General features: G+C 40.1%; 1 protein-coding gene across 1 annotated transcript; it reads left to right on the top strand.

The window, feature by feature from the left end:
* The first annotated feature begins 114,308 nt into the window (after positions 1-114,308).
* On the top strand, positions 114,309-264,237 carry LOC121444997 (AMME syndrome candidate gene 1 protein). Its single transcript, XM_041646963.1, has 8 exons — positions 114,309-114,480; positions 137,040-137,146; positions 158,358-158,824; positions 211,377-211,487; positions 245,452-245,566; positions 259,681-259,771; positions 261,224-261,320; positions 263,957-264,237. The coding sequence occupies exons 1-8, from the start codon at positions 114,309-114,311 to the stop codon at positions 264,069-264,071; spliced, it is 1,275 nt and encodes a 424-aa protein (XP_041502897.1). The 3' UTR covers positions 264,072-264,237.
* Positions 264,238-288,358: the final 24,121 nt, after the last annotated feature.

Below are 288,358 nucleotides of genomic sequence, written 5' to 3'. Positions count from 1 at the left end.
TATCATAATATCTTGCTCATCAGATGGACAATCCAATCTCCAATTTTCTAGAAGCTGGAAAGAAAAAAATTAATGTGACTTTCTCCATCAATAATACACATATCATGGTCAATTTATAATACATTCCACCTGAGTCAATAGGAGAAATCAGGTTCAGAGCATAATTCATTTCATCTGAAGACACAATCACAAAAACATTCTATTCATTGAGAAACCACCTTCACCAGGTGGTGGTAGCAGTACTCAGGAGGCGGAGGCAGGCACATCTCTTCAGTTCGAGGACAACATGGTCTACAGAGAGAGTTCCAGGAGTACCAGGACCACATAGAGGAACCCTTTCTCAAAAATAAAAAAAAAAATCAAACAAACAGAAAACAAATTTCAGTTTTACTTTTTCTGTGTCCAGAACTCTCAACTCCATCTGGCTAGATGCCAGTAACACAGGTCTAACTCACACTGCTAGCCATTGAGTAATAGGTTTATTTGATAGAACATTCAACTGACTCTTTTATATGGAGGTCTTGATAGGACACCTTTTAAGATTCACTTTGTCAGTATTTTACTGAGTATTTTTGCATCAATTTTCATGAGTGAGTTTGGTCTATAATTCTCATTCTTAGTAATATCTTTACTTGGTTTGCATTTCAGGGTAACTGTAGCCTCATAAAAAGAGTTTGGCAATGTTCCTTCTGTTTCTATTGTGTGGCACAATTTGAGGCTTATTAGTATTAGTTCTTCTTTGAAAATCTTGTAAAATGCTGAACTGAAACCATCTAATCTACATGGGAAATAGAAAAAGACAAAATCTCCTGAGTAAATTGGGAGCCTGGGGACCATGGGAGAGGGTTAAAGGGGAGGGGGGAGGAAGTGCAGAGCAGAGAAAAATGTATAGCTCAATAAAATTAATTAAAAAAATAAATAAAAAGCCAAATTTTCGTTACCAATAAATGGTTGAAATAGCCCTAAAAAAAGATTCACTTTGTCATATTTACTTGTATTCAAATAGCCTTTACATGCCCCACTAAAATGAAACAAATGACCTTTTATATTGAAATATGTACTCAACCACTCAGAAGAACCAGGGTCAGCCAAGACAGAGGCTAGAAGTAATGTGCTGACCTGCTTTACCGTATATTGAAATACTTGAAGAGGTTGTGTACCTCCTCTCTCCTGACCTCATGGCCCAGAAGTTCTTGAGATTTCATCTCTTTTGAACTTTGCTAATCCTTATGCAAAGCAAGCAGACAGAAACAGATAAAAAGAGGTTGTTCTCAGGCAAAGATAATTTAAAGATACAGTGAAATACAATTACAAAGACCAACTTATTCCCAGTCTTCAACAAGTGTGGATGTGTGTGCCTTATAGTCCTGACCAGAGTTTCTAATTGGCTTACAATTAACTTGAATATCAGAATTACTAAAGTTATGCAGGTGGTTCTGTACTAACAAAGTTGAGAATGACTAATTTAGTCAGTTCCTCGATGTATTAGTTTTCTTATTGCTGTAAAACGACACTAATAATTTTACAGTTCTAGAGGTCAGAAGTCCAAAATTACTCTCACTAAGCTAAAACCAAGGGATGAGCAGTACCATACACCTTTTCAAGGCTCTGAGGGATAATCTGCCTCCTTGCCCTTTTTTTTGCTTCCTGAAGTCACTTACAGATCTTGCCTCATGGCCTTCTCCTTCAGGTTTAATGATATTATAATATCAGGTCAAGTCCTTCTTATGCTACATCACTCTGGTGCTCCTTTTGTCAGTTCTTCTTATAAAGACATTACACTTATATTAGGCCCACCCATATACTCCATCATAAACTTTGTGTCTGTAACATAATTTCCCTTTGCTAGTTAATCTAACATATTGACAGATCTAGGGGTAGGATCTAGACATCAAAGAGCAGCAATTTCTATGCCTACCATGCTTCAGTCTTTCTAAATCATTCAAAATGGCTCTTGTGTCAGAGAGCAGTGGGATGAAAAAAGAAGAATATATAACAAAAGGAAAACCATGTATCTTTGTCCACTTTCCATCGCCATAACAATACAGAGTGAGTAATTTATAAAGAAGTTTTACTAAAGCGTGGTGTAAATTTGAAAGGTAGGAGCAAGAGGATGAGGAGTTCAAGACCAGTCTTGGATACAGAGGAACCTGGAGGCTCGCCTTCCTGGGCTACATAAGTTCTTATCAATAGGAAAGGAAAGAAGGCAAGAAGGATGGGTGGAAGGAGAAAAAGAAGGAAGAAGAGAAGAGTAAAAGAAAGTGTCTTTGTGCTTATTTCACAACTCTGGAAGTTGCCATGTATAATGTTAGCATATTATCTTGCTACATCACAGCGTAGTAGAGTATCATGTAGTAAGGCAGAAGAAGCTTGCTAACTCCAGTCTCATTCTTTACTTAGAAAGCTGCTAATGCCATCATGGGTTCCTCAGTCTCATGACCTCATCTCATCCTAATTACTTCCCAGAGACTCCAACATGTGGATTCAAACATTAAATGTCCAACACAAACTTTGTGGGCAAACAGTCAAATTGTAGCAACACACTCAAATCAATTTTGTTTATTTTCAGAGCATGAGAAAAGAAACATAGTCACAAACTCATGTTTAAGTGCTCATTTAGCTCTATATATGATCAGCAAACACTCAGAGCCTGATATTCACTAGTTGTTTGATAAATGTTGAATGAATGAATGAATGAATGAATGTCTGAAATGTTTCTTCAGTGTGTTTTGATTTGATACATAACACATTGAGATATACACATTAGTGGGCTGCCTGTAATATCTGATACCTGTATACAACATGCAATATTTCAAATAGGTCAAACAAATCTTTTCCTTGAGGATTTAAGTTTCTAAGTTTTTATTTTGTCACATTTTCAATACATCTCGAATTGCCTGTGCTCTAGGAAACAGACAATCACTATTGTATCAGTTAAGATCTTCACTATGAAGTCATTTCAGTAAAGGAATAAAGAGACTGTGCTGTCTGGAAGAGAAGACTCCTTAGCAGAAGGACACTAAAGGAGATCATCAACAGCATAAGGAATAGTGCCCTCAGGGCCCCAACAGAGATCTGCTTTCATGGATGCACGACAGACATTATGGATGGATGTCAGACATTAAGACATTGCTTAATGTTCTATTCTTTCTTCAAGCCTTAACAGATCAGTTAGCCAAATATTCTATGGCAAAGTCCTCCCTCAAAATTGACAACAGCCTGCATTTCTAATGGTGTGATCATTTCAGAAGTTGGACATTGGAACAGTGTCTGGAAAAACCTATTGAAATGGAGAAGGAGAGCATGGCAGAGGTAAGATGATGCCTGAATCTACTGTTTTATGCAAATACATAGGATATCCTCCTACTGTTCTCAGGGTGGGGAACACATTTATTGGTGTTTAGGACCATAGCTAGCAAATCCTGGGCTATCCCCTAGTGTTAAAATCTCACAATGAAATCCTAGTCCCTTGCTTCTAAAACAGGTTTTTATCGTGCACCACTTGTAGTGTCTGACCACTGCCTTTTTTGCCAGACACATCTGCTTCCACAGGGTTTCACTTGAAGCCTTGAAGATTTCAAAGTTACCTAGAAGTCTACAGTGAAGCAAGTAACTAAATTCTGCCAAATGGGCACCTTAAAGGAGAAAAATCTTATCTGGGCTCCCAGCTTGAAGGTACAGTCCATCATGGTAGAGAAGGCTTAGAAGTAAAAATGACTCTGAGCTCTGGCAGCAGGCACATGAAGCTGCTTACTCAGATCTGGCCAAAGTAAGAAGTAGAGGTGGAATAGGATGTCAGGTCTGGCTATCAAATTTCAAGGCCCACCCTCCTGCTTACCCACTTATTTCAACTGGATTCTACCCTCTAAATGTTCTAGAACCTCCTCAAACAACACCACCAGCTGGGGGGCAAATGTTCAAATACACAAACTTGGGCAGGGGCATTTCACACTCAAATCACAACAAAAGGAAATTAAGTTCTCATTTTTTTACACTCTGTCAAATAGGGTGCCAACTGAGGTACACGGCCAAACAACATACTGCAGTGTCTTCCAAGCTGGTTCTCCTCTTCCACTCTGAGACTATGTAATTGGATTTCCTCAGTCCCTCCAGGCAGAATTCATTCTTTCCAAATACGTCTTTTGGTCCCTCATGTAAGCAGATTTGAATGCCAGGATACAGCTAAATTCCAATCATGGACACAATTTATACTTAGAATGGGACCTTTTGTTTTATGTTGAACATTAGGTCTTTTTCACATACTAAGAGTGAATCTTTTTTTTCTGTAGCAAAATTAACAATAATATAGTGCAGTTGAGATCTCGGCACTGTTAACACATTGATAAAGTTTACAGCTATCTTTTTACAGCCATATTTATGAATTTCCCACAGGTTTAAGGGAGCCTAGCAAGAACACATTGTCTTGAGTCAATGTGATGGCACATGCCTATAATTCCAGCACTTGGGAAGCTGAGATAGTAGGATCCTCATTTCAAGGCTAACATTAGGTAGATAGTTATCTAGTTCAAGGACTGCCTTGTCTTTAGTAACACTCTGTATATATATATACAACTATTTTAAAGCAGATGGAGAGTTCTCAAATTCTGGGAAGAGGAGGCGAAACACATAAACTGAAGTAAGTAAAAGAAGGATGATTTTATCCATGATGAACACATGTATATGCATAAAGATATAATTTGAATTTTTGCAAACTTATGCTGTGCTGTGAACTTTGCTAGAAAGTATTCCAGATTAACATGTTAAGTTAACATTTTATAGGAATTAACAATCATATTGATCTAGAAATATTAATTATTTTTTCCATTTATACAGGGATAAAGGCACTGCATTATATATGTAAGGTCTAATCTACATTGGTATGATAACTAACAAAGTATTCTATATATAAAAAGCCCATCTTTTATCTCTACTGAACACTGGGGCTAGAACTCCAAGCATTTCTAAGGAAAGAAGTTGGTAAGTCTAGAGACTGCTTTAGAGTTTAAAATATTTAGTAATTTTGCATTTGGGGACAGTGAAACAACAGAAGTAAAGATCAACCCAGCTGTGGTGGTGCACACCTTTAATCCCAGCACTTGGGAGGCAGACACAGGTGCATCTCTGTAAGTCTGAAGCCAGCCTTGTCTACAGATCAAGTTTCAGAATACCCAGTGCTATATAGCGAGACGTGTTGTAGGAGAGAGCTGCTTGTTGGTTCCAATCCACTTAGCCCCAAAATAATCACATAGAAATTGTATCAATTAAATCACTGGTTGGCCCATTAGCTCTAACTTCTTATTGGCTAACTCTTACATATCAATCCATTTCTATTAATCTGTGTATGGCCTCATGGCTGTGACTTACCAGCTAAAGTTCCAGTGTCTGTCTCTGGTGGGGCTACATGGCTTCTCTCTGACTTCACCTCCTTTCTCCCAGCATTCAATTTAGTTTTCCCCACCTAGCTCATTCTGTCCTGTTCTGCTATAGGCTCTAAGTAGTTCTTGGTTAACCATGGTATTTACAGTATACAGAGGGAACTTTCACATCATCTCCCCTTTTCTGTTTAAATAAAAAGTAAGGTTTTAACTTTAACATAGTAAAATTGCATAAAACAAAACAGGTATTGAGCAATAATTACAGTTATAATATTTATATCTGTTTTATCTTTTATCATAACTAAGGAAAACTATAACTATATAAAGTCTTCAACTCCATCAAAGACTCCAGAAGGATACAATATTACCTAAGTAAACAGGAAGTGCATTGTAAGCAACTTCCAAAACTTTAGAATTGACAGAGACATCTTGCTGCCTGGACACTCACCCAAAATTCTTCTGTACCATCTTCAGCCTATAGACCCATAGTATCCAGCAGACTTTTTTACGAAGCAGAGAATTTCAAAGACAGTTCCACGTATATTGGCAGTTTGTCAGTCACTTTCTTCTGTGTCCTGCAGAATGTCTGGCAGACTCTTTTATGAAGCAGGAACCCCAAAGGATCGTCTCACGTTTATGCAAGTTCAGCAGTCATTTCTTTGTGGGTTCTTCATGTCCAGTTTTTACAGCATACCATGAAGCATTTCAGCCAAAAGCAGTTTCTTGCACAAATGTCTAGCGAACTCCATAAGGAGCCTATTTGATGCCGATCTTCCTCTTGAAGTAGATTGGTGCTGCCAGGAGCAGATGTGTCTCATTGTCATGAAAAGTCCTAAGTTCTTAATCATTTTAAATGCCATATTCTGAAGGTCTCTGAAAGATTTGAAAAATTCCTATCTAACTGAAATATATCTCTATACATCTAGAAAATCTAACCAACATGACTATAAGCTAGACTATTATAGATGATTATTTATTAACTTATATTTCTTAATTATATATTACATTTTTTAAATGTGCTACACAATCATAATACCTTAAAAGCAGAAATATACATATAACAAAATTGATCTTAAATTTGTATTAATAAACCAAGATCCATACCAATGCAAATCTCTATAGCAGAAATCCTGTCTCTGGAAAATGTAAAACAACAATAAAAAAATTCTTTTGGATTGTCCTCTGACTACATGAGCACTGCGATACAAGCCCCTTTACACACATATAAAAGAAACATTTTTAGTTTATTTTTAAAAGATATTAGCAGTTAAGCATTTGTTTCCACTAGGTTAGAAACATCTGTGTGCTTGACTAAACAATACTCCTGTCTCTTTATCTCCATAGCTGTTAGAACATAGATGAAACTGAAGTGTAAATGCATTTATCAAAGGGCAGGAACAATTAGTGGATACTAAGTGAGGAGCAGAGTATGCCAGGAAATGTCAGGAAAAGAACAATTGGAAGGAGAAGGTAAAGATCAAAACTGCAAAAGAAAACTATGAACATTGTTATTATCATTCAGAAGCCCTGAACCTGAACCACATTTACAAAGAGTGACATTTAGGATGATAGGACATGGATTTCATGGGTTTCTTATTTGACAACATCTTGTTAGAGCTAGATAAATCAAGCTTGTTGGGGTTATTATTTTGTTTGTTTTGTAAGAAGAGAATAATTTTCATGCAAAAAGGCAAAAGGTATAGTAATTAAAAGTGAAAATTGGTAGATTTACACTGATCTGGCTTGAAAAATCTTCTCCATTACACGGAGACACATGCTATACAACATTTTGGGTGTGACCTCACAAAATTTCTGAGCTCATAGAAGAGATAAGAAATTTGAAATTATTCTTTCTTTTAAAAATATATCTGTTGAGGCAGACTATTCATTCTTTCCCAGCTGCCCTGACCCGAAATATCCACCCAGAGACTGTATTAATTACAACACTGCTTGGCCTATTAGCTTATGCATATTTCTAGCTCACTTTTATCTCTTAAATTAACCTATTTCTGTTATTTTATATTTTACCATGAGGCTTGTGACCTACTGGCAAGGTTCTGGCTGGTGACTTGTGTCTTTTCCCTCTGGTAGCTTCATGGTATCTCCCTGACTCTGCCTATTTTCTCCCAGCATTCAGTTTAGTTTTCCCACCTACCCCTGTTCTGCCCTATCACAGGCCAATGCAGATTCTTTATTAATTAACTAATAAAAGCAACACATATACAGAATAACTTCCCACATTATACATCTTAAAGTATTTTTATCACATCCACCTGAACTCCACCCCTTCTACTCCTTTCAACCCCCACAACTTCATAGTTCCCCTCCAAATTTCATATTCCTGAACTTTTTAAATAACACACTGGGTCTAATTAGTTCTGTCCATATGCACATGGGTGTAAGGTTATCCACGAAAGCTTGGACAACCTTGTGAGCCCCTCCACCACCCATGAAAGGAAATTAATGGGCTTAATCTTGTACAGGTCTTATGCAGACAGCTACAGCTGCTTTGAATTAATGAGTCTAATGGTCCTGTCATATCCAAAAGACACTATCTCAAAACAGTACACGCAAACTCTAGCTCTGAATATCTTTTTGCCCTGTCTTCCACAATATTACCTGAGCACTGGAGTAGCTAGAGGTTTCTCATCCCACCTGGTCCCACAACCACTTTTAAAATAACCACTCAGAGGCTTAATATTAATTATGTACTCTTTGGCCTGTTAACTCAGACTTATTATTAGCTAGCTCTTACAACTTAAAGTAAATCATTTCTATTAGTCTATATTTTACCATAAGGCTCATGGCTTATTACCTTACATCTTGCTTCCCTGACTCTACCTTCTTTCTACCTAAATCTCTGCCTGGATTTCCCACCTGGCTCTATTCTGCCTGGGTATAGGCCAAATAAGCTTCTTTGTTAACCAATGGTGATAAAACATTCACAGCATATAGAGAGACATCCCACAACATTTCCCCTTTTCTATCTAATCAAAAAGAAAGGTTTTAACTTTAACATAGTAAAATTACACATAACAAAACAACTATCAAGCAAGAATTACAGTTACAATATTTAGTATATTTGTATTTGGCCAAATTAAAAAATATACTGTCATCTATCCTATCTTTGTGAGTCTACAGTTTCATATCTAATTTATCTTTTATCATAATTAAGGAAATCTATAATTATAACTATCTAGTCTTCAACTCAATCAAAGACCCCAGAAGGATATAATATTACCTGAGTAAACAGGAAGTGAACTGCAAGCAACTTTCAAAATTCTTGAAATGACACAGATATCTGGCTGCCTGGAAAGTCACCCAAAGTTCTTCTGTAACAGTGGGGCATCCATCTTCAGCCTACAGGCCCATAGTATCTGGAAGACTTTTCAATAAAAAAGTAAATTTGAAAGACTATCCTGCTTATATTGTCAGTTTGTAGGTCACTTTCCTCTGTGTCCTGCAGAATGTCTCGTAGTTTCTTCTGTGAAGTAAGAACATGAAGGACCAAGGTGAAAAGGTCCACCTAGTTTTGGAAAAGTTTAGTGGTCATTTTCCTATGGGTTCTGTACATCCAGTAAATACAGCATACAGTCAAGAAGTCCAGGAAAGAGCAGCTTCTTGCCAAAATTGCTAGTTATGCCACATTTAAAGCAAAGTCCATAAGGAGTTTCTTTGATATTCATCATCTTTTTGAAGTAATTAATTGGTGATGCCAGGAGCAGACATGCCTTCTCATTGTTAAGAAAAGTCTAAGTTCTTAAAACATTTTAAATGCCATATTCTGTATGCCTTTGAAATGTTTGAAAATTACCTATCCATCTAAATATATCTCTGTATATCTAGAAAACCTAACTATATGACTATAAGTTTGAATGTAATAGATGAGTAATAAATTGCATTTCTTAACTATACATTACATTTTTAATGAGTTGTATAAACATAATACCTTAAACAAGAAAAGAATTATACTTATAGTATAACAAAATTGACCTTAAACTTGTATCAATATAAAAAAATTCTTTAAACAAGAATGGAAAAATATATACAGTGTAGCAAAATTAACTTTAAATTTCTATCACTATACCACAATGTATGTCATTGCAAAACTGTCTAAGATTATTAGTTGTATTCTTATCCTATATTCCCCTAAATATAACAAACAACCATAGCCTACCAAATAACCAAAGATTATCCATACCCCCCAAAAATTGTTGGTAATGTGGATGTTGTTTTCTCCAAACTGTTTTCTGCTGTCTGCCAAGGTCCAACCCCAACATAAATTATCTCTCTGAACCAGCGTGGAGGTGTGGGAATAATTGAGACACAGTTCACACAGCAATATCAGAAGGGAGTCTTTGGGTCCACTCAAATCCTGAAGATCACCCGCATTTATTCTCAAAACAGCTTTTATCCCCAAAGGTAGACTGAGGGGGAAGGTCATTAGCATTCTGTTTCCTGGGTAGCAGGACTAAAGTCATGTTAGCAGCATTGTCACTACTTGGATTAACACCTACCTCTTCCCAGGCAATCTCCATAATTACAAAGAAGGGAGCAGAACAACATCAGCACATCCTGACCCAGGCAACAGCCAGTCTGTAAGTATTAAGTGACCACCTCAGGTGTGAATGGTGGCTTGAGAGCCTGTTGCCAATACAATGCAAAAATATGTGGCCTGTATAATATTGCCCCATATCTGTCTGTGGGCAAACTATCTTTACAGTCACTGATAAATTTCTGAGATAACGGCCAAGTCCTTGGAGGACCAGTGGTAACCTTTCCTGATAGATATCACCTGTCAAGTTTCAGGAGGTCTTCCTTGATTAAAGTTGGTCCATCTTAACCTGGAATAAATCCATAGTCTCTTGTTTCCTGTGAAAACATAAGCAAAATTGCTCCTCTAAAGCAATATATCTTTTAAGTTCCATTTTACAAATATACTTTTTGACTTTTGTTTTAGAGTTAAGGCATTTTAAAATATTTAGGTTGGCATGTTTTACCAGTGTCTCTTTCAATCCCATGTTTCTCAGCAGCTGTCTCTTGTTCATCAGCCATCAAAAAATTCAAAATCAGCCTAATACTATACAGGATCCAGACTCCCTGTGTATTTTCCATCTTTACATGGCTTTTTAAATATTATTTTTATTGTCTCTTTAAAGACTTTGTTTTTTTAAACTACTTATTTCTTTTTATAATTGTCTATACCTTTTTTCCTTTCTATTCCCAAGCCTACGCCCATTTTTTAAACACACCGTGACCCATTTAAAGTATTTTTTATCTGAATCTATCTTTATTTTGCATCTGTAATCATTTTATGATCACTGTTTTAAACTGGTAAGCATGCATAGCTAGCACCAAAGCAACACTTTGACTGTTGGTTCTGTCCCACTCGGCTTTTCAATATGGTGGAGGTAGGAAGGAATGTCATGCTTACTGTCACCCCACTCCATGCTACCATTAGGTAGCATACAGCAACACAATCTTTTTTGTTTATATGAGCAAAACCTAAATCCTCCACATAGCGTAATCTGATTAACCTCTCTGTACTGAAGCCTGTGTGAGACTGCAGAAACCTTCACTTTGACTCTGTGTGTATGTGTGGGGTTTATGTGTCTATGTGAGTGTGAGTGTTTGTGATAACTGCCATCCAATGAGGAGAAAAAAAGTTTCTCTGGTGAAGTCTGAGAGCAACAAAGATCTATGGGTATACCAATAAGTGTATGGAAGGTAACTTCATACTGTGTCCATTTAAGCAAAATAATAGTAGTATATTCTCCCACAGGGACTATTAGCTGCCCAACTGTAAGTTCTTGGCCAACTTTATAGTACAAGTCATGAGTTTTGTCTTATGGAGTGGGCCTTAAATCCAATCAAAAAGTGGTTGTTTAAACCAATAATATCTATGCCTCTATTGCATCAAGGAACCTTACTCAACTATGAACACGGTGGGCTACAATAATGACCAGCCTGGAAAGATACTCTTTGGTGCAATTGTGATATAGAAATTAAGGGAAATTTTTCTTTTTCTTAAAATATAATTGTTATAAAGAAGTAGTTATCTAGTCAGGAACTATAATTTACTGTTGCCTTTGGTTTCTACCAATAGACAGAATCATTGTCCCTATAATGCAGTCATGGTCTAATCAGCCAGTATTCACAGTATACCTCCCTAGAAGAAAGTTACCTGCTAATCAAGAACACCACACCACACTACCATATGAATAAGAAAAAGATCTATTTTATTAAAACCACTGAAATTTACAGATTTGTTTTGTGCAGGGGCTGTAGCATCCGTAATGAAGTTTCAGACTCCTTACTGCCCCAAGATGAAACTGTATGTGCATGAGTGATGTGTGTGTGCCACTGCACCTGTTATCTAAGACAGTTGTATCACTCTTCTGCCTTCTAGCTTCCTCTCCTCTTCCTTTTTTCTCTTTCCTTTCTCTTCTTTTCTCTTCCTCCTTTTCTTCATTTCTCTCTCTCTCTCTCTCTCTCTCTCTCTCTCCTCTTCTCTTCCTTCCCCAACTTATCATTACCCAACTTAAGCATACAGCTCACTCACTAGATTTGACTCAATGCATTCAGAAGAAAGAAATCTTCATGAAACAAGATTCACACCTTCTGGGAATATTAAATAAAACAGTCCCTGAAACTAGGACATTTTTAAAGGAAATGTCATGGCCATTTTTATAGCATCATTCAATCTCTACAATAGCACTTTATATATTAAAGGATCCTCACAGTAGTTGTTTTTTTTTTTGTAAATATCACCATGGCTCTGGTAAATAGGGCCTGTACTATTGTCAGAAAAGCAATGGAACTTAGCATTGATAACATGCATTAATTACGATACAACTGGGTTGTAATTCTGACCTTTTCACAAACACTATTTTTGAGAGGAGCAACAGTCACTTGGCTATACTTTAAGCTTATTTAAAAAATCATTTACCAGTGACTGTCTTCACCCTAGCTGAGATGACAGTGAACGAACTAACAGTGATAGATATATTAATGATGGAGAGAAGTGGAACTTGCTGAATAATTGTCTGGGGGATCCTGAAGGTTAAAAAAGACATTTAGTGTTGCAAGAGGCCACTTGTTCGTCCCTGGCTACCCTGACTTGAGATAATCTCACAGAAATTATATTATATGCAATACTGTTTGGCCAATAGCTTAAGCACATTGCTAGCTAGCTTTTACATGTAGAATTGACCCATTTCCATTATTTTATAGTTTACCATGAGGCTTGTGAACTACCTGCAAGGTCCCAGCTGACACCTCACATCTTTCCCCTCTGGCGGCTACATGGTATCTCCTGACTCTGCCTTTTTTCTCCCAGCAATCAGTTTAGTTTTCCCAACCTAGCTCTTTTCTGCCATGCTATAGGTACAAAGCAGTTAACAATTTAGGATGATTACAGATTGAGGAACACCTTCTACTTTATTCATTCAGTCCCCTCCATTCTTCTTGGAATATTCTCTCTGCCCACCTCAATTTCATGTCCCAGCAGGATATGCCATGTGCTCATACTAACCTCCCCATCAAGCTATCTAGGAATGTTCTAGAAATGGACATTTTATTTAACTCTACTGATAAGGTCTTTTCTCCTGCTTTTTGTGCTTTGTTGTTAGAGAACCCAATCACTGCCCAAGTAGCTGTGAGTTAGTTATAAAGCTGCTGACCAGCACAGTCAACAGAAATATACTGTGAGCCGAGTGTGTAATTTCAAGTTTTCTAATGACTGTGTTCAGAAAAATGTATTTTAACAATATACTTTAATTTTAACAATTTTAACTTCGATTTTAACAATATACTTTACTTAGCACAATGCACCTCATATATTATTTTTCATCATGTAATCAATATTTTTAATTAATGCAATGGTTTACATCCCATTTTTCTTGTCCTTGACCTTCAAAATCCAGTGCATGTTGTATTTTTCTCCTTAACAGCAAGCATACCACAATTTGTACTGAGCACATTTAAACTGCTCAATATATACCTGTAACAGGTGATCATCATACTGGATATTGCAAATCCAGAAAATCAGATTGCCTACCAACTATGCAGAGAGATATACAGAAGAGGAGCAGAAGGACAAAGAATATTGGTGGTGTTCAATTTCCTGGTTCTCGGAAATTTTGATGAAGAGCTACATGACACCCTCATGTCAGCAATAACCTAGATATTCTATGAAATGTTCCACTTTTCTTTCAATGATAACCTACTTTTATTTGTAAAGTATGTTTTCTAATATTGTTAATGACAAGTTAAACTAGTAAATTAATAATGAATTATTTTGGTGAAGTTAGCTACATGATTCTACCTGAAGGATGATAATTTTAACATCTTGTATAGCCAGCCCTCTGTTCTTAGCAGGCATTACTAAAACCAAAGATGAAGAATACTGAAAGTGGAAAATACATTAATAGAACCAACCTAGCAAGAATTGGAGCTTAATAACATAGTCCACTACAGAGTTCTTTCCCCTCATAATCGTCTAGCTGAATGGCACTGCTCAGTTTCACTGTGGTAGCTTGAATGTAGTTGGTCTCCATAATCTGATAAGAAGAAGCACAATTAGCATTGATGGAATAGGTATAACCTTGGTGGAGGAAGTGTGTCACTGTAGGGGCAGGCTTCGAAGTTTCCTATGTTCAGTGTCTCAGTCAACTTCCTGTTGCCTGCAAGATGTAGAACTCTCAACTACTCCTCCCATTGGGAAGTTGAAAAATCATAAATTAAGCTATCCTGAGCCTGAAAACTTCTGGATCTTTCCAAAAGAACCTATCTGTGACTCTAGAATTATTTTCAATAGTACTCTAAGCAGCTACTATCAATAATTAGAGTGTTGTGTAAATGGCAGTATTTGTCACCATTTATCAATGGTAGCAACGTGCCTAGTCCATCTTTTCTTTGGACCTGTCTTATAAATGTATCCCATGTGAGGCAGCCAGCCCCACCTCGCTTGATAATAGCCTGTGTGCATATTCAAGTTTGAAGAAGGGCGTGTCTTCAGTGGTACTGGAGAACCTTCGATAGCTGAAGAACATCAAAGCAGTGCTAAGTGAGTTGAACAGACTTCATATATATAGTCCCCAGACCAGGGTGACTTAGAATGCCACATTGAAATAGAGAATTTTAGCCATTGTGAGATGTGGCAAACAATCAGAAGATTTAACAAGGACCTTCTGAATTACTCTTTATAATGGACCCATTTCTTAAATGTTTACTTTTTTATTGTCAAAAATGTCATTGAAAAGAGAGTCATTAAAGTGTCCTGATTTTCTGTCTGTAGACTAAAGTCAAACCTCTGGATAGATTCCTGGTGGTGCTGATGGGATTTTCAAAAGGGAAAAGTTGTGCAACTGTATCTGAAGGAGACAAAAAGAAAGAGACTTTATTAGAAATCGAAATGCAGCATTTTCCCTTTTTCCTTCTCAAATTTTTAATGAACAATGGAATTTGCAGGGAGCCAAAACCCCTTTTTCTTCCTGGTTGCTCTGCAGTTCTTCAGAAATTACTTTCTGTTTACAAAAATGCCTTTAGTGGAAGAGAAAGAAACTACAGTTTTCAATTAAAGCATCCAGAGCCGACCGCACCCCAAGCAGCTTTATTAGAATAATGGCTGATACAATGCTGCCCTCTAGCAATGGCTCACACTGGGCCTGGGCCCTAGTAGTCCTCTCCCCATGTCACATGAAGTCAGTTGGACCCCTCCAGACACCCAGAACATGTTCAAACAGAAAAGGATGTTTCACATAGATTGACTCTCCAGTGAGAATCTAACAATGATAGTTAACTAAGGCTCAGAATGACCAAGTAACTTCCTCGAAGTCACACAGCTTATCATTGATATACCCAGGATTGGAACCCAGATTCATACCTTGTTTTATTATTGTCCCATTTATTATATGCCTCCTGCTCCCTTGTTCTCTGGCTGACTTTCTGTGATCAGGATATGGAAAGTTTGTTGATGTCAGAAAAGGGAAGAGTCAATGATTTATTACCATGGCAATAAACCAATTGTTTAGCTTATCTTAACTTTTAATGAGAGGAAGAAGAATACACAAAAGAGTGAGCACGAATTCCTGGAAATTCCAATGTGGAGTAGAGTTTATGGATGTGCAGTAAACCTCTCATGCAAGCTTGCATGCACCTTCATTTGTACGCAACCACAATTAAACATGACTGCAAAAAAGTTGTGGCCAGTTTGAGTCAATAGGGAGAACCTGCCTTCTTAACCTCTTTTCATGGTTCTCAACGTGTAATAACACAGTTGAGGTTAGGGTGAAAAGTGAGAGGCACATGCACATATTAACTCATGGATTCATTCATATATATATATATATGTATATATATATATGTATATACACTCTAAATAAAATTAAAAAATTGAAAATGGACTGCTGTATGCATTGGTGTGTAGTCTTCAAGCACAGGCATGCTAATCTTCTCTGGATAGTTTCACTTTTAGTACATTGCCATCAAAATGCATGAAACAGACAAATAAGCTTTTATTATACTCCATTTTGGGCTAGTGTGGAAATATTTCCTAGCACAACAATTAATAACTTCCTTTCCTTATTCATGTGTCCCTTTTCATGATGAAAAAGTGAAAATACCAGAAAATTAGTACTGACAAAGAAGACTCAGCACTTGTCATAACCATCAAAATCTCTTCCCCTTGCAGAGTCCTGGGCCCAAGACTTCTTCCTGGCCAATGAGAGGATGCCTTAGGATAGTTTAGCTTCCTTAATAGTTCATAGCTCAGACCTGAGGCTGCTCACTCTGAGACTACAATCTGAGAGTGTGTGCATAAACTCCTAGGGTTAATGATAGTCCATAGTGATTGATTCTGTTCCCTGAATATTGAAAATTTTCCCCATATGGAAAGAAAAATTCATGTTGGGGGAAAGGGGTGAGCAGGATTACTTTTTATTCAGACTTCCACTGTTATAAGCTTCAAATATTAGCTGATGTTCAGCAGCAAATTTGTTCAGTGATCCCTCAGAGGGGTCATCAAGGCTAAAAATAACAAAGCTTTATATGTGCAGTAGTTCCCTTGTATAGGCATCTGGGAACAGATTTCACATGTTCAAATCCCAGCCCTACTGCTTTCTTTTCTCAGTAGCTTCAGGTCATGTGGTGGTAAGAACAAGAATAGCCTCAATGGGCTCTTATACTTGAATGCTTAGGCACTAGGAAGTGGAACTCTTTGAAAGGATTAGAAGGATTACAAGGTGTAGCCTTGTTGGAGAATGTGTGTCACTAGGGGTGGGCTTTGAGGTTTTAAAAGCCTAACAAGTCCCAGTGTCTCTCTCTGCCTACTGCCTGCAGACCAGGATGTAGAACTCTCAGCTACTTCACCCACACAACATCTGCCTGTGCTGCCATACTTCCCAACATGCTGATCATGGACTCAACCTCTGAAACTATAATGTGTTCTTTTATGAGTTTCTATGGTCATGGTGTCTCTTCACAGCAATAGAAAGTGACTAAGATAGGGCAGTTACTTAACATTTCTGTGCCTAAAGTTCCTAGTCTAAAATAAGATCAATATGGTCACCTGATTCTCAAAGTTGATAGTGGTTTTCTTGCAGAAGCATAAAGCTAAATCTGTCCAAAGAAGGTGCGTTAGACTTTTCATTGTTATAGTAACACACCTGACATAAACACCTCAAAATGAATAAAGACTTATTTTGGCTCACGATTTCCAAGGTTTCAGTCCATGGGTCACTGGCTCAGTTGTTTCTGGATAATAGTGACATGATGGCAGAAGGATGTGGCAGAACAAATTTTGTTCAACCCATGGTACCCAAAAAGCAGAAAGAGACAGAGCAAAAGGGACCAAAGTGAGATAGAGTTTCTCCTGACCTACTTCCTCCAAAAACTCTACCTCTAAAGTTTCCAGTGCCTCCCAAAATAGTGCAACCAGCTGCTGACCAAGTTTCCAACATGGCTCAAACATAGGAGCCTATATTTAAGGGCCATTTCAGATCCAAATTGTAACTAGAGGCCAGTACTAGTTAAACCTCTCATTGTTGTGTCCCAGAATCAAAGTTCCCAGCTACAGTAAGCCTCTGTGTTCCCTTCTTCAGCTAAAGTGGGGTCAAGTGGTGGCCCTACATGGTCATGGAGCAAGGTGCTCGCCACAAGGCAGTGGATCAGTCAAAAAACAACAAGCAGAGTAATTCTACTGAAATCTTCCCCCCAAAGAACTTCAGAAAATTCTCAAGGATTCTAAAACACACAGGTGAGGGCAGGAGTTGGTGATATATAAGTTCTGCTTGCTTCTGGGGCGTTATTTTTATCCATAAGTGTGAGGTATAGAAAAACAAGAACCACCATTTTTTTCCATCTGACAAAAATGGTCCCAAGTACTTGGGTATAGGATAGTCTGGCTCCATGAAGCTGCTGAGTGGCTCTTGAAATATTTCTAAAAATAGCTGCCAGGGTTGCTGGACAAGGGAATGGACTCTGAAAGAGTGATTGGCCTTCATCAGTTCCATTTATCTCTAGTGAGAAGAAAAAAAAGCAAGAGGAAGATGAGCGGCTGCGGAAGAAAACTGAGAAATTGCCATTGCTGTCCATTATCGTGGCCATAAGAAAATGAGTTTTATTTTGAAGATATTTTCCTTCCTGTATGCATTTTACAGGCATGAGTTATGACTTCCGTATCAGACATTTCTTTTTAAGTAGATTTTTGCTTGCTTTTCTGAGATAAAAGCAACCCTAGCTGAGCATGAACATCCACACTCTACTTGGGTCTAGACTGGGCCAGATGTAAGCCAATGGGCAAAGAAAAGAGGGTGAAAACTGGGTCCCCTAGGGCTGGTTGTCTCCTTGCCTAAAATTTGTGTTGCCCAACTTACTGAGCTTTTTTATGTTTCCCGAGGCAACAGCACTAGTAATGGAGGCAGCCCCTAGAGCCAGATTCTCACGTACACTGCTGTGGGGCTGCCAGAGTGTCTGCCAGTCTTTGCTTTCCTGAGAATAATTTCCCTCTTCCTGGAATTAGATCCAATGTTTAGGGTAATGAGGCAGCAGACTCAGAGAAGTTTTTTGGTTCTGCCCTTGGTGTTCTTGGCATTCCTTCCACAAGACTAGATTATTTGACCAACCAGTCTCCTGGACTATTGCATCAGGGGATCCAACTGTCTCTGACCCCTTCCTCTACCCTACCTCCAAACTGTCACCAACATAGATTTCTATAATGTTTCAGATGTTACCAATTTTTCTGTTTTTAAAATATCTTTGAATACTACACTACAGACGTTTTTACTGAACAAATAAATTGGTCCTATTTCTATAAAATTTCCTGTTTTCCTGCCTCTTGTTTTCAAGTCATCTTATCTGTATCATTTCCATGTATTCTTGCTTGTTGTATATCCCCTACTTAATTTTGGTGGAATTTTAATATGAGAAACGGTCTTAACTGTCCCTCAAACAGTGGTCAACTCATTGTGTTGAAAGAACTCAAGGGTAAGAAAGATAGCTTTCCAATATGCATCCCTAAGCCTGAATCTGATGCCCAGGCTCATGTTGGAAGAAGAGACTCGACTCCCAAAAAGTATTTTCTTGCCCATACATATGCAACTTTTCCCCTCCATACACACACAAAATAAAGGTTAAAAAAATTAGAGAACTCAATAAATCAAATTCTAATGTCCATAATTATTCATTTTTCACAAATGGCCTTTATTTTTATGATTACAAATGTAATACATGCTTACTGTAGTGAATCTGGAAATCACAGAGAACAGTAAAAAGAAGAAAATTAAAAAAAACACCTATAACCCACCACCTGAAGGCAAACACGGTTCATATTATGTTCTAACTACCTACACCTGTTTAGACACCAAGACCCTTAAGAAGAGCGCTGGCCATAAAGCACAACAGCCAAGGGGAGCAAGGGCAATTAAGAACTGAGGGGATCACCCAGATGTCATAGCTAGAGATTCCACACCAAAGGACAAGGGCCATAAGCAAGAGATCAGAAGCTAACAACACAAGAACAAGTTAGGTACTATAACACTGTAGTGAGATTGTGCTTGGCAAGGGTTTATAGCTCAGTACCTGTCACGTGGCACATTACCAACAAGTGTTAGCCATTACTATCACTACTATTAATATTATGGGTCAAAACAAATGGTTCAGGATCGAGACTATAAACAGGGCAAGGGCCCTGGAGACCCATTTAGATACTATGAGTTGGGGCATATAAGGGTGATTCTACTGGTTTGAAAGGGTGGTATAGAAGTGGGTATCTCTCTCTTTATAGGCTCCCTGCCAGGTGGAATGGGACAAGGGTTTCCTCAAGTTTGCCTGATGATGCATGGCAAGACACTCTAAGGTGTTTGGAGGTAGGACATGATTTCTCCTGCCTAGACTTCTCCCTGGACCAAGAATTCAAACTGGCCTTGATGATGATGACGATGCTGATGGGAGTTCAGAACTTCATACACCATACACTCTTATAGTCCACACTGATTGTCAGGGCAGGTCACAGGCATGTAGGTGAAAGAGAAGGTAAAGGCAACCAAAAAGGAGATAATGCGCCTGGAGGGGAAGGCTGGAAGGTGAAGGCAACAAGGTTTATGATAATAGCTGAATGGAATGGGTCCAGGAACCAGTCCTCAAGTTAGCAGCCAAGTCAGAAATCATGTACGACTTCAAGGAGTACTACTTGTTGGTGGGGGGCTTCTGTGCACTCTGTCGAAGGTGGTCATGAAGACTCTCCTTGGGGTCTACATGTTCTTTCAAGTAGTAACAGCGTTTCGAAACATGCTGGTGCTGTGAGAAAGGGGGAAAAAAGCATAAATAAGAACCACAATTCCTTTGACCAAAGGCACTCTATCTGATTACGTTCAATAAACCAGCAAGTTGAAGAACTGGTTAATTTATCAGATGTGTAAAAAGTGTGGCCAAGTGCTAAGTTGATGAAATTCTCTGGAGACTTGAGTCCATAACACATGTGGCTAGAAGTAGGACCCAGTCCATAAAAGAAGTCTCGCCCTTAAAACTCCACTTACAGTAAACAGAGAGTTGGGATTGGGCCTACTGAGTTTTCCTACAATCCGAAACCTTCAGTAACCTGAGTCAGACATGGTTCCTGAAAATGGCTAATAAAACCAAAATATCCCTACTCACTGATAAAATTCTACACTGGGCTCTTATGGTCTAGGAACTCAGTGCCTCCTCTAGGCTATTCCTTCATTCAACATGAAAGACTATGGGCTTTAATCCATCATCACTACTTCCTTATTTTTCTAATCAGAAACTGTGAGCATATGTCCCCCTGATTACCTCCTCGGTCTGCTGCTGAGAGCCCAGTTCGTTATCCATGGCCTCCTCATTGTTCCGCTTACAAGCTGTTGGCCCAACTTGGCTTGAGTTGCCTGAGGATTCCTTCTCTTCAGCCAGCTGGCACTCAGTGTACAGAGACCTATCTATCAGCTCCTTTAGGCTGCCGGCCACCTTCAGGAAGATACGACCCATTTTGGTGGCAATGGCTTCCGAGAGTCCTTCCAGAAACCTGGTCCGTAGAATGGAATCAGACCAAGATAAATGTCGGGCCAGCAGCAGGAAGTCAGTGGCATACTGCCTGACTGACTTCTGGCCCTGCTTGGGATGGCAAAGAACAGCACTTAGGATGTCTATCTCGGACAGGGCGTCATATAAGCCCTGTGATCTTCTCAAGAAAGATTTATTTTCATTCGAGAGTGGGTTTCCTACCTCCATCTGCAAGATGGACCACCTCTCTGCTGCCCCCAGATGAAGAGACACCAGAAAAGCCATTTTTTCAGAATCGTCCCAAAACCCCTTCATTTGCTTCTCCTCATCAATCTCCTCTGCGTCTTCCTCCATAGAGGAAGCAGCCCGGGCTGCTTCTTGCTCTTCTAAGAGGTAACAGAGTGCTGGGGTCAGCATACCAAAGGATGGCACTTCTTTGGGTGGTTGCTTCTTCATTTCAGGGTTTGTGCCAGTCATGTGTGGTGTGCTCTTTGCCCCAGGGAAAAAGTGAGAGGTAGATGCCTCTCCCAAGTCTGGGGCTTTGTTACTCAGAGTGGGTGTCATTCCAAAGGCAGTCTGTGGTGTGGATATTGTTCCAGGTGCTGGGGTCCTCATGAGTGGTGTAGACATGTCTCCAGAGGTTGGGGCTGTCATTTGTGGCATGGCTATCCCTCCTGACGCTGTGGCCCTCAGTAGTGGTGTGGACATCATTCCTGAAGCTGAGGTTCTCATAAGAGGTGTAGATACTGCTCCAGAGCCCGGGGCTCTCAGTGGAGGATTAGCCATTCCCCCAGAAGCTGAATTTGTTGGCTGTGGCAAGGATGTAGCTCTAGAGCTCACGACTTTGGTTTGTAGAGTTGACATTGTCCCAGAAGGCATGGTTTTCATTAGTGGCATAGACATCTCTCCAGAAGTCATGGGTGACATCAAAGGCATGGGCATGGTTCCAGAGACTGAAGCCCTCATTAGTGGCTTGGACATCTCTCCAGACATCACAGTTGCTGGTTGTGTGGTGGACATAACTCCAGGACCTGGAGTTCTCTCTAACTCTGTGGCCACAGCTCCAGCAGAGGGTCTCCTAAGTGCTGTAGATATGCCCAAAGAGGCTGGTGCTCTGACTGGTGGTGGAGATATCCCTACAGTGACTGGAGCTCGCACTGGGAGTGAACACATATCTCCACAAGCTGTGGTCATCATTTGAGGTATAGACTTTGCTCTAGAAGCTGGGGTTCTCATCAGTGGTGTGGATATCACTCCAGAATCTGTGGGTATCAGAATTGGTGTGGAATCTGATACAGGGACTGAATCCCTCAGAGGTGGCATGGACATCATACTTGAGGCTGTACCTGTCATGTGTGGATCAGATGTTGTCTCATAAACCGGGGCTCTTGGCGATGAACCTGTCTCTCCAGAACCTGGAGGTCTCATTAGTAGCAGAGGCCTCTCTCCACAGGATGAGGCTTTTGAGAGCAATGGAGCCATGTCTGATGAATCTGGGGCTCTCGTTAGGGGTGTGGACATTGTTCCAGAGCCCTGGGATCTCATCTGCATCCCTCCCAAAGCAATGGGTCTCGTGAGTGGTGTGGATACACCTCCAGAGTCTTGAATGTTTATTGGCTGACTAGGCATCTTCTCAGAGGCTGTGGCTCTCATTAGTGATGAGGATGATGCCCCAGGACCTGGGACTCTTGTTAGAGGCATGGCCATGCCTCCAGAGGTGGTGGTTGGTATCTGTGATGGAGACATTGCTCCGGAAGCTGCGGCTCTCATTAGTGGTATGGACACACCTCCCGAGGCTAGATCTGTCGTGTGTGGCATGGACAGAACTCCAGAAGCTGTGTCTCTCATTAGTGATGCGGGCATTGCTCCAGAAGCTGCAGTTGTCATTTGTTGCATGAACATTCCAGAAGCCTTGGATGCCGTTAGTGGCTTGGACAGTGCTCCAGAGCCTGGAGCTCTCATCTGTGGCATGGATATCACTCCTGAGGCTGTGTCTCTCATTAGCAGTGTGGATGTTGATCCAGAAGCTGTGGCTCTCATTAGTGGGGTAGACACTGCTCCAGAGGCTGTGGCTCTCATTTGTGATGTAGATGTCAATCCTGAGGCTGTGGTTCTTATTTGTGATGTGGACATTGATCCAGTGACAGGAGCTCGAATTTTCTGTGTGGACACTGACCCAGAGGTTGCAACTGTTGGTTGTGACCCAGGCGTTATTTCAGAGGTTGTAGCTATACCTGGCTGGATGGACATCCCTCCAGAAGTCGAAGCCCTTATTCGCTGTGCAGAAACTGCTCCATTTGCTGTGGCCTTCATAAAGCCCATGGGCATTGTTCCAGGTGTTTTGGCCATTGTTAAATGTGTAGACATCACACCAGGGGCTGTGGTTGACATTTGTTCTGTGAACATTGCCCCAGGGCTTGTGGCAGCCATCACTGGCGTGGACATTGATCCAGAGACTGGAACTGTCTTTTGTGATGTGGCCATAATTCCAGAGGCAGGGACTCTCATTAGCTGTAAGGGCATTGTCCCCGTATCAGAAGCTCTCCCTGGTAGTGTGGACATCATTCCAGTGGCTGGGATTCTTCCTGGTGGAGCAGACATGATTTCAGGGTTGATATTTTGTGCTATGTCTGGGGACATCACTCCAGAACCAGATGCTGACATCAGTTGAGTGGGCATCACTGTGGAGGTGAGAGCAGTCATTAGCAGTGGGGACATCACCTCAGCCTCTGGGACCGACTTTGGTACTGTGGCTATATCTCCAGTATCTGGAACTGACAGCAGTGGTGCAGACATTGCTCCAGAGTCAGAAACTGGCATTGGCAGTGAAGACATGACTCCAGAGTCTGAGCCTGACATGAGTTCCATGGGAATTCCTTCGGGGTCTTGAGGGTTTGTTGGCTGAGTTGAGGTCTCTCCAGAAGCAAGGGCTGACATGATCAGAGAAGATAGCACTTCAGAGTCTGTACCTGACATTAGCAGTGATGATATCTCCCCAGAAGCTAAAGCAGTCATTAACACTTTTGACATTGCTTCTGTATCCTCATCTGTAATTTGCAATGGGGACATTGCTTCAGAGCCTGGAGCTGTCATTGGTGGTGTGGATGCCACTCCGGGGTTCATATCTGGAAGGAGGAGTGGGGATATCTCACCAGGATCTGATCCCAGCATTAACGATGCTTCAGAAGATGAAGTACTCATTATGGGCACAGATACCATTCCAGAGGATGGAACTGGCATTGCCAGTGGTGATACCTCTGCAGAATCTGATGCTGCCATTAGTGCTGTGGACATAGTCCCAAAGTCAGGAATTGTCATCATCCCTGGAGACATTAATCCATAGTCTGAAGTAGACAACAATGGGGACAATGTTCCAGAATCTGAGGCTGGCATTAACAGTGGAGACAGTGTCCCGGAATCTGAGGCCGGCATTAGAAGTGGGGACAGTGTTCCAGAATCTGAGGCTGTCATTAGCAGGGGAGACAGCGTCCCAGAGTCTGAGGCTGACATCAGCTGTGGGGACAATGTCCCAGAGTGTGGTGTTCCCATGATAGGTGTGGTGGGCAGAATGTCAAAGGCTGGGGACGTCATCAGCTGTGTAGATGTCCCTCCGGGATCTGAGGCTGAAGTGGAGACTATAGGCAACTGCAATGGAGATTGCAGGATTTGAACCTCTGCTCTGGTCTCTGCCATTGGTCTGGAGAAAGCTGCCCCCCTGTTTTGGGGGTCAGCATTTTCCTCCCTCATCATATTGTTGAAACGCAGTGAATGCAATGGTATTGACGTATCGGCCATGGCTACAGGACAAGGCAGATAGAGACTCTAGTGTGTTGGCATCAGAGCCCTGGGGAAGCCCCAGAAATCAAGAAAATCTGTAAATGAAAAAGAAGTTTAAAGGTCAAAAGCCAATTTCAGGAATAAATTCTAATAATTCATAGAGACCTACTTTTATGAGTTGACATGCATATGGCTTTTAAGGTTATTCTATCAGTTCGAAGAAACTATATAGCAAATACCCCCAAATCTGGAGCAATGTTCCTTTCAAACTCTGTCCTTTTTAAACCAACCTACCCAGTTAGTTACACAGCACAGTCTCAATCTTTTTAAATGTCAACAGCAGGCTCCTGAGCCGAGGAAGTCCTGTCTCAAATGGGTCAGCAGCACCACCTTCTGGCCAACAACAAAAAGTTCAGGTTTTTTTGACAGTGCTTTTCCACTACAGAAGTCAAAAGTCTACCCAGGTACTGGTAGGCAAGAATCAGAGAGCCTTTGATAATTATTAGTTCCTAATACACATTGAATACCACCGATTATTTAACCCATATTGTACTATTATGATATCCCTGAATGTCTTTCTTAGGAAAGTAGCACATTAATCTGATCAATGACTGAGAATAGCATTCCACAAAGTAAAATTTTCTTAATACTGTCATTATTATTACTATTAATAACAGCCACCACTGCAATACTGGTTACTCCGTAGGTGCATGAATATCACTGAACTTTAACTGTACAGAATTTTAAACTGCCTGTGATATGCAAGACTTTGCAACCCTGATTACACTTGGGTCTTAAATTATTATTTCCATTGTGACAGCTTTCTAAGATTAGCAAACATTGTAGCTAAAATAAGGCCACAGTGATGGTAACACTGTATCTTTGCCTCTTCACCCTTTTCTTGAGGTTGCATGGTCTTTGGTATCACTAAGGATGCGTGTAATTGTTTGTCTGACATCCAAGACTGTAAATCAACAGCAGCTTAGTCTTTGTCAATGTGCAGAATCAAGTTGCCCTGTTTCCCTGAAAGGGAGCTGCTTACTCCCATAGCCTCACCTCCCTGTCCTGCTTCCATAAGCACCCACAGAAGGGATGCTTTGACACACAAGTTGTAGACCCATGCAGACAATCATATAAGATTAGCATATCCCCATAGCCTGATCATGCCCTAAAAGGCTGGATACTGGGGAACCGTGTCAAAGAAATCATCAGTCTCATGGCTTTGTGCCTCCATCACAAGGGGAACACTGACAGCAAATATACCAACAACAAGCAGGACTGGAGCGTGCACTGGCTGGTAGTTCTTCTAGGCACTTTACCTGCCTTACATCATTTCACTCACACCGTAACACTCCGAGATTTCTAGCGGTCCTCCTTACGCTGGGAGAATGAAGACACACAGAAATTTGATCATTTGCATGTGACTTAAAAGATTCTCTGGCCCATTCAATTCTATAGCCCCCTACTCCTCGCTAACGGCTGTAATGATTCACTTCTTTTCATCCTCAAACCCAACTAGATAACCCCAAGGTAAGGTGCCAAAGAAATACTAGAGACCTGCTGACACTTCAGTTACCTTAATCTTAATTCATGCCATGGGAAAGATGAGCCAAGAGATCCTACAACTCTACCTTCCATTATCAAAGAATCCCTGTACGTACCCCAATTTTCCACTAGGCACAACTTAGAAAGATCTTACCTTACCAGTGAAAGAGAAGAGTGATTGTGACCTTTGCACTGCAGCTCTTTTGGTCTGACCAATTGACTTATACCCCGTGCCAGTTCATTGCAGCAAGGCCCAATGCCCGCAGCTGTTCTCTGCAATCTCCCTTAGCTATCCCCTGCCACACCCCCCTCTTGCCCGCCAGCCAGCCTGCCGGCCCGCCCACCCGCCCCACTGCTCTTGACTTGCTAGTGCATGCTCTGGCTCTCTGGTCCCAGATTCCTGCCTCTATATAGGCTCTGACATTTGCCGCTGGCCGCCTTTCACTTGTCAGCCCTCCAGACGCTCCGCTTTAGCTCTTGACCTTTGCCCCTTGCCTCCAGAAATCCCACCAGCCTCTACCTCACATCATTCTGGCCATCTCTGACTACCCCAAAGAGATCGTCACAATGAAAGAAATGAACTGGAAAGTGTCCTCGGTCAGGAAATGAAACCTGCAGGTCTCTGCAACTAGGCGAGCACAGCTACTCAGGGTCCTAGATAATGCAGCTGCCCAGACTAAGAAGTGCTGGCTCAGTGTTAGAGGGAAGGACTAGGGCTGAGGACCCAGAGAAGTAGCATCAGTGAAACTCAAGGAGGTTCAACGGTAGAAAAGGCGGGGAGACTGAGTGGTACGGACTGGGAACTGAAGACCTTAACAATGACCCATAGTCACGAGAAATTTTTCAAAACTAATATGCCCTAGTGACAGAGACAGGGTGCAATATAGTGGCCACTGTCCATTCTGCAAATCTAGGATTCAACAGGAAATTCCATAGGTTTCAAAGACCTGGCAAGAATATCGTACTTAAGTATGCCCAGTGAGGACTCATCTCAGATAAACAAGGATGGAGCCTGCTTTCTAGAAGGAGGCACAAGGTCAGAGAAGAGGCACAGAAAAGTAACAAGATTCCCTCCCCACTCTCTTTTACTTTTTCAATACTGGGTTGCAACCTGGGATCTTATACATGCCACCCAAGCTGTCTACTCCTGGGACACACCCCCAGATCCACTCTAGGCTTTCAGATTAATGCTACTGAAGCATCCTTTAGTCTGGGGGCAAAATTGGCCATTACACTTCAGACAGTCAAAGCCATCAGGTGAAGTTCAAGGAACTCAGGTTTATGGACTCAAAATTGGATGTCAGAGCCATTTACAATTATCACCCAACAGCAACTCATAATAAGCAGCAGACCATAATGACCTTTTGGGCTATGTACTAGATACATATTCCATTATCTTGCATTATATTATATTATCTTCCCGGCAACATGTGGAAGGTAGTTACTGCTGTCATTTTATTTGACAAGTAGAGAAACAGGCTTGGAAAAAAATCTATGACCAAGCTCGCAGAACTAGTCCCAATAAGAAAAGTTGAATTTGAACCCTGATCAATTTGCCTCAGAAATCATTTTCTGTTTACAGTCTATGGCTAGAAACACTCTGAATGCTCTCCTTGCTGACAGATGCCCACCCCACCAAGGAAGGAAATTCTCTTACCCCAAGTGGTTAAACTATAGTGGCAGCAGCAGTGATGTTAGTGGCAGGCATAGTAAGGCCTGGCCTTGAATACTCTTCTCATAGGTCAACAATTGTGCCAAGGGCTTTGTGAGGGTTATCCCATTTGTTCTGTACAACTAGCCCTTGAGCTAGACCTTGGTAATTCCCAGTTTACTGATGGGAAAGTTGAGCTTCAACAGGTGTTGTGGTTTAAGTGTAAAGTGGTCCCCGACATGTTTGTGCATTTGAATACCTGGTCGCTGGCTGGTGGAACGGTCTTGGAAGATTGTGGAACATTTGGGACATAAGACACTGATGCTGGGCTCTGGGAAGGCACTCTGCCCTCTTTCCAGTTTTGCCCTCTGCTTTCTGATGCATTCCGATGGGAAGTACCATCACCTCTGCATGCTGTGAGCTGGTGATGCCCAGCCACCACAACTCCCACATGCTGACACTCAGACCCTGGAAACTGTGAGCCCTCTGAAGTTGCTTTTATCAGGAATTTTGTCAGTGACAAGAGAAGTAACTAGCACAGTAGGTGACAATGACAAAACAAAGAACAAAGAAACGCACACCTCTGCCGGACTTGAGTTCACTGCTCAAAATGAAACTTTCCAATCAGTTTGCCCCAAATGAAAAATCAGTCATAGAAAACCCATTGTCAGGTCAGAAAGAAGGCTCAGCAGATTAAGAAAAAGCACTTGTGATACAAGGCTGATGGCCAGAACCCGAGGTGGAGGGAAAGAATCAACCTCCAAAATTATCCTCAGATATGTGCTCCCTGGAAACATACATGCCTGCACTCACACCACACAACACACATGCACATGTATGCCCACACGTATGTCTGCAAACACATACACACACAATAATAATGATAATAATAATAAGTGAAGTGTAAAGAAAACCCATTATTTTAATAATAGCTTCACAACAACCACTGTTAATATTATTATTGTACCTAGTGATTAAAGCTAACAATTACTGTGTCAGGGACTGTAGTAAAGGCTTTGTTTCCTTACGTGATCTCATCTAAGGAAGCATCCCTATGAAGTGGGTGTTATCCTCACCTTCATCATCCAGTGTAGTAATAGGGGCGGCAGGGCTGCGTTCTCAGCACCCCAGGCCGCCTGCCCGGCTAGCTTATGCCCAAAATAATTACACAGACACTGTATTCTTTTAATCACTGCTTGGCCCTTTAGCCCTAGCCCTTACTGGCTAATTCTCACATCCCGATCAACCCATCTCTAATAATCTGTGAGAACCGGTCTTACCGGGAAGATTTTAGCCTAGTCCATCCTGGGTCGGAGCTTCATAGCATGCGTCTGCCCAGGAGCCAGGAGCATGGCGTCTCTCTGAGGCGTCTCTCTCTGGCGTCTGCTCCCGAGAGAGCTGTGGAGTCTCTGACCTCACTTCCTCTTCCTCCCAGCGTTCTGATCTGTTTACTCCACCTACCTATGTCCTAACCAATAAAATGGGCCAGGGCAGTTCCTTTATTAGCCAATGACCTTCCTCCATCATTTCCCCTTTTTCGGTTTAAACAAAAAAAAAAGGCTTTAACATAGCAAAATTACATATAACAAAACAGTTATCAAGTAAAAGTTACAATAATCTTTATCATAACTACGGAAAACTATAACTATAACTAACTATTCTTAACTCCATCAAAGACTCCAGAAAGATATAATATTACCTAAGTAAACAAGAACTAAGAAACTTCAAACTCTAGAAATGACAAAGACATCTCGCTGCCTGGACAGTCACCCAAAGTTCTTTTGTACTGTTGGGGCATCCATTTTCAGCCTTCAGGCCCATGGTATCCAGTACACATTTCCATAAAGCAGGAAAATTCAAAGTCAGTTCAGTCACTATCTGTTGTGTCCTGCAGAATGTCTCGCAGACTCTTTCAAAATGAATCAGAAACCCCGAAAGATCATCTCACCTTAGGCAAGTTCAGTAGTCCTCTCTCTGCGGGTTCTCTGTGTCCAGTTTATGCAATAGTCCAGGCAAGAGCAGTTTCTTGCCCAAATGGCTATCAAACTCCATAACGAGCCTCTTCGATGCCCATCTTCCTCTTGAAGTAGATTGGTGCTGCCAGGAGCAGAGTGTCTCATTGTCATGAAAAGTCCTCAGTTATTAAAACATTAAATGTCCTATTCTGTAATCTTTGAAAGACATGAAGAATGTCTATCTAAAATATATCTCTATATATCTAGAAAATCTAACTAACATGACTACAAGCTTTACTATTATCGATGATTATCCATTAACAACCTATATTTCTTAATTATACAGTACATATTTAAATGAACTACACAATCACAATACCTTAATCAAAATCAGAAACACTTATACATATAACAAAATTGACCTTAAATCTCTATCAATAAAGCAAAATCTATACTAATGCAAATTATTCATATCTGTATCATATCCCCCTTTAAATGTAAAAGAACATTTATAAACAGTTTTTGGGAATTTGGGCGCAGTTATTTCTCTCCAAACTGCTTCCTGCTGAATGGGGGCGTCGTTAATTTGGTCTTTCATGGTATAACCTGTGTGCTAGTTTCATCTCAGTTGGCAGTTGAGCGAAGCAATTTTTTGAAGGCGTTCACACCAACCCTTCAGGAGGGCGTGGTCCATCATACCAAATCGGAATAGAAGAAATGAACAGGGTCTCATCCTCTGTGAAAACAAAATAAGAAACTCCTTTCCAAAGTATCATATCCTTAGATCCAAATTCATAATATCTATGTTGGATTAGTTCAGCAGTATTTATAAATAAATATCTTTTAGTAGCTTTTGCTCTTTCCTCAGCATGCAAACAAATCAAAGAGAGCATAATAGCATACAGTCTCAAAATTCTCTGTGTATTTTCCATCTTTGTACAGCTTTGTTTTAACCTCTATTTCGTTTATTTTTTACTTTTAACTTTTTGCTTTTTGAGACAGGTTCTCTGTATCTTTGACCTGAAGTAACTCTGTAGACCAGGCTGTCTTTGAATTCTCAGAGATCCGCCTGTCTCTGCCTCCCAGGCATTGGGATTAAAGGTGTACACTACTACACCTTGAACTCACAGAGATCTGTTTGTCTCTGCCTTCTAGGCACTGGGATTAAAGGTGTGTGCTACCACACACAACAACTCTCTTCCTTTTTTTGTTTTTTACTTTAAGAACTTAAACTTTTAGTCTGCATATATTTTTAACACACTGTAAACCATTTAAAAATTTTCTTTGTCTTTGAATCTCTCTTTACTGTATATCTCTCTTTTTCTGACCACACGAGTCTTTAATTTACCAAGCAATCTCAGTAGGACTAAAAGCGTGGCTTTGCCAGCTAGATCCAGTCCATTCCTTAGCTTTCCAGCCTCATGACGGATATACAGGCTGTAGCCATGTTTACTGCAACAACTGCATGGCATTTCAAGGTCCCTGCCAGCAAGTGAGCTACAACAGACAACACTCAAGTCCTCTCGGTAGCTGGCCCTCCTGCCTCAAACAGTCAGAGTTTCCCCTGGCAGGACAGCCCAGAAAGCCGGCATTTTTAAATGGTGCAGCTTTTTTCCTGCTACGGCTGAAAACCGAAAAGCATGCGTTCAGCTTTTCGTCAACAACGTTTAAGTGTTTCGTGGCAGGACCTCTTAATGAGCTGCAGGCTTTGCAGCTAAAGCTGAGTCAGGAAGCCTCTCTTAGATGAAAGCGCATGCTTGCCTCTAACAAGCAGAGCAGACCCGAGAACACAGCGAGTCTAGTTGCCATCAAACAAATAGTAGCCCTTTACTCCAAATGCTCTATTCAAAAGCTCTGTCTCCCGCAGGAGCCAGACAGAGATCGCAATGGCGGCACAGCCCCAGGAAGTCGTGCTTTAAAATGACACAGCGTTTTTTTTTTTTTTTTGCTACTGTTGCCGAATCAGGAAATCTCTCTACAGCATGCCACCAACAAACAGCAAAAATCTGTGTTAAACTCTCGCTCCCTTATTTTTAAGTCTTCTCAGGTTTTTTAAGTGGGTTTAGTCCATCACGTGGGGCGCCAACTGTAGTAATAGGGGCGGCAGGGCTGCGTTCTCAGCACCCCAGGCCGCCTGCCCGGCTAGCTTATGCCCAAAATAATTACACAGACACTGTATTCTTTTAATCACTGCTTGGCCCTTTAGCCCTAGCCCTTACTGGCTAATTCTCACATCCCGATCAACCCATCTCTAATAATCTGTGAGAACCGGTCTTACCGGGAAGATTTTAGCCTAGTCCATCCTGGGTCGGAGCTTCATAGCATGCGTCTGCCCAGGAGCCAGGAGCATGGCGTCTCTCTGAGGCGTCTCTCTCTGGCGTCTGCTCCCGAGAGAGCTGTGGAGTCTCTGACCTCACTTCCTCTTCCTCCCAGCGTTCTGATCTGTTTACTCCACCTACCTATGTCCTAACCAATAAAATGGGCCAGGGCAGTTCCTTTATTAGCCAATGACCTTCCTCCATCAATCCAGGTGAGAACCCAAAAACACAGAGACATTAACTAACTTTCCCAATGTCACCCAGTTATAGAGCTCAGTTATATATAAGAACAAAAAGTTGGCAATAACCTGAATACCTGATGCTAGAGAGCACAATTGCTTAAGGGTTAAATGAGCCTTGGTATGATTTAGCAGCCCCTAATATATCTATTAAGAATCAAAATTTAATGTGGACTTAATTACAAGATCCATTTAAAATAAAATAAATGCATGCGTTTTTACTCTGTGTGATGTTGTACACATGTGTAATCCCCAAACTCAGAAGTCTGAGTCAGGAGAATTGAAAATTGGAGGCCACCTCTGAAAGTGAGGCTGTCTCAAAACAAGAAAATTACAATTGTTTTAAATGTGCATATTTTAATAAAATTTGGTGAAATGATAATATAACTACATTTCTCCAGAAAGTTAAAGTCTCGAAGAGCATTTTGAAATATTAACAGTAACCATACTTGAATGGCAGAATTACATAATATATTTATTTTCATTTTCCTTATCAATATTTTCTCATTTGCCTAAGATTGTCCCATTATAGTTATTTGCAAAGAAAATAAGCAAAAGTTAGTTTCCCTTTGTAAACATGTCTGACTCCCTGTGTGTCTATGTCTAGCCCTTTCCAGTCCTCTGCATGCACTTGTGAGGGATGCCCAAAATTCTCCCACAAGCAACCTTCCCCCCCGCAAAAAAAACTTAACAGTTGCACCAGTTGGGCCTTTCCTTCTGAAGTGACCTCTAAAATTGTATCTTGAGTGGCTCGCTATTATTGCTTTTCTTGGTTTATATATAAAAATTATTCTTTCTAACTTTCATTTGTGTTTAATACGCAAGTAATCTAGGAATTTGAAATCTCAGTCCAGATAAAGTCCTGAGACTACTCCACCCTGCTTCCCCACAAGTCCCACTGCTCGGGCTGCTCAGAGTTGGGTGTGTCTCCTTGCAAACTTTCTCTACTTGCAATGGCATTTAAAGTTTATATCATGCAATTGCTTGCAAAAACCCAGTGTGTGCAAAAAGCTACAGCTAGAAAACTGTGCTAGCCACTCCAAGGTTTCATGGTCTGGTCCACTGCGATAGTTTTCATCAGCTTGCTTCTAAGAAGGCTACTGAGAGAGGGCTTTTGCATACTCAGCCTATTTGGGCACAGAGTTCTGTCTTATTAAAGTAAAAAGTCTCTAAGAATACAGAAAAGGAAGGTCTCCTAAGGCAGGAAAAGTCCACAAATTGCTGCTTAGCATCTCTCAGATCCCTCACGTATCCACCCAGTCTGTGCTGATCAATACAGCTAGGAGGTGTCGAGCTCCTGCCACCTTGCAAGAGGTAATTGAGTTTGGGGGATTGCAAGGCTAGCTGCTTGGGGAAATAAGAATAAACAAGAGACTGTTCAATATGTCAACAAATAGCTTTCTAGCTGTTGAAAATAAGCCTGCCTCTAGATTTCCAACAATATTTCCCCCAGCCCTAGAGAACACACACCCAGTTACCTGAAAACAGAGAAGCTTAAAGATCAAGCTCTAGTTCGGGGTCCCCTACCTTCCCCCATCATTCAGGAGAGAAACACACACACACACACACACACACACTATTTTGCTCTCCATCAGATTTAACGCTTAAAATGCCCATCCAGTTCTTTGTAACTCAAGTGAGGAATGGTTAGCATTTACTAAGTTCTTGTTATGCCAGGCACTGTGCTAAGCATTTTACATACACTATATTATTTTATTGTACAAAATACCAATAAAGTGGAGGAGCTGCCCCCATTTTATAAAGCAGCTGAAGAGCTGAAGTAGAGAGAAATTAAAATGCAGTAACTTACCTTGGCTCTTACAGCTGAGAGGGAGTGAAGCTGGGCTTGTCACTCGGGTCTGTCTGACTCAGCCAGTGCTCTTAGCTCACGGGAGAGTCACACACGCTGTCTTTGAGTCTCGGAAGGGCTGTCATATGGAAGAGAGGGTAGGTGTGTTCTGGGTAGCTCCAAAGAAAAGGATTTGACTGTTACTTGGGAATTATGCTTTCATTGGATGTGCTGCAAATTCCCCCAAACAACATGTATATGCATGTCCAACTCTATAGGGAAAAGAACATTAGGAGAAGAGCAAACGGAACAGCCTTACATTAGGTGCCGTCCTGAAGGGTCTGTGGAATCAGCGAGAACAAGAGGACTGCAAATGGGCAGTATCCCAATTTTCTTAAATAAGGAAACTACATAGCAGTGTACTGTAAACTCCAGAGCTCTGTGCTTGATGTCAATCCTTAGAGATCCTGCTGCAGACTATGAGGCAGGTAATTTAAAAGCAGCTACGATGTGAGTGGCATCAGGAGGTACCTAGTGGAACTCACAGGACTCTGCAAATGAGACCAGTCTCCCAGACTATTTCTAGCCATTGCAAAGCCCCCAAAGTGTGGGGGGGCTGACTTTTGGTTACCAGAGTTTTCCTTTTCCAAAGAAAGGCATTAAGAAACAAAACAACCCCAAATTATCATTTCCTAAAGAGAAAGGGCTTTCTTTAAGACACCACAAGTAAAGGAAATAATCTCAGAATAAAAGACAGTCCTTTCAACACAATACATTTGTCTCCCTTTTACAAATCATTTACTACATAGTCCTCAGGCTTTCTCCTTGCAGAGGGGGGGTGGGGGACAGGACACACTGCTGCAATATGTCTGGAGGATGGAAACTTGTCCAAGGACCTGCTTTCAGGAGTCACTCAGAGTTAAGATACCAACACATATAAGATCCGATACCTGTAAGATACCAAGTCTTTCTGGCCAGGAGAGAGGAGAAAAGTTTGACCTTAGCCTAAGTAAGTACATAAGCATAGATAAAGTGTCCACAGGAACAAGTCACAAAAAGAAAAGTTGCCAAGTGAGAAGGAAAACCCTGCTGGGGCGGGACTTGGCCGAGACATTTGACCTGTGCTACCCCTTGGACCATACAACTTCCTTGTAGGAATACGTGTTGATGCCATTAAGCGTTTCTATCACAAATTAGTTTCTGACCTGATGATCCCCAAACAACCTTCAAACTATTACTTGTCTTCTCGGGGCCGACTTTCTAAAAGTAGAACATAAAACATGCGAAATACCAGTTTCCAGAGCCCGGGGCTAGGTCTAGAAGGGATTTTCTTGCCGGGGTCCTCTCCGCTTCCACATTTTTACATATGCTGTAAATAAAGGCACTGATGGGATTCTTACATAACTTTTCTAGAGCTGAGAAGCCTAGCAGAAAGGTTTACATTTGAAGTCCCATGGTTTACAATATGTCTGTCTGCATTTGGTCATTTTCTCCCATGGTCTTTGCTGCCAGTTCACTGGAATCCAGCAGTTTGTGCTTCTCATGAAAAACCCTTACAGACCATATGCTCATTGTGCGCCCCGCACCCTGACTAACAGATACCTTACTCTACAGAACAACTGAGCAACCATCCTGTTTCTGTCCTCAGCTTTCAAATAAGCAAAGAGGAGAGACTGGTATCCTCCTATTTGATGAATCCGTCTCCTTTCCAAATGCTTTTAAATTGTGATTTGACTATGTCTATTGACACTGACCTTGTTTCTGAAGGTGACCACAACACAGTATACACCACTTGCAATAGCCTCTAAAACTGCCTTTCTCAAAATAAATGTATGGTGTGGAGCCCATGCATCAGTTTCCCCATAGGAGGCTAGAAACATACACATTCAATTGTCTGGGGATCCATTTTCAGGAGTCAGGCATAGGAAATAAGAGGTGAGTCTAAGAAACCGGCAATTTAACCAATGATTCCCAGATCCCTGAGTTTAAGAACCATTTCCCTTATTAGGAGTGGGAGTGTGTTTTGTTTTGTTTTGCTTTTTTAACAATATGCCTTGTTATGGAGCCCAAGCTGGTCTCAAACTCATGATGATCCTTTTGCCTCAGTATCCTGCATGCTGGGATTACAAGTGTGAGCCACCATGCCCAGATAGGATATGTTCTCTGATTTTACCATCATACAAGCCTGAGCTGAAACCCCAGTACTTCTAATCACTTCTTAAGCTATTCAGAATAATCCCAGACCTATCTCATACCTCTTTAAGAGCTTTAAAGAAAACAACATGTATAGAGTTCTGGCACATGAGCTGAAGCTCAGTAACCTCCCTTCGTTCTGTTTCTTCACAGACTCTGCCGCCTGCCTTCTCTCTCGGTTCAGCTTCTGCCTCTGTTGCCAAACTGCTCACTCTTTCGAGGTCTGGTATTCAAACTTCCCAAGAAAGAGATTCTCATTGGTCCAATTTGAGTCACCAATATACTTGGTGGGCAAAGTTTTCATCCCTGGTTCCATCATAGGTTGCTTGCCAGCCTATAGAATGACTGCTCATGGATCAGGTGCCCATTCCCCGCTCAATCAGCTCTTGCCTGGGGGGGAGGGGGAACAGAATCACATGGTACCAAACATAGCCACCTATTCATAAGAAACTGCTACTTCCCTCGGCTAGGGTCTGTGGATAGAAACTCCTTAGAAGGGGCCCGTGGGTGTGGCAGGAATTCTGAGGCTTAGCCGGTCCAGCACACCTAGGCTGCTCATTTATCCAGCCTGCCAAAGGAATGAAGCATTCAAGTTAACTGAAGTCTCTTTTTAATTCCAACTTTTCATCTCCAGCAGGCCAGAAACAGCAGTTTAAAAAAAAAAGCTAGAAAAAAATTAGACCACAGTTGAGGAGGGGAAAAACTTAACCCTAAAAAGAGATCTGTTTCTAGAACACGTTTTTTTTTTCTTCAGTGTCCAAAGCACTTTCATACCCAGTTCCTCATTGCAGAGCTCACAGACTGGCAGCCACAGGCTAGATCCAGACTGCAGACAGATTTTATTTGACCCATGCAAGTTTTTTTTAAAAAAAAAAACATTTTTAATTAGTTGCCAACACTTAGAAGTCAGGAGACTTCCCATAAAACCCTGGATTTCTGGCTTCTCTGAGAAAAACAGAACGATTCAGATTCTCATTCCGTCATGACAAGTGTCAGCTGGGACTGAGAAGACTGCTCCTTGCGGATGGGAGCAGGAGCTCACTGGATCCTCCCAGCTACCTTGACTTTCTCACAGTGACCTACTTGGCCCCTAGAGGCTTTTTTTTTTAAGTTAAGTAACTAGAGAGAGTTTATTCTGTCCTTCCAGCACGTGGGTCCCAAGGATGGGGCTCGGGTTGTCAACCTTCACAGCAGGCATCTTTACTCACTGAGCCACCTCACCGCCCCCCCTTTCAGGATTCTGAAGCACGATTTGAGTCCCTTGGATAGGTGGATAAAATGGTAAGAAGCACAGATTCTGCATCCTGACTGGGTTGGAGTCTCCACTCTGCTCTTTACATTCGGGACTCTGGGCAAGTTATCCAACTAGTCAGACTTTTTGTTACTCATCTGTAAAATAGGGATGATAAAGATATCATCCAACTCAAAGACATACTGCGTCAACTAAATGAATAAACATGTACTTAGAACACTAGCTGACTAGCTGGAACATAAGAAGCATTAAATACCTATCCAATTCCTCCTCCTCCTCCTCCTTCTTCTTCCTCTCTCTCTCTCTCTCTCTCTCTCTCACACACACACACACACACACACACACACACACACACAGTCCCTTCATCCCTCCCTCACCCTCTTCAATGCATGGAAATCCTCAGCCCCAATTCAGAGTTTGCCTAAGTTGCCCAGACTAGCCTAGAACCTGAGATCCTCCTGCCTTGCCCTCCAGAGTTCCTACAGATAGGCATTTTCCTCCAGGCCTAGCTGTTTACTAATTTCTACTCTGGCCTACAATTTCCTTATGTGCCTCTCTGACATCTCAAAGTTTCTGAAAGCCAACATTTTTGTAGCAAGCTCATTTAGTAGCAGAATTGGACCTGGATTGATACTAAGCTATTTATTCCATTTTGAAATATTGATGTGTTTTCACAAGATACTCTCCCAGATTCCATTAGTGGGTGTTGTTTAGTATATATTTTATGCACCAAACTGCTGTACAAAAGCCCCCAAATTTGAAACTACAAAAAATTGATTAAGACTACTTTGTATAACTACTCAGCAGATAGAAAAACTCAGCTAGCTTCAGAACAGTAAGCAAACAACTTTCCCAAAGCTTCGTGACTTATAAGCAGAAACAATTCAGAGCACTGGATATGAAGCCCATCGTGGCTAGAATTTTCGTATTTCCTGATGTCACAGTAGGCAGATTGATGCAGAGAGCAGCTACCAGGCAGGGTCTCCTGAAGAGTTGAAGACTATCACAATTTATTGAGAGGGGCAGAGTCTTCTTTGGGTAGTGTCTTTTCATCACTCTATTAATCTTTGCTATATACCTTTGGGATAAAATCAGGAAATAGATTATTGTCTTCTTTTTAACAGAAGAGGAAACTGAGGGCCAGAGAAGAGAAGTAATTCACTCAAATTCACACACCAAAAAAGGGGGAGGGAGAAAGAAAGGAAAAAAACAGGCAGATCTGAAACTCCAATTCTGTGCTTTTCCTTCTTAAACCCATGGCCGGTCCAACAATGACATACACTGACCTTTTAACATACTGACCCTCAGACGCTGAAGACAGTGCTAAAGTTTGCAACATACCTGATGAAAGGATAGTTTCCCAAGATCTCAGCAAATATAAAAATGAGACAGCATGTCTGGGTGAACCTCATCCTTCCCTGTTCCATAAGCAGCAATGTGCAGACATCATCCAGTCTGAAGCCAGGGAGGGGAGATTTCTCAAATCCCAAGAAAAATCACAGAGACCCTACTGTTTGCTCTTCTCTGTTGATTTTTAAGAAGCTGACATTTACTTATGCCAAAGGCCAAAAGAAATGAAAAATCTACTGGAAAGGGAATTTCATCAGTCATGAAGCAAATATGTTAAAGAAACCTTTGCACAGTATCAGTTCCCTTGTTTGAAATGCAGAAAGCAGAGCGGAGTTATTTCATATTGTTAGGGCATCAGAGACTGGGGCATGAAAACAGCGTGTCCGGGACCTCTTTGTAGCCCCCTGCCTTAGCACAGGGGAGTTTGGAGACATCGACTCTAACTTGACAAGTTGGAAACAAGAAGGCGGGCCATAACCCGGGTGACCTCCTGTCACTCCTAAGCTCAATGTTTGAGTTCCTGCTACCAACAAATCCTGACTTTGATCACACACCCACAGCGACCCAGATCTGTGAATTCAGCAATTCTTTCTCAGGTTTCAGCGAGGCATTGGAAGCCAGAGCTATTTTGGGACACTTTCTCTGCTGTGGATGCCACTTTCGGAATACGCCAGGAACATGCTAAGGACCTGGAGTGCTCGCTCTATTCTAATCCCGGACCTGTTTGGGGGTTTGCTCTCTCTCTCTCTCTCTCTCTCTCTCTCTCTCTCTCTCTCTCTCTCTCTCCTGATCATTTGGAGGACAGTCACGCCTGCCAACCTAATCCCAGAGGCCTGACTACTTTGCCCAGCCACAGGCTCCAAGAGACAATGTGCCTACCAGCACCCTCACGGTAAGGGACATGGAGGCACAAAGCAGCCTGACAGGATGGAAACCATCCTAAGGGATGGTCTAAGTTTGGATGCAGGCTGAGAAGACAAGAGGAGGAGGGCTGGGGGTGGAGGAGATGAGGGTTTTTTTTTCTCTTTTTCCCAAACATCTTCTTCCTACGATCATCACTTCCCAATCTGATGCAACTGACTCGGCAGGCATGGAGGAACCTGTGAGCTCCATTTTCCTCTTCTAAAATCTCCTGCACCTGTAAGTACCCTGGCTCACTGATGTTCACGCTGACTTCTGGGGAGGGAGAGAGGGGGAAAGAGTGTGGAGATGGTCATCATTATCTGATTCAGTGTGGGCAAGTCCAAGGCTTTGGAAGAATGTCTGGCAGACCCCCCCCCCCCCCGCCACCGAACTGCTTCTTAGCTTGAAAACTGAAAATGCCTCTGTTCTTTCCCATGCCTCCCCCCAGCATAACAGAAACCCCACCTATCCTTTGGGGTACTTTGTTCATCAGTACTATTCACACCTGATTTTTTTTCCCTCATGTTGGATTTAATGGCAAGAGTGTGCCCTTGGCATTTGAATTTCTTAAATGCATCCACAGCTACTATTGTGGGCACAGCCCCTGCTGATTTCTCCATCTTTTATGCAGTAATTTGCTGAAACTGTGAAAGATGTTGTAAGCGGGAGGGTATAAATGAGAATCTAGAAACTCCGCCATGGTAAAAAGGAAGAGCAATGTGGTTGATTCTCAACACAGTTAGAAATGCTGCCACAATGGGGAGGCTTCCTGCTAGGCAGCGAGATGGTCCCTTTCAGTGCCTTCATATTTTAATGGAAAGGGAGGCCAAAATAGCTGCTGGCTCACCAGGAAAGGAGCATTTCTGATGCTTTTACCACTTTACTGAGAGACTGGACATTGTTTCCGGCCAGCTTATCAGTCCCTGAAGCAGCTCCAGTGGCTGCCCCAAATGGAGGAGGGGAGAGAAAGAGAAGAGTGTCAGCCCTTCTATACCTGCTTTGGGGTACTGCAGAGCTGGAAAATAGCCCAAGATGGCAAAGCCAGGCCCTGCACACACACACACACACACACACACACACACACACACACACACACACACACCTTCCCTCAACACCAGACAGACCAAATCATTCTCAAGATCCAGAATCAGTTGGGAGGTGAGAGTGAAGTCTGTCTTTGGTGGGAAGGGATTTGAAGGAACTGCCTGTGTCCTAGTGTCCATCTGAGCTCTTGTAACAGCTCTCTCAGCCACAGTTAAGAAGGGGCTCTTTCCATATGGATGCAACACTGTCCTTAAGCAGAGAAAAAGTGTAAGATGTCCCTTAGATCAGGCTGGCTCCTTCAGTGTCTATGATGGGCAAAGTCAAATGCTTCTTTCTTGGGTTCTACAATGAGCGCTGGGTAGAAAGTGGGTTTAGAGAGAATGATGTTGGTATCTGGACTAGAGAAATCCTGAAGGGACATGTATGATATGTATAGTATAGAAAAAGAATTACTTCACAGTGTACAGAAAGCTGCTAGCCTCAGAAGGAACTTGTTTTCTCCTTGGCTGCTGCCTGTTGGTTTAGTATTTGGGATCTCATGAAGTTTCTCTTTCTGGGTAAATGACGCTCAGATCTCAGAGGTTGACTGTCAAGAAGGCTTTGTGTCAGAGCCTTGAGTGCTAGTGGTAGTCTGAATCTTATGTCTACCTTGTGGCATTCCAAAGCATTAAAACTGTTCCCCCTGGCCTTCTAAATCCTCCCTATCCACTCCCAGGGGCTTGAAAAGTCTTAAGTACATAATTCCTTTAACCCAGGGCTTTGGCATCAGTTAAAATACCAACCTCCTGGGAGGGTCAGCTGGTTAAACCTCATCTGGGTAAATCCCATTCTGACAGCAGATCTTGACAAAGGGAAGAAGAGGAAAGGAGGAGGGGAGTTGAGATCACTGCAAGTCAAAATGACCCTGTGATGGGAAACCTGTGAGTAGAACCCAGATTACAGCCCAAAGCACCGAGAAGCTCTGTTTGTCAGACAGAGCTCTAATCTTGTTAAAATGGGGTACAAGACAATTTACTGAAGCAGAGGCTTTAGAGTTTGATGAACAGAAATCTAATGCATGAAACTGAGATTTGGAAAGAATCTCATCTTCAAGAATGGAATAATAGGTGGGTGAACTTCTCGTAACTTTATCTTCAGGGTGAGTTACCTGAGCCACTGAGTAGGGGCTGCCAAAATTCGGAAGATCCTCAAGCTCAGGGGTAAAACAGAACTAATATTCTGCAACCTTTTTACTCAAGAGGCCAAGGGAGAGGAATATACAGGAATTCATTTCTCTGCTCTGAGACCAGCATTAAAGCATACTCTCAAGGTGTTTCATGGCGAATGCAATGGCACATTTGGCTACTAAGAGCCATGAGGTGTAAAGAGAGGTTACCTCACTACAGCCACATGTAAGGATTAAGCACCCCTACATCTCTATGTGGGTTCCTTTCTAGGCCATTGGGAACAAAGCAGGACCACCTGAGTTCAAATCTTAACTCTTCTACTTCCTAGTTTGGTGGTCCTGGTCAGGTCATGTAACCACTTTTGGTCTCATGTGCAAGGTGGACACGGTAATGACAGGATCTGTCATATAGAGTTGTGGAGGCTAAATAAAACAATGTCTGTAAAGCCCTAAATAGTGCCTAGTACAAAGGACATGTTTAACAAAAGTCAGCAATGATGAACATTTCCTGCTTTCTGCTGTATGCGTCATCATCTGAGAATGTCTCACAGCAGCAGGCAAGGTGGTCCCCACTCAGTACAGATCTAAAACAGCACTAAGGGCTGCTGGCTCATCATTTTCCTCATTTAAAGTGGCACTCTTCCTCTTTTCCTGCCATTAACCCTAGAGTAGAGCAAGCCTTTTCTCCCACTGGTTCTGCATCCACTCCATCCTCCAACTAACTAAACAGAATCACTGCTAGAGGTCCATGAAGTCCTCCTCCTGGCTACCTAATGAGTCTTTGCTGCCCATTTCCTAACTGGAACAGGAAATCAATTCTGGGAGGGTGGATTCAGTAGAGTACAGACCCGTAAGTCCCAAGAAGGATGAAGGAGCCCCACATAAAACTCAGAGTCTCTGCTTCTTTTCGCTAACCTCCTTATGACATCAAAATGTAACGATACAGCAACTGCTGTCACTGGGTTTCCCCAATCCTGTGACTGCTGGACCACTGTTGTTCTCTTCTTCCAACACCACCCACCCTCCCTCCCTCTGAGGAGTCCCTTTTCTGCCCTGCTGAGACTTTTAGAGGCTTTCCTCGGCTTCCTCTCTCTGCCCCTCCCTGTGCTTTCCTGGGGATACAGAGTTCACTCTCGCAAGGGGTGTGGTGGAAGGAAGGAGCTCTGCTTTCTGTGCAGGCATGCCCTCAGCATGCCCTCTGCTTTTGAGCCCCCCCCCCCCCCGTGACTCTGCTCCCCAAGAGGAGAGGAGGAAATGTCTCTGGGCTTGCTTAGATTGCTACCTCTCTCTTTTCTTTTCTTTCTTTTTTTTTTTTTTGTGCTGGGAGCCCATTGGTTATCAAGCATGCAAGGCAAGTACTGGACCACTGAGCTATAACCTACCTAGCCCCTGTCAGTATCTCTCGAATCAGAAGACAGACCTACATTTTCTTAAAGACTAAATGAGGGTTTCTCTTGAACTAATTTGGTCTGGTCGTTGTCTAAAATACATACTTTAAAACCATCTCCATAGAAATATAGTCTCTGGGTTTGGGCTTCAGCCCTGGAATCTGCATGTTTAAAAGCTCTCCTTCAGATAATGAGAACAAAATCTCTGCCAAAAAAAAGAAATTTTAAAATTAAAAACATAAATAGCCAAGCAAGAAAGAAAACCCTATAAAATGATATACACACATGCACATAGTCCCTCAGCCTTCCTGAAGCTGCCTCTCCGAGAGAAAAGAGATTCATTTTCTCCCTGCCACCCTTGGCCCTCTTCTTGTTTTTAAAATAAACTTTTTAGAAGGAAAAAGAAACAGAGAGAGAGAGAGAGAGAGAGAGAGAGAGAGAGAGCTCCTTGAGCCATACCTTAAGAAACTGCTGTGCTCCATCTTGTGGAATGGGGGTGGGCATGAAGGTGAGGAGGAGGAGGAGGAGGAGGAGGAGGGGAGGAGGAGGAGGGGAGGAGGAGGAGGGGAGGAGGAGGAGGGGAGGAGGAGGAGGGGAGGAGGAGGAGGGGAGGAGGAGGAGGGGAGGAGGAGGAGGGGAGGAGGAGGAGGAGGGGGAGGAGGAGGAGGAGGAGGGAAGGAGGGGGAGGGGAGGAGGGGGAGGGGAGGAGGAGGAGGGGAGGAGGAGGGGAGGAGGAGGGGAGGAGGAGGAGGGGAGGAGGAGGAGGAGGGGGAGGAGGAGGATGGGGAGGAGGAGGAGGAGGAGGAGGAGAGGCTCATGACCCAGCTTTCCACCCCTAGTCTCTAGGAACATGTGTAAAATCCTCCTGGGTGTTGTTTTGGTCTTATCCAAGCAAGAGCTCCCAAGCGGTTTCCTCAAAACCTTAAGCAGTTTCAGATTTGGGGAGTGCAGGCCTAAGCCATTGATGCTATCAGTCTGAGGTGCAAGATGGGGAGAGCATCCTCATCTAGATTTGTTCAGAGGTAGTTGGTGTTCTAGAAAATCTCGGTAGTTGATAATGTTCTGTAGCCAAACTGTCAGGGTATGGGTCAGCCTAGGCTTCATAGGCTAAATGACCCATGGTTTGTTCTCCACTGTGAAACAGAAATGATAACACAAGGACTACCTACCTCATGGAGCTGCTAATGTGTAAATATGGGTTACTTCATGTAATATGTTGAAAACTGTGCCTGGCCTATATTAATCATTTAGCAAGCAATATTCATGATTCTTATATATATATATATATATATGTGTGTGTGTGTGTGTGTGTGTGTGTGTGTGTGATTACTACACATAAATTAATATATTATTAAAATAGTAACATTAATACATCTTTTCTAGTATTGACAGTTGAACCTAGAACTTCATACATGCTAGACAAGTACCCTTCGACTGAGCTATATTCCCAACCATTTTGTATCTTTGTATGTATATATGTATTTATTTATTTTTGTACAGATTATCAAAGTTACTTTAGCTGTTTTTAATAGGCCTGTACTACCCAGTGTGGGTAAAACACACACACACACACACACGCACGCACGCACGCACACACACACACACACTAACTAGCTAGCCAGTTGCTATCCCCAAGTAATAAATGAGTTGGTGTGTGTGAAAATAATCAGAGCCATTATTAAGTATAGCCCTAGAAACTTTAAAAGAGAATTCTGTAAATGCTCTAAGGGTTCTATCAGAAAAATGTCATCTTAAATCAATATTTTGGTAAGAAACATTGACCAAGGGTCATTCAGAGACCCAGAATGAAGATGGCAGTTTTGAGTCTCTTACACTAAAAATATTACTCAGACTCTTCTCCCTAACTTGTTGCATTAGATTTATGAGATTATGGGATTTAGTTCTAGGACCTGCTGGGTCTAATTAAAGTTTTAGGACTCCTAGGAGACCAGTTGTGTTTGCACAGACTGGATCTAAAAAAAAAAAAAGTCTCAATGATGTGCTCCCAGCTCCAGCTTCCTAGCATGGAAGGTTACAGTCACCATCATGGAGTTGTAGCCTTTTCCCTTTGGGCTCTAAATACATTTTGGGTCATTAATTTGGTAACATCACTACAACATAGTATCCCAATCCCAGAAAAGACAAACAGCTCCCTTCACTCCAGGCCAGTGTCTCCACTACCCCACCCTTTAGAACTGGATGCTCATCTGGCTATGATTCCAACTCCAGGCCCTAGATGTGTAAAATAGGAGAAGAGAAAGTGAAGCCATGAGTTCACCAGTACCATTTGACCTCCAAGCCTTGCCTGGGCTCTGGGCCCAGATTTTAGCTTCCTGCTGTACACAGCCATCTAGAAGTTCCATTGGTATCCCCAAACACAAGTCCATATACTGACCTTGTCAACTATCTCCACCACTCCTCCTGTGTTCCTTGCCTCCACTGACAAATTAACCACAGATCCTAGCTGGAATGTCAGGGCCATTGTCACCTTCTTCCTTCACCTTGACCCCATGACACTCAGCTCCGTGCTTTCTGCATATTGATGTATGTCTGAAGTTATTCCCTCCTCTCAGCGCTCACTGCCACAGTCTCTGGTTCAAAGAAATTTCCTCTCTTGCTTGGACCAATCAGATGGTCAACCTGCCTTTACATTTTCTCCTCTACATCCTTGCACCTACCCTGGTGCTATAAAAACTGACTTCCTTCTCAGAAGCCTTCATTGGCTATCTTTATTGCTTGCAGAACAGAGGCTCTCATCTTGGGCAAGGAAGCTCTGAACAGCTGACCCCAGCCACCTCTCTCACTCCCCTCCACTTCTACCAATCACACTCCGCTGAGTGCCCTACACTTTCACACAAGTATAACCCTTCTGCCAGAGGTGCCCTTCTGTTCCTCCATTACTGTTTCTGGCAAAAAGAAAAAAGAAAACCTCCATCCCTCAGGTTCCAGCTGAACCTCCTTCATCTTTCAGTCTTTCCTAACTTCCCCAGGTATGAGGTCAGTTACAACCACTGCCCCCACAAATAGATATTTGCTCATACTACAGCAGCCACTCATCCATAAGGTTTTATGTGTGCCTCTGCACCTGACAAGTTAAGTAGATCCCCAAAGTCTAGTTGCTCGTATATATTCTCTGTACCTTCAGGCTTATTTACAGTGATACTCTTTTCCTCTTTTATGATATGGGAGTGCAAATGATAGCTACTATTTTCTAGAATTATAAAGAATGGGTAAAGTGATATAGATAGTATGCATGAAGATAATATAAAGAAGGAAGGATACTCAGCATTCATTCAGTGCTTTGAAAGGGTCAAAAATTGTTCTAAACTCTTCATATGACTTTGAAAGTAGGTAGAACCAAAGAGTTACTCCATGCTATATGATTGTGTGTGTGTGTGTGTGTGTGTGTGTGTTTGTGTGTGTGTGTGTCTACTATGGGTATAGTATAGATGACATATATCCAAAATATATACCCTACGTTATGTCTGATATGTAGTGGCAACTCTAGTTTTTCCTTTCTTTTGTCCATTTTCCTGTCCTCCATTACACTGTCCAAGCCATCCTCCCATATTTGGTCTCTGTGGGATAGGGTAATAGAAAGACAATCCAGGAGGCTCTGCTTCATTATCCATTATAACAGACCAGTTAGAGGAAAAGAGAGAAGCCCCTGGGATCACCTTTGGAGTTGGTGTCTAAAGGATAGCTCCTGATTTTAAGTCACCGCTTCTTCAAGGACAGAGGCAATATTGTACTACAGTTCATGTTCCCCATAAGCACCAGCACTGTGGTGATCAAGTGACATGCACTAGATAAATTCTTGGCCTTAGGATTTCTAGTTATCAGCATTTTCAGTGATGGCTGGAGCAGATGCTAGACCATAGCTAACAGGTTCTCATGAACAGACAGACAGCAACAGCTAAAGCCACCCAGGAGAAGCCCTTTTGACTGAACTTTGATGCGGGTTGCCAGCAGGCCAGCATGCCATGGACTTGTACCCCCAAAATGTATCCTACCACCACCATGAGGGTAACCAGATGCAAATCTCTCCACTTCCTTGGGCCTCCATGTCCTCACCTGTATAATGCTGCCCCTCCGGGCTGTCTGGGAATGCATGCAAGGCAGGGCAGCTGCAAAAGTTCCTTGCCAAAAGGCTGCGCAGAAGCGAAGTGTTGCTAATTTCAAGTGCTGGGGCTTCACTCACCAGGAAACACTCAGGAAGAGGGTGTGGGGGAAGAGAGCAGGGACTTGTGTATCCAGGACATATGGGGGCCTATATTTGTTGTCCTCCTGCTTAGCAGCATTAACGATTCAAGCTGGTGCTGCCTGTGGAACAGTCTGTCCTTTGGGATCCTCAGGGATAGGAGGGGCTGCAGAGAAGCAGGGCTGCAGCCAACGGGCAATCCAGTGAGAAATAGAGTGATAGCGATGAGACGCCACGCACACAGGTTCATACGCATGCATTCGCACTCCTCGCAACCCCCAGCGCTGCCTCGGAACAGCAGCTGGAGCTAATTACAGACAGACAAACAGCGCCTTCTCTGGCTCTTCTCTCAAAACTGTCAACCCCCCACCACCACCACCAACACTACCACCACGACCCGCCCCTGGGAGTTGCTGGAGTTCTTGGAGCGGGTGTTGCCGGCGACACAGCTAAGTGCCTAGAAAGAACATTGTGGGAGGTGGGGGTGGAATTTTAGGGAAGTAGGAAGCCACCATGTGGCTCCCTGTCTTGGGGTGGGTAAAAAGGAGGGGACGAAGCGCGGGAGAGAGCTGGCTTGGATACAGATGCAGCTTTGTGTTAACAGATGTGCTCTCCTGGCAAGCGGGAGCCCAGGCACTTAGCTCCTCCCTTCTCCTTCATCTGGATCCACCCAGGGATCCCCTCTCAATCCTTCTCCCTCTTAAATCCCCAACTTCCTCTCCAATTCTATATCTGGCATAAAGCTTAATAAATGTTGAATGAATGGATGGATGAATGAACACATGTACCCTCCTCAAACCCTTACAACTCCCCAACTTTATTCCCCACCCCCACAGACCATAATAACTGCGGACGCCCTTTCTTCTGCATTTCTTTCTATGTACTCCCTTAGGGTACTTTCAACTCTCACCTACATGCTTCAAACTCCCAAATCTCTTTGCAACGTTCTCCTCTCCAGCTGTGTGAATGTTCCCGGGGCTTCTTAAACTCAAAATGGCCCTCATTTATATCTCCAGCAATAACCTCCTCCAGGATGGATCTCTAATGGTGCCATTTGGTATGCCAAAGTGGCTGCACAGGCAAGAGAGACCTGCCTCCTAGCTTCTAGAAGAGTAAAGTAAACCCCCTGATACCAGGGCCTCTCTTTACTCCAGAACAAGTTTCTTCCTGTCATCCTCTCACTCCTGCCCCACATACCTACAAGGGTAGTCAAATTGGAAACTAACCACCAACCTGGCGCTAGCTGCCCACACTAAGAACGGTGAACTAGAACCAACAAATAGATTCTGCAAGAAGCTCTTAAAAGAAGCTGTGCTATTCCTTCTCCACCATGCCCTTCCTAATCCACTGTCATTTTGCAATTCTGGTATTGTCACCCCCGCTTCCCTCCCCGTGGCACCATCCTTCAGTCAGCCCCTCAGACTTCAGCTCACTCCTCCACTCCACTCCTCCGAATTTTAGAACCCTCACCTCCAATCTCACTGCAGTTCTCGGGCAAGTACTAAACCGAGACTGGTAGGGTATGAGAATTTCATTCCATGAGAGGAGCGCTGGAGCTGAAGACCCAGAATGTTTACTGAGAGCCTGCATTCAAATTCCTTCCTGGTTTTGGCAAGGGTAAGAGTAAATAAAGACCCTCTTTCCTCCAGGCCACCCTAAATTTGGATAGCAGTCCAACAAGTAGTGAACAGACACAGTGGCCTTTGGTTTTCTGACAGCCTGGGTCCAATGAAAGCAGCACTGAAGTGTCTTAGTTAGCGTTTCTGATGCTGTGATAAAACATCATGAGGAAAAGCAGCTTGTGGAGGGAGGGTTTGCTGCAGATTGCAGCAGTCATGTCACACTCTGTGACTGAGGAAAGTCAGACTAGGAACTCATGGCAGGAACCTGGAGGCAGGAGCTGAAGCAGAAGCCACAGAGTCATGCTGCTTACTGGCCTGCTCCTCATCGTCTGCTCAGTCTTCTTTCTTACAGCGCCCACGACCACCAGCCCAGCAGTAGCACTATCCACTGTGACCTGAGTCCTGCCATGTGAATCATCAACCAATAAGAGGCTCTGCTTGCCCACAGGCCAAAGTGGTAGGGAGACATTTCTGAATTGAAGTTCCCACTTCCCAAATGTCTCTAGCTTGTTTCAAGTTGGCATACAACTAGCCGGCACACCAAGTTTCTTCCTTCCTCCCTCCTGGGGGTCCCTAGGACTGTACACATGCAAGGTGCCATTATGCCCAGCCACGTAACAGTAACATCTAGACGTTTTCAGGTTTTCAATGCAAAGTGAAAGAGGCATCAGTAATTTCAGTTTGGCATATATACAGGGTGTGGCGTAACTTATTCAAAGCCTTCACCCCTAACTTAAAAACAAGCATTCACTTAGCAAATCTATACTGAGTCAAGCAAAGACCAATATTCTGCAGTTCCCTCCTTCAACCTGCTCCTTTTCTTCTTGGTGGGGAGACAGCATTCAGACATTATTAGTCTTATTACTAATAGCTGCATTACTGTTAATAATACAAAACAATGTCAAGTGTCATCCTATGCCTGATGTGACATTTTATACAGCTCTGGAAGTTCCTTTGGCAGCACTGAAGTGTGTCATCCACTGGCCTGTCGATGCTAGTGCATTCTTGTGCATTGTGAAGTGGTGAATGGGTGTGAGCCTAGAGCTCCTGAGCGCTCACTAAAGTTCTCCTGTGCTCTATCTGTGCAACTTTGGCTAACACACTTAGCCTGCCTGTGTCTGCTGCACCTCTTCTGGAAACTGAAGACTGCAATAGCACTCACCTCACAGAATAATACCTATTAATAAACTAGATGGTTATGGACTGGCAAGATGGCTCAGAGAGAGTATCAGCACCTGCTACCAGGGCTGATGACCAGAATTCAATTGTCATAGCCCACCAACACCAACCTATATGTTGGAAGGTGAGATCTCCTACAAGTTGTCCTCTAATTTCCATATGCATACTGACACTCACACACGCACATGCACACACACACACACACACAGAGAGTTTAATTTTTATTCAATCAGATAATTAATGAAACACTTAGAATTACATCTGGCACAGAGTAGGTGCTCAAAAATGTTAGCAATTGGGACTGGAAACATGACTCGGTGGTTAAGAATGCTTTCTGCTTTTGCAGAGGACCCAGGTTTGGTTCTTAGCACTCACATAACAGCTTACGAGAGCTCCAGTTCCTGGGGATGTGGCACCATCATCTAGCCTCCATAGACACGAGGCAGCGTGCAGTGTTTGTAAGTAAACAATCATAGATGTAAAATAAAAATAATTGAATTGTTTTAACGTTAGCAATTATTATTTTCATGATAGATATACTGACCTTTGTTACCACTGGAGGTTATATTTTTGGGGGGCCTCCAAAAGAACCCAGTTAGGTGCCCTAGTCACTCACCTATTCAATCAATGAATACATGCTGATTGCCTAAAAGGTCTTGAGCTAAGCATTGGAGTTATATAAACAAAGAACATATGAACCCTGCCTTTGGGACTAAAGAATTCCTCCAAAGCAGCCTTGGATTAATAGTGCCCTGAAGCTCCTAGATGAAGCAGAGACAAATCCTCCCTGGAGAAACACACCTTCAAACCAGTTTTCGCAGGATTACCAAGGTAAAGTCTGGCTGAACATGAGCTCATAATCAAAAATTACAAAACATACAATGAAGTCAGGAACAAGGAAAACAGAATTAGATCTTCAAAGACCTCAGGTATTGCAATTATGGAAAATGAAATACATCTTATGAATATTATAAAACAAAAGCCTTTGCAAACATTAGCATGGAAGAAGAGACTAGCACAAAATGCAACTTTTCTAAGTAACTTATTTTTATAGAGAGTAAAGATAGCACTCAAAGAACATTAACTCCTTTCATGTTATGTGGTTAACAAGAAATTACCCAAATCAGTATTTCAGAGGCTATTGTATTTTTGACAAACTTGGTGATTAGAGCTATGGCATTTCTTCCCCAAGTCGTGCGACATGAGTACAAAGAAAAATGACAGATATGGTAAAGCCCCTGCCCCCAAGTAGCTGAAAACTCAGATCACACATGTGAAGCTACAAGTGCTAACAGTCTGTGTGTTGGAAGCTACAAAGGTCTTGAGTGGTTGGAAGTGAGAGCTGAGCAGGTCTTTGAAGCATGGGTGGATCTGAGGTGAAGAGAACCTTTTTACATTAGCTAGGAAGAATGAAAAACCTGGAAAAAGCCCAAGAAAGTTATAGTGCGGGCTGGAGAGATGACTCAGAGGTTAAGAGCACTGCCTGCTCTTCCAAAGGTCCTGAGTTCACACAGACAGAATATTGTATACATAATAAATAAATAAAATATGGGGCTGGAGAAATGGCTCAGAGGTTAAGAACCTCTTCTGAAGACTGCTCTTCTGAAGGTTCTGAGTTCAATTCCCAGCAACCACATGGTGGCTCACAACCATCTGTAATGAGATCTGATGCCCTCTCCTGGCCTGCATGTGTACATGCAGGCAGAATACAGTATACATAATAAATAATAAAGAAAACATTTTTTTAAAAACAAAGTTATAGTGCAAATGAGCAGCAAAGCAGTACAAGGAAGGGTGGTTGTGTCTTGAGAGCACAGAGAACACAGAGGCAGATCTGGGCTATCACACAAGATATTGTTACCAAAAGGGTCCCAAGTTTATTTGATGCTCTGTCGTCATCTTGAAATTCTCAGTTTCTTTGAACATGAAGCTCTCTCATTGTCATTTTATACCTGGTATCTTCTTTTAGTAGCCTCAGTCTCAATGCCTGGAAACAGGCTTTCTCAGTGAACTAGACACATACTATTTAGGCCAGAGACGTCCTGAGGGAATGCCTGTCTACATCTGACCAATGCTTGGGTTAGACATGACTGTGCTTTCATGTGGGTATTTGGGATTTGAACTCAGGTCCTCATGTTTGCAAAGCAAGTACTCCTACATACTAAGACATGTTGCCAATTATCTTCTCTGCTCTTCTAACACTTTAGACATAGTACTACCCTAGTCCATAGAAAATAGAGGCTATTGTTGTTTATGTATCTATCTTCCTCATTGAACTGTGAGTGCCTTGAGGTGGGGGTTGCATTACTGTATCCCAGCTGCCAGCACAATGCCTACCACATAGCAGGTGTTTAGTAGACATCTAAAGAATGAATAATGTGGTTCATGAACATTCTTATCTTCTTGCCCATGTCTTCTGCCACTATTTCTGTCTGAGCTCCTATTGTTTCATCACAATAGCTCCCTGATTGATTTTCATCACTTCCTTCTCCAACCCATCCAAACACCTCCTCTCCCCAGCGATATGTCTTTCTAAAATCAGAGTCACTGTACCTTCTGTTGCTCAAACACTTTCTGTGATGCTTCCCTGTTTGCAGAGCAAGTATCCTAGTGATATTCAAGAGAATATGCTTTTCCAGCCATGCTCCCCACTTTCCCCCACGTGAGACTGGCCACATTCATGAACCCTGTGTGTGCCTATAATCCAAACATTGGGGGGATGGAGACATGCAGGCCTCAAGAAGTCACCGACCAAGCAGTTTAGCCAAAATATCACACCTCTAGCTTGCTGAGAAACCCTGTCTCAGAGCAATAAGGTCGAGGGTAATCTAATAAGGAACCTGATGCTGATGTCTCTGCATCTGCATGACACACAAAAACATGTACCACACACAGATAACACACACACACACACCTAAACTAAGAGCCTCAAGGGAGGGTTCCTAACGAAGACAGGATTCAAGAATTCAAAAAAGAAGGACCATCTTAGCTGCAATTTGAAACTGGAACCCCACCTCATAGGAAAGGCAGAGAAATACACCCCAGGAAGAGATCACCAAATGCAAAGACCCACTGAAAACCAACCATGAAATAGATACTGTACTGTAGACTGAGGATCATAGCTGTCATCCTGGCTCAAGCCAGTGAAAAAAGACAACTAATCAGAGAGTAACAAAATGATATAGCAAAGGCTGTGATCTGAGCACTGGAGGGGTTGGAGGGGAGGTATCTTACCCAGTGGGAGGGGGCAGGGATTAAGGAGGTATCTTCTGTAAAGGAATCATTTTCTGATCACTGGGTACTATGGATGAGAAAGTAAGTGTCAGCTAGGTAAAGGAAGGCAGGAAAGGGAAGGAAAGGCATTGTAAATGATGGGTGCCAATACACGTGGCTCTAAAAGGAATTCTTAATAACTCTGTGTGATGAAACTCCAGAATGAGTGAATAGCAGCATGGTAAGATATGACCAGGGAAAAAGACCTTTAGTGCCAAGTCCAGGAGTTTGGACTCCATCCTTACAGTAGCTCCCAGCCTTCGTTCCATATTAGAGTCACCTGGAAGGCTTTAGACTATTCATGACTGGGTCCCACACCAGGAACTCTGCTTTAATTTATCTGTGGGGAAGGCATTGGGATTTTTAAAAGCCTTCCCAGTTTTGTGTAGTCTGCAGCCACAGCTTCAGGGAGCCAAGTTCTAAATGTGAGTATTTATCAGAATCATCTAGAGGTTTTGTTAACTACAGGCTGGAGGTGGGCACTCCCTAGCTCTGATTCAATAACTCCAACTCTGGCGAGTTGTCAGACTTGCTGGTGCTGCTGTTCCTAGGACCTCACTCTGAGAGCCTCTACTCACAGATGTTGCGAATCCAGTTACAAGGATTAAGTATAAAGGTATTTGAAAGATCACTCTGGTCCCTTTGGAGAGAATGCATATGGGCGTGGGGAAGAAAGTGAGAGGGCTCATCCGCTTCTGTAATTACCTTCATAATACCTGCACAAGATCAAGCCAACATAGATTTGGGAGAGAGGCCCTGAAGGCCCAACCCCTAATAGAGAAGTTTTGGACAGGTTATGGCTTCTAAGGGACAGGGAGTTAACTGGTCTTCTTCAAAGATATGGCCCTTGGTATGTGGCCCATGCTCCAGAGGCTGACACTACAACCACGCACATATGGGCAGCACTAATTGAACTCAGTAGATTAGAGGAGGAGGAGGCACAGGAGAAAGAGCCAGAGTGGAAGGAGGAAGAAGGAGAGAGGAAGATGAAGAGGAGGGAGAGATGAAGTTAGAAGGAGTATATGGTGGGAGTCTGAAAGGAGCTGAAGTGGGGAGCAGAATGCAGACTTTAAAAAGTGAGATGAAAGGAAGCTATTATAAGAATCAAGGTAAGAGTTGTTTGGGGAAGGACCAGCTCTGAATGAAAGAAGTGGAATGGAGAAGATTGGTTCCAGTCAAGGGATGCTGAGGATGTAGACTTAGCAGAGCACAGAGATTGGCTGAATGTAGAGGTGAGATAAAAGCCACAGCAAAAGGCAACTCTTGTTTTTTGTTTGTTTGTTTGTTTGTTTGTTTTGTGCCTTAGATAACCGATGATGCTGGTTGTACTGGGCATTTTCATTACGGGAATCAAAAAAAAAGCTAAATATGGGAGCCGGTGAGATAGTTCAGTGAATATCTCAGTTGGGTATATTATCTGATACCAAACCTGACAGGACTCCCCAGGACCCACATCATGAAAGGAGAGAATTGAGTTCCTCAAATTGTCCTCTGACTTCCACATGTATGCCATGGTATGTGTGCATAAATGCATAAAAACACACATGGAGGGGCTGGAGAGATGGCTCAGAGGTTAAGAGCACTAACTGCTCTTCCAGAAGTCCTGAGTTCAATCCCAGCAACCACATGGTGGTTCACAACCATCTATAATGAGATCTGGCGCCCTCTTCTGGCCTGCAGGTATACATGCAGGGAGAACACTGTATAAATGATAAATAAATAAATCTTAAAAAAAAACACATGGAATGACTCTAAGAGATTTTAAGTTGAATCTATACGGGGGCTTTAGTTCATTCCAGGGTGAACTTGTCCATCAGGCACAATGCCCTGGGTTCAATTTCTAGCGCCGAATAAACTGGACATAGTAGGGCATGCCTACAATCCCAACATTTAGGAAGTGGAATTAGAAGGATCAAAAGTTCAAGGTAGCAAGTTTGAGGCCAGCGTGAGTCACAGGAGGATCTTGTCAAGAAAGGAAGAAAGGAGGCAAAGGAAAGGAAAGAGAAATAAGGGAAACGAAGAGTGACTGGGTATGGTGACACATGCGTATGCTCCAAGAGCTCTAGAGTTTGAGGCAGGAAGATACTAAGATCCAGGCCAGCCTCCACCCCAAGACCGAAACGAAAATTGCAATGTGTTAGCAGGCTTGAATGGGCATAGGGAAGGAGGGCATTTCTACTCGCACGTCCATAGCAAGAGTCTCAGAGACTTCAACAAGGCAACGTGTTCTGCTCTTGGTACTGTATGTTTCACTTCAACCTTAATCAGCTTGGGATTCCTTTCCAACTGCATGTGAAGTGAAGTGAAATAGCAGGCACCCTGACAGGAAGATCAGCCACCTGAGGCCTGGGTACAAAGCCTGCCTCTCTGCTATACCCCTAAGTATGCTTATCCAGTTATCCACCCATCCGTTCACTCTTTTGTACTTTCACAAAGTTTTAAAATGCTGTTTCCTAGAGAGGTGCTTTTGTTTTTAAGTAAAGAAATAATTTGGGGAGCTGGAGACATGTCTCAGAGGTTAAGAGCACTCAGCTCTTCCAGAGGACTGGGATTCAGTTCCACTAGGCAGCTCACAACTGTCTGTAACCCCAGTTCCAGGGGATCTGACACCTTCACACCAATGCACATAAAATAAATTTAAGCAAATTATTTTAAAAAAATAAGTAATTCTTGAACTGGGTATGGGGTAGCTCAGGCCTTTAATCACAGCACTATGAAGGCAGAAGAAGGTGGATCTCTGTGTAGTTGAGGCCAGCCCGCTCTGCAAAGCGAGTTCCAGGCCATCTAGAGCTATGTGGTGAGACCCCATCTATAAACAAAGCAGCAAACACTTGTTCCACATCCAGGTAAAGAATTCAGAAGGTGCCCTTATATAACCAATGTAACAAACACGACTTAAGGACAGCTAGCAAAGGAATTCATTCTGCATGGATAGAAAAATGTACAAAAAAAAAACCAAGCAATTGTCCAGTACATCATCTTTGTGACTATTTCTAAGTCTCCTCCATGGGCAAGTAGACTGGCAGCAATCAGCAAGACCAGCAGGAGTGATGGATGGGATAATTGTCCATTAGGGTAACAGATAACGTTCATAACGGGAAGGATTCAACAAGGCAGACACGTGATAAATGGAAGGAGAGTTAGCTAATGTGATAGGAGCTGCAGTGCCCTTTGTTAGCGGCTATGCTGTGGTCGAATTGATGGTTTGAGACCCTTTGCTGATGGGAGCACAACCTCCCCCCCAACACACACACACACACACACACACAGAGAGAGAGAGAGAGAGAGAGAGAGAGACAGAGACAGAGACAGAGACAGAGACAGAGACTGACTTTAGGCTAATAATATAACATCATTAAAATATAATAATATAACATCATTAAAAACTGTTGTTCAAGAAACTCACTTACTTATACCCACAAGTCATGCTACAGTAAAAAGTGTTTCTGTGAGCTCCTTGATGACAGAGGCTAGATGTAGTGTGTGTGTGTGTGTGTGTGTGTGTGTGTGTGTGTGTGTTGGTGCATGGTATAGGGGATGACACAGAGCGTTCGACAAATGTTTATTAAAGTGGAGTTAATTAACACATATGTCCTTTCATCCATCTGTTTCTTCCTTCGACAGACATTCATTACATGTAGGAATTAACAGCTCTGGCCCTGGAAATCCAGGCTTTGGGTTTCAAATTACGACTCCGACTCTCTGTGCCCACCTGGGAAAATAATGAGTCCTTCTGAGCCTAGTGCCTGCCACATAAAGAGGGGGAAATTTGCATATAGTTGACTAAGGATTTGATGAGTTAGTAAGTGCTCACTAAAAGGCGACTCTTAATTGTGTGTATGTGAGGCCAGGCCTCTCTCCAGTAACTAGGTCACTGTAAGAGGCCCCAAATGTCTGAAGAAATGACAAGGCTTTTTGGCCCAAGCTGGTTTTCATTAACATGCTTATTTATGTCCTCAGCCCAGCGCCCCACCGCCCCAGGCCTGCCATTTCTGGCCTGCTGCCCTCCTATGGCAGCTCAAACTGTGTCTAGGTGGGTTTGCTTCCTAGAGAAGCCTGAGAACTTGTGGAGCTAGGAGGTGAAAGAGGAAGGAAAAAAAACAGAGAATGCAGTCAACCATTATTATGCAACCCCCACCACTCTCCATCATAGGCAACTAACTAGGGCACTTTCCTAGACTTCTTTCTACCATGGGGATTTTGTGGTGGTGATTTCGTGGTTGGTTGATTTTTTTCGGGGGGAAGGGGGTTGTTGTTTTTGTTGTGTCATTTTTGCTTTGATTTTTTTTTGTTGTTATTTTGTTCTTTTGTTTTGCTTTTTGTTGTTCTCTTAAGACAGAGTCTCACCACATAGCTCTGGCTGGGCCTGTATCTCAGCAGGTAGAAGAGGCTGTCCTCAGACTTGAAGCAATTTTCTGTCTTCTGCCTTCCGAATGTCTCTTTCAAAGCTTTCACAGACCTTGTTTGCACATATCCTGATATATACTCATCAACAAGGTCATGCTTGGCTTTTAGATCAAACACATGTAATAAGTTCAAAATTATGCTTCCAATGTCTGTCGTCCTTCAAGGTTGTATGACCCACTTGAAAGCAAGAGCTACAGCTTGCTCAACTGATGTGTGTCCAGTTCATGTTTGGCAGAATGTTCAACTATGTTGGCCCATAAGCTAACCTAAGTTGTGGATGGCTCCCATCTTACATTGTCACATGAAAGCAAAAGGAAATGTGCGTATTGGATATAGCACAGGCAGGCCTGGCTTTGAAGCAAGGTATGAAATACCAACCAGTCCCAAAAAACAAAATGATGGACTGGATAAGCACTAAAAGAAAAAAGAAATAAAGTGGAAGGAAGAGAAGAGGAGGAGAAAGCAGAAGGAATAGGAGGAAAATAAGGAAGAGGAAGACAGGAAAGGAAAGGAAAGAGGTAGATGGAGGAAGGGGAGGAAGAAAGAAAGGGGGCAGGAAGAGAAAGGGAAAGGCACTGAGGGAAGGAAAGGGGGAGAAGAGGGAGAGGAAAGGGGAGAGTTGGATCAGTGGCAGTGTAGTAGGGAAACTCCCCTACAGATGAATGTTCTCAAGGGCGAGTGGGTGGCTAAAATGCACTGTATAAAGAAAATGTAGTGTAATTGAGGCAGAAAACCCCAGGTTTGAATCTCCGCTCTCCATTTCTGTACTGTGTGCCTGTGTATTATGCTTTCTGGGCCTCCGTGTTTTCGTTGTAAAATTAAGATAATGATGGTCCCCATCTCACAACTCTGGTGAGGATGGCATAAGATACAGCATAGAAAGTATACTATAACACAGTGCCTCGCCTGTAATAAGGGACTCAGAGAAGCTATTTGATGTGTTAATGCATGAGTATTTTCTGTAAAACTGCGTGAAAGGAACTTCGGATTACCTTTAGCATCTGCATTAAATCTGGAAGAAGAATATATAATTCCCAATAAAATTTGGTTCAGTAAACCAGGTATGATGGCACACATCCGGAATCCCAAAACTTAGGTGGTGGAGGCAGAAGGTCAAGGTCATCCTCAGGTGCATAATGAGTTTAAAGTCAGCATGGGCTACATGAAACCTTGTCTTAAAAAAACAAAAAAAAAAAAAAACATTGGCTCCAGAGCCAAATAGAGTGGTACGCACCTGTAATCCTGTAATCTCAGCACTCGGTAAAGAAGGCAGACAAATTATGAGTTCAAGATCACCTGACCACATCCAAAAATGCTTTTAAAATTAATACTAATAAGTACAAAGAGCTATTACACTCCTGTTTCTTAGCACACAACAACTAATATTGAAAACAACAGAAAATTAGCTTGACAAGAGCCAAACCATTCACAGTAAAGTGCGTAGGAAGAAGCCTGCTTTGCCCATTGTAGCTGCATTGTTAATTGACCTGAGATGTTCCCAGAATGTGAAGAAGTGTTTCAAAGACAAGCACAAGCCAGAGTACGGAGTAGCTCATTATATCTGTTCCTTCCCTACTCTGCTTGCTAATAAGGAGAGTCAGGCAAATCAGTCAGCACCAAATCCACAAGAAAAAACAAAAACACAAGCCAAAGTGCTTGAAACCAACCATGGTAGCAAACTCACTAGACTGACCCTCTCTGTTCTTGGCCCTGTGGACTTCCCAGCCTACCCAACATCTTGGACTGAGCAACTGACCCTGGCAGGGTAGTCAGTTGTCACCATGTCACCACACATCCTCTGTCCTCTGTAGCATATAGGGAACAAGAGCTGGTGAGACAGAGTTAGCTTATAGCCCAGGCTGCAAAATTCTGTCTTTTATTCTCTTCTCTGATTTCCCCCTACCCTGATCTTGTTTGGACATGTACCCGTAGAGCAGTCAAGACTCCTGCATTCCCTGTCTCTGGTTTATTTTTTTCTTTGTCTCTGTGTGTGTCTGTGTGTCTGTAGGTCTCTGTGTATGTGTGTATATGTGTGTGTGTGTGCGTCTGTATGTATGTGTGTCTGTATGTCTGTGTGTATCTGTGTGTCTGCATGTTTCTCTGTGTGTATGTGTGTGTCTGTATGTCTCTGTGTGTATATAACTGTGTGTGTATGTGTGTCTGTATGTCTCTGTGTGTATATAACTGTGTGTGTATGTGTGTGTCTGTATGTCTCTGTGTGTATATAACTGTGTGTATGTGTGTGTCTGTATGTCTCTGTGTGTATATAACTGTGTGTGTGTATGTGTGTGTCTGTATGTTTGTGTGTATGTATCTGTGTGTCTGTATGTCTGTGTGTGTATCTTTGTGTGTATGTGTGTACATATCTGTGTGTGTCTGCATGTTTCTGTGTGTATATGTATATCTGTGTGTGTCTCTGTATGTGTATATATATATATATATATATATATATATATATCTGTGTGTATGTGTATGCATGTCTGTGTGTATCTGCATGTCTCTGAGTGTATATGTGTGTCTGTATGTTTGTGTGTGTATCTGTGTGTCTGCATGTTGCTCTGTGTGTATGTGTGTGTCTGTATATATGTGTGTGTATCTATATGTATGTCTGTGTGTGTCTGTATATATGTGTGTGTATCTATATGTATGTCTGTGTGTGTCTGCATGTCTCTGAGTGTGTGTGTGTGTCTGCCTGTCTCCTCTGTGTGTCTATATATCCTTGCGTGTGTCTGTATGTCTGTGTGTGTATGTGTGTGTGTTTGGATTGGCCATTTGCCAAGATGGCTAATCAGCATTTTCAAAGAGCAGGTGAGTTATCGTCTCTACTATCTGAACTGCCTGCAACTTAAAACAATCAAAATCTCCTTAGGATATACAAGTCTTTCTGGACCTTCCAAATTAAAAATCCACTTTTGGCAGCAAACATGACTGTCATTTTCAAAGTGTAGTAGCCACTTTTAGGAAATTTGAAAAGTGACCAAGAGATTACGTTTCTCATGGCTAAAGCACTCTGTGTTAGCTGTAATCAACTGTTTGATAAGTGGCATCATAGTCATGGGTGTGAAACGTCTGGTTCCTACCAGAGTATGGGTGGTTTGTTCACAAGTGGGGAAGGCAAAGTAAATATAGCTTTGCCTCCTAGTCTTAGAGTTGGCCCCAACATGCAAACTCCTGTCTACAAACTTATTCCATGCCAGGATTTGATAGGTTAATGTCAGCAGCTGGCAGAGATCTGCCTGTGGTTACCGTGAGTGCCACATGGCGACAGGTAACGACAACAGAAGGCTGCCAGAGAGGAACGCCCAACTTGTCTGAGGGGCAGATGACCTAGATTGCTGGTCAGCAATGTTAACAGGCCCTGATCCAGGCCACTATTGGAACTACAGAGAACATTCAGAAGCAGCCTGGACAGGGCACAGGAGATGACAGCTACCATTTATTGAGCACTTACTCGATGCCAGGCCCTATGCCAGATCTGGCTATGTTTTCTTATTTGATCCTAGCATGAACCCCATTTTACAGAAAGGGAAACTACAGCCAGGAAAGAGAAGGCCGATCCAAAGCAGAAACCGGGAACAAGACTAAGTCCAAAGCACTTTGAAGGCAAAGTGGTTGAAGGCAATTGCAAACAAACATTCAGGAATCTGAGCTCTTTAGAGCGGTGGTGACTGGGAGTTGGAGATTTGTGCCTGAGCCATTCCATCCCTTTGGCAGACTCGCTTTATCGAACTAGCTCTGGCTGTCAGATGTCAAAGTGGCTGGCAAGGGTACAGTGCTGGTTTGGCAAACTCTGGGTCCAGAAAGGGAATGGACAGGTGCCTAGCATAGATTCCTTTGAAGAATACCTTAATTGCCACATGCCCTAAAACTCCAGCTAGCACGGCAGTAGGAAGGGGAGACTGGCGAACTGCAGTAAGAAAGATCCTTCTATAATCAACACTAATAACATCCTTGTCTAGAAGATAATATTGCACTATCATGGCTACATGCCCATAAGCACAAATATTCTTGACTGTCAATCATGAAGAGTCCCTGCTCAACTTTCACAGTTACTACAGCGCAGGCCCAGGCTCTGCTGGCACTAGCACACAATGGAAGTCACAGCTCAACCCTGATGCATGACCTGTCTGTTGAATCTTGTCCCACAGACATCATCAGCATTATGTTCCTGAGCCAGTACTGTCCTTGGCACCAATCAGCAGTCTGAGGACAAACAACACTGGCTTCCAGCCTTCTGCCACTAGAGTGCTTGGCTCCTATGCCCAAGAAAAGCAAGCATCCCTTACTTTCAGGAATTTGGGCTCATGGGCATAAAAGTAGGTCCAAGTACACGAACAAAGTTCCATCCAGCTTGGGCTTTTGAAGCATGAGGAGGTGTGGCAAAGGTGGCATAGGAACTTCGCAGAGATCCAGTCACAGTGGCTGGGCTATTTAGCAAAGTCCAAGGGGCTGGTGGAGGACCTTAAATAATAATACAGTTGCATTCCCAGCTGTGTTCAATGAACAGCATATCATGATTGCCTTTTCACAAAAATATCAGTGACATAATCCTAACAGGCTCGCAGCCCTCTCACTAGTGCAATAAAACAATGACCCAATTATTTCTGAGAGCCGGAGCAGCAGATATGACGACTGGGTGGGTCGTGAAGGGCCCTGCACATGATGGATGGGGCACAGTAGGGCAGCTAAGTGTGTGCTGGGATTGGAAGCCTGCCTCCCCAGCCAAAACTCCTACCATTCATCTGGTCAACGGGGGGAAAAAATAAAACCATTCAGTATGAAAGTTCCCGCTTGTTCTAATGACGGCGGCACAGCACTGATTGAAGCAAATTGTGTTTAAAAAGCGAGCCGGTTTGTGGGTATTTGTTTATTTATTCCTCCCCCTCTCTCTGGCTCCCCACACCCTGCCTCGTTCTGCAAAGGATTTGAGATAGGATTTGAACAATGAAAGTTTGTTTAAGTCTTAAACAGGTCCAGCCACTTTTTAGACTGACAACAAAATGAAATCCTTTGGATCAGACACTGTGCTCTTCAAACACAGGTTTGCCCAGTCAGAACTAGTGGCCCTTGTACCCTGCGGTCAGAGAGACTCCTTCCACCAGACCGCTCTGGTCCCCAGTGCTACCCTTCACTAGGGAAATAAACAGGAGCCCAGAAGGCTGCAGCCAAAGGAAAAGAAGGCCACAGAAACCCACTCTCTCTCTCATGAGTTCACTCAGTCTGCACATATTGACGGGACCTATTCTAAAGCAAGTTCAGGGGAACGGGAAGAAGTCTCGATTACTTTTTACCCGAGAAACTCCAAGTTCAATGGGAAGGACCAACAGGTAAAAACTTTACATTCAAAGACAAGAGGCAGCTTGGCGGTACACACACTGCATGCGCACCCAGTGTGCACAAGGACCTGGGTGTTCTCCCCACCACAGGAGGAAGAGAAGGTCCCTGCTCATGCTGTGAGAGATGCACTCTCGAGGGTAGTGTGGGGACTGTGAGTGGTGTGGCCAGCTTAATTCCCGCACTGCTCTGGCTGCCTCTGACTTCAGCTTTTGGTTCTGTCTTTCCATAACTACGTGGCCTTAGGCACTTTGCTTCTCCCCTCAGAGCCTCAATTCCCTCATCTGTTAAATGGGGCTAAGAATAGAACTGACGTCGCTGCGTTATTATGAGGATTAAATGAGATAATCTGTGTAGAAACTGAGAAGCATTCCTGGCCCACAGAAAGCACCCAATAAAAACAAGTTCGCTTTTTATGCTTTTTATTTTCTTTTGTTTAAGGACTGGTTTCTAAAACAAAATTGTTTTCGAAAAACTCCTCCCTTCCAGGGCCACTTTTTTTTTCTTTCATATGGAATGACACAGATCTGCCATGGTCTTTCCCTCAGCAACCATATGTCTGGCAAGAATCTCAGGGAGAAAACATTTCCCAGATGGTTTTGTTTATGTCGGCCTACTATGTGCCAAACTCCACTCTAGATGAGAGCGGGCACATTGCTAAGCCATAGAGACAAGGCCCCTGTCCTCTTGGTGTTTTCATTCCAGTGGGTGAAACATACCACAAACAGAAAACATAAACAGGTATAAATTCCCAGAGAGGTAAAAACTGAGGAAGCCTTGCCCTCAAAAGGAATATTAAGAAAGAGCAAGGATCACTAAAGGGTGGTAGCAGGACACAAAAAGAGGTTGATCTTCAGAGTAGTTTTAAAAAGCTGAGACCCAAAGGTTAGGAAGAAGCCTCCCATGCCAAAAGCAAAGCAAAGGCAATCTAGACGGAGGCAGTATGCACAAAGGTCCTGGGGCAGGAAAAAAAAATGTTGGGAGTGTTCCAGAAACTGAAAGAGCAGTATGGGTGAGCTATAGGTCCCTGACAGGGAGGTAAAGCAAGCAAGATGGTTGCATGCACATTGAAGCTGAGAAAGCCCAGAGAGATTAATGGACTTACCCACAATGCCTCGCACACAGTAGGCGCTCCATATGTTGCAGACTGCTCAGCCAGTAGGGCGGGGCTCAGGCCTTTCGCCTTCCAAATTCGGACTGAGATTTCCCACCAAAACTAGGAACCAGCTACCCAGGGAGACTGAAACATACAGTCTTTTTTTTTTGTTGGTGAGTCATAGGCAATGCGCATTAGAGTGTGGGGTCGAGTGGCCCCAGCTGCTGCCTGTGTGTAAGGGGCGGGGGTGGGCTCAGGCCGTGGCTGAAGCTTTTTAGCATGTTTATGATGAGCTGAAAGCACTCACTGCTTAATTTAAAATACCGCTCACACATACACATACAATTCAGCAGCTGGGGGAGCTGCCAGGAATTGAGGCTAAGTGTAGAAAATTGGAGGATCAGGAATATCAGGTACTCAGCCCTGTTTCCTAGCTCCCAAGGGCTGTCTCTGATCCCATATAGTCCCATCTTCCGGAACAAACTCCTCAAAGTCAAGACATAGATGAGGACTGCAGCAGTTTGGGAAGCAGAGACCTTTCCAGAACCCTTCAGGCTAGCCACACTGGTAGCCCCACCCGGCCTTCAGCTTGCCTGCCTTCCTCTGCATCCACGCCTTGTAGCCCAAACCCACCCCCTTGGAGAAGCCGCCTCCTCTAGGCGCCTCCCAGCTCTCCTTAAAATCTGACAGTTGGGAAAACTCATTTAGTCCAGATTGCAAACTGCCTAGGCTGGCTGCTGCTGTTTCCAGGGTGTGTATCTTGTCTCCCCAACCACAGGGGGGCCCCCATCACACACTGAGTATTCCTTTGTGCTCCTCCCTCTTCTCGGCACACACAGAGAGGCTAGTGTACAGTTGCTCACCGGTTGCATGGCTGTGCATCCTTTGCAAAGCCTTTCTGGGTTGAGTACCTGCTCTTAATAGAAGAGCATGACCTTCAACTTGGCAAAGAGGTGGGGAATACCCAGGGGTATCCTCTACACAAAAGGTAGCCTGGGGACAAACTAGATGAACCTGCAGCTTGTCAATCACAAAGCCGCTGTGGGGTCAACTCTTTGAACCTGTTGCTCATAACGTTCCTTCTGCCCAGAGGCATTCTGTGCCAACACTACCGGTACAAACGCCTATTCACCCATCAAAGGTAAACGCTCTCTTCTGTAAAGCTCTCCCAGCTGGGACCTATGCACCCTTCCTCCCTTCTATGTCCTTCACTGCAGAACTAGAGTAACCTAGCTTTGGATCCCAGCTCCACCCCTTCCTAAGGTAGCATCCATTTTCTGGAAAAAAGAATGCCACAACAGCGTCAGCGGGCTGTTGGGAATGGCCCATGAAATGTCACCTACAGCCTTCTCATCCCAAGATGGGTCCTCCAGAGCACAGAAGAACACTTCTTGTCATGCTCATTGTTCCTGGGAAGGAGGGGAATGGAATAGTTAAGAATGCGAACTGGAGAAACAGACTCATCTAGGTTCCAAGGCTGGTGTGGTCACTTCCTAACTATGTGACCTTGGGCCAGTCACTTCCTTTCAGAGGCCCACTTTCCTGAACGTGTAAAGTGAAGCCGTCCTAGCCCTTTCCCATCACAGAACCTGCTGGGAGGGTTCAACGATGAACTGGACGCAGGGCAAGCCTGTCGCACGAAAACTGTCCGTGGGGCCACGCCTGTCTCCAACCCAACAAACTCCTTTAAGGGCACAGACAAGTTTTTACTTATCTTCGCATCTCCGCTGCCTAGCTCAGCCCAGAACCTCTGCAGCTGGCAGGCCTACAATAAATCATTGTTGAATTGAATTGAAAACCCAAACCAGATGTGCCTCCTCCCCTGTCAAATGAAGCTTTCAAGCTGGTGGGCTGGGCCTGCTGCCCCTCCACTCCCCCTCCTTCCAGCTGAGCTGCCGCCATTGTCTAAACTCCGGCTCTAGGGAATGAGGCTGTGGGAGTGAGAGGTGTGAGCCGTAGGGAAGGGAAGGATGCTCTGTCTGCTCCCCAGGGGCCTCTTGCAAATTACCCTGGAAGGGTCCTATCCTAGTGTCTCTGTTGAACGCAAAGAGGTGACACACCCTTAGGGAAACTGGCAAGCAACAGATGAAGCTTGCCTTCCCCTCCTCCCCCGAACACCGAAAAATCGCGCAAGTTCAATGCATGAAGTTATGTGGAGAAAGACCCCTTCTTAGTCCTTCTTAGTCCATGGAGTTGAGACCGGGAGGTTTGAAGAAGCTTGGCTCTGAAATCCTAACAGCAGAAGTCAAATCCCAGCCCACTGCCCACTCACAGAAGCCTCCTCTCAGAGCCAGTCTTGCTACAGGACAAAAGATTGCCTTTCCCCCTCCTCCCCATCCCCACACTGTGAGACCCCTGGCAGCAGGACGCAGGCCAGGGATGCATGGTTGGGATGGGCTTCACTGGGAGAAATGCTTCAAAAGTTCCAACAACACAGTTTTCAGACGCTGTGTCTTTATTGTTTCTGAACCAGAGATGATTAGACAAGGTGGGGGTTGGGGGGAGAACCTATATTCTACAGCACAAGGTCAAGGTTAAGAACCAGATCCCAGAACATAGCAGGCTGAATGGGAACTCTGGCTTTGCCACATGTTAGCTTCCCTGAAACCTAGCAAGTGACTTAACCTCTCTGCCTCTGTGATCCCACTTCACATGGTATTAATAATGGTACCTTCTCCCCGGCTTTTCTATAAGGACTAAATGGACTAGTGTTTATACAGCCCTAGCCATATGCACAGCACATGGGGAACACTAAACTGTTTGCTAACTAAAAGATAAATACATAGCCCAGCTCCTCTACAGGCAGACTAACAGGCAAGGTCGGCAAATGGTTAGGGAGCTTGCCTTTGAATCCTGGTCTCAGAATTTCCAAGTCACTCTCCCTGAATCTCAGTTTCACAGTCTCTAATGTGGGGCTAAGGGAGAATTTCTTGGGAAACATTGTGCCGGGGTTGAAATGAGATATCTCCCGCAGTCCTCAACACAGTGACAGACGCGCCATGTGGAGTGAGGAAGTGCCCAATAACAGCAGAGCATTCTTCCTTCTGAATCTTGGGGAACACTATCCTCGACCCCAAGATTTTCCCCCTTTTCTTCTGGACTAACTCGCGGCATGTAGCTTTCGAAATCCTGCCGCAGTAAATGAACAATCTCAACATTTTGCCAATGAAATTACTAAACATGTTCTCCCCAAGCCAGAAAGAGGGAGCGTTTTTGGTCACCTCTTCACCAACCAAGTATGTGTAGTTAAGTTTCCGTGTTTAGCAGACCAGACCCCCTCCCAACACCCCCCCACACACACACACAGCAGAAGTCACTCCACAGTATAAATGTGAAGGAATGAGTGTTTTACTGCAAACAAAAGCCATCTTTGTTTGCTGCCCAGCTTTAGGAGAGAAAAAAAAAAATACCTCAACCCAGGAGTTTGGAAAATTCTTGAAAGTTCTCATTTTATTCCAGCAAATCCAACAAAATTGGCAAGATTTCTGGACGTGTGAGCCTGAATTAGAATGAGCCGCCTCTACCCACTTGCCTCCCCACAGCACCCAGAACCCAGGAAGGGTCTACTGGGCATCAATACGCATTGATTGTCGGTCCCTCCGTAACAGCCCCAGACTCGACTTTGACATAGTCTGCCGCTTTGCCAAAGCATTCGCCAAGTGGTGCTAAAAGCACATTTTGCAAACAGGGAGGGAAAAAAAAACATCCATCAACTCACCAACTCTAACACAACTCTTAATTTGTGTGGAAACTTCTCCTCCAGGCTCTATCCACGTGCAGACATATTTTTACAGCTCTGTAGTCATAGGGAAAAACTGCAGCGGCTCCAGCCAAGAAACAGATACCATACAGCTCATGTCACTAAACTTTCCAAGTGAGGGCTTTTTCCTCCCTTACTCACACCATTCATTCATTCATTCATTTATTCAGTTAGTCAGTCAGTCAGTCAACAAACAGGATTGAACCAGACTCTTGGGCTATGACCTGGCGAGAACTGAAATAACAAAGGCACACGACCCACCTTTAAGCTGCTCCCTGTTTATCGAAGGAAAGAAGAAAAGTCAGCAGGCAGTGATAGGATGCTGGAGTCGATGTGTAAATGCAAAAATGTAAAAGCAGAGAAGAGGCACTTCTAAGGGAGGCAGGAAAGGGGCACTGGAGATGGTGGGGGTGGTGGGCAGAGGAGAGCAGGGTGTTATTGGGTAGCCTAAAGGAGTCCTGCTCTAGGCAGGTGTTCGTGGGTGTGGTTTAAAAGAAAAAGGAAAGCAGGAATGAGATCATTAAGATCGAAGGTTTCTTGACTACTCTGAAGGCTGGGCGATGCTTTTGGAAGGATGGGAAGCAAGGCAGGAGCACACACACAGGCTCATTTTAGGGAGCTGGTCCCAGCAATATACTCAAAGCCAGACTGGAGGACAGGAGACAGTTAATAGTTAACAGGGGACCCACCATAGGAATCTATCAAGATGAGGGCGCTCTACGCTTACAAACTGTGTCACTGGAACAAGTGCCTTGCCTCTCTGTGCCTCCATCTCCTCCCTCTGTGCAGTAAGAATCACAACAGCATTGCCCTTTGCGGAGCTGCTGGGGGATTGGGTGAAAGGCTGCAAGCAATGCACCTGGCCCAGAGGCTTTTTCACAGGAGATGCTTGAGCTATGAAACTACTGTCGCCCTTTGTCCCCTGCCCTTCTCTTCAACCTTCCTTAAAGTTTGGTACAGTACTAAGTGTGGAAGTGGCGGGGGCAAGATTGGTGCAGCCCATCTGACTCCAGAGAGCCATGAAGAAACTTTGAAAATGCTGCCGTCAGGACAGTTGATGAGGACTGTTTAGATGAGAGGGTGGCCCTGCAGAGGTTGGAAACGATGACTTCCTAGTGGGACTAAACAACAAAATGATGGCATTTTCTCTGATGAGGAGGAGACTCAGTTAAATTTATCCAGACTTTGGATTCTGCCTCATGAGCATGGGGAGGGAGTTGTCAATATAGGCAAAATCTTGAAGTCTGTGTTCCTGGAGTTAGGCAAAGCACCCAGCTACCGATCTCATTTCTGCCACAACCTAGCTGTTGGGGTTTAGGTAAGTCACTCAAGCTCTCTGAACACCAGCAATCTCATCTTACAAAGGACAACAGTAGCTATCTCAAACAATTATTGTGAAGACAACATGAAAACATAGAAATGACTCCATGACCGGCCTATTATGTGTCGGGCGCATACATATTCATTACTATTCTTATCATCGGTGTTTTTTTTTGAGGATGAAAAGGGAAGGAAGAAAGGTAGGAGGGGTTGATGGAATGAGACCATGGATGGAGGAGCTTCAAAAGCCTGGCAAAGCTCCTGAGGTAAAGAGAGGAGCTCTGAGGTCAGCAGGCAGGATGTGGATGGAGGAGGTTCTGGCTGCTGATGAAGCATGGTAAGGCTAGGAGGGAGGTGTGTCCTGCACATGGACTCGACGTTAAACTCACCAAGATTGATGTCAGGACTTGGGGTGGAGAAGACAGTGAGCCAGATGTTGAACTCTTCCTTGAATGTGGGAGTGGGGGTTGACCAAAAAGAAGAGCCGACGAGGAGAGGAGAGAAGAGGGTGCTGTAGCCAGATGGCATGGGAAGGAGGAGTTCTTGGCGGAGGATGGAGGACTAAACGAGTCTGGAAGCAGACAGGGGAAGCTGGAGCACAGACCCCACCTCCGAGCCCCAGGGTGCCTGTAGTGGAGAAGTGCGGACAGTGGCCACTAGAGGGCGCTGCCGGCAAAGCCTTGAACTCCGCGGCGCGACTCAGGTTTCAGCACTTCCAGCAGGGGAGGAAGACCGACGACTGTGTGTGGAAAAGTTTATCCTGAGTAGACAGGGAATTGTTGGCTGTGGGATGGCACTTCTACAGGGCACTGAGAGGAGTGGAAGATGGCAGTGATGGGAAGTTGGATGAGTCGGGAGGGCTAGGGATGGGTTTATGAAGCAGTAGGGGGGAACAGAGGAAAGAAGACGCACAAAGGGCAGGAGGCTTAGCACTTGGGCTGTAGCCAAGGACAGGGGGATGTGAGGCCTGGTGGGATTAACTGTCCTAGCAGTTATAAATGGAGATCTTGTTCCCCTCTTTACATCTTTTGTTTATTATAAAACTAACACGTGCTTGTCTCAAAAGGAGTCTAATCATCACTAAGGTGAAAATCTATCTCCTGCAGCTTGCTTGTCAGAAGCAAGGGCCCTAACAAAAGGCAATGCCCTTAACAAAATCGTAGCCTACAATGTGATTTTAACACAACGCTACATGAAGCATATCTCTGCATATTCATGTACAAAGATAGAGTTTGTCTTTATTTGGGGCTATGCTGTCATTGTCATTGTAATCTAACTAGAATAGAAACGGTTAGCAACGATTAGCTGTTCTATGCCAGGGGCTACCTGACCATTTCCTATGTGCATTATCTCATATGTTTTTCATAGCTTCTTGATGGAGATTTTGCCAATTTTCACATTTTAGCGGTAAGAAACTCAAGGTGTGTTTAGAAACGTCCTTGGTACCAGAGCTCATAAGGGGAGCGTGATAATGGAGCCCAAGGTGTGTGTGTGTGAACATGTGTGTGTGAACATGTGTGTGTGGACATGTGTGTGGACGTATGTGTGTGAACATGTGTGGGTGGGTGGGTGGGTGTATGTTCAAGCATTGTGGGCATATGTGTACCACAGCCCATGTGTGGCAATCACAGAACAACCTGGAGTTTCTGTCCTTACCTTCCATCTTGAGACAAGGTCTCTTATTTTGTTGTTGTTGTTGTTATTTGTTGTTTGTTGTTTGTCTTTTTTCTGCTATGTGCCGGCTAACTGGCCCACGAGCTCCCAGGAGGTCTCTGGTCCCGGCCTCCCATATCTCTATGCTAAGCTGACAGGTACTTGCACTGCCACATCCAGCTTCTGTTGGCTCTGGGGAGTCAGCCTTAGGTCCTAGCACTTGTGTGGCAGACACATTGCCCACTGAGCCATCTCCCTAGCCTCAAGGCCAAGCCCTTCCCCGGGTTCCCAGCAAAGCTTTCCTAACACACTAGTCAGATACACTGTGAATGGTTTCAGCAGATCTTCTCTGAAGTCATTTCTGTTCTTTCCACTCTGTTGCTGTTTACAGGTAATATTTAAGTGAGCAGTACTTAACATAGAGCCTTTTGACCGTGTGCCATTTCCATCTGCTACCCAGAAGTCAAGCTTATTCAGATATGTGCCAAGCGTGCATGGGTGTGCTTGCTGGTACCATAGCCTCACAAACCTAGGCTTCTGCAACCTTTTGAATTTGGCCTGTTTGAAAGATAGAAATGGCATGTCAATCACCTCAACACAGTCTTAATTTCCAATTATTAAATATTACTCTTTTTATGCACCTGTTCACAGACTTAAGCTTTTTGGCCAGTACCAACTCTTTAAGCATGCTGCTACTAGATTATGCCTTAGTATTACGCTAATCCACAGGAGCGCCCTCATTCATCCCGTCATTTATCAAGCCCCAGGCATTTTTCTAACACAAGGAACATAGGAGTGAATAAGGGAAACCTCACCCTTCATGAAGTTGATCCGACTGTATGAGAAGTTGATAACAAACAAGCAAACGATCACTGAATGCGATTTCAGATCGTTTCCGATGCACGAAGGAAAAGAGCGAGCTTCTTGCAATAGCACTTCACAAACGCAGACGGTACCTGACTCACAGTAGCTCAACTTGGATTTTCAACATGTCCAGTGAGAGAGCAATACACAGTCTGCAGAAACCTAGAAGCCATCCTTCCGATTTGGGATGTGAATCTTTTCCTGAGCTAGCGATACACAGCGTGCTGTTCTGTCATAACGCTGGACAGCACAGCGGGTTCCCCAGTTGGGCGTATGATAATAAGGGGCACAACTGGTCCTCCACAGTGTACTGGGTTGCTAAGCAATGATGCTCAGGATGAGAAGTGTAGCCACTGCATTTTCAATTGACAGTGTGTTCAATTTCTAATGGGTCTAAGAGGCTATAACACCATGGTAAAGTGGGCCACAAGGATTAGCCTGACTCGTACATCCTGCTTGATCCTTTGTCTTTTGATTTGGCTGTTTTATCGAAGTTGTTGGATATTGTTTAATGTCTGTGTAATTTTATAACTACGAAATTCTCTTATTCCTCATCTCTATCCTTTTACTAGTAGCGTCATCGCTTTGTGATAATTGGTTATTGTTTATATGATATATATTTTTAAGTTGTTGAATTTTTATGCAACCAATTTATCATTCTCTTTTCTGTGCAACTCCTGGTGTTTCTTTGCTGAATTTGTTGGGACTGTGTACTTCAAAAAAAATTAATATTATTTTATGGTTTTGCCTTTAGCATCTATAAAGAATCTGAATTATGATTTTTAAGATCTTTTTCTGAGACTGGTCTTATATAACTACAGTTATTCTCAAACACATCCCCCATTCTCTGTGCGGATTTGGCCCAAGGCCTCTCACATGACAGGCAGGAAAGAGTGCCTGTTTTGTTGTTGTTGTTGTTGTTGTTTTGGTTGGGTTTTTTTTTTTTTTGATCTAGCTGGAAATGATTTCAGGATAAAGAAAGGCTGGGCTTTGGTTTTCGAATGGTGGACTGGTTGCCACAGTAAATAGTACCAAGGTCAAAATGATAGACCCTTCCCCACAGACATGAGAAGGGTGACGCCCATGGGGTCATCAATTCAGTGGTGTCAGAACTGTCCGTAGATGCCCGCATTGCTCCCTCCCATGGCCGTGACACACAAATGTATAGCATTGTTAGAGCTCAATCCCACGATGCCCTTAAACTCTGCCATTCCCTGCTCAGTCCATGGGACCCACACCAGGATTCCACATAGCAGCCATTGTGTCGTCCCTTTGCAATAAGACCCTAGCAACTCTCCTTGAGAGCTAGGAGTTCAGTGATTCAGAACAGCTGACACTGGTTAAAAAAAAAAGCAGACACCTGTGGATCTCTGTTGCCCTGCTTCACATCGAGGTAACTTAGGTCACAGAGGTCTGGGGTTAGAGAGTAGATAGATTCGCTATGGAGGTACCACAATAGGACGTGTTTAGTCTGAATAAAGAAATCTGGCATCATTTTACTTCAGTTCCTGATAGGGCAGCTGCCAAGGGCTTTTTCACAGGGCTGCCTGGAATTATTTCAAAGTGATAAGGTGAGGGTCTTGGGGTCTTTGGAAGCTGCAAGGACTTGTCCTGAGGTCCCAGTTAAAACAGGCCTAGGATCCAAAAGGTTATCCTTTTTAAAAAGTGGGCATTTTTCTATTTCTTTTAAGGAGTGGTGTGTGTGTGTGTGTGTGTGAGAGAGAGAGAGAGAGAGAGAGAGAGAGAGAGAGAGAGAGAGAAGTCAGAGAACTTGGGGCAAGAGAACTTTGGGCACTTGGTTATCATCTTTAACCTGTGAGTCCCAGGGCTTAAACTCAACTCATCAGGCTTGAATACAAGCACTTTTGCCCCTTGAAGCATCTCTCTGGCACACAAAATTTATCCTGAAATGGCCACTGCTCGCATCGTGGCTAGGTTATCCCTTACATTAGTAATGCTAAGGCAGGCTTTCCCCTTTGGGTTCACATTTCCCTAGGCTGTGGGCATTTTCATACCACCCGTCAAGGAAAGGGGCACCCACAACAGTGTCCCTGAAGGAAAGGGAAGGAGAAGTGGGAACTGAAATCATTCAGGCTCCTGGGAGACAGCCCTGATACGCTCATATTTTCCCTCGGTTCCTAGGAGGTTTTCAGCTGAATGTTCAAACAAAATAGGTGTATAATTGCCTCCATTATTTCTCTTGGCTTTCCATGTAAAAGCACAGCCAGGCAAGCACTTGCCAGCACGTCCCCGGTTGATACATTGTTGCTTCTCTCTCAATCTCCGCAGCAAATGTATTGCCTGTAATAAGGTAGAACAACCTTTTTCATCCCCTCTGTCCTCCACCTGCAGACAGGGCAGGCAGCAGCCTCTGCCATGAATCTGAAGGTCCTTCATCGCACTAATGATAGCTTGTAGAAACACCACAGATGCAGTGGCAAGAGACCTGGTGCATGGACCGGAGAGGAGCTCGGGGGTAGAGTATTTGCCTAGCATATCAAAGACCCTGGTCCCCCCCAGCACAAAAAGATGGGGAGGAGAGTGGATGGATGTATGGAGGGAGGGAGGGAGGAATCAAGGCCGGGATCCCACTCCAAAAAGGGATACAGACATAATCTAATAGAACGTGGTCAGAGGTGTGAAAGACGAGGCGGAAATGACAACAGGATGGGGAGGGACTGGATCTGCCTGATGACCAAACTGGGCTGGGGACCTACTAGAGTCAAGGAAAGTGTTGACACATCAAAATTTTCCCTGGTGTCCCCTCAATCCTGGCCTGAATAAAAGTGATTGAACTAAGCAGGGAAAGTCCCTTCCCTTTATTTAGCAAGGTCAAAGGTGCCCGAGCACCTCCCCCTGGCTTGCTAGCAGCCCTCTGCTGGCTTGAGAGAATACCTCTCTGTTCATCACTGGCACCACGTGTGCTCAGTCTCTTGACTCCTACACAGCTTGAGACAATAGGAGACTGTAAGATTCCCTGAGCTTTGGCATCGGGACGCTCTAGCACCTAGACATGCTCCGCGTTAGGATCCCTTCTCTGCTGTCTAGAATACTGCCTTGGTTGTATGATCAAGCGCCCACATCCCAGGACACGTCCGCATACTCCAGTTATGATGGCCTAGATTTGCGCTTAAGTCCACAGTCCTTATTCATCATCCATTTGCCACTGTTGACCATGTATCTCCTCTGTCCCAGCCCTCGGTTAATTAGGCCAAATGAAAGCAGAGCCAACGTGATCTAGGCCCCAAGAAGCCAGCAGGGAGTTTTGAACCTTACCAGCATCACCACCCATACACCCACCTGCCCCCCTTTTAAAAATAATTGTATTCTTCATTCACTCCTGTTCCCACCATCAAATTAAATATATAGATGTTGTACTGTGCCCCGAAGTGCAAGAATATAGATGAATATAGATACACAGAAAGAGGAAATGAAAGCAGCCCATAAGAAAATACTGTATGTGAACACTTGCCCGAGTGTGGGCTTGACAAAGACAGAGAGCTGTGCCTTTGCATTAAATCCCTGTGACGGCAGCCGCAACACAAATGGGTAGCGGGACATTTCCTTGATTGCTCTCATTTCCAAAGAGCACAACTGTTGACATGATTTTTTTCGAAATGAGGGATGACTTGAGGTCAACCTCCGGGCAAAACAGCTCCACATTCCATCTCTTTTCAGAACCTTTGCACTGGCAGAAAGACCCCTTTGCGGTTATAGGAGAAACATGTGAGGTCACACGACTATAAATCGGGTTTTCCCTTCAATGGAAGTCCAGCAAACGCTCAAAAATCATGTGGATGCTGAGGTTTCCAAGACTGTCCCTTTCTGATAGACTAAATACCCTCTTGTAGTTTCCAAAAGTCCCTGTAGGGGGCAGTATTGTCTCAGTTGAGAGACAGACTATTCCTTTCCCGTAGGACAGGGCCTTTCCCCGGTTCTCACCCCTGCTCCCACTTTATCCTCCTTTGTCTGGTGTTCGACCCTTGTGTCTAATGAGATTCCTAAGCTTCAACACTCCGAATCAGTTCAGTTAGGCTGAGCAGTACTTTTCCTTCCACCAAAGCCCTCTGGCTTGCACTTTGGTTGCCTCTCTCTAAAATACCCTTAGGGGACTCAGCTTTTACAGCTATTATCCTGCCCAATCCGAAGAGGTGTCCTTCATTCTGCACTTGAACATTTGTCCACTCACACCTCCACCTCCTCTGGACCCACCCAACCTGTTGAGTGAGTGGAGCAAGGCAACCGCAACAAGGTTTGAACTCGCGCCTCTCCAAATCTCTGTAGCAAGGGTACCTAAATAGCCAAGAATCACCTTCTGCAGATAGCAAGGCGAAGACCAGAAGCCACTTCTACCAGCCCCACTCCAGAGAAACCCCAAACTATTGAGAAGCTGGCCCAGCTCCTTGCCAAGTGTTATCGTCAGGAGTGCTTGCCTGAGTGGGTGGGGGCTGTAGGGCCTGGTCTACTTGACGTTGTTCAGTGCTTCATTTGCTAATCTAGAAAATGCTAGTGATAATGAATTATTTGTGTGGTGTATAGCCAATGATCAACACATAGTAATCCCCAACTCCCAAAAGCTCTTATTAGGATTCTGGTAAGCAAATGGTGTCTAGTAAAGTCTGGCTGGCTTGACTTGTCCTGCCTTACATATTTTCATGATGTCTAGACCAAAACAGAAGCTTTTAGTGACACTGACCAAAACACAACCACACTCTGGGTTCAAATTCCACACAATCAGAGACACTGGTCTGATAAAAAAAAAAAAAGTCTTTATCCAGTCATGAAGAATTTTTTTTTCAAAGTCCTGTTTTATTCCACGAAGCAATTCTGAGATGTAACAATTGAGCAGACTGGAATGGGAGAGCGCAGTTAACTAGGAACCAGCCTTCAACGGGGCCCCCGTACAGAATTCAAGAAGTGTCTGCAGAGAGGGCCGAGGCTGGCTGTCTTGTTAATCACTGCAAGCAGTGTCTGCACAGTGCCAGAGCTTTGGGAAGAAGGGAAAAAACACCATCAATCACCCAGGTGCCAAAGACAGCGATCAGCTGCGGCGCAGGGACAACATTAAAAAGTTGTCTTGGTGCAAAAGACTGGACTGAGGCAACAGACCCCTTTACGGTTCTCACTGGCTTGCTTGGCATCAAGAAGGGGTTTTGGAAACCCCGGAAACGATTGACTAGTACAGTCACACATTCATCAATCAGTCAATACTTAGTGAGCAGGTCCGATGTACCCGACACTCCGAGGGCTCTAGAAAGCAGAAGAGTGTAAGACTGACGACAGCCTTCCCATGAAGGAGTCACTGTCCTGTGGCTGGGACAGGGAAGAAGGAAGGAAAGAAGTCGCATTGCCAAGCAAAATGTTCAGCTCATACTTCCAGAGCACGCTCATGTCCTTTCTGTTACTGTATTTACAATCTCATAAAATCAAGCAGACCAGATGTTCAGCTATTTGGTAAAAGGAAAATACAGGCAGGTTTATTATGGTGAGTGACTTCTCAAGGACTTGCACAAAGTGATTCAGAACGGTTTTTGGCATCGGGAGGACGTGGAACAAACTTCTAGTGCTGCCACTTCCTAGCTGGCTAGTATTGCCCAGGACGCCTGCCCTCTTGGAACCGGTTTCCCCCATGGACGTAGGAGCACTCCCTTCTTTAATGGACTGGCATGATAGAAAAGGAGGGATGCCTATAGCCAGCCATGATGGTACATGGCTATAATACCAGAATGCAGGAAATGCAGGCAGGAGTTGAAGGCCAGCCTCAGCAAATAACGAGTTTGACGCCAGCAGCCTGAGCAACACGAGAGGTTGCGATGGGAGGGGGGGAGACACCTCTGTAGATCCCTTGGCATGGAGCTGAGCACAGGCCAATGTTGTCTAAAAATTAGTTTATGATGATCCTTAAAGGACAGAAAATGACCACCATTGGCATTTGACCAAAAATATCCAGAATCTCTGAAAGCAAATTCCTCCCTTTTTTGCCAGCAATGGGGGCAGGATGCTTTCCCTGTGGCGTCCTATTGTTCTAGTGGGAATGTGGGAAGTCACATATTCTGCCCACAGGTTCATCTGCCATTTAAGCTACCAAGCCCCTGTCCTTTCGTGACTGTGGCCCCTTGCTGGGAGCCCCTGGTCCTCGATTTCAATAGTGCCACTCTCCACTCACACCCCCTCTGCAGTTGCACACCCTACATTTTTCTTTCTCGGTGGAGTAGCTCTGAAAAGGCTAGAGAAATTGTAATGTGACCTTTTCAAAATGAATGACCCGCATTAGAGGGAAAAACAACAGCACCTTGAGAAAAGGCCCGTACAGAAACCCTCACGAATGTCTCTGACTCAGTTAAGATAAGCAGCCTGAATAGATTTTTTTTCAAATTTAATGGCAAAGACTTATCTCCAGATCCCCACTCCAGGGTTCCTATAGTTCCCACCCCAAACGGAAATGCTTTAGGATACTATGAGGAACAATGGCAATGCCAACAGCTTGCAGATGACACACTTTGCTTCCTAAAATGCTACCACAGGTATCTTGTTGTTTCCTGGATATTAATATAATACATTGTACCTCTGAGTCAAATGTTTTTACTTCTGCCAGGAGAAATCGTGACTTACAAGAAGTCTAACAGGCCTAATTAGTGAGGAGTTTAACTTAATCCGGTGGTTTTGCAACAACCCTGATGGAGTCAGGCTCCCTCCTGCAATTAATGGGATCTAAGTGGTCAGAAATGGTCTTGAGCTATATAAGAGAAAAGGTGGCTGACCGCTGTGTACAGACAAGGCTGGTTCTCTCGAGATGAAAATAACAGACTGAAGGACTGTAGTTACCAAGAGTGCTGTTTGTGTTTTTGTTGTTTGCTTGCTTGTTCTTTAGGGGTTTTTTGCTTTGTTTTGTTCTGTTTTTCATTCAGGTTCCTGTCTCATGCATTACCTGTTGCTTATAACTCCCTCTTGATTAGACAAAGCTATTTGCCCTTCCTGTTGCCAGTGAACATGCTCAGGAGAAAGCCTTTCATGGCCTCTTGAGTTTGCCCTGTAAGTGTGTTTTAATAGGCAATGCTTTTAAGGTCAGGCAAAATGAAACTGGAAAAGCACCATAGAAACAAGAGGCCTCTGACGTGCAATGGCCATGTGCGTTTTTGCAGTCCTATCCTGAGCATGGGGCTACAATTTTGAAAGGAAAGAAACCGTAAAGGCTTTAGAAGACAGCAAAGAAGATGATAAAAGGGTTGGAGAAGGGGATCCAGGAGAAAAGGCAAAAGGCATTAGGAGTATAAAGACGATTTAGACCCAAGAGGAAAATAAAATAAAATGCTCACGAGCTGTTGTCCCTTCAGTTGAGGACACAGAGATAATGAATGTTGTCTGGAAACATTTTAGCTTAAATAGAAGAAAGGACTTGAGGAGTAGTCTCCTTAATCAGTAAAGATCATTCCTTGTTCATTTCTAAAGCCTTGTGTGAGCCCAAACTTGGGGTAGACTGTTTGTGAGGCCCTGGTGGACCTCACTGGGGAAATGAGGGAAGCATGCAGACCTGATCATTAGAAGACAGGGCCACGTGTGCAATGGAAAGAACTCAGAATGCATGGGATTGCCCAAAGGTGATGGAATGCGTAATGCGGCCTACGTTACAGGTCTTCTCTAGTGCGGGTCTGAGGCAGCTCCAAACAACAAGTCCCTAGGGATTTCTGAAGCAAAAATATGGAAGTGGTCACCAGGGTTTGGTAAATAATGTCTATACATAGCTTCCTATCAGCTCAAATATATCTGCCAAACGAGTTTGCTATCAACTTCTAAAGGCTCTCATTTGAAGTTTGGAATCAAAGATATGGGCCTGAGAGCCAGTATAAGGAGAATATTCACCAGAGCCTGGGAATGCGAACAGCTACAGTCTGTGTGTAAACTACATGCCCCTAAATACCTCTGATGTCCACTCGCTCTGCTACCTCTGCTATCCTATGTTCTCTCTCCCTCTCTCTGTCTCACGTACATATATGTGTATTCTTCTCCACGTGTCTCAAAGGAATAACGTCTTTTGTGACCTAATGCTCATTAAGTATGCTGTGTTGTCATGATTTCAAATAGTTTGTCCTGGAGTTTCTATGAACATGTTCATGAACTTTCCAGAATAAAGACCTTCATGTGGGACTTCTCCATCGGGTAGAATCACTGTGTTTCTGTGAGAGGAGTTATGTCTCTGGCCCTTTGTGTTCTGTGAAGAACTGGGATGGAGAGCATCTGATCGGCCTGTTTCTTCTCTCACACTGACTCCAGATGATAACAAGACCTAGCAGGTGATAAAGAAAGCGGAAAGGCCACAAGGAGGAACACCACCTTCTGGTTATCAGGACTGGGGAACACCCAGTTACCCTCTCCCAGCCAGGCAGCTTCACATAGGGACAAACTCCCTTGTGGGAAAACATCCAGTGAACTCGGCCACACCCTCACAAGTTGTTTGCTTCCTGAGGAAAGGGATAGTCTATGGGTTTGTTCTGCTGTTGGGAAGACTCCAATTAAGCACCCTTTTCTTCCTCCACCTACCCCCTACCATCTCCTACACCTAACAAACTGAAGCCCCCCCCCCCCCGTGCAGCCGTAGATGCTTGCTAAATCATGTCTTTCCCCTCCGCCCTCCAGGAATCTGAGCCCTCATCATTTCAGGATGAGCTCAGTCTCTAACCACTCCCTTACTCCCTCTGAGGCCTGCCTTCCCAGCCCCAGTAATTCCCAAGCACACATCTGTTGCAACACACAGGGCCCACCCTAGGCAAAACTGAGCTGGGGACAAGGTCGTTAGTCTGCTGATTTCCCACACCCCCGCACCCCACCCCTGCTTGCACAGCCTTCTTCTTCCTTGGGGAGTCAGTTCTCTGGAACCCTTCCCTCCCTTCTCCCTGACAGGAAAGGCTGTGATAAAGGACTTTTCAGTGCATATAAATAATAACACTGCCTTCCAGAGGCGCCCCTGCCAGGCCACTCCTTGCAGTCTAAGTCAAATGAATTGTATAGTGATGATGGTGTTCCTGGCATCATTCACAGGTTTTTAAAAAAAGATATTTGTGGACTGGATGTCTTCCTGGTGTCCATTAGTTTATGGATGGAGGACCACCAAGTCAGCTCTGGCCTTTTTGATGTAGGATGGAGCATGGGAACACTTCTCAGAGTAATGGACTCTGTTTCCTGAATTCAAAACAGGTTATGAAGTCAGACATCTAGAGAGATTATCTGGAGAGGGGATCGACCTGGAAAGTCTGGGATCTTGGGATGCCAAAGGTCCGGTATGCTGGAGGAGGAAGGAAGAAGAGACTTAAAGCAGGGCTGTGTGCTGGTGAAAAGAGGAAAAAAGCAAAGGGAGGGGAAAAGCAGTGAGGGAGAGGGATGTGAATGTCGGGAGAGGTGAAGCAGATGGCTGGTTAACAATGGAGTAGAGAGAATAGTTAACTTCTCAGTGCTCGCTTTATCCTGTGTTGCAGCTGTGCAATCCCACGTCATCTCCCACCACCACTCAATGAGATGAGAATTATATTCATAACTAGTTTATTTATATATTTGTTTTCATTGCTTTGAGATAGGGTTACGCCATGTATTCCAGATTGGCATGGAGTTCGCTGTGTAGTCCAGCCAGGGCTCCAATGGCTCCAGTGGGAGACCCCTCGCCTCTGCACCTCCAGCGCTCTGGATTACAGGCATGTGTCACTACAACAGGCTTCCGAGAGCTCTTTGAAAAGGGAAGAAACAGGATCACCGCAGGCATGTAATTCGTAGCAAATCACACAACAGCTGAATTGTAGAAGCCGAGCTCCAACACCGATTTCATTGTATACATCTTAGGTATCTGAGGAAGGAGCAAAGCAGTTGTAGCTTTTGCTGGGAGGGTCTTCCTTGGTACGTCTCTGGAATTCAGAGTCCCCAGACAACGCGTGCCCCTCCCCCACGACATAAAATCATCCACCTAAGCAGGCTGTGGCGTGCATTTCCAATACAAGCTCTTGGGAGGCACACATCTGAAGCTCCTTTCACACGAAGCACCAACTCTCAGGTTAAAGAATGCTTTCAAGAAGGGTATGGTGGCCCAGCCTTTAATTCCAGCACTTAGGAGGCAGAGGCAGGTGAACCTCTGTGAGTTTAAAACCAACCTTGTCTACAAAGCCAGTTATAGGACCTTCAGGGCTGCTACATAGAGAAACCCCGTCTTGAAAAAAATAAAATGTTTTCTGGGAAAGTACAAATGAATATAAATGTGTGTTCTGGAAATACGAGTGATTGGAACAAGCAGTTCCCTTCACAACAAAGCAAAACAAAACAAAAACCAGTATAGCCTAGAGATCAGTTCCAGGGTCTTGGAGGAATTGAGAAGGAGAGGCTCAGAGAAGGTGGGCTGCCTGATGGATCCCCAGCACTCTGTGGGGGAGGTGGCATATGGGCAAGGTAACATTATGGCATCTAGGCTGAGATATACTTGCAGTCTGAAGACATCAAATTCAAATTCAACTTGCTTCACGGTTTTGCCCAGAGCTGCCCTTTCTGCTCCACGCTGACACCGAAGAAGTGTCAGGGAGAGATCATAGGCACCGGAGAATAACATCAGAGGCTCAGGCCCTGGCTTCCTAACTGACTAGCTATGTGTCTCCACACTTGTCAACCCCATCCTGCGCTTTTAGAGCTCAATGGGTGGCAGGCATAGAATAGACATTCCCTTTCCAAAGTGGGGGGAGGGGCGGACGAGCAAGAAGAAAAGAAAAAAGATACCGTAAACAAGTTCAGAAAGAAACCAGCAGAGAATGTTACATCTGAAGGTTTTAGCGTAATCTTCCATTCCGTGTGCCTCCATTGGAACATGGTAGAGAGCTTAAGTGCCCAAAATATCGGGCAGTCCAGCCTTCTTTCTTTCACCGAGCTCTGCACATTGCAGCGGCTTGCAGTGCCTGTGGAGTCTCACTTGTGTAGGCCAGTGACTCAGTATATCTGGGGCCTCTAAGATTGCCTTTTCCCCACCTCCACTGGGCAATTGCCCTGGCAGGGGCCATCTGTTCCGGCCTGCTGCCTGGAAGAGGTTTATGTCTCTGTCTCTAAAACTTTTTCAGTACATACTTGGAAATCCGTCTGGCGACCTCTGTGGTCCCACAGCTTAGCTAGTGTGCTCTGAACATCTGCCGAGTCAAGCACTCTACGAAAGCAGCAGGATCTTGCTGTTTGTAACCACCAAAAACTATGGAAACCTGGGGGCACGGGTGAGGAATTCACTATGGTATGCTAAAACGTGGAGAGCAAGCTCAAGGTAACAAATACTAAAGTTTCCTTGACAGCTCCAGTTTGATTTCTGTTGCTGTGGTAACCACCACCACCACCAGAAATGACTTAAAGGGTTTATTTGGTTTCCACATCCCAGGTCACAGCTCTTCACTGAGAGAAGCTGGGGCAAGAAGCAGAGGTCATGGAGGGATGTTGCTTACTGACTTTTTCCTAAGCTCACACTGCTTTCTTATACAACTGAGGCCCACCTGCGCAGGGGTGGCACCATGGGCTAAGCTCACCATCAAACATCAATCAAGAAAATGTCCCCATAGACTTGCGTACAGGCAGATGCGATGGAGGCATTTTCTTCGTGGAGCACTCCTCTTCCCAGGTGACCTTAACTTGTGTCAAGCTGACCAGAAAAAGAAAAAGAAAGCAAAGAAATAACCCACCATTCTGGAAAGCTTGACTTCAAGGTCCTGACTTGTTTTGAAAATCACTGCGAGTCCTTGGGACTCACTGTCTTTGTATTGAAGACTGCCAAGCTTGCTTTCAGTCACACTGACCTCCAACAAGAAGTTGCTGAGGATTTTCTCCCCCAGCTCCATCTTTCATTCCACCCATGAGCAGGATGAGAGGTTCCCAGACTCTGTGCTCCTCTTCCCTACAGCTATAAATGTCGTTTTTACCGCAGTCCTCTCTTCTTCCATTTTAAAGTAAGCATGCACAAAAAGCATTTGCAGCTCTTGAATTTTTGGCTGCTTATCTATTTCTCCTACCAGATATCCTAGTACACCGTTCTTAACTTCCAGCTCCCATTATAAGTCCTTGGGCAGGCATGAATACAATCCATCCACGTTCCTTGCAGCTGCATAAGCATGACCTTTACTTCAGCTTGTTATCTTATTCCTCATTTCTACCCAAGATCTCAATAGAATCGCTCTTAATCTCCATATCTACCCAAACTGTCACTGTTCTATGGCCCTTACTCTCCATAGCTACCGAGACTCTCACTGTTCTTTTCTTCTGGTCCCTGACCAGAACTGTCCTGGCTGCATGCTTGCTTGCTTGTTTTTCCCCATCTCTAGAACAAAAAAGCTAATCAATTTCTGTCAATTACAAGCTTACCTGGTCTATAATATTGTGTTACAGCAGTGCCAAATGAACAAAGGAGAAAATTGGACACCCTGCGGGAGTTGAGATCACATGCCTACATCTACACTAGGCAGGACTTGCACAGTGGTAACTCAACAAATCCGAAGGCTCTGAAATGGTCTCGCTTCATGGCTATGCCAGGCAATGCCCTGGTTGAGGCTGCTGCATGGTTGTATGACAATGCTGGCTGGGAAGTGACTATGTATGCCTAGGATTGATTGCTTCAAATTCTTGGATATCTTCTGCCTCAATCTCCCAAGTGGACTGCTGGGATTACAGACATGCTGCAATACCCAGTGCGGAAATGCAGCATTTATGACAGTCTACAGTTCCCCCAGCTGGGTCCCCAAAGTTCTTCTATTTTCTATTCAGTACTAGATTCCAACGTTAGTTGTACATTTTCAGAGATATTTGGTATAGAAACCGACTCACTTCTCACTTCCAATTCTCTCCTTAGTCTACATTGTCCTGTTATGACACAATGTCACAGCCCAGGCAATTTAATGATTAAAAGAAATTGACTGGTTCTCGGTTTTAGAGGATGGGAACTCTGAGACCAAGGGACTGGCACATGACGCATGCCATCCTGCCACGCCATCCCAAGCAAAAAGTGAAAGGACAAGAGAGCACAGGAGGAAGTGAAACTTTTTTTCATACCGGATCGAATTTCACAGAAACAGATTTCCCTCGTATCAGGGCAACACTAATTTACTCACACTCAAATGGTCAAAACCCGACAAACTATTGATAAGCAGTGTGTAATCGGTTATAATCAAGACATGTGAGAGCCGTGGGAGCCCAGCGGTACCGAGAAGGCTCCATGGAGAAAATATTTGCTAGCGCAGTTCAAAATTAAGTAGCTATTTTTAAAAAGATGAGTAAAGAATGTGTAAGGAAAAGGAAAGAGAATAAAGCATGCAGGCTTCTATGGAGCATGGCGTGGGCTAGAATTCTGGATGCCGTACATGTTGAGTGATTATGCCGGAAAAAAAGTTGAGGGGTACGGTAGTATTAATTGACAGCTCGGAGCCTAGAGAAAGATGAAATTGAAAAGTTAGCATAATAAGCACATGACATGGACACTGAGCAATTAGAAACTGCCTGCTGCATTAGGGAAGGCTGCATTGGGACCTCTGCATAACTGAATTCTTCATCTTCTTCTTCCTCCTCCTCCCTTCTCCCCCTCCTCCTTTTCCTGTTCCTCTTTCCGATCTTCTTCCAGTGGTATTAGGAATTGAGTCCAGGGCCTTGAGTAGTCTTGTGTAAAGAGCACTACCATGTAGCTACATCCCCAACTGATATGCCTCATTGATAGATTGATTCATTGGTTGATTGGTTGAGACAGAAAGCACTCCATGGGTGCGTGTTTAGATGGCAGAGTATAAATTATCGGAGTCAGTTCTTTCCTTCCACCATATGAGTTCCAAGGATCAAACCCAGGTTGTCAGTATTGGCAGAAGGACCTTTACCTACTCAGCCAACCCATCACTACACCTGGCTAATATTTCTAAGATATAGAACAATTTTTGTAGCTAAATATGGATAGATAACTAATAGATTTAGGCTTCTGTGTTACTTGGACATTTAGCCTGACATTGCTATGTATATGTTATATCTATATCTATCTCTCTCTATATATAGTAACTATAACATATACATATTGCGTACACTCTAATATATAAATACACTAGCACACATACTATTTTTCAGAAGCAGTTTTACAAATTTCACACATATCTGGGCATAAGAGGTTCTTTACTACACAGTCTGTTCAGAACACTCCAAAGGAGGAAGAGTGGAGAATCTTAGCAAATACACGGGCCATAGCCATACACATAACATGTCTCTCAACACTGAAAGTCAGTTGAATAAGATGTCTTCTTCCCTTTGAAAATTGATTTCTGTAAATTTATTTTAAATGTGGTACTTAATAATTCTCATTAGCTTACCTTTTCCTTCTAATTGTTTATTGCCTTCATTAATAATGCCAGCTATCCCTGGGTTAAAGGATGAATATTTTTCAATTCTTTTTAAACTCCATGGAATGCTCACTTCATTAATTATCTTCTGATTTTCTCTGACTTATCCAAGGCCTCCTACACTATGATGCCAAGCTAGTATAGAATTTATTGTGTGACCAATTGCCTTTCTGTTCCTCCCATATGAGAGAGTCAGTAAGGCAGGGTAGCCTCACAATGAGGTTATATTAATCATTTATTTGAAAGTGAGCCAGGTCACCTTTCACATCAGCTCTCCTAGCACGACAATTTTGAGCACATTTCATACAAAATAGACCAAAGAAATCAGTTCTACCTTGGTAAGGGCCTGCTAGCAAGCCTTTTCGAGAAAATTAATTAAAACAAAAATGATTTTATTTCATCTAGTCCCAACTAAGTAGGTGAGACCAGGGCCACCTGCTGCAGACTGTGGGGTCAAATTCGAGGTTGTGTTTGTAAGAAGCGAGAGCCCAGAGTTTCAGCCTTGGAATTTGACCAGCTTCAGTTTAAATTCCAGCTTTACCATTTGCTTGCTGCAGATCTTTTAGTGAGAGAGGTTTGTTTGTTTTCTTTTCTGTTTTTTGTTTTTGTTTTAATGTCACTGAACCTAGACTTCTGCATTAATAAATCAGGGAACCAAACTACCAACTTTTCAGGGTTGAGTGGAATTAAAAGAATGCATAAAAGTGGAAAAGGCGGAGTATAGAGCCTGGCAGGAAGTAGACACTTATTAAGTTATGATTATGACTGTTATTGCTATCGCCAGCCCATTCTACCACAGAGGAAATATAAGGCTATGTGTCAGGAGTCCAAGTTCTGTTCTTAACTGTCCCACTAATAAGGCAGAAACATTCTCACCTTGCTGTACCTCAAGAAACCTTGTCTATAAAATGAGATCTGCTGATGGATGGATAATTGATAGCATGATTCCACCATTCTTTTCTTCAACACCCAATAAATCAGTAGCAACATTCATTCCTAATAAGCAAAAGCTTGGGGCTCAAGTCATTCTCAAAGCTGGGACCCAATTAGCTTCTCTTGCACAATTAAAGTTGGCAAATGAAATGACGCTTAATTTGCCTTCCTTCAACTAAATGAGCTAAAATGTACCTTTCAGGGCAAGCATTACAGGGCTCTGTGGGAAGAGTGCCCTCTAATAATGCTTGCTACTCAGCTGAGATTAAGGGCTCCGAGTTCAGAGAGTGACTTCCTGTGCAAGGAGATGAAAGCAGACAGTTCAGCTTCATGGGACACACTACGATCCACCCGGATTTTTGTTTGTTTCTTAGGCTGAGTCTGAGCTCTGTGACCTTTGGTTTAACCTCTCTAAGCCCTGGTTTCCTCATTTGGGAAGGTAGTTAAAAGATGGTTGTGCAACAGATGTGTTAACATCAGGTGGGAAACTGGACAAAGGATACATGTACTACCATTCCAACTGTTTCGTAGATCTAGAAAAATGCTGAAATTTAGAAGCTTGTTTTAAAATGGATTGAAAGGAAATCGCTTTGAGGAACTGTGGAGGACAACTAAAATAAGTATAGGAAAGCTCCTCTTTTGGTTCTTTTATTTGGTTCCTTAATGTGTCCCCTCTGGACATCTCCCTTTACCTACAAGTTCGAATCTGTAGAACACCGAAGGAATCAGGGCATACCTTTGCTAGACAGTGATGCAAGCAGACTGACCAGTTTGGCAGCATTGCAACTCAGAACCTTGTTGCCAAGCGGAAGCCCAGAAGGCAAGGTCTGATACTCCTTTAAGCCAATGAATGTATCACACGTGGCCAGAAAGCAAACCGGCTGGCCTATCTTTATTGACCTCTGCTATGTATAGTGCTGGGGTGGAGGCAGGCAAGGGATGAACTGCGAGAACTGGAATAGAATGGAGATGATGAGGTGCGCTTATTGACAACCAGGGAAGCAGGTTCTCCCTTCACTCCCCATGCTCACGCTTAAAAACAAAAGCACTATTTCCAGATGAACCTTGAGATGGTCAAATATGTTAGTAGGTGAGGTGGAAAGAGGCAAGAGGAGATCAGTGCTATCCAAAGGTCCCTTTGCCCTCCAAACCCATCTATTTCTTTTCTCTTTTCTGATGTCTATCGAAGCATAGACTGCTTCCCAGGGTTTGGCCAAAGGATGGGAAAGGTAAGACATTAGAAAGTAAGAGGAATAGAGAAAGCAAAGTATTGTTCTCTCTTCTTTTCTACCTTGTTTGCTGTCCCTAACAGTGGCTGGGCCTGTTTTGTGATTCTGAGGTTACAGCAGAGACTTTTAAGATAGGAGTAGCAGCCACTCCCTGCCTGAAGAAGCTACTGCTCCTATTTGGCTTGCCAGGTCCCTGCATTGAACCGCACTCTCTGGAATTAGTCAAGAGACTCTGCTTCCTGGGTTAGATGTTCATCGCCTGTGTGGCTAATTCTTTGCTCTGAGTCCTGGGTTGGACTTGGGCTAACGGATCCTCTAGTAGTCAATAGTTCAGGCCTCTTCCTCCCCCTTGCCAATTTTCATGACTCAAGACTTTCAATATGCTAAGAGAGAAAATTTGGGTGTGGGATCAGAGGAGTAGAAAGGGCCTGGGGAATTAGAAATGGAGGTCAACCTCACGTTGGGGTGGAGTCTAAGGAGCCATGGTGGAAATGGGGAGAGAGTGAGGACACAAAAGCAGCGATGCTAGTCTTGCTGTTCCTTGTGTGTGCCCTGGCCTCTGCAGGCTCTGGGACTCCAGAGCAGGTCTAGGCCTAAAAAGAGGGGAGAAACGAGGGCCCCAGAGTCCAGTCCAAGAACAAGAAGAGAAGAGAGGGAACATGGAGTGAGGGGATGTCATTGTCCTGTCTTTAAGTTGAGGCTTTGGTGGAAAATAAGCACAGGAGCCCAACAGCTCCTATCAATCAGATTGTCCTAATGGACCATTATCAGACTGTCCTAGGGAAAGAATTTGCTTCAGGCTAAATGGCAATGACTTCAATAGCTACAGAAGCCGTGCAGTACCATCCTAAGGACAGGAGTTCCTTCACTTAATTTCCTTGCAAATTGTGTTTAGGGCTGTATAGAGCCAGGCATAGTACTTGAGTCCCATTCATCAGTCACTAATTGACTGTGTGACCTTGTGCTAGGCACTTAATAGTTCTTTCTCCATTTCTCTTTGTAAAGCAGGAAGAGGGGGAGCCTAGCCCCCTGCTTACCTAAAAGGGTGCTTTGTGAATGCCCGGTAAACATCATCGAGCTGCAATTCCAGCTCTGAGCTGGGCGCAAGAAAAGATGCTCAGGAAATGCTTTTTATGGGGGCTTAATAAGATAGGATAGGGTACTCAACAGCATTATTAGAAAGGAATTCTTGTTAGTATAGTTTGGGGTAATGACAACCACCATTATTTATGGAAATATGCTCAATTTATTTAAGATGCATGCTGAACATTTAGGACTAAATGAGAGGTACCTATGATTTATTTCAAAATATTTAGGAAAATCAAAAAAAGAGAGAAAGAAAATGAGGTAGTTAGAACTATCATGAAAAATCTTGATAGTTGTTGAATATGAGTACATTAGGGGTTTATAATACTATTCTAATACTTTTGCATATATCTCAGTTTTTCATAACACTTTTAAAAGAATATATTTTAGAGATAGATGTGGATTTAGCTCCATTTATTCAAGCCCTTATACAATGAATATATTTGAAGCTTTGAACTTTGACTCAGTAGCACTAGGTGGATTAGGTACAAAACATGGGATCAGGATTCCCAAGTGGAAGAAAGGCATTTAGCTAGGTCGTGTGGCTGAGGCAGGAGGATCAAAGGTTTGAGGCCAAGCTGCATTACAAAATAAGAGCTGGAGCGGAAAGGAAGGGAGGGAAGGAGGTAGAAAGAGAGAGGGAGAGGGAGGAGGAGAGGAGAGGGAAAGGGAAGGAGAGAGAAAGGAGAGAGAGAGAGAGAAAGAGAGGTGTCTATTTCATTTTCTCTACTGTTTTTTTTTTCTATTTAGAAGACAAGAGTGTTCTCTAGTAACTTCTTTTCTAGGCCCTGCAGAAAGAAACTACCCCCTACACAGAAGGACAATCTGTGACCTCTGCTGCTATTGCCAGCAGCTCAGCTGATCTTAAGTCCTCCACAGGGGGTACCATGGAAACCAGGTGTGGGCCGCATTCCTAGCATCTGAGCACCTCACCTAGGCCTACCCAAACCTTCTTCCTTGGAGACAGACCTAAGGCCCCCTTAGATCACAAGGAAACTGGCCCCTCCCTACCTCCCGTGTTATTTCTTTCAAAACTGCACAGGCTTGTGTAACTGCAATCAGGAGGCCAAAGTTGAACAGCTGTCAACTGACTCCAGACTCTTCCATTTAGTAAGTTCGTGATTCTGAGTGAGTCACCTCCATGCTCTGTGCCCCCTGTCGTCTTCTGTACATGTGTGGCACAATGCTCCATTCCTCACTGAATTGTAAGCATTAATTAAGCAGATTAATAAATTAGTAGGCAGTTCCCTCAGCACTCTACCGGGGAAACAGCCCACATCTTCAGCCATGGTGAAAAAAGAATGAGAAATGGGCTAAAGTGTCTTTGAGGCAGGGCCTGAGGGCCTGGCTTGAAGGGGGTCCTCTTTAATATAGGTCCTAGGCTAAAAGATAGGATTTACCTGTAAAGGCCAGAGATTCCACAGAAATGGATTTCTCTGACGTTGGGGCACCCTAGGATTTTAGAAGAGACTCAAGTAGAAAAGCCAATGGTGACCCTGCTAAATACTTCCAGATGATTCCAACAAAGCAGCCCTGAAGCGACCCCACACAGTTCCTCACCTCTAATGTCATATGCTACATCTTCATACTGAGAGTTGCACAAAAGAATCTCGTGAGGCTGGGGAATATAGCTTAGTAGTAGAGTACTTGCTCATTATGCAAGAGACCCTAGGTTCTAGCCTTCGTACTAAAAGTCTCTTGAATTGAAAAAGTTTTTTAACCCTGTAACTGTTCTTGATGCAAAATACCAGCTATATCTAGGAATGCTAGCACAAACCAATATTTCAGCACTTTGGATGTTGAGATAAGAGGATTGCCATGAGTTCTGGTTCCCTACATAAATGTCTGCCCTCCTATAAAACTGAGAGAGAGAGACAGAGACAGAGAGAGAGACATACACAGAGAGAGAGACAGAAACAGAGAGAGAGAGAGAGAGAGAAAGAGAGAGAGAGAGAGAGAGAGAGAGAGAGAGAGAGAAACAGCAACAGCTACCAGCACAGAATCTGGATTTAGAATAATATTGGGACAGCCCGAGGCTGCCAGGCAACCAGCTGAATGACACATAGCCCCCCAACTGCTCTGCATATGCTGCCTGTACTTACAGAGAGTCAGCATGCTCTTCCTGAAGGCTAAGCAAAATGTCACAAAAGTAACCTGGGTGCCACAGTTTACTGATGGCATTTTCCAGCTGGAGACACAGAAGCAGAGAGAGGTGAAGTGGGTCATGCACTATGACCCAATGTATGTGCAAGAGTCGACAAGTGGCAACCAGGCACAGCTCATCCTCCAATCTGCTTTCTTGTCCCTCCCCCATTGTCTCTGAAAATAGAATTGCACTGAACAGTGCTCAGGCAAGAGAAGGCCAAGGGTAGAAATGAGAAAAAAAAAAGCTGATGACTACAAGAAGACCCTTTTCTAGAGCGGTGTAACTTGGCTAACAATTCTGGCACAAAGAAAACTTGAGACGCATAGGCAGAGTGTTGTGTTGAGGAGCGTGGGCCTTGGGATGAAGGAAGAGAAGAATTTGAGGCCTTCTGTTCCTGCCTTTCCTCACTATGTGACCTTGGGCCCATTCACCTGTAAATGGAGATAAACAATTATTTCTGACATACAGAGTTGTTATGAAGATCAAAGACAAAGATAAAGTACCTGGTAAATAATAGTTGCTCAATAATCACAATGACCAATAGGTGCCTGCTGTATGTTTGCATTATTTTCTTTCACTGTATGGGTGAGGAAAGGCTAGTTTCATGAATGTTAACTATTGTACCAATATTTATTTTGTCTTTGGGTGCTAATGAATGTATGTGTGTGCTACGTGTGCATAGATGGGTGTGGTTATCTTTACATGTGGGTAGTTGCACAACTTGTTCACACGAAGCCCAGAGGACAAGAGCAGGTGTCAGTCCTATCCTTCCACTTTGTTTCAGATGGGGACTTTCCCTAAACCGAGAACCTTCAGGGATTCTCCTCCCGTAGTCTGCCATCTCTAAAGGAGTACAAGAGTTAGAGGCATGTGCTACTGGAGCTCATTTCTCCATGTTTTTGGGGGATTCAAACTCACATGGTCACACTCAAATGCAAGTTTTTCACCCAATGAGCCATCTTCCCCATCCCGGTACCAGTATTTCAACATAGGCATTGGGTCCAGAGTTTTACATTTTCAGTATGCCCCTGCTTTCATGGGAGATGCACTTATACTTATTTATAGGAGGCAGACCTAGAAATCAAAGGAGCATGTATAAATGGGGTCAACGTGGGCTTAATCCAGCAAGTCAGGCTTGTTTGAGCACATACCCCCATAAAGAAGTTTCAAACAAGCTGGGAATGGTGGAGCACACCTTTAAATACAACACTAGGGAGGCAGAGTCAAGCGAATCTCTGAGGTGGAAGCCAGCCTGGTCTACAGAGCAAGTTCCAGGACAGCCAGGGCTACCCAAAGAAACCCTGTCTCAAAAGAAAAAGGAGAAGGAGGAGAAGCAGGAGAAGGAAGGAGAAAGAAGAAGAAGGAAGGAGGAGAAGGAGGAGGAGGAGGAGGAGAGGAGGAAGAAGAAGAAGGAGGAGGAGGAGGAGGAGGAGGAGGAAGAAGAAGAAGAAGAAGAAGAAGAAGAAGAAGAAGAAAAGAAAGAAAGAAAGAAAGAAAGAAAGAAAGAAAGAAAGAAGTTGTTTTATTCAGAGGCCAAACCCTAGTCCTTCTCATCTGTGTCTGTCTGGCCTGATGGTTCCTAATCCATCTTGTCCACAGATCACACACTATCAAATGTCTACTGCCCAGTCTTTTAGGCCGTGCCGCCTTAATTCCATGAGATATATAGAAACATCAATACTCCATTCTCAAATGCCATTTGTGCCTCAGGCCTCTTCCAGAAACTCTGAGAGTTGAATGATAAATATCATGAAGCACCAAACGAGTCACATTGCTCTTAACCACAAGCCTTTTCTATGTACTCCAGATCCAATGCCCTAACTATAGATTTTCAATTCAATTCATACTCAAGAGGCACTTTAGCGTAAGTTCTCAAGAAGGGATTAATGTAAGATTTTTAGCTCCTTAACAATTTTTGGCTCTTAATCTTTTACTATGTTTTGAGTTTTGGAGCCATTTTCTTCCACATACGTTTGAAGCTGATAGATGAATAATTGCCTGACAATATCACATTGTCACTTTTAGACATGTTATTCCAAATGTCTAATCAATATGAATTCATTTGTCATTCTTGTCTTCAAGCGTGGATCATAATAAACTCATTCGTGATTCATGAGAATGTAAAATATAGTGTAATAAAAATTTATTTTAATTCAGTATTATCAGTCATTTAAAATGAAACATGATCTGTTTCCCCTTCTGAACAGAGAATTCATTGATAATAACCCAGAAGAGGGCCATAATAAAAGTTTTTATAGGGTTTTTTTAACATTTGACAAAATCAAGAGTAAAATTTAGCTATGTCTGTATGTTACCTAAATATCTAGTTGAATAAAAAGATGGTGTCTTTTGGTCACTAGGCTGTTGCTCCAAGCACTTCTTGTCAATATCTAAGTATCTAATGTGAAGGGGTCGATGTATTTCTTTTTCATTCATGTAGAAATCTTGCATCCTCTCTTTCGCTCCTGCTCAGAATACAACTCTCTGGCGGAGGCAGAGCCCTTTCCCAGAATGCCTTGTGCCGTGGCTTCCCTTCATCTCATCACTTTCACTTTAAACTTTGAAGCTCCTTCTTCCTGCCCGTCTACATATTTTCATATTTCATGGAAGATTGCTAAAGCCCCAGTAGGCGACTTCCACAATGATCGTGCCTATTATACAGAACACAGAAAGGGGCGTGAAAAACCAACAGTGTAGCACTCGGCAGAAATCGGTTAGTCTAGGTGAGGGCTTATTAACCCACGCTCATCAGAAGCTAATGGGCTAGTCCTGAGCATAATGGTTGGGGAAACAATGCCTGGCCCACAAATCCAGCAGCCGAGGGCCCACGTGGCAGTCACACGCTCTCTTCATACCTTATTCAATTGTGGCTCTGAATTGAGTCAGTGGACAGTCACAGAATGAGGAGCAAAACAAGCGAATTTCGCTTTATCAAAGCAAACCCCAAACAGCTCAGTGGACTGAAAGGCAGCCTGGAAGAGCAGCTCTTTCAGCACACCTTTTCAAGCTGCAGAGCCATAGAAAATACCACCAAATTGTAGACGGGAGAAAATAGGCAGAGAGAAAAGAGCTTCAAAACTGATTCTCTCCATTCTACATCCCAGAGTAAATTGGGCTCCTTTTGAAGTCGTGGCTCCTCTGAATAACCACTGTTGTGTTTGAAAAGAAAAAGGTGGCAGGAGAGAGGAACCCACTCCTCACCATCAAGGCTGATCTAAGGCTCAAAGACAGTGAGCTCTCCACCCTGGTGATTAGGACAGCTGACCCACCATGCTGCTGCCCAGGTCCAGAACGGGGCTTATAACTTGGCCTGCCCACCCCAACATCCACCCTGTCTTTGATCTGCAGGAGCAGGTAAAGGGGTAGGTCTTGCAGACCCAAAACTGCAGGGTCTCCACAATACAGCTCAATAATAGGTTATCCCAGAGTCCCAGTGAGGGCCCAGCATTGATATGTTCTAAAAACCAGAGGTCTCAGACCAGACCAATGACTCTTTGCAATGAACACTTGCAAACAAAGATGTGTGGACAAAGGTGTTTATGGTGTGACTCACTGTGTCTGTCACACTGCAGCTTCCATGACAATATTTTTAATTTTTTCCTTTTTTTTCTCTTAAATTTTGTTTTATTGTGGGAGGGGAGGTTGCAGGCGCCGAAGGCAGATGTGAAGGGACGGGGAAAGGAATGGGATCAAGATGTGTGTTGTGAGAGTCCCCTGTGCCCATTTGGCCATATTCCATTCATATAGAGTCAAGATCCACCTGAGATCTGGTTTGAAAATGAAAGATAAAAATGAGACTTCTGAGTTGCTGCTGCTGCTTCTCCAATATTTTAAGTTAAAGGCAGCACGGGTGTTCTTGTCATTTTCTGCAATCAAATAGGTAATAAGAGTTAGGAGAATCCAGATGCTCCCCAATTCAGTATGGGCTGATTTTCAAAATGTAGGCTTCACAATGGCACACAAATGATACAAATCCAATAAGGCCACACTGTAAGTTTTGAATGTTGGTCTTTTCCCGGGCTAGCAATTTATGCTCTGATTCATGCTGGGCACTGGCAGCAGGGTGCCTCAGGTCCTAGTCAGCCACATGATCAAGGAAAAAAAACAAGTGACACTCTACTGTGTGCTTTGTTGCTAGGCTACAGTGTTTAGAAGGTTGGCTGTCTTCAATGTGTTTATGACATATTTTCAACTTACACTGGCTTTAATGATATTGGAAGCTCATTGTACATTGAAAAGCCTCTGCGTTTATGTGCCTCCCAGGGACCCAGAAAGTAGTTGCTGAGTTGTAAACCTACTCGGTTTCTTTATTCCCACTCCCTTCTTTCTTACCTTTGTTCCTCCAATCTCAACATAAGTCTTTCTCACCTCTCTGACTTGGAAGGCAGAATATCCCTTTGGGCATGTTGAATTCCAGATATTTTTAGAAATGAGTTTTGTGTTATTTTTTTTTCTTTTTGGCTAGATGTTACCATTTAAAACAGAATGACGTGTTTTAGTCACATATATTTGTATGGGAGCAAGTCATTATTTGACAGAATGGAGTGACCCAGTGCTATCTCCCTTGTTATAAGCATTCTTGCCCATTGATAAAGTATTTTGGCATTCTGGGTGCATCAAGGTTTCTTACTTCATGCTTTGTAAAAAGCTACTTAGGTGTTAATAAGGGGTGCTTGGCCAACTAAGTCTGAATAGAATGCATAGTGAGGAAAATAGTAAACATTCTCTCTTTCTGTGGAGATTGGTACTACATTCACTTTGAGCCACGCCACAGCAAAGAACTCCACAATTTTAATTTAGATTGTTCTTACTTCTTTTCCTGTGAACACTTTCTCTTATCCCACTGAGTGCCCATTAACACCAAGAGAGGATTCCCCAGTGAATAATTGGGGATATGCTCCTAGAGTAAATACGAGCATGTGGCTCAGACTTCCTGTGTGGCGGACACTGTTTAAGGAGGTATGACACCCTTAGTACTGGAAACCATTTCCTCTGGCTTCCTGGCCAGTCCCCAATCTCCCTACTACCTATAGCACAGGCTTTCCTCACATTCTTTGAAAAATACCTCGCGCTCACAGGTGCTCAGATGTCTCGACTTAGCTACTTTTTAGACAACTTCCTTGTTAATCCAAGGTCACTGTTCTGACAGTGTAGTTCCTAGATCAAGAGTGTGTCATCTCAGCCCATGTTAGCAATGCAGATTCTTGTACCCTCCTCGCGTTAACTCTTCAGAACTAGAAACCCTGTGGAAGGGTACAGCAGTCCGTGCTTACCTAGCACCCCAGTGGCTTCTGAAGGTTTTCGAGTCCCTGAGATCTCCTAGGGCACTATGTAAATTGCTTTCCCAAGAATTGCTATTATTTTCCCCTTTATCACTCAAAACAGTCAAGAGAAAGCAAGGTTCAGTTCAGTGATGCACACCTGCATAATAGCCAGTTCTCAATCTTTCCTGCAAAATCAAGTGGAGTCATTTGATAAGCAAACTCTTGTTACCTTTTGCTGCATTTGATTGAGTATAAAACAATGCTGAGTTGAGAAACAGAGAACATGGGTTTAGTTACTATTCTATAAATTAAGAGTAGTAACACCATACATTTCCCAAACCAGGAAATGGAAACAGATGTACACTTGGGGTACCTTTCAATTTATGACCCATGATTCTAGAAGTCTCCAGCTAGTAAGTCCTCGGGTTCTAACAGGAATGAGATTGACGGTGGCTCTGGAGATTTGCCAGATCTTTCTGTCATTTTTAGAAAAACTGGAAATAAATATTTCACATGAAAACTGGCCTATGAAGAAAAAAAACAGCTCATTTATTCTTTTAATTGGGCCAAACTAAATGGGTCTGGGAGCCAGATGTGGCTGGTTGCCTTGCTAATTGGTCACCTCTGGACTAAACAGAGGCCACAAAAGTCTTCATGGGGAAGGTTGGCAATGAGGATTCCTGCTGAAGTTGAAATTAAATACCACTATCAATTTAATCATTAAAGAGCCTCACCTCCAACAAAGTCAATATCTTTTTCTCCCCAAGTCTTTGTTTAGTATTAACAGAGGCCTGGCTGTAGTCAATTATAGACTGCTTAGATCCCTCCTCCTGAAAGTTTTCCCTGACCACCCCAGTCCCAAGTGCTCTCTTTCTCTGTTGAGTTCTCATAGCAATTATTTTCTGGGCAATTTATTTGGCAATTAATCACATAGTGCCTTGTGTCATCTTTTCTATTGTGGTCTTGAACTTCTATTTAAACATGTTAAAATTATTTAGAGTTCCACATGTTTGCATCTTCTCCTCCCTCTGAGTTAGTGAGCTCTCTGAGGATAGAGGCAAGCTCTTACTCCCCACAGTGCCTGGCACCGAGTGGCAGCTAGATCTGTTTTGGATTTAGGTTCAAAGGAAAGCTGTAGTGCAAGAGAATGTACCTAAGGACATCTTCTTACCAATGTTTAGATCTGATCCTTTGGGACTACAGTCTTTCCTCTTTATCATCTGTGCACTTGTAACTTTTTACTTAGTAGTAACAGCTTCAAGAGAGTTAGTAGACAATCACACAATGCTCAAAACATTCACGAACATATCTGCAGAGGGCTTGTATTCAGAATACAGTAATTATTAAAGCTCAATCATAGAAATACAAACAGCTCAACAGAAAATTAGACAAAGGGTTTGAATACGCAGTTCACCAAAGAAGACATGAGAATAGCTAATAAGCACATATAAGTTACGTGCAACCTCATTAGCCATCATGGAAACACAAATCCAATCCGCAGTGGGATACTACTTCACACCCTCCAGGACGGATATAATAAAAGACAACAATAAAATAAAACAACACATATTGGTGAAGAAATAAAAAAAAAGTGTAACCTTTGTTCCCACAACTGGGTGGAATTTAAAATGGTATGGTCTCCTTGGAAAACAACTTGGCACTCCTTCAAAGCATTAAACACTGTGTTACCACACGATTCAACAACTTGACTCCTGGGTATATATCCCAAGAACTGAAAACACATCATCATTTACAGACTTGTGAAGGGGATGGGTGTGGTGGTGCACGCCTTTAATCTCAGAACTTGGCTGAGAGCAGAGGCAGGCAGACTCTGTGAGTTCAAGGTCAGCCTAGTCTACACAGCAAGTTCTAAGATAATCAGCGAGAATCAGTCTCAAAACAACTAAAATTTGTAAAGGTACATTCATAGTGCCATTATTCACAATAGCCATAAAACTAGAAACAGCACAAATGCCAATAAATTTGTGATTGGATAAACAAAATGTGATATATGCATACCTGTATTTTCACCCATGAAAGGGAAATTCTGAGACATATTGCAATACAGATGAATTTTTAAAATGTTTTGCTAAGTAAAAGATGCTTGTCACAAAATGGACCCATCTACTGGGTGGGTCCATTTATGTAAATGCCAAGAAGAGAAAATCCTACAGAGACAGAAAGTGGTTACTTGGTACTGGCAGGGTATTGGAAAACTAGAGATAGGAATGGTCAACAGCATATATAGAGCTCCTTTTTGGAGTAATAAAGATCTTCTAGCCGGGCGGTGGTGGTGCACGCCTTTAATCCCAGCACTCAGGAGGCAGAGGCAGGCGGATCTCTGTGAGTCCGAGGCCAACCTGTTCTACTAGAGCTAGTTCCAAGACAGACACAAAAGCTACAGAGAAACCTCGTCTCAAAAAAACAAAAACAAACACAAAACAGAAAGATCTTCTAGTATCAGATTATGGTGATGGTTGCACAAATGTAGAAGAATGCTAAATGCAACTAATATACTGTAAAATAAACAAATCTTGTTGTTTTCTACTATGTGAATTATGTCTCCATGAAGTAGTCAATGACTCTATTCACGTAAACATATGAATGGCTAATGTTTGCATTGCACTTACTTATATGACAGACACTCTTCTAAGTGATTTACTCAATCATTACCAAAGTCTACATCAATATTTTTACTGTCCTTACTTGACAGGTGGAGAAATAAATGCACAGAAAATTTGAGTGATTGCCCCAAGGGCTTACTGCAGGTAAGTGACAGAACTAACCTTTCAACCCAGGCCATTTGAGTCTAGGGTAATTATGTTCGACCCTGTGTGCTATACTGGACTTTGCTATTGGTCTTCTAAGTCCAGAATGGAAGGAGTTTACCCTTTCAACGTGTCTTTTCTTCTGGAGATGGAAATAAGGAAAGTTAATTAGTGATGAAAATAAGAGAAGAAATTGAAGTCAAAACAGAGATAGACTCGAGAACACTCAAGCTTTTCAGTACTTGTGTACCCCTCTCTTCTACCCATCACGGGAAGAGTAGAAACCTGGCACTTAGGATGAGAAGCTCTGAGTCCAGTGAACTATAGTGGGGGCTAGGGCAGCCCTTGTGTAAGGAAAGTTCTTAGAGTGACTCAACTGGCTGCATCTGTTGCCTTCTGGATGATGATGTCCCGGTTCAGAGTAACTTGCAAAGCAGAAGGCAGATGATTCACATCTTCTCCCCTGGATCTGGAGTCGGTCAGCCTGGATCCTCTTGACTCTAAAGTGATTTTACTTTGTAATAGTCAGTGAGCTCATTCAGTGCAAGATCGTTTTTGTTTGTTTGTTTGTTTGTTTCCTTTCTCCATGGCCATGTGTAGTGTGTGCATGTGTGCGTATACATGCTGTGTGTGTGTGTGTGTGTGTGTGTGTGTGTGTGTGTGTGTGCGCACGCCTATGTGAAGTACCAAGGTTTATATGTCAGGAATCCTCTATTGCTTTTCCACTTTATTCGTTGAGGCAGGGTCTCTCAGTCTAAGCCAGGGCTATGGATATAGTTAGTCTCCCTAGCTAATTTCCCTCAGAGATCTTCTGTCTCTGCCTTCAAAGGCTTGAATTACAGGCAGGTTGCCATGACCACCTGGCCTTTATATGGTTTCCAGGAATCTGAACGCTGGCCCTCCCACTTGGGAGGTAAGCACTTAAACCTCTGAGCTAGCTCCCAAGTCCCAGGTGCAAAAATTTATTAATCTAGATGAAAAGGGAAACTGGGTTGATAATAAGAAGCATTTAGGCTGTATCGTCAGCTTAGTTTTACACGTACTGATTTATTTAATCTTTAAAACAGTTGTATGAAGTATGTACCTACTGTTATCACCATTACTTTTCTGATGAGAAAATTTACGCTAGGAAGATTAAACACATACAACAACCAGGAATAGAGTCAAAATCCTACCCCAAATCTACCACGTGACAGTGCTTTTTTTCTACTGCTCTATACTGCCTGTGACACATATTTGGTGATCCGACACTTACATGAGGCACTATGAAGAGAGAATACTACACGTGTCCTATACGCAAAACATATCTAAGCTGGTTGAGAAGACAAGATATAAACATAGCAAAGGTTATTCGATGCTATAACAATATATGTGTGATATGCATACATGTACATATATAGTAGCAATAAAACAATAAAAGTTCATGTCTAATATTGATTACATTTTGCAATATGATTGACTATTCTAAAGGCTTCATAGGAATTATCTCATCCTCCCCATATTGAAAAAGCAACAGGAAAGAGAAGCTGACAGAGTTAAGAATTTGTTCTATTCAACACTAGATAACTTATCGGAGGCAGGATCTACTCCAACTAAGACAATCTCCCTTAATCTCCCATCCGTTTACTTACTACATTGTGATGCCACAAGGGGTATGGTTCTGTAGTAAGAGGAAGAAAACTATTACAAGAGCTCCAAGGAAGATGACATTAATCCTTCATGCCATAGTCTGGAAAAGTTTCCCAGAGAAAGCAACATGTATGCAGTCCTAAAGAAAGACAGGAATTGACTAGTATGATAACATGGGGAAGGGTGTTCTCAGCAGAAGGAACATCGCGACCATGAGCTTTTTCAAAGGAGTGGGTAATCTTAGGAATGTTGAAAAGGTCAGCACAACTGGAGTCTAGGCTGTGTTAGGATTATGAAGGGTGGGAAGAAGCAGTCAAAGCGCAAGATGTGGCTAGTCCTGTTAACTAGGTAATCAATGAGGAAAAAGCTTTGTGTTTGGTAGAAGTCATTTTAAATGTTTTGTATGTTGTCTAGTACAAGATTTAATCCCTTCTTTTCTTATTTCTGCTTTTGAAAAAGATCCCCCCTTTTTTCCTCTGTGTACAGGGGATGAGTTTTAAACTCTAGACAAGGACAGAGGTTCTTGACTTGGGAAACTGAAGGTTGAAAGATAGATATAGTTTTGGAAAGGGGATGGACCATCGTGGGAAAGAAGACTGCGATGGGACAGCCTCCTGGGAGGAGGATCCTTACATATTCAGTTGAGAGAGGGATGGTTCTTTTTTCCCCTAATCTTCACATAGGTTAAGTACAAGAAAAAGTTACCCCTCACCCACTCACTCTACACAAGCTCTTGGAAGAAGGGTAGTACTGAGATTAGAAGGAAGAAAGTAGTATTCGGTTTGTTTGTAGGAGTTTCTCATTCTAGTCGTAGTGCTTTAGTTACCCTGTCCTCCAGGATCCAAATGATCCTTTGGTCCTTTTTCCTTTATGCCATTCAGAACTAAGGAAGGTCCATGGTGCTTTAGTATACACTGGGCTACCAGATAAGTTTTATATGGGGCAAAGTATTAGGAGACTCAATCTTTGTTGTTGTTGTTGTTGTTGTTGTTGTTTTTCGAGATCGGGTTTCTCTGTAGCTTTGGTGCCTGTCCTGGAACTAGCTCTTGTAGACCAGGCTGGCCTCGAATTCACAGAGATCTGCCTGCCTCTGCTTCTAGAGTGCTGGTATTGAAGGCGTGCACCACCATCACCCAGCACTTAACAACACTAGAGCCCACACCAGAGGAACAGGAGAACTATGGACAGAAAACATGGCCCAGGTGAAGGAGAGCGTTATTTAATATGCTGTCCCTGTTAGTAACAGAAAAGAAGAGAGGCTTGATTCAGGATACCCTTCTGAGATAGACTCACGTGAAGACGAAGAAAAAGTGAATTTGAAAGAAGGAAGAGATTGAATAAGAGAAGACTCTGAAAGATAGTTAACAAACTTGGTATAATAATCACCAGCAGCTTTATTTACAATCCTCATGGACTTTTGATAGCAGCCTGCTGAAGGCCAGTGAGCTTGCCTGGGTTGAGACACCCAAACTAGGTCTGTATCATAGTATCCCTCTCTGGTTCCATCCTATTTTACTTCATTTAGTCTACCCTTCAATTCCCTGGTCCTCCTCTACCTCCTGCTTTTATAAGAAAGAGGACCAGCAGATCTGAAAAGTGCCCTTGTCTATAACCTCGAGGGATTCATCTCAGATCCTGGCTGCCTTTGTTTCTTGTCACTGAAGGTGGATTTTTTTGTTGCCAGTTTTTTCCCTTTATAATTGGGACACAGTCTATTCACACGCTATTCAATAGAGTTTGTCATGACCCACCGCAGTCTTTATTCCTGGATGTGAACATAATTATCTTGTGTTCGTGTGTGGCTTGTTGGCTTGTTTCTTCTATTTTTTTTTCCATGTGGCTTTCTAAATTTTCACTAAAATATTTCAAAACAAAGAATTTGGAGCAAAGCATGGGCTTGGGGTAAATAAATAATTCTTAGTAAAACGGTTTTTGGGGGGAGGAGGGCCTGTTGTTGTTTTAATACTTATCAATAGCAGAAAGGAACCATTGAATCATTACTGAGTCATATTAATCTTCTTAAAGTATATCTCTGGTTACATTGGCTCATAGCACAGCCTTTTACTGCTGCTTTGGGTCAACGGAAAGGAGGTCATATTCTAAACCCTATGTATTCGTGTATGTTGTGATTATAACTCCTACTGCTTTCTGATGAATAAGCTGGGCTTGCTTACTCATGTCTGCACCTTGATTAATTCTCACCATCCCCTCTTTCCCACTCTGCCTTATTCCCATGTGCCACAATTCCAACTGTTTCTCATATCTAGACGGTACAATGGTGATAGAGCATCACACTTGTTTTCTCTTACTGACTGCGCAAAGCTGGGCAAGTCACTTCTGGATGAGATTCATCTGTCCCTGTTCTCATCTGTCGATGAAGGTCATAACGATTTGCTTCTCAAGAACATTCTGGAAAAGCAATGATGTGGCATATACAGCAAGATCAACACGGCACCCGTCATGCAGTAGATGGTTAATAAATTAATGGATAAGTTCCAGGAGAATGCAAACCACTCAAAGGTTAGCTGTACATTTCAAAAAGGCAAAGTCCTGGACTTCATTTCATTATTATTGGGAAATCTATCTAAATGAAAACCAATGTTTAGGTCCCCACTTCCTATTCCTTTCCTCAGGCTTCAAAAGTATTTTATAATTGCATGTGTGTGTGTGTTTCTGCTGAAGAAGGCAGTGGCTACTTACGTCCATGGACACATTTCAAAAGGAGTGAAGCAAACAAGTTATATTTTCCAAGTAAGCAAAATAGAGTGCACGTTAAGTGGGGTCCTTCTAAAGGAGACCCAGAGAAAAATCAAGTAGGTGAGGAGAGGGATGCTGTGCAGAAAGTCACAAGGGATGGCTGTGCTTTCTAGGTTTGAAGTTGCAACTTATCACTCAATAGAATAGCTTGAAATAAAGGTGGCAGCCTGACAGAAGCCCTCTGTGACTTACGGTTTAAAAGGACAGCTGAAAGCAGCACTCTTTCCCTCTTCTTTTTCTGTCCTTCCTAGAAAAAGAGTTATGAAAATCAAAATTCTACCAAAGCATTTACTAAGAAAGTAGGCCAAGGAAAGGCTCTCCCTAGAAGCTATCTTAGAGGTGGAAAGCAATCAAGACTAGAACACTAGAGAGCAATTCAAAGGGCCAATGAAAGGGGCTGACGGTGGTATGATGGAGTACAGGATCGTGAAAGAGCAAGGCTGCTGTTAAAGGAAAACCAGGGAGGGGCCTCCAAACTTCATCCGAGTGCTGGGAGAGAAAAAGAATGGGAACCGAGAGACACAGTGAATGGGGTCCCTTGGGAAGGCTTTTTTGTAGTCTGAAGAGGTCCACTAGACTGTCAAAGCCACCAGAGGGGGACAACAGCCGCCATTTCTGTGACTCTTGTGACTATTCAAATATGTTTCCTGCCCCCAAACATTTCATAGGAAGGAGTAGGGTAGCTCCCAGGGCACACCCAATTGGCCTCTGACTGGTATTTTTAGACTAGTTGTACCCACCATGATGTGTTCATTAAGTAATCATTATTGACATAAGTAAGATTGCCTGGGGGAGCTATATTTTCCCCTACCTGTGCTACTGTACAATTCAGTAAACTTCACATAATATTGATCTACAAGGTATTACCCTGCGTTGTGATTAGACACACAAGGTCATTCATTCATTCATACTGAGCACTCACTGAGTATCAGGCAGCGTTACAAAAATGCCTGTCCCTATGGAGCTGTCATACTAATGAGGTCAATGAAGAAAGCAAGCTGGCTGCTACTGGGACTCTCTTTTAGATCAGGTACATGATCACATTTAACCTTTACAACAGTAAACTGTGAAAAAAAGGCAGTATTCCCATTTTATGGAAGAGATAGCCAAAGTTCTCAAAAAAGATTAAGAACAGAACCAAGACTACACAGCTAGGCAGGGGAGAAACTGACGTTAGAAACTGATCATCTGTCTCATCCCCGAGTCTATGGATTTTTCTTAACATTTCAACCTTCACAGACCATAGTATCAGTTTCATGAATGCCAGTATTATTTACTTTAAAGGCTAATAGGTTCAGAGTCAGACCCTAGGGATATAAACATGCTAAGGCCTGGGTTTTTTCTAACCTGATCACTAAGTAGAAAGCCATTGTCTCATAGAGCCCAAGAGCTGAGGCAAGTGTTGAGAAATGACTAAGTGACTTCCAGTTTCAGATCTGTATCAGGCCGTTATGACATGTGTATTCTAGAACATGTTATCTAAGTTCACCATAACTTAATTTCCTTAGAGACCATACAGATTGGGAAAGCTATTGATAGCAAGTACTTTTATATTGCTTATTATGAGACAGACCGTATTCTAAGCACGTCCTATAGGCTATGTCTTTAACCCAGGCCAGTAGTTCCCAAAGCATGGTTCAGAAATCCTTCTAGAGCTGTGGAGTCCAAATTGTTTCCATCAAAAACACTAAGAGTTTGGCAGGTGAGATGACTTAGTGGGTAAAGGCATTTGCTGCCATGCCTCATGACTTGAGTTCATTCCCCAGTCTCCACATGGGGAAAGACATGAACTGACTCCTACTAGCTCTCCTCTGAACTTCCACCCACATACTGTGACAGGCACACACACACACACACACACACACACACACACACACACACGCACATACACCATAAGTAAATATGTAAATAAAAATAAATACACTAGGAGCTGTTTTGTTTGCTTCTATCTCATTCTCTCACAACTGTGAAGGAGAATTTCCCAGAGGTTTTGTGAAGTGTGATATTGAAATAGCCTGAGCGGAGAAGCAGATATTAAAATCTAGATAACATCTCCAAATCCTTATACTGAAGAGGTTTGTGAAAATAAAAATGCTGGGAGGTGAAAATAAAGCTAGTTTTCATTAAAATGTGCTTATTCATATATACAGTGGGTTTAAATATTACTTAGTATATTAATAAACATTTTAAGTATCTCAGTGACAATTTGTAATGATAAATATTAATAGATACTTTCATAGATAAACACTCCTGAAGATCTTATATTATTTTATTTATATTATCATGTTTATGTAAAGAACCTGAAGCCAAGCATTTGAGTAACTATGATATGCCTAATACCTGGAAACAGTTTAGTACAAGGCCTGACTGGCACTTAGTAAGTCATAAATATGTGCATGGTGATGTTTATTATTGTGTATATAAGTATAATTGGTTCTAAATGACGAGCTCCATAATGAAAATGTTATGCTATAGGTTAATGCTATAGAAATTCACAGAATAGAAAGTCTGTATCCATGAGGTGTCTTGGAAAGGCTCCATGATGTGGATAGCATTTGACAAATATATTAAGGAATGAATAAAGTGGTATTGGGAATGTGGCTCAGTGGTAAGGCACTTGAGAAGATGGGGTGAAGTTTGGATTCTACCTGTTACACCAGTAGAGTAAAATAGGAAGAGATCAGGGGGAGAGTAAGAGGGAGGGAGAAAGGAAAGATGGTGAGCAAAGTATCTCCTGAGGGAAACTGATTCAAAATGGAAGAAAAAAAAAACACTGGAACAGATTCCTCTGGAAATGAGAAATGGTCAAATTTGGCTCAAGCCCATATGCAGATAGACAATGGGAAAGACTGACGATTACATAACCAAGAGGAGCCTGGAATCCAACATGAAGTTTGTATATTACATGTGAAGGATCTTTAGTCAAGAGCTGTGCTTTGGTCAGATGATCAATAGCTCTGTTTAGAATAATTTGAAGAGAAAGAGACTAAGCATGGAGCAACTTGTTAGCAAGTTAGAGCAACAGTCCAGGAAAGAAGAAAAGAAGAGCTGAACTTGTGACGTGACACAGGGATAGCAGAGACAGAAGATGGGAAAGAAGATGAACATCTGTTAACATTAGGAATTAGACATGAACTTCCACGATCTACTTTGTTTCTCCCTCCAACTTGAATCCTCCCTAAAAGGAAATAATAAAAAGATTTTTTTTGCTAAAAAATAATAATGAAAAGATTTCATATTTATTATACATAAATTGAGTCTTGTGGACCCAAACCCTGAGCAGAATAAATATATAAGAGCTCAAGAACTATGTCCACCAGGAAACAAAGATGTTGAATAAAGGACATAAGTGGGGAGATATTCAAAGTGGGTATATATATTAAAAATTCAAAATCCCTGTGCAAAATTGAAAACCATGTGTGAAGACACATGGCTGATGTAACGTAATGAAAAGAGAAGTTGTGAGACAATCCCAAGGCCAAATAAAAGGTATTGTTTTCAAAGAAAATCAGAAGAAATGTTTCACACATCCTGAGGAAGAGACTGCAATGCATGCAGCATGTGTACGTGAGAAGGTTGGGAGCTCAGTACATCACAGTTATGGCTGTTTGGCTCATCTGATTAATGATTTGATGTGTGTGTTTTATTATTATTAAAAGTAGAAAAGAGCCAGGCTACTCAGTGATTTACTATAATGTTCCTTTAGATCTTGTGCCATTCTTTCTGAACTATGTAAAGGATGATGAATGAGGTTCTTGGAAAAACTACGGGTATCTGTGCTCCACTATGCAGGTCAGTCCACAGAATTGTGGAGAGGTGGCAGGGGTCTTTCAGAAAAAGGTGTTAAGATTATTGTTATTTCAAGTACTTACCATATATAGCTACGCTGGGCCGGGAGTGGGCTTTATTCCTTAGTTCTCATTATGTGAACAAAATCAATGTAAGAAAAACACTTCCTTGGAAGAATTCCAAGATAGGATTTAAACTGCTCTCTCCAGTGAGAGGAGATCCTTGTCGACTGCTTTCTCCTTGAAGGTAGCTTTTGTGCCCGTCCTGGAACTAGCTTTTGTAGACCAGGCTGGCCTCAAACTCCCAGAGATCCGCCTGTCTCTGCCTCCCAAGTGCTGGGATTAAAGGTGTGCGCCACCACTACCCGGCTTGAAGGTTTGTTCTTAGCACCCACCAGAAGACCCCCTTCACTTTAATTCATAGTCAACTGCTGCCATTGTGCAGTACTAGGGTGCAAAGGGCTTTCTGTGCCCTCTAGGTGGGTTGGCTGACTTGACTACTTTGTCATTGCTGTTTTGAATATGATTTGTTCCCTCCCAAACTCATACTGATAACTGATTGTTATAACAGTGGCTGGGATGAATGCTAAGAAATGTTTGGGTGATGGGGAAAGTTGTTAGGAAGAGTTTTAATACTTTTCCAGTGATACAGGGTTAAATGTCATGCATGTTTGCCCTTCCATGCTAACAAATGAACACAAACTCTTCAAACAGATGCCTCTGTGGTTGTGCGCTCTATTTAAGGTTAATAAATACTTCTTTATGTCACTCTGGTAAACCTTAATGCAATAATAACAGCCGTTAAGAACTGGAAAAGAGGGCCAGGCAGTGGTGGTGCATGCCTTTAATCCCAGCACTCGGAAGGCAGAAGGAGGTGGGTCTTTGTGAGTTCGAGGCCAGCCTGGTCTACAAGAACTAGTTCCAGGACAGGATCCATAAAGCTACTGAGAAGCCCAGACTTGAAAAACCAAACCAAAACAAACGCTCAAAAAGAAGCAAATATAAAATAAATCCTTTCTTCTCAGGGATATTTTTTTTCGAGATGTTAATCTCATGTCTGTCTGATTATATATTATGCTTCTGCGCAACTAAAAGTGTTTGTTGATGTTTTCTGCTTGGCTCTTATGCTGTCTATTTGTAGTACCCTTGATCTCTTTGAGTTCTCTTGCAGAATTTCCTCTCATCCAATTATCTCTGTGGTGTCATGCCAACCTTCTTAGGAAGTGCTCTTGACCCATTTGGTTTAATTGGTGTAGAAGAACTACCAAATTTCAGTTGAAAGCTGCCTACATCTGTGTGTCAGCTCATACTGATTCCTTTCTAGCATCCCTGAAGCTTAGGAACTTCTCAAAAACATCTAGCCGGACCTGATTTCATGTCCATGAGGGCATTCCATTTTGCACTGAGCTCTGTAAATTACATAGTAACCCTGCCTAGGTGATAAGAAACTCGTTAAGCCAAATCATTCCACCTTTGGGTTATGCTGTCTCTTAACTAGGGCATCTTTATGTGTGTAGAAGCCTGTTTATCTACATTTTCTTTCCACTGATCAGACAAGCTAGCCTAAGATAAGTCTATCTTTGCAATCTCTTCCTCTTGGTTTTAAGCAAGTCATTTAACGTGTTTGAATCTTTATTTTCTAGCATCCAAATGTGAATACTGTTCCATTCTTTGCAAGACTTTTCCCCCCTTGAGACACGGTTTCTCTGTGTAGCCTTGCTGTCCTGGAACTTGTTCTGTTGACTAGGCTGGCCTCAAACTTCAGAGATCCACCTACCTCTGCCTCCCAAGTGCTGCAATTAAAGGCGTGCACCACCATGCCCAGCTAAGACATTTTTTCCCCAAACAACAGATAAAGCTACCTTAACACTTTGTGTGGTCAATGTGTGGTAACTCTAGAATTAACATGATTGTGAGCCCTAGCATTAGATCCGTGGGTAACAATGAAAGAACAGTTCCCAATATGTTTCTTAGCTCACTTGAAGTGTCTCAGAATTTCAGCATTCTTGTTATTTTCCAAGCTCAAAAGATTTGAAAGCATTGTTCCACTTACCATTTCACCCTTAAAAGATTGCAAATGTCCTCATAATTTATTTGAAAAAAAAATTCTCAGTAGTACAGGTAGTTCTTTGCTGAAGGGTTGCTCAGTGTTTACATTTCTTGTAATTTCTTCTCTTGTCTAATTTCATTTGAAGGTCACAGTAACTTTATGCATGAGGCAGAACTGGCATCAGTTAATTCATTCACTTATGTCTTTAATGATTATTTGCTGAGCCCCAACTGTATGTAAGACCTTATAATTGGAACTAAGGATACAGTGATTTAAAAGAAAAAAAAAGGCCCTGGTACCAACCATCTAGGGCTCATTTTCAAGTATGGTCACAGATAAGGAAGCTGTACAAAGTTAATGGCTTGTAGGATGTAGAGTTAGGAATAGAACTGAGGTTAGCTGATGCTTGCTATGGTGTATATTCCACTCTTGTTGAAAGATGTAGATCAAAGGAACTCAAGCCAACTCTAAGATAAACAAATTATATTTTCTTTATTATAAGGACCAAACTCACAAAACAGGAACGAGAAGTGCAACCTCAGTTGTGTAGCACGGGCACCAGAGAGAGAGAGAGAGAGAGAGAGAGAGAGAGAGAGAGAGAACCCTGGGCGACCCAGCATTTTTCTCCGGGTACCCAAAATGTCATGCCCTAACCTGGTCTCACCTCTTAAAGATTATTGGCTGACAGAGATTCCCCATCACACACTCCAGTTCTGTCTTTAGTTGTCCTGTACTGAACAGTTTCTTTTCTTATACTTTCCATTTTTGAAAGAGAGAGAGAGAGAGAGAGAGAGAGAGAGAGAGAAATGGTAGATAATCTTGAATTTGCTGTTGAACTACACTGCTAGAAGACCACTTTTTGTTTCCAACTCAAGTTTTATAATACATAGTATCTGTTGGCAGGTGACCCCTACAATCTCTCCAGTGTCCCTGAGCTATTAGCTGAGTCACACTACTTAGCTGTAAGACCTGTCTAGTACCCCAGAAGCAGGGAGACCAGAAACCTGCATTGCTCTCTCCTTGAGCTCTCACCCTGCTCGTGAGCTGATATCTTTTTACCCTTCCCATATCTCTACCCACCTCATATCTACTGCGCGCTCCTCTCCTGTCCGGTGCCTGATTCGTCTACCTTGTCACACCTCCAACCTCCACCCCACAAATGTAGAAGCTCTCCTTTGTACACCCATCTTAAAGTCACTCTTATGCAGCCTAAGTCCTAGTTCCTTTCGGGAAGTTTTTTAAATGACTTCGGCTTTCAAGGATCACACCAATATCTGGAGAGTCCTGCATTTGTATTTTAAACTTTAATTGCCTAGGTCCGTACTGAAGAGGACCTCATTTGACAGCCTTTCACTTGAAAAAGACCTGGGGATTTTAATTGGCCTCATGCTCAACATGAATCAATAGTGGCAATGCAGTTGCAAACATAAATAAATGGCTAACGGGAGGGGGTTATCATCCCACACTGTACAAGAACAAATGTGTACTCAGACTGAGAGAAATACTATTAAACTCCTTGACTTACATTGTAAACACATTCATTGCGTTGATGTTTGTTACCCTTTTTAAATAATCTGTCCTACAAAGATACTTTGCATTATTGTTTGTGTCTAGCAGACTTCGGGATTTTTCTTTCTCTGCAGTTACCCATGATACATGCATAGGATATTGATTTGTCTTCATTTATACTAATTAGGACCTGATGCTCTAAACCATTCTGGAAAACTGCTAGCCAGTTCTCTGGGAACATTACCTCTTCTTGTTTCAGCCTTTAAATTTCATGGAGTTTATGTATGATGTCCATGTTTCCATAGCATTCAGTGTTTAACAACACTGTGCTACTTTTTGTCATGATATCAGAACTATTTAGCATTTTACTGATTCTATCTTAACTTGGGGTATATTTGTAGTCTAATCTGACAACCAACATTTATTTAAAATTTACAAAACGCTTCAATTGCATCAGTGCTAAGGTCTTCCTGTACGTAATGCATATTGCATATATTCCTCATTTTTTATAATATTTCTATCGTAAACATTCACATAAAAACATGTGTTCTGTTCTTGTTTTAGGTACTGTGTTCCAGTTCATGTCTTTAAAGATACAATATCTTAGCATCTTTTCCTGTATCACCTGTAGTTCATTAGAAACTTTATCAGTTTTGCATGTGATCTTTTTCTCTGCAGGTTATCTCTGAGAACTCTTCCAAAAAAGTTTTGACAGTGAATTGGAGAAGTAGCTTTATGTGCAGCTTCATATTTGCTGTGCTAGAGTTCTGTGACATTCTCATTTCTGGCTTACTTTCCATATTAAGCTCTCAGTGTATGACAAGGAACACCTGCGTCCCCCAAAAGTTGCCAGGAATATTAGAACCCCCACTGCACTTGCAATCATTCGTCAATGGAACAGATTTTTTACCTGGCCCCTACTGTGTGATAAGTATTGTGCTAGGAGCTGCAGATAGAGTAGTGACAGCATAAAACTCCTGCCTTTCCTGAAGCATGGTGGTGGAGATAAGACAGTAGGAATATAAGTAAAAATTAATATACCAGGTAATAACTGTCTCAGAAAAACTAAAAATGATTAACGTGTCGGGAAGATGTAGAGGGTGGTGACCTAAAGATACGGTGGTAGAGGAGCTCTCATTGATAGGTATCATTTGCACAGAGAGCTGAGAGTGCTCAGTAAACATATGGCTGGCTCTAAAGATACAACGACATACCAGTTACAGGAAACAATGATGGCCCTCTGGGAGAGTGGGGCAGGGGAGAGAGAAAGCAAGAGTGAGAGCAAAAGCGAGCGAGCGAGCAAGCGAGCTAGCATGAGAGAGAACACCCAATAGGTTAGATTAATCAAGGGGAAAGTAGTAGGCAATAATGTCAAGGAGACAACTGGAAAAGAAGGTACATCATGTACCATCTGGTGATCATTCTAAGGACTTTGACTTTTACTGTAAACAAAAATAGCCATAGAGAGGCTTGAACAGAAGCAAAATATGACCCGATTCACAATGGATTTCTGATGACCCAAGACTGGCTTGCACTAAGATGTCAGTGGTGAATGCAGTAACAAAATGTCAAAATTGAAAAATTCTTTTTTTAAGATGCAGCACAAACTAAGTGTTGGTTGTTAGAGAAATTAAGAACTATTCCAAGGATTTGGCCTGAACAACTAGAAGGACGAATAAAAATGACTTGATGATGTGGATAGAAAGGAAAATACGTCCTCTTGGAGAAAACATTTAAATTGCATTGAGTGGTGGTGGGGCACACCTTTAATCCCAGCATTCAGGAGGTAGGAACAGGCAGATCTCTGTGAATTCAAGGGCAGCCTGGTCTACAGAGCTAATTCCAGGACAGCCAGGGATACATAGAGAAACCCTGTTTTTTTTAAAAAAAAACAAACAAACTATATTTTGAGTATTTCATACATGTATATAATGAAATATGATCCTATCTACCCATCATTTTTTCCATCCAAGTCCTCCCATATCCTCTCCAATGTGCATGCAAACAAAATGCACTGTATGCTGTTTGAATCAAGTAAAGCACATCTGTCTTCCTAGATACTGGTTTTTTTATTTAACCTGTGCAGTATACTAAATCAGACTAGTTACTGTGGTAGGAGGAGAGCCTAAAACACGTGGTGTTCCAGAAATCAAGTTGGGAGGGGGAAGTCTGTGTTTCAAGGAAGGAGTAAGCAATGATATTAAGTGTTATGGCTGGATCAAATAAAATAAAACTAGTAAAATGACCACTGGGCTTAACACTAAGGAGTTATTGTTAGCCTGGGACTGAATCCTCAGTGTAAAATGATGATGCCATACATCTGATTGAAGAAAAGAAGAGAAAACTTAGGAGTAACGATCTGAGAAAGGTTCTGCCAGCATTTTTTGCTTTGGAAAGAGAAATGGAGCTTCTTCGAGAACAGCTTTTAAATCTTGTTTCTCTCTATCAGTTAAGATTTTGATTCAATCAAAGAAAACTTGTTGATATAACTGGCAACAAAGTGATTATTAGATCAATGGCCTCGATTAGATATAAAGGGAGTGGGTGGGACGTAGTGTACACATAGAGGGATCAAGCACTGTGACAAGAAAATAGGCAGAGTTTGATTACAGAGATGGTAGATGAGGTGAGACAAAAGCAAGGTCATTTTCGCGTGGAGGCAGAGAGGCCAGTGTGGTCTGAGACGGACGCAAAGGTGACTATAGTGATGGACAAAGAAGCTGAGCTGTGCAAAGAAGACAGCGGTGCTACACGAGACTGCTGCACAGTACTCCAGAGCCCTGAAGGCAATTCATTTCTTGTTAACTTTCATCATTTGTGGCCGAAAAGCATCCATTGTTCTTAGCAAATGGGAGTTAACTTACAGCAGGTTTTTCTCCTGTGTTTCTCAAACGAGTCCCTGACCACTATCATTGGGACTAGAGGATAAAGAAAAGCTTAAAAACCCTGTGAGCTGTAGCCCCTTCCAGGTTTACATTACTGTTAACATAGTAAGGACTCCAAATATTCTGGCAGCTGGGAAAGCATATTGACTTGTGCAATGGTTGACAACATTGCTCGTTCACAGAACTCTTCTGTAAAAACTGTCAAGGTCTATACTACTATTCCATGGGATGCACTCTGAGAAATGCTAATCCAGAAAGCATGCTGGGGACTAGAAACAGCTTTAGGACAAGACTTGCTCGGTCAGAGTCACCACAGCTTTTTTTCTAAAGCAAATGTTTATCAGTAACTCATACCTCTCCCAGACTAACTAAGTATTCTGTTGCTGAGCCAAAATTCAGAGATTTGGGCTCTATCTTGTTTGCCTAAAGTCAGAGAAACACAATATTGCCGATGCAGCTGATTCCCTAGTTTTCATTCAGAGGCAGTTCTCCAATTTTATATTTTCAATAATTCAAGAGATATCCTGGTAGCAGTGTAGCAGAAGCAGCATGAACATTTATTAGCCACGTCCTTGTATCAAGCACATGATGTTTGGCACAGTGCACATACTGTCTCACTCTTTACAGCACAGAAGAAGGAATATGTTATGAGAAAACATTCTCCTTTTAAGAAGCTTGTTACCCAGAAGGGAAATACATCTCTCCTGCAACAAGCAACGTGCTTGTTACAAACATATTTGAAGCCCCAGAAATGTTTCTAGAATCAGAATGTTGGAGTAGAAAGAGACCTTAGAGATTAATTCAAGGTATTAGGGACCGGTTATTGTAGTTTCTTCAAAAGTTATTGCATATATCGTTTTAGGTATGAAGAAATCTTGCCATAACTGTTTTACTTTGATTTAAATAAAACCACACGAAATGATAATCATGTGAAATATGTAAAGCCTACACTTCATGATGTAGCAATATAATACTATCATTGGTTATCGACTAAGACTGTAAATGTACATTTGGAGTTAGATCTGTGTTTCAGTGTTGTGGAAGCCTGATTACACTAGAACACAATGATTCTCAAACACATATATATCCGAATTACATGAGCTACTTGCTCTAAAGAGCAGATTTTTAGACCCCATCTTTAAAAATAACTAATTCGATGAATCTGGTATTAAGATCGGGGACTTGAAATTTTTTTAACTTTATTTCTTTCTTTATTTTTTACATACCAATCCCAGTTCCTCCTCCCTCATCTCCTTCCGCTTCCCCCACCCCACCCCCCATCTGCTCCTCAGAGATGTTAATACCTCCTCTGGCATTTTAAACAAGTTCCCTGGATGGTACCCTGTGAAACTGATTACATTTGGAGAAGCACATCTCTAAGAATATTCTTTTCATAGTCAAGATGTTGGGTGGGTAGTTTCAAATGGTCAGGGTGCAATTACTCTGCAATCACAACTCAAAAGCATAGGAAATCCCGTTTCTGTATTTCCATTTTTTCCCTACAGAATCTTCATCTTAAGGTGATAATTCATGCTCGGAGAACTCTTTCCTGTAACTTGTTGTAGCTGTCTAGGTCTGGAAATACACAGCATAGGTGCTAGGAGGAATCTTTCTGCTATATATTATAGAGTTGGACATGAAAATCCTGTAAGCTTTGCATGGTTAGAAATGTCCTAAAGAATTTGTGATATCTCACCAGTTCATAGCTATTTACATACTAAAGACATGGACATGAATGGGGGTCTTTGGGGGCGTCTTTATATTTTTAAAAAAATCAATCCTCAGTGTTACAGGTTCCAAATTAAATTTTCTCCGTTTTTGCCAGGAAATGATTAGACTCTGGAGAACAAGCTGGATACGTTATAAACACTTGCAGCAATACTTTAGAAGCCAAAAAATCAGCTTATTAATTCATCTTGATAATTAACTATAAAGCTCACTAATGTCAATCTGCACTGTAGGAAATCTACCAAGGAAATCAAATAATCGCAAAAGGCTGTTTGGTAGAGGCAGCCTACTCTAGTGGCAAGTCCAGAAATCTTACAGACAACTAAGTGTTGACAAGAACCTTGGCTAGGTGACTTGTACTGTGTTGATGGGTGTTTCCCAATAGATGTGCCCAATTTGAGTTTCCAAACGTGGAGTGGTGATCTTTGGAATCGGCATCTTTGTAGATGCAGTTACAGTTCTATCCTGAATTAGAGCAGGCCTTAAAGCCAATGGGTAGGCTCATGAGCGAGAGAGAGAGAGCAGAGATACAAAAAGAGGTCTCATGAAAATGGAGGCAGATATTGCACCAGGCAAGTAATATTAGGGCCACCAAAAGTTGGGAAAAGGCAAGGAACAGAAGCCCCCTTGCGTCTTTAGAGCAGTGGTTCTCAGTCCTCCTAATGTTGCAACCCTTTAAGAGAGTTCCTCATGCTGTAGTGACCCCCCCAACCATAAGATCATTTTGTTGTGATTTCATAACTGTCATTTTTCTATAGCTATGAATCTTAATGTAAATATCTGATATGCAGGATACACCTGATATGCGGCCCCTGTGGATGCTTTGTTCATGACCCACAGGTTGAGAACGGCTGTTTTTTTTTTTTTTTTTTTTTTTTTTTTTTTTTTTTTTTAGAGCAAACACTCTATATATATTTTCATCCATATATATGGAACAGATAAGACTTTTAACAGAAGCAAAACTTCAGCACAAAAGATGAACAAAACTTTTCCCAGGAAACCATATCAGACGACCAACTTAAAAATTCTAAAATAAGAAAGAAACCATAAGAACGAAAGGTGTTTTCTAGCATTAAGGCAGCTCCTAGCAGGTTGTGGCAGCAGCCTGGTGCCCTGAGTGCAGAGAAGGCTCTGTGAAAGGAAAACAAGCAGGCATGGACAAGCAAGGAGTGGAAGAGGGACAGGAGCCTTGTGGAGGACACAGCAGGTTGCAGTTTAAGCTGTGGGTCTCCCAGCTGTTGTGGGAGGGTGGAAGCAGCCCTGTGCTAGGCATGAAGCATTGGCAAAGTTAGAATAGCATCCAAAAAGGGAACAAGTCGGGAACTGGAAGAGCAATTGGACAGAAGCATGAAATACAGACAGGCAGGGAAGCAAGGAGATTGTCCACAGGCAAAAGCCAGGAGCAGAGAGAGGCTAGGGACAGGAAGAAGAGAGGACGCAGGGATGCAGTGATCAGGAACCTGGTCAGGGTAACTCAGCCCCAGATTGGATAAATTCTGAAGAGTGTTCGAGGAGTGAACTTGAACTCCGAAGTATGCATTTACAAACCATTAACTGGAGACTAAGAGTATCCTCCTATATAGACTAGAGTCAAAACAATAGGAGGTTTGGGGTACCTCTGTGCAGGACTCCCATACAAGCCTCACAAAAGGTAGAGACTGTCTCTACTCCAGAACAGCCACCTGGCACTGCGACATCTTGACAGGTGGGCTGGAAGGAAGAAGGGGTCCTGGACCTCTTTAGAGGCCATGGCTTGAAACTGGGTAACTCAAAAAGCAAGTCTGGGAAGGGAGAGTGGTTTTCCATGGTCACCTGGTAGCGGGAAAATTCAGCTCTACTTGGGTTTGGCACCAAATGTTAAGTTAAATTCCTGGTTATTGTGAATCTGCCACTGCTGATGTAATAAACCAACCAAACAGAATTAATAAATCCAGGTTTATTCTGAGCAAAGCATTCCTAGGTGGCCCTAAGGGAAGTTGAGGAGACCACAAGGGGAACCCACAAAGCAGGGCTTTTAATGTCTTTGGGGTGGAGCCGTTGATGGTGGGCTTTCTTGTAGGTGGAGTCTGGACTGAGGCAACTCCAGGGAAGGGAGCTTAGGGTGGAGTTTCCACCTGAACATTTCCTGTACTACTTGGTTATCTTATTAGTTAAAAAAAAATCCTATTCAATTTTATCTACTTTTCTTTTGGCTTTGTCTTGTTTCTGAGTTGCAGCAACTATCTATAAAATATTCTTTTTCTTTCTGTCTTCTTTCCTTTCTTTCTTTTTTCCCCTTCTTTCCTTCCTTCCTTTCTTTTTTATTTTTAAAACAATCTTAATTTACATACCAATCTCAGTTCCCTCCCCCTCCAGTCCTGTTACTCCCCCACTTTCTCTCCACCCTATCCCCATACACTCCTTAGAGAGGGAGTCAACAAGGTCTGTCACATCACTTGAGGCAAGACAAAGGCCTTCCACCGGTACTGCTGATTTTGGCTGAGCAATGTATCTCTCCACAGAAAATGGGCTACAAAGAGCCATTCATGCACTAGGGATAAATACTGGTTCCACTGCTAGTGGTCCCACAAACTGCTCAAGTCACACATCTGTCACCCACTTTCAGAGGGACCAAGTCAGTCTCGTGCAGGTTCCCCAGCTGTCAGTCCAGAATCAGTGAGCTCCCACTTGCTCAGGTCAGCTGTTTCTGTGGGTATCTTCATCAGTATTTCAAATTGTATTCTTTCAGCTGAAAAATTCTCCAGGTCTTTATCTTTTTATCTTTACAGACATTTGGTGGTATTTTTTGTAAGTAGAAACTTAATTTATCAATAAGTAGTTCATAGTCCCATTTCTTTTTTAGTTGTTTGTAAAACATTATAAATTTTTCTTCAAGTCACAGAATTAATATCCAGTTTTCTTATTTAGGCTGTTTAAAACTCTAAGGTTCCTTCGAGTTGAATTTTGGGCAAAAAATAAGTGACATAGCCAGTTTCATTCTTTGTTGTCCTTTCTTCCCCCTTAATATTCATAGACATCTTTGCTAATGTGCCCTTCTTTCCATGATTGACTTCAGGACCGCCTCCACCACACACTGGGTTCTGTAAATGGATGTATATGTCTGTTCTTGTGTTCACTTACTATTGAGCTTGTCTAACCCAATGAGTGCAGATTATTTATTGCTATGATTTTATAACAAACATTTTTCCAGTGTTCTATTTGTCTGCGACAATATGCAGTTCCTGCATTCATGAATGGAAGACGTGCTTTCTGTTTTTCTTTAAATGTAGTTTTGAGTTTGAGTCTGTGTCATGAGCAATGCTAGATTTCGTTGTTGTTGAGAAAGGGTCTTGAAATGTAGCTCAGTTTGGCCTTGAACTCAATCCTCCTGCCCCATGTTTCCAACAGCTGAGATCACAGTAGGCTAATAGAATTTGTCTCTGTTCCTGTCTCCTTTATCTGCAACCTGATTTCATATGATATGAAATCTGATCTAAGTACTTCCATACTTTAAATATATTAATTTGTTTAAATTGTAGTATTTAACAATTCCTGATGATAGTTGCTGTGAGCTGTATGTTGTACCTATATGCTGTTTGTATGTTGATATTACACCCTCAGTTGTTGAACTATTCATTAGTTTCTTTTCCTCTCTCAAAACTTTCTCAAAGCTCATGCTGATAAAAGTCTTTATTACCCTCCTTTCTCTTATGTATCTTGTATATTTTCTGGACCACAGAAGCTGGACAGACTGTTTTTTGAGGTATGTTTTAGTGAGCGTTATAGAGTGTCATGATTTGTTTGCTGAGAGAATGGATATCCTTCTCTAATTGAAGACTCTAATTGCATTTCAGTAATTATTCTGTAAACTGTCTTTAACTTGCTATGCTTTGTTATTTTGTTTCTTTCCTGTTTGCTATTATTTTTCTTCTAATCCCTTCAAACTCTTTCTTGTGTTTCAGGTTGTCCTATTTTCAATATCCTCTCCTACTTTTTCATTTCTGAAAATGTTTTTATTTTCTTGCCTTTCTTCTCTCCTGAAATTACCAACTCAGATAATTATCTTTAATGTTTCATTGTGTTTTACTTTTATTAAAAATTTGTTATTTTTATGATAGTAGTTAAGTTTTATCTCCCCAACCTATTACATAATATGCTAGACTAGAATGTTTATTATTAACTTGTGTGGCAGTTTTCATCTGGTTTTCTTCCTAGCAATAATTTTTGCCTCAAGACATATCTGTCATGCATTGAATCCTCTTTCAATGTTGTTTTTCTGTAGTATTTTGTCTACATTAAATATTAACTAATTTTTAATTTTTATTCAATTTGAGTATATTGAGATTTTCTCCAACCAGTCATTTGAGGGAAGCTTGGGTGTGCAGTGAATAATGGTAAACTCATTTAATGACACAATTTGGGTAAGTACATGAGTTATTTAGTCTTTATTTTCCCAGCCATTTTATTTCCACACTTAGGCGTCAGGATGGTTGAGAACATTGTCCCATAAGATGGATACCTAGAACACAGGTGGCAGAGCTGTGCTTCCTCCAGAGCCATTGGGAGAGGAGCCTGCCATGTCGTTTCTTAATTGGAGGTGTCACTCCAATGTGGACCTCTGACATCAGCAACACCTTTCTGTGTGACTGTTCGTCTCTTCTTTCTGTAAAGACATAGGAAGCTATATTTCCTACTTTTATATTATCTCCTATTGATTTAAGCAATCATAGCTGCAATGATCCTATTTCAAATATACTCACATTCTCAGGTATTGGGGATTAGAACTCAATTTAAGCCATAAGGTAAGCTCTGCTGCTAATTGGTAGAGAATGAATTAGCTAGTTGTTATAACTTCAGTTCTCTTTAAACCAGATAAATAAGGCATGTGAAACAACTCTCTGAAAACATAAACATTACTTTTTTTTATTACAGCTATCCTTGTTTTAATTTTGTTTAAATTTATAAATTTCTTAAATCTAGGAGAAAGTACTTGGATACGTTTTTGTTGCTTCTATATCAGGATGTACAGATGCCCAGGTTTCTCAGTTGCCTGTTAGATGCACAGATTGGCAGTTCTGCAAGTCCATATAAGTCTTTGTCATATAGCCCAGGAAGTGAAGACCCTGGAATGGTGCTTTGAATTATCAGCTGGTCAGTGAACAAAATTTTAAGTTCTCAGGACTTGACAATTATAATGGGATATGAAAATATTATTTTGATAAATTACTTTTTTTTTTATAATTTTTTTATTAAGAAAAGAAGAAAAAAAAAACATAAACAAAAAACAAGTTTCCACCTCCTCCCAGCCTCCCATCTCCCTCCCCCTCCTCCCACCCTTCTCCCCCTCCTCCCACCCTTCTACCCCTCCCCCCACTCCTCTCCCCCTCCCTCTCCAGTCCACAGAGCAGTCCAGGTTCCCTGCCCTGTGGCAAGTCCTAGGTCCTCCCCCCTCCGTCTATATCTAGGAAGGTGAACATCCAAACTGGCTAGGCTTCCACAAAGCCAGCACATTAAGTAGGATCAAAACCCCGTGCCATTGTCCTTGGCGTCTCATCAGCCCTCATTGTTCGCCATGTTCAGAGAGTCTGGCTTTATCCCATGCTTTTTCAGTCACAGTCCAGCTGGCCTTGGTGAGCTCCCAGTAGATCAGCTCCATTGTCTCAGTGGGTGGGTGCACGCCTCGTGGTCCCGACTTCTTTGCTCATGTTCTCCCTCCTTCTGCTCCTCATTGGGACCTTGGGAGCTCAGTCCAGTGCTCCAGTGTGGGTCTCTGTCTCTGTCTCCATCCATCACCAGATGAAGGGAGAACGGCTGTTTTAGCGGCTTGCTGCCACCACAACACCTTCATCTTAGATTTGTAGGCTCTCCAACTGCGGGGGAGTGAATTGCTATTGTTTTCAGCCCTTACATCTGGAGTCCTGTGTTATAGGGGTCACAGAAAACTCATATGACTCCCATGTCATTTTAGTCACTTGGGTGACTCACCTACCTTCCCTGAGCTTCGGTTCACTCATGAGAAAATGGGACTCATAATAAACGCCTATGAAACCAGCAGCTAACTGTGATGATGAAATAAGATAATTCATATAAATTGCTTGTCTCAGAAGTAGGGTCTCATTACATGGTGGCTGTTACTGATGCCTGAAGAGATGGTATAGAGTGTTAAATGATCTGAGAAGATGGAGTCATACAGCTTATGCAGTCTCACACGATTCCCCACCTATCAAAAAGGTGGTGAATGCATCAGCAAGTCGGGGCACAGAAGAAGAAAGACAACTTCTCCCTCTAATTATTTTTATGTTTGTTTCTCCAAGGGCCAAGTAACTTGTTTGCACATGTCATGCGGTGACCTCTTTCACAGTTTTCTATGGGCTATCCAGCCAGAGCCCTTCCAAAGCTACCATGGTGTTTGCCACCGATTATGTTAAGCAATGCTGTTTATTAGACATGTAAGGAGGTGCCTAGTCAGTAAACCTTTTTTCTGTGCGCAGCCTATCCCATCCATCCCCATGGGGAAAGTGTTTATGATCATCTGAATTCCTTCAGACTACCGTTAAGTCTGGAATTACGGGTCATTTCCTTTTAAGTCTCTAGTCCACAGTTTCCACTATATTCTTTCAGGACACCAAATTCATAGTGTTATGCCTACTTTCTCACCAGTTTGCTAGTAAATAGAAAATTCTTTAGTTGGCTGGCTGTGCAGGCTTAAGCAAGTTATTTCAGTTTTGGCACCTCACAGCACTCATCAGTAAAGTAATTGTAATAATAGGCCTCTTTCCCTAGATGCCTAATAAGAATGAAATGAAAGACTTCAACACACCACTACATACGTAGTGAATGCTCAGGAGATGCCAGCAACATGGGAAAGCCCGTATGATATATTGAATGAGCTGAGATGACTTCTCAACAGGAAGGCATACATAACCTCAAGAAACCTCTAGAGCATATAAGAGATCTGGGGAAAGATGAGAAAGTAGTCAAGAATAAGCAATAAATACTTAATTTGACATTTTTCTTACCCCGTGTTCCCTACTGTTGGGCATACTTGAAAGCTAAAGTTTATCAGAACAAATCATCCACATCAAATGTGTGGCAAGGAAAATAACACCTCATATCATAGTAGTAACAGCTACTTGACTTCTGAAAGTCCTTCAGAATGTGCCGAAGTGGTAAAAACTGTAGAGTTGTCAATAGGAACTATTGCTAGCCGTCGCTTTTAATTAATTATACAATTGATTTCAGCACTCTGGTTTTAGCGCAGACTAGTTGAGTTATTATTGTTATTAGAGACTCTGGGTCTGAGTAGACAAATGACAACATTAAGGAACATCAAATGAAATTTCACACACCAGGAGAGTTGCATAGGCAATGAAAACAACTTTTATTTACTTCCCAGGGCATGCTTAAGTGTTAGTGTAGAGATGATAGGGGTTGGGAGGAAGGAGAATTGATACGCTGTAAATCTAACCAAAGCCCAATCTTGCTCAGTTCTGTTCTATCAATGGCGCTAATATAATTCTTTTGATTCTACAGGTCTCCAAGTCTCCCATTAATTTGTTAATATCAAAAATATATTAGATGCATACTATGCGATGGCGCTGTTTTCAACATTTGTAGGAAATGTGGCAGTAAACAAAACTATTTGCCTTCCTGGAATTTATACTGTAGTTAGAGTCAACACACTAGCTCCGAACCTTTGAATCTGGCCTGCCACCTATTACAGTATACGCATTCTGGTTGAAACACAGACATGCCATTCTCACATACATCATGTATGGATTTGTGTGTGTGTGTGTGTGTGTGTGTGTGTGTGTGTATCAATGACAAAGTTAAGCAGTTAAGTTAGACACTGGAAGCTCACAAAGCCTGGAACATTTACTACCTGCTCCTTTACAAAAGAAAACACTTAGTGGCCCTTCTTCCAGCAGAAGCTGAGTGAGACCAAAGAATGGGAAATTATGTAAAATATGAAGAAATAAACCAGAAAGGTAATTAGACGATGGGGTAAGAAGCACTTGCCAATTCAATTATGACAGTCAGAGGGGGGTATTTCATCTAACTCCTGAAAGATGTAAGTGAATGAGTCATGTCATGATGCATGTTATATTTACATATATTATTATGAGTTATTGCAAAAAGATGTGTTATGACTATTTGTGAGATGAGAGTCATTGGATGAGTTCTGAACAGATCTGACTTTCATATAACAAAATTTATCTTGTTCCTAAAGCCAATAAAGAAATAATAGACTTTGATGAAAGTAGCAAAGATAGAAGGATGAAAAACACAAGGGAAGCTAGTATAATACACTCCAAGAAAAATAGATCATATAACACGAATCAGGATAGTAATGGAAATTATGAAAATGATAACATTCTAGATGTAGTCTAAGGCAAAACCAAGATCTGCCAATAGAATAAATGAAGGCTATGAAAGAAAATGAAAAATCAAGCAGTACTCTGGGTGAGTCTTCTGCATGAGCATCTTGAACGATGAAGGTAGTATTCAATGAGAAGACTGAGGGTCAGGCTTGGCTTGTGGAGTCAGGAAACCAAACATTCAATTTTGGGTATGGGATGTCAGATGCTTATCAGGCACCATAGTTCATATGCATGTAAAAGGCAGGTAGTTGGACAGAGAAGTGTTGCCTAAGTACAACCTTGAGATGCAGATCTGGAATTAGTCATTAGCATACAAATAATATTTTAAGCCTTGGAATGGCTGCTTCAAAGAGCAGAAGAGATCTGTGGCTTCCAGTTGCTCTCTATCTTGCAACTCTTTAGTCATTCCAAGACAAAGTCCTGTTGAATCTTTCTAATACATTTTAATCCAGCATTTCCTTTCCATTCTCACAGTTATTATCCAAGTCCAGGATCTCATTCATATGAATAGGAATGCCCCCTATAAGCCCATATATTTGGTCATTAGGGAGAGGCACTACTTGAATAAGATTAGGAGGTGTGGCTTTGTTCGAGGATTTGTGTTACTGGGGGTGGGTTTTGAGTTCTCAGATACTCAAGCCAGTCTCAGTCTCTCTTCCTGATACCTGCTGATCCAGATGTAGAACTCTCAGATCCTTCTTCAATACTATATCTGCCTGAATGCTACCATGCTTGCTGCCATAATGGTAGTAGACTAAGCCTCTGAAACTGTAGGCAAGCCTCAATTAGACGTTTTCCTTTGTAAGAGGTCATGGTGCATCTTCACAGCAATAGAATATTGATGAAGAGACATCCCAAGTTAAAATGGGATAATTGAAAGAAAAAATAGCAGGGATGTGAAAAGACGGTGTTTGTCATAAGTAATGTCATTTGAGTCAGGATGAAAGATTGGACAAAGGAGCATCAGAACACTGAAGAAACCAAATGGGAAGTCACTCATAAAATAAAAGCTGAAGGGCTTGGGGAGATTTGCTAGCACAGTACAATGGCTAAAGGGTAGCTGAGAAGGAAAAGCATGAGACAAAGGAAATTTAAGCTTCTATTCTGAGAGGCAGAGCCACTATCTCCTGACTGCCAAGATTCAAAGCCTCACTCTGGGGCTTAGCAGATGTATAAACTCAGACGTGTAAATTAACATCTCCGAACTTTAGTACATCGTCTGTATTGTAATGATAACAGTAGCGCCAGTTTCCAGGGAGTTGTTACAAGATCAAAAGGTGTTAATCATTCTACCACCTTGAATGGCACTTCCTCCTTGAGCCACATAAGCTCTGAGCTGCTCCCCAGTGGTGACAACACTGCAAGTTCTGGAGGCAAATCTTTTTAGCCTAACCCACATATCTCAAAGGGCACTGGGCCCTCAGCCTACAAAATATCTTCCCCATTCTTTAGCCCTTTTCAGAGCTCAGCAGAGTGCATTGTAAGGACAGATAGCCATAAATTCCAAAATCTCTGCAAACAAATACAGGCAGCATACATGGCCTTATACTTATGAGAATGTCTCTACAATCGATGAAAGGGACTCTGAAAGTCAAAGGGCAACCGGGTGACCACAGAGAAACTCCCCTCTGGTCTGGAAAAATGAGACCCCATAGGTAGTTGTCAGGCAAGATCAAAAGTGGAAATGGATGTAAGGCATTTTCCTTAGGACCTTGCACATGGTAAGCGCTTTAACAAATGTTAGCACTTAGCGCTAATGACTGCAATGATTATAGGACTTGATTTTGCCAGCTACAGAGCCCATCCACTATTCCCCTGTTTTCTCAGTTTGCCCTTTCTAACCTTAACAGGTGTAAAAATATTCCTGGGGCCAGTAAATTGAGAACACTCTACATTTTATACTCCATTTGATGTTTATGCCCGTGTTTAAAAAAAAAAACATATAAAAAAAAGACTAGCAGCTCTTAGTACACCACAGATTTCAGTATGTCTGCTAATGCCTTAAAGACAGCGGGGTGCACTAAGACTAGGGTAAACATCAAATCATGTGTTTGTCATTAAATAGAATTCTGTTTTTGCACATTTCTACACATTTAACAATTTCCATTGCATTTCATTCTGATTTTGATGCCTTTTATCTCTCATTAGTTCTCATCATGTAAAATTAAATTTAATGAAATTTTAAAAAATAAATGGCTTTTCAACATACCAAAATACAGCTTTTATATAAGGTCAAAGAAATAGATCTTTTCAAAGTGCACATGCTTACATTTTCCCTAAATTGGCCCTCCAATTGAAAGAAATTTCCAATGTGGAGACTGAGAGCTGGCAACTATGATGTCTACAGCTTATCAAAGTGAGTCTAGGAAGCACCATGGGAGCATGAGAGGAACCAGAAAGTGAGCCTGGAGGACGAAGTCAGGGCCTTGCTTCAAAAAGAATCCAAGAAACGCAAAGTGGATATGTGGAAACATACACCAATGCTCACCAGAGGAGAACACAGTGTTTCTCCTTCATATATCAACCGCAGAAGGCTTCTCTCCTATGATGGCATAGGCACAACAATTGGACGATTGTTCTCAGTAAGAATTAAAATATTTCCAGTCTTTGAAAATCCAACTATGTTCAATGACCAAGTCAATTACTGTTTACATCTGAAGCAAGGAAGAATGGTTACCAAATAATTTAATTATTTTTGGTTTACCACATTTGTTCTCGAAGTCAATTGTTTGCTGGCAAAAACTGGCCATAGTTACTATCAATAATGAATGTCCTTATATTTCACATCAAAGAATCCAGTTCTCAAATGGCCCTAATCAAATGAAATAAAAACAAACAAAAGAACATTGGGAAAAGAATGTAAAACCCACTATTTATAAAGCCACTACTTTTACCCCCTGTGTACACACATAAAATAGATTAAACACATCTAATGGTGGTTCTTTAAAACCATAGGTTGTTTTCCCCTGTAATATATCATGTTTCTTAATAGGTCTCACTGTGAAGCTTTGACTGTCCTGAAACTCACTATGTAGAGTAGACCAGGTTTGCCTCTAACTCACACAAATCCACCTAACTCTGCTTCCTGAGAATGTCTCAAATGTTTAAGTAAATTTTTTATTTAAATCTTTCCAAAGTAGACATTTCATATCAGTGTGACCTACGATAATAAGTACATACTAACAGTTCTCATTTTTTATTTTCAAAATACTGCATAGCCAAGGAAACAAAAACTTTTGAAGAAACAGTCTTTAAAAGACATGCTACCCTGATGTTAATATTTAGTGCAAACTTTTAATATATAAATGGGAGATACAGACTCAAAAATTCAAGTAGAACTCATTTTATTTTCCCTCTGATTCCCCTTTTTATTCCCCCACTCTCCCCACAAGCTTGAACTAATATCTTAGTACTCTGTGTTTTTATGAGATTGTTCTTTTTTAGATCTCACATATACGTGAGACTATGCAATATTTGTTTTTCTGTATCTAACTTATTTCACACAGCATAATGTACTCCAGTTCCACCCACATTGTCACAAATGACAGAATTCCACTATTCTTAAGTCTGCAACATAGTATCCTATTGTGTGCATCTACCATGTTTTCTTTATCTAGTCGTCCATTTATGATCATTTAGGTTGCCCACATATTTTAGCAATAATGCTGAAATGAACATGAGTGTACATATATCTCTTAGTGATTTCAATTTCTTTGTTTTACATGCACACACACATGGTATTTATAAATATATACATAAATATATGTGTGTACATATAATATGCTATATATATATATATAGCTATACATAGACACATAAGAAGGACATATCATATGACAGTTCAATTTTTTAATGAAAAATTCTGCCCATCCTATTTTATGCAGTTTATATTTCCATCAACAGTGTGCAGATATTTCCATTTCTGAACACTCTCCACACTTGCTGTCTTAAACAGTAGCCATCCTAACAGCTGTGGATAGTGCATCATTGTAGGACTAGTTTGCATTTCCATGTTGATTTATGGTGTTGCATTTTTTCGTAGTTCGTGAAAATATCTGTTTGGCTTATCTGTATATTTTGTCGGGTTATTTTTTCTTGTGTTTGAGTTGCTTAAATTTCTCATGTATTTTCAGTCCTTATTGGAAATACGTTTCTTGTCTCAGGGTTTCTATTGTTGTGAAGAGACACCGTGACCATGGCAACTCTTATAAAGAAAAACATTTAAAAGGGTGGCTTAGTTAAAGAGGTTTAGTCCATTATCATCATGGTGGAATATGGCAATGTGTAGGCAGATATAATGCTTTAGCTGAGTCCTTCATCTTGCTCAGCAGATAACAGCAAGTGAGCAGCATGTCACTGAGTCTGAACAAGAGACGTCAAAGCCCATCCCCACAATAACACACTTCCTCCACAAGGCCACATCTACCCCAACAAAGTCACACCTCCTAATAGTGCCACTCCCTATGGAGGTCAATTACATTCAAACGACCACATTTCCCAAATACACTGGAAGCCAGAGGCAGAAGGATCACAAATAGAAAGGCAGCCTGCGCTGCTGCATACTGAGACCCTATTCTTTTCACCCTCTCCCATACCCCAGATCTCTATTCTTCTCTCAAAAGTGTAGACAGTCTTTCTTTTCTTCTGACTGAAGTCACAGTTTTCCCTGACTTTTTCTGTTTCTCTTGCTCTCACTTGCTATATCCTTAAAACAGGAAATAATCTTTCCACACCTTCTTCTACTGTTCGAGGAGGGGGCCAATAAAATCAAAATCAAAATTACATTTAAAGAACAATGAACACTGTGACTGGAAAAGACACAAGGTATGTGATGGAGCAGGGAATACTGCAGTATGGTGCCCAGAAAGCGGACAAGAATGTGTCTATAGTAGCATACTGTTTTTCTCCCTTTGGGCCTTCAAACTTTGGGGTCATACCATCCATATTCACAATGGGATTTCCTCCCACAGTAAACCATCTCCAGATCAACTCATAGACACGCCTAAAAGTACCCTTTACTAATCTCTTGGGTGCTTCTCAATCCAATCAAATTAACCATCACAACTTAGACAATATCTTGTACTATAATAAACCATATTTAGGTACTTACTACTAATGGAATGTCCTTTTGTATATGTGTTGCTTTTATTAGTTAATCAATAAAGCTGCTTTGGCCTATAGCAGGGCAGAATACCTCCAGACTGGAAGAGATATAGACAGAGAGTAGGCAGAGCCAAGGAGCCATGTAGCTGACCAAGAAGCAAGAGGTAACAAACCACTAGCCTCATGGTAAAATACAAAATAATAGAAATAATTTAAGATGTAAGAATTAACCAATAAGAAGCCTAAACTGTTGCATAAACAATGCTGTAATTATATAGTTTCTCAGTCGGAAAACGAATGAGCAGTCTCCATTTACAATGGTGTGATGTTCAATAACAAAAACATGGTATAAAAGCCACACAGAAAAGTCAAGTTGAAAGCTCTATTAAGCTGGTATGGACTCAGATTCGTATCTTCCAAAAGTTCATAATGAGATCATAATTTCCAATATGTTTACATTCAAATACAGAGGTGAGTCTTTTAGAAGGTAACTGGGTTTTGGAGGTAATCGGACTTTCCAAGAGAGGAAATAAGAGAAAGATTCCTATTGGAAACTAACCACATGGGCAGCTTGACTTCAGTCTTAAACTTCTCAGCTCCTGGAACTGTGAGAAATAAATGTAGTTCTTATACGGCTCAGTCCATTGTAGTATTTCTACAACACCCCAATCAGACTAACAGACCAATTGTATGGTCTCCAACAAATTAAACTCTCAGACCATTGGCTTTTTCAATATAAATATAAAGTAGTACCTACTTTTCAAGGTTATTAGAAGTAATCAATTAGATAATTTCTTTGCAAAACCAGAATGAATAAATAAATGAATGGCAAATATTTGGGTTTTTTGGTTTTTGTTTTGCTTTTTGTTGTTGTTGTTGTTTGTTGGTTTTTTGTTTTTTGAGACAAGGTTTCTCGGTGTAGCTTTGGAGCCTATACTGGAACTTGCTCTGTAGACCAGGCTGGCCTCTAACTCACAGAGATCTGCCTGCCTTTGCCTCCCAAGTGCTAGGATTAAAGGTGTGCATCACCATGCCCAGCTGAATGGCAAATATTATTGCTGCTATTCATGCCCTTATCTTGAAACCAATGAGTTCTTGATCACTGCAACTCCCTATTCTGGCCTTGGGGAGAAAATCGCATAAAGAACTTAAGTTAAAGAAGATTGTTTCCACAGTTATAAAATTAATACATACTCATAGACAATTCAAGCTTTGTGAAAGATAAAACTCTTTACATACCCATTCCTGACCCTTTGTTCCTTCCTTTGCCAAGGATAACAGCAATAAAAGCAAGTTTGTGCTATATACACCTAGACCTTTTTCTTTGTGTATACATATATATGAACTTACGCATAAGAAAACATTCGTTGGTGTTTTCATATATAAATTATACCTTACCATATAATTTTCTGTGATCTTTTTAGGTCTGCCACAATAGTGTATCTAACATCTTTGCTTTTGAGTCTATAAAAATTGATCTTTTTCTCCTTAGAAGCTATTCAGCAATCCATAAAAAAGATATACCCATGGTTTGGTTTTCAAAAACCATAATTCTCAGGATAGTAGCATGAGTAAGATTATAAGATGCCAATTTCAGAGCTCTTTGCTTCCCAAGCTGGTATTTAATAATATAGTGTATCGACATGCAGTTTAAGATAGACTCATAATTTGCATAGATGATGCACAGTGCATTGAACTCTACAGTGTAGAGATACAAAAGAAATCTAAACAAGTTGCCTAAATTACTACTAGCATTTACATTTTTTCTGGTAAGTTCTCCTATTGCATGACTAAATAAAAAAGAGGGCTGGAGTGGAAATAAGAAGTTCAAGAAAGACTTACGAAGTACAGAAGTAACAACTCAGGGACAAAACACTTTAAGTCACTATAGCAACTGATCTTTTGTATCAAGAAAGTGCTATAATAACTTTTTATTCTGAAGAGTTACAATAAAATCACTCAGTTGGATGAGAAATTGGCTCACATTATTTGAGAAATGCCAAAATATCATAACCGTGAATTCAAAATGATTACATTTACATAAAGAAACCCACAGAGGACCATTTAAGGTTCCTAACTCAAGAATAAGAAAAATAGATTGTGTTCCTTTTCAACAGGCCTAGATTATCAGTGTGCTACTGATAGCGGTGTCAGAATTTCAGGCGAGCATTCTCTAAGTTCTTAAGTGTGAGAATGCCAAAGCAAAGTGGGTATAAGAGAAGAAAATAAATGAATGGGATCATGTACCTAGGTGGAAATGTCACTCACTGTGCTTCCTGAGCACAAGGTTGTAATCAAAGCAGTCAGCAATTAGAAATCACAGGGCCTCCAACTCCCACAGAATTTTGGGTACAAGCAGCTCTGACAGCGGACAGAACTGTTGTCAGATACTTTGTGAGAAAGCGTTGTCAGTAGTAATGTCTGCCTTAATGACATCTAGAAACAGCTGTCTTTCTCCAAAAGACAGCAATATGTCTATGCCTGCCAAATACACATAAGAAGATGCTTACCTACCATTAACAAAATTACACTTTCCTTATTGATGGAAAAGATCTGTTCGCATTTTGAAAAGAATGTATTACAGAACTAGCGAAAAGCTATTGAGAAATAGCATACAGATGCTTCAAAGCAGGCATTTAAATTTGCCTCCCTCAAGAGTGGGTACAATTATCCTAAGGAGGATAATGATCTTTCTGAACACTTCTCAAAACAAAATTAAATATGAGGTCCTTGAATATTAAAAAAATATATGCCACACACAATTTGATGGAAGAGAAGAAGATATGACATAAAAGCAAGCTAATAATAGTAGGGTATTATAATCTTCCAAAAGGTTGGGAACCAATAATAGTAAGATGGGTACATTATATAGATTCACTGGTAGATTCCTTTTTAATGAGTTCAGAACCCTGTACCAAGAAAATCACCAAAGCAGTTACTAGATTAAAATGTAAAATCTGGCAATTATGAATTGCATAAATTTTCTGTGAATTCTATCTTCAAGTTTTGAATATATTTTGTCATTAAGAATTTTCTAGATGTCTCAAATGTATTCAAAAGTCTACAACAACATTGTTCATTCTTTGAATAAATATAAATTGCTAGCATACTATATAGTACACAATGCACGTGAAAATGTATATATCAACAATGTATAAGAGTGCAGGTTTTCCTGGGCATTTCTAATAGTATATTTTTACAAAGCACCTCTGGGGACCTCATATTGGTAAATAAAATATGTTTCTTATTATACCTTATTATTTCCTGGAAGACTAGACTAAAAAGACTAAATACATTTGCATGGGTTCATTGGCTATCTAATTATTTGCAATTCTAGTTCGAATAATCTGCATATATCCTTCCACTTTTCCTGGTCATTCTGTTCTGTAATGGCTCTTTATGTAGTACTGTGTTATTTATGTGCAATTGCTACCTTTGAGTAGGAGCTTCTACAGATAGAGAAATTTGCTTCATACCAGAGTGTTAATATAAAACATACCAGTTGATATAAGACATATCTAATAAGATCTATGTGTATATCATTTTTTTCATGCTATTTGCATGTTCTGTTTCTGCATTAGATCTTATTTTATGTCCACTAAACCAGATTAGACTTCAGTCAAACATGTTCTGGGAGAATCTGAATAGCAATATTTTTCAAAGATCAATAGAGAAGTTGGACTATAAATCTTGACTTAAAACAAATATACAAAAAGCCCTAGAAGATATTTATTGTTTTCTTAAGCTTTCCATTATTATTTTCTGTTATTCTTTTCAATTATTCTTGGTTTTAGAGTATCATCTTTGGAATATTTCAGATGTTATTCCTGAGATAGCTCTGTTTTGGCATCTTAGCCAAACTTTATCATCATTTGCTTTAAAAAAAATCTGTGCAGGCATACACAATTATGTCCTGGAACCTTGTGAATATGACAGCAATGCTGACCTTTTCACAAGAAATGGCAAAAGCTAATCTGAGGAAATACCAGAGCTGCACAGAAACTTGGGCCCCCATTCTCAATGATAAACTATTAACATCTCTGCAAAATTATTCTCTCCTTGTGACTCAGAGTTGACAAGCGTTCACTGCATACCTAATATATGCCAGATGCTTTAACAGGCAACCTTTCTCCCAGTATTAACCACTGATCTTTGACATAGGTATCCTCATTTCCCTGAGGAGATTATAACTCAAATAAGTTACATGTTTCCTTCATAGACGCACACACACACATTATGTAGCAGAGATGACTCAAAGCCAAAATTTTCAGCCCGAACAATCTACTGTTCTTAAAAAGTTTATTACTATTCATTATTGTGTTTGTCACACACACACACACACACACACACACACACACACACACACACACTTGAGCATACCCATGACTTGGGAGACAGTGCATGTGCCCAAGCAAGTATATGGAGACCAATTCTGTGGAGAAGTTTTTCTTCTACTACTTTTACATGGGCTCCAAGGACGGAACTCTGATATCCAAACTTGAGCAGCAAACACCTTTGCCTACTGAGCCAGCTTACTGGTCCAGTTCTTCTTTTAATTGGGTCACAACTAGTCTCCTCAACCACACTGCATGAGGTATGTGAATTCCCTAAAGTGATTTATGGCTTCTATTCCAGTACCTCCTCCCTTGAAAATATTTGCTCAAATTTTGTCGAATGAGAGTAGACAAAGACAGAACTGCTACCCAAAATGTATACCTATTTATAATCAAAACAGATAATGTGCCACCTACACTAACAACGGTAACGCTCACCATGTATTAAGTGGTTTCCACATGTACATGCCTTTGTCATTTCACCATTGGAGGTTAACTTCTTCTCTTCCTTCTCTCCTTCTCCTTTCTCCTCCACCCTCATTTTTCTTTCCTCGTTTTGACATAGGAGGCCCCAAAGGTCAAGACGAGTCAGCCATTATCACATAACTAGTATGTGGAAGAACAAAGATTTAAGCTTTTAGATGCAGACACCTGAGCCCAGGAGCACGAACACCATGTTTGACTGCCTTCAAATACAGGAAAATCCTAGACTGACATTTTGACTTACTGATCTCTTACTTCTTTTATTTTGTCACTTTAAATGTGATAGCACTAACAGGGGTAGAATTGTAAAATGAGTTAAATTATGGAAACAGAGTTTATAAAATTACATTTAACCCTCTCTCTATTTTGTTTTGTTTGCTTGACAGAAAACTGTTTCCCACTTTCAATTTTATAAACCAGGCAACTCATAGCAAAGTATATTATAAGATAAAAAATCTAATAAAAATAGAAACCCCAAATTCCTAATGTATAGCACTGTGGTATGTAGTATTTTGTTTCCCAATGCCAATTGACAATAAAAAGTTTCTCTTCTTTAAGCTACTTCTAGGGTTAACTTAAAGGGGTTCAGACTCTTATCTTTTTCTTTTCTTCCTTCTTTCCTTCTTTCTTTCTTTCTTTCTTTCCTTCCTTCCTTCCTTCCTTCCCTTCTTTCTTTCTTTTTTTTTTGAAACTCCATGTTTGTTTGCTTGACTGTTTTGAGACAAGGTTTCATGTAGTCTAGGTTGGCTTTGAGCTCTTTGTGTAGCTGAGGATGACCTTGAACTTCTGATCATCTTGCCACCACCTCCCAATTCCTGTCTGGGCATCAGACTGTTTAGAGAGAGAAGAGATCAACTACCACATCACTTATTACTTTGAGAAGTACTGGGGGAAACAAGATAGTTGGCACCATGTTAATGATTTATTTGTGGCTTAAACAACTATTTTTAATTAATTGATCAATTGATCTTGAGACAGGTCTCACTTGTATCCCAGGTAGTCCTTGAACTTTCTTTCGATCCTCCTTTTCAGCCTCCTAAATACCCATTTTAAATAGTCATCTCCAGCAAATCCCTTGCTGACCCATTGTTCAATTCTCTTAGCTATCTCAGACATGCTACAAAGTAGATGGGCCTAATAAATTTTACAATAGTAACCAGTACTCATGAGTTGATGAAAGCTGAGAGTATAACTTGAATACATACATATTTTAATAATTTTCTACACCTCTTGACTGACTCTAATGGCCATATAGATTGCTGAGCTAAATTTATTATGTAGTGTTGCTTCATGGTGCCATTTGTGAACAGGTGGAGTTTAATTGTAATGAACGTTAAAGGGCAGCTGCAGCTTGCATATTGAATACTGATGTTGACAACTGTTCAATTACAATGTCATTTTAGTATAGGACATTTCATTTGTATAATTATAATGAACTTTAGATAATTAAGAAAAATGATTGTGAGCAATTTAAGGCCATACATAATCTGAGATTCACCTATGTGTTAAATTAAACAAAACCTTAAATCAAGCTGAAATTAATGGCAAAAGTGAGTGACAGGACTCTCCCATGCAGGTTCCTAAGTCTGCTCCAGAAGCATGTATGGGCTTCTAAGGAAAACTGAAAACTTGAGTTCTTCTTGACTCAAGATTGCAATTCTTCTTTACCCCATTTTTCAAAAGTACAACTCTCCAATAGGCCTTCTTATCTACATATTTATTGTACTGGAGTACATACAACATAAAATTTATTTAACTATATCTACACTGTTGTGCAGCTATTGTACCACAAACCTCTGGAACTCTTTATGCTTAAAAATTGAAACAATAGGGGTTATTTAACAATAACCCCTATTCCTTCAGCCCTCGCACCCCAAGTTCCTGGCAACTAGCACTCTACTTATTACATTTTCTGTCTCTGAATTTGGTCATTCTAAGTATCCCATAGAAATGGAATCATGAAGAATTTGTTTTTCTTGAGGTGTTATGTATATATTGTATATGTATGTGTTCATGTGGGTGTCTGCACACATGTGGAACCCAAACCTTCAATAGCTTCTCTGCTTTATTTTGTGAGATAAGGTGTTTCATTGATTGTCTAGACTGCCTGGACAATACACCCCACACCCCAGAAATCTTTTATCTGTCTTGCCAGCCGTGGATTTATAGGTGCCTGATACCACATCTAGCTTTTTACATGGAGAGTGAGATAACCTCACTCTCTCAGATAAAGCACTTTACCAACTGAGCCATGTTCCCAGCCCTAGCATACGGATCTTTGTGTGTGTGTGTGTGTGTGTGTGACCAGCTTTTTCCATCCCGTGTCCTCCAAGTTAATCCATGATGTTGCATATTTCAATATTTTAAAGGTCAAATAATACATTGCACATGAACATACCACATTTTCTTTATTCATTTGTCAATGAAAACTCGAGTTTCTTTGACATTTTAGCTACTGTGGATAATGCAGCAATGAGTATTCGAGTGCAGCTACCACGCAAGATCTTCATTTCAGTTCTTTGTGGTGCGCATCCAGAAGTGGAATTGCTGAATCATATGGTAATTCTATTTTTAAATCTCCAAGGAACCACCATACTCTGTTCCTCTGCAGCTGTTACCATTTTATATTCACACCAGGAGTGCAAATATTCCCATCTCCACACCCTTCCCAACACTTGTTGTTTTCTGTTTCTTGATAATCGCTATCGTATGCTTTGGGTCTTAATAAGATATCCCTTACTTGTGGAGGGTTTGAAAGCAAGTACAGAGAGAAGCAGTTTTATATCTTGCTTCTTGGGGAAAAAAAACCCTCATAGTTTCCTCAAACTCTGAAGAAAAATGCAGTGATCATATTTTGGACTTTCACATGATAACAAATAGACTGAAATTAAAATGTAACAGAATATTTTAAAATTAGGACTGCCCTAGAAAACCTGGATAATTATAGCTATAATATATTTTGAGCACTTACTATATAACAGGCACTGGGAGAAATACTTCTCGTGTATATTATCTCACTTAATCTTTTCAACACCCCAAAGAGGATCTTCAATCCCCATGTCTCTAGAGAAGAAAACCAGGGTGAAGAGAGTTTAAGAAAACTATTCCTCAAGGCCATTGAGCAATTAAATGGAAGATCTGCAAGTAAAATCCATGTCTAACTAATGCAAAGAACCTATTGTCACCAACAGGTCCTGTCTAACTTGAAGATGTTTATTTATTTGTAGATGACATATTCAGTTATCACCCACCTTAGAGGAGTCAAATTGGATCTGACCTGGAGGCGTCCTCCATGAGGACTATCTGTCATTAGTATCAGAAGGTGCTATGCAAGCTCTCAAGGGAGAAAAGCAATCAAAAGTCCTACCAAAAAGTCCTACCAAACTGTGACCCCTATGAACCACAACATTGATTAGCATGGCAAGATAGCTCCAAGAATGCAATAGTGGGAGTTATATCTTGGGTACATCCAATAGCTGTGTGAATAGACCTAAGGTCCACTCAATAGAAGGGAAATCATGCCTGGTACTGCAAACATAGCCAGTTACCTGCCACTGGTGAGGTCATGGACCCTAGAGGAGAACCTCCTACCACCACTCTCCTAAGCCAGCGTAATTTATAATTACATTCTAAACACACATCCCTCTACTCACAGGTAAGTGGGATTCTCTCCACTCACCAAAGAAGTTTCTTTTTGAAGTAAATGGGGACCATTACAGAAATCCACAACTAATCAAAATGCAAAGAACTATTGACTCTAGGGTACCCATATCAACTGCTAAATCTACAACACAATCCCCACATCTAAGGCTCAGGAAGTCTTATGGAACAGGAATGGAAAGACTGTAAGTGCCAGAAGATCACCATGTATACTGCCAAGTAGTGTCTTTTGTATATGACAGTGAGCTGCACCCACTAAATCTTTCTCTTTGAGACAGGGTTTCTTTGTGTATTCATGGCTGTCCCAGAAGTGTCTCTGTAGACCAGGTTGGCCTTGAACTCATAGATCTGCCTGCCTCTGCCTTCCAAGTGCTGGGGTTCAAAGCATGCATCACCTTTGCTCAAGCACACCCATGAAATCTTAACAGCATGATTTTCTAAACAAGACCCGCGGAATCACAACACCAGTTGACATGTCAACATGGGTGAGGAAAATCTCACAAGGCCCTGCCTGCCCCTATATAAAAAGCTACAGGCAACAAATGACTGCTGGGTGTGGGGGACTCAGTCTTCTCCAGGGAGGAGCCAAGCCCCTGACAGGTTAGCCAATCCCAAGAGATAAGCCCTAAACACATATACCTCTGAGCAATACTAACTCGAGTCAAAAGCTGTATTTATATATACGTATATGTGCGCATATGAAGCCTCTCTCTCTCTTTGTGCCAATAATTAAGGAATGTGTCATGAATTTGGGAGGAAGTAGGGAGGAGACATGAAAGAACTGAAAGTAATAGAGCTACGAACAGTACTCACATATGAAGTTTTCAAAAATGTTTAAAAATTTTATAAAGAGCCGGGCGGTGGTGGTGCACACCTTTAATCCCAGCACTCGGGAGGCAGAGGCAGGCGGATCTCTGTGAGTTCGAGGCCAGCCTGGTCTACAAGAGCTAGTTCCAGGACAGGAACCAAAAAAGCTATGGAGAAACCCTGTCTCGAAAAAAAAAAGAAAAGGAAAAGAAAATTTTTATAAAGAAAAATAAGTAAAGTGGCACCTACCTAAATGTTCTCATGTGTGCATAAACTGCACAAATTTTGGTATGTCCAAGGACAGTGTTAATCAGGGACAGAATGTTTGGACATTCTCTCTTTCATTTCTTGGGGAAGAGGTGAACAGCCCATCTATCTAGTATCCATTCCTATCTAGCCAGGTTAGGTTCTGAAAAGTAAACTTCAATGCCTCATGTTATTTTCATTTCTAGAAACAATTCCAACAGAAATATGCATTGCACACTAGGTATAGTTGCTTAATATTGTTATTATTATTATTATTATTAATATCATCATCACTTTAGTTTTTGGAGACAGGGTCTCACTGTATAGCTAAAACTGACCTGAAACTCCCTATGTAGCCACTCTAGCTTCAAATTCCTGATCTTCCTGCTTCCACATCGTGAGTACTGGAAATACAGGTGTGCGCCATCATGCTCCACTCTAGATGGAGTTTTCAAAGCATTTTAAAAATTGTTCATCTGTGAGCAGCGGAAATCACCTCATGGCCCCCTACAGTTGCCTACGTACCACATATACCAGGCACGATCTGTGTGATTTGCCAGCGAGCGACTTTCTAACCTTGACATTCAATGGAAGAACCTGTAAAAATAGTTCTACAGTAAACAATAAGACTGGGTTTTGGCAGGATGGCAATTTGCTGGCCTTTTTTCATTTTCCCCTTGTGCCATCTCTGGTGTCTACTTGACTGTTCATTTTTCTCACAAAAAGAAAAACATAGAAAAAAGAAAATTCACAGCTTTTCAGAAGAAATTGGCCACTTTCATACAGCAAGCTGTTTCTATTTCCACAATTACTGATCTTAAAACTTAGACTCTGGTGTCACATGCTTGGGGAAACTTTGTGTGACCACTCAAGCTAAAGTACCCCCCCCACACACACACACAATGTTATCCTCTTTTACTTTTCTCATAGCACCCGCTTCTTACAGGTTGACATCATCCTGTTTATTTATTTGTACACTGCTAATTTTTCTGCTGGATGGTTAGTCCCTCAAAATTCCTGGAATCCAGCATAATGCCTAACATGTAGTTATTTAGTAGGGCATTTGTCAAATAAATATCCTCAATGAAGTAGGGATCCTCAAGTCAGGGTGGAGACACACAGCTGATAAAATTAGAGTCACCTCAAGGAAAGCTGAATGTTGGCTAGTGCAATGCATCCAAATATGGTAAAGTGGATATGAATATGGAACGGTGTGTAACTAGGTTATATAACACCACTCTTTCTTTCTTGAGCAACTATTGTATTCAGGGCATTATGCTAAGCTCTCCATTTGTAAACTACTTGTTACTGAGCTCTGGAGCCAATTCCATTGGTAACCTCCAGTTTCATTTATTTTATCATATTTTTGAGTGACTACAGGCCAGGCATTGTTCTTTCCTGGGATATAGCAATAATCAGGACATCATTTTTGTCCTTCTATAAGAGTAAGAAACTCTACACAATAACTTCGTGAAGATACCATTATTGCCTCATTTTCCAGAGCAAGAAACAAGAGCTCACTGAGATCAAGTGGATTGCCCAGTGCCATGTACTTTTTTTTTTTTTTTTTTTTTTGGTTTTTCGAGACAGGGTTTCTCTGTAGCTTTTGGTTCCTGTCCCGGAACTAGATCTTGTAGACCAGGCTGGCCTCGAACTCCCAGAGATCTGCCTGCCTCTGCCTCCCGAGTGCTGGGATTAAAGGCGTGTGCCACCACCACCCGGCCATGTACTTCTTTCTTGTTGCAGAATATGCAATGGTGCTTCTTGTGCATTCCATATGCTCTGCCTTCAATTAGGAAATAGGCCTCTGCCAACACTGGCAGCTCAGCCACTCTCAGGTCATAGGTTTGTCGGAGGATCTGGCAAGGAAGCAAGCAGAGGTGTTCCTACATGATCCAGAACATGATGCACCAGTAGACTAATGCTATGGAACAGTTATACCAGAGTTGGCAAATTAAGAGTTCTTTGAATACGAATGTGATATGGATATGATAGTGAATCTAGCTAATAAGTGCCTAATGGGAAGGTAGTATATACAACAAGGATATGGACAGAAAGATGATTGATATTTCTAGAATGATCTTATAATGTTTTATTATGTTATTTAGAACATACAGTAATTTAAAACTTCTTATTAATTATTTCTGAATTTTTCCATTTAATATTTTCAGACTATAGTTGACCTCAAATAACAAATTGTGTAAAGTAAAACCTCAGTTAAAGATGTCCCACTGTATTGAAGAAGATATACATTAAAAAGAAAACAGTATATATTTGCACTTTTTTTCATTTAAAAATGATTAAACACAAAGCAATTAGAAGCTGAGGAAAGAAGCTACTGTGTTTGTAGAGAAATATTAAAACCATATCTCAATACAGGCAACTCAAATTATGATAACACATATATTGTACTATCAGTTTTATCATTATATATCTTCTAGGTTCAATACAGAACTCAAAGCTATACAATGTTCTGTTCTTATTCCGAATTTTACTGAACCTATTTATTTATTGCTTTTGCAAACCAATTTTTCTTAACTTTTTTCATTTTTGTCTCATAAAATCTTGAAGGTAGAAAAGGGAAAAGTACTATCTTTGTTTACAAAAGTAGAAATTTAAGCTAATGTGGGCAAGTAATATACCAAAATAATTACAGTTTTGGCAGTAAAACTTAGTCCACCCCAAAAGTGTCACATTTCTTTGTATCATAACAACAGATTCAGTCTGTATGAGCGTTCGCCTTTTCAGCTATCTCAGAATTCCGTCCCGCTCACAGTTATTAGAGGTCCTAGCAAAAAACAGAAACAAAAACAGGATCATCACTTTCAGGGTAAGTAAGTCCTTCTTAGTCCTTTTGTTCATACTGTAATTGCTGATTTGTTTATCAAGAGAATCCCCTACAAGGGAGGTAAACCATGTGTTCCTGGGCCACTTTACACCTTGAGGAGGGGGGCAGTTTTCTTAATGAACTTTCTACTTTCTTCATCTCCCCTATGATCTAGATAACCCTCCACCCTTCCCTGGCCCACAAGAAAAAAGAAGCTTGTGGCAAAGCTGACATGTTAGCACATGTATGTATTCTCAGAACTTGGGGAATCTAAGGCAGGAGAATTATGAGTTCAAAGCTAGCCTGGACTTCAGAAAATATTCAAAGCCAGTTTTCACTATGAAGTGCCTGCATCAACAAGGAAGGACAAAGGCAGAGAATAAGAGACTGCAGAATGTCCAGTCCTGAAGGGACACTCCATCTTTTCAAGGCTTGGGGATCATTGAAGGGAGTGCAATTAATGTAAAGCCAGAGGCAGTGGATGACAGCAAGGAAACATTGTCTTCTGGAACCAACAGGGCAGCTACACACATGAACTCACGGCAGTTGAGACAGCATATACAAGACCTGTGCGAGTTCATGTCAGAACGAACCCCACTGTGGAAAGGGGAGTTGAGCATACAGTAGGAAGTTTCTGGGAGAGAGAAAGACGGTCTTCTTTAAGACTGTAACTGTCCAAATAGTCTTGTAGCTTCTGGTGGCAGACCACACATCCAAAAATATTAGAGCAACACAATTTGGTCTTGAAGGATTTTTTTTAAAGAACATAAAGTTGGGTGGGTAGGGCAGGGGAATAGAATTGGAGAGGAGTTGTAGGGGGGTTGAATACAACCAAAACACATTGTACAAAGCTCTCAAAGAACATAAAAAAATAAAAGAAGGACAAGAAAGACAAGATGAAAAAGAAATGGGAAAGAGAAGGGGAGAGGAAAAAGTATGGTAAGAAGAACAATTAATAAAATAATTATATTGCAATACATACTCCTGAAACAAACCTTGTTATAATACTTATTGATACTTTTTTATTTTAGGAATGGTACTGATAAATCTGTAGACACTATGGTTCTACATTTTTGCAGTCAATTTCAATTATATCATATTTATTAAAAACTAATTTTTCCTTCTACTATCCTCTATGTTGTATGACTTATATAAGATGAGGATGTAGTTTTTATTTTTGAGGAACAGAACTTTGGAATAGGATGAAGGAGAGCTGAAGGGATTCCCAAACCAAAATCACTGTTTAAAAAAAATGAATTCATAGCCAGGTGGTGGTGGCACACTCCTTTAATCCCAGCACTCTCAGGAGGCAGAGGCAGGCAGATCTCTAAGTTCAAGGCCAGCCTGGTCTACATAGGGAGTGCCAGGACAATCAGGAATACAGAAAGAAACCCAGCCTCAAAAAAGTCAAGAAGCAAAAAACAAACAAAAAGAGAATCCACACACTGATCCTTGACACTCTCTTTTTCTGTTCATAAATATTTCCATGTACCTTGTCAATGTTTCCAATCTAAAAATATTTTAATTATTATAAAAATATGAAATTAATGAAAGGTCCTAGGCAGGACACTGACAAGTGCAGTTTTGAATGTTTTTATTTATTTTTCTGACATATGGGTGGATGAGAGAAGAGCAATAACATGGAGAGAGTTGACAGGTAGGATGTTAACCAAAATATGGAAAACAAAAGGAGGACCAAAGCCGTGTGTTTAAGGAAATTCTTTTTCAAATATAATGAACTTTAGATATCTTTGAAATATCTTAGGAAAACTACAATCTAATTGAAAATCTAAAAAAAAATCTGCTTGCAGATTAGCTAGGGAAATCAAGAGTAGAGTTAAGAGATTTTAAAGGTCATCAGAGCATACAAAAGTTGAGTAAACTATTCTCAGTACATGTGGAAAAGGTTGAGAAATGAGGCCTTAAGGACAGGTAACTGGGATAAAAGACACGGAGAAGCAGCATCAGATAAAAGAAGAAACACAGGAGAAGTCGTAGGAGGGCAGGCTGACCATGAACAGCAAATTCAAAGTAAAGTTCAGTCACAACAAGGACCGGAAGGCCAGTATGGACTGGAACACATCGCCATCATCTGTCCCATTTGTTGGAAATGGAGTGAAGGCGTAAGGTAGATTACTGTAGCTTGGCCGCTAAATTGAAGACAAGAAAACAGCACCAAGAACTGTTACTTCAAATTAAAAGAAAAATTGTTTAATTTGGGAGAATGTCTGAGCAGAGTGAGGCAGAAGAGAGGCAAGTACTAATTAAGGTAACTGCGGCTCATACAAATGGAGAGAGGATGATGAGCCCCTAATTGGTTATCCTATATAAAGGGGCGGCCTTAGCCTAGGCAGTTTGGATGCTCACCTTACTAGACCTGGATGGAGGTGGGTGGTCCTTGGACTTCCCACATGTCAGGGAACCCTGATTGCTCTTTGAGCTGATGAGGGAGGGGGACTTGATTGGGGGAGGGGGAGGGAAATGGGAGGCGGTGGCGGGGAGGAGGCAGAAATCTTTAATAAATAAATTTATTAATTTAAAAAAAAGTTTAAGACAACAGAAAAAAAATAAAAAAATAAAGGGGCGGCCTTGAAGCCATATACATACAAATAATTAAGACAGACTCAGTGGGTTGTATTTATATATTTATACATATATGTTTATGAAACAACAATCAAAGAAAAAGAGATATCAATTAGATGGTGAAGGCACATGGAAGGATTTGGAGGAAGGGAACTTAGGAGGAACTGTAAGGAAAAAAGGAAGGCAAAAGTGATGTAATTATAGTTTAATTTAAAACATATACAAGAAAGACAGAATCAGTAATAAAAATAAATAAAATTTAAAAACTGAAAAAGAGAGAGAATGGGTTTTAGTGCAGTTCTCCTAAATGTCAGTACCTTGCAATTTCCAATCTGTTTTATATATTTGTGCTTTCATAAAACACAATACAAATTAATTACTATAAAATATTCAGCATAAAAACAAAGATGTTTAGACTACCAGCTCCTGATTTTCATTACAGGATCCCATAACAACAGTTATGAAATTACGGTAAAAGTCTCTAAATTCTTGCTCTCGGTTTCAGTGTTTATAATGTTGTACATCCATATAAAACAGGTTGAGTATGGGAAGGGATCCAATGTCGCACTCTGAGGCATAGTATCCTAGAGCCTTTAGTAGAGGGTCCTGGAAAAGCAGAAAAAAGAATATGCTAAGAAAGGGGTCAAGCAAGGAAGGATGGGGAAAGGAAGAGAACTTTGGAATAGAATGACGGAGAGTTGAGGGGGATTCTAAAAATGGAAGCCACTGTTTGTGCAGAAGTAGGAAGCTTGATTTTCTGAGCTGAGTAAAGAGGAAGGAGCTGGGGTGGGAGCCCTGGAGGAGTGGAGTTACTGGCTAAACCAGCTGTTGTCGGAAACAAGATGTGGAGCAGAGGTAATGGAAATCAAAGAGTTGTACAACAGCTCATCATCTAGAAGGTGCAGCTTAGACTACAAATGGTAAACTTGCTATGGAGGCAATCATTTCAGTTGTGTGACTTTGCAGTCACAGAGGAGAAGTGGGGAAAACAGTGGTGTTCCTGCAATGTAGCGTGTGAGGTTACTCTCCCATGGAAAACAACCAAAAATGTCAGATGAAGTGAAACAAGTATCTCCTTAAAGCTGTCAAAGAGCCAGAAAGAAAGCAAATATCTCTAAACCCAGACCTAGGAGAAGGCAGAGGTAGGAAGTTACCTGTTAGAGCATTCATTGATTATAGATCTAACAGGGAATGAGTTATAAGGGATTTAAAAACAAAGACAAAACCTGTTTAAGGTGAGTAGTTTAATAAACTGAAATGACAAGAATTGAAGTGACCAGACTATTGGTGAACTAGAAATAATGCTATACGTTCATACATACCTGGAGACTTAAAGAAGAAAGTAAACTTGATATTAAGTGGAGAGGAGGAGTCGTGTACGTCAGAGGGTCTATATAATCTTATCTAATAAAAATGCATAACAGAAGCCGGGCAGTGGTGGCACATGCCTTTAATCCCAGCAATTGGGAGGCAGAGGCAGGAGGATCTCTGTGAGTTCGAGGCCAGCCTGGTCTACAAGAGCTAGTTCCAGGACTGGCTCCAAAGCTACAGAGAACCCCTGTCTCGAAAAACCAAAAAAGAAAAAAAATGTATAACACACATTATATTTCCTAGGTACTCCCAGGTCCCTAAATCCCCGAATTAAGGTAAAAACAACCCCAGACTGTAGTATCATCAGGCACCTACCAGAATGAAAATGTTGGAACTTACCCTTATCCAAGAATTTTAAATATCCTCACAAATAAATTTCCAAAGAAATGAGATCTTACTTATTTAAAACTCACCAAGAATACAATGGAAAAAAGACACCATAATTAAGACAAATAGTCAGTTCAAAATAAGATACATTTGAATGCAAATAAGCAATTATATTAAATACAATAGACTAAATACTTATGTTAAAGAGAGTCATCTAAGCTCCTAAGCTTATTGCAGTGCTATTCACAATAGCCATGAATTAGGAGCAATTTAATGGTCTGTATCAATTACTTTCTAGTTGATATTCTGGTATGTTACTGCATGGGAGAATGACTACAGATGTGTACATGTAAGCATGTATACATATGCACTCATATGTATGTGTATGGTCATATATATACACATTATGCTAAAAGAAAGGATTTGGAATATTTTTCAAAGAAGATGATAATTTTGAGATAAATATGTGTAAACTAACTATACAGCATGTATAAGCTTTAAAACATCACAGGAGAGATCATTCATATGTGCAATTTAATGGGCTGTTTATTTAAGATTGAGTTTCACTGCGCAGTCCAGGCTGGCCTTAAACTTCAAACTGAAATGAAAGATTAACAAAACTAAAAAGAGAAATAGACAAGTTCATAATCATGAGAAATTTTAAACTCTCTCAGTAATTTCCAGAAGAAATAGACCAAAAAATATCAATAAATATATAGGACATTTCAATAACAAATTAGCGAAACAAATCTACCAGCATATGAAACTATTTTTCAAATATGCAAACAACATTCACCCAAATTAATCGAATACAGGTTATCAAACAAAGGACTCATATAGTAAAAATGACACTATGATCACAGTGTAATGAAGCCAGAAATCAACACAAAATTGTGAATAGAAAAGATTTCTGAACATTTAAAAACATACTTTTAAATAAACCATGATTCAAGGGGGAAATTACATTAGAGTCTAACTTGCCCAAGACTGTATAGAGCTGGTTTTGCCTGTTCTGTCAAAGATGTTCTAATTATCTTCAATATGGTCCTCATAGAATCAGTTTCTCTCTTGACAAGTCTGCTTCTCTCATGACCTTCCGAATGAGAAGCTTCTTTCAACTGCACTGTCCTTACTTTTTTTTAAATTCTTCTCTTATACATTACATCCTGACGGCAGTTTCCCCTCCTTCCACTCCTTCCAGTTCCCTCCCACCTCCCCTCTTCCTCAAATTCACTCCTCCTCTTTTCCCAGTCAGAAAAGAGCAGGCCTCCCAGAGACATCAGCTGAACATGACATACCAAGATACAATAAGACTAGACATAAACCTCATATCAAAGCTGAATGAGGCAACCCAGGAGGAAAAGGGTCCCTAGAGCAGTCAAAAGAGTCAGAGACACCTGCACCCCCACTTTCAGGAGTCCCACAAGAACACCAAGCTACTCAGCTATAAAGTATATTCAGAGGACCTAGTGCAGACCCATACAGGGTCTCTGGTTGTCCCTTCAGTTTCTGTGAGCCTCTATGAGCCCTGCTTAGTTGATTCTGTGGGTTATTTTCTTTTTTCTTTTCTTTTTTTTTTCTTTTTTGGTTTTTCAAGAAGTGGTTTCTCTGTAGCTTTGGAGGCTGTCCTGGAACTAGCTCTTGTAGACCAGGTTGGCCTCGAACTCACAGAGATCCACCTGTCTCTGCCTTCCAAGTGTTGGGATTAAAAGTGTGTGCCACCACCACCTGGCCAACTGTGGGTAATTTTCTTGTGCTGTCCTTGACTGCTCTAGCTCCCATAATCCTTCCCCCCTTTTCTGTGGGATTCCAAGTTCTGCCTAATGTTCGGTTGTGAGAGAAGAAGGAAAGACCCACTGCATTGTTCTTTTTAAATTTTTTTTATTGATTTTATTGAGCTCTACATTTTTTCTGTTCCCCTTCCTGCCTCTCTCCTCCCCTTTAACCCTCTCCCATGGTCCCCATGCTCCCAATTTACTTAGGAGATCTTGTCTTTTCCATGTAGATTAGATCTATGTATGTCTCTCTTAGAGTCCTCATTATTGTCTAGGTTTTCTGGGATTGTGATTTGTAGGCTTTTCTTTGCTTTATGTTTAAACACCACTTATGAGTGAGTACATGTGATAATTGTCTTTCTGTATCTGGCTTACCTCACTCAAAATAATGTTTTCTAGCTCCATCAATTTTCTTGCTAAATTCAAAATGTTATTTTTTCTGTTGTGTAGTACTCCATTGTGTAAATGTACCACATTTTCCTTACCCATTCTTCAGTTGACTGGCATCTAGGTTGTTTCCAGGTTCTAGCTATGACAAATAATTCTGCTATGAACATAGTTGAGCACATGTCCTTGTGGCATGATTAAGCATCCTTTGGCTTTATACCCAAAAGGGTCTTGAGGAAGGCTGTTTTCTAATTTTCTGAGAAATTGCCATACTGATATCCAAAGGGGCTGTACCAGCTTGCACTCCCACCAGCAATGCAAGGGTGTTCCCTTTACCCCACAACCTCTCCAGCATAAGCTGTCATCAGTGTTTTTGATATTGGCCATTCTTACGGGTGTAAGGTGGAATCTCAGAGTTCTTTTGACTTGCATTTCTCTGATGGCTAAGGACATTGAGCATTTCCTTATGTGCCTTTCACTCACTTTAGGTTTCTCTGTTGAGAGTTTTCTGTTTAGTTCTGTACTCCACTTTTTTATTGGATTATTTGTTCTTTTGATGACCAATTTCTTGAGTTCTTTGTATATTTTGGAGATCAACCCCCTGTCTGATGTGGGGTTGGCAAAGACCTTTTCTCATTCTGTAGGATGTCATTTTGTCTTGGTGACCATTCTTTTCACAGCATTTTTCTTACCTTAGACGAAGGAAGTATAGTGGCTCCATCCTCCTACCAAATCTAGATGTTCATGGCTTCCTTTTGGAAACCCCTTGTGTATTTGGTTTTTTTTTTCTCTGTGACTGAACACTGGAGAGAATTGATTCAATGAAGAAGGGTTTATTTTGACTCATAGTTTCAGAAATTTTAGTCCATATTCCTTAGTTCTATTGACTCTAGGTCCATGGGAAAGCAGAGGGTCACAGCAGCAAGAAACACACAGAAGCTACTGACCTCATGGAAGACAGAAAGCAAGGGAAGGGAATACAGGAAGAGTCCATAGAGAAATGTATCTTCAGAAAACATGATATCAGCAATCTATTTCCTCCAACAAGACCCCACTTTCTACTTTTCTATATCTTGCAATAAAGTCGTCTTATTGTGAATCTACCAGGAGATTAACTTATTGATTCAGCCAGATCTCTAAAGATCTAGTCATTTTCCACAGGCCCAAGTTCTCAATATGGTCGTGGATGAGTTAGACTATTTAAGCCTTGGTTTTTCTTATCTGTAGACTTGTAATGATAATGATCCCAATATCAGAGAGCTGTCTTGAGGCCTACATGATAATCTATTCCAAAGACCTTAGGACAGTGCTTTCTAGCATATAGTAAACCCCAAATAATGGTTAGTTGTGTTTTTATAATTTCAAATGCTACTTCATTAAGGATCCATTTCTTGGGGAATTTGTCTAGATATATAGGTATCATTAATAATAATGAAAGCTAACTTGTTTTGAATGCCTACTTTGGATCAGATATAATAATGATGTTATATACGACTCCACTTAGTCCTTGGGATAACTGTATAGGAAGCTAGGAGTAGTGGCTCACTCTTATAATCCCAAAACCTTGGAGGTGGAAGCAGAAGGATTAAGAACTCAAGTTTGTTCTCAAATATACAGCAAGTCTGAAATCAGCCTGTGCTACATGAGACCCTGCACAAAATCAGTCAGTCCATTGATCATTCAAATGCAACAATGAAAGATTACCAGAGAAAACAGCATGATTTAAATTTAATAGATAAAGAAACCAAGATTCAGAGTGGTAGTATACATTGCTTCATGATATCCTCCAATTCTGTTCTGCTATTGTTTTCTTTAACTAGGCAAACCCGAGATTGCATTTCTTAGTTTCTCTTACACTTGTATGTGGCTATATGACTACATTTTAAACAATGGAAATAAATTATGTTTTATGTATGTGAAGTTTTTTAGCTACAGCTTTTAAAAAGAGTAAATACCTTCCTACAGTCTGAATTCACTTCTACCAGTTAGACGACAAGGCTCATAGTATAATAAAGCTACAAAATGGAATTAGACTGGATCTTTGAATGACCCTATTAAGAGAGCCATTTACTGAGAGGAACACTCGAAATTGTTAGGTAAGAAACAGAAGTCCCTTACTGAGCTCTTACATTGTTGAATCTACTTGTTAGAGCACGAAGTCTGTCTTAATCAATACAAACACCATGCTGAGCAATTTAGACATGCTGTCTTCTTTTTTTTTTCAAGAAAGCTTTATTTATTTAATTTTTTATGTGTACAAGTGTGTATGAAACACATGTATGGCATTCTTTTCTTTAAATCCTAGCAAGCATTTTATGAAGCACGTACTAATGATGCACAGCTGAAGGTATAAAGAGGGTGAGGTTAAATAACATGTTTGAAGTTGTGCCTTAGACGAACAAACCTTGTGGGAAAGGCCTAAGAATAGATGCCTCCTGGAGCAAGAATAGATGCCTCCTGGAGCCTCAGTCAAGCTATGTGCAAAGCACCCACTTGGCTCAGTTTGGATTCAGGAGAACACAAGTTTGCTGAGCCAGTAGCAACACAATAACATTACACATGTCCTCTTTGTCTTCAATTATGAACTTGGTAGACTCTAGTCCGTTCATCTAGATCACTCCTCCCTTTTCTTGGATTGTTCTGTCTTATTAATGTCCCTATTTATGAGACTAGAAAAGAATACTTGACAATTTTAAGATTTAAGTATTTGGGATTTTCAGGATAGAAGTTTTTCTGTTCAACAACTGCTTGTAGATAAACTTCACAAAAGACTTTAATGATGGCCATCAAAAGCATAATTCCAATAAAGATAATCATAACTAGTAATAAGAGCTCTAAAAAGTATCCCTAATTAAATAACAGCCCTCCTTTGATCCATCATTTCTCTCTAACTACTGTCTCATGTCTCTGTTTCTCTTCAGAACCAAATATTTTTTGACAGAATTGTCTATGTGTTCCTCATCTCCCTTTTGCAATCCACTCCAGTCAGGCTTCTGGCCCCAGCGCTTGAAGAAACTATCCCTGTTATTGCAGAAAACAATCTCTATCTTGCCAAATCTAATAGGGTCTCCTTTATTTTGGTTTATTCAAATTCCTCGTGGTACTTTACATTGTTAACCATTCCATGCTTCTTAAAATATTTGCTTGGGGGAAGAGTAGCACATTATAATAATCTGTTAGTTTCTGTCTTTGTCACTGGTGAAACTTCTTTCTTTCATCTAAAATTAAAGGTGAACTCTAAGTTTAGTGTTCAATCCTAGTCTTATATTGGTGTGTGTGTGTGTGTGTGTGTGTGTGTGTATTTTACATGTTTGCATGCATGTGGAAGCATGAGGTGGAGAGAGGGTCTTCATTGCTCACTCTCCACCTTGCATGGTGAAGCAAGTTTTTTCACTAAACCAGATTTCACTTATTCAGCTAACCTGGCTGGCAAGCTTGCTCTTCCAAGCGTTCCTTCCCTGCCTCTGTCTCCTGCACACTGGCATTATATGTAGGCTGTCAAACACAGCTAACTTTTCCTCAGATTTCAGGGACACAAGTTGTGGCTCTAACACAAATAGGGCAAGCCCTTTGCCCACTCAATGATCTCTCCATACTGTTCCATTTTTATTTAAACTTAACATGTTTAAGTAAACAATCCAAATATCAGTGCTAAAACTATACACATCTTAAGAAGCGGGTATGGGTGTAAATCTTCATGGTCTTGTATTTGGCTCCAGTTTATTATATGTAATATCAAGAGTATAATCAATAAGAGCAAATGGTGGTGAGCTGTACTAATAAAAGAAAACAGTAAATTGGACTTTGTAAAAATAATAACAATAATGACGGATCAGAAAGATGTAGAAACTGGAATCCTGATATATTTTCATATAGGATTATAACATGCTGTAGCTTGTTTGGAAAAAAAAAATCTTCTACCTACTGTAAAGGTTCAAAGTGATTAAACATATAACCCAGCCATTTCACTACAAAATATACAATGCTCTCTTGATTATATATTTTGTAGTGAGGACATATATTTACACTAAATGTCTGTCATTAATTTGCTAAATGGACATAGTATCAAACCACATTCTAAATGTTTATCTCAATACCCATAAATTAGTGCAGCTTTTAGCCCTCATAAAAGAAGCTTCTGCCGGGCGGGGGTGGCGCACGCCTTTAATCCCAGCACTGGGGAGGCAGAGGCAGGAGGATCTCTGTGAGTTCGAGACCAGCCTGGTCTACAAGAGCTAGTGCCAGGGCAGGCTCCAAAGCCACAGAGAAATCCTGTCTCAAAAAACATAAAAACAAACAAACAAACAAAAGAAGCTTCTTCTTTTTCTTTTCTTTTTTCTTTTTTTCTTTTTTTTTTCTTTTTTGCACTGGATGCTGGTTAATCCAGAGACTCACAACTAGTCAGAATGCAAAGAGTAAAGGACTGTGAAGTGCACAGCCCTAAATGTATCACATGTATACCCGCACGGCCCAGGAAACATCATAGGAATATCACAGAAAGATTAGAAAAGCTAGAGGCTGGGGAGTAGTCCTGCAAAACATTGTCGTCTTGCCATGACAGGGCTGGTATACTTCGGAACACACAACGTTGCGGTTACAGGCACAAGATTAAGCCAGTCAACACATTCCAACCATGATAGGGGAGAGGCTCACAAGGCCCCACCCCTAGCTGAGAGCTATTGGCAGTTTATTACTGCTGGGGAAAGGAGGGAGAGTCAGTTGTGTTCAGAGGCGTGGCCTCTGCTAGATTGCTTGCACTCTAATGGGTGGTACCACGCTGGTGTACACACTGGCAGCACTGGTTAGGTTCATTTGGCTATTTTTAAAAAGTAAAAAGAAAAGAAGAGGACATGAAGATGGGAGGGAGATATATTGAGGAATGGTGCAGAAGGAAATTGAAAGCGAGGAGGAGAGGGATGTATGATAGAAATATATTGTATGTATGTATAAAATTTTCAAAGAATATATTCAAAATGCTGCATACATAAATCTTCATGGCAGCAATATTCATGACACTATGTGAAAACTCCCAAATATCAAGGGATGCATGAACTGGCCAACAAAATTTGGCCTACCTAAATAATGGAAAACTATTTAGTTATAAAAGGGAATAAATTACTGGTAGATGCTGTCCCATGAAGAAATCTTGAAAATATTGTGTTAAATGAAATAAGCCAGACATAAGGGGGCAAACACTGTGTGATTCCATTTATGAGAGTGAGAAAGAAAATTCATAGAAAAAGGAAACATGTTAGTGGTTGTTAGAGACAGGAAGCAGTGACAAGATGTGGGCAATAACTGGTAACTGGCATGGGGTTTTGTTTTGGGTGAATTTGCTTTAAAATTGATCGTTGTGTAACTACATGGATATTCTAAAACACAGTGAGTTCTAAAACTTCAATGTGTGGTTCGTATGCATTGTGGGTTGTGTATCTCAATAAAAAGAGGAAACAACTAAAAATGTGTGGGAGAGATCCAGGACAGGGTGGAGCATGAGATATTACAAGTGGTTTTGAAAAGCCATGTGTTCCTATGAAGCATTTGTAGTAGAAATGGCAGTATGGGTTTTAGTTAGAGCCCATGAGAGAAATCCAGAACTCCTGGTGGAATTCGGTGGGGAATTCCTTGCGGATGCAGAAGACAGCTGGGGATTTGGTAGCAGCTGACTTGGCAAGCAGTTTTTGTGGCATGGGGGAGAACTGTTCAAAAGAGGAGTCTGTGACATAAATAGTCAAAGCTAGCTGGATAGAAATTGGCTTAATGGCACCTCTAGGAGTTGGGGGTAGGAATCCAGAAGAATAAGAACCCAGAGACATCATCATGGTGCATTGCCCATGCTGAGAGAATGAGACATAAATTATGGACCTTTCAACAAGGAATATAGTAAAAACAAAACAAAATAAATTACACCTCAGTCAGGATTCCATAGAAATTATGAGACTCAGATTTCTACTCCTCAGTTCCACAAGTGAGTTTGAACTTTAAATTGTTTATTTGTACGAAAGAGGGTCTTAACTCACAATAGACTTTTACTTTTTAATTAACAAAGTTAATCCTCACATTGCCCGCCCTGTGCCGTTAATATACTGGAGTAGGTTTTCCAGAATGTGATGCGATTAGCTATAGAAAACAACAATATATTGATAAATAAACTTGAAGGTTGGGCATTGTAATATATACATGTCCACATCTTAGTGGATATATCGATAAATGCCTTAAAAGAGAAAGAAAGAATCAAGAATGTCCAAACTGCATTTGATACCTTCATGTTTTGCTTGCTGTAACTAAGCCCTACATAATACTCTTTCATTGTCTCCTCCCTGCAAAAGTTCTCTCTTTTAATCTACAATGACCTAGCGTTATCATTTGTTCCACACAGTGTTCATGTTATCATATATGAGTCTCACGAAAGAATTAGTGTAACTCTGTCTCAAGGAAATAGGTAGCAATACACCATTCAATTAGTGTGTACTCCAGTATGTAGGAAATATATAGAAAACGTCAATGGATTAACTGGAAAAATAGTTCAAGGTAGATCTTGGTGCTTCCACCTATAAATATGCTCTTTACATAAAGCGAGAATTTAAGAGGCAAGAAAATGTTTTGGAGCCAGGAAATCAAAAACAGATTCATCTATTTGAATTTATGGTCAGGTAAGAAATTTTAGTATTATTTCACATATTCATTAAACGTGAAATGCGAACTACTCTCCAGTCTTCCCACCACAAACATGGGTTACATGTGTACAAGGTTAGATCAAAGTGGCAGCTAAGAATATTCCATTCTGCAGTTGTTCAAGGATGACAGTTGAGAAAGTTGGATAGCAGAGGATAAAAATAACACTTGTTTGGGCATAAATGATGTTTTGTTTTTAATTCAGCAATGTGAGTGCTTCTCATCTTACCATAAACTCCAGAATTACCTAAGAATAATTTTTGCAACATTATGAATATCACTATCACATCAAATTACAATTATTCTTGTTTTCTAAAATGAAAACTATCCCTTATAAACATGAGAATAAATTGAGGCAATGAAAAATAATCAGTAGCCATTGGGTTTAATTCAGTTCAGTTTACCACATAGTAAACAGTGTGCATATTTTCTGATGGAGTAATTTTTCCACTGTTGTAAAAACGAAGTGTTTGACCAGTTGATTAATATCTATTTGGAGGCAGATGCGGACACAGAGATGGTTTCAATCTGCATGGCCAATTTGAAGGGTGATAGAGAGTCAGTGGCTTATTTACTTTCTTTTTATTACTTAAGAGAAATGTGGAATCTTTAGCTCCCAGCTCGACAGTGAGTTACAAAGAGCAAAAGGTGCCTCAAAAGTTCCTCTGGAAAGTATTATCTCTGCACTCCAGGATCAGCAGAGGGGAGAAACGCCACACTATCTTACTTTGCCATTTGTACTTTGAGTCAAGAGAATCCTCATCATGGTCAGTTTCCTATCCAGAATGTAATTTATAGAGAGATATCAAATTTATTTTGTAGGTTACATATGTTTGAATGATATTCATGTATATATCTGTATCTGTCTATGTGCGTTTGTTTCTGTGCTGGTGACTTTGCCAGGTTAGTATGGATCATGAGCTAAGTTAGAGGTTAAAACACAGAAAAAGCTTGCTATTTATTGCCCCTCATTCCAGCAAACCAGTACAACAAAGGACTCCAGATGAGTGAGCCCTAGTGGTCAGGTAATGATGTATTCTCTGCAACGATCACATTTGCGTTTGTCTATTTTCCTTGTGATAGTGAAGCTCGGAGTTGGAATTAAAAATCCTTGGGGAAAAAGCTATTTTTGTAATTCAGCTGGAGTGTCCTTGCTGTTGGGTTTCCCATTGCATCAGTCAGTCCCTTAGCCTGGCAAGACAGCCACAGCAGTGTTTTATCTTTGAGATGAAATGCAGAGCTAAGGACATGACTACTGGTGCTTATTAAAGATGCCTTGCTATTTTCACAAGAGTAGGGGCGTTAGACTCTTGTCTACTGGCCAAATTCTAAATCGGGAGATTGCATTCTGCTTTCTTAAATTCCCTCGGCAGAAGCAGCACCCATGGTACCCTACTTTGTGGTGTGATGCCACTAAATGGTTCAGGTTTTCTACTCCACAAGTGCTCTCATTTGGGGGTGGGGCGGGGAGTAAATTGACACCTATAGTATAATATTGTATTTAATCTAGTCATCCCCCCGCACCTTTACTGAGGTATAATTGACAAGTAAAGTGTATTTATTTCAGGTTTGAAACTTGGTTGTCTCCTAATATATGTATATATTATGAAATGATCACCATAACCAAGCTAGGTGACATAGTCATTATCTCACACCAGTAGCTTTTATTTTTCTTTCTTTTAAAAATTATTTGTTTAATTTAAATATATTTGTACTTACTTAAGGGTTTCAGTATTATTATCCAGTATTCAAGATATAATTATGATTCAGTTCCAAAATGTAGGTTTGTATATACGATAAGGTACAAAGCAAAATGAAAGACACAGTATATCAATCATAGTACTTTTAATTTTTAAAGCAGTTTGTTTTCTCCCTTTCAACATGGAAAAAAATTGACACACTTTTACTCCAATGCTGACAATGAGTATTTGCCTTCTTTATTACAAACCAGTTAAACCGTCCTCCTCCTCCTTCCCTTCCTCATCCTCTCCTATCCCATCTTCTTCCCCTTCATCTGATTTTTTTGAGGTGGTGTCTTTGCTATGTAGCTTGGGTTGACCTTGAACCTGTGATTTTCTTGATTTAGTCTTCTGAGTATTGGGATTACAGATATGTGCCACTCCACCCAGCTTAAATAGTGTGTGTGTGTGTGGGGGGGGGTGTAGACAGTATTTAAGCATTCCAGTCGCCTGTCCATTTCATACAATATTTTTCAGAATGCATTTCCTTCTTGGTCACATATTACAATGTTTTTTCAATCTTTCAATCCATAAAAACCAAGTTCTTAAACCAGGCGGTGGTGGCGCACGCTTTTAATCCCAGCACTCAAGAGGCAGAGGCACGCGGATCTCTATGAGTTTGAAGCCAGCTTGGCCTACAAGAGTGAGTTCCAGGACAGGTTCCAAAACTACAGAGAAATTCTGTCTCAAAACACACACACACACACGCACACACACACACACACACACACACACACACACACAAGTTCTTTCGGTATAACCTGGTACTACTCTACTAGTATTTGATGTCACTTTCTTTTCTTAATAACTTTTTAAATTATATACTGTGGCTGAGCAGAAGTGTAGCATAACATCATAGTTTTTTAGTTGTTTATTTTCTACTGTTGGAGATCAAACTCAGGTCCTTGCAATGCTAGGCAAGCAATCTACCACTGATTGCTTACACCTCCAGCCCTGTGGCATAGGTTTTAGAATGGGACATGCTTGCGTTTAAATCCTGATTTTGTCCCTCTCTAGGTGTCTACTGTTGGGAAAGAGTTTTAACTCTTAAGTAAATTTTGGGTTCTTCCTGTGACAATCAAATGAGGTGATACACTACTGACTAGAACGATGGTGTGAGATAGGTTTAACACTGACACCTAAAACGTGCTTAATAAATAGGTGCAATTTTTCTGATCATGTAGACAGAGCTGCTTTAATTTACAAGTGTAAGAGTGGGAAGAATACGTATTTTCTACACACGTCAGTTTTTAACAGCAGGGCACTAGGATGTGCATAGAGGCTCAATGTTTACTAAGGGAATAAACCTCTCTCTTCTCCCCCCTGAGTGAAATGAAATGCTCTCAGCTGTTTGTAAGGTCCCACACACTTAGATCAAAGGCTCTCTCTGTGGGGTGAAGAAGCAGAAACTGTCCAGTTTGCCCCCCTCTGGCTCAGGCGGCGGTGGTGGCGCCTCCTCCTCCTCCCACTGCAGCGGGGAGAGCCAGTGCCGAGCCGGGGAGCTGGGACTAGGAGGCGCCGGGATGCGGCTCAACGGACTGGGCGGGCTGAGCGGCGGCGGCGGCGGCGGCGGCTGTACCCACTCTCCCCCCCAGGGTTGCGGCGGCGGCGGCAGTGGCGGGGGCATCTCGCTGTCTCCACCTCTGAGCTGTGGAGTGGGAACCTTACTTTCTACTCCGGCCGCCGCCACCGCCTCCTCGCCGTCCTCCTCGTCTTCATCCCCGGGCTCCCGGAAGATGGTGGTGTCAGCGGAGATGCGCTGCTTTTGCTTCGATGTGCTCTACTGTCACCTGCATGAATGTCAACAGCCCCGGAACCCCCGCTTCACCAACGAGCCCTAGTGAGTACCGCGCTCCCCGTCGCCCTCTTCCCCTGGGCTCGGGATGGGGCTCAGAGTTGAGGCAAAAGTGCAAGTCCTCCGCCTCCTGCTCGCGGGTGCCCCTCAGCCCCTCTCGCTCACTGCTCGGGTCCCCAGAGTCGCCCGACCCGAGGGGTACTCGGTGCTCCTCTGCTCCACGAGGCGAGCACCCCACGCTTGGAGCCGGGGGGCTGCTTGCCAGACATGGCCCCCTGGGCTTCCAGACTGCTCCGCTTCCTCTTTGCGCTAACTTCCAGGAGTTTTGACCCTTTCTTTCGATCCCTTCTACCCCTCACTCTCCGCCCCGGCAGCGGGTTTGGAGAGCGGGATCACTGTTGGTACCGACCTCTCCTCACTTTGCTCGCCATTACCCCCCGTGAAAGCCCCGCCAGTATTCCCGCCCCGCGTACCTTGCACATGGAGAGCTACTATCCCATGGCAGGGTGAAAAATAGCAGTGATCTAACTTCTAGTGTGCTAGTGATGGAACTTAGCTCGCGAGCTCCAGGGAGGTTGCCCATCTTTTCCTTCGGGTTTCCCGGTTCCTTGGGGAGGGGAGAGGTTTCTTAAAACACCTTTAGGCTTACTACCTATTTTTAACTGAACATACCCACTAAAACGGGTTTCCAGTGAAGCGAGCGCACCACCAGCTTCCTCACATTTGAAGAGTGGGACCTTTTTTCTTTTTCTTTTCTCTCTCTCTCTCTCTCTCTCTCTCTCTCTCTTTTTTACTTCAGTGTCTGGGTATAGCACATTCAAAGAACGTTGTCGTGTCGTGTCCCCCCCCCCCCCCCCGCCACAGAAGGCACTGTCAATGTGTTCTAAGCGTGCATTCGCTTTTGTGTAGATTTCAATTTAAGCAACCTATGTTAAACTCAATGTTTTGAGGAATCGTTAAACAATCCTGTAAATGTGTAGACACTTTTACGATTTCCTTTGGTTTTTGTACTTTACAATGATTTTACCCTTCAAGTATATGGTTGGAACTGTTTAAAATAGCACTGTTACAAGCTAAGAGCCAGGTTACTTCTAATCTCTGTCCATTTGGATGTGTGGGAGACGGGGCATATGGCTTTTCTTTTAAGATGTGTAAACTGAGTGTAAACTGACTTTCCGAGTTAAATGCTAGAGAGAATGTAAAGTCCAAAAGAAGGCAGACTGGGGGGGGGAGGGGAGGACGATTTTTTTATTGTGAATACTAGCATCCACAAGAAAAACATAGAAAACAATATCATGCACTCAAACTGAAAACCATCAACGCCCCCTCCCTTCTACCTGAAGGCCCCTTGTTTCCCACAGCGTAAATACCTGAATCAATGTGCTTTTTAATTTGCTGCTTTTCATTTTGTGAGATTAGAAGACTGAAATTCCGCTGGATAATTATAAACAGGTCTGACTCTACTAAAATATCAAATTAATATGTAAAGTGGAAATTACAATAAAGTGTCCTGGAAATTGTGCATTCGTATTGTTTGTTTTCTTTGCTTTCATTCTTTAAATGTCTTTAATTTCATATAACTCTGCTGTGCTCTGCGCAATTCTTTAGATTTGGTTCATTTTTGGGCATCAGTTCCTGAGAAATGTATGAAAAGGCACCCAGGTGGACACTGTCAAGTAAATGAAGTACTTTTATAAATTTCCTAGTGTTAATTCTAGGAGCTTAAATCCTAAGTCCACACCTTTATTTGACCTATTTTTTTTCATTAAGAAGTAAAATTCATTTTAAAAAGATGGGCGTGTTAAAAAAATCTGTAAAATCCTCACTAGTTCAAGTCACTTACTTTCAAGCCTTCTTTCGGATGACTGTGATGTAGCAAAAGCTAGACCTGGGGTCATTCTTAGGTTGGCTCTGTCAAGTCATGGGACTGTAAAAATTTACTCCTGTTCGATTATTGAGCCGCTCCTTGAGTTTGGAAAGGCTGTTTTAGCATTCACGCTCCATGGTTCCAAAGCATATGAGAACACACTCTGAGGAGGTGCTATTTTTGCACATTTTAAAGTGAGTTTGGGTTAACTGAATGACTATAACAACAGTGAAGACGAAAATGAACTTGGCCAGTTCGTAAAGGAAATGTTTTCAAAATGCCTTAAACAGTGGCCACTTTGCACACATACTTAGGTTGTTTCTCTTTTAAAACCCTCATTGCTGAATTTCTGCCTCTCAAGTTATTAAGCAGATAAATAAGACAGTCATGTGCCCACTGTGAATGTGGTGAGCTGGTGGAAGAGCTGTAGCTCTGAATGGTTAGGTAGGCTTTCAGTATGTCCCATTTCCATAGACTAACTATGGAAGGCACTGAACGTGAGCAATCAAAGGGTAAAGGGCTGCGTTTCTTTTTCAGTTAAACTCATTTTTAAAGTGTGCGATGTCAAATTCAAGAAAATCTTCTGACTGTGGGAGGGAAATAACTGATTATTGCACAATGCCTTGGCAACACCACACATTTCTCCGCTTAACCTATTTGATGATATTGTGTGCTTATTAGTGTGGCATTGTGTAGCCTTCACCCTACTGATTTATGGATACCATGTCTTGGGCAGTATATTTAAGGAATTTTACTAAATTTGCCTGTCTGCCAGAAGACATGCTCTCAACAATTTCAAATTGTCATATGTAAAAGCACAGCATTGTTGCCCCCTAGAACTTTCAGTCAGAGTGCCTGCAACTGGTGGAATCTGACTTTTATAGGTTTAGAAGTTACAGATGCCTCGGCTGCCCTGCCACTCTGAAAGGTCATCAGAAATTTCAATTATTTGTGTTTTAGGGTTGGGGAAGAAAGAGGTCATCCTATGAAAGGCCACATAGACACAAAAACTTCAAGGTTGCTCCTGTCTTTTGAGTACTTATCCATCGCAGAGAGCACATTTTTTTTCTTCCAGAAATAAGGTTCAAGACACAAGGAAACCATAATTTTAGGTACATTTTCCTGTTGAACAATACAAGCTCTTAGGTGAGGAAGCTGACATAAGCCATTTTAGAAGAACCTGTTGGCTACCATAAAGGTTCCACCGTGGCAGGTGCTGAACCAGTTCAGTAAGACTCCAGAATATTCCTTCTCGACCATGGCTGCACATCGGAATCCCTAGGGCGTTATTTAGAATGTGGAAACCTGTTCACTAACCCCAGAGATCCTGATTTAGTCAATCACAGATGGGACCTGGGAATCAGAATTATTCCAATCTCCCCAGGTAATTTTAGTGTGTAGTTGGAATGGAGAACTGGTGGACATTTTCTAGCTTTTTCTCTTGAGATTTGGATTAATTTGATCTGGGGTTGTGCCACGGACTCCATATTTTATGAGCATCCTGGGTAATTTTGCCAAAGAACCGATTTAGGAAACACTTGTAATGTGGGCCATAAAAGACATCACCTGGGAACTTATTAGAAATGTGGGCTCCCAAGCCCCACCTCAACCCCCCCTCCCCCGAATTAGAATCTGCATTTAACAAGCTCCCCAGGTGATTCTCGTACACATTAAAGTTTGTGGCGAACTTGTTCTCTGACTTTAGCATACATTGTAGTTTTCTGTTGTGCTTGTTAAAAATGCGAGTTGCTGGGCATTTTCCCAGAGTTTGATCCAGTTGCTCTGGGGTGGAGCAGTACATTTGCATTTCTAACAAGCTCCCTGGTGATGCTGATGCTACAGTTCCCAGGGTCACACACTGAGCAACTGTGGGTTAGAGAGAAATGAAGGCCTATATGGGTGACTTCAGAGGCATTTTGGACTGGCACGATCCTCATTCTGTTTTTCTGTCCTCAGCATTCGCGCATAACACTAGCAAAATGGATTGCTACCAGGAGCAGGAAATCAGGTTCTGGGGATGGTGTGGGGATGGTGTTGCTCTAGGAAACCTGTATGATTTTAGGTTTCTCAAAGAAATCGTTGCATGTGAAGGGTCTATTTCAGGAGTTAAAAGCTGCACAAATAGAATATCTTAACATGAATGTTTTTAAGGAAAGACCCCTCTTGTTTTCGTGAAAAGTACTATTATGATTGGCTCCCTAAATACCAGGATGTGATAAGATTTTTCAAAGTCCTTATTTATACTTATGGGTGCTGAAACTCATTTAAAGGATCTCCCTCATTAGTAAAGAAATATGAAAAGGGTCCTGCTCAAAACACTTAGATTTTTAATGCCGTGGTGTATATTATATCCCATGAACCTTTTGATTATCTCACTATCTGGAAAATTAACATGCTACTAGAATTTATGTTGACATTTATACATGGATGTTTTTGCTTTTAAATATGAGTAAGTGTGATTTTTCTGTTGCAAGGAATAAACCCCCCCCCCCTTTTTTTTAAAACCACTCTTGGACATGCAGATCTTGTAAGGATCAAGTCGAAGGATTGAGCATTAAGTCTCGTCTTATCAGAATAATAAAATTACTGTTCTCATCATGCTTGGGAGACAGTAGATTGTGGTAGAGATGTAGGCATTTTGTTCTAGCAGAGTAGCAGCAATCCTGTTTATTGAGCCATCAAAAAGATGATTGATTTGATAATGCAGTTCAGGTCCAAATGATAGTGAATTAGCATTTTAAACACAAGCTATTACATTGCTATTGTCTTTTTTGAATGAAGAGTGACTAAAATAAGTAGAAAGTGTATCTCTGCTGCAGATGATACAACTGGACCATGACCGATTTCCTTATCCACGCTAACATAATGATATTAACTTCCTTTTTCTGACCATATTGTATAGTTTTTCTTGCAAAAGAAAAACATTTCTGACAGTTATTGAGCCTTTTGAAGGTATAATATGATTTTTTTCACCAATGTTGATGTACATTGGAGAACAACTTAATGTCTTTTCTTACTAATAGAGAAGATAGCATTTTCTCACTTATAACTTGTACCACAAAACCATCAGTGGTTGACACAGAAAGATGTATAAACATAATTTCAAAATTATTTTTATATCTGTATGTACAGCAAAGTATATTTAGTTTAAAAGGTAGAACTGTGTTTATTTTCCTTTTTTTTTCCAATATGGCTGAAAGGAGTGCTAATCTAGCCTGTAATTTTTCTTACTTATACATTGTTGAATTCAGATTCTGCTAATTCATAGCAGGCCAGGAGGAATCTCTGCTAGTATCTTCAATTCGATGGGAAGATCGTAAGTGGGAAATTGCAAGGTGCTTTGTTAACACATGTGTGGGTTGCTTTTCTAAATGTGTTTCTAGAAAACTGTACACTTTCTGCTACTGAGGTTGTATGAGATGCAAAACCCTTTTGCGACAATGGATTGTATTTTGAAGTCAGTTGTGTTTTCCCTTTCTATGGATAAATTCACTTTTGGAGAATGTATGTGTATGGAACACTAAACTTGTGTAATGAGATTAGTCAGAGATCCCAGGTTTCCTTGATTTCAATAGGCATTATTCTCTGCTTTCTATGTCACACATGCTTGCCTGTTTTAAAGCGGCACAATGACCAAAGCTCTTACATTTTGTAAGTAGTCTCTTTTTCAAACTTGTGTAATAATGTCTCTTTTTATACTGTTCTGAATCAATTAAGCTAAGTTGGGGAGGACTAGCAGTAAAAACCAGTGGCTGCCAAGAATGGACCTTCAGTGTGTAAGCTGTCTTTCCACATTCAGTAATTGGGCGGTTGCTCACAAGACACTGAGGACTGTGGGAAGCCAGTGGTTATGTAGGTGGGAAGACTAGATTCCCAACAGTAAACTTATTTAGAGATGAGCATCTGTAGTTATTGTTGCTAAGAGCAAAAATGAACCAGAGCTTATGTAGTATAAAGAAAAAAATACAAAGCAAGATGTATGGTGTAATAGTATATTGTTGGTTGGGTGGAGGAAAATTATGGCATCTTTTGTATTAAATGTGGGTATATTTTCTACATTTCTTACTATTATCATACTTTAAAACTTGCTCAACCTTAAAATATGTTAGTATTGAATAGCTGACTGGAAATTCTGTGTCACTGGGAAAAGCACGTGTGTGTGTGTTTAAGCAATACACATAATGCTGAAGTCTGTGGTTCGATACCAGTGAAATCGAAGACATGGTCACGTCCCCTCAAAGCTTCCTATATTATTCATTCAATGATACAAATAAGAAAGTTGCTTAAAATTATTTCAGCACAACACATTCATGCTTGGTCAATAAGATACAGGCAAAATTAAAAGGCATGGCATAAAAGAGTGATCAGAAAAAAGATATTTGGGAAGGAGTGAGTTCCCAGTCAGGTTTATAAGTGAAAAAAGTTCATGGATTACTAAAGAGCTTTTATGGGCAACCAATTTTGAACTCTAACTTGGGTGTTCTCAAAGCAGTTGCTATTGCCACCACACCCTTTCCACAGTACTTGGGGATTCCAAGCAGCTGTCTTTAGTCAGCGCCTTGCAGTCTCAGCATTCTTCCTGCCATTCCACTGTGCTCTGGCCTCTTTAATAAATCAAACTTCAAAGAAATTATACTTGATGTCGGAAGTTCGCAGGGAAGTCGGGATAAGAGGTTTTGAATTAGATTATCATTTATTGTGTTAGAGATCAGGCACATACAAGAGAATGTTCTAGAATGTAAGATGGATTGGAAGATGAGTCTTCAGAGAAGAGAGACCAGTTAGAGTTCATTTCAGATGATCTGGTCATAGGAATGCGGTGTTGGAAAGTGGGAAAGTTGACCCTGAGTGGTGATTGTGGCTGTGGGAATGCTGCAGAATGAAGAATTGGAAGAAGGTATCAGCATTTTCAGACATTCCTACGCTAGGGCCAGGTTTTGTGTAGGAGTGGGAAGATGGCAGCTCACCTGTTTTTTGGCTTCCATCATTGTCTAGCTATTCTCATGCTCAGAAAAGTTTGTTAAGCAACTCTGTTGGAATGATTGTGAATTTGCTCATGAACACAGGAGAAAGAAGACATTGGTTGATAGAATTTGGATCAAGTATAAAGATAGAATAGCTTTTTCGAAGAAGGTTCTAAGCTAGGTGGCTGCATATGAGATAACAGAACTAAGTGACAACCAGTGCACTCTTCAGAATTCCAATTGCTGAGATAGAACAATTAAAGGAAGAGAGGGTTTGAACATGATTCGGAGCTTGTAAGGCTGAAGCCTGTGGCAGGAGGCACCAGAGAAAATGGGAAGAAACAAATGCTCCAACAGGTGAAATCCTAGCTCTTGGTATGTATACTTCCACATGTTGGCACTTGTTAAATATCATTTCTTTTTGTGGAGTTGGTTCGCTCCTACCTTTCCATGGACTCCGAGAATTGGACTTGGGTCACCAGGCCTGCATGGCAAACACCTTTTACCCAAGCCATTTCTTTCTGAATTGTCCAAACCACAGAGCAGCCGCAGAGCTCTTGTGATGTTTTGGTTAGCCTCTTGGCATCACATCTGTTCCTCCAGCCACATAGTGATTTCGAATGGCTCAGATGGGCAGAGATCTGAGATAGTTTTCAACTTCATACTGCTAGTAAAAAAATAACTGGCCGAAATTGCATTTCCCTGAAGTATATTTTTACATTCAGTCTTGGGGCTTGCCAGTTTGTAAAGCAGTCAGTGATTCTTAAAGTTTTTTGTTATGTATCATAATACAGCCTTCAACAAATTTGCTTCATGGAAGATTATCCAAGGAAGTTAAAAGCTTCAGAACTTCAGTTAAAGGAAAATTTGGAAGGACTAGAAGAACTAGCTTCTAGTACCAACTGTTGCCCCTTCTCACTTTCTCTCCCTCTGACACTGAAAATGTTGGTTATCTGCAGAGTCAGAAAGAGCGGGAGGCAGGAAAGGGCTCATAGGAATCAAGGAGGGTGAAAATAAATTGTAGTAAGTGAGGTAGCCTGGATTTAGGGCCCAAAGAGGAGTCCAAGCACATTGTCTGGGGAGGAGAGTTCCAAGAAAGCATTTTTGTTGTTTTGGTTTTTTGGGGGGACAGGGTTTCTCTGGTAACAGTCCTGGCTGTCCTGGAACTCACTCTGTAGATCAGGCTGGTTTCAAACTCAGAGATCCACCTGCTTCTGCCTCCTGAGTGCTGGGATTAAAGTGTGACCACCACTGACTAGTTAAAAAGCATGTTTTAGCATTCTTTATAGTATACAAACTTGAAGGTGTAAGTCATAAACAATGCCACACAAGTTTGGAATTATGATTAATAGGGTGGTATTTATTTAAAGGGGAAAAAACTTACAGATCACCATCAGCCCTCTGCGCAACCAGGAAGGGAGTCTAGTCGCCAGTGGAGCAGGAAGTGAAGAGAGAGAGGAGAGGGAAGTGGCCGCTTTTTTAAAGGGAGAGAGACCACGCCCCAATGGGCTAGTATCTCAGCAGCTATAGGCTGGATGAGTGGGAGGACCTCCCGTAACACCTCCCCCTTTTGTTTAAATAAGAGAGTTCTAAACCTACTATGAAATTATATACAATAAGTACAAATATCCTATTCTAACTAGCTTAGGTCTTGTATAATAAATAACTTGGCCAAGTCATGAGAGAAAGTAACTACATTTTTTTTTGGAATTATGATTAATAGGGTGATATTTATTTAAAGGGGAAAAAACTTACAGATCACCATCAGCCCTCTGCGCAACCAGGAAGGGAGTCTAGTCGCCTGCGGAGCAGGAAGTGAAGAGAGAGAGGAGAGGGAACTGGCCGCTTTTTTAAAGGGAAAGAGACCACGCCCCAATGGGCTGGTATCTCAGTGGCAATAGGCTGGAGGAGTGGGAGGACCTCCCGTAACACAAACTGAGATCTTTCTCCTTTAGAACCAGTGACCATGGCACTCCTGGTAAAAATAATTATTTCCATCAGAAACAAATATAAGAGTACCGACTATAGGTACTCTGTGTATTTTTAGTAGACCATGGTGAGAACCATTAACATGGATTCGTCAGACTGAAGTCTTTGCCAATATTTGAAACAAATATGAGACAAATAACTTTACCCTAGTTATAAATGTCCTTTATCATTAATATCCTGCTGTGAATATAGTTATAGATTCAGCTAATATTTTTATGCCTATATATTTTTATAGTAACAGCCTCTACTAGATATGTGATGTTTCTTTTATTTAGTTTGCTCCCACTTATTATTTATAACAGATTATGGAACAGGTAATATTAAAACATAGACCCAACTATAATTTTCTCTCTTACCCCCTCCTTTTCATAGTACTGGGAATCGAATGTAGAGCATACTTACCCCTACTCTATAATTTGATTGTACAACTACATCTATATGAAGACTCATTCTTATATCATCTACATTTCTGTCTTCTATGACCCTTCACCTAATTTTCATATAGTCCCACAGTGTCAGCCATCTTTAACCTAAGCATGTTGCTGATTTTAGTTTATTTTACATGTATGAGACTTGACGCTCTGCCTACTGTGTCAAGGAAGTGCCCATTTTCTGGTGTATATAAACATTTGTGTCTATGTGTGTGCATATGTGTATGGGCTGTCTGTGTCTGTGTGTACATGCGTACTGCCTGTGGAGGCCCGATGCTGATGTTGGCAGACTTTCTTGGTTGTTGTTCACCTTATTCATTGAGGCAAAAATCTTTCAGTTGAACCTATAGTTTCCCAATTCTGGCTAGAGTAGCTAGCCACCTTGCTTCAGTGATCCTTTATCTCACCTTTCCAAACAGCTGGAAATTACAGGTGGGCCACCACACACATTTCCATGGTTTAGAGGTCAAAATTCCAGCTCTCACACTTGTGCCAACAAGTGCTTTACTTGCTAAGCTGTTCATCGAGTCTAAGTTTTGTTTTCTTTTGGACCCAGAGTCATACTCTAGCCCAGGCTGACCTGGAACTCGCTCTGTAGGCCAAGGCTGGCTTCAGATTCATGGTGATCCTCCTACCTCAGATTCTCAAGATGCAATATATGGACTTGAACCATCCTGCCTGGCTACTTACGTTTTTTATTGTAGTAAAAACATAACAAGATTGATCGCTAACCAATGTTAAAGAGTACTTATTGTCCAATGATAGATGGTAGTGGCTCCACTTAAAAGTAACTCATTTTTTCCATAGGAATTTTGAGAATACTTTAAAAATTAAACTTACAGACATATAATAGAGGGTCCAGAGCTATTTACAGTATAGCTTAATTTAGTGTTTAAAACATTTTTTCTAAACTTACTGATAATTATGACTAAACTAAGTTAAAAAGTATAATAACCACAGCTAAATATTTGAAATGCTTTAAACTACTAGAATTTCCAAATTGGCTTCATAATTATTATTTGCTTTATTGCTATACTTAATTCTAAGTGCTTGCATTTGAGAAGAACTTGATTTTCTAGTTTTCTTTTTACATTATTTTTCTCCTTTCTGTCCTTTAGGGTTTTATGATGAATCTGCTAATAATAATATACAGAAATGTCTTTGACAGGTAGAAGCTTTGCCTTTGTTCACCCACTTTTAAAGGTACAAGGACTAAGGCATTAAAGGAGAAAATTATTTTTGACAGTTTCTAAGAAATCTGTCTGAGAAAATGTGCTTTCTAGAGAGATGGAAAATTGGAAGATAAATTGTGTAATGGGTATTATAAGTAGGGACTTTAAGTCCATATGTGTACTATATAGGCCACTTTAAGTTAAGGCACTACTTGAGATTGCTTCTTACACTATACACACTTGTTTCTAATAAAAAAAAAGGCATATAAATGTGAAATAATAGATGCAGTCAAGCCATGGATCTTGAAAGTTTTATTTTCCCCCTGTTGTTGCTACCCAGCCAACATGAGGTTATCATTAGTGGGGATGTGCAGATATTTTGAAACATTACGATAGGATTATAAAGTGTCAGTTTAAATAAGGGGACATTTTTTCTTCCATTTAATGATGACTTTTCAGTTCTAAATTAAAAATAGAATTTCTGCCATGATTATACTTTTTTCTAACAGACTTTAAAGAAATGAATATTCTCCATATCTTGAGATGTATTGATTGGCCAGTGTTATTTTAGTGTAGTATATTCTTTATGTTATGGTTAGTTGTAATACTACATTCAATTCAAACAGTATAGTTGTTGTGGGCAGAAAACTGTGCTAGTGTATTTTTTTGAGTGGATGTGAGAGGTCTATAAAAAGGCATTCCTGTCCTTAAAAAAACTTGTAGTCATACTGAGGAGTGGAGGTTCATGAAATGCATAATGAAGTTATATATCCTTCAGTGGCTGAATAAATGTTAGAGACAATGAGCTTCTTAGGAATTTGGACCGACTGATATGGCCTGGGATTGTATAGGAGGGCTTCACAGACAAAGTGGGATTAAATCAGGGTAGAATTTCATAGACAGAAAAAGCATTCTTGGGGGGGGGGCAAAGAGGTCAAAATGAGCATTATGCAGTGGTGATTGGACACCAATCAAAGGTAGATTGAAGTGATGGAGAGCCTACAAGGAGGGGGATCTGTTAAGAGTTAGTTGTAATTTAGGCATTGGGAAATGATGCTCTACCAGTTGACAATTTTTAGTAATGGTTCTATGAATTCCCCCTTTCTTGCTAAAGCTTCCCTTTTGTTCAGTTAATTTTGCTTTAGCAACTCTTTTAATATCATGAAGGTCATGACGCCTGGATAAGAGACTGGGAAATAGCAGAAGCAGGAGTTCACTGTGTAGACGAAAATGATGAAGTGCTTTCATTCATCAATACATATTAAGCATAAGTCAGTTACAACATTGGTTACGACATACTCTGATGAGTGCTTTCTGTGTCCAGCATCCTTTTCTTTTAAACCTCTATGTCTTAAATGTGAAGTTGGAAAAACTGACTTGCTACAAAGATTATATAATTAAAAAATAAACCACCCCAGTTATTATAGAATTAAATAGTTCAAACCACTTTTTCTTCCTCCCACAATTAATGGAATTTTGCTTGGATATTCAAAATTTATTTAATATAATGAAGGTACTGAGAATTATCAATTATAGGAGGTTTGTATACAAATTAGTGAACCATATAATTTTTGAAATTCCTTTAAATATCTATTAATCCAATGCTTGTGTTTATTGTAGTCCTTAACATACCCTATTTACACTGTTCCAGTTCTGAGACAATCCATATAAGCAAACTTTATAAAGGTTCTATACTACTATTTTAGAACAAAATTTTAGAATTGTTTCTTAAATTATAATAGAAGGGTACGTTATTTCATATTGAATGATTACTCTTTGAAAGAAATAAAGCAAAACTTTCCATCTGTCAACTAATGTTTTATCTTTACTTATATTAAGACATAACTTTAAGACACAAAAATTGATCACTTAAATGAGAGCTTTTATTCCATTGTGCTTTTTTTCAGACAGTATTATATATTCTAGGCTGGCTTCTAGCTGTGGAGTGGAGGATGACCTTGAATTCCTTATTTTTCTGCCTCTACATTCCAAGTGTTGGGTTTCACACATGTGCCTTCATGATCAGTTTATGTGGCATTGGAGATCAAACTCAGGGCTTGGTGCATGCTGGACAAGAACTCTGTCACTCAAATTGCGTCCCCAGCCCAGGAGAGTGGGAAGTCATACTGTTTGTATAGGGTTGAACCATATACAAGCTATCTTTATTTTTCCCAGGTTTCAAAGAATGTGTATTTTTATTTGTTGGGGGCTTCCATAGGGGAGACATAATAGTGAAGAAAGAGTCATTTTGGATATGGTAGAATAAGCAAATTATATAATGAAGTGGAAAAGTGGGCTTGGGTTCCATGGGTCCTCACTCCGGTTTTGAATGTGCTACTCCTAAAACCTTGACTCGTGTTTATTGGAGTTCAGTATAGCATTGTGCATGTCAGCTCTTATAGAAGAGTTGTTTAATCTTGAAGTTTTATTTAACATTCATGAAGAGGTATAACCATTTGCTTCCTTAAATATTTTTTCATCAACCCAGAATGGCCTCTGTGGCCCTCATGTACTCAGAATCGCTATGTTAATAGGAATACTTTGGTCTCCCAGTCTGTCTCACCTTAAATTTGATACATAAATTTAGGAAGAGCCTTGTCCCTTTTCTACTGCATCATTCCTCTCTGTTGTCTCACCAGCTTCAAGAGCAGCAGTCTCCATGTCTAAAGACCCGCCAACACCTGCATTATGTAGTTTGTATGACTTTAAGTCTAGCAGTGTTACCCCTTTCTATCATATGGAAAGCTATTTCCTGGGATTACTCTTTTTTTCCATTCGTGGAACCGAGAGGAGCAATGAGTAGAAGGGACTCTAAACTAATGGCGGTCAAGTTGTTTCAAGCAATAGGGTTGAGTATATAAAGGACTCTGTATACACGTGTTTAATGGGATCAGTTTTGAATTTGTGATAGTATAATTCTTAAAAGATTGTAGTTTTTATAGCATTTAAAGCAGAGAATGCATGAGATGTCCTATATTGTACAAACTTTCCTTTTGTTTGGCAAACATCTGAAATCTACTCTTAGACACTAAGGATCCCTGAATATAGACATTTTAGGAAAGAATTAAGCATTTAGCTAAACATGAATACCTGCACTCTTTGTTTGGAATCTAGATTATGACCTTGTGACTGTAGAAACCTTGAGACATGAGCATTTGCCTACACCTGTAACTGTCTGGTAGAAGATAACACATGCAAGAAGATCAATGAAGACACAGCTTTCTAGAATTAAAATTTAGAACACAAATTTGATACTAAAACACAGGAATAAGTATAGCATGTACATTCACAAAAATAAAGCAAGAGAATACAAAGAAAATCGCTGTTGTAATGGGCCACTGTTATTGGTAGGATATTGAATTTTTTCCAAAGGCAATTTAGTCCTCATTTTGGTGGTATTGAGAGGTGGTGGAATCTCAGAGACATAGAGCCTTAAAGGGGGAAGCTAGGTTTCTGGGACAAGCCCTTAAAAGGGAGTAATGGGATTATGGTCCCTTTATTTCTTTTCTCTGCTTCCTGGCTGCCATCAGGTGAGTAGCTTTGCTCCACATGTTCCCCACCACAATCTACTATGCTGCCACAGGCCTGAAACAACAGAAGCAGAAAAGTATTGACTAACATGTTTAAAACTGTGAGCCCAAAGCAAGCCTTTCCTCTGCTTATGTTGATGAGCTCAGGTGCTTTGTCACCTAACACAGCGTTGACCAATTTCTCCTCACTGCAACTCTCATCAAAACCGACCTGTGTATACTTCTTCCTTTCTCTACATCATGATAGTTGAGTAGTTTAAAAAACTTTATGGTACGTTAGCCCAGTGATTATGGACTAGTAAGAATCTTTTGTTAGAAAATAATCAAGTTACTGTAATAGAAAACTGATTTCTACCAAATACTCATTAATTTATCATATTATTGCCACATTTGGGATAGCCTACATTTTGTGAAAAAATTTCTTTTAGCCTGAATAAGCATTCCTCCTAATTAGGTAATAGATAGCCTCCAAGTAAATGAAATATGTTTCAATATTGCTAGCTCGTAAGGAAATGCAAATCAGAACCATTATAATATATATCACCTTATACCTACTAAGATAGCTGCTGTAAAAAAAGAAAAAAAACATGATAAATATTGTCAATGATGCCGATTGAAGAAGCTCTTACATACTTTTGGAATCAGTGTCAGTCAACTCTTAGAATCATAAAAGTAATATATAGAAATTCTTCGTTTTTATTTATTATAGGGATCGAACCTGGGTAGAAATTCTTAAATATACAGAGTTTCCATGATTTCAGCTAAAGCACTTTCAGGTATACATTTGGAAGAGAACAAAAATAGTAGGTTGTTACATTATTGACAATAGTCAAGTTAATTGACAGTAGTCAAGATAATGACCAAAGTGTGTACTGATAAAGTGGATAAGGAAATCGATACACATACAGACTCAAACATACTTTGGAAAGGTATCTAGCCATAAAAGAAGAAAACCATTACATTTTAACAACATAGATGAACTTGGAGAAAGTTATGCTAAGTGAAATAGGCCAGATACAACATTTGCCATATTATGTCCTTAATCCATCAAATCAAACACATAGTATAACATGAATATAGAGTAGAATGTCAGGGACAAGGTGAGGGATGCAAGGAATGTTGATTGAGGAATTTAAGCTTAGTTATAAGCTGAATCAAGTTTCAGAGATCTGATGTACAGTATGTGTGGTGATCAATATGTCGATTTGATTTTCATAACCATTATATAACATATACATAAGTAAGCACTGTGTATCATAGATATATACTATATTTTTTGAGACAGGTTCTTTCTTTGTAGCCCTGGCTATCCTGGAACTTGCTATGTAGACTAGGCTGCCCTTGAACTCACAGAGATCCACCTGCCTCTGCCTCATAAGTGCTGGGATTAAAGATGTGAGCTGCTAGGTCAGGTTTATACCATAGTTTTAATTGAATGTTTTAAAAAGATAATGCTTTGGTTTTGTGTAATTATTTTATGTGTGTTCATGGTGGCGGGTATGTATATGTACACACACACACACACACACACACACCTGTACATATGGAGGTCCATGGACAACCTCAGGTGACATTTCTCTGGTTCTCTCCACCTTTTGTTTTGAGAAAAGTTCTGTTGTTGACATGGAGTTTTTCCAAGTATGCCAGGCTAACTGGCCAGCAAGCTCCGAAGGATCTTGTTTCTGCCTTCTATCTCACTATCTCTGGAATTACAGGCATGCCCCACTGTTCTGGTTTTTGTTTGTTGTTTGTTTGTTTGTCTTTGGAGGGTTCTGAGCACCCATGCTTTCAAGGCAAGCTTTTTTCCTAAGCATCACCTAGCCTAGTTTACATAAAAAATCTTGATGTGTCTGTACTCACATTAATAAAATGTAGAAAAACAGATTTGAGGAAGCCTGATCCAAGGGATTATAAGGTATCTTTGAAAGCACAAATACTATTTTCATATGTAATCTCCCTCAAAAATGTTTTATGGCTGACTTGTTTATTTCATGGGTTTGAGTCAAAAATGAATTCAATGCATTAGTCTTTATCCAAAATTAATCTTTTGGCTAAGAACCAGTAATAATTTACAACTTTTAAACCACTCCTGATGTTAATTGCCAGCACTAGGTATTTGGGAAGAGTGTTTTTAAAAAGAGAATTTTAGCACGTCATGAGTTATTATATAATTTACTAGGCAAAGAACGCATCTAAGCCTGGTCAGATGATGTGACAGACTCACTAAGCAACTTATTCACACACATTAGCCTTAAAACACATAGGATTTACATTCTTCAAATTAATGCCCCAGTTAAGTGAAAGCTTATTTAATCAGGGATCTTAATGGCTATCCATAAATGTTTGATGCTGATAAATTTTTGGAATTGCACATTTTAATCCCATAGATTCTCAAGGTTTAGGAGTGAATATTTATGTTGTACTCCATGCATTGTTTGTCCACGCTATTTTTTGTAAAGTCCATGAGGAATACAACAGTGAATCCCTGAAAAGGTGACAATGTCCTAAGTATCGAGACTGCTATTGCTGATTTGGTGAGTGATTTCTTATATTCAGTATCTGTTCTTTTAAATTGGCTTCCCAGTAAAGGTCTTGGACTTTGAAATACTTATACATTGCCACTGATTTTGAATATTTTTCTTCCTGCAGTAGAAATCTGTACACTGCCACATGAGCTCCCAGACTATTCTCATATATAATTCCAGGTGCTATTTTAATAGAGGTAGAAAAATGGTACGTATTTGCCTGTCTTCTATCTCATCATTTCTTCCTGCCTCCCACTATCCCCACCTCTCTCACCCTCTTCTCCTCCCCATCCCTCCTTCTCCACACATAGGAATGCATACACACATTGTATTTATGTTATTACACATACCCTCAAAGCTCTCTAGGTGGATAGTCACTTTTATGTTTTATATCTTCTGATCTAATATTAAGATTATGTTACTGTTGTTAAACTATCATAGTCTAATATGTTTTGGTAACATCATGAATAGTCACTTGTAGTGGATAAAACAGTAACTTCTGTATTGAAATGAATTTTTAAAGATTTTTGATTGTTTTTGAAAATCAAGACTTAGAGTTTATAATTATTGTGTTCTTCATTTCATCAAAGAAATGGATTGATTCCTCGTGGAAACTTTTCATCTGTTGAGTTACAGTGTTAGGTATTGAACTAAGCATTGTGTAATTAGCCTGACTGACTAGCATCAGTCATTTTTTTCCTCGTGTTCTTTTATATAAAATTAATATATGTGAATCTTTAAAACCATAGCAGAATGCTGATGATAACAAATATTTTTTCACTGTATCTTTTACTGGATACCACATTTATTTCTTTGTAGTCACCAAAGGTAAAAAGGAACAGGAATCAAGGCAGGTCGTATTTTTTTTCCCTCTACTGGTTTTATATACATTTATAAAACATCTTCAAATACAGTCTGGGTGGTAATATCACCTGGGACCCTACATATTTTGCTGCATAAATTTAAGAGATGATGATAATTTTTAAGGAATCCCATTACTAGTATGATTTTTCAAACTCAAAGAATTAAGGCTTTAGAAAATTTACTCCTTTATAAAATCAGTGTGGCTATTGACAACAATTGTGAAAGAAAGTTTTTGGGGGGTCAGCAAGATGACTTATTAGGTCCTTATCGCAAAGCCTGCTGACCTGAGTTTAATCCTTGGGACCGGCATGGTGGAAGGGGAGAACCAGCTCTTATAAATTGTCCTCTGGCCTCCATACATACTCCATAGTGTGCGCAGACACACACACACACACATAAACACACACACACATAGTATAATTAAATATTTTGTGGTTTTAAAAAATCAATAAAATGCTTCCAGCAGCACAAAAACCTTTACTATATAAAATAGCTAATATTTTATTATAACAGTAAGCCCTGCTGTGTTTTAATCTTTATTAATTGTCCCCATTTCCATGATAGCCTTGAAAGCCAGCAACCTCACAACATGGTAACTGGAACTATGTAGTCCCTCAAGGAGAAATCTCTGTAGTATCCTGTCTTCAAATCATTTTCATTATTTGACTTCATTGTTATTAGCTCCACGAAAAGGCTGTGTCCATCTGACTTGCGTTTATCTTTCTCATCCTCACTGGGAAAATCCCAGGGCACTTGTTGAAAAGCATCAGGGACAATACTCTAACCATGCATCTTCCTGAAGTACTTGACTTTGAGACCGCTGTGTAAAGAGGAAGCAAAAGCTAATACAAGATTTTCTCTTATAATCGAAGGTATGACCCTGTACAGGACACCTGGATGGAGAGTGAACATCTTTTGATTTTTTTTTATAAAAAAACCCTATCCTCATCATTAACTATTATAGTAACAGAAGAAAGAATTCAGTGACCAGACATGACAGAGAATGCAGGCTTTACAGAATTAGTCCAGAAAAGCAACAATGACAAAGGAGGGAGGAAATCTGATTTTCAAACATTCTACATCTTATTATTTAAATGTCTAGTTTTCCTAAGCAAGACACATACACAAGTAAATAAACAGCCAATAAGAAATTGTCTCTGAGGAAGCCCAGATACTCTTCTTATATTAGACAGTACTTTAGATATTATAAACAAATTCATTTAAAAGAAACCATAGCCAATGAATTATAGGAATGATGTCTTGACAAATATAGTAGAGAAAGATAAAAAGAAACAAATCTGGATTTTAAAAAGTACAATAACTCTAAATTTAAAAGTACAATAACTGAAACAAAAATATCACAAATTATATAACAAGAAGAAGAATCAACACATTTTATTTTAGTTTTTAAAGAATTATTCATTTTTATGTGCATTGGTATTTTGCTGCATGTCTGTGTGAGGGTGTCAGGTCCCCTGGAACTGTAGCTACAGCCATTTGTGAGCTACCATGTGGGTACTGGGAATTGAACCCGGGTCCTCTGGAAGAGCAACCAGTATTCTTAACTCCTGAGTTATCTCTCCAGTCCCTCCTTTTCATTTTTTTACTTTTTGGTTTTTTTGAAACTGAGTTTTGTTATATAACCCTGATGGACCTGGAACGGACTATGTAGACCAGGGTGGCCTTAAACTCACAGAATCTTTGCCTCTAGAGTGATAGGACTAAAGGCATGTGCCACCATGCCAGGCAGAATCAAGAAATTTGAAAACAGGTTAATTTAGATGATTCTATTTAAGAAACGAAAAGTTGAATGGAGAAAATTGGCCAGTCTAAGAGATATGTGTTATAACATGGGTACCAATGTATACATAATGTCTCTGAACTGGGGATAAGGATAGAAATAAGGAATAACAGATAAATAAATAGAAAGAAGGAATAACAGATAAATACTACCCAAATTTGTAAATCTTCAATGTCCAAGAAGTTTGGTGAACTCAAATTCGATAAACCCCAAAGCATATTCAGATTCTTGAAAGACAAAAACAAAATAAATCTTGTAAAGGCAAAAAAAAAACCCACCACCAACAACAAACTGATCCTAGATGAGGCCTCTCAGTGAAATTAACAGGTGATTTTGCATCAGAAATTTTTGAGCCAGAAGAGCAGTGGAATAAAATGGTCAAACCTTGAAAAAAACTGCTTTTAAATCAGAAATTCTATGTCTAATAAGGCTATATTTTGTTTAAAATAAGAGAATAAGAGCATTATCAGCTAACTAAAAACTGATAATTTGTTGCTGTCTGCCCAATATAAATTACTGAAGTGGGGAAGGATCCTTTAGACTTAAATGAAAAGAAACTCAAACATTCCTCAGTTTACAGTAGTTCAGCTTAGGTTGTCTTTTTCGTTTTTATTAGGCATTTTGCTGATATCAAAGTGATTCATACTTAGTAGAAACTCTAGTTTGAACTTTGAAGTTGTAACTTTTACTGAGCTAAGGATAGGAGGTATTATGATGTCTCAGGATATCAAGCAGTACTAGTCAGTCCCAGCTCCCACTGAGCCATGTGATCTTGAAGGTAAACAGCTGAGACTCTGCGATGTTCTGTGTTGCAGAGCTGTGATCATTGGATAGGCTAGTTGTATTAAATATATTTTTGATTTATGATATTTTTTAATTTATGATGGGTTGGTTTATTGGGATGTTAACACCACATAAGTTGAATATCTGTAGATATAAACTTAAATGCACACAAAGAAAGAACAGTGGTAGAATTAACTATAAAGGTAAAAAAAAGTGTTTTGATTACAATTGTTTTCTCTAATTTAAAAGATAGAAGCTGCATAACACAGTGATCATAAAACTGTTGCTAGGATTATCACTTACAGATACACTGAAGTCAGGTATGGCCGTATACACCTGTGATCCCACCATTTGGGAGGCTCAGGCAAGATGATCATATGTTCCAAAATCGTCTGGCTTATATAGTGAGCTCCAAACCAGCCTGTGTGCCTATCTTAGAAATAAGGGAGCCTGAATGGCAGGATAGTACAAATAAACGAGGTGGTAATGAACAGACATAGAGAGGTTTTGTACATTACTGTTGTTTGTATTAATTTAAAATGCATGGATTTAAGATATTATTCTAACCACAGTAACTCTTAAGAAAATGGCTTAAGAATTGGTTATTTAGCATTAGAATCTCAATGTTTTGGCAGAGACTCAGAATCTAGATTCTGAGACTGAAATAATAAATGGTATTTCTAAAATTAAGCTTTGACAATTTATTTCATCTCTTATAACTAGATATAGATATTTTACCTAAGTAGAGTACTTTAGTTTCTTTCTGGATAAACTTTTTTTTTTTTTTTTGATTTTTCGAGACAAAGTTTCTCTGTGGTTTTGGAGCCTGTCCTGGAACTAGCTCTTGTAGACCAGGCTGGTCTCGAACTCACAGAGATCCGCCTGCCTCTGCCTCCCGAGTGCTGGGATTAAAGGCGTGCGCCACCACCGCCCGGCCTGGATAAACTTTAATAAAATACTTAAACATTCACAACAATCTATTCTCAGAACATTAAAGTGAATTATGAGTTCTTATAATTTAAAGTTGGTAAAGTTCTGTTGAAGAGAATTTAATCTTTGCCCGTTTGGAACTACACAAACTTACATAACTTAATTATAGAATATATTAACGGAGTTCTGTATCATAAGTAATATTATGCTTTAAATAACAATATTGTTGATTTGTTCCTATGGGATGAAAGTCTGGTCTCCTTTGACTTGTTTTCAGTTCGGTTTACTTAAGGGGGAAAATGTGACAGAAAAAATGAGTCCAAACTGAATAGTTTTAAATGTTATCTTGAATTGGTTGCAAGAACCCCCAATAAGGACGGCATGATTCTGGGGCCTTCAGGATCCAGGACGGGAGCAGTAAAAGCACGATTCCTTGCTAGTTGAAGCTATTGAACTTATGCTCTCAGAAGGGACTACCATCTTCTGCCTCCAGGGATCTTAGTCTCCTTATTTAGCATTTGTTTACCAAGTTTAGAGAGAGTAGTTTAGCAATTTTGTAATAATGTTTCAGCTGAATAGCAAGCTCTCTGCATGGTGAATGGCAGGAGAAGGGAAACAGTTTTATTTAATGCACAAAATGCTGGTCTCCCACCCACAAAGTCAAAACAACACCCCCAAGGGATAATAAAGCCTTGTTAGTTATGAGCACGTCATTGCTTTCTATAATACACTTATGGAATCATTTTCATTGCCTTTATAACAATGCCACTGTTCTATTTTAAGCCCAATTAGTTTGGCTCTAAACTCTGTTTTTAAAGTTACTTGTTTTTTAAAGTTTGAAATGTTAAATGAACTATCCTCAAAGATGAGTGACCTACATAATAGTTGCTGCGAGGGATGCTGTAATGGACATAAAGCTGCAGTACCCTGAAGAAGGTTATCCTCTTCTACTAGACTAGTTCTAAGCTCAGCAAACTTATGCGTGTCCAAATGAAGCTTAGGGAGTTTTAGCTAAGGTGACAAATGGTTCGGCTTCACCGACATAAAGAATGTTAGCATGAAGAAATGTATAAGTAGCTCATTTCCAGAAGAAATTCTGCCTTCACTGTATAAGCTTACATCTTTTTTAGTATTGATGGTTAAAGTTAGGCAGCCGTTGACTGGGGACTGACTTATTCTAGTGAGAACTTAAATTTTTAATATTGTCATCCCAGGGACAGCACCATTGGTTAGTTTTCTAAACCTGGGGTTCTAAGAGTAGATCAAATAAAATGTTCAGGCTAATAGGTTGAATTAATTGGTGAGGGTCTGTGTCAGTCATTGTGACAGGAACAGCTCCTACAGTGAGTGGTACCTTACCCTAGTGTAGCTCATGATGTCCTAGAACTCAGAATGCTGGATCAGTGGAAAAACCTATCCCTGAATCCCATCCCATGATCTTTAGACCTTCTCAGTTGGGTAAAAGGCAATATGCCAGATGGAGGGGATACCTTCAAAGATTGTAAGAGGAAAAAAATGTGACCACAGAAAGGACTTCTTTTTTAAGCAAATACTATTTGCTCATTATGGAAACAGTATATTCAGTTATGGTAAGAAAAAAATGCAGTGTAACCCCCTACCCCAACCCCAGCTCTCAGCTACCTAGTTTTCCTTGCCAGAGGCAACCATCCTTATTGCCAGTTGTTTGGGTGGCTGTCTTTAAAGGGACTATGTATAGACTGATATTTATAGTACATATATTTTTTTGTTTTACGTGAAAAGTAGCTTTCTATATACATACACTTCTATGTATTCTCAGCATTAAGAGTTGATTTTGGGGTTACTTTTATAAGATTTTATTTTGGGGGCAGTTTTATTTCACAGCAAGAAAATAGAGATGTATGTGGAGAGACACCACATATCCTATTCTCTGTCCTGATATCAAGACATTTGATTATCAAGAGTACATTTCTTATAAATTGATGACCTTTCATTGGCAAATCATTACCTCAGATTCAGTTATTGTGGGGCTTACTGTGGGTGGTGTAAATTTTACAGACTTGAACGTATATAAATGTCTCCTATCATAGGCTCATGTAGAATAATTTCTTGATCTTAAAACTCCTATGTTCTTTACCTATCCCTCTACCCCCAGAAATCATTGATTTGTTTTGATGTTTCCATACTTTAGTCTTTTCCAGAATGACTTATAGTTGTAATCAGATTGACTTCTTCCACTTAGTGATTTTTATTTAAGTTTTGTCCTTGTCTTTCCATGGCTCACTAGCTCATTTCTTATTAAGTGCTGAATATTACTTCATTATCTGGATGGAACACATTGTATTTATCCATTTTTCTGTTGAAAGACCTCTTAACTGTTTCCAAATTTTGGCAATTAGGCATAAAGCCACTTTTAAACATCAGAGCATGGGTTTCTATGTAGACATAAATTTTCAAGTTATTCTTATAAATACCAAGGAGAATAATTGCTGGATCACACAATACAAGTAACAGCCAAACTCTTCTAAAATTGACTAGACCATTCCCCCACCTCCCAGTAATGAGTGAGAGTAGTTCCTCCAGATCTTGTACATATCATCAGTGTACTTAGAAACACCCAATTTGTCTCTGGTTACTTTTTATTTTTTATTTTGAAATATAGACTCCCAAGAAACTATAAAAACTGTAAATAGAGCCTATGTACTCATCACAGCTTTCATTGCTGGTGATATCTACCGAAATATAATGCATCATCAATACCAAGATAATAGTTGTAAGTATCTAATGAACTATTCTACCCCGTTACTCATCCGAATGCCCTCAACATATGGTATAAGATTTTTTATATACTCAGTTCTTTATTGATGTGCATTCAAATTGCTAGCACAAGGAAGGGCAAGAAACAGGACACATCTGTATATTCACAGCTACTACAAACATATGTTACCTGTATCAGAAAAAGATGCCCTCAATGTATATAGCCGTATAAGCACATGTATTGGAAACCAGAATAAAATTAGAGCAACTACTTTTAGCAGCTCTACATGCATATCTCTGTGGATCCATGTGAGAATCCAAGTCTGATAATGGAGTATACTTTGAAATTCTTCAACATGATGTTAGTATTTCAGTTTGAAATTTTGAAGACTTAGCACATATGTCTTCCTCACTTGTACTTCAAGTGTTGTTTATTTTTTATCATGCACAGCTCTGTACATTGGATTGTGAGTCCCTTCGACACCAGAAACCTTACGTCTTTATCTCTCCTCTCCTCCTCTGCTCTCCCTTCCCTTCCCTCCCTTCCTTTCTCCTCTCCTACCCCCTCCCTCCCCTCCCCTCCCTTCACCCCTCCTCTCCTCTCCTCTCCTCTCCTCTCCTCTCCTCTCCTCTCCTCTCTGAATATTATTTTCAAATAAAGGTGCTAAAAGAATTTTTGTGGACATTTTTTTCTTAAGTAAGCCATGAGCAGTGAATTTTAAGGCTGCTTCTCAGTACTTCATGAAAGTGTCTTGAAATTTGAAAACTCAAATTATTTGAATTAAAATACCCACACATACCATTTTTGCAAGAGAGCAAAAGGGTACGCTGTGAAATCAACCAGGTAATGATGGGGTACTGCAGTTTTAAAAGCATGAAGGATTATAGCTTTGGGAAGCAAAACCAGAGTAACAGCACTCCTTGTGAGTTTGTAAGTAGGTTGTTGGGTTTTAGTTCCACTGAATATTATACCACTGGAAGAAGAATAATTTTTCATAAGGGTGTGTTAAGAACTTGATGTATGTGAAAGAATTGTATATTGTAAGTCAAGGAAAGCACATCAAGCTCTATTCAGAACAAACCAAACACCTATTATATGCCTTGTATATGTTAAGTAAGTGTGGTTCTGAGATAGTGCGTAAAGTTTATGCCATAAAAGTCTCACATTTTATCAGTTCTTAATTTTGTCACTGATTTAGGAAGGAAACTATATTTTTAAGACTGGTCTTTTTTTTATTGCGAAAAGAAGAAAAAAAAACATAAACAAAAAACAGGTTTCCACCTCCTCCCAGCCTCCCATTTCCCTTCCCCTCCTCCCACCCTTCTCCTCCTCCTCCCACCCTTCTCCCCCTCCTCCCACCCTTCTCCCCCTCCCCCCACTCCTCTCCCCCTCCCTCTCCAGTCCACAGAGCATTTAAGACTGGTCTTATCATTACTGTTAAGCACTAGAAATGTTTTATAATTTTTATTAAATATTAAAACATATCACTGGAATTACATGTGATACATGTTTTATATATATGACTGCTATACAGATGAGGAAGAATGGAAACTATTATTTTGTTGATTACATCTTTTGTATCAACTTCATATTAGTAAATAAAATTAATAGATCGACCATTGAGCCTGATTAGCACATCTAACACAAGTGAAATAATAGGTAGAAATAGTTAATATAGGCAACAAAAGTTGGGAAAATGACATGGCTCTGAAAAGTAAGCCTAAAATGAGGGAATGGACTAGTTGCCATCCATAATGGGCAGTTATGTGCAATAGTTAGTAAGATAGAAGTTCTGTTGGAAGAGGCTGTGAGAGAGATTGCACTTCATTCGTCATGATCACAGTGAATTGTCAAGTGAGACATGCTTTGCTAGCAGTACAGAAATAGTTTTCATTATAAAAGATGATTATTAAAGAGAATTGGAGAAAACATTGGTTTTTCCAGATTATTTGTTGCAAACAGTTTTCTTTGAACCAAAGCAACAAGGGATTGTGAGTTCAGTATGAGACTAAGCATTGTTTCATAGAAGCTCTGTTAACCTGCTGTTAATTATAGCAGGCTATTTACCTGTGTTCTAAGAAATACAGCCAGCTGGCTTCATTCCAGTAGGTTTATTTTTCAGCATTAGTGCTAAAATCAGATTGTGTGAAATACTGAATCATGATTCTATAAATTCTTGGCTATACTAAGTAAATTACAGTATAACTTTCCATATAATTATAAGAATGCTTTAACATGCAGTATGCTGTTTTTTGAGAATTTTTATGATTAAACATTGATTTTTCTAGTGAATTTGAATTATTATTGTCAACTACCATTCGAATGCCTTGTATAGTATTTGGCAGCTTATTGGAGACTAATCGGAATTTAGAGACTAGAACAGTATCTTTTATGTGTCACGAGCTTTTGTAGTAGTGACTAGGATGGGCACATTTATGCTGTAACTGTGTTTATGCATACACATCCTATAGTGATCTTGGTTTGTGGACTTGGCATATACTCAGATTTACCCATTTAGTCTTAGGGTATGTGGAAACATGCTATCTCTTCTATGGAACCTAGTGATTGACTGCTTCTGTGTCTGTGCATTATGTGACAATTTTAATAAAAATTGATGTCATATATCCACATTCCTACAATTATACATGTGTTTGTGTGAGTACAATTTAACTATGACAGTTCAGATTTAAGTATATATAGAGAGATGACTATCATTTGCCATTATCCTTACTTTTGTGAGGGACCCTTGTGTAAATAGTGCTACATAGTACTATGATTTTGTCTCTTTTTCTTGACCTGTTCCCTCATTTGTGTGCCTTCTTAATCTTGCTCCATTACTTTCAATGGAGTGGATTGTGCTAGAGGTAAAAAACTCAAAGAGGGGAAATGCCACATGGTGAATTGAGTGTACATAGTGGTCATTTTATATTTCATGAACTTACTTGGTGAGGAAGGTTTCAGGGATGAGATTGAATTATGGTTCAAGTCATACTGATTGGAATTTTATTATGAGGAAGGCAACTAGGCAGTTGTTGAGATGGAGTTTCTCTGTGTAGTCCTGGTTGTCCTGGAACTTGCTCTGTAGGTCAGGCTGGCCTGAAACAGACAGAGATCTGCCTGATTCTGCCCCGTGTGTTATGATTAAAGGTGTATGCCACCACCATCCAGTGTAGTCAGTCTTGAATCAAGTGAGTTCCAATATTCTTATTGAAATGACTTGAAATTATAGCATTTGTTTATTCATCTTTACTTTGTTTTCTGACTTACTGGGGAATAGTATAAGAGTTATATGCTTGAATTAGAATGAGAGAAAGTCATATATAAAACCAGCTCATTGTTAAAGAGATCATTAGAAGTGTACAGTCTAGAGAGGGCTCTGGTCTACATAAGACTTAGTTGTGAAATTAGATTTGAGAAGAACAAATGGGTGCAAATAATAGAACAAGAAAGGAAGGGCATTATTTGGAATTTAATCAAATAATGTGGGTGATAGTTCGGAGGTTCCTATTAGGCTAGCTCTGTGCTTCCAAAGTGAAGGGCTGTGCCATTTTCAAGTAGAGAGTTGGAGAGCTTGATCAGCCACACACTGTTGAAGCCCTGTACAGCATGGTTTGTAATTTGCTGCCAGGTCTATTTTGCAGATCTCCAGTTTTCTATCAATTCTAGACAGTGTACAAACTAAACTCTGAAATTCTTGTGAAGCTAAATCAAAAGAAATGAATTCTGCTGGATGAGAAAATAATTTATGATATATGCCTGGCTGGTTGCTTCACATACTTATTTTTACTTTTCTCCACTAAGTCAATACATATGAGGGCATGTATGCTAGTGTGTTATCGAGTAGACACTTTATTGAAAGAAAACTGCCCATTCTATCAAATCCTCTATCTTATAAAAATGTTAAGTACTCTGGCATTTGTCTTTTTCCTTTACCTCTACTGATTTGTGGTTTCTGATGGCTCAGAGACATTAATACATTTCTCCGTAGTAATCCTTTTTTTCCTTAGTTACCTTAACTTGAAAATTGGGTAAGTGGACTTCTTCACATTCCTTGTTCATAGCTATATTCTTTTATAATTTTTGGTTTTTTAAGACAAGGTTATTCTGTATAACAGCTCTGACTGTCCTGGAACTCACTCTTTTGACCAGGCTAGCCTAGAGCTCCCAGAGATTCGTCTGCCTCTGCTTTTCAAGTGCAGGAATTAAAGACGTACGCCACTGCTACCTGGCTCATAGCTATATTCTTACTATGTACTGCTTTTGTATCAAACTTACATTTAATTTTTTCCCATCCCTTACTATTTACTGAAGACTAGGGATGGTGGATGACCTTTTAATTTTTGATTCTTATCTAGCACATGGCACATGATAGAGAAGATGCTTCATAATGGTTTCTTCTTAGATTAATTGTTTTGTTTTGGTTTGGTTTTGGTTTTGGTTTTTCAAGACAGAGTTTCTCTGTAGCTTTGGAGTCTGTCCTGGAACTAGCTCTGGAAGACAAGGCTGGCCTTGAACTCACAGAGATCTGCCTGCCTCTATTTCCTGAGTTCTTTGATTAAAGGCATGCGCTACCACTGCCCGGCCTCTTAGATTAATTTTTGCTTTTAATTATTCATATGTGTCTCTGCATGTACATGCACATATGGAGGCTAGAAGGGCACATCAGATCTCCTAAAACTGGAGTTCAAGTGACTGTGAGTCACCTAGTGTGGGTGCTGGGAACTAAATTCAGGTCCTGTATAAGAGCAGTACCTGTTCTTGGGTGCTGAGCTGAGCCATCCTTCTAGCCAATAAGGCTTTTTTAAATTAAATTGACCCTATCGACTGCAATCTGGATTTTCTTCTTGTCTGGATTTTCTTCTCTTGCATACCCTAACCAATTCTGTCTGTAAAGGAAAACCCTTTAGGCTTCTTTGGAGTCTTATCTTAATGTAGATAACCTATATCTTAAATACTTCTGACTTGCCTCCAAGTAACACACTAATTCTCCATGGGTGTAATGTCCACATTTCACCATGTACAAGATGGTGCATGTAGATTGAAGTGCAAGTAGTGATTGAGGCAAGGGATTCAGAGCAGCAGAATATACAATCATTTCTGTCCTCAGAAACAATGAAACTCAGGAAATCAAGGATCCCTGTAGTCATCCAACAAGGAACCCACCTGCTTCAGGTAGAAATTAGAATAAGTCATACCAGCTTTTGTCACTGTTGTGACTAGAATACTGATAGCTAGGTGTCCTTTCTCTTTCAGCAACAAGGTGGCTTCTCTTTTTCAGGATCAGAGAAAGAAACTGGAACTGCTTGAAAGTTCTTAGTGAGCTAGGTCTGGAGGGGAAAGAGCCTTGGCTTTAGTGACTCCTTGTAAACTATAGACAGAGACTGTGCTGGACAGTAGATCACAGAATCTATTTCTCCTATCTACATGTAACTTTGTACTCTTTGACCAAGAACTCTATATTTCCTTTCTTCTCTAGCCTCAAGTAGCCATCATTGTTACACTTTTTTCTTGCTTCACTTCAACTGTCTATATATTAGATTTCACATATGAGGTGAGATTATGAGGTATTTATAGTTGTGTGAAAACTTATCTTACATAATATATTCTCCAAATTTATCCATATTGTAGCAAAAGAAAAGGATATTTACCACCTTTTTAAGGCTGACTGGTATTTCAGCATTTCTATGTATCAGTTTTATCCATCCATCCATCCATCCATCCATCGATTTACGAAAATTTAGGATGTTTCCATTTCTTGGCTGTTATGAATAGTTTTGTAGGGAACACTAAAAGGCAGATATCCCTAAAAAACATTGACTTCAGTCCCTTTGGATAGAGACTCAGACATAGGAATACTGTGTTGTACTATAGGTTTATTTTGTTTTGTGTTGTCTTTGCAGTGCTGGGAAATGTAGCCAATACCATTGAGCTATCTATACCCACAGCTCTGTATAATAGTTTTTATTTCAACTCAAAAAACAATGCAAATAAAGCAAACCTTCCCTACTGTTTTTTTTAAACCATAGATGCCCTATTTACATTTTTATTGACAACATTTGAGTATTGGTATTCCCTGTATCCGATTTGTATCCATTCTAACAGACACAAGGCAGTAAGTATCTCATTGTGGTTTTGGTACACTTTACTAATGATCAGTGATACTAATCATTTTCTCATGAATCCCTTGGCTATTTGTATGTCGTCATTTGAAAAATGCTTCTATTCTTTGCCTGTTTAAAAATCAATTTTTTTTTGCTATTGAGTCATGAAAGTTTCTTATATATTTTGGACATTTATTAGTTCTTTATCAGTTCTATAATTTGCACTTATTTTATCATTGTCCTTTTACCCTGCTCATTTTTACATATCACACATTTGAAGAACCAACTAACATTAAGGTGAAATAAGGAAAGAATTGAACTTTGGTATGCAGAAAATTTTTAGCTTGATGTGATCCTATTTATCTATTTTTGCTTGAATTTCTTGTGCTTTCAGGATCATACTCAAAAAAAATTTTGTGGTGGCATACATCTTTAATCCCAGCACTCCAGAGGCAGAGGCAGGTGGATCTCTGTAAGTTTAAGGCTAGCGTGGTCTACAGAGCTAGTTCCAGGACAGCCAAAGTAACACAGAGAAACCCTGTCTTGAAAAACCAACCAGCTAAACAAACAAACAAACAAACAAACAAACAAACAAAAACCCCAAAACTACTGTTGGTGAACTTACCCTTATGTTTTACAATTTTATATCTTACATTTAAGCCTTTTATTTATTTTGAATTCTTCTTTTTGTATTTTTCTTTCTTTTTCAGATATGTATACAATGAAATGTATCTACACTTCTGTTATTCCTCCAGCATCCCCCATGTTCCCATAAACTGCCCCCTCCCAAGTTCATTTCTGATGGAGGAAGGTCAATGGCTAATAAAGGAACTGCCCTGGCCCATTTTATTGGTTAGAAGATAGGTGGGAGGAGAAAACAGAACAGAATACAGGGAGGAAGAGGAAGTGAGCTCAGAGACTCGACCGCTGTCCTCTCGGGAGCAGACGCCTGAGAGAGACGCCATGCTCCTGGCTCCTGGGCAGACGCATGCTAAGAAGCTCTGACCCAGGATGGACATAGGCTAGAATCTTCCCGGTAAGCGCACCTAGGGGCGCAACACAGATGATTAGAAATGGGCTAAATTAATATGTGAGAATTAGCCTAGAAGAGGTTAGATAGAAATGGGCCAAGCGGTGTTTAAAAGAATACAGTGTCCGTGTAATTATTTCGGGGCATAAGCTAGCCGAGCAGGCGGCCGGGGTGCCAGGGAGGCAGCCCCGCCGCCCCAAATTACTACACATTTCTTTTTTTTTTTTTTGACAACCCACTAAATCCAATTAGTGCTGCCTGTATAGGGCCATCCACTAGAGTATTGGAGGGAAACACACTGGTGTCCACACTCTCACAAAAGAATGACTTTTCCCTCCCCCAGAAGCTGTCAGCTGCCAATAGCTCCTCACTAAGACTTGGAACCTGGGGATCATCTATCCCATTTATGCCGGGATTTTCTCTAGCTTAACCTTGTGCAGATCTTATGTAGGTAACCTCAGCTGCTGTGAGTTCATGAGTGATAGCCATGTCGTGTCCAGAAGCATTTCATCGCATTCTTATAATCCTCTGGCTCTTACACTATTTTCTCTTAATGTGCACTGGGGTTTTGTCTGCATTCATGTCTGTGTAAGGGTGTTGGATCCCCTGGAACTATAGTTACAGACAGTTCTGAGTTACTATGTGGGTTCTGGGAATTGAACCCGAGTCTTCTGGAAGAGCTGGAAAATGCTCTTAACCACTGAGCCATCTCTCCAGCTCCAGGTCTTACATTCTTTTAGTCCCTCTTGCATTTGTTCCTTGGTTGGGGGGCGGATTTTTATGTGTCGCATATAGTGAAGGTTTAATTTTATTCCTTTGAATATGGATATCCAGTTTTCGTTAACCTGTTTTTGAAGGATACTACCCATTCCTCATTCTGCACTCTTAGCTCCTTTGTAAAACCAACAAAGAAACAATCAGTTGACTATAAATGTATGAGTGAATTTAGAATCCCTTAAGAGTGTTTCTGGGGTTTTTGCAGAGAGTTTACCTAAGGAGGGAAGACCTACCATAAATGTGGGGACATTATTCCATGGGCTGGGGTACGGGGCTCAATAAGAAAGATAAAGTGAGCTGAGCCCAGACATGCATTGCTCTGCTTCCTGACTGCAGATACCTCAAACATTTGCCCCCACAGCTAGAGCTGCTCTCATCACCATGCTTTTCCTATGAGGATGGCTGTACCAGCAAACTGTAAATCGCAATAACCCCTTACTAGGCTTTTGTTGCGAACCTTTTCTACAGTAACAGGAACTATAACTAATATGTATCTCCTTGGTTAAATTTGGATATAAATATATTAAATTTTATTACTATTAAGAATGAAGTTGTTTTTAAAACTATTTAAAATATTTTTAAATTTTTATTTTATTGTATTTTTTAAGTATATGTGTGCTTTACCTATATGAATGTTTGTACAACACATTCATGCCTGGTGCCTGCCGAGGTCAAAAGATGGCAGGACATCAGAGACCCTGGGACTGAATTTATAGCTGGGTATGAGCCATCATGTGGATGCTAAGAATCAAGTTCCAGTCCTCTGCAAGATCAACCTATGCTCTTAACTGCTGAGCCATTTCTCCAGCTCTAATTCTTTTAATGTGTTCCTGAATGTGGTTTGGCTAATATTTTTTCTGAAGATTTTTTTTAACTTATATTTAATAGATATACTGCCTTATCATTTTCTTATGGTTTCTTAGGTCATGGCAATATACACGCGTCTTTGACTATTTTTCAGTGGTGTAATTTTATTATTTTGTTAATCTTTTTGCTTAATACTGATGTGTTCAGAATTTTTAGCCCTTCACAATTTGTTCTTGGTTTGTTTTATGTCTTTAGGAATTAAGTTTCCTGTATGCTATCCAGTTTGTTAACAGAATTGTTCATGGAAATTGCTTTTGATTCTTTGTGTTTTGCTGATATCAGTTGTGCCATGTTTTTAATTCTTGGTCTTATTTCAGTAGCCTTTCTCATCATTAGTTAAGCTAGGGATTTGTCTATTATCTCTTCAAAAGCCAAATCTTTTTATTGTTTATTCTCTTTTATTTTATTTTAGAATAGTTCATTAGTTTCTCATCTCATTTTCATTCTTCTACTAAGTTTTGTTGGAGTTCTACTCTTTTAGAGGCTTGAAGTATATGTTGTTGTATATATGTTGCTTATATGTGATCTTTGTTCTTGGTTGCTATATTGGTTGATAGCTATTAATTTTACTAATAGGGTTTTTTTTTTAGTATGGTTTTGGTATGTTGTTTTTCCATTTCTCTTGTCTGACTTTTTTCCTGGAATTAGAGTCTTCTCTAGAATCTAGGCTGTCCTTGAATTCATGGCAGTCCTCCAACCTCAGCCTTCTAGGTGCTGTGATTGTAGGTGTTTATGGCACCATGCCTGGCTTCCATTTTCTTCTGACTAAAGCATTTTTATTTCTTTTTATATTTCTTCTGTGGCCCATTTGTTGTTTAAGAACATTTGTTTAATGGCCCACTATGTGTGTATTTTCCAAAATTCTGGTAATAATTTTTATTTTCATTATTTTATGATCTAATTTAAGGATATTTCCTACCCACCTGCTCATATCTTTTGATGGCAGACTTTTAGTTCTGATGTTTGATGACTTATTCTCTTTTTCCCATGCTTTGGACCTTCCATGCTTTGATTTAACTGGCTTTTCTTTAGAACATTCTGTCTCTGGAACTATTTTCTTGCTGTCCAGTTTTATTTTGTTTTGACTCGTTTTTTTTCCTATGCAGGAAATGGGTATGTCACCAAGCACTATGATATAAATATTTGTTTCCTCTCAGACTTCGTATACCCAGTTGTAATTCTCAAGTTTATGGAATTAAGGATCTTGTGAGATGATTAGAAGTTTGTTCGTGTGAGCCTCATGAGTAGGACTTTCTGTTCTTATAGAAAGAAGGCCCAAGGATGCTTATTTATCTCTTCTGCCATGTCAAAATACAGTGGGAAATTGATGTCTATGAGCAATAGATCCTTACCAGGCAACTTTTCTGCTGGTGCCCTTTATCTTCAAATTCACAGTGTACAGAAATGTGAGAAATCAGTTTGTCTTATTTATTAGGTACCTACTGTGTTATTTTACCGTGGCAATCCAAATGAACTAAGGTGCTAGGTATTTCTTTAGGTACTTCAAAGAAAAATACTTACTTAATCAGCAATCTATGGATCCCTAAACCAAAAAATAGTTATCAGAAGGAGAATTCTGGAAATGGATGTTTCTGGTTGACAAAGATATTTCAAGTTTGAAAAGACATCTCATGTATAAATAATACACTAACTTCCATCCACTAACGCAAAGGGGCCAGACTTAACTACTTTGCTCATATTGAGAAGCAATTTTTATCATGAATATAGAGTTTTATTCTTAATAGTTTGGGTTCTGATGTACACATATATTTGAACCCATATATTAACTAATTTGAGTGAAATAACAGAAGAGGAAATGATGTATGAGCTTTCTCATATCTGGAAATGAGAAGCCTTTTCTGGGTCTTTGAAGTCAAATAGCCTTGGTTGATCGTGTCTGTTCTATATTATGTCATTGGCAACTAAATGCATCTCTTTAAAATCGAAATTAGGCTCAATGTCCTTTGTTTATAGCTAGAATCCACTTATGAGTGAGTACACACCATATTCTTTTTGTGTCTGGGTTATCTCACTCAGTAAAGTGTTTTCTATTTCCATCCATTTGCATGCAAAATTCAAGATGTCATTGTTTTTTGCCGCTGAATAGAACTCTAAAGTATATATGTGCCACGCCTTCTTTATCCATCTTTCTATTGAGGGGCACCTAGGTTGTCTCCAGGTTCTGGCTATTACAAATAGTGCTGCTATGAACATAGTTGAACAAATGCTTTTGTAGTATGATTGGGCATCTCTTGGGTATATTCCCAAGAGTGGAATTGCTGGATCCTGAAGTAGGTTGACTCCCAGTTTCCTTAGAAATCACCACACTGATTCCCAAAGTGGTTGCACAAGTTTGCATTCCCACCAACAAAGTAAGTTCCCCTTACTCCACTACCTCTCCAGCATAGACTATCATTGGTGTTTTTGATTTTAGCCATTCTGACAGGTATAAGAGTTGTTTTGATTTGCATTTCCCTGATCGCTAAGGAGGTTGAGCATGACCTTAAGTGACTTTTGGCCATTTGAACTTTTTCTGTTGAGAATCCTCTGTTCAGTTCAGTACCCCATTTTTTAATTGGGTTAATTAGAGTTTTAATGTCTAGTTTCTTGAGTTCTTTATATATTTTGGAGATCAGATGGGGAGAGCTTGGGGGAATGGGATAATTGAGATGGAGGAATGGTGAATATGGGAGCAGGGAAGAAGATATCTTACCTAAGGGAGCCATTTTAGGGTTGGCAAGAGTCTTGGCTCTAGAGGGGTTCCCAGGTGTCCAAGGGGATTTCCCCAGCTAGGTCTATGGGCAGCAGAGGAAAGGGTGCCTGAACTGGCCTTCTCCCATAGCCACACTGATATGATCTTGCATATCACCATAGAACCTTCATCTGTCGAGGGATGGAGATAGAGACAGAAACCTACATTGGAGCCCTGGACTGAGCTCCCAAAGCCCAGATGAAGAGCAGAAGGAGGGAGAATATGAGCAAGGAAGTCAGGACCATGAGGGGTGCGTCCACCCACAGAGACAGTGGGGCTGATCTAATGGGAGCTCACCAAGGTCAGCTGGACTGGGTCTGAACAAGCATGTGATCAAACCGGACTCTCTGAATGTGTCTGACAATTAGGGCAGACTGAGAAGCCAATGATAATGACACTGGATTTTGATTCTACTGCATGTACTGCCTTTTTGGGAGCCTAGTCTGTTTGGATGCACACCTTCCTAGACCTGGATGGAGGGTGGGGGGCCTTGGACTTCCCACAAGGCAGGGCACCCTGACTACTCTTAGGACTGGAGAGCAAGGAGAAGGGGTAGTGGGGGCAGGAGGCAGGAAATGTGAGGATGGGAGGAGGTGAAAATTTTAAATAAAATAAAATCAAAATTAAACTTATTTTATCTTTTATGTAAAACTGTAACCATTATGTGTAAACAAGTCTTGTTATGAAGGTTAAAACACATATGTAAGTACCCAATAGTGTACTCAACACCTAGTGTGCTCTTACTCAGTGCTTACTCTTATTTTCCTTCTTGACATTCTTAAGTCTGAGCCATTTGACTGATCAAGGTGCAATCCCTTGTTAGCATCCATAGTAGCTCCAAAGGCTTATTTTCTAGACATGGAATCATTTCATAATTTTTATTATAATTAATCACAGTACTTAGAACACTCCCTGTTCTCCTAGGTAGCTAAGCAAGGAAATTGAGGGGTCTCATTGGCCCAAAATAATAGTAACATTTAGAGTTACACCTCTATTGATATGGATTTACTATATGGTAGATTGCAAAATTTTTTAATCAGTAATGTCATTGGATTGTATATTAGTTTATTTTTCACATTTCTGTGATCAAATACCAACTTAAGGCATGAAATACTTCTTTTGGCCTTTGATAGAGGAGGGTCATCTATCTATGTGTTACTTTCATTGGTTAATAAAGAAACTGCCTTGGCCCTTTGATAGGACAGAAAATTAGGTAGGTGGAGTAATCAGAACAGGATGCTGGGTAGACGGCAGTGAGGCAGATGTGATGAAGCTCCGGACCAAGATTAGAATCTTCCCAGTAAGCCATCACTTTGTGGTGCTACACAGATTATTAGAAATGGGTTAAGCAAGATGTTAGAATTAGCCAAGAAGAGGCTAGATATAATGGGCCAAGCAGTGTTTAAATGAATACAATTTGTGTGTTGTTATTTCGGGTATAAAGCTAATCATGCGGGATCTGGCTGGGACAAAAAGCAGGCCTGCTCGCCTAATCTCTACAGGCCTTTCATCTAACTCCACCGTGGGCTGGGAAGACATGGTGCCAGATCTGGCTTCTCTAAGGAGGTGTGAACATGAGGTATTTTGCTCACATCTCTAAGGATCAGGAAGCAGAAAGAAAAGGAAGTGGGATCTGACTATAAACATCAAAGCCTGCCCCCAATGACCTACTTCCTATACCTAGGCCTCACCGCCAGAGGTTCTACAGCCTGCTAAAACAGTGCCACTAGCTAGGGCCCAAGTGTTAAGATAATCGCGCCTACAGGAGACGTCTTACATTCAAACAATAACAGATCCCTACAGCAATCTATCAAATGTGTGGCCTCCATCTCAGGTTACCATGTCTGAGGATCAAGAGAATTAGATCCTTTATACTCTTCTGACTGTATGTTTTACCTTAATCACATATCTTGTTGATAACCTTCCCCTTCCTGCCCTATTCCATCACCTTTGTCTCACTAAGCCACAGTGGTTTTGAACTGTGAGGGTCTGGTATGTGATGTATATACTTACTGGATTTCTAAGAATAAAGTATTCTTTGTTTCCTCTCAGTTTTATCCCAGGGATGCTTCTCTCCCTATGATAGTTTAAAGTGTGGGGCTTAGAAATCCATTAAATGTTACTTAATACCTTTGGTGTACACCTGTGTGTTATAGACAGACATGCACTTTACATTCAAAAGCAGTATTTGTTGGTCTTAAATTGTAACAGAAATGATTTTTAGTACCACAGACGCTTGTTAAAACTGTTAGATTTAATTATTTCATCTATTTTTTTCTTTCAACAAACATGTTTAGCCCTTATTTGGCTGGGGCAATGGTTATGTCCATTTAAAAGATTGACTCTTTGTCCCTTGGGACTTACAATCTGCAAAATGGATGATAAAAATAATGATAGTTTTTATAAAGTCATGAAGCACTTCAAAATTTATCTGTGTTGGGATCTTACTCCATTATGACAGCTGCTTCTGGTTGCCCCTTTTACAAAGTTAGCACTGGGAAGATGGCCTTAGAGGAGGAACAATGTCTTTGAGAGCTCTCTGCAGAGCTCACCTTCTTTCCCATCATTTCGGCTATTCCTTGTATAGTTGTGACAACCATGATCAAATTGGAATTTAAGGGCATGACCAAGCAGGTTGTTGAGAAAGGAAGTTAGGAATGAAACAGTTTTGGAGAAGCAACCTCATATCATTTCAGACTTATTTTTACCTTTTATTTTTTCAAATGACTTGCCTTGTAGTGTATTTTACTAAGAACAATGAAAATTACATATTTGAAAATACATATTTAACTCTGATGTAGTTAAGAAGTTCTTATAAAGCTTGGTGGTAGTGGCACAAGTCTTTAAACCCAGCATTCAGGAGGCAGAGGCAGGCAGCTCTCTGAGTTCAAGGCCAGTCTGTTCTATAGAGCATGTTCCAGGACAGGCAGACCTACACAGAGAAATCCTGTCTTGAAAAAAAAAACAAGCAAACAAAATTAAAAAAGAAAAAGATCATATAAAATGCATTCTAATTCGATACTTTTAGTTTTGTGGCATTGAAACCATGGAATAAATTCTTTTTTATATAGGATTTGAAGAAGAGGGAGCCCATAAGTTGCAAAGAAGTCATTTTTACTGTGGAGTAAATAAACTTGAGTTTAATTTTTAAATGATAACTGTGGTTTGACCATTAATTAAGGCAGAGTCTTTAACAATGAGAAAAACATTTAACACAGCTGCCATTGATTCATCCAATTCATAAGTGCTGATCATAAATAAATATTCTTGGAGTTTTAACTCATTGAAGCCTATCTCTTTAGTGCCAATGTCTTTCTGGAAAGCACTGATAAAGACATTTGATAAAATGCATAGAATGATAAAATATTTTCAAACTTTCATCTGGTAATTTTGTTCCTTAAGCAATCTGTACTGAAAACATAAATCTCAAATCCTGATAACCCATAATGCACAGTCACTTTGCCCAACAGCTTAACAAGAAGGAAATGATTAGCTAATGTTTGGAAAACTTGTGGAATGAAATAGCATAGAGCCTTTCAAATATTTTTAAAGAATATTAACCATGCAGGAACATGTTTATGCAATTCAACTGAAAAAAAAAGCTATATAAAACCAGTACTGGGACTTAAGCCTAGGGCCTGCCTTGTTCTCGGCAGTCACTTTACTGCACTGATCTAGACTTCCAGCCTTCTTCTGTAGACACTATTTCCATTGTAAAGTTTTCTGTTCTTTGTGTTGGAAGGTTTATAGTTTCATCTATTTAGTTTTCTGTATTTTAAATCATGTATCGCCAATCAATGTAGATTAAATTCATAGTGAATACACGTGTTCTATAAGCATTCCGTCCTTTCCCTCAGTGAGACAATTTCTACTACTATCCAATCAAATTTCTATTACTGTGATAGAATTTTTTCCAGATTTTTATCTTTAGAACATTTTTCTTTGTAATGAGTTTTTAATTTTCTAATGTTTATTTTGATATTTTTGGTATGACTTTATCTTTGTTAGTTTCAGTTTTTAGGTATTCTCCTTAAAGAACAACAATTCAGTTCCATATTGAAGACTACCTTTCAACAGTAAAGTGCTTTCCCAGTACAAAGTCTTGGATTCAGTGCACAGTACCATCCCCCCATATAAAGTTGGTGCTCTCATTACCAGCTATTCTAATCTATTATTTACCCTGTACATAAAAGTCCTACTTTATTTAGTGGGAAAAGTTGAGAAGGACAGATGTCAGTATATCCCAAAAGAGCTATATTTGTTTCTTTTAAAACACTACAATCTTGATTTCTCTAATTGAATCTATTCTCCCCAGACATATTGATGGTGTAAAGAAAGCTACCTTTCATTGAATCATTCATTGGGCTAGACACTTTTATGTATTATACAGTTTTGCAGTCTACTACAAGAACTCTTTTAAGTAAAACAATCATTTGGAAATTGTACTCTTACATTAGAAAATTACAAATGTGCTCCCACAGAAAACAGTTTGAATTTAACTTAATTCTAATGGTTTATTTCTAATGAATTAGTTCTTCATGTCTAAATTAATTTTGCCATTGCTTCATTTCCTTCCATTGAAGAAGAGATCGTTTCATGGTCTCTCTACTCCCTCCCTTCTTTTTTGCTTGCCTCTTGCCTCTTTGATACTGGATGCCAGCATGCTGTACAGAATTGTATTCCTAGCGCTCTCTCTCTCTCTCTCTCTCTCTCTCTCTCTCTCTCTCTCTCTCTTCTGTTTTAAGAACGGTTTTTACTAAGTTATCCAGGCTCCTCTTGAACTCACTGGAGCCGAGGCAGACCTAGAACTTGCACTTCTTCTGCCTTAGTCTTTTGAATAACAGATGATAGGTGTGTGCCTCCAGGCCTGAAAAACTGTGCTTTCTTCTCTTATTGCTATGATTAATCTAAGTTGATTGCTTTCATTCTTAGACCATATACTAATCTCCATTCCACTACGTATGTACCTAGCAGTTCAGCTGGAGACTTTTTAAACAAAAGCATTTAAATACACGCAGCAAGTTGTTGTATTAGATGTTGTTAGTAAAACTACTGATTTAGTTTTTGTCTTTTTTTTCTCTGTAATCTTCCCATGGCCCCTTTGTTTGGCTTCTATTTTATTTGTTTACAGAGATGCAGGCTTTGAAGTAGAAAGTTATATAGGGCCATTACAGAGAAGGGCGAAACAAAAAGCTGCTTTATACAAAAACAGGTATCCTCATTTTACCATCTTGCTGCCTGGAGTTCTCTGCCATTGTCATTCATGGATTTTGGTTTCCTTTCGAATGTCTGCATTGACTTTCTTATTACTATCCTAATTTTCTGTAAAAATTCACTTTGTCCTTTGTCTCCACAGTTAGGAAATAGTTCATGTTATTCATGAATATTGAACTGTCATAGTGTTGCCTGATGTGGTAGTAGGGGTACTTTTTAAATAACTTTTTGGATATAATGATTTAATGATATTATCTCAGCCTTGTTTTTATTTCTGTTTTGTGATAAAGGGCTTTGTATATTTGGTTCTCTTCATATGGAGTTCCTATCCTTAGGTAACTGCTCCTTTATGGATATTACATTGCCTTTGCAAGATTTGTACTAGTAAAATTGATACATTTAGTGTTATCTCTCATCACAATGAAGTAGCTATGATATAAGACTTTAAATAGTCACAGCTAAAATAGCTGTTTAAAAAATAGAGTAAAAACAGCATATACATCAGACATTGTTCATGATTACCAAGAACATCTTCAAGTATGTCAGGTATTATAAATATGATTGTTCAGATTGTTTTTGTTTTCTAACTCATGGAAGAAGAATAAAAATTGGTCTATTTTTAGCAGAGACTGAAGGGAATATCAGTGTGACTGTTAACTGACACTTTTGTCAAGTTCAGTTTCTACCTGAGCGTTTTGGCTTTTATTTCCCTTTCTTTCATTACTTTGGATGTTAGAGTTTTCAAAGTGAAATTTTTAACAGTGACATTTCTAACCTTTAGGTCTGAGGAACGTGTTGCCCCTGAAATTGGTTGAGTCACTTAATATTTTTCATCACCTGCCAAAACTGAAGAGATCTGTCCCTTTTGCCTTCTGCTTCTTGAGCCATTTTCCTGCTGGTAGTAATCTTCTATTGTGTGTGGCAAGTTTTTCCACATTTCTGATGTGAACCCTACCAGAGTTTGATCCTTAAAGTGACTCAGGATTGAAAGGTTTCGAGATTTCCACTTCTGTTCATGAAAGAGTAACTGGTACATGACTGGTTATTTTTCAAGTCTTATCTCCCATAACAACTGGAAACCAGACAAAATGTATGAAAAAAAAACCTTGAATTCAGACATTAAACAGAGGCTGCAATCTTTGAAAGAAAGGGAATGAATGAGTGGGATGAGTGTTACAGTCACCCTGACTTTTGACTGCAAAATGGGACTTTCAAGGTCAAGGAGCTTGAGGTCTTGCTGAATTTAAGAGACAGAGAGGAGTAGATAGCAGGGATTGGTGGAAGAGACTATTAGACATGGGGAGCCACTCACAGAAATAACTCCAAAATTCTGCAGAAATGTAAATCTGAGCATGTGTCATAAAGGACATCTGAGATCCTACATCAGGAGTTATGAGAAACTATCTAATACCAGATGCATACAGTAGAGACCCAAGAGTGATCTTTGCATGTTAGCAGACTTAGATTAACCCTAGAGTAAGGCTACTCTGATCCCAGAAGAACAAAACAAAACCACACCTTGAAAAATGACTCTCTGATATAATTTAACTGTTTGTCCACAGGACTAAGGCAAAATCCAGATACTCAAAAATGTAATTATTAAAAGGTTCAGTACCTTCCCCAGATTATTAGATCTTCTAAGAAGCAGTGATATATGAGCTGTAAGTAGTAGAAAGTTAGTCAACAGAAAGAGAACCAGAAATGATGGCAATTAATTAACAAAGGACTTTAAAGCAACTCTGGAAATACCTTGAAGGATTAAAAGAAAAGCATAATTATAACAAAGAAATAAAAGACTGTAGAGAATCTAAAGTATCTTCTGGAGGGGAAAATTGTACGATATGAAATGAAAATTTACTTGATGAGACAAATAGCAAATTAAACATTACAGAAAAAAAGGATTAATGAATTTCAATATGTGAGTGGAAATTGTCCAATTTCAGACATAATAGCCCAGTTTGGGGGAAGATTCAAAGAACAGTGAGGCAGTATCAAGCAGATTTTATGCCATGTAACTGGAGTCAAGGAAAGAAAAGAAGAAAATAGTGAAGTAATGACTATAAAATTTCAAATATGTTAAAAACTTTGGAGACCTTTCTCCATAGATGTGAGAAATTTAGCAGCCAGCATCAGAAAAACTACAAAGAAAACAAGATTAGAACAATTATAATCAATGTGTTAAAAGCAGTGATTGCATTTTAAATGCTGCTGGAGAAAAACAAAAACATATGAAGTGCAGGGAGAGCCTTTTACTTCTCATCAAAGACATTGACGAAGATGACACACTGGCACCCTTAAAGGACTTAAAGTGAGGAAACAAACAAAATGTAAAACAAAATAGTACTTCCGACTGCAAAATCCGTAGGTAATGAAAGTATCTTAAAAATTAAGGGAAAAGAGAAATGAGGGTGAAATGAGGTGTTTTGAGATGTAAATGGGAAAAGTAGGTACTAGCACACCTCAATTGTAAAAACATTAATGGCATCCTTTAGATGGAGAATAATACCTGATAGGAGCAGAGACAGGTAGGTCCTGGAGCTGACTGGTCAGTCAGTTTAACCGAAATGGTGAGCTAGATTTGGTGACACATAGTTTCAACCTCCAGCCACCAGATATGCAAGTGCCCAACACTTCTCACATATATATGCACATAACACATACACATGCATGCACACACAAATATAGATATGGTAAACTTAAATGGAACCATACCAATAAGTTAAATATAAGTAATGTAGCCACTGCACTTAAAGGTTGCAAAACTGCAAGACCTAATATACTATAGATAAGAACTAACTTTAAGAATAAATATGCATTAAAAGCAAGAATATGGAAAGATAATGTTAACAGTAATCACGAAGAAACCAGAATGCCCATATTAATATGAGATGAAGTAGTCTTTAGTAAGAGTGGTATTACCAGGAATAAGGCTGGCCATTTTATTATGATAACTGATCAATTCATCAAGAAGACAATGACCAGAAATATGCCCCTAAGAAAGCCAAACGTGGAAAATAAGCATATTCTGATAAGATAAACAGACAAAACTGTCATCAAAATTGGATATTGTAGCTATCTTAACTTGGTGCTTGGTAGAACTCCTAACTGAATCTAATTGACATATAAAACATTAGACAAAACACTACTAGAATATATTTTCTTCTTAAATTCATGTTACACTTAGTATGAACCATAAAATAATCTTTCAGCACATTTAACAAGGAGCTCATATAATGTATGTTCTTTTTGACCAAAATGCAATTAAATTGGAAGTATCAAAAGTATCTTTAATTGCTCAAATATTAGGCTATTATACAGTATATTTGTTGTTGTTATTGCTGTTTTGAGACAGTCTCACAGTGTAATTCAAGCCAGCCTAGAACGTATTATGTAGCCAAAGCTGGCCTTGAACTTATGATGAGCCTCTTGCCTTAGTCTTGCAAGTACTGAGATTATGATCATGAGCTGCCATGCCTAGCTTTTAATATACATCTAAAAAGATAATGAGCCAAAAATCATAAGAGAAGTTAGGAGATATTTTAGATAAATAATAATGAAAATACAACATATGCAAAATTTATGAGATGCGGGTGGATAGAGACAACTTCAAAAGGAAAACCTAAAGTCAACCAACTTCTCCTTTAGAAACTGGTGAACAAGTGCAGATCCCTCCAGGTAAATAAGAGAATTGTAGAAAAGTAAAACCGAGTGAATGGAGAACAAGCAATACAGGCAAAATACAAAGAAGGCATCAGCACACATAGCAATAAAATTGCTGAGCTTATAGCTAGATTTACAAAGATTTAAAAGGAAGAAAAGACACATTCACAGAAATATCCAATGTTGGAGACAATGTAATAGGTCTTACTATAGCTCTTTTTTGAAAGAATAAGAGAATATTCTGCTGAATATTATGCCAGGGGTTTCTACAATGTAGATAAATGAAAAGATTCATTGAAAGGTACAATTGATCAAAATGGACAGAAAAACTAGGAAATCTGAAGTTTGACATCTGTCAAAGACATTAACTGTATAATTAAATATCATTCAACAATTAAAACTATATTTTTAATATATTTATGATATATTTAATGGTAAATCCTACCAAATGTTTAAAGAACAAATAAACCAAACTCAGAATATAGAGGACAATAGAACTCTTCCTAATTCATGCCGTGAGGCAGACGATGTTGGAACCTGTTGGTGTGCAGCAGCCATGGAAAACAGTGTAGGAATTGCTGACAATTTTTAATTCAAAATCACCACAGTGCTCCAGCAGTCCCACATTAGAGTACATATTCAAAAGAATTGAAAACGGGAACTCAGGGCTTATCCCCAGTCTAGTATGCCTTATGTTATTCACAGTAGCTAAGGTATGGAAATAACTCCTAGCAATAAACGAATAAAGGAAATGCTATTTAAAATGGGAGTTTTTAAAATGGAGAAATCTGGGCATTTACATCAATGTGGATTAATCTGGAGAGCATTATGCTAAGTGAAATAAAGCAGCCACAGGAGGACAAACACTGCATGATTACAAGCACCGCGTGATGATGCTTATGTGAGAAGTCTGTAATAATGCTTACTAGAAGCTTATGGCAGGGCTGGAAGGGTTGTTCTCTCTGTGTTGTTATAGTTACACTTTCCATAAGCTGTCAAGATCTATGCCATGTAGTCCTTTAGTTAATATAGTATGCTTATCTCAAAATTGATGAAGTTAAGTATCATGTTAAGTATCCCTAGTACAAAACAAAGGTAAAAGGATGCAGTTTGGGAGGAGCTGATGAATGTCTATTTCCTTGATTGTGATGGTAGTATTATAGTTGTTTGCAACTATACAAACTCATTGAATTGTGTATATTAAATGTGTTTATTTTTGCTGGACTTGGAGATATGTGCCTATAATCCCAGCTAATTGGGAGTCTTAGCCTGCAGAATCTCAAATTCAACCTTAAGTCTTGGTAGCACAGTGCTGAGTAAACACCCTATTTTTTTTTTAAAAAAACGAAGCATATTTGCATACACACACAAACCCAGACACACACACACACACACACAAACACTAAGCTGTTGAAAAGTTGAAGAGAAATAATATCATTATCCTTAATTGTAATAGTTCCAAGCAGGAAGCCACCTGTATACTCATCACCAAACTGTAAGCAACCTACATATCTGTCACCAAACTAAAGGCAACCTACATATTTATCAGCAGTTTACTGGATACATTTTTTTTGGTGTATTTATTCAGTGCAGTTCTAAGCAATAATAATGAGCTCACAAAATGCTTAGATATCCAGAGCAGCATGTTAGGTGAAAGAATACTGACAAAAATGGATTGTGGATAGGGTGATGATTTGTATGGAATTCTAGAAAAGGCAAAACTAGAAAGTAGATTGGTGCTTGCCAGGGCCTAGGATTTCAAGAAAGGAAGCTGTTACTAAAGGACATGAGGGAACTCTTTGGGATAATAGTAAGAGTTCCAAACCTTGACCGTGATTCAACTTACATATATGTGTGCATTTGCCATAGTTTCTTGAATGTTACATTTGATCCTGGTAATTTTTTGCATGCCAATTATATTTTGGTAAAAGTGATGTTTAAGAAGCATTTTGGAAGAAAGATATCAATTCCATTTATAGAAACACTGCAGGCCCGGCAAGTCTAGCTCAATGATAGAGTGTTTACCTAACTTCTACGAGGGCTTTTGGTTCAATTCCCAACGCCATACACACACACCTCCCTTGGGTTCAGTCCTCAACACCACACGTGCATGCACACACACGTACATGCACACACACATACATTCAACCTCTTGTGTAGTTCATGGTAGAAGTTTTGGGGAGTTTCAACTGTTGTTTGAAAGGTTAAAGAAAGAAGGAGAGGACAACTATAGTGCCATTTGTCCGCTTTGTCTCTGGAATCTGCTTTTCTTCCCTCTAAAATGAGACAGTCTTGCTGATTTTCTGCTCTCAAGCTGTCTTTCCAGTTCTTGTCTTCTGCAAGAACATGCACTCCAAGGAAGAACTTTAAAATCCAAAGAGTTAACCTTGTTAAATCCAGAAAGCACATGAGAAACAAATGCATCAGTTTTATTACGGGGTCTTAACTTATTAAGCTGGCACAGTTCATCAGATCTCTATGGAATCAGAAAGAAGATAAAATCTAGGATGAAGAAGCTAAAATGATTTTCCAGCTCATTTTACATTAGCGTTTAAATTAATCAGCGTGTTTGTTTTCTATCTACTCCATTTCTCCCGAGTGGGCTCCACGGCAAGGACAAGATGGTTAAGTATAGGTCATTAACCAAGGAGGTAAAATATAGATACAAAGTCCCATTCTTTAGTTGTTTCTGTTGTTTTCTTCAAAGTGTTGTGGCTTCCCTGATTGTGCTGCATACTCAGTCACAAGAAAGTGCCAAAGCAAAGTCCCATAAAAATCTTTAGTAGTAGAAAGAAATATGAGGAGACTATATCCATTAACTGTATCCATTAATATTCTTTCTAAAACTTCTGGACCTAATTTTCTTAAATTTGTTCATGCCAAGACATCTTCAGATGTCAATAATAACGTCCCTTTTTGCTTGGTCTGTTTCATATTAAAATAACCCTTTTCATATCAAAAGCTGAGTTGCAAGATTTAAAGCTCTTTGAGAAAAATGTTTTCAGAGTAGGAAATTCAAATGGAAATTATTTCATTTTTGAAATCTGTAGTAAATTGTTGCCTAAAATTAGTGCATTAGATACGTAAGTAATAAAAATTGTGGTGTGTTCCACTTGTCAGGAAAGAAGCCATAGCTAGTCCATTTTCAGAATGTTGCCGTGTATTAAATTCAGTACCCACTGCAATATAAATTAGGGAAAGAAAATATGTACAGGTATGTTATTTTTTCTAGTCTAGGTAATCATTCTTATCTAAATTGGACTGTAATAAAAAATAAGACAGCCTGTCGACCTGAAACTGAATTTTTAAAGAAGTTTGCTGAAAATGGTTGAGTTAGTCTTGCTAAGGGGAAGAAATGGGTCCTTCAGTTCAACAATTGGCAGAATCAGGGTAATCTAAAGCATGCATTTGATTGGGGTGACTATGTCAGTGTGATTAGACTTGATTATAAAGAAAATTCAGAACTTCCAGCTCTGTTAGACTTTAACTCTCCTTCCCCTGGCATTTTAGAAATATAGAAATGAGAGGATGGAAGCATATAATGCTGTTACTATTTTATCTCTGTGAAGACTAAACCAAAAAAAGTATTAGAATAAAGTAATTCTTGATTCTCAGTTTTAGATATTTATGCTCTTCTATACTATCCATGCTATCTAGCTGTATTGCTTTAGTTTCTCAGACTACATACAGAGGTTGAAGGGAGAGTGTACTATAAAGCTATGGTGTTTGTTTGGTTGTTGTTTAGTATATTTTCTTCTATAATAAAAATGGTGTGAACAAAAAAGTCTCAAATGCATTTGAACCTTACTGTTTCTCTCCCGTCTCTTCCAGTTTAGCTTATTTTCTTTCATTTCAAGTCGCTCTGAGATTCAGGTTATCTGGAACCTAAGCATTATTCATTCCATAGTATAAATTGCATAATTAAATGATCAGATCCCATCCCTAGCTGAATAATCATTAAACACGTGTAAGTGGAAATTTTCATTCAGTGGCCAGTTTGTGGAGAATAGACAGAAGACCTAGATTTCATGATGGCTGCATAGATAGAGGAGAACATGAAATGAGAAGGCATAGGGAGGTAGAAAGGGTGTTAGTAAGCCATCCTTCTGTTGGTAATCCATTGAGGATGAAACAGTAGGCTTTGCTCTGGGTTTCTAATAGGACCAGTTTGAAGACTTGTAAATTGGTGTTGATCTTTTATTAGATCAGTGTGGGTTGTGTCCCATTGGGTTCAAACAACCTTTTCACAGTGGTCTCCTAAAACCATTGGAAAACACCGATATTAACCTTGTGATTCATAACAGTAGCAAAATTGCAGTTATGAAGCAACAACAAACTTTTATGGTTGGGGTCACTACAACATGAAGAACTGTATTAAAGTGTCACAGCATTAGATAGGTTGAGAACCACTCTTGTAGATGGTCTGGCATTTCTACTGAATCCTGTCATCTTTTCAGCTAATTTTGCACTGCCGAGAAGACGAGATGGAGGGATGGAAGGAGACCAGACCTTCTGCTCATTTATATGGTGAACTGTGTAGACTCCATAGAATTTTCTTACCCTGTGGTAATTTACATGACAGCTGTACTCACTATCTTGGAGATTCTGCCTCACCATGCTCACAGGAAATGGCGTGTGAGGACAACGTAGCTTTCTATAAGTCTGGAAGAGGGTTCTCGAAGAACTGAAGTTGATTATAACCTGGATCATGAGATTTTTAGCTCAAAAAGCTATAAGTAAAGTTTCTTTAAGCAATGTAGCCTATGATAATTATTATAGCAGCCATTGCTGACTAATTCAGGATGCAATAATATTTGGCATATTTTACACTCATGAAAACTGTAATTTATATGGCTTGGAAAGGAAACACACAACTTCCCATTGAAATATGAAGAGAAATTTCTTAGTTTAGTGGTGGAAAGAAGGCACCATCATTTTTATTTTTACTTAAACTCCCTGGATCCTGGAGTTTAGTTGCATGGTATAAGGAGCATAATTGGATTTTTGAACTAAGTTGCTGATGAAACCAAGGACACTTGACAATCATTATTTGATGGTATAAGAAACAAACTAAGATACAGGGCTTTTCTCTTTTTCTTTTTATCTGCCTCTAAAATAAATATCTTGTTGAATGTCCGTAGCAAGTAGGCTTATATTATTGAGTTGCTGTTGTTACCTGTAAGCTTCATTCTAAACATAAGTGAGAGTTCACCATGGACTATGCTTTTTAAACTTACCATTTTCTGTTTTTGCAGAGAGGTAGGCTTTGCACTACACTATTGTTAAGTAAATACATCTTTTTCGATGTCTCATGTAATTGTATTCCAGTCCTACAAACACATTTCCAATGTGTTGTGGCTTAAATCAATAGACCGTCCCAGAAGAGGGCATTGGAAGTGGCATGAAACCCAGAGAATCCTGTACAGATTTATATTGCTCTTTATACCGTTATTGTTCCATAACAGCTACATTTCTGAGAGCCACTTTTGATCTGACACTACTGGCTGCCAATTGGCCGTGAGGATTCCCCTAGATTAGGTGGTTGTTTCCTGTTTCTATGTACAGGCTTAGGGAGATGGGGTTTACTTTCCTCCAAATGTTTCTCAACCTCCAAATGTTTCTCAGAACATACGGTACAAAATGTTCAGAAGTAGGATAATTCCTTTAAAAGCTACATCTGGTTACCCTCAGATAAATATTTCCATTAATATTTCAACTCATTTTTTGATCTTTCTTGTAGTTTGTAGTATTTTTTTCAATGTATGTAGGTGGCCTTAAACCATATGGCAAAAGCATTTTCCAAAAACATTCAGTCTTTGCCTTACTATGAACTATTTTCCTTTATTCCTTGTCATTGAATAGCTCCTCTCAGCAGGCTCAGAAACCCCCTTTTCCCTTTGATCTGATTCTGCTTATGCTGTGGCTTAGCTTATGTACTTTGGCGAACTCATACATGTTATAATACCATATTTAAGAATGAAATCACCTATTCATTTCCTCTGTTTGGAATGAAAATATGTTGTTACTATTTTTAGGTACTTCGCATTGAATGTTCCGGCAGGCATTGCCTGGATAGTGTCATTGTTATGCACATGATGCTACCTTTGGGCTCAGTGGTTTGTTGAGTATCTTTTTTAAAATGCTCAACTGCCTAGATTCTTTTTTCCCCTATTAAACGATGCTTTTAGACACTTTATTTTTAGGTCTGTGAACACCTTTTTTTAAAAAAAAAACAGATAAAAGATATTGGATGTATGTTTGTAAATGACATGTGAGAGACTCAGACATTTACAGAAAAACTTTCTAATGTCTATTAAAAGTCTGAATTCTTACATCTTCAAACATCTTAGTAGGGGTGTCATTCCCTCCCCTTCTTGACAGCTGCTTTACTGCAATCTCAACTCTCAAAGTTGGTATTGCTTAGGGCAGGAAAAAATAGGAAATAACAGATAATTTTGCATCATCTACTTTACCTGTTATGAGAACTCTTAAGAACACATACTCAATAATGTCAAAAATCCAAAGAATGTTCCATCTGAAAGAGACCACAGCAAGTTATAAAGGCTGTTTTCAGGCTACCCATTCCCGGTACAAGTTTTTCAGATCCACATGCCCTGGGTTATTGTGAAGTACCTTTTCTTCCCAGGCTGCCTTGCAAAAATGCAATCTGTAGCACCCTTGGCCGTATACTAGCAGTTCCCCAAAGGATTAGCATAGCATAATAAATGACATACAATTTCCCCTACCATGTGGTTGAATCCCTCCCAAAATATTTCATCATTCAGAAGAGTGTTCAGCATGTGTGGTTCTCCTGTTCTATGTATTTTGAGAATTTACTTGAGAAGATGTTATATTATTTTAAGAATGACACGTATGTATTATAGTGGGGTAAATAATAGAAGTGGGGTGAATAATTGCTTTCATTTAAAGTGTTTTGGTAAGAAATAAATTCACTCACATTTCTATGTTTTTTAAATCACTGGTGATGAGAATATACGATGTTGGTCTGTTATTGAAAAGTCATCATGGTACTTGGGATGCATGGATTTACATAGATTATAGAATGACTAACTTCACTATGTCAAAGCTATCAGAGGACCTGTCTTCTGTAGGGATATTGTCTAGTCAGTGTGATGAGAAAGAGTTGATGATGTTGCTGTCCATAGGAGTGGTTGCAGATGTGGACTACACTAAGTTGGAAAATGGAAAAAATAAAGAGGTTAAATTTATCTTAAAGAATGTATAAATCTTTAGATGCTAGTGTTTCTCTGAGTAATGAAAAGAGATCATGATAGTGTAATTCCCACCTAATTTTTGTCCTTTTAAGAACTGCTAATCAAATGGATGATTATAATCTCAAATTATTTTTATATAGCACATAAGAGCTGAAAAGCAGAAAAGTTGGGCTGTCCTTTTTTGTATTTACTTTACTACCTTTAGTATAAGTCATCTGGTGCCTGAATGTCGTCTTTGCCCTGATACTGCAGTAATGGTTTTCAGTGCTACTGAACATTGAGTTTGTGGAAGAAGTGAAATTGTCATAGTGTTCCCTGGTTTGTCTGTGGGATTTGTTTGGGACCTAGTCTGCTATTGTGCCTATCTGTCAGAACTTGCCATAATTTAAATGTTTGAGGTGGATGGTTAAATGTCTTTAAGGGAATATCTTGTTTCCCAAAGAGCATTAATTTTAAAGTGAGAATGTTCTCTAATGCACTATTGAATAATGAGTAATATATAAAATATGGTATAGTCCCATAAATTTAAATATTTTAGAAAGCAGAAATATATTATGCCACTATTATTGTGAATATTCATAGTAATACAGATCCTTTTACCTGCGGTGTATTTATATTTTTGCAAAATGTCCTAAAGTGTGTAGATTATATAATGTAATTTGAATTGCAGCATATTTTTTCAGACTTAATCGTTTAAGGGTATTTCCTAGTTAATGTTTGCAGTTCACTTCACCTATCTGAACCATCCTGACTTTACTAGGGCAAACTGAAGATTATGAGGTCTGATGAAATGTTTTCCTATCCCTATAGCTTAATTTATGGCATTTTTGGCATGATTTATAATGCTTCTTTTCGTCTGCCTTGTGTTAGTTAGCTGTGACTGTGTCTGCCTCTGCGTTGGTTTCCTGCAAACCTGTGTTTTCAGAAAAGCTGCTTGATTACCTATTACCAGTTTTCTAAATCAGACTTACAAATCAGTCAGTGATCTAGCTTTAAACAGGGAATTCTGCAGACATTGGTGATTAGTTAAAGCTCTGTTTTCAACATTACCAAGTTTGAGTGCTTTATTTTACCATGTTTGGTCTTTAAACAAGAAGTTAATATCTTCAATCTGCAAAAATTGTTGATGAGGAATTATTGATGAGGATTAACAAAAATACTTCGGGAAAACATTAATATTCGTGTCTAATGTATAGAAGACATCTCAACACAGTGTAGAAAACACTGTTACTGAGCTAAACCTTGAACCCCTTGAGGGCTTGTCTTTAGTCTTTTATCTCAGTCACCTAACCTAGCATATGGTAAATACTCAGTAAACGCTGGCTTGGTTGAATTGACTGATTTACCCTATTTTATGTTCTGTTACAGCCCACTGTTTGTAACATGGAAGATTGGTCGAGACAAAAGATTGCGTGGATGCATAGGTACTTTTTCTGCCATGAATTTGCATTCAGGACTCAGGGAGTACACACTTACCAGGTGAAGACCAATTTTTGTTTCATTTACATCTACTTATAAAAAAACTTACAATACTTGAACCTAATACTTTAATTCCTTTTCACTTACTAAATTATTGACATTCCTCTCTCCTTTCTTGTTAGTCTTTTTCCTTTTTGGTATCCAATTAACTTCTCTTAATAAAGTATTATTGCTATGTATTATTATATAAAATGCTCTGGTGACATATATCTTGTCATAGATTTTTAAAGTGATCTTTTTGGTTCTTCCAGCAGGCATCTTATTTTGTGTAACTGGAAAATGAATGACTAAATAAATGTCCATGAGTTACCAAAAGTATTATTTCTATCCCCTTTAGTCCTTTAAAAAAAAGAGTGGTTTTTCCTTCATTTCATACATTTTGCTATACTTTTATGTGCTTTAAAACTTCAAAAGAAATCCTAGGAAGAAAGTGATGTCAGAGCCTGGCACTGTAATCATTCACATTCACACTTCACCCTCAAGTTAATTGTAGCTTGCTTATTTTGTTTCCTCTAACACAATGAGAGAGTAATGAGTGCCTCATTACACTTCTTAAGACGTTGCTCTTCATTTCTCAACTCACAGAAAGCTATCTAACATACCATCTATTTTTTTAAAACACAACTTCTAGCAAATTGTGTTCCAAAATTATTTCAGAAGAAGAAAATGTCTTAAATAATGAGCTATTATTAAAGGTAATTCCTGGTTTTCTTCATGTTTTAGTGTGGCTCTTTGACACATGGTTGTAATCCACACAGTATTGGTACAATAAGAAATTGGTCCTTGCTAACTAACTATTGGTACTTGGGAGAAGTTGCCTAACTTCATGGGTAAAATAATAATTCTTGTATTTTTTCTATATATTCAGTATAGGTGTTAGAATGAAATGATTATTTTACTTCAGGATTAACGTAAAAAATTGTTTTCTTGCTGCAGAATTGTGTAAATTCAGACTTCTAACACCAGTTAATAAAAAAAAAAACCTGTAAGTTTAATAATCTCATGTTTGAAGGTATGTAATAGCTCATAGCTGCAAGGTTTTCTCAATGCATAGTGAATTGCAAGAAAAAAATAAGCAGTAGGTTGGGAACACATTTATTGTTGTCTCTTTTTAACTGTGAGAATCTGGGTGTTTGAACTTGATTAAACAGCACAAAGTTTGTGAGAGATAAAATATTTTTATTCCTGTATATCCATCCATTCATCCGTCCATCCACCCACCCATCCATCCATCCATCCATCAATCCATCCATCCATCTGTCCATCCATCTACCTATCTACCTAACTATCCTTTCTACTTAACCTATGTATGCATCTATCTATCTATCTATCTATCTATCTATCTATCTATCTATCCATCCTCTATATTTTGAAAAGAACTCCAGTTCACTAAAGAGTATAAATGCTACCCTTGAAATAAATATTTTTCAATATAAAATAAGATAGATTCATTTGGGGACTTAATCAGTTCTTTAAGTGACTACATTTTGAGGAAACAGGTACAAATGAAATTGCTTGTTTACTACACGTAATGGATAATTTATTAGACTTTTCCCAAAGTAACTTGTTAGGAGGCATACTGGCTCCTTGACATTTCCTGAGAAAGAAAGTTCTGTGCCAGGTGAACTTGGGAAACACCATTACCAGTTAATAAATGTAAAAAGCTCTCCTTGATTGCAGCAAGTTTCAGGCCCTTGTGTGTAAGTCTTGTTTTAAATCTAAAACTATATAATGCAGCATTTTCTAGACCACAGTTTATTTGACTACAGATCCCCTTTCTCCTTCTACTCCAGAGTCTTATGCTGTTAGAATTCCAAGAAATACAACATTGTAAACACGAGCCTGTGATGAAATTTACAAGTGTTATAAATTATAATTTTTATTTATGTTTATATACACACAATTTATAGTATAGAGTTTCTTTGTGCTTTTAAGTGAAATTGTGGAAGAAATTCCATTATCAAATATTCCATACTTTAAAATCTTTTGTGGCAGTAGTCACTGGTAACAACTTGATTTTTGCCTGGGAGATGACAATATCCAACTCTTCTGTGCTGGTGAATTTTTTTTACATTAATGTGAACTGATTGAATTTTTCACACAATTAAAAATGTGCCTGCTTTTATGTACCTTTTTACTCTCATTGCATGTGGTCGGTGGCTGGGAACATCCTGTTTACTTTTCAACCTTTTTCCTTGTATTTCTCTACAGCTTCCTTAAATTGTATATAGTACATTGAAAAGGAATGTATGTATATATACTTACTTTGTGTTTTCTATATATACATATATGCATCTGGTTTGCTTCCCATTTTATGTGCAATATAATCTAATTAACATATTACAAATCATGTTATTTGAAAGATATAAACAAAAGAAATCTTATAAAAATTTAATGTGTTTAAATTCATTTTAAAATCACAAACTGTATGAATTCATTTTGAGAAGTTTTAATATTACAGTGCTTTATTATCCCAAAAGCATGCTTACATACCCACCCCTGTGTGTGTATGTGTGTTTGAATGTGTGAGTGTCTAGAGAAATGTATTTTGAATTAGTGTTTTTACAGATAAATAATTTTTGGTTAATTAAATTTGTTATTTGACAGTCTTACATCCTGATCGTTACCCTACTTTCTTTATCTCCGGATCACTGTCAATCTCCTCCTTCCCTACAAGTCTTTTTTCCACATCCATGTCTCTGTTTTGTTTATGACCCACTGAGTTTAACCTGGATTGTCTGTATGACCATGAGTTTGGAACTATGTATTGAAGCTTGGTGGTCTTACTAGTTGCTACGCAACTGAAGACAATGACTCCTTCTCCCCTTGCATCCATCCTCAGGCAGGCATCATTAAGCAGTGAGGTGCTGAGCTCATCTCTCATCCTCGCCTGCCTCCAGCAGTGCGTTTGTTTCTTACATGCTATGCTGTTGTTAAGCTATTTCTGTGTTAGACATTTGTGCTTCTCTCATAATAACTATTAGGTATTAATACCTAAATTTTTAGTGAGGAATTGGAGATTAAAGAATTTAAATAATTTACTCAGTCATGCATCTAGTGAGTGGCAGAACTCATATTCAAATTTAGGCCATGGACTGACTACATATTTTTCTTTTTTTTTTTTAACTTTTTTTTATTGAGAAAAGAGAAAAAAAAACAAATTTCCTCCTCCTCCCAGCCTCCCATTTCTCTCCCCCTCCTCCCACCCTTCTCCCCCTCCCCCCACTCCTCTCCCCCTCCCTCTCCAGCCCAAAGAGCAACTGACTACATATTTTTCACTGTGACATATATACCCAAATCTCTGTCATGTGTTCCCTTAATGGAAACTTTCATTAAGTTACATTAAAATAAGATCTTATAAACACAAGTAAAATTACTATTCTGATTTTATTTCTAGCTTTATCATGAAAATAATGAACTCAAAATGTTACCATGAATTTAATAAGTCAGTAATCAACAATTTTTCAAAAATTCTAGTGAAGAGTTATGAATAAAGTTTATTTGAATTGTTATTATATAAAAGAAAAATGCTTATATAAATACTACTTTGAGATAGGAACTTGTAATTTTTGTTTGCATAGACTAGACATCAAGAAGAACTCAGAATTTCTAAACATAGCAAATAGTGATTCTTTTGGGAGTCTAGTCTCCACATCATAAAGTCCGCACCTCACAACCAAACAAATAGAATCAGGTGAACTTAGGGCTCTGGGAAGGTATTAACCAGGGAGCAAGTAGGGCAGTAGAATGATAACCCACTCTTTAATAACAGGTAGGTTAAAAAAGAGAATATCTAGTTATTTGTTATCTTCATCCATGATTAGGTAAATATTCAGTTTACAGTTATACCTTTTCTTATTCTGGTAAAATGTAAATAAAATATTTTATAATTTTAAAGTATACATTTTTGTGATCATAAATACCTTTCATGTTGTTGTGTAATCGTCACCACTGCTTAGCTCCAGAACAGTTTAATCTTCCCCATGGTAAGTGTCTACTTTTTGGCTATGGTGACTAATGCTGCAATAGAGATGGGCATGCTAAATACCTGAGTACTCCATTAGAAGATAGTTCTCCCGCATGACAGTCACATAGCTTCTTAGAAGCCATTAATCTTTTCAAATAGTTCTTTAAAAATTACCAGTTTTTTTTAATGAACCATTTATCCTGGATTAAGTTTTGATTCATAAATGAAGTTTTTAATTGAAAATTTTCATCGTCAAAGTGTTTGCTTAATTGAAATTTTTAGTTCTTTTAAATGGAAACAAGACTTTATAAATCGGCTGGTGATTTTCTCCCAATGATAGAAATACATAATTACAAAGTATGAAAACTTTGTGACAATTATGATGTGGGACTTGGAGGAAGACAACCTTTTCCTTCTCCTTCCTTCTCCTGGGAGGCTCATTTAGACAAAAGCAGGAAAGATATAGTGAGCAAGAAGCAGGATGTCGAGCTGAGAGTCACAGATAAACGTTCATAAAATACAGACTGGCGGTGAAGTACATGAGTTCCTTCTTTTGCAGTGCCTATACTTTAAATAGTCATTTGTGAATAAGGGTAGTCTATAGTGTGTACCATTTTTTAAACCAATAGCTTTAGTATTTATGTATATTTATAGCTTTTATAAGCTAGAAAATAGAAAGATCATTTTTGCTACTTAAAAACATACTTTTGTATGTAGGAGAATTAGGATTAAGAGAGGAATGCAATCTTCTCAGTCAGTGAAAGTGTCTTATAAATTGCTTTTGAAAGCACAGCTCTAATTCTTTATATAAATCTATGATGAAAACATTGTATTTTAGAATACAGAAATGACTGGTACTTAGTATGGACAGGGATGAGACCAGTCACCACACTTACAAGATGACTGTCTTTTTCCTCTTCTATTTCAATGTCCATAGATGTCTTCTCTGAACAGCTAATTATGTGCCTTATGACTGGACCTGGAGCTGGAATCCTCACTATGTTGCTTTTGTTGTGCTCTGAATTCTCAGAAATTAGCAGTGGAGGTTTAGTTCTTTCTAAGAAATGGAGTAACCATATAAAAGGAAAAGAGTCCGCTTTGATTTTGAGTTTGATTTTCTTTGAGTCTGTGCGCCTGAGTGATGTGTATATGTACATATATGTGTGTATGCTGAAATGGAATAACAAGAAAAGCAAGCGAGGGGTTTGTTTGCAAGTTACAAAATGTTTGCTTTTGATTAGATTGTTTAAGATATTGAAAATTCCAAACAAGCTTTGCTTTTTACTTTTCTTTGAAAGGTCTTATTTAGATTGGGTACTTCTGCGTGACTAGACACATTGTAAACTGAATTTTCTTTTATATTTGGTGGCATAATCTCTCTTTTTTTGTAGAGTAGTATGCATTTACAACCATTGTAAAGCAACATAATTATGTTTTTCCACTCAGACAGAATAGACTATTATGCACCAATTCTCGTGATTGATTATTTTAGCAATACACATGGCTCATTGTGAATAATTAAATTAAACAAATTCTTTTCTATTTTTGTGTTATATTGGTCCTTACATTAGCATCACCAAGATTGATTTTTAGTCAGTGAGTTGCTTCTGACTGTACATTATTGTCATAGCAGCTCATTCCTGAGATGTTGAGGACAAACTATTTTTGTGTCTATGGCAAGACTCCCAGCTCAAGTATGCTTTGGGAAAAAGAGATTTATTAGAAATACAATGTAAACTTAATTACCTTAATTTATAATCTATGTTCTACCCTTTGCAAAAAGGAGGATGGTCCGGGTTCTCACAACTACTGTCGTCATTTCAGCGCAATTACCAAGTTAAAATTTGCCAGATTTTATAGAGTATTTAACTTAAGGTACAGTTTGGAACCTAGATGGTCATATGCTCTTTATTCACTATTACCCTTAGGAACGCATGATGAAGATACTTAGCTGCAGAAATCTGAGATCTTCATTTTAGCTGCTGGGTTAATGCACTCTTTTCATTATCCCAAGGTTGTGCTAATGTGCAGAGATGTGGCCAAAAAGATTGGCCAGCAGAATGTGGAAAGGGAAACGAAAGAGCATGAACCATTCCCAGTATGGCTAATGGCTCCTGAATTAGAGGGAATTGTCTGAACTCATCTAGCACCTCCTGCCGTAGAAATTAAATGCACTGAATGTATCAGATTCTAATTCCCTATCACATCTTTCAGATCTCCTGCGTCTCCACTTGGATTTCCCCTGCTGCTTTGATTAAGTGCCACAGGCACAATGCTTTAGGGCAGAAAAGCAAAAAGGGTGGTCTGTAAAAAAGCTGCCAGAGAGCTGCAAATGGAGCTTTTTCCATGTCAGGCCTCTTGATTCTTGACTTTGACAGGCAAAGAGTGAAATACAAGAAATTCACTGTATTCTTACATACATCTGTGAACTTAACCTCTTTGCTCCTGGGATGTTGATATTTCCCCTTTTTAAGCATGTTTAAATTATTCTTCCTGAATCTGTGTTTTGCCGTAGGAATTTATGACATAGTAGGAGAAAAAAGGTAAATAAATAATTACAGTACTAAGCAGAATAGGTTTTTGTCTGAGAGACAAGAGAGATGAACACAGATACTTTGCATTGTGATAAAACAGAAACACCCTTAATGCAGTTTATACAATTATTTCAACTAGCCAGTTGTTTTTCTAGATGTAAATTATTGTATATGATTTTTTTCTACAAGGATGTATTCAGAGTGTTGTCAGCCAAGTAACCTTATATATGATTTTGGATATTTCAAGAGATGAATAACATTTAATGTTTTTGTTTGTTCTTTTGAGACAAGGTCTCATTATGTAGCTTTGACTACAACGAAACTTGATATATAGAACACACTGGTCTTGGCCGGGCAATGGTGGTACATGCTTTTAATCCCAGCACTCGGGAGGCAGAGGCAAGTAAATCTCTGTGAGTTAGAGGCCAGCCTGGTCTACAGAGCAAGTTCCAGGATAGGCTCCAAAGTTCCAAAGAAACCCTGTCTTGAAAAACCAAAAACAAAACAAAAAAAATACAAAATAAAAGAGAACACATTGGTCTTGAACTCACAAAGAGCCACTTGCCTCTACTTTCTAAGAGCTGGAATTAATGTCATATATCCCCATGCCCAGCACATCATATTTTAAAAAGGGGAAATGAACTTAGTATGAAAAAAAAATCTTTTGAAATAAAAAGACTTGTAAAAGTGTTTGTGTTGGGCTAGAGAGATGGCTCAGCAGTTAAAAGTAATAGCTACCCTTCCAGATGACCTGAGTTCAATTCCCAACCCCCACATGGTGGCTCCCAATCATCTGTAAATCCAGCTCTAGAGAAGTACTCTTCTAGCTTCCATGGGCAACACATATATGCAGACAAAACACTTATGCACATTAAATTTTTCAAGATTAAATAATTTATTTCAAAAAATGTGTGTATGCATATACATACATAAGTATGCACACACACATACACACGCATACAAATACAAGCACACACTACCAAAAAATATCTAGAACTAAGTTAAATCATAGCCCTGTTGTTTGACAGATGATGACAAAAATTAATGTTTTTTCTCTGATCCATTTACATTAAAAGTTAATTCATATTTTGTTGTAGTATAAGCTGATATTCACCCTCTTTTCTAAGAATCCAGAGGTCTCATTTCTTCTGATGAAATATTGAATTGGTAAAGCTATATTAGAATATAATTATTATTTGGCATTATTGTATTAAATGAGGCCTAAAATTATACTCAGTTACTTAATATGTATATTGCTTTTTTAGGGGGAGTTACAGAGTCTTCTTACGTGTACAGTTCAGCCTCAAACTCATGATATTCCTACCACAGTCTCTGGAGTATCTGGAATTACAGACCTGCGCCTCCATGGCTGGCTTTAAAAGTGGATTTATTTGGTCTGAATATTTCAGTGATAAATACTGGTTCTAAAGTGTTTGAGTATGTAGCACCTTCACCAGCAAGAAAACATATTTGTGTCTCCTCTCCGGGAAGAATAAAATAGACATATTGATGTAAGCTCAAGATTATTCCAGAATCTGACACAAACAATACACTTTTTCCACATTTAGGGATGGGGGAGTAGGAGCGATGCCTGTAGTGATCTGGGTGGTTTAAAATAATAAATGTTGAGGTTTGGGTGTGGCAATTTCATATTAAATTTTTAGCTATGTTTTTTTTTTGAGCATGAGAAATGCTTTTGAAAAGATTTCCTTAAAAGGCAAAAAGAAAGTCTTTCTCTGTGATCCTTGCCCTTCTCTCAGACTGTAAAGTGTTTCATATGTGTTCATTCAAAGTAGCAGTCACTGGAAGAAAGTTCTTTTTTTATTGCTAATAACAGTTTGTTGTCCTTCTAAGGCCAAACACTGTGTTAGCCTTTCATGTTGCATCAAGAATATATTTTTCTTAGAAACAGCTTCCAGATGTTTTTACATTTTATTTTCACTTTTAAACAAATCACAAATATTGGGTATAAAATGAAGGTACCAAAGAGCTATATTGTTTGAATTGCTTCTAGTTAACAAAATTAAATTATATGCATATATTCATATACATATATATGTGGAGAGAAATTATGTAGTACACTTCTTAGTATATTTAAAATCTTTAACATGAAGAATATAAAAGTGCTACCTAATAATTGGTTGTGATCAGAAAACATTTTTATTACTTTTTAGATTTATTTATTTTTATGTGTATGAATGTTTTGCCTACAAATATGTGCAGCACATGTGTGTGCCTGGTGCCTGGAGAGATCAGAAATAGGCATTGGATCCTCTGGAACTTGAATTACAGGCAGTTATGAGCTACTGTGGGGGGTCTGGGAGACGTACCCAAGGGCTTTGCAAGAGCAACAAGTACTATTAGCCACTAAGCCATCTCTCCAGCCTCATTTTATTAATTTAACAACCTTACTTCAGCTCACAAAATGAACCTATATATCCACATTCAAACTGTAGGGACATTGTTTAAATGAGATTAGCACATATTGTCCCCATTTCCACCACCTCCCAATTTTTTTTTAACATTGCCACATTGAAATACTAATTTGTGTCCTTTTGTAGACTAAAAGAGAAAAAATAAGAAAAATTCATATAGAAAATTCTACAGAAGCTTTAATTACAGGGATTTCTGAGAGCTCAGTTTCCTGTTGCTATACCCAGCTACCCTTAGCCTGCTTTATGTGTTCCACAAAGTCAGTTTAAAAGGTTCCAATGGTAGCCACTTTGTTGGCAGTGACAGGACAGAGAATTTCCTTTTACTTTGCAGACTGCTTTTAACCTAAGTCATTCTTAAAAGATGACCTTTTGATACTCCCTAGATAAGGGGAACTGATTTACTTAAGTAGATTCAGAAAATTCTTTGGAATAGCGGGGCATGATTGCACACGAAAAGGAGTGAACATTCACTAGGCTAGACTTAAGCTACTAATAAGGTCATTGATTCAAGTTCCAGTTCGGGCAGTTTGTTTTGTTTGTTCCACATAGCATCCTGTACCCAGGCCCAGGTAGTTGACAGGTAAAGCTCAGGCAAGAGCTTGTGCACGGTCAAGTATAAAACCCAAACATGATCTCTGACGGGCTACAGCAAGACTTCTAACACTGAACCGTCTTGAGAAGAGTTAATATTTGCTTTGACTCTGTAAGAAAAAGTATGCCTATTAAAACTTGGTGATTTATTTTCGAAAGCTCTTTTAAGAGGGACTATATGACTTTGGGGAGAAAGGTTTCTCGGTCTTTGGAGTAGAAGGAAAACAGAGAACGTAGGTTGGTCTTCAACAAGCCTGAAAATACTTTGGAAAAAAAAAGAAAGAAAATCTGGACTTCAAATCCCGAAGAAATTTTTTATTACTTCTCAGAGTTCCCACCTCTAATGGAGAGAGTAGTGGCTAGAATTAGTAAGAGTAGTTTCACTGTTAAATATTTCAGTGGGATTAGATTAAATTTACCAGGGTGCAAAATCCATCAAGTACAATTGCTTCTCATTTAAAAGTACATCTTAAAAGGCTACATTTTAAGGTGCTCATCTTTTGTGGGTGGAGATGTTCCTGTGCCTCAGGTAGCAGCTCACTGAAGTGGGTGTCTGTGGTCTCAAACTGTGTGCTCTCCTGTGCAATTGCCTCTTCCACTTGATAGGTTTTATTATTGCTAAGAGCAGCATACTTCACCCTTTAGCCAGTGTAGCCACAGACACTTTTTGGCATAGCTAGCCTCTCCCTCTGAGACAAGATTTCTGTCTACTCCTTTCTACCTAGAGTAAAAGCCAGTATCATTATACAATCTATAATTGACTCAGAGTAAAATTAATATTCTACAATGTTACAGTGCTCTGTTTGCTTCCCTTTCTCCTAATCTTCTGCTTTGCTTTTCCTATGTCCCTCCAGTTGCCCTAGCCTGTTGCCTTCTTTGTTTTTCTTTGACTGTGTGAAGTACAGTTCCTTTTCGGGGCATTTGCACATACCATTTTCTCAACCTGGACAGATCTTCTCCCAGATAGCAATGTCCTTACCTCATTGACTCTCTTTACATCTCAATGTAAATAACTTAGAATTGTCTTTCTGATTGGTAATAACAATATTTGCCTGTTAATTTACAGGTTTTTTATATTTAATTTTTAAGAAAAGAGGCTGTGTTTAAGAAAAGAGCTGGAGTTTCAGAGCAGGCAGTAACTGCATTGCGGTGCTGGTTACCCCGGTCCTTACCTTTGTGAAATTAGAAAAGCTAAAGAACTTCTATGGTGTCTTAGTTTCTTTAGTTGTAAAATAGAGATGATACCAGTGTGATAGTTTTCTTGTGAAAATTAGGAGGCATATTTATATATAGCATCGGTATATTCTGGTTCTACGTTTGACATTAAATAATAAGAAAAATGAACAAATAAAATTTTAAATATACTTGTAGGAGTTTAGGTTTTCCTTTATCTCTTGCGCATGTAAATTATTAGCAGGAGTTCTTATTGTATGAAAAGACAAAAACCATCATTAAAAAAATCAATGACAATATAATCTGTTACCCTCTCATTTTCGTTTATGAAATCCTCCTTTAAATGCACAAACACACACACACACACACACACACACACACACACACAATGTGACATGGAACAAAATGTCACCAGTCAATTGTCTTAGCTGGTTCTGCACTATCAAGTGGGTCCTCCGTTCATCTCTCAATCTCAAACGTTTATGCCACTTTTTACTCAAGGCTCTGATTTTGACTCATAGGGCTCACATGCTTCTTGTCAAAACCATTTCAGAGCAGTCTCCAGAGTTGCTGTGGTGACACAGTCTACGGCACTGCTTAAAGGAGCTACTCTTTCCCCTCTGGCCATACAGAAGAAGGCCTATTCTTTTAAGCAGCATACCCTACCTAGCCGCAACCTTCCAATCCAGCCATGCATTGTTATTCGCCATTTTCTATGTATCTTCTTTCAGGTCTTTCTGGCTTTGAACCTTTTTTTCCTCTGCCAGCCATGCCTTGCCCCACTTCCACCCAACTCCTACTCATTATTCAAGCCCCAGCTTGCTTGTTACTTCCTCTATGAAATTTCTTTGACACTCCCCAGCAAAACTGGTTAGTCTTTTGTGTTCCCACAGCACTTTGTTCCGGCCTCTCTTGTAAATATTTAACCCACCAGATTATCATTATTGACTTTATATGTTTGTCTCTCTGATATAAAATTGCCCTTAATGGTAGTTTACCAAGCCATGTCAAAGCATATAAACACAAACCAGTCTCACTGCTTGGTAGCAACCTTATTTGGTCCTGATACCCATGTCTTCTTTCTTCCTTTTTATCTGCCTCTATTGGCTTCTGTTACCTTTCAATGCTGTCAATATACTTGAGCCAATAAGAGATGCTGAAGTTAATGATAGTGAAGAGTTGGTTTAAGGCCAGTTGCAGTTTGATTGAACTGTAGGACAGGAACTGGGCACAGAACCTTTTACAGAGCAGATTAACATAAAACTGACTATCTCATTTTAATAGCTTTAAGTGATGGAAGAAGCTCCATATGAACTGATACTTACTGTAGGACCATGGAGCTGGAAGAGACCCTTAGAAGTCTTCTGGGCCAGTCCTTACTTGGTTTGCTTTTAAATCTTCCAAGTGATGACCATTTAGTTTCTGTCTCAGTTATTTCCATTGACTTGGAGCTTACAACCAGCTAAGTAGACCATTTCATTTTTGGACACCTTTAACCTTGCCTCGTTATTCTTTCACTAGAAACCAGTTAGTTTGAATGCCAGAAGCCACAGACTGCCTGTAGCACATTCTTCTTCATGAAAGCCATATTAACTAGCAGTGGTCAAACTTAACCTCTGAGTAATATCCTCATCTTCAGAAGTTTAGGAGTAGTAAGATAAAAGTTTTACAATTGAATTTCTTCTACCCATCCATAAGAATTTTAACTGGCCCCTTGTTTTAAAACCTTTGAAGCTCCTGCCGTCACAACTTTTCTCACTATCTTAAACTTTTAGAGTCATATGGGCAGTAGAATCCCGAGATTTCAAGCTAGAATCACAGCTATATCTTTCAGCTTTCCTAAAACTTCATGACAGAGAATTGGAACTAGAGGTAGAACACAGGCCTTCTGACACTATCATGGACTATATTTACATGATAGAAGACATATGGGTATGCACATTTATGTATTTTAGTTTTATCTAGCATGTATGTGATTTCAAGGAATGCTATAATAAATGAACCATTTCATAATGTAAAGACTAACTCTTAAGCTACATGCCTTGCATCATGTTTTTGCCATTATTTCCGTACAATGTAGAGCCTAGGCCAGCAAGATAGCTCAGTGAGTAAAGACACTTGCTTCCAAGTTGAATGACCTGAATTTGATTCTTTGGACCCACTTGGTAAAAGGAGATAACTGACCACTATAATTTGTCCTCTGACCTCTACACGTGTGTGTGTGTGTGTGTGTGTATACATTCACACTAAATAAATAAGAATAATCATCTTTTAAACCTGCAGTAATAGAAGCTATTATAAGAACTTGAAAAAAACCTTGTTTATTGTGGTAGGTTTCCTTTTTTATCAAAAATATCTTCAGTAGTGGGAAATGTACACAAGCTTCCATTCCTCAGGAGCTATTGACAGTTGCTGACTTCTGAGGGAGGGAGAGTCCGTTTCTGTTAAGGGTGTGGCTCCTGGTAGATTAACCACACTCTAAGTGGTGATCCCACACCCAGAGATATATGGAAGGAGGACTGGGGGCATGGATATGATCAATATATATTGTATTAATAAAAATACATAATAAAAACAATGTCTCAAACATAATAATAGTTATTTTTCCTAATCATAGTAATAACCTTTATTTTCTATGTACTGGACATTTACTAAGTGTTTTATACATTGCTTCGTTTAATCTCTTTGGAAACCGTATCAAGCTGAAATTATATCGCGTATGTTATATATAGTTGGAGAAATCCAAGGCTAAGGAAAACTCAACTTTACTGGAAAACAGCAAATATACAATAGCACCTAGATTTAACTCGGATACAAACTCCAAAACTTGCATCCCAAAACACAGTCCTACACGGCTCTTCTTCCAATAACTTCACTCCTTTCTCTTTATATAGATTCTTGCTTCATTCACTCAACTAATCATCCAGTCTCATGTCAGATGGAAAAAAATCTTTGAGTAAGCATTCTTCTCCTTTGGGCAGTCAGCTTCTCAACTCCTAGTTTCCCACAACTTCCCTTGTATCCCCAGTTTGTTTGTTCCAGTATAATTTCTCTTCTCCTGGGTTGTCTTTTAGAATCCCAAGGTATTATTTCCGTATATATGCTTTTTTTTCCTTCACAGCAATCTTCTTAGTCAACTTAGGTCTTATGAACTCCCGTACTCCAGTCAGAGCTTCTCATTTGGCTTCTCATTAGAAATGTCAGTCTAAACGCTTTGATTTCTCTTTCTGTGTAAGGTGTGCAGCTAACCTCAACAGATTTACATGGAATACTAGTTCAATTCTCAATTTCTACGAAGGTATGACTCTGAAATCTATGACTTTGAGGGCTTTGGGGGAAGATTTCCCATAGGGGAACTGTGCAGAGTCACCCTGACTCTGCTCTTCTCTACACCTGGTCACATGGAAGCCTTATTTGGAGAGTCAGAAGTTAGTCCATTTCTTAGAAATTATAATTAAGTAAATAGCCCAGATTTCTAGGTAATTTAGGTCAAACATTGCTTTCATTTTCTTTCCTTCTTCCCTTTTGCCTTGTAATTAGTCTCTTAAGAAAAGGTAACATAAAAGAAGAAACAGTTTTATAAATGGAACATCAATGTACCTATGACTGACATTTTCCTCATAGAAAAATAAAAAAAAATGTATTTCAGGAAGGAATTGTGTATATGTGGTATCAAGCTTATGCCTCTTTTACCATATTTAGATGTATAAGAATCCGTTTTTTGAATAATGCTTTCTTTATTGGAGATTTGGGGAATAATAGAGAAATTAAAATACTTAAAATTATAGTAGTATTTTTATAGATGGATTGTCTTTAAATTATTGAGTTAAAGAATAACAGAAACCTTTGAAATAAAGGCATTATTGAACATCTTCTGCATTTTCTTCTGATCCACATAAGAACTTTTCTTTGTCTGCGCCAAATCATATATCTGGAACCCTGTTATCAGGCTAGATATTTTTAAATTTGGCAGTGAAAACATCTTTTTTATTTTTATTCACATATTGCCTGTAATTTTAATAAAACTGATAGATTTTGGGGGGACATTATTCATGTTACTTATCTCTTAGATTTTCAAGGAATTTTACCAGTGTATGATACTGTCATTTCACATATTTGGGCTTTCTTACTTGCTCATGGCAACATGGCAAATTAATGCTGCTCTGAACGCAAAACCAGCAAGTGGCTGGAGATGCTAGGCCAGAAATTGGTAGTGTTTTGTTCTTTTAGGATAGTAGTGAGACCAGGCAGTACTCATGTCACTGTGTTAGAAAGAAAAATGAAAAAGTGTGAATTTATTTACCATTTTAGTCAGAACCAAGAAGGAAAAGAACTCTCAATTTGTTTCTGCCTTGCCTATAGCAGAGTTGCAATTTATAGAAAAGGTGAATGGAAAAGCAGGAATGTTCATCTGTAGATATTGCTGGGAGGGCAACCTTCTAGAAGTCTTTTCCTGTGAGAAAATCCTGTTGGCATCAACATTCCCTTGAGTGGCCTGTACTCATCCCTATATGAAATTTCCTGGAATAAATATAATCTTCTAGACCCTCTTTACAGTCCCTTTGTTTTTGTCCATTTTTCAGCCTTCAGGAATTTGGGGTGTTGTGCCATCTCCTGCTGGATGGGTGTGTAGATTCTATCAGTGGCTTCTGAAACATGTAGGTATGAAAGAGCCGTGTACCACCTGCACCTAAACGAAACCCCATGAGCAGAATACAAGTAGTAATATAAATTAAAAGACATCAAACTAGACCTTAGTACCAGGTAACTGTATATAAACTCTTCTTTTCCATTGCTTTCTGTCTAGGTACATTTGGAAGGTCTAGCACAAGTGATTCAAATGCTTGTGTTGACTTTTGAGACAATGTCTCACTGTGTAGTATATAGGCTGGCCCCTAATCCATGATCCTTCTGCTTCAGTTTCCCAAGTCAAGTGCTCGGATGACAGACATGCACCATCACAGTCAGCGTGAGTTCATTTTATATTTTGATAGTTTCCCCTCTTGTCTCAGAATCATTTTTCCAGAAGACATTATCAATGAATCATTGTGTGGCTATTTCTTAGTTGTCCTTTCTTGTCAAAATAAGATGTGTTCCTATTGTCTGATTGGCCGTCTACTCTTAATTTTAATTTAAGTTTCATGTCAGCAATATCCTAGCATTTTAGGATATTTTACTAGAAGTTGTATTTCTAGACAACTAGTCAAACTATCTTTAATAGAACAAGTGTCTGAATGAAGGCCAAAATTATTTGGTCTTCAAGCAGCAAATGGATCTTCCCTTGGCCTCAAGAAGGGTTGGCTTACCAGAGTAATGCCAGTATTGAACATGACTGCATCTGAAACCTTCATAAAGCTGAACTTCTCTGTTCAGTTATGTGGATTCTGAGGCTGATGTGGCTGTACAAGAGAAAGTACCAGCATCTGGTGACAAGGTCAGCAAAATCAGCTTCTCCGGGACATTCTGTTCATAGCAGTGGATCAGTGTGTGAATCACCAGTGGATCCCAGATCAATCAGTCATGACTAAGAACAAAGACTTCAAAGGTGTGAATTTAGGGTTCAGGTTGAAAGGTCTCTGAGACCTAGGATGAGTCTGGTACTGGCTGAGTCACAGCACTATAACTGTAGCAATGCTCCCCTGAAACTGCTAGCTAGTATATGGATTCAATAGGAGTCTTAATTCTCTTTCCCAGAACACGTTGCTTGTTTCATTTTCCACATCCCCCCCCAGCCTCTGCTTGCTGCACAGGATGTGCTGGCCCAGGGCAGACATATCACTTCCTCCCCACCACTGAAGTGCTCCAGCCCACGACTTTAAGTGTCATTTGTAGCCTGAAGTCATAGGCTAAAGTAAAAGGTGATAGGACCTGGTACAGTGGTATTTTTGCCAAATGGGTGAGTATCAAGAGTTGGTTGTTGCTATTCTCTTCTTGTAGAAGGCATATGCCATTTTCTATTCACGATTTCCAGAAAGAAACTCAAGCTTTCTAAAAGCACATAAATAAGTAAATGCTTGTGGCTTTGTTTATATTTTTATAGTGTAAAGTTTCTTTTCTGTTTCCCAAAGGATTCACCTTGAAATTTCCCTCTGCTTCCCAGGGTTACTGTTTCTCCCTTTGTGTACTCACCTCCCACCGCACGTGCCTGTGTAACAGCCCTTGCCTGCTTCATTTCTTGCATGCTTGTGTTCCTTACTGAGGTTGATTATCCCCTCTCAAGAACAAATATTTCCAATATTTCACACTTTTACATTCCCTTGGTAACTGTTAGGAGTTAGGTATAGACCAAAATAAGTGCTTGACTAAAAGCCAGTTGTCTCAGTAAATTGAAGTATCTGTTTATAAGGTGGTTAAGGCAATTAAAGCACTGGGCACTGTAATCCTATATTAGTGATGTGTGAAGCAAAGAAACCTGAAAATATGTGTTAGGTGCATCATATGAAAATAAATAAGTTTGCAAAAGTGAGCTTTTTTCATTTGTAGTGATTACTTTGGAATAGAGAAGTATCTATATTTTGTTTTCAACTTATAATTTTAAATCATGACATTCTACCTCATTGTGTTATAACAGTATCAGTCATCATTTAATAAAGGTTGGGGATACTCAGTTTCACATTTAGATGCTCTTGTTGTAGTGAGGAAGTTGTGCTGTCTAAAAATGAGGCAGTTGAAATACAAGTTTGAAAACTCTGAAGAAAAAAAACCTGTATGTAATCTCCACATAAGATGAATAGAAAAGAGCAGTAGCTGGAAGAGAAGCTGTAAGTACAGTGTGTATGTGTGTGTACACTATAGGACACAGGTCTAACTCATAAACATTTATAAGAGAATGCTATAAAGCCATTGTTAGAATTGCTTTGCAGAAGACATTTACTGCCTGTATGTTTTTAATCCTCATGAAGGATACCATTTCTGTGGCATTTTGTTTATAGTTTCTGGGTTACAAAGTTTGAGTGAGTAGGCGAGGGTGACTTTACAGAAATGACCTTTCTGTGCTAGAGGAACAATTTTGGAGGACTAAAGTTCTAATCAAGCCACCTGAGGTCATGGTTCATATTTGCCATTTATTAGTAGCAAACTAATTATGTTTAACTTTACTAATGTATTAAAGCACATAGGTTGTGTTGGTACAGAAATAAAACTTTAATTCAACAAATGAAGTTTTACTTAATATCTTTTTCCTAGGGAAGAGGAATTGAGCTAGTGATTGAGTCATTTTTATCACTGAATTTAGCAAATTCAAAAAGCCCTTTTGAAATCCAGCCTCTAAGAGCTCCTGTTTACAGACATTAATTGTGATAATATCCATTCCCCAAAGAGTCCCACCCCTCTCTGAACTTGACTTTATTCCTTATTCCCTGTGGAATAAATACCACACAGTAAATGTCTGTGTGGTGAAAAAACAGTTTGGGGGTTAAAGGAGTGTTTAAAGTAATAAGGCTGAGATGCAGTGGGAAAATAACCTTCTGCTGTGTGTTTGATAGGACTGAATTCATTTTAACATAACATCTGGTACAAAAAGTTGTGCATGCAAGACATTTGAGTGGTTGTCTAGAAAGAGAAGGGGTTGACTGTGTTTACCAATTGCCAGCAGTCAGGCATTTGCAAGTTGTGGTTTTGTCAGGCTCAGAAATGAAGTGCAATGAGGTCTACTCTGCCCTTCAGTGGGAGAAGGTGGAAACCTAGCTCAAGACAGAACCGCTTGTGAGTTAGTGCTAATACACTTTCCACATGGCTCCTAGTTGGTTTTCATTTATCAGCTTACTATTGCCCTCTTTATATTCTGGACTTTAATAAAAAAAAATAAAAAGAGGTCTTTGAAGATTATTGGTTGAACTCGTACAGCTGGATTTTAAGGTCTTTAGTTTCCAGCTGGCATCATGTTACTAGAGATTTCAGTGTGCTTGCTCTCCTTCTTTTCTTTTTCTACTTATTTTCTTAATAAGGTAATTCCAATTCAGAATAGTTACTATAGTTCCAAAGCTTGATTGAAAGATGCATTCAGTTTTCTCTAAATTTGCAGCAGTTATAACAACACAGCTGTAGTTAAAGACAGACTTTTTCATAAATCCATATGGTTTTGCTCCTTAATCACATCAGACCGAATTAAGGTTTTATTCATTTCAGTTTCATGTTTTGTGAACACTTAATTCTGAAAACATATCTGAACTAAGTACTCCATAGTACTACCAATGGTGACCATCAGGACATGTTCTCCTTCAAGGAGCTGGCAGTTTTATAAGGAATGCTTGTGTATATACACAAGCTCTATGATGAAGAAAGTAAAAATGTCCACCTTAGGTGGAGGTACAGTGACAACAGAAGTGGGAGGAATTAGTTGAGGCTCAAAAGATTGACAGTTTTAAGGACTGGACTTTAAAGCTGAATCTCTGTGGACATTTCAAGATTCAGTTCCATCATCCAAGGGTGGGAATATGGAAAGGATATGCATTCTATACCCAAAAAAAATATCTTGAACTACGATATTCCCCCAAGGAAAGGAAGATGGAGAAAGTCTTCTGGAGGCAGAGCTTAGCCCTTATTGTAGCAATGTACATTAACAAAGAAAATGACATTTCCAGCAACCAGCTGGGGTCATCTAATATAGGACAAATGAATAGCTGGTTCTGCAAAAAAAAAATAGATGGTTCATTAAGTGCAGATGTTGACACATATTCTAAAGGGAAATTCTTGAAATTTAGTGAAAAAATAGGATGGATGTACTATGCACATTGTTAAAACAGAACCATTTTTCAGGAACAGATTATTTAATGCTGATATGTTGTAGTAGATTAGCTCTGAAGAGTAAAACTTCAGACAAGTGCCCAAATTATTTATAGCTATGTTTATTTTTAATATTCATATGTAGTCCACATTTATTTTACTGATTTTTTATAATTCTCTGTAGAAAAGCAAACCCTAAGTGGAACAACTCAGTAGCTGGTTTGGGCCCTGCATATATTGACTATCTTGGAAACATTGTCCCAAGAAAGTCTCATTTCAAGGGTCACAAGCTTATGATGTCCTGTTCTAGATGATTTTTGAACTGATAATACAGAGCAGACCTAAATGATGAACTCAAAACATAAAGATGCTTCCATTTAGAACACAGATTCTTTGTCACTCTCCTGCCCAAAACTATTTTGAATTCTCCCCTCTATAAAATTTACTGGTTAGCATTTTACTTTTGTTGGAACATTGACCTGTGATTATTTTATTCAGTATTTCTATATAGGCCTTTGAAAGGATACCTATCAATTTTAGTGTCCCAAATTTTCTTAAGCAAACACATTGGGTTCTGGTGTTTTCAAGGTTTCCATAGAAACAGGACATCTTGTTGCCTTTTTTTTTTTTTTAATCGCTGTGGTTTACAATTCTGTATATGGAAAGGAGGCATCTTATCCTGGCCAATGAAGCAAAACTAGTAAAATATCCGTGATGTGCTAGTTTAGTATGCCTGGTGTTTTAGGGAAACCTGTATAAATCCAAGAGCTAGCACTATAGTTAGGGTGACCAGATGTATATTTTTGACAGAGCAACAGAGCTTCCTAGGCAGCGAGCCATACTTGAGAACTCGAAGACTGCCCTGTGCTGGTGAAATGAGAGCCAGTGTAGATGCATGAGGAGTAACAACTTCCAGGAATGCTTCCTTTGGACAGGGTCGATACTTCATTGGGTTTTTAATTGGTATTTATTTTATAATGACTAGATTTTTAGTATTTAACGTACAGTGTTCTAAAGGATTTTATTTATGTTTTGGCTTTTTATTTTGTTTGTTTTGGTATGTAGACCTCTAACCTCATGAACATAATCCTTTTTACCCTCTGTTCTCTCTCTTTTGTGGATAGAGCTATCTCATATATTAAATTGAATTGGTTCAGATAGTGGGCAAGTAATCAAACTCAGTCCAGATGTTTTAGTTTTATTTTTTGTTTGAGTTATTAGTGACCTGTTGTAAACCATAAACTTAGTGGTCATTGGATCAGTAGGCAAGTGGCTAGTAATATCAGTAAATTTGGGAGTAGTAAAAGCTCCCAAATTTGAAACAGTTGCAGGAAGACAAGAGTAAGCAAGAAGAATGAATGACTGCGATTAGGATGGAAAATAAATAAAAATTTTAATTAATAAAAAATTCATACACAAAAGAATAAATGAAATATTTATTTTAAAATTAGTTGTGCTTGGTTTAGTGACACAGATGTGTCAGAATAGGTTGTGTTGTCTAGGAAAGGTTCAGAGAAATGCATTTTTAAACTATACAGAAGATTCGTAATTAGCATGTTATCATGCTTGTAGATGAGTAAAGTCAGGAAACTAATTTGTTCTCTTTGAGCAAGTTCTATATTCCCCTAACAACCTTAATTACAGACTTGATTTGCTTAGCGGATCCTTATTTTCCAGATTTGCTAAAGGAAACCTTCAGCCAAGGTCTGTTTGAATTAGGCCAATTTTTTGAAATAGTAGAGTTTAAATTAATGAGGCTTTATTCTGTTTGGAGAGTTTGTTTTCCATCATTGATAATTATTTCCAGGAAAGTTAAATCCACAGAAAATATTCACTCAGTTTCCTTAATGTTGTTTACCAAGGCCTAAGAAGTGGCTTTTAGTTTCATGGGGCTCCAGAGAGGCCATGGCAGATGCAGATGAAAATGAAGTGCTATAGCCTGGTCTCATACCCACGGAGCAGGCTCTGAGCAGCATTCTAAGCCAACATTATTCCATAAAAAAGCAAACCAGACCTTGAAATTTTAAAGTCTAATGTGATTGATAGAGTTCATGCCAGTGCATGCTTATACTTTAACCCCCCATGAGCCTGGTGAGTTGTAAGAGCCTCCAAGTGAAGATTTTGACAGTCCTGCCAGGTGCACACTGTTCCCACACACCTTCCCCAGAATCTGCTTTTTCCTACTAAATAATCCTCATGGCTTCAGAGGCTTGATTTTCAACAAAACCTTTTCTCCCTTTGGACATTGGACATTTGCTAACATGAAGTCCATCGGAGAACAGGAAGTGGCGACAGGATTTATTTTAACAGTGTGAGTATATGTGAATTGTTGGTTGATTTCCTTCAGGCTTATGTTCACTTAAATAGACCATTGTACTTCTTTTATCATCTGTGCCTACCTTGATGTCTTATGATTCATCCAATTCATAATATGTCCCTTTACAAGAAGGTGTGAGAAGCATAAAATGGGTTAGTATTATATGAGCCCCTATACGTTTCATGCTACAACAAAGTGGTAATAATAGCAACATAAATATAAGATGCTGTTGAGCTCTGTCAGGATGCGAGCATTCATGTTTTCCTCAAGGGGAAAAGGCTTGTGAGATCAAAGCCATTCTGCGACTCTATCATAGGAGATTATTATCTATTTATAACACTGTGTGAGTTTCAGATAGAAAAATATTGCCAAACAGTGGCATTGGAATGCACAGTAATATAAATAAAAACTAAAAAAATAAAACAGTTGCCATATTCTAAATGAACATCATTTAATGGCTTTAAAAAAGGAAGATACACTTTAAATGGCATAGTTTTTAAACTGAGCAATAAAAGATTTAATAAAGTATATGCAGCACAATTATTTTAATGTTTATTATATTACCAATAAATATGTATTAAAATGAGGCTATATGAGACTGCTTTTCCTATATTTTTATTTTATTTATTAAATACCTACTTACCAGCTATAGTATGTTAGGTAGTAAATGTATAGCAGTGAACAAAAATAAGAATAATATCCATTTACCTTGGGTGTAATTAAATTATAATATATACATGGTACAAATAAAAGGCCTTTCAAATTTCAACTCCCTTTGAATCTAGTCATGTTACTGCAGTGTAGTGATACTTTCATGAAGCAAGGTTTTTTAAAAAACTGAGTAGAACATGGAATGACCCTAGATACAGTCTTGTGCTTTCACTGTAGCAGGCACTTAAAATATCTGTTAAAATAAGTTATGTTCATTTGATATTCCCTGCTTCCCATAGTCATTATAGCCACTACCTGTTTATAGCAAGTTCTGCAATAGATGAAACCTCTACTGTCACGTGATTATGATTTAAGTTGAATGGCTTTTATCCATTGCATTTTTCCTACCTTCAGATGATGCTGTCACTATCACTGTCAGTTGTGGTTTTATAAAAATGCATCATAGGGCAGAATCAGCTATTGCTATTTCAGCTGCACATTGTGAAGTCTTTCCAATATATTTTATGTGCTTTTCTCATGAAAACAATCAAAGTAGGAAACCTTTACATTGAATTGCTCCATTTTTGATGGTAAAAGAATGGAAAACAATACTAGCAAAATTTGTCTTTGCCCTTGAAAATTGGGTTTCTTAAGCTACAACCAAACAAGAAGCAAGGAGTTGAAATGCTCTTTTCTGTTTATCAGACTCAGTCTAAACATATTGGAGGGTCTGAAGTAAAATCTGTTCCAATTTAAAAGATTGGGGAGTAGGATGGATTAAAGTCCAAGAGAGCTTGAGTACATCGAGCACCACATATTTCCCCTGTACTGAATCCACACATGGCATTTTGCTATTTCCTTGAAAATGAGCACTGAGGTTATCTTGCCCTGACCAGCTTATATTCCTACATAGTTGTACACACACAAACAGAACATACAGTGGCTTTTGCCATGGGGACAAGACTCTGCTGTTGTTAGACTTTAATAAACGGGAATTAAATGTCTTCTTTTAGAAATATGTAACTTTTGCTGTTGAATGTTCCTTATGTAACTAAGTAGCTAAGGAGAAATGATGCGTCAGACTAGATGGAATGCAGGATAAGATGAGCAAGGGACAAGCAGGAGAGGAGAGCTCTGCTGGATAAGAGCAGGACAGGGAGAGAGCTCCACTGGATAAGATGTATAAGGAGCAGGAAAGGAGTGGATAGGAAATGCAGGAGGGCAGTAGTTAGGACTGCAATGGCCATCTGGTACCCTGCTGCTTCCATTCCCTTATCTACTCAGTTTCTAGGTTGTCCTTGGCCTCGGGAGGCTAACAGGTACCAGGTGACCAACAGTGTTGAGTTATGCTGAGCAGCAGCTCACTGTTTTATTGTTCTAGCTACTCCCTGGTGCCAAAGGCACCAGTTTCCTCTTTGCTTCTTAAACATCTGCTATGGCATGTATTGGATCAGGACGGAGCTGACCAAGTAGTATGTGGCAGAAGAATGAAACACTCAGTGGAAACGGAAGAAGTCAGGAGATGTATGTAGAGTCTTGGTCCTGCTGCCAGATAGCTGAGTAACTTTGGATACATGAAGTCAGCTGTCCCTTTAAGACTAAATGTTCTTTAAGGATTTCTAGCAGTACCCTTTGGTTGAACCCATGACTATAGGGGACTTGTTCTTAGAAGCCTTCTATTATAGTTTCTAACAAAATGTATTATTAGCTCTGTCTACTTCATGGGGTTGTGTCGAGGTTTAGCTATGATAAAAGAGGTAAATATACTTTGAAAACAGTGAAATATCATGGAAAATAAAAGGATGAACAAATATAAAAGGATGCTTCACTCCAAAGATAGCCTGTGGTGGCCAACATTAAAATAGTTATATTTAAATCAACGTATGGCAAATTACAGTGATTTTAAGAATTTTTGTGTACTTACACATATTATAGAGAACCAGGCCATGGAGAAAGTACGGATGAACTGGGTAGTAGGCATTACCGAACAGTGGTTGGTAAGGCATGAGGACGAGACATGCTACTTTCCTACCCCTTTCTACTTAATCAGGGTTCCTCTAAAACCCCACTCACTTTGCTCTGTCTCCTAAGAAAATGAACTAGAACATAGAAAACTGTTCAGAAGGGTAAAGGTCATCTTGACCCAGTGGGAAAATATGTAGGAGCACAAACCTGCCTCACAGGCACACAGAATGTCATTGGTGGTGACTGTGGGCCTCTGTCTGGTAGTCACCTCTTCTCTTCTCCCATATTCAGCATTTTCTTTCATGTCTTCCTTCTAGCATTTTACTGCTTTTCCTTTCTTACCTCACTAGGGTAAGCAGGCAAGAGAGGAAAACATGGAGAAAGACACAGTGAAGGAGGAATACAGATGGAAGACATTATGAGGAAATAGGAAGTGCTCGCTCCCTTCTCTTTATTTCTTACGATAGAGCACACAAGCTCACTTTGTGTCTGGTCTTTGTGGTTAGCTTCACTTCTTCCCTTAGTTGCTTTTAGTTCCCTGCCACTGATAACTATAAAAATTATCAACAGGTCACACAAGACAAACCATCATGTGCTCTGTCACCAGCACCAGCATCAAGGACTGGCAATATGTTAGAAAGGACACTAAATCAGTAGGTAAGACTGAACAGCTCTAACATGGCAGACACACAAATTAGAGTAATAACACATGTCTTGTGGCTTATGAAGTTCAAATTATAGATTTGATTGTCATGGAAAAGGGGAAGAAAAATAACATGACATTTGTGGCAAATATGAGACAACTTATTCAGGTCCAAATAGCAGACAGAAATCAGAAACAGGCCCACCAGTTTAGATAGGTCCAAATCCTAGTACTTTGGTAACTCTATTATGACTTCCAGCAGATTAAATTTCAAGCTGTGGAAAGGTTTCAGAATAAGGCGAGGCTTAGTATCCCACTAATAAGACTTATTAAGTTTAGACAAAACAGATGTTTTTCAGTGGCAACAGCTCTGAATCACCAAGATCAAAATGGGAGAAGGAAGAGGAGGAAGGAAAACAAGTGAGTGCTTTCAATGCAGTGGTTTGAGTGTGCTCACACTTGGACGTAGAGCTTCTAGTTAATGTCCCCTAAAGAGGAAATTCTTGAAACTGGTTTTGAATGTGTGTGTGTGTGTGTGTGTGTGTGTGTGTGTATGTATATATATAATGCATGGTTATTGACCTCATAATCATATTGGTTTCCAAAAGCGAATGGGGCTTTTGAAGGAGGCAATGCCAACTTCAGACAGTCTGTTTCTCACCTGTTTTGGGACCCTACACAAGTTGCTTAATCTCAACTTCTGTTTCTTCACATATATAATGGGAGTATTTTGAGGACTAAACAGAAGATTCCATGCATAATGCTTGGCTCACAATAAATCTTGACTCTAGTGGTTAAAGCTGCTTTGGCTCGAAGTATCACATCTAAGTACATGAGGACCAGTCTTCTAAACTTGATAGGAAAAGTCTGCCAGCAGCTTCAAGGAGGGATATGCTCAAGTGAGGAATGGGAAAAAATATTAGAAATTCTATTCAGGATCGTTTTATCTAGAATATGTGAAAACATTTAAACCCTACCAATATTTGGTAATTGGGTTGACCTTAATACTCTCTCTCATTCATTCCACATTGGAGGGTTACAGTAACACCTAGATGAGGAACTCTGTGGAAAGGTGTCATCTACCATTGGGTTGGTGTGGTAGTAGAACACATGGTTTCATTCACAGTTAGCACCCTACAGTGTATTTCAGTTTACACTGGCTGGTTAAGTAGACTCTTTCAACTTGCATTTCTTTGTAGCAATCTTCTTAAGCTGTTCAACCAGTTTATCCAAAGCTAGATAAGCTAACCTAAGCATAATGGCATGGCTTACGATTTCTACAACAGAATGAATAAGAGTATTAGAATGTTTGCTCAGCCTTTTTTTTTTCGTGATGTAAATGCTCAACCCAAGTAGTTGGAAACCACTAAGGAAAGAAAGCTGTTGCCCTTGGTGGTCTCTGATTCTCCCTGTTCCCCACGTGCCTCTCTTTCTGTCCCCTTTCTCTCTCTGCCTCTCTTGGTCTCTGTCTTTGATTCTCCTCATCTCTTGCCTCTTAGGGAGTTGTCTTTATACTGATCATTTTCTTAGGTTGCAACCAGTAGGACAGAAAATAATAGAGAGTGATTATAATTTCATGAGCACTATTTCTTTATATTAGTGTATGTTAATTGTATAAAATGAGCTTCATTGTACAAACTTCATTGCTTGATAACATCTCTTGCACAGAAGTTAAATTTGCCCTAGAGAATTAGGAAAAATCTAGTTCAGGATACTCAAGAAAATGTTATATAATATATGACTACATTCTTCTTTGTTGGTATAATTCTTGAAGAAGGCGTACCTTCTTGATAAAACAGGTTCATTTCTGTAAAGTTACCTACAATCCTAAGCCGTTTGGCAACCAGCAAACCAGTAGTTAGATCTTTCCAAAAAGGGAGTTAACCTTGTCTGCTCATTCCTCTTCAGCATTTTATAATTTATTATTTTAATGGGTGTTTTACACACGCCCATGTGTTATTTAGTAATCCACTTATTGTAAGCTGAGTGTCCTGGATCTGAAGTGCTTAGGATCAGATGTGGTTGGTTTTCCAGTGTTCGGGTGTTCGCTGTACCTGATCTGAATCAAAAATCAGAAATGCTCTAAAATCGGAAACATTCTGAATCTCTGTTGGTGCTCAAAAAGTTTTGGGCTTTGGAGCATTTTGGACTTTAGGTTTTCCCATTAAGATGGTAAACCATTACTATTCTAGCCTCTGTAGTCCTTCTCATAACTGACAGTAAGTGCTTAATAAGTATTTTGAAAATGAAGCAAAGGCCTTTCAAAGCTACTTGTTAAAATCGTCCCATAGCATGACTAAAGGGCCACACTTAGTCCTGCAGCTCCCTTCCTTTCTCCAAAGCACCCCTGGGGATAAACTTAGTGACTATACCTGCTATTAGAGTTCTTCAGCAGGCACGATTTCTTAAGCACCTAGTTACACTATGCAAGTCACTTCTGCAGCTGTGTTATTTATTCTTTTATTGTCATAATAACTCCATGAGGCAGCGACTGGTCTGGAGAAAGGAAGGGAGCTCTAGGACTAAGCTTGGCCCTTTACTCACACTATAGGACGATTTTTGTTTGTTTGTTTGTTTTTTGATTTTCGAGACAGGGTTTCTCTGTAGCTTTTTTGATTCCTGTCTTGGAACTAGCTCTTGTAGACCAGGCTGGCCTCGAACTCCCAGAGATCCGTCTGCCTCTGCCTCCCGAGTGCTGGGATTAAAGGCGTGCGCCACCACCGCCCAGCCATGTACTTCTTTCTTGTTGCAGAATATGCAATGGTGCTTCTTGTGCATTCCATATGCTCTGCCTTCAATTAGGAAATAGGCCTCTGCCAACACTGGCAGCTCAGACACCACCGCCCGGCTATAGGACAATTTTAACAAGTAGCTTTGAAAAGCCTTTGTTTCATTTTCCTTCATTTTCAACATACTATACACTCACTATCTGTCATTTATGAGGACTACAGAGGTACCATTATTATCTTCATTTTATCAACAGAAGTTCCACAGATGAAGGTAATTTTACAGGTAGTCTGCAATGGAGCCAATATCCACATGCAAGGATTTCTGATTCCAGGACCCCAAGCTCTTGACCATGTTAATATATTAGGTCCTTTCCAAGTGTAAAGAGTGAGCTAGGCTGTGGTGGTGCACTCCTTTAATCTCAGCCTTGGGAGGCAGAGGCAGGTGGATCTCTGTAAGTTCAAAGCCAGCCTGGTCTGCAGAGTGAGTTCCAGGATAGGCTCCAAAGCTACAGAGAAACCCTGTCTTGAAAAGCCAAGAAAACCAAACGACTTTAAAAGGTGTGCTAACTGCAACTTCAATTTTGCATTTTTGGTGCTGTATTAGTGGCTCCACCATTGGAACTTGTTTTCGATGACTGCAAAGAGATAATTCGTTTAGGGATATAGACAAAGTTTTTACATTCCAACTATTTTAAGAAGTAATTCATTTATAGCCAAGTATGAAGATACTTGCCTGTAATCTTGGCATTTGGAAAGCTAAAGCAGGAATATTGTGCATTAGTAGCCAGCCTGGGCATGTAGTGAGACCTTGTCTCAAGAAATTTAATAAGCTGGGTGTGGTGGTGCATGCCTTGAATCCCAGCACACCTGTAATCCTAGGCAAAGGCAAGTAGACCCCTAAGTTCAGAGCCAGCCTCATCTACATAGCGAGTTCCAAGCTAGCCAAAGTTACATAGTGAAACCCTGTCTCAACAAAAAAAAAAAAAAAAAAAAAACTTCAATCAGCTTTAGAGTGCTCTAATTTAATTGAGGGTGAACTCCTTGGGAGATTTTAGTCTGCATCAGTTTATTATTGTATTCCAGTCACTTGAAATCAGAACTAATCTTGTTTTTAAATTTGCCAAAATGGAAATTGCTCGTGGCGATATTATAGTCTGTTTTCCAAGCCCACACAGCCTTTCCTTTTCAATATGATGAGAGTACTGTTCTTATCGTGTGTAGTAATGAATGACTCAAACTCATATTGAGTCTTAAGGATGAACCTGACTCATACAGTGAAAATTAAATTACCATTTACTCTGGCAGAATATATTTTTAAAGACTTTCATCAGAAAAAGTTAAAAAAAATATTTTTCATTGTTTTTTTTTCCAAAACCAGGGTAGAGTAATCCAGAAACTCCACAGAGAAAGCATTGCATGGACATTGCACAGGATGAAACGAGACATATTTGTCAAATGTACATTTAGCCATCTGTTTCTTTAGGTATCATGTATTTGGCAATTTTCATCTTCCTCCATTAAATCAAAATTGCAATCAATTTATCTAATTTATAAGGGAAAATCTTGCAGCCTATAGAGGCAGATTTTTATGATACTCTTGCTTAAAGAGGAGATTTCTGGTGGGCAGCCATGGCTATCTCAAAGAGCACGGGTTTTTAAAACAATTATTTCTTCTTTCATGGTTTGAGATTATAATATAAATACATGCAGGCATTTTAAGAATCCAAGAACTCCAATAGAAGGCTAGTGGGTGATAGCACTCTTGAAGCCTCTATGAATTTCATAGGAGCCAAACATGTATAGCAAACCCTACAGAAGCTACCATCCTTTATTTCCCTTACCGTCTAATCTTCCCTTCCGTGTTTTCTCTTTGTCCCTTTGCATGTGCATCTCTACTGGACACTTTTCTAGGTATCTGCCTTGTATACTTTTTTGCATCCATTTTCCTTTCCTCACTTCTTTTTTTCAGCCCCCTTCCTTTTGTTCCAGCCCTGTTTTCTTGTCTTCATTCCTCTTGAATTGCTCATTATTATACCAAACTAAAATGGGCATCAAGATTCACCAATAGAATTCTTAAACAGCAAGTAAGTTGCCTTTATAAAGGAAATAAGACTTCACAGCCAGGCAGCAGTATACTTATGACATAGAGTTGAAAATTTCTTTTCCCTGAACAGCCCTTACCAAAATCAGGTTTCCTTTGTTCTCCCCTGCCAGCAATATGCTAAAGTTTGAACAAGAGTAACATGTTTGAATTTTGGTTTGTGCCCCATTATTTCTTTAAACATGCTACTCGATGAGAAAGAGAAGCTATGTATCAATTTTCAGATGTGGTTCTAAGATTCTAGTTTTCTAAGTTAGTGTGGTGCAAATGTGTCACAGATACATTCTATTCCTGGGGTCACAATGTCCAGGAATGGCAGAACAAGGAATTTCCTAATGGCCTAAACTTCTCAGAAAGAATTAAAAAAATAATTCACACACACTTCATTTCAGTAGTAGTGCTTAATTGTGTATTTAATTACTTGTGCTCCAAAATGGTTGTCTATAATAGGAAGCCCTGTCACCTCGGTAACTTCCCACTACTTAACTGATTAACAGACTCTGTTTCAGGAAGCAAATGAATGGCTCTACAGGTGCGCGTCAGTCATTTCGGTTGCGTGCAATAATATTGTTTAGGATGAGCCTTGTTGTATCTAATGTTGTGCCTCTTTTCCTTTGCTTTATTTCTTCTTAGCAGATGCTCTCACAAACCTCTTGATTCCTTGATAGTTGAAGTCTTATTTTCTTAATGTATTCATTGAAGTGCTATTTAACATTAGATATTAACTTTGACAGATGTTAATGCTGCTTCTCAATTAGGTGAAATGTCTTCTTGGGAAGATGCCAGATTAAACTGAATACATTTGAATTTGGTATGTGAACTAAATTACTGTTTAAACCTCTCATATCGATCATATGGTTGATGGGGCAGCCAGCTGATGTGCATAAATGGTTTGGTTATTTTCCCTAGTACTGTTTAAACATTTGAAAATGGCTTCCTATCATTTTAAAGAGAAATTTCATGATCAGTTTACTACACGATCCTCCTGTTTGTTTCTTAAACTCCCTAGAATTTAAATTTGCAGATGCTTGTTGGGTATACGATATCTTCAGTGGACAATATTAGTAATTTATTCTTGTAATTTCTAGTAGCCAAGAAATCTATGAATGCTTTTCATTTGGCTACTAATGAATGCTACTGAATGATTATCTATCTTCTTTTAGGCAGAGACTCTACAGGTTTGAGATTAAAAAAAAAAAGCCAAGTAAGGAGCTAGAGGGATGGCTCAGTGGTTAAGAGCACTGGCTGCTGTTTTGGAGGACCAGGGTTCAAATCCTAGCACTCACATGGCAGCTCACAACTATCTGTAACAACAGTTTCCAGGGGAATCTGACACAGGCATATATACAGGCAAGATACCAATATACATTAAACAAATTAAGAAGTCTTCATCTGCTTCTGTTTCAAACTTTGTTGGGCAGTGGGGGTGCACGCCTTTAATCCCAGCAGGCAGAGGCAGGTGGATCTCTGTGAGTTCCAGCCCATCCTGGTATACAGAGTGAGTTCTGGGACAGCCAAGTCTATTATACGGGGAAACCCTGTCTTGAAAAACAAAACAAAAAAAAAAGTAAGACAAGTATTTCGTTTTCAAATTTAAAACTATTATCTATTCAAAGTTGAAGGCTAATGTGTGGATACTAATTTTGGACTTGAGCCTAAAAATCTGGGTTATAGGTTTACCTCCATTTTTAGCTTAGCTGAGTCACCTCATATGTCATTGCCCAACTTCAAAACACACCATCATCCTCTCCAAAGCCCTAGGTTTAACAGTGTGTATGGTGTATTCTAAAAAGGGCTTCGTCGAGATAAGCTCAATTCTCTTGGGTATCAGCTATCCACACTGGCCTGACAGCTTAGAGGTGTGTCCCCAGTGGAATTTTTATCTCTTTAGGATCCCTTAAATCCTTGCTAGGCTTTCATTGCCAGTGTATTTCTCTAGGAATTTGCATTGAGAACCATTGATGTTTCTCTGCTCACAAGTTGAATGAAAAGTTACTTGGAGCCGGGCGGTGGTGGCGCACGCCTTTAATCCCAGCACTCAGGAGGCAGAGGCAGGCGGATCTCTGTGAGTTCGAGACCAGCCTGGTCTACAAGAGCTAGTTCCAGGACAGGCTCCAAAACCACAGAGAAACCCTGTCTCGAAAAACCAAAAAAAAAAAAAGTTACTTGGAGATGGGAGAAAAATGCGAATACCAACATTTTTGTTTGAATTCTTTGATACAATCAGGCGATTTCCATTATGACTAATGTCCCTTTGTTATTTCAAAGCTTTGAAGCATTGTGTTTGAATCCTAGGGTACTGATGCAGCACTGAGTGTTTAATGAGTGCACTGTTTCATGTGGGGAGTCAGTGAATTTCTGGGGATAGATGATGTTAATGATTATAAATATACTTACTCTACCAAAACATAGATACTTAAAACAATTCAAGTCTTAAGTCTTATGCATATTTTACCACAACAAAACCACCTCACTAATTCCAAAAAATGTATTTACATGGTTCTAATGTATAAAGGTTTTTTCTCTTTCTTTTGTTCTTTTTAACAGGAAAACGGAAAAATATGATTGGCCTTTTAATTACACCAGGGATACATCTCCATAATGTGTTATCATTTTGTTTCCGTATTTGTGTGTAAAAGGGGTGCTTAAATATAAGTGTGTCTTCAACTTGCCTTGGAATGAGAGCTTGAGAATATTTTTAAGAATTTTATTTGTCAGGAGGAAAATAAAGAGAGCCAAGCCATAGGAAATTTATGTTGTGAATTATAAAATAGTGGACTGCTTCTTTTGGAGTAAGAGTTTGCAATTTCCTGACTTTCTTGGTTGTTTGTGGCCTCTTGAATGACGTGGATATTTATACTTTATAAATATATAACATCTTTGCATCTTCTTGAGAACATTTTCTTTTGTATGGTGGGATAGATGGAGTACCAGAATGCACTGAAAACATAAATGCAGTAAGTTTCAGAATGTCAAGAAAGAAGGAAAATTTTTTTAAAAAAATGCATAACAAGAGCCTATTTCAAAAATTCAAAACATGGAAGAAGAGTGGATTTGGCAATGAGTCACTTAAAAGGGAATTATTTCCAAAGACCGTTGGACTTCGTTATGTTTCTGAGTTTGTAATCTGTGAGAATGAAGCAGTGAGAACGTTTTCTAAGCCTGGCTGCTATATAGGCTGTTTGATTATGGATGCCTTTTCAATAGTTGCAGTTATACTTTAGATAATCAGAGCTATGTTCCGCTTAACCAGGAAATGATTTCTTTAAAAACTACAAGGAACATGGTGTGTGACAAGCAAAGAGAAAGTAAGGGGGTAGGGGTGGGGGCACCATTGCTTTATCTCTTCTACTCTTAGAAGAAGACCATTTTATCCTTTATAAGGGTCTCCAGAGTTTGGCACAGTGCTACTTGATTAAAGGGTCTAATCAGAGTTGATGTATGCAGAAACTCCGAGCTCCGCTGATGGGGTTAATAACCTCACAATCTCCTAATCAGACCTCTGCTATACAGATGAGCCCTCTTTCTTGTAGTTCCAGGTTCTTGAGTCCTGTCTTCAGTTGTCCTTTATTGGACACATGAAATCCTTGTTTTTAGTCTACAATTTGAATGATTGTTTTCATTTTATTTGATTTTATTTCCTTGTTGAAAAAAATTCATCTTTTTGCGTTATTGTTCTGTGGTAACTGTTGTAGCTTGGATTAACTTTTGTATGTTTTCAATGTAATTGTATATGTAAAAAGACAGCTGTGTGATCATGCATACATTTCTTCTTCCAGTCGTTGATTCTGAGGCCTTCTAGCATGTTTCCACTATTCTAGCTTTTAGTCTCCTCAAATGTGAAATAAAGCATGTTCTGCTTTGACCAGTAACATGGAGAGACTAAAACTTGCTTAGGAGAGTGAACATTGACTCTTTTCAGTAGTCACAGGCTTGGCCAGTAAACAATCTATTTAATGACAAATAGTGATTTATAAAATCTCTAGGTTTCTAAAAAATACCGTGGATGATCCCTTGCACCTTTAATACATTTCTGATTCTTAATTATTTACCTAGTTGAAATGGTTGTCAGTATTTGAACTTAGGAACCTTCACATCCAGTAATGGCTTTAATCTCTGCTCTGTCTTCAACAGTGCCCTTAAAGACAGCCGTTTTCCACCAATGACAAGGGATGAGCTGCCACGGCTTTTCTGCTCGGTGTCTCTTCTCACTAACTTTGAAGATGTCTGTGATTATTTGGACTGGGAGGTAAGATTATAATATACTTTACATGAAGGTAACTCCTGAGTAGACGTTACCAATTCAGTCCAGAATATAAGGCTTCCTGTCCATTCTAATACTGAATTAAAGCCCCTCATTGAACAATGAGATACAAGTGAAAAGTTTATTTTTTTGGCCAAATACTCTGTGGCATTATATTCTCCAAATTGAACATGGTGTTCTCTTTTATCCTCCTTCCTCACCTAAGTATCCAATAAGGCTGTTAATAAGTAGTGAGAAAGACTGACTGGACTCTGTTTCTCCCGTCTTTCCATTCCACTGCAGTATGCTGTGACCGCCACTGAATGATTAGGCAGTCAGACAACACATGTCAGAAAGAAGCAGTAAGAGAGTTAGCAAAATGCACCATGTTGGGGGAAGGCACTTTGTGACAGTGACAGAGTATTAGTAAACTAGAACTAAATAATGTGAGTTCATTCTTGACTACATTAATATACATACTTGAAATTACACTGAAAATACTGTTCTTTCTAGAGTATGTCTGTGCCTTGTTATTATCAGAGAAACCGATGTTGATTGTATTTTTCTGATTTACTATGTACAGTTAAAAACTTAGGGTGATTTACTTTGGCAATTGAAATAGCTGAACAGAGGCCATGCCTGTATTCCTAAATACAGCTGTGTTACAGGCAGTGTTCTGCATGTACAGAAATGTCAAGACAGGATTTCTATCATGATGCAGAGAGAAACTTACATGCAGGATATGAAGAAACTAGTGGGAAAAGACACAAGGGCCATTTGTTGATAAATAGCATTCTCTCACACACCACTTATAAACGGAATTACTGTATCCTTACATGAGCTTTTCTTTCTGCTGCTGTTTTCGAAGAATCATTCCTATTGTTACTGAGACTGCCTTGTAACCAGATCATTGTCCTCATAGTTAACTGGAGTTGAATTTAGTTTTGATTTTTCCATGATTGCTCATGAGACTCCAGATGGTTTACTCCACTACTGTTCACTACTCTGTGTACAGAGTAATATTCTGGGGATTCATCTCAGAAGATCTCTGATATGAATTATTTTTGTGACACCAGAGCTATTTTATAACTTTTTGCATAGAAGAGGATGAAAGTGTCCTTTCTGGGTTTTGTGATAGGCTTTTTTGTGTTATCAGAATATGAAAGCATCTTATGACCTTTATAAAGAAAGAAATGAAATAATTTAATAACACTTATACTAGAAAATTTGAATAGTGTCAACTCTTTTATAGAATGAAAATTTCCTTCTTTATTTTTTGTGACATTTGACATTCCTATTTGATGGTCCCTTCCTTTTCCTTCCCTCCTTCTCTTCATTTTCTCTGTCAACGGTTTTGTTTGTTTGCCACCCTATGCCCAGGCTGCCCTTGAATGCAAGATCCTCTTACCCTCTGCTGGCTGAATACCAGGATTGAATATGTGCCCCATGACACCAGGCCTGTTTAGAGTTTCTTTTTTGAAGAGAAGTTGACCAGTATTATGGAGCTATCTCCCAGTAGTTTTTACTTAACGGCTCTGATTCATGTTCCCACTGATGAACACTTAGTATGTTCAGTGGTTACATTTATTGTTTTAGGACTGTTACTTTCTTTTCTCTAGCCAGAGTTTTAATTTTTGCTTTGTATATTGGAGAATGTAATGTGTATAGTGGTGGCATGGGGAGTTAGAATGGGAGAAGGTCTCAGATCAAGGGGATGTCCAAGCTACACATACCCTTTTATCCTTACTTGCAGCCACTGAGTTGAAAATACAGTTTGAGAATGCATAAACACATTCATTTTATTCATATGTACATATTGAGTAAATGTATGTATGTTTCATGGGAAAGAAAAAACTGAAAAAAAAGAAGAAAAGTAACTGATGAATAGGTATGAATAAACAGTTAATAACATCCCCTTCAGTTCACATCAAGAACTCTCAACAGCAAAAATTCACTTTGCTGTTTGGCTTTGATATTCATAAGATGTATCTCTTTTCTGCTAGGTGGACGCGGGAAGTATAGCACTTGAAATATTAGCACTATGTATTCTATCAAGTGCTATTTTTCTTTTGCGGTCACCTTCTGCCAGCTTGAATTTCTACAAGATTCTATATTCTTTTGACTTGGTATTTGGGAGCATAAATATTTGTCTTATTATGTAACATTCTCTCGTTGAATTAACACAACACACAGGATTTTGTACTTTTAGTATATCAGCATTTGAAAGTGAATTACACACAGCTATGATGGCTATGCCAGGAGGGAGAGACTGTCTCTTTCTGTTATCTCATTGCTGTTAAATAAGACAGTTGAAATTTACAAGAAATACATCTCAAAGAGTAACAATTTCAATTTTAACTCTAAGAAAGTGAGTTAGTTTTAAGTGCACTATTGTGGTTAAAAATAGAATGCAGTTCTTTTGGGAAAGATAGTTTAAAGGTTGACTTTTCTAATTATGAAAACCATTATAGCTTTAAACAATGTGTCAAAGTGAAAGTAAAAATATTTTTAATTATAGGCTGATACAGTTCCATTTCTAGATATATGCCCAAATTAATTTAAGAAAGATATTGAAACCAAAACTTAAATAAGAATACTCATAGCAGTACTTTTCACAATAACCATAAAGTGAAAACCCAACTATTTCTTACCAATAGTATATCCATATCAGCCATAATCCATGATATAACATGATGAACCTAGGAAACATCATGCTACATGAAAGAAGCCAGACATGAAAGGCCATGCACCATATGATTCCACTTAAGTGAAATGTCCAGAATAGACAAACCTATAGGAAGGTTATGGATTAATGCTTGTCAGAACTGGGAAAAAAGGTGAATGGGAAGTGAGTGCCTAGTGGGTACAGCATCTCCATTGGCAGTGGGGAGTTTTGGAATCAGAGGTGGTTATATAAGAGGAGAGATACATTTAATGTCACTGAATTGTGTGGTTTAATAATTATTAAAAGCTAAAAACTAAAAGCCTATCAAAATAGTAAATTTTACTTGTATTTTACCAAAATAAAAATAGTAAAATAAATTTTACAAATACACACACAGAGAATCTTTAGTAATTTTGACTTATTGAAGAAAACACTAAAAAATTTAAAGTATAAAGAAATATAAGTCCCTAATAATCTCATCATTTGAATACATCAAGGCCTTAGTAGCATCTGTGGGCTCTACAAGCACAGATCCAACAAACTGAAAGTGTTTGGAAAACATACATCTTACCAAATATGTACATTAATTAGTCTTGTCACTGGACTTGAGTATCCTAAACTATGTTTCTTTACCTTCTATGTATAAATGCTTTTTGTACATTTGTGTAAATTGTTTTTGTGCATGCTTAGTCATATATATGATTATTATGTAAAAGAAAATTATGAAGATGACCTTATCCTTGCATATTAGTTAATTATATATATAATATCCTTGCATATTAGTTAATTATATATTTTTGATTTTTCATTTTGAGAAATCAGACTATACTATGAAAGCTATAACCTTCTCTTTGAGAAATTTTACATGGTCGAGTAATTAGAGCTCTTTCCCCGGAATAAAATACCATATTTGCTGTGTTTAATTTTAACATGAAATGCAAAGTCCTGCATGTACTTATTCCTTAGGGGAAAACAAAGTTATTAAAGAATTATCAAGTTAAAAAAATAAAATAGTACATTTGATATAAGCAGAAGTTGGAATAGGGCAACTGACAAAATATATTACTTCAGTAAAATCCCTTCCTAAAGGGATCTCTTAAAGGTTTGAAAAGCGAGAAATTTGTGGAAAATATTCATTAACTGATATGTTGTCATAACCACCTGCAAGGCTAAAATGATTGTTAAATGAGGAAAATTCCTCCCTCAGGGAGAATTCTAACACAATCTTTCTTGTGTTTGAACATAGAACTTACCACCACCACCGCTCTGTGTTCTTCCATTGACAGCGTTATGCTAACTTTAAATGACAGGATGATTGACAGACATGGCACTTTAGAAAGAAAGAAAACCTCACATCGCATGTCAGAATCTTCCAAAATGACACAGCCTAAAACTAGTATGGTCCCACTGTTTGGGAGTCATGTTTCCTTTTCAAACAATATGAAAGATTGTAAGACAAATGACAAGGGGCAGAGTGTGACAGGTTGAGGCTAGGTATAGTCACCTCAACCACTCATTTTTAGGATATTAGAAATGAATAGCCTTCGTGTTTATAGAATTTGTATGGCATACATGCTGCCAATGATTTGTTGGGATCTAATATAGCACATAACTGACAGAAGTCAAAATATTTTACTAAATTACAATCAGGCATCTTTTACTTCTGAGCTTTAGAAGGAAGATCATTTAAAAGGCATGAAGAAGAAATGTTTTCTAACATATCCAAAAGCAGAAGCTTAGATCATATTTACATAGATTAATGACACTTGCACAAACTTGAAGACTTTTTCTTCCTTATCTGACTTCAAAGACAGCTTTCTGGGGGATTCATTTTTAGTACATCACACTGACATGGAATCATCCATCCCATGCTTAATGGGGCTGGCCAGCATGATTCTTATGTGATTCAAAAATCTGTCTGTCCCTGGACTATTAAAGCTAGACCTCATGTCTCTAGTCCCATTCTGTCCCTAATATAACAAAGCATCTGTCATTGTGTGTGAGCCTTGAGGACTCCTGCTACTCAGAGAGCTGTACTTCATTTTCAAAAGAACCTCTAATGCACACCTCTCGAGCAAGCAGTTCCATTTCTGGTGTGTCTGGTTGCAGTTAATAATAGGGCACTTTTGTAACATCCTTCATGAGAATAAACAGATGAGATGAACAAATTGGCTACTGTCATTATTCCCCCTATATTTTAGAAGCTAATATTCTCTTTTTCACTCTCCTTCCCCCATAAAGGTTTCCAGTTTTTTTAGATCCTCTTAACGTACAGCTGAAAACAGAGTCCTCATTCATACACAGATGGCTAGCATGACTCACAAAGTCGCCAAGTGAAATGACTTCTAGTCGCATGTATACAGTCTGTTTTCCCTCTAATTATTTTTCCGCAACTATGATGTACATTATGTTCTGTTTTTCTTCTGCCTTCAAATTCCTGTCTTTATGAACACAAGACAAACAACAACAAAAAGAAATCAGTCTACCTAGCTCTGGAAATTGTGCCTCATTGTTATTTTCAGAAGGACCTTGACATGGAGTGGAAGATGCCACCGTGGTTATGGGAATCCGGTCCTTGTCACAAAGCTCTGCTTTGAGCGTTGTTCACAGTGCTGTGAAACATGGCTGTGCTTTGCACTTACTGGCCATCTACAGAGGATTTGCTGGCTGTCAACAAGTCCTCATGCAGAACAAGAAGCCTAAGGGGGAAGCAAGCAGTTAAAGCAACTTCTTAGAAGGGGATTTAGTCCATAAATATTTGCATTACTCATTTGGACCCTTAATGAATGGACAACAGAGTCCACTTGAGCTCCGGTCTCCCGCCTTCCTGTCTGTATTGTTTGGTGGAGGAAGTTTTTCTGTTTCCTGCCTTAGAATCTACACTGTCTTCCTTCTTGCCTGGAGGTTCAGTTACAGTTCTTTTATCTGTGGTCTGCTTGTGTCCCAGCATTTCATTTTTTCAAAGTGCTGAATTCTGAGAACAAGGAGACTTGGGTTATGTTCCTAGCTGCCCCTACCCAGTTCTTTGACCTTTCTGGACCTCCGTTTTGCTATACTAGGAAGTTGAAAAGGTTGGACTAAGATCTCTTTGACAGTATGGTTCTGTGGCAGGCTCCCTTTTTTTTAATGGCTTCTGGTTCATTTTACATCCAGAGAATGAATCAGCTATTTAGAAACCATAAAAAAAGAGTTCCCGAACTTTTGAAATGGTCATTGTCGATGTAAATGTTGGCCAAAACTTGTCAAAGTCCATTTTTTAAAATTATGCATTCTATGTTTCATTTTCACAGAGAATTCTCTATGGTAACAAAATATTCTAAGCCATTAATGCCTCCATTTTATTACTGTGTCATTTCTTTAAGTCAGCATTTTACATTTAAATGTAAGTGAAACAGTCACATTAGAGAGAGATTATTCATTTTACGAGAGGCACTTTGCAGAAAGAGTCAGTGTAGTTTCTTTATGATCTTCCTCATGATTTCAAGATTAATTCATTTTTATTAATCAACCTCCATGTAACTGTTTAGAAACAAGCCTCTTTCATAAACTGAGCTAACCCATCCTGAGCCACAAACTCAGTGTACAGTTAGAACTGGGACACATTTTTCTTAATCTCTTACCAGTCAAAGATTTCCTACAGAACATGATTGACCAGAGATAACTGCCCCACCCCAGCCTTTGAAGAGTAATCTAAGGCATAGCTCTAGGCTTTGAAAAATATGCATAACTTCAGCTTCCTCATCTTAAAAGTCATCTCCTTTGTTATTTCCTCTTTTAAAAATGGTAGGAATACATTTTTATAACTTTTGATGAAAAGCGGACCCTTTATTTAAAGGTCACCTATGTTGCCTGAACTTTGCATGGGAAACTTCAGTGTTCAATTTTTCTGAATGCTTATTATAATTAGTCAAAATATAGAAGTGTTTTTCCTGTAATTACATTCTGAACTGTCCCTTGTTCACTGTAAATCTTTGAGGAAGAACATTTTCTTTCATTGAAAATGATATATAAATATGTTTGGCTTCATTGCTTTTTGATGTACCACTGCTTTATTTAAAATTTTAACTTATTCTTTAAAAGTTCATAGGGGTTATTGTTAGATAGTTCAGGTACTTTAGAGTGCCACACTATTAGGTAAAATAAATGCTATATCTGATTTTTGTCCATGGGCCTTTGTGACTAAATTGGCAGGCTTGTGTTCCTTATACCAAGATGTCTAAGTCTCCTACATGAATCAAAATTACTACAGAAGCTAAGAACTGATCCTAAGAGACTGAATAAATTTATTGCTAAGCTAAGGTGACTAATTTATAAGGATTTTAGACCAGAGCAGCATGTATGCATTTTATTCAAGGGGACACTTGCAGTTGTTACATAACAACAAAAAATTATCCATTAGCTGAGGTAGATGATGAAGGCAAGTTTTTATATACAATTATGTTAAAAAATTATTAATGTCTAAGTGATGAATTTATAATCAGTTATCTCTTTTGATTTATATTCCTGGTTTTTTTTCCTACAAAATGTCTCAAGAGGTATTAAGAGAGTTCCAAGAACTGAGTGGGTAATAGATAAAGGTAACATAACATGTACTTCTTATTGGCCCATCTTAGGAAAAAATTGTTTTTAAGTCACTAATTTACCTGTTAGTCATACTAGGGATTACAGAACAATCCCCCATCTTTCCTCCATTATATTCTTCTAAAGAGAAGATGCATGTGTGCTTCTCTTATTATTGAAAAATTATTCACGATTGCAGTTGTTACAGTTTACAAATTAAAAGCTACTAAGGGACAAAAGCAAAGGAAAAAAATCCAAATTGCTGCAAGACTTTAAAATTTTGTAATTTAGCCAGATTATAAAGGGGTCCTGTTAACCAGATAGACACCTGCAGAACTCCAGAATTTCTACTCAAGATGGTGGGCAAAGAGATGCAGCCTGCTATGTGACTGAGAATTTGAAGGGAGGATCTAGAGAATATGCAGTCTAAATATTTTTTGGTACTACTGAGTTTGGGGGCAAACACTGAGTAGGAGCCATACAGATCAGTATCATCTTTTACAGTTAAAACCCTACCCAAAAATTACTCCAGATTGCAGACTTGGAGTAAGTAGGCCTGGGTTTCAGGTATTGTCATCTTTGATGTGGAATTTTCTTTCACTAAGAAAAGTCACTATTGTAGTAGGTTGAGCTAGAGTGGGACAAAATTTGCTGTTATATGATGAGTCTGAGACAGTGATGTATAGCACTGTGGGGTTGTAGTATTTTCAGGGAAAAGAAGCATGGAGTTTTTCCACCCAGAAGTAAGAGTCTGGGCCTGATCTATGGACTGTCCTGTGCAGCACTTGTTTCTGGCCACAAAATCCTGCTTTCTGGATGCATATGAATGTCATCAGTAATGCAAGGCTTGAAAGAGTTGGGAGTGTGCCAGGCATCCCTGTTCCTCTCATTAAGAACTGAGTCCTTTCATTTACTTCAATAGTACTGGTATATTAAGCCTAGCAGGTTAATCTTTTGTGAATGGCCAGTAACTGGCTGTGTTGTTAATTACAAAGCATATTTTGCCAAATGATTTCATCCAAAAAGGCATACCAAACAACTTTTAATTTTCTGACCTCCTGCTATATATTTCTTTATGTTATTCAAGAGGAACTCACTGGAAAGGAGTATGATGAGCCATGGCCATACTGTTGAAAAAGCATGAAGCCCCGAAATGGGAGTTAATGGAAGTGGCCCTGCCACTACTGGCTGAGATAAGATAATACCCGAGGAAACTGATTAATATTCTTGGCCAAAATATTATCAGGTGCAGAGTTAACTTCAAAGGTCAGGACTTTGGGCATAATTGTAGACCCCAGTGGTCAAAGGTTTCATGGAGCCTATTCAATAAAGAGCACATTTTATAGGCAATTATACTCTTAGCCAGATGCCTCTTTTTCTTCTTCATGTTTTAACCTATTCAGATTGTCTGCTCACTGATTAGGCTTGCCCGTAAAAGCAGGAGCCTTTTGTTGTGCTGCTAGCGTATTATAGGACTAACACTTGCATTACAGATAGATGAGGCTTTATTAAGCTTTGGCTATGCAGCTGTAGAGAACATAATATGGACCATGTATTATAATGGAGTGGGAGAGGGCACTTTTTTAATACTCTTACGTTGAGGGTCACCGCATTAGAGAATAATAATTTTAAGTGAAGCCACGTTTCTAACAAGGGGCCAGATAATGAGGGTAAATGAAATCTGCAGACAGCCAGGGCTTCATTTCAGCCATTAGTTCTAATCTCTTCTACCAAACCTTTTACCATGAAGCAAAATTGATTAATTTGCATGTATCTCTTCTCCCTGTACACACATGCTCACTGATAGAATGAACAAATAGAAAAATGGAGACGAGAGGAACGATGATGGGGAGCTGAGGCCTGCTGGACTTGGGGATACATCATCCCCAAACTGGAATAATCAAGATAATATATTTGGAGGTTCAACATTAATCTTGATATGTAATTATTCTGAACAGTGTTTAAAAATGAAAGATTTTATAATATTAGTGAGAATTACTTGCTATGGAATGACTCTGAATAAATATGGCTTTCTTTTTATCATGAAATAGAAATCTGTTGAACTGGTCATAATGTTTGCTCAGCACACATAGATATAGCTCTCTTTAACCCCATATCCTATTATCTATAAGTCCTATATTTAATTTACTACAGTTCTAGTTGATTTATGACTCTACTTAGCAAAAGTACAGTCTTGACTAAACCAATAATATAGCAGCCAGTGGACCCTGAAAGCATTTTTTTCTCTGACATTCTAATCATTTTGAAACCAACCTGCAGAGTCCCTTGAAACTAGATTTGTAGTCTCCCGGTTTTACCTACTTGGCTGTATTTTTGGAAAGTGGCACAGTTAGTTAGGAAAATATTACTGATTGTCATTCTGTTCCTAGATACTTTGTCTTTTTCCATTCTAAGACAGGTCCTAAGATAGTTTTAGAGCAGACTTACTTCATGGAATCCCAGTTCTCTATGTAACTGATCCCATATCTCATTGATAACTTCAGCAATAGCTGTTATGAAACAGCCCAGCAAAGGCAATTTAAGGCAGAAAGCATTTATTTCGGCTTTACAGTTCCAGGGCGAATACAGTCCATTGTAGTGAGAATGGCAGGGTAGCAGGAGGATGAGGCTAGCACCTCACAATGCATCAGTAGTTCAGAATCAGGCGAAGAGGGAACAGGAAGTGGAGCCAAGCTATAAAACCTTACCACCCCCACCACCGCTGTCTGAATTACTTATTCCAGCAAGGCTTCACCTTCCAGAGGTCACCAGCTGGAGACCAAGTGTCCATGCACAGGAGTTAATGGAGGACTTTTTGTATTGAAACTATAGCATCATTCATTTTGGTGAATAAGATAGTTTGCAAAGCCAGGGATTTCTATAGGCTGATCAGAATTGACTTCCACTCTCCTGAGTTGATTGTTCAATATAATTATTTGTTGGCATTCATGGGTCCATGCACAAATAGTACTTAACAAGTACCAAATAGAACGTTATTCCCATTCTCCTGATTCTGCTAGTTGAAAAAATGAGTCATCCTAGTTTGGGCTTTCTGGCTTGGTGGAATAACTTTTTGACCTTTGAAAAATGTTGCTTCTCTTTGAACTATGTGTGAGGCACCTGGCGGTAATACCACGATCTATCCCTTAACTGCACGATGAGAGTCAGGCAAGGATCAATGATATTTAACTGTCTCGCAGAGAGGACGGGGATAAAAACATGATCAGAATCGCAGGGCTGTTCACAGTCCAGCAAGTATGGTTTGGAAAATGAGTAACTACTGGAGGTGAGCTACCTTATTGGAGCCCATTCCCCATGGTGGCATGCCATGTTCAGCCTTAATGCAGGAGGGAGGGGCTTGGTCCTGCCCCAATGTAATGTACCAGGCTTTGTTGACTCCCCATAGGAGCCTTACCCTTTGGGAGGAGTAGACGGGGGGCGGGGCTGGGGAGAGGGGAGGGGTCAGTGGGAGGGAGAACTGTGGATGGAATGTAAAATGAAGTTTTAAAAAAACTAAAAGAAAAAAACATGTTGCTTCTCACAAAGCATTTACTTTAAAATGACCACATTTATTGGAGCTTTCAGTTGTTCAAATCATAGGAACCCAGAAAAATAGGTGGATTTCTTTCTTTTTTTTTTCACTACTGAACTTTATTTGCCGCTGATTCCAACAAATTTACAGACCTGCTCTTCAAGTAGGAGGGTGGTTATACTGCTTTACATCACCCATAGCGTGGGGGTCTAGGACAAACATGACTTGAACAGAAATTGTTTCGTGTTTCCTAGAGTATGACAATAATTAACATATCCATTTAAGTAAAATATAGCCAGGATATATATATATATATATATATATATATATATATATATATATATATCCATCCATCCCTCTTGGTTATTTTTAGAATTTGATTACCAAAAAAGAAACAATGTCAGCTGTTGTCAGTAAACTTTAAGGACAAAGGTTAAGCTACCAGTCTCTAATCTTATCTTAGATGTTGGTTGTTTTCTATTGCTGAGAATCCATTCCTCCTCATTATAAAAAATTCCTGATGTTTCTTGGAAATATCTCTTTCAATTTTCAATACCCGTAGGAACAGGGGAAACTGTAGTTGGAATGTATGATATAAGAGAAGAATCTATTTTCAATTGAAAGATAAATAGATAGATAGATAGATGACTCCATTCTTCAAATTTCTATGGACATTTTTCCATGTTGATTCACAAACAATGTACCTTATCTATTTTAACAATTACACGGATTTTCTTTGGTTGAATTTTCTACCAGTAATTTTTATGGGTTTGTGGTATCTTATTCTTAGCTTCTGTTTTTCTTTTAGAAAATAATTTCAGTGTGGCTATGATGCTTAATTTGAAATATGTCAAGTTTCATTGTTGGTAGATACTGTTATTAGTCAAGACTCGCTTTCTGGAAATAGAAAACCAACTCAAAATATCTTAAACAAAAAGGTTATCTATAGGTGGATTTCTTAAAATCAGATTTGTTGCCTAAGTCTTCTCACAATATAAAACTAAATAAACAATCCTGCTGGTGAGTAATTTTTATTTTATTCAGCATGTTCTTCAGTTTTGATCTCAGATATACAAGTTTTTCAAGAAACAATTTATATACCATGCAATTAGTCTTAGCCTCTTTTAATTATTAAATTACTAAGATTTAAAATGTCAGATTTTCATTGAAGAGACTGTGTTCCTATAAAGAAAAGATTTGTATGTCTAAATTAGCTTTCCATCTAACTAATTATTTCCCCCCAATATGTAGGCACAGAGCTTGTAGTTTGCCAGAGCTTTCATGGTTAGTAGAGATTATTTAGGTTAGATAAGATAAAAATCACCTCCAGTAGTTGCTCCTTTTCCAAACCATACTTGCTGGACTGTGAACAGCACTGCGATTCTGATCATGTTTTCATCCCTGTCCTCTCTGCGAGACAGTTAAATATCAATGAGCCTTGCCTGACTCTCATCGTGCAGATAAGGAACAGTCTGAGAGTTGTGACTAGACATCTTAATAACACCAAAATTATTTTCAATTTTAACATGACAGATTTTTGATAAATAGAGGTAACGATTCAAAATTCACTGCGGCGAATGATAGAGCATAAATTACCTGTACTGTGTATTTTAAAGAAACAAATTATGAAGCATCTGATATTGTCAAAGAATAAACTTTCAGAGTCACTGATCAGGAAATTAGTATAAAGTATCAGATTTGCCATTGCCTCAGTGCTGTGTCATACTTTGGGGTGACTGGTAGATGCCCTTCATCCTGGAAATATTTGATAACTACACACTGACATTTCTGCTCAGCTGTCCACGCTCACATCCCACAGGATCTGAGAAGCCTTACTGTGATGGCTTTTAAACAGCCATCCTGGCTGCATTTTTAGCAAGAGGAGATTCGTGGGAATAGTGGTATATAATAGAATAGTCACAAGGATACACTTTAGTAATAAGAAGAAGAAACAATAATTGCTCCAAAGATCTGCTAGGCTTAAGTGGTACATATAATGAAGATAGGATGACATCTTTTTCCCAGGGGACATTTCATTCCCTGAAAAACTAGAAAACTCTGCCAAAGGGTAGAAACAGCACAAGAGCTTCTCACATGTGTGCACACATGGAAACATATGACTCTGTCGTCACTCATCTGATCTAAGAAGAAGCCTCAGTCTGGGTATAGAGTGGACCTGCCTTTACATCTGTCCTCTAGTGTGTCAGCAGCCTTATAGTATGCGCTTGGGCACTCTTGATCTCAGGCACCTGGAGATGGGGAGAATGGAACAGGATGGTCATGCTTTGAAAGTTACATTTTTCTTATCAGTGTTTTTAAAGGAGTTAAGAACTTTGAATACTTTCTCTTCAGCTTTGTATGCAGCTTTTTCTATGAGGGTAAAGGACCACTTCCTTTTGATTATATGCTAATCAAAGGGAAAGCACATTGATTTTGCTTCAAAACAAACAAAACATTACCAATAGATCTTCCTATAGTCAATAGACTTCTCTTTTCGGGTATCACTAAGTTTATTTCACACTTCAAAACGTTACAGTGGTTCCTGGGCTAGGATAATAAACTACAAAAATACCCCCTCCTGAGGTAATTTGAAGTCTTTATTGCTGTTAAATTGAAACATATTATGAAATGTACAGTCTGATTGTTTTTCTTTCTTTTTTGTCTTTTCTTTGTCTTACTATATAGTCCAAGCTGCCCTGGAGCTTGCTGTGTAGTGCAGGTTGACGTCAAATATATAATACTCTTGTCTTGCCTTCCATGTGCACCACTGAGCCCAGCCTGTTTTTCCAGACTTATAAGACGGTGTTGGTTTGTCTACATAGGAGTTAAGGTTTTAAAGGAACTAAAACTTGTGAGGGTGTCAGTACAGGAAGGTTGAGGATATAACCTGACGTTGTGAGTGTGACTGCATGGGGTTTTTGCTATCTCTTTGAAGTCAGTTCCTTATTCCAGGTTGGGAATTGTGGCAGGATTTTTGCCATCAACTATCCTCCTCTATGCATGTAGTTTGTTTCAGATTGTAAACAAAGTAGCATAGCCTGGCATATGTTGGACACATACAAGTCAGCATTTTTTTTTTAGTCTCTATGGATATAATACTGGCCTTTCAATCCACAAATCAGTGTGTTGAAAAACAGAGAAGTACATACTTCTCAAAACAAGGGGAACAGATTGGGGACTTAGCTCGGTGGCACAGTACTTGTCTAGCAAGCACAAATTCTTGGGTTTTGGTCCTCAGCTCTGGGAAAAATAAAAATAAATAAAAACAAAGGTGGGGAGAATTGCATTGAAAGTTAAATGATAACCTTTTCTTTCTGCTTCAATGAAGAAGTCTGTACTAATAAAACTGCCAATTTCTTTCAGGTGGGTGTACATGGCATTAGAATAGAATTCATCAATGAAAAAGGATCAAAACGCACCGCCACCTACCTACCAGAGGTTGCAAAGGAGCAAGGTATTGTTGTACTTTATTTCATATGATCTAGTGACAATTTTAAGCTGAAGTGCAGTAGCCGACCTTGCAGTTATGTCCGCTAATTGATCAATGTCACATTATAATAACTGACCCTTTCATCGCTGCCACTGCAATGTCTGGTTCAAATCGGTGAATCACTCACACAGAATCTGCATCTCCGCTGTGACATTTGACAACATATACTCATAAATCCATACTTTTAAAATAGCGCCAATTTATAAAAGTTGGGGTTTATTTTAAGCAACAGCTTGTTACTGCTTTGGAAGACAATTTTCTCCTGCATCAGTGTGCGGTAATTAGCATGGTGCATGAAGAGACCTTGGGCTTAGAGACAGGCGTGTAGTTTGACGTTACTCATTGTCAATATCTAACCATTCTTCTTAGGTAATTGCTATTATTCATTCTGCTAATATTGAAGCTGTAAGCTTCCCATTAAGATTGGGAACATTGTGAATCCACAAAGTAACACTTTATGTTTAGTCTATACTTCATGATCGATAACAATTTTCTTATTTCACAGATATGCCACACACCTTTATGAACAAATATGGTGACTCCACGCAGCTTTGCTCTAGTACTTTGTCCTTTCAAGCCACTAGTCTCACATAAGTTCAAATGAATGCTTTTAAAAATTCTGTAGAGCTTATCTTTTCAGAAAGCATCTGAAATGTGCTTTCCCTGTGTATGCTCATACAAATATGAAAGGTATCACAACAAATTTTAATGTGCTAGTCCTCAAATGAGATGTTAATCTTTACGGCAGTTATGTGAAGATTTATTTGGATTGCTTTAGAAAATATCTTAATAATGCAGGATCATTGACTTCATAAGGATATCAGAATAACATTCATATCAGAAACAATAAAATGCCCTTGAATATTTCACACAAATTTAGATTATTGAGCATAGAAGATGCCATTAAGACCAGCAGTCACCATGAAATAGTTTTTTTTTAATTTATTTATTTATTTTTATTTAAATTTATTTATTTATTAAGGATTTCTGCCTCGTCCCCGCAACCGCTTCCCATTTCCCTCCCCCTCCCCCGATCAAGTCCCCCTCCCTCATCTGCTCGAAGAGCAATCAGGGTTCCCTGATAGGAGCCCCAAATCCTAGTGAGTTAATACAAGTCATGTTTTATTTATTTAGGCTTTTCCTCCCTTTTGAAGGTATATCTATTAGAGAAGAGTACATTTGGTACAGAGACATGACTGAACAGTTCCTTAGACAATTTATGGCATGTGGTGATGAACCTGCTTCTGTACAAGGATAAAATCTTAGCTCTTCTCTATGACTTTTTTTTAGGACCAAAGGAGTTGACAGCATTTGGCCACAGTGATAGCTGACCGCTACAAAGTTATTTTTGTACTTAACCAGAGGTGCTTTGTGATAGGTGCTTGACTGATATTTTGTCTTATTGCCTCTCCACAGGATGGGACCATATTCAGACCATTGACTCCTTACTGAGAAAAGGAGGCTACAAAGCTCCGATTACTAATGAATTCAGGAAAACTATAAAGCTGACCAGGTACCATGGCATCTTGTAGCACAAGACTAACCAGTACCCTTCTAAGTGTATGCATATAATGCTTTGATTGCTTTAGTCTCTCCAACTATACTTGCTTCTCTTATCTAAAATAGTGGAAACAAATGGCAGAGACATCCCAAGAGTAGATACAATGGAACTCTGCTTGGCAGTAAATATCGCATGATATATGAGCCCATCCTTTCCATCTTTAGCTCCGTGTGATTATTCTAGCTTTTTACAACTAACCCCTGAGATTTTAAACTACTTTATTGACGAAAGTACCAGAATTAGCTATTCACTAACTTTTGACATTGCCTTGCAGAACTCCAGGATTCTGATAAGCAGTCCTAAAATTTAGATTTAACCTTGGAATGTTGGAAGTGATAGGAGTCTACTATGAAAGCTTATTGAAAAACACAATTGAGCTGAACTTGAATGCTAAATAAATTTCATCATGGAATAATAGGGATACTTAAGAAGGAAAGTATCGAACATTTAGGAAAATGGGTTACTGTTTTCACATATTTCAATTCCAGAAAATTGCATTACATGCCTGTGGTTTAAAAATGGATTGTTCTCAGCTCTGCATAATTAAAAATTTGAAAATGCTCCCATTTCTGTTCTCCCCTAGTTTATAGTTTGAGGAGAATAGAAGGGCATGGATAAAAATAATTACTATTACAAGGCAGAGTATTATGGATGTGTAGGATCATAATGCTGAGAAAGAGGAACTCCAGGAAGTCAGTGGGTGACAGAAGACTCCAAAGAGGAGGTGGATTTCGGGCTGGGCTTGAAAAATGGGTAGACTGTTTGACAGGTAGAAAGTGAGGGAGGAAAGGGATTCCCTGAAGATGTGCTGTGAATCAAAGCATGTAGCTGGTGAAGCAGAAAGCCAGATTTAAGAAATGCAAAGCACTATGATTCGGCTGGTCTTTCATTGCATATAGGACATGTCATTAAAGAAAAATGTGGCCCAGAAAGTAGATTGAGTCAGACAATGCAAGACTTGGTATTCCACACTAAGAAATTTGGACCTGATTCTACAGACATTTGATAGCCATTATAGGGTTTTAAAATATATACTCCAGGCCAGGTATTGTGGCACAAACCTTTAATCCCAGCCTTCAGGAAGCAGAGGCAGGTGGATCTCTGTGATTTCAAGGCCAGCTTGGTCTACATAGTGGGTTCTAAGACATCCAGGGCTATATAGAAAGACCCTGTCTAAAAATGTCAACTTGGGAAGTATAGGACTGGAACAGGTAAATGATATAGGAAAGCTGTTTTCTAAGAATTTGTGCAGCAGTCTAAACAAAATACAGTGTGGGCCTTTAACTGGAGCTGCAGCAGCAGGACAGGGAAGCTGGGACAGATAGAAGCATATTGTGAAAGAAGTGAAGCACTTGACTATCACTTAGACATGAAGAAGGCAAGATAAAAAGAACCAAGGTCATTCCTTGAAAAAACATATAGGGACCATGAGAAGAAGACTGAGGTTTATGTTTCAGACCTGGATTTGAATTGTGTCTGCATAGAACTGTCTAACATGGCACTGCAAATGTATATGTGTAAAGTTCATGATACAGCTGATACTCTGGAATAGTCTATGAGAAGTTCAAAGTTGAAGCTCTAAGGATCTGGTGTACTGAGGAGGGCAGAGTATAAAGTCTAAACAGTGAATTTATGAACCTAGGAAAATTCTACAACGTAGGAGTAAGAACAACTGTCAAAGAGATAAGCCATCTGAGACTCTGTAACAGAACCAGAGACAGGTGGGGGTGTATAAACCATGAGACCAAAGAGCAAGTAGTAAGTGGGACCATCATGGAAAGGTCCAACAGAATCCAAAGAAACCTATGACAGCCATGAAAGAACAGTGGCAGAACCAAGGATGCTGGTCAGTGGATTGAGTAAGGAGAGCGAAGGGAGAAACTGCTTCTCCTTGAAAAGTAAGGCAGTGGAAAGATAACTTGATATAGGCAAAGAGGAGGGTTCCAGTGCAAATCGGTTGTAACATAGTGTCAAAAACCAAGACAAGGACACAGAAAGGAATGGTAAGGGAGGAAGAGATGGAAGGTCTCTGAAGAAAAATAGCCCAGTGAATGCGATGTATATATGATCAGATAGATATATGATGATAAAAAAGATCAGCTCTCTCCATTCCTTCATGCTTCAAATTGGGTGAAAGGGAATGCACTTTAAACAAGTACAAGAGCAGAAAAAGCACTGGACTCAGAGTTTGGATTCCTATGTTGTTGTTTGTTTGTTTTGTTTTTGTTTATTCTTTCTGTTTTGTGTTTGTTTTTGTTTTTTCAAGACATGGTTTCTCTGTAGCTTTGGAGCCTCTTCTGGAACTAGCTCTTGTAGACCAGGCTGGCCTTAAACTCACCAAGATCCACCTGCCTCTGCCTCACGAGTGCTGGGATTAAAGGCGTGCGCCACCAGGGCTTGGCTGGATTTCTGTGTTCTGATCTCAGCTTTGCTACTTACCAACATTGTGACCTTGGGCAAATAACTGCTTCTCTGAGGGCTTTTTGTTTCTTACTACATAAAATAATCACTTAGGAACCTCCTAGCTCGATAATAGCATATCATCTGTTTCTTGATATTAACTTTTCTCTTCCCCAACTCTCTTTTAGGTACCGCAGTGAAAAGATGACCTTGAGTTATGCTGAATACCTTGCTCATCGCCAGCATCATCACTTCCAAAATGGCATCGGGCATCCCCTTCCGCCATACAACCATTATTCCTGACACTGAGCCGCACAACCAGTTACTGGGCCTCTCTGCAGACCTCTTTCCGGGAGACCCTACACCTTCTTGGTCTAGCTATCTCTTTTATTGTACCATTTTATGATGATAGTTTCCGTTGCCATGGTGAAGCTTCAGCATTGTCAGTTAAGACCATCATGGTAACGGGTAGGAAAATGGCATTTGTTAAGAAGATCTTGTTACTATTTTAGATCATTGTTTTTTTTTTTTTTTTGCAGCACATATACAGCTATTGGGGTTTCTTTCCTTACAATATTAGGTATATTTTTGCTTTGCTATCTCAGTCAGGTTTCTTTCTATCCCTTTTCTTTTTCTTGCTTGCTCCTTCCTTCTTTGAACTGTGGATGGAAGAAAGTATGCAGTTTTTTTTGATCTGGGCGCGGAGTCCGAGTACCCGGGGCTCCCGGGGGGCAGCAGTTCCTTTGTTTCTGTGGCCTGCCTGCACCAAGCGGGGTAGGCGCTTTGTCTGCGAGCTGCCCAACCAGCACGGAGGCCTGATCTTTCGGCGCCAGGAGACCCAGCATTGGGGTGAGTTTCTGGCCCACGGCGCCAGCCTGGGACGGGGAGCTCGGGGGTTTCTTGGCCCCCTGTCCTGCTTGGGCTCTCTGCAGGGCCTCTACTCCCCGGGTGCTGCCTCTTTCTTCCTGGCCCACCCAGCTTCCGTCCAGAGCCCTCCCCACTTCGCCCCCACTGCCCTCTTTTGGCGGGCGTGGCATCGCCCAGCCCAGCCTATCTGGGCGCTGAGTCCGAGTACCCGGGGCTCCCAGGGGGCAGCAGTTCCTTTGTTTCTGTGGCCTGCCTCCACCAAGCGGGGTAGGCGCTTTGTCTGCGAGCTGCCCAACCAGCACGGAGGCCTGATCTTTCGGCGCCAGGAGACCCAGCATTGGGGTGAGTTTCTGGCCCACGGCGCCAGCCTGGGACGGGGAGCTCGGGGGTTTCTTGGCCCCCTGTCCTGCTTGGGCTCTCTGCAGGGCCTCTACTCCCCGGGTGCTGCCTCTTTCTTCCTGGCCCACCCAGCTTCCGTCCAGAGCCCTCCCCACTTCGCCCCCACTGCCCTCTTTAGGTGCGTGGCATCGCCCAGCCCAGCCTATCTGGGCGCAGGGTCCGAGTATCCGGGGCTCCCGGGCGGGCAGCAGTTCCTTTGTTTCTGTGGCCTGCCTGCACCAAGCGGGGTAGGCGCTTTGTCTGCGAGCTGCCCAACCAGCACGGAGGCCTGATCTTTCGGCGCCAGGAGACCCAGCATTGGGAGAGCCAACATTGGGGAGAGACAGCGTTTGGTAGGCAAGGAGACCTAATCCGGTAAAAGAAGATCCATAGGGAGCATTTGGAAGAAGAGATGGGCCGACGTCAAGGCAAGAATTCGCCCAACAAGCTGAAAAGCAACATGAAGCTACCAGAAACAAGCGACCTCACAACGGGAGGACGAGAACCCCTTAATCAAGAGGAAGGAGAAAAGATTGATTTCATGAAAGTGATTGACACCCTTAAACAGCATGTAAAAAACGCCCTTATAGAAATGGATGAGAAATATAACAGAAAGTTTGAAGAATTGAATAAATCAGTGAATGATACCCTAGAAAACCAAGGAAAAACAATCAAACAGATAATGGAAACAGTTCAAGACCTGAAAACTGAAATGGAGGCAAAGAAGAAAACACAAACAGAGGGCCGTCTGGACATGGAAAATCTAGGTAAACGAATAGAGACTACAGAAACAAGCATAACCAGCAGAATACAAGAGATAGAAGAAAGACTCTCGGATTCTGAAGATACCATAGAGAAAATAAACACACTGATCAAAGAAAACAGCAAGTCCAACAAACTCTCATCACAAAACATTCAGGAAATATGGGACACAATAAAAAGACCAAACCTAAGAATAATAGGAGTAGAAGAAGGAGAAGAAGGGCAGCTCCATGGTCCAGAAAATCTATTTAATAAAATTATAGAAGAAAACTTTCCCAACCTAAGGAAAGATTTTCCTATGAAGGTGCAAGAAGCATACAGAACACCGAATAGGCTGGATCAAAAAAAAACATCCCCTCGCCATATAATTATCAAAACACAAAGCATACAGAATAAGGAAAGAATATTAAGAGCTGCAAAGGAAAAAGGCCAAATTACTTATAAAGGTAAACCTATCAGACTTACACCTGACTTCTCCATGGAAACCATGAAAGCCAGAAGGTCCTGGATAGATGTACTGCAGAAACTGAGAGACCATGGGTGCAAGCCCAGATTACTATACCCAGCCAAGCTTTCATTCACTATAAATGGAGAAAATAAAATTTTCCAGGATAAAAACAAATTTAAACAATATGCAGCCACAAATCCAGCCTTACAGAAAGTAATTGAAGGAAAATCACTAACCAAGGAGTCCAACAATGACCACAATAACTCAGACATCTAGAGACCCTTCACCAACACAAAACAAAGAAGGGAAACACACAAACTCTACGACTAAAAAAAAATGACCGGAGTTAACAACCACTGGTCATTAATATCACTTAATGTCAATGGACTCAACTCACCTATAAAAAGGCACAGGCTAAGAGATTGGATAAGAAAACAGGATCCAACATTCTGCTGTTTACAAGAAACACACCTCAACCACAAAGACAGGCACCTACTCAGAGTAAAGGGCTGGGAAAAGGCCTATCAAGCAAATGGACCTAAGAAACAGGCAGGTGTGGCCATACTAATCTCTAACAAAGTTGACTTTAAACTTAAATCAATCAGAAGAGATGGAGAGGGGCATTTTATACTCATAACAGGAACAGTTCATCAGGATGAAGTCTCAATCCTGAACATCTATGCCCCTAATATAAAAGCACCCACGTACATAAAAGAAACATTGCTAAAATTCAAGGCAGCCATCAAACCGCACACAATAATAGTAGGAGACTTCAACACTCCTCTCTCACCAATGGACAGGTCAATCAGACAGGAACCTAACAGAGAAATAAGAGAATTAGTGGAGGTAATGAATCAAATGGACTTAACAGACATCTATAGAACATTCCATCCAAATAGGAAAGAATATACCTTCTTCTCTGCAGCTCATGGAACCTTCTCGAAAATAGACCACATAGTCGGTAACAAAGCAAACATCCACAGTTACAAAAAAATATTAGTAACCACCTGTGTCTTATCAGATCACCATGGATTAAAGTTAGAATTCAACAATAATGCTACCCCCAGAAAGCATACAAAGTCATGGAAACTGAACAGTCAACTATTGAAACATAGCTGGATTAAGGAAGAAATAAAGAAAGAAATTAAAGTCTTCCTGGAATTCAATGAAAATAAAGAAACAACATACTCAAATTTATGGGACACTATGAAAGCAGTCCTAAGAGGAAAGTTCATAGCACTAAGTGCCCACTTAAAGAAAACAGAGAAAGCTCACATTGGAGACTTAACAGCCCACCTGAAAGCTCAAAAAAAAAAAAGAAGCAGACTCACCTAGGAGGAGTAGAAGACTGGAAATAATCAAAATGAGGGCTGAAATCAACAAAATAGAAACACAGAAAACAATACAAAAAATCAATAAAACAAAAAGCTGGTTCCTGGAGAAAATCAACAAGATTGACAAACCACTATCCAAGCTAATCAAATGGCAGAGAGAGAATTTGCAAATTAATAAGATCAGAAATGAAAAGGGGGACATAACCACAGACACAGAGGAAATTCAGAGAATCATTAGATCTTACTACAAAAGCCTATATGCCACAAAATTCGAAAATGTAAAGGAAATGGATACTTTTTTAGATAAATATCATATACCAAAGTTAAATCAGGACCTGGTGAACAATCTAAATAGACCTGTTAGTCGCGAAGAATTAGAAGAGGTTATCAAAAACCTCCCTACCAAAAAAAGTCCAGGACCAGATGGTTTCAATGCGGAATTCTACCAGATCTTCCAAGAAGATCTAATACCTATACTCCTTAATGTATTCCACAAGATAGAAACAGAAGGGTCATTACCAAACTCCTTTTGTGAAGCCACAATTACTCTGATACCAAAACCACTCAAAGACTCAACCAGGAAAGAGAACTACAGGCCAATCTCACTCATGAATATCGACGCAAAAATCCTCAACAAAATACTGGCAAATCGAATCCAAGAACACATCCGAAAAATTATCCATTATGATCAAGTAGGCTTCATTCCTGAGATGCAGGGCTGGTTCAACATACGAAAATCTATCAATGTAATCCAGCATATAAATAAACTGAAAGAAAAAAACCATATGATCATTTCATTAGATGCTGAAAAAGCATTTGACAAAATTCAACATCCATTTATGTTAAAAGTCTTGGAGAGATTAGGGATACAAGGGTCATACCTAAATATAATAAAAGCTATATACAGCAAGCCGACAGCTAACATCAAATTAAACGGAGAGAAACTCAAAGCCATCCCACTTAACTCAGGAACACGACAAGGCTGTCCACTCTCCCCATACCTCTTCAATATAGTGCTTGAAGTTCTAGCAATAGCAATAAGACAACATAATGGAATCAAGGGGATTCGAATTGGAAAGGAAGAAGTTAAACTTTCGTTATTTGCAGATGATATGATAGTGTACATAAGCGACCCCAAAAACTCCACCAAAGAACTCCTACAGCTGATAAACAGCTTTAGTAATGTGGCAGGATACAAGATCAACTCCAAAAAATCAGTCGCCCTCTTATACACAAAGGATATGGAAGCAGAGAGGGAAATCAGAGAAGCTTCACCATTCACAATAGCCAAAAACAGCATAAAATATCTTGGGGTACATCTAACCAAGGAAGTGAAAGATCTATTTGACCAGAACTTTAAGGCATTGAAGAAAGAAATTGAAGAGGATACCAAAAAATGGATGGACCTCCCTTGCTCTTGGATTGGGAGGATCAACATAGTAAAAATGGCAATTCTACCAAAGGCTATTTATAGATTCAATGCAATCTCCATCAAGATCCCATCAAAATTCTTCACAGATCTGGAGAGGACAATAATCAACTTTATATGGAAAAACAAAAAACCCAGGATAGCCAAAACAATCCTATACAATAAAGGATCTTCTGGAGGCATTACCATCCCTGACTTCAAACTCTATTACAGAGCTACAGTAATGAAAACAGTGTGGTACTGGCATAAAAACCGAGAAGTCGACCAATGGAATCGTATAGAAGACCCGGATTTTATCCCACAAACCTATGAACACCTGATTTTCAATAAAGGAGCTAAAAGTATAAAATGGAAGAAAGAAAGCATCTTCAACAAATGGTGCTGGCACAACTGGATGTCATCTTGTAGAAGAATGAAAATAGACCCTTATCTATCACCGTGCACAAAACTCAAGTCCAAATGGATTAAAGACCTCAATATCAGCCCGAACACACTGAACCTGATAGAAGAGAAAGTGGGAAGTACCCTACAGGAGCTGGGCACAGGAGATCGCTTCCTATGTATAACCCCAGAAGCACAGACATTAAGGGCAACATTGAATAAATGGGACCTACTTAAACTGAGAAGCTTCTGTAAAGCAAAGGACATAGTCAATAAGACACAAAGGCAACCTACTGATTGGGAGAAGATCTTCACCAACCCCACAAAAGACAAAGGTCTGCTCTCCAAAATATATAAAGAACTCAAGAAACTAGACTTTAAAATGCTAATTAACCCAATTAAAAAATGGGGCACTGAACTGAACAGATAATTCTCAGCAGAGGAAGTTCAAATGGCCAAAAGACACTTAAAGTCGTGCTCAACTTCCTTAGCAATCAGGGAAATGCAAATCAAAACAACTTTGAGATATCATCTTACACCTGTCAGAATGGCTAAAGTCAAAAACACCAAGGATAACCTTTGCTGGAGAGGCTGTGGAGGAACGGGTACCCTCATCCATTGCTGGTGGGAATGCCATTTTGTGCAACCACTGTGGAAGTCAGTGTTTCGGTTTCTCAGGAAATTCGGGATCAACTTACCCCTGGACCCAGCAATACCACTCCTGGGAATATACCCAAGAGATGCTCTATCATATGACAAAAGCATTTGTTCAACTATGTTCATAGCAGTATTATTTGTAATAGCCAGAACCTGGAAACAACCTAGATGCCCTTCAATGGAAGAATGGATGAAGAAAGTATGGAATATATACACGCTAGAGTTCTACGCTGCGGTAAAAAACAATGACTTCTCGAACTTTGCAGGCAAATGGATGGAAATAGAAAACACTATCCTGAGTGAGGTGTCCCAGACCCAAAAAGATGAACATGGGATGTACTCGCTCATAATTGGTTTCTAGCCATAAATTAGGGCCACGGAGTCTACAATAGGTGAACCTAAAGAAGCTAAGTAAGAAGAACCTTCATCTGGTGATGGATGGAGACAGAGACAGAGACCCACACTGGATCACTGGACTGAGCTCCCAAGGTCCCAATGAGGAGCAGAAGGAGGGAGAACATGAGCAAAGAAGTCGGGACCGCGAGGCGTGCACCCACCCACTGAGACAGTGGAGCTGATCTACTGGGAGCTCACCAAGGCCAGCTGGACTGTGACCGAAAAAGCATGGGATAAAACCGGACTCTCTGAACATGGCGAACAATGAGGGCTGATGAGAGGCCAAGGACAATGGCACGGGGTTTTGATCCTACTTAATGTGCTGGCTTTGTGGAAGCCTAGCCAGTTTGGATGTTCACCTTCCTAGATATGGACGGAGGGGGGAGGACCTAGGACTTACCACAGGGCAGGGAACCTGGACTGCTCTGTGGACTGGAGAGGGAGGGGGAGAGGAGTGGGGGGAGGGCTAGAAGGGTCGGAGGAGGGGGAGAAGGGTGGGAGGAGGGGGAGGGAAATGGGAGGCTGGGAGGAGGTGGAAACTTGTTTTTTGTTTAATTTTTTTTTCTTCTTTTCTTAATAAAAAAAATTATTAAAAAAAAAGAAAGTATGCAGTTTTTGAAGATTTATTAGGTTTGTCTTTAGTATTCCTCGTAAGATAGTCATTTTTGATAGCTGAGTTGGGGATTAATTCATGACAAATTCAGGTATTTGTATATTACTCTTGAATTTGCCTGAAATTCTCTTTGCTCTGACAGCTTTGTATTTGGGTCAAGTACATGTTTTTCCCATGGTTAAAGTAAGTGAGCTTTAGTTTAAGTAATGAACATTCAAAGGTCCAGGATAGGGCGTGTCACAGAGAGCCTTCTGTGCTGGTTATCATAGGAGAGACAGCCTCAAGTTAGAGAACCAATTTACAGTCTAAAACATTGTTTTAGAAAAGCATAAGCTGCCTTTCAGATGGGATGTAGAAATCATTGTGAAAGGCAGCAAACATTATGAAGAGATCAGATGCAGAATTTAGTGCCTTTGAGAAGACTATAATTAAGTCAAATTAAGAGGGGTTTTTAAAAAGGCGATTTAGAGAAATATTCTTGTAAAATTTTATTGTTTCTATATAAGAAACAACAGATTACATAAATTCCTTACTCCAAAGTATTTTTTTAGCTGAAAAAAATATTTTGAGCAAGTAACCAAAAAGACATTTGTCTATTTTGTATTAATTTAAATTTGTTAGCTTTAGGTTTCAACAAGTCATAATTGGTCAGAGACAACTTTAGCTACTGTCGAAGACATGATAAAGATAATCTAGTGAAAGGAAATTTCATCCATGCTATGATTCCCAATTTGTCTGAGTTTCAGAGATTCGATAAAGAGCTTGAATCTCTTTCTGTACTACATACTTTTGATAGAAACACATTTCTGTGTTGACAGATATTATATTGGACCTGTGAAAATGGCACTCAGATATTTTAATTAGAGCCCAGTTCATTTACAGGTTATTCTTCCCATGACACAATCAAAGAGAACTTACCAATGTCAATGGAAGCCCTTATATTTATCCCCAGGAAAACCCACAGATGATTCTGGCAGAAGATGACCTTTGTTTTATGGTAATATATATAGGTATAACTATATATATATATATATATTTGGGAAAATATATAATTTTTTCAAACAGGAAGTCAATATAACAAGTGGTGAGTGAAATTATGCTGCAGAATGTATACTATAAAACTATGACATGCCGCTGATTATTGAAATGGTCAAACTTAGACATTTAATCGCTGTGATAAATGACAGACTGGTAGTTCAGAAAATCCTTTTCTAGTTCGTAAGACAATTGGCTGTAATCGTTCTGCTTGCCACCAGAGCAAAGCACAGCTTGTTTTTGATGAGAGTTCTTTGAAGTTTGTTATTCCTTCATCCACAGCATCCATTGTTGAAGTAACCATTTTCAGTTATAATGCCTTAACTAAGAAACTAATTGCTAGCCCGAAAGGCAATCTCGGTAGCCAGTTCCATTGAATGCAGAGATTTGTCAAAAAAACATAAGCTTCTGGACTTTAGAATGGGCTTTGAAGTCCTGTTGTTTCTGCTTTGAAGCATGTTGGGATAGATTAGTCTTTCAGTATAAAAGCAAGAAGCTACCTGACATTTTTCTTGCCCTTATAGGGAACATGAGCACAAGCTAAATGGCATTGTCTGCTGCAAAAAATAAAATAAAAAAGAAGGAAAAAAGAAAAGTAAATGAAACATACAAATTGAAGAGAGACAGAATAGACCAATATTGTTGTGAAATCCATCTTATCCATCATCTCATCATTTCAATAGCTCCTCGTCCTGGGTGAGCTTACAGCTAGGTTTTTTTTTCTGTTGCTTTTATTTTTTTTTAAAGAAAAGATCTATCACATACATATATGCATGTATGTGTACATATACTTACACATGCATACATGCATATGTGTGTGTTTATGTATTTAACGGTGCTAATCAGTCTTGAGCAGGTCACGTGACTGGTCATGCGGACTCTAAAAATCATATCAGATTTTTTAAAATCCTTGATATATGCAGATGTTATACAGATTTTCTTACCAGTGTAATAATGTTATACTGAAGAATAACCATCCTGCAGGCTTCAGAGGACGAGGTCAGCAATATTTCCCACCATGGCTTGGGGGAAAAGGATAGTTTTGTCTCCTTTTGTATTCAAGTTGATGCACAGTGCATTTTTGTGTCTAAGTAGCTGTTGACTAAGAGTTTGTAGTGTAAAGGGTGTTATACAAGCTGTAATGGTGTGCTTCAAACAGAGGCCCTTTCACTTCTGTTGTATATTACAGAGCTGTTAAATATGTGGTTTGAAATAACTTTGAACATGTGGAAATATGTAGCATGTGTCTTTAACTCAGACAAAGATTCTAATTGCACAAGTTGTGTTCTAGCCAGTTGTGGTTTATTTGTTCAGAAACACAAATGTGAATTGCACTCTATCACCAGAATATTGTATAAGTTCCGTGATCTTTAAACAGCTCAGAAATAATACTTGAACTTCATTTGAGTAGCACAAAGTTTACAGAGCCCCTTTAAATGTTAATTAGTTCCAGTTAAGTTTTCCTTTTTTTTTTCTTTTTTTTTGTTTTTTTTTGTTGTTGTTGTTGTTTTTTAATGCAACTGGGTATTTTCTTGGAAAACAGTGTGTATTTTACTTTGGTATGTAGCAAAAGGCTTCCACTTCTGGAAGGTTCTATTGTTCTTAAACAAGGTCAGCTAGGTACCAGATTCTAAAAGAACAATTGCCCCCCCCCAAGTGGCCTTCTGATTGCACGAATGTGCTACTACCCTCTCTAATCACCCCCACCCAGAGGAGGTCAGTGAAAGTGATGGAGGAAGTGCAGCAAGGCTTGCTCTCCCCCCACTCCCACCCCCACACCTAGGATGTCCAGTCCCATGCAAATGGTTCCATTGCACACATAGCACACTGGAAGTTTGTATACTGGCCTCTTTTCCTGTCTTCAAATGTGCAAGAATTCGAAACTGTCATCTGGAATAGGTTCCATCTTTTCTGTGTTGTAGATCAAACCAAAGAAGCCCCCAGCCAAGCCCAAATGCTGCTCCAAAAGCCTGCCTTCCAGTCCTTACAAAAACCTTGCAGGATTACATGTGTTAACTTTTTTATTTTTGTACAGTTTCTAAGTGATTTTTTGCTAGTGATGTTAAACTGAACTAAGTTTATTTGAGGAGTGTGAGCGCCTCCTCCATTTAAATAAACTGGTGAGGTGGAAACCCACTGTGTGCCTCTCGATTTAAGGGTTTCTGATTACATCATTCTTAAGACCAGCATTGACCCTTTATATACAAAGATTTGTTTTCCTTGTTTTTATTACTGTTTCAGAAAAAATAAACCTTTTATTTTGCTCCAGACCCAGTAACTGCGCTGGTACATAGACGCACTGAGAAAAAGAAAACAAACAAACAAACAAAAAATACTTTTATAACCACCTCTGACTGCTTTTGTATATCAAAGTTAATTACTTTTGAGATATTTGGATCTAGTTTCTAAGTTATTTTAGTGTTTTATATGTTCCCCAAAATTACTTTTGAATCAGTCACCAGCATAAAGCTTTTGGTGATGCAGCGGTGAGACATAAGGAGCAAAAGCTACCTGGAGTAGCTTCTCCTTCCCTTCTTAGGAACCTGGTGTTTGATTACAGTGAGACGTCACAGACTCCCTGAAACCCCTTCATTACAACTAGGTCCTCCCTCCCACGTTAAATTGCTTACTAGCTTGAAGAAGCTATTGGAAGTGGGCATTTTATATGACCTGTATGGCTTTAAAATATTAAAAATGAAGAAAAAATATGAAAAGGTTTATGTGGGTCTGTACGGTATGGCTGTGGAAAGATATTGTAGTGGTTTTGACACTATTGTTATTACCTTTAAAATCATTTACCCAATAAAATGTTAAAACTGAATATTTGATTTGGATTAATTTATTTATTTAACCTGCCTCATGATGGGGTTTTAGGGTCATTGGTACCTCTGTATTTAAAAGACAGGGTTTCCTGTGCCTTAGGCTAGCCTCAAAGTCACATTGTAGGTAAGGGTGATCGTTCATGAGCTGTAGAAGACATTGCTAAATTATGGGGAAAACACCTGATTAAGTGCAAACTGTTTCTTTTGACGTCAAGCTTTGCCCATCTTCACGGTATAGGTGGCAACCCAAAGGCTGTACACTGGGCATGCTACACACCTAAACTGACTACCACGTACATTGCTAGCTCCAGAGTGGTACTTGTGACTTGCCCAGTGACTTCCAGCTTGAGGAAAATGCCTGGGCTTGGGAGTAGGGCAACTGGTGCCACACCTCTCAAGAGCCAGATTAAAATCTTCCATCAGGAAAGGGAGACACTTGCAGTGTGGATCTCTGGCAACTGCTGCCATGTGTCTCCTTTCTATGGGAAGGCTACTAACCAGATTGTTGACATACCTCTGGCTCCTTATCAGTCATTTGCTGTCTCACTTTCCTCTTGTACGGTTCAGCCTTAGTTGCTACGTGAATATAAACAGAACCATTTTCAGTTATATTCCCCCAAAGCCCTAGTACCATGTGAATTTTATAACATGTGCTTATGGCAATCATGGTAGCTAAAATCAGCCATCTCAGGCCCTAAAGAACTATTGTGGTTTGGGCTAGTACTCTATTAAGGCATTCATGTTCTGCTTGTGGTTTATTCATTTTCATCATTTGTATGTACTGGGACATTAAGATTTCTTAATCATCTAGGCCATATTAATAGTTTCAGGTAGAATAAAGTACTATAATGGGCCCACAGCATTCGTTTTGTGGCATCAGTGGTGAACTCAATGGTTGGGACAGATTTCATCATCACTAACCACATTCTGCTTCCCTCAATTCTTCCCCAAATTTCAGTATTCCCGCTTTAGATTTCATGCCCCACTGGGCACCTTTTAAATAGCTCCGCTACTTCAGAAGGCAAGTGGGGCTTTGTAGGTTAGACACTTTCTCTCTGTTCAAGGGACGCCATCATCACCATGGGATCCTGTCACTGAGCTAGGGCAAGTGCTGGGGTGGGGAGGGAAGCACCTCTGGCTCTGAGCTGCGACCTGGGGGAGCTTCTCATTTCTTTGGCTCTGCCTTTGTGTGCTGAAACCAGTGTTGATTTGGATCAGTTGAACTCTTGGTAACTGCCCATCGGTGTTTGCGCAGGCTCAGTTTCAAGAGGGAATGCTAAATGGGAGACTGCAGCCGAGGCCAGCCCTTGTTAGACTTTTTTGTTTATTTGGTTTTGGTTTGGGGGAATTGGGTTTTTTTTTCTTTTTTGGCAACTGTATTGAAAGGCCTTCCCTCCATACCTGCAGCCCCCTACTTTCCAGATCCCAAGCCCGATGGAAGAAATCTCTCAAGAAATGGGAGGAATTATCTTAAGTACCATTTAGAAACCAGGCTACTTTTGCCAAAAACTTGGATGCTATCTCTTTAAAAAGGATCCTTTAAGAGTGGAAATACAGCTCAATTATAGAGTCCTTGTCTAATGTGCCCGAGGCCCTGCATTTAATCCCTAGCACCAGCAAGAAAAATGGCCCTTCCTGTGAGAGTATATAGATTTTATTTGTAGGGGGAAACATACCAAGTCCTTGAATAAATGCCTAGTGCTACCTATAATATAGCATCATTTATAAATTAGGCACCATATAAGATTAATAACTAAGAATAGGTGCAAAAACATGCTGTAATACAGTCACAGGCATCACTCATCTTGAATTCCTGACCATTATTAAGTAAAATAAGGGTTCTGTGAACCCAAATATGACAATACTGCATGGTCAGTCTGCTAATGAGATGCCTGTTAAGTGGCTAACAGGAAGGGGTGTGTGTGTGTTACATATATATATGACAAAGACTCATCCTGAACAAGAGATAGTAGGACAGGGTGAGATTTCCTCATTTTGCCTCAAACACAATGCAATTGAAAACACAAATACTGCTTTCTGTCCTGGACTTGGTGGCCAATCCTCTGGAACTGGTACCCAGCCATTCGGCTGTCTCGGACCCAAGTGCAGATTGAAAAGAAACTAGTGAGCTAAATCCCATGAAGTTGGTTCCAAGGGGGTGATGTCTCCAAGGTGAAGTAGTCTCACATACAGTGACCAGGCCTGCCTGTGTCCACCCTAGGATTTGGGTTGGTGTAGCAGACTCATTTTCACTTTGTTGCTGAGCTAGGTGCTGAAGTCCCATTTTCCAGATCAAAGAACGGGGCTGTATAAGGGTATCCCTGAATAGCCTTTAGTACTTGGTTGCACTGAAGGTAGTCTCCACAAATTAGCAACATGTTAGGAATGGGGGTTGGGGGGGGGTCAAGTCAGGGGTTTCCTGTATGCCTGGCTGTCCTGGAACACAGAGATGGGTCTGCCTACCGAGTGCTGGGATTAGAGGCCTATGCAGCCAGCCTGGCTATGACATGTTAGGGACTTTTGAAGTACAAGCAAAAAAAGGGGTTTAAAGGACATTCATGCTAGATCATTAGAATATGCTGGCATAGGAGGTGGTGCTTCTAGCCCTCTGTGTGCAAAGACAAGGTCTTTGCTAGTACCTAGTCATGTGCCTAGTCAAGATGTCATTAGCTGTATATTGCTGCATATCACTAATTTTCCAGAATCGTAAATAAAGGCATTTCCTGTGTCACCCTACCACACAAAGCAAAAGAAATAAATAAGAAAACACAAATACTTTTTTATTTCTGAAATCTTCCATTTAATACCTTTGGACTATAGTTGGCTATGGGTATCTGAAGCCACTGACGGTGATGGAAGCTCTGTAATAATGTTCAGCAGGTATTGTGTATCTTGAACTCGTTAAGTGGGACCACCCTGAGAGATGGGAGGGGACCATATGCTTTCTTGTAGGCAGGTGTGGACCTGTGCTTGCAGATTTTCGTCCTGGCCACTGATTACTTACTTCCACTGAGGGAGATGAATGGCCCACTGTCTACGTTTGTTGCATACAGTTCTACATTCAAGAGCCTTGAATGTCTCTGTGCTCGTCAACTGCCCTAACATCCGTGAGCTCTTGCTCCCTTTTCCAACACATCTGGGTCAGAAAAGGTGGCTAATTTGTTCCACCATCAGTCTCCTTTCAGAGTGGAAGAAGGAGTTGTTTTTCTTTCAAAAAAAAAAAACAAAATCTTAGTTGTCACTTGACTGTGTTAAAAATAAACATAAAGTGGCATTTCATCGCTGTCTACTGCAAATGGATGCCAGTTGCTTATAATGTTAAGAACAATAAGGCTGTGTTAGCAACGACAGTACAATTGTGACTGGGGAGAGGGACGGTGGTCGTACTTAGCTTCCAGACTTAATTTCTTTCTGTATTTTAGTTTGGCTGGGCAACAGCAAGAAGGCCTTAATTTGCACAAAGTAAATGCAGTATAATATGCATACGACCTCATAGCACTGGGTCCAATATCAGCCTAAGCCATGAAAGCCCAGTACAGCTACAACCTGTCAAAGCTTCAAGAAGTTCCAGCAGGAAGAAGCATCGCCCCCACTGCGGAGCAGAAATGACTCAACTTGCTTCTGCTAACTCACCAGTGGGCATCTATTGCCCTTCTAGATTTAACATATGAGGTGTTCTCTTCCGTTCTTTTTAAAATTACATTCTAAAAATAGTATATACTTAAACACACATGTAAGTGTGTTGTTTGGATGGTGTTTACGGATAACTGGAACGGTTACAATAAGCCAAGGGTCTTACGGGACAATCCGAAGTGACTGCTGGAGTCCCAACTGCCTGTTATTCTGGGAGCCACTGGGAAGCCGTCATTAGATGAAATAACTGCCGTTTTTGGCCTTTTCCTCGCAAATGTCAGGCTCAATGTGATCCATCAATATTTATTGAGTGCCTGTGACCTCGGAGCCATGGTGCTTTGCTTAGTTGCAGAATGAATATCATGTAATTGCGAAGACAAATTAATAATCTGGGCTAAGAAGTGGGAGGGGCATACAAGTTAGTTCTTGCTGCAAAAACTTCAGACTGTATCGAGACAGCAGTGGCTTGTCATCATAGGGTATTTCTAAATGGCTTCCACCTCAGAATGATGTTAAGAAAAATGGCATTTTAATTTCTGGCCCTCCAACATGTCCATGCCATAATCTACTCCACATGAAGCACAAAAACACTTTGTGAGGAAAACTGGGGTTTTCCCCCTTCACCCTCACCACATGGCTGTCTTGTTTCCTATGAGAAATACGCAAGGTCGCTAGGATCATTCAAGAATGGGTTTGTGGGCACGCAAAGTGATATTTGGAAACTGAAAGTTGTGTTCCTTCCTGTGAGTCTGCCCTCTGAGAGGCATATGGCCCTTCCTGGCACCAAGACAGAGGACAAAGATAAGAGGGAACAGGATCTCGGCCATTTGCTCCAAGAAGCTGCCTTTGGGCCCCAAATGAAAGTACACAACAAGATTCCTTGTGGAATGCTAATCCCATAGCAGGCAAAAACCCCTTCGTGGGGCAGAAGGAGAGAAGGAATAACAAAGGTAAAATGATAAGGAAAGGGAAACCGGGGTAACTTTATGAATCCCCTGCTACCTAGGAAAGGCAAAGAGGCACAATTCAGTTGTGGCTATTTTGAGACAGGAAGCATAGCCATTCTGGAAATGCCATTTGAACAGAGAGAAAGCTGCTGGGTGGTGGCCACTGAGTGACTATCAGGTGGATTCAAAATGGGAATTTTTTGTGTCACTTTCTGTGGATTCTGGATTTCCTCCTAAGTGGTGTTCTGGAATAATCTATAATGGTACATACACATTATGGGTTTCAGCATAAGACATAAAAGGGACCTGACCAGATCGCTGGAAGGAACATACTAGTGCCCACTTAAGCATAGCCTAGCAGAAGCATAGTCTGGCAGAATATAAAGAGAGTGGCATGAACTGTAAAGAGTGGGAAACCCCATGGAAAAAAAAAGTTTGGTGTGTGTGTGTGCGCGCACATGCACGCATGCACATACAGCATGCACATGTATGCACGCATGCACACCTGTGCACACGTACACGCACATGCGTGCAGACACTTACAGAGCTAGAGGTAGCTGATCCCATTGAGCTGGACTTACAGGCATTGGGAAGTTGTAAGCCACTAAACACTGGTGCTGGGGCACACTCCTTACCACTGATTTATCTGTCCAGCCCTGAAAAGCCCATCTTTTTGAGGAACAGTGCTAGTGTGAGTAGTGCAAATATTTCCCAATACTCTCTCTACTGCAAACATCCAAGGGAATTCCAGGGATTCGTAGGGGCATTGTAACCCTATGGCACAGGCCTCAGCGGTGGCTTCTACAAGAATCAAAGACAACAGTGTGCAGTCTCCATTACGAGCGTAAGTGAAGCCATGTGACATGGGAATTTGGGTTTTGTTTGTCTTGCCATGCATGTCTAGTAATAGCATCCCTGAATGACAGGTTTATGAGCTATGGGGTGGCCCAGTTGTTCAGATAGAATGGATTCCTCTTTTGCGGGAGATTTGTAATCATCTACTCCAGTAGAATCTGCAGCCCTGAAGAAGGTCAAATAGACATTGTACTGGCATAGGATGGGAACTCATAGCCAATGCTTTTTGCTTTGTGGATGGTTATACCAGAAGGTACTATGAGAAGCAGTGCACAGGTCACTTGGGAGTGAAAAAAAAACTGCTTGATTTAATTATTTTTACTTGACATTTGCTTTTATTAAGGTAAAACTCAGATTGTATACAAGTAACCAGTAATCGTGGGGAGTCTCAGTGACAATGTCTTTGGTGTTTTACAGTCACTGGCTTTCAATTTCCACACACATTTGCATCACTCCATAAGCGCATCCCACAACAGTGACAAGTCACTCCTCAACCCCCACCCACGTCTTGATACAGTTCTTTTTTATGGGTGAATAGTATTTCATCGTATCATGTAACCCAATTTGTTTACCCATCATAATGTCTCCACCTTTTGGCTCTCAGTGACAGTGTTGCTATGGACAGTCCTATACAAGTTTCTAAGTGCATGTGTTTTCATGTCTCAGAAATATACATTTAGGCCTTTGTTCAAAATTAAAAACATCTTAGTGGAAGTGAAATTGCATTTCAATATTATGATTTGGATAAGTGGCCCCCAAAGGCCTATGTGTCAAAGGCCAAGTCCCTAGCCTGTGACACGATTGACAAGTAGTGGAACATTTAAGAGGTGAGGACCTAGAGGGAGGAGTCTATTGACTCAGGCACATCCGTGAGGGGAATAATGGGACCCTAGCTCCTTGCTGGCTGCCTTGGCATCCAGCAAATATGAAGCTCACACTTTTGTCCACCACTGGTTCTTACCATGATGTGCAATAGGCCAAGCCACCAAGGAGCCAGTACAACTGTGAGCCAAAGGACACATTTCTTCTGTGATGATATATACAAAAAAACCCATGAGAGTAGAAACAAAACTGTCTTACAGAACAAAAACTTCTGCTCAACTACTCTGGCTAGGATTCCCAGTACCATGTTGCTAGCAGAGGTGTGATACTGGACGGGTCTCCCTGATCATAGGAGGAAACTTTCAGACTTATACTGGACAAGGGAAAAACATCATCCCCTCACCAGAGGCAGAGGAGGAATTTGACAAGAGCTAACACCCTTTCCTAATGAAAACATGAGGCAAATTCAGAATGGAAGTCAAGTGACAAAAATCACTTATGGCAGAAACATACCATCCAACTATATGATGGAGGCTCTGTTTGATGCACATGTTTTGAATTGCTGTATCTTTACAATTATTTATTCCTCTTATCAACAAAATATACTTTGTTTCTTGTAGTGGCATTTCAAACGTATTTTAATAAATAAAGACTGTCCGAAGATCTGAGAGTAAACAGTCCCGCTGGTCAGCCTTATAGACCAAATTAAAGTAACACAAACCTTTAATCCCAGTAGCCATAATGACACACACCTTTAATTCCAGTAGCCACACTAGTTGCCATAGGAACTGTGGTGCATGCCTTTGATTCCAGCCCTAGAGAGGAATATAAGATGGGGCAAGACGACTCTCAAACTCAGTCTTATTCTGAGATCCCAGGAGGCAGGATTCTCATTTTAGACTGAGGTCGAGGTAAGAGCCAGTGGCTAACTGTTTTGCTTTTTGGATCTTCAGGCTGAACCCCAATTTCTGACCCTGAGTTCTTATTAATCGCGCTTCAGTTTCTTTTGTTTGCTTGTCTCATTGGTTGGTTGATTGGTTTTTTAAGACAGGGTTTCTCTGTGTAGCCCTGGTTGTCCTGAAACTAGCTCTGTAGATCAACCTGGTCTTGAACTCACAGAAATCCACCTGCCTCTGCCCCCGAATTGCTGGGATTAAAGAACTGCACTACCACCGCCTGGAATACTTAGTTTCTTATAACTTTTTTTACTTAAAAATTGATTGTTTCATATTAGCGTAGCTATCTCTTCGACTTCACTGGAGTTATTATTTGCATGGGCGTGCTCTTCCGTGTGTATGTATGTGGATCTGTGTATGCCACATGGAGGCAGGTACCATCAGAAGACAGAGGAAAGGGTTGGATCCCTTGGAGCTAAAATTACAGATGGCTGTGAGCCTCCCAACGTGCATGCTGAGAAGCAAACTTAGCTCTTCTGGAAGAGTAAGAAGCACTCTTAATCTCTCCAGTCCCAGAAGGTTTTTAATCCATTCTGTCAATATCTGTGTTTTAGTTGGTAAATTTTATTCACTTAGATTTAACGTGCACGTTGATAATTAAGTGTTTAATCCTACCAGTGAGTAACGCTTTCTATATATCTTCCATTTACTTTGTTCATCAGTTCTTCCGGTCACTACCTTATTTGGTGTTTGATGAGGTGTACAATTTTTGCAGTATATTTTTTTTGCTTCCTTCCCCGTTTCCTTTTTCTAATTTTTTTTTAGTTATTTTTAGTTATATATTGAAAACCTAGCTAATCATTCCTTTCTGAATTTTCCTTTAAAACAGACTTTACTGTTTAGAACACTTTTTAATTTTGCAGCAAAAATTAACAGAATCTTTCCCCACCCTTTTCACAGCCCTCCCTATTCTCAGCACCCTGCACCAGAATTCCATTTACAGCGGCTGGACCTCCACTGTCACACACTTATTAGCCAAAGACTATGTATGGTTTACAGGAGAGTCTACTGCTGCTACTATGCATCCTTCGGGTTTGATGCTTATACCCTTTGTGCATTGAGAAGTGTATCCACAATGAAAACATATGGAATGGTTTCACTACCCAGTTTCACTGCTTGGCCTATTCATTCCCACCATCATAAACATTTAGGCAAAATTCTTCATCATCATTCCTTTTTAACAATTAGAAAAAGCCAACACCAGTTAAATGTGTCCTCTGAACTAGGAACCATATACATTTTCCAATCACCTGATGATTTTTCCCCATTTTACAATGTCCAAATGAAATTCACACAAGTAGTCCCTTGTACATGGCTACCTAAAGGGGCAAAGCCAGGATTCAAATCAAGTTTTTTGGGTTCCAGAGACGGAGCTTTTTATCATTCACTATTGGTCTTGATGAAGATGATGGTGGCTATCGTGGTGGCGATGATAGTGGTGATGCTGATGGTAGTAATGATGCGGATGGTGGTGGTGATGCGGATGGTGGTGGTGATGCGGATGGTGGTGGTGGTGATGCGGATGGTGGTAGTGATGCGGATGGTGGTGGTGATGCGGATGGTGGTGGTGATGCGGATGGTGGTAATGATGCGGATGGTGGTGGTGATGCGGATGGTGGTGGTGATGCGGATGGTGGTGGTGACGCGGATGGTGGTGGTGACGCGGATGGTGGTAATGATGCGGATGGTGGTGGTGATGCGGATGGTGGTGGTGATACTGATGGTAGTAATGACGCGGATGGTGGTGGTGACGCGGATGGTGGTGGTGATGCGGATGGTGGTGGTGATGCGGATGGTGGTGGTGATGTGGATGGTGGTGGTGATGTGGATGATGGTGGTGATGCTGATGGTAGTAATGATGCGGACGGTGGTGGTGATGCGGATGGTGGTGGTGATGCGGATGGTGGTGGTGATGCGGATGGTGGTGGTGATGCAGATGGTGGTGGTGATACTTGGTGCTGACAGAAGCAGTTCCTGAAATATTCTGCGAGGCCCTGGACCAGGCGTTTTATGTACTCTACGATATATCCTTATGATAGCACTCTGAAGTGCCTACTGTTACTGTTTTCTTGTTTGGACGACCAAACTCAGGCTCAGACAGGTTAAGACAACAATCTTGTTCAGATGCAGAGAATCTACTGAGTGTAGGCTAGTGACTACCACCAAGGCCCTCCTGTTGATGGCCCACCATCTCTCTCTATACATGGAGATGGTAAAAGGTATAGGACTAAGTCCATTTCAAAAAATGAACTGGTTGGTCTGGTTTTATAAATCTGTATCTACAAATGGGTCTGGTTTAGTAAAATCAATACCCACAGCCCTGCCTTACGGCTCCTCTCTTTTTCCAGGACTCAATATGTGTCTGACTGTAGTGCTTTCCCTGCAAGCGAGGCCAACTCTGCCTCAGCCGTACTTATCGTCTTTCTAGTCTCCCAGTCTTGTGGGTACATGACTGGTGCTCAGAAATAGCCCCCTAATCGGCCTCATCAGCTTTGAAGGAGGCCCCAGCAGAAGGGGCCCAAGTAGGCCAACAATTTAACCTAGTTACATGAGGGCAGCTCTAATCCAGGATGATCAGATCTTGCTAAACCCTCTAGGGGAAAATGTCCAAAAGCTGTTTCTTGACTCCAAGTATCCCAGGTTTGCTGCAGACACACCTTTTTCCTTCTGGAAGAGCATGACCTGAGGGTTACAATGGGCCAAGCTGAGCTTGCAAGGCAGCCAGAACTGAGTGAAGGCTTTTAGCAGTTGGCAACTGCTCAGGCTATTGGAAATACCCAGGGTTCAAGCTGCCTCAGGTCAAACTGTTGATTTTCCTTGAAAGGCCCACTGGCTCCCCTTCCTCTACCTTAAGAAAGCCAGGAAATCATTGCTTTCCTCTGTGTGGGCCAGACAACCACTTACGTCAACCTAGATGCTTTTGGCCAGGCCAGGCTCTACCTCCTCTGTGCTCCCACTGCTGCCAGCTCACCTCACGCCTAGCACTGACTAACCAAAGTTCCCCAGGGAACCAGACTGAGCTGTCTTTCTAGGCTGTGGTTGGGAAACAAACAAAACAAAACAAAAGACAATGAGGAAAAAAAAAGAAAGGAGCATTGCTGTTGGACCTGACTCAGTCTGATTTGTCTGGCTCCCTCCCCATCATTAGGCACAATGGTCTTCCTGATGCAGGTGTACTTGGCCTCCTTGCCATTGTGTCCCTAAAACCACCGGCCTTGGGAGACAGCTCAACACAGTGAACCTCTCAGGTAGGAAGCAGAACGCTTGTCTGACTTCATGGATGCTGGTAGAAAAAGACTGTGTTGGGTTTATGTGTCCTTTCATTGACATGGGACTTTGCTATGGAGCCCAGGCCATCCTCCCAACTTGCAGTTTTCCCGCCGCAGCATCCCAAGTGTGCGGATCACAAGTGCTGGGATTTCAGGCCTGTACTACCACATCTAGGTGGGACAAAGTGTGATAATGATGTCACATACTAAAAGTTTGTTTACAACTTTTCACAAAGGGGTTTTCTGTGGCAGGAAAGTGACTTCCTTGAAGAAGGGAAGAAACAAGGAGAGTATTTAAAGTGGCTCTGAAGCGCTTTAGGTTGTAAGATTTCTCTTATGTTACCGCACTGGAAGTGAAAGAGGTTCAAATGTCATTGATCGTAACGTACATTCAGCTTTGTAGAGATATGAAGATAGGACCAAAAATGTCTTAGAGCCAAAAATAGAGAGAAATCCATTAAAACAAAGACACCACCACTTCTCCACACAACACCCCCCCCCACACACACACACAGACTTCCACAACATAGGGCACAGAGAAGCACAGCGGGAGAGAACAGTCAAAGCCCCAGTAGCTGTTAATGGCTACTCTGAGGCCAAGCTATGTGATGAACGATAGAGGCTAACAACTCTGCCTCCTATCCGTCACGCCCAGAAGGGGCCCTCTAAGGTACCTCCTCTGAATCTAGGAAGTGTGGAGGAATGATTTCTAGCTGTCTGGAGGAGCTTCAATTGCACTGCTAATGTTCACTTTCTTAAGTTGGTTTTAGCTGTTACTCTTTGTGCCTTTTAGATGTCTTAAAAGGTTTCATAAAAGCGCCGGTATAGACTGTCAGGTCAAAGAGATGACTCAGAACCTAGAAGCTTAAAGCAAGAACAACAACCACAGAAAAGTTTGCTTGGAATTATGTGCTTGAGTCAGGGCTCGGCATTGACATTCTCTACCTGACCACCACCCCCGCCACCGCCTCCCAGGCCATAAATACACAGCATTTATGAGCCTGCCCACTCTGGCACACTCTGAACCTAAAGTATGTCCAAGAATGCATAGGAAGGCCTGAGTTCCCATAAGACATAATACAGGAGGGCCTGGGATCTTTGCGAAAAACTGAAATGGCAAAGAGGTTGTGCTCCTGACTGGTAAGGAAGAAGAAACTCTAGACAGAGCAGGAGCAGGTGAGTACCACCTCTGAAAGCCCCTGGGAAAATGAGGTTATGGACAAGAATCAGCAGGGAAAGCTGGTGGCAGGAACAGAGGTGAGGCCAGGATCGAGTTGCTAGACAGAAGAGTTGACCAGTGGTTCATGCTACTGTCCTTAGTCCCTAGCAAGGATAGGCCAAGGCAGCCCCATCTTTATTACTGAGACTTGCCTTGTGAGATGCTGACACACAGGAGCCACAGATTCTAATCTCTAGAATCAATGGAAAAGCCAGGCTTGCCGAGATGTCCCTGTAAGCCCAGCACTGGTGGGAAGGGGACAAGAAGGCTGCTGGGGCTTGCTGTTTGACCAGTCTAGCTGAAAAAATTAGTGAGCTCCAGCTTCAGCAGACGAGGACGGTCTCAGTCAAAGTTAGTCTGACTCGTCTCTCCGAGTCAGTATTATGCATAGCATTGAGGTGGCTTGAATTGCCGGTCAGGGGGCTTCCTGATCAAGTTTAGGGGGTCTGCTAAGACAGAAGGTGTTATCGACTGGAGCAAGCTCTCCTACTGCCTTTCCGGAAGCCCCCTGACCGGCAAGTCAAGCCACCTCAATGCTATGCATAACACTGACTCGGAGAGACGAGTCAGACTAACTTTGACTGAGACCGTCCTCGTTTGCTGAAGCAGGAGCTCACTAATTTTTTCAGCTAGACTGGTCGAACAGCAAGCCCCAGCAGCCAGCCTTCTTGTCCCCTTCCCACCAGTGCTGGGCTTACAGGGACATCTAGGCAAGCCTGGCTTTTCCATTGATTCTAGAGATTAGAATGTTTTTCACAGCAATCTCTTCTCATCTACAGTCATCTCTGCAGCCCTCGCCCCCCTTTTCTCTGAGAGCTTGGTTTCTAAGCTATGGTCTCCCTAGCAATCTAACAAACCAAAAAGGCAGCGGGGCCCAAAGGAGGGGTATCATACAGTGCTAGTTTCCAGCTTCTTGCTGATGACTAAAGTAGAAACTACAGTGGCAGTCAACTCACAGAGCACGGGGGGGGGGGAGTATTTTGGGAACACATGGAGAGGCACTGACCACCGGTATGGATACACAGTACAGAGTGGGAACCTCAGCAGCCAATGAAGAAATCGCCAAGCTGGTTATTTCTAGTCTAGGACTATATACGGTGCTGTGCACTACACAGCCTAGGGGGCCCACGCCTGGCCAATGGGGGTGAGGGGAATCCACCTGCACTGACTGCCACTATATCCCCTTCTAGAAGTGGCAGCATCAACAAAAAAGACAGAGGACTTTGGGCTGTTCCCAAAGGACACTATTACCTTGCTCAGAGTCTTCACCAAGGGACAGTCTGAGCCTATATGGATACTACTTACTCGAAGAACATTTGGGGCTCTGGGCCAGAAGTCATCATATTTTAAAGTTACATTCTTTCTTGTGTATGTGGTGTGCATGTGTGTGTGTACACTCACCCACATGTGTGTGCAGAGATCAGAGATGAACGACCAGTCTTCGCATTAAACCCATAGGCTGTACTGATTGGCCAGACCAGCTACCCATCAAGGCCCTGGAGTCCGTCTCCACCCCCAAGGGCTGGGGTTAAAGGTTGATGCTGTTGCACTTGGCTTTTGCATGTGTACCTGTGATTGAAACTCAGGTGCTCTTGCTTATCCTACAAGCACTGTACCCAATGAGCCATCTCCCAAGGCCCAAAGTCGCATTGTCTGACCTCACCATCTAGCCTAGCCTACCATGGGGCCCGGAGAGCCTAGGTCCCTGACTGATAAGCTCCCCTTAGAGCCAACGGCCTGATAGGAAGTAGGCAGTGTATGGGAAAT

The sequence above is a fragment of the Microtus oregoni genome, unplaced genomic scaffold, assembly GCF_018167655.1.
Source record: "Microtus oregoni isolate MIOR12 unplaced genomic scaffold, Mior012 000152F_ref0000281, whole genome shotgun sequence".
Taxonomy (NCBI): Eukaryota; Metazoa; Chordata; class Mammalia; order Rodentia; family Cricetidae; genus Microtus; species Microtus oregoni.
The sequence above is the reverse complement of the archived record's forward strand: the minus strand, read 5'-3'. Positions and strand labels throughout refer to the sequence as shown.

Bases quoted from the DNA above. Each gene is read 5' to 3' on its own strand.
- LOC121444997 (XM_041646963.1), top strand. From the start codon at position 114,309: ATGGTAGATGAGGTGAGACAAAAGCAAGGTCATTTTCGCGTGGAGGCA. The intron at 114,481-137,039 runs GCAATTCATTTC...TTGACATTTTAG, and splicing joins AGTACTCCAGAGCCCTGAAG to CTACTGTGGATAATGCAGCA. The intron at 259,772-261,223 runs GTATTGTTGTAC...GCCTCTCCACAG, and splicing joins AGAGGTTGCAAAGGAGCAAG to GATGGGACCATATTCAGACC.